This window comes from Pteronotus mesoamericanus, unplaced genomic scaffold, assembly GCF_021234165.1.
Source record: "Pteronotus mesoamericanus isolate MK-2021 breed Mesoamerican mustached bat unplaced genomic scaffold, CSHL_Meso_final contig_40, whole genome shotgun sequence".
Lineage (NCBI taxonomy): Eukaryota > Metazoa > Chordata > Mammalia > Chiroptera > Mormoopidae > Pteronotus > Pteronotus mesoamericanus.
Genome location: NW_026555150.1, coordinates 3,236,056 through 3,524,413, shown reverse-complemented (window position 1 = coordinate 3,524,413; position 288,358 = coordinate 3,236,056). Strand labels below are relative to the sequence as shown.

At 39.2% G+C, this 288,358-nt stretch overlaps 3 protein-coding genes across 5 annotated transcripts; 1 reads left to right on the top strand and 2 right to left on the bottom strand.

Moving 5' to 3' along the window:
- Positions 1-3,229: 3,229 nt before the first annotated feature.
- Positions 3,230-3,481, bottom strand: LOC129073285 (ubiquitin-conjugating enzyme E2 variant 1-like). The gene has a single exon (XM_054576943.1). The coding sequence runs from the start codon at positions 3,479-3,481 to the stop codon at positions 3,230-3,232; it is 252 nt and encodes an 83-aa protein (XP_054432918.1).
- Positions 3,482-141,989: 138,508 nt separating this feature from the next.
- On the top strand, positions 141,990-255,670 carry THOC2 (THO complex subunit 2). Of its 3 annotated transcripts, XM_054576988.1 has the most exons (39): positions 141,990-142,081; positions 158,844-158,902; positions 162,642-162,733; positions 164,830-164,881; positions 171,377-171,447; positions 172,294-172,415; positions 172,985-173,118; positions 190,154-190,320; positions 201,277-201,369; positions 204,079-204,234; positions 204,829-205,001; positions 206,241-206,436; positions 216,925-216,966; positions 217,409-217,539; positions 217,634-217,735; positions 221,032-221,116; positions 221,703-221,796; positions 222,363-222,443; positions 224,024-224,120; positions 226,799-226,916; positions 227,485-227,664; positions 228,659-228,823; positions 233,075-233,350; positions 234,618-234,759; positions 235,208-235,365; positions 236,504-236,632; positions 237,357-237,488; positions 237,575-237,759; positions 238,176-238,354; positions 238,603-238,705; positions 239,344-239,774; positions 239,978-240,036; positions 241,532-241,567; positions 246,054-246,191; positions 246,533-246,602; positions 246,685-246,842; positions 248,866-248,942; positions 249,407-249,452; positions 255,545-255,670. In XM_054576988.1, the coding sequence occupies exons 1-38, from the start codon at positions 142,011-142,013 to the stop codon at positions 249,432-249,434; spliced, it is 4,782 nt and encodes a 1,593-aa protein (XP_054432963.1). In that variant the 5' UTR covers positions 141,990-142,010; the 3' UTR covers positions 249,435-249,452; positions 255,545-255,670. The 3 variants fall into 3 exon arrangements, with proteins under 3 accessions (XP_054432963.1, XP_054432961.1, XP_054432960.1); XM_054576986.1 differs by lacking the exon at positions 255,545-255,670 and having other exon boundaries at positions 239,347-239,774; positions 248,866-249,667; XM_054576985.1 differs by lacking the exon at positions 255,545-255,670 and having other exon boundaries at positions 248,866-249,667.
- LOC129073326 (tyrosine-protein kinase Fer-like) lies at positions 251,628-284,618 on the bottom strand. Its single transcript, XM_054576976.1, is given in 5 exon segments — positions 251,628-251,744; positions 255,375-255,939; positions 255,941-256,155; positions 281,229-281,340; positions 284,503-284,618. Coding segments are annotated over 5 exon segments (1,125 nt in total).
- Between the last annotated feature and the right edge of the window lie 3,740 nt (positions 284,619-288,358).

Here is a 288,358-nt window from a genome sequence, read left to right as displayed (position 1 = left end):
TGTGTATGTCCTCCTTGTAGAGGTGTCTATTCAGGTCCTTTGCCCAATTTTTAAATTGGATTGTTTGTCTTTCTGATGTTGAGGGATATAAGTTCTTTGTACATTTTGGAGTTTAAACCCTTGTCTGATGTATCGTTGGCAAATATGTTCTCCCATACAGTCAATTCCCTTTTCATTTTTGATGGTTTCTTTAGCTGTGAAGAAGCTTTTTAATTTGATATAGTCCCATTTGCTTATTTTTCCCTTTATTTCCCTTGCCCTAGGAGATATATTGGCAAAAATATTGCTATGCCAGATATCTGAAATTTTACTGCCTACATTTTCCTTTAAGATTTTTATGGTATCACAGCTTATATTTAAGTCTTTTATCCATTTTGAGTTTATTCTGGTGTATGGTGTTAGATGGTGATCTAGTTTCAATTTTTTGCATGTAGCAGTCCAGTTCTCTCAACAGTATTGAAGAGACTGTCTTTACTCCATTGTATGCTGCACTGTTGGCGGGAATGCAGACTGGTGCAGCCACTGTGGAAAACAGTATGGAATTTCCTCACAATTAAAAATGGAACTGCCTTTTGACCCAGTGATTCCACTTCTGGGAATACATGCTCTCACGTGCCCCCCAGTGGGGACTTGGCCAGCAACCCAGGCATGTGCCGTGACTGGGAATTGAACCGGTGACCTTGTGGTTCACAGGCTGGTGCACAGTCCCTGGAGCCACACCAGCCAGGGCTGTCTTTGTTCTTCTTGTATGCTTAGTTTGTTTTTTAAATTCAATTGTTGATAGATATGTATTTTTTGCCATTTTATTGTTCATAGATTTGATCTTCTCTTTCCTAAATAAGTCCCTTAATATTTCATATAATAATGGTTTGGTGATGATGATCTTCTTTAGTTTTTTCTTGTCTGGGAAGCCCTTTATTTGCCCTCCAATTCTAAATGATATTTTTGCTAGGTAGAGCAAACTTGGCTGTAGGTTTCTGCTTTCCATGACTTTGAATATTTCTTGTCAATCCCTTCTAGCCTGTAAAGTTTCTTTTGAGAACTCAGCTAGCAGTGTAATGGGAACTCCCTTGTAGGTAACTACCTGCTTTTCTCTTGCTGCTTTTAAGATCCTCGCTTTATCTTTAATCTTTGGCATTTTAATTATGATATGTCTTGGAGTGGGCCTCTCTGCATCCATCTTCTTTGGGACTCTCTGTGCTTCCTGGATTTGCATGTCTATTTCCTTCACCAAATTGGGGAAGTTTTGTTTCATTATTTTTTAAAAATAAATTTCCAATTCCTTGTTCTTTCTCTTCTCCTGGTACCTCTATGATGCGAATGTTGGAATGCCTGAAGTTGTTCCACAGGCTGCTTACACTATCTTCATTTTTTTGGATTCTTTATTCTTGTTGTTCTGATTGCTTGTATTTTGCTTCCTTATGTTCCAAATCATCGATTTGATCCTTGGCTTCACCCACTCTACTGTGGTTTCTTTATAAATATTTCTTTATTTCAATTAGTGTATACTTCATTCTTGATTGAATCTTTTTTATGCTGTTGAGGTCCTCACTAAGTTCCTTGAGCATCCTTCTAACCAGTGTTTTGAACTTAGTGTCTGATAGATTGCTTATCTCTGTTTTGTTTAGCTCTTTTTCTGGAGTTCTCATCTTTCATTTGGACTGTGTTTCTTTGTCTCCTCACTTTGGCAGACTCCCTGTGTTTGCTTCTATGTATGAGGTAGATCTGCTGTGACCCCATGTCTTGGTACCATGGCATAATGTAGTAGGTGTCCTGTAGGGTCCAGTGGCACAGCCTCCCCTATGACCCAAGCTGGGAACTCAAGGTATGCCCTTCATGTGGGCTGAAGACACCCTCCTCTTGTAGTTGAACCTTGCTTGCAGTTGGCAGGTCAATAGGAGGGACTTACCTAGGCCAGTCAGCTGTAAGGCCAGGCTGTGACCACTGACCACAAAACTCCACCCTCTGTGGAGGATCAGTTATGCAGGAGCAGGGTGGTGATGCTCTGATGTGGGCAGTAACTGTTCAAAGGGTGTGCAGGCTCTGCAGTTTCCCTGGAGGTGCAGGCCAAGATCTGCCTCCGCCTGTGTTTTGCCCAGGGCCACCCTGCCTGAGCTATAAAGCAATCTGAGATGGCTGCTACTTGTGCTGGGCTTGGGGATTCCAAGGTGAAGCCAAGTTGTGAACCTAGGCTGGCTGCTGCTTGTGGCAGGCCTGGGGCCCCTTAACAAGAAGTATGGGGACTGAGGGCTCACTGAGATTAGTTGTTGCTTGTTTGAGAGGATTTAGAAAGTTGTAAAGCATGAGCCAAGATCAGTCATTCATGTGAAAGAGTCTTTGTTAACCACTTGGGTTGGCCTGTATGTTGAGTAGCATGGAGTCTCAGAGGACATCCAGGGTAGGACAAACAGTTATCGAGGGTGATGGAGTCTCAGATATGGCATCCACCGGCTGGCTCTGTGGTTCTGTGCAGGGATTGTTCAGAAAAAGACAATGGCTTTTCTGTCTTAGAGAAAGGCGTCCCCAGCTCTAGCCTTGATGCCAAACCATTTACTTTCTCCCTGTATGCCACTGATGCCTTTAAAGCTCCCACCCCAGTGCTGGAGCTCAGAGGGAATAAGTCTGAGTAAGTCCATGTGTGGGTTCTTTAAGAGAAGCTGCTTGGAGCTCCAGAAGTTTCTTCCACTGACTGAGTTCCTGCTGATTTTTTGCAGCCAGAAGTTATGTGGACTTATCTTCCTGACACTGGAACCCTAGGCTGGGGGGCCTGGTATGGGGCTGAGACTCCTCACTCTTGAGATATCCCCCCAGAATTTTTACCTACCACATGTAGGTCTGGGACCAGCCCATTCTATGTCTCTGCCCCTCCTACCAGTCTGGATGTACGTGGTTTCTTTAATTCTGTAGTTGTCAGATTTCCATTCAACTCAATTTCTGACCATTCTGAGTGGTGGTTGTGTTATAGTTTAGTTGTAATTTTAATGTGGTTATGCTTGGAGGTGAGCCGTGTTTACCTATGCTGCCATCTTGACTGGAAGTCTAAGTTGATTTTGAATGGGAGCTTTCTTTCCAGTACTTTGAGGTCTATAAGACATATCATGGAAATGTACTACCGTGGAAAATGAAGAGTGTTTAAATCACATGGGGAAAGGAGAAGAGCCTGTGGTTTTCCTTTTGATTAATTGCTGTAACATTCTCTTCAGGTGGCTGAGGAGGTTTCATATTTTCTTTAGATCATTAGGCACTGAAGCTCCTTCAGGACAACTTTAATGCCATGTGAATTCTGCCATTTTGCTAACACCGATTTGGCTCTTGGGTCCACCACTCCATTATAACTATTAACCTTATTCATATTAATTTTTGTTAGAAATCTTACAAAGAGGGGTGCTTCTGGGTATTTAGGGCCACATTCTATTTTAAGACTATATATTAGGTTTTCATAAATTATTCTTGGAGGCCCTGTCCATCTTGTAAGTGTCATGTCTTCATCATCTTCTAGACCCCAGCTAACTGTGCCATCTACTACTCCTTTTTGGCCTTTCTTCCCACAGTTGGAAATTACAAGGGACTTTACCCCAAGCCTGTGGTGGCTGCCACCTTGGGTCACTGTCGCTGGAAGGCTGGCCACCTGAAGAGCTTTGCAAAACTACTAATTCTTGGACACTCCTTGCTCTACAGATTGAGTCAGTAAATCTTGGCTATGTTTTGGGAAAATATGAAGCTTCCTCATACCCCCTAGATGATTCTGGTGCAGTTAGATTTGAAAACCACTTCTGAAGGTAGAAAAACCATCAGAAGAGTTTTAAGTAGGGTAGTGAAATGATCAGAATTAGATTTTAGAAAAATCACCCTGGTGTAGTAATATTGAGAATGGGGTCAGTGCAGCGTGGGAGGGTGGGTTGGGGGTGGGGGTGGCGAAATGTCTTAGGAGGGGATTACAGGAAATGAGTTTCCAGAAGAACCAGTGGCAACGTGAACGGAGTGTAAAGACGTGATTTCAAGAATTGTGAAGAGAGGATATTTGTGAGTGAATGGAGGAAGCTATGGATGAATGATGGCTTCATATCTAAGACAAGTCCATTTAAAAAATCTTTCCAGAAGTTTTATCGAATTTGTATTCACACCCTATTGGTTACTTCTACATGCAAGGGAGAGTGGAAAGTGTATTCTTTCATCTGGACACATTACCACCCAAAATAAATCAGGGTTCTATAAGGAAGGAAAAGAGGATGGGTATTGGGTAGACAACTAACTGTCCTTGCCACCACAATACTCATGAATTAGAAAATTCAATATCATAAAGATATTTTTTCCAAACAAATCTAAATATAGATCCTGTGCAATTCCAACAAATATTGCAACAGAGGTTTGTTTCTTTTCTAATTTATTTTTTTTCAAATACATTTGTCTCTGTCTTCCCCCCACCACTTTCCCTTGCCCCCTCCCTCCTTCCCTCCCTCAGCTCTTCCCCTTTGGTTTTGTCCATAAGTTCTTGCTATATGTTCCTTGATTTTCCCCTTCCCTTCCTTGTCCCCGCCCCCCTCCCTCCCTCCCTCTTGTCTGTTGATTTCTTTTCTTTCCAGTGTTGCTGGTCTTATTTTCCTTGCATCTTTGTATTGTTGGCTCGTTCCACTTATAGGTGAGATCATATGGTATTTGTCTTTCACCCCCTGGCTTATTTCACTTAACATAATTCTCTCCAGTTCCATCCATGCTGTCGCGAAGTTTAGTAGTTCTTTTTTTCTTTCTGCTGCGTAATATTCCATTGTGTAAATGTACCATCGTTTTTTGATCCACTCATCTACTGATGGGCATTTAGTTTGCTTCCAACACTTGGCTATTGTCAACTGTGCTGCTATGAACATTGGGGTGCATAGGTTCTTTTGATTTGGCGTTTTGGTATTCTTAGGGTATAGTCCAAGCAGGGGAATCACTGGATCAAAAGGCAGTTTCATTTTCAGCTTTGTGAGGAAATTCCACACTGCTTTCCACAGTGGCTGCACCAGTCTGCATTCCCACCAGCAGTGTACCAGGGTTCCCTTTTCTCCACAGCCTCGCCAGCACCTGTTGTTTGTGGATCTGTTTATGATGGTCATTCTGACCGGTGTCAGGTGGTACCTCATGGTGGTTTTGATCTGCATTTCTCTAATGATTAGTGATGCTGAGCGTACTTTCAAATGTCTCTGGGCCCTCTGTATTTCTTCCTTGGAAAGCATCTGCCCAGGTCCTTTGCCCATTTTTTGATTGGGTCGTTTGTCTTCTTGGAGTGGAGTTGAGTGAGTTCTTTATATATCTTGGAGACCAAACCTCTATCTGATGTGTCATTAACAAATATATTTTCCCATACGGCTGGCTCCCTTTTCATTTTGCTGATGTTTTCTTTCACCGTGCAGAAGCTTCTTATTTTGATGAGGTCCCACTTGTTTATTCTTTCCTTTTTGTTCCTTGCTTAAGGAGACATATCGGTGAAAAAATTGCTGTGTGGGATATCTGAGAGTTTCCTGCCAATGTTCTCCTCTAGGACTTTTATGGTGTTGCGACTTATATTTAAGTCTTTTATCCACCTTGAGTTTATTTTTGTGTATGGTGTCAGGTGATGATCCAATTTCAATTTTTTGCATGTAGCTGTCCAGCTCTCCCAACACCATTTGTTGAAGAGGCTATTATTGCTCCATTTTATGCTTCTGCCCCCTTTGTCAAATATTAGATGCCCATAGAGACCTGGGCTTATTTCTGGGCTTTCTATTCTCTTCCACTGGTCTATGGATCTGTTCTTGTGCCAGTACCAGATTGTTTTGAGTATAGTGGCTTTGTAGTACAGTTTGATGTCCGGTATTTTGATCCCTCCTACTTTGTTTTTCTTTCTCCAAATTGCTACGGCTATTCGGGGTCGTTTATGGTTCCATATAAATTTTTGAAATGTCTGTTCTATTTCTGTGAAATACGTCATTGGTATCTTAATAGGGATTGCGTTGAATCTATAAATTGCTTTGGGTAGTATGGACATTTTGATGATCTTAATTCTTCCAATCCATGAGCATGGTATATGCTTCCATTTATTTGGGTCTTCCTTAATTTCTTTCTTCAGTGTTGTATAGTTTTCTGCACACAGGTCTTTTACCTCCTTGGTTAAATTTATTCCTAGGTACTTTATTTTTCTTCTTGCTATATCGAATGGTATTTTTTTCCTGATTTCTTCTTCTTCTATTGCATTGCTGGTGTACAAAAATGCCTTTGATTTCTGAATGTTGACTTTGTATCCTGCTGTTTTGCCAAATTCACTTAATAGGTTGACAAGTTTTTTGGTAGAGTCTACAGGCTTCTCTATGTACACTATCATGTCATCTGCAAACAATGATAGCTTTACTTCCTCCTTTCCTATTTGGATGCCTTTTATCTCTTTCTCTTGTCTGACTGCTGTGGCTAGGACTTCCAACATGATGTTGAAAAGAAGCGGTGAGAGCGGACATCCTTGGCGTGTTCCCGATCTTAGTGGGAAAGCTTTCAGTTTTTGCCCATTGAGTATGATATTGGCTGTCGGTTTTTCATATATGGCCTTTATTACGTGGAGGAATGCCCCTTTTATTCCCATTTTGCTGAGTGTTTTGATCATAAATGGGTGCTGTATCTTATCGAATGCTTTTTCTGCATCTATCGAGATGATCATGTGGTTTTTGTCTTTTCTTTTAGTTATGTGATGTATCACGTTTACTGATTTGCGTATATTGAACCATCCTTGCATCCCTGGGATGAATTCCACTTGATCGTGGTGGATAATCTTTTTAATGTATTGCTGGATGTGGTTTGCCAATATTTTGTTGAGGATTTTAGCATCTATGTTCATCAGCGAAATTGGCCTGTAGTTTTTTTTCTTGGTAGGGTCTTTATCTGGTTCTGGGATCAGGGTGATGCTGGCCTCATAGAAAGAGTGTGGGAGTCTTCCCTCCTCTTGGATTTTTTGGAATAGTCTGAGAAGGCTAGGGGTTAGCTCTTCCTTAAATGTTTTGTAAAATTCTCCTGGGAAACCGTCCGGCCCTGGGCTTTTGTGTGCTGGGAGATTCTTGATGACTGCTTCAATTTCCCCAGCTGTTATTGGTCTGTTCAAGCATTCTTCCTCCTTCAGTGTTGGAAGATTATACTTTTCTAAAAATTTGTCCATTTCATCAAGATTTTCAAATTTCTTGGCATATAGTAGTTTCTGACAATCCTTTGTATTTCTGTGTTATCAGTTGTTATTTCTCCTCTTTCATTTCTGATATTATTAATTTGGGTCCTCTCCCTTTTTTTCTTGATGAGTCTGTTTAAAGGCTTGTCAATTTTATTTGTCTTTTCAAAGAACCAGCTTCTGGATTGGTTGATCCTCTGAATTGTTCTTTTCTTCTCTATGTCATTCAGTTCTGCTCTAATCTTGACTATTTTCTTCCTTCTACTGGCTCTGGGATTTATTTGTTGTTGTTTCTCCAATTCTTGAAGTTGTAGTGTTAGGTCTTTTATTTGAAATGTTTCTATCTTTTTTAGGTAAGCCTGCATTGCTGTGAACTTCCCTCTTAGGACTGCCTTTGCTGTGTCCCATGGGTTTTGGACTGTTGTCTGTTCATTTTCATGTGTTTCCAGAAATTTTTTGATTTCTTCTCTTATCTCATTATTAACCCATTCATTTTTTAATAGTCTACAGTTCAGTCTCCATGAGTTTGCAAGTTTTTGAAGTTTCTCTTTGATGTTGATTTCCAGTTTCAAGCCCTGGTGGTCCGAGAAAAAGTTTGGTATTATTTCGATTTTCCTGAATTTGCTGAGGCTTGCTTTGTGTCCTATCATGTGGTCTATCTTTGAAAAACTGCCATGAGCATTTGAAAAGAATGTGTATTTTTCTTCTTTGGGATGTAAGGTTCTATATATGTCAGTTAAGCCTCTTTGATTCAGTGTGTCATTTAGTGCCACAATATGTTTATTAATGTTTTGTTTGGAAGATCTGTCCATTTTTGACAGTGGGGTGTTGAAATTCCCTACTATCAGTGTGTTGCTGTCTATATCTTTTTTGAAGTCATCCAACAATTTCCTTATAAACTTGGGGGCTCCTATATTGGGAGCATATAAGTTTACAATGTTGATGTCTTCTTGATAGATTCTTCCTTTAAGTATTATAAAATGCCCCTCTGGGTCTCTTTTTATGGCCTTTGTTTTGAAATCTACTTTGTCTGATACAAGTATGGCAACCCCGGCCTTTTTCTCTTGCCCATTTGCTTGGAATATTTTTTTCCATCCCTTTACTTTCAATCTGTGTAGGTCTCCTGTTCTGAGGTGGGTCTCTTGTAGGCAGCATATGTGTGGGTCATGTTTTCTTATCCATTCAGCTACCCTGTGTGTTTTGATTGGGGCATTTAATCCATTCACATTGAGAGATATTACTGATAGAAACTTACTCATCTTTTCTCTTTGTACCTGTGTTCCTCTCTGTCTCATTCTTTTCCTTCATCTGCTTAAACCAGTCCCCTTAGCATATCTTGGAGTGCTGGTTTGGTAGAGATGTATTCTTTTAGCCTACTATTCTCTGGGAAACTCCTTATTTCCCCTTCTATTTTGATTGAGAGCCTTGCTGGGTAGAGCAGCGTTGGCTGTAGGCCCTTGCTTTTCATAACTTGGAATATTTGTTGCCATTCCCTTCTGGCTGGTAGTGTTTCTGTTGAGAAGTCAGCTCCTAGCCGTAACGGGGCCCCCTTGTATGCTACTTTCTCCTTCTCCCTTGCTGCCTTGAGGATTCTCTCTTTGTCTTTGATAGTTGCCATTTTAATGATGATGTGCCTTGGAGTGGACCTCTTTGAGTACCTCTTGAGTGGGGTCCTCTGTGCCTCCTGGATCCATGAGAGCCTTTCTCTCCTCAAATTAGGGAAATTTTCCATCATTACTTTTTCGATGAGGTTCTCTATCCCTTGCTCCTCTTCTTCTCCTTCTGGTATCCCTATTATACGGATATTATTGCGTTTCAGGTTGTCCTGCATTTCCCTAAATGCCTCTTCATTCTTTTTTAGTCTTTTTTCCATTTCTTGTTCTTTCTGGGAGCTTTTTTCTACCTTGTCCTCCATCTCACTGATTCGATCCTCAGCTTCATCCAGCCTGCTTTGGATTCCTTCTACTGTGTTCTTCAATTCAGAAATGGTATTCTTCATATCCTCTTGTGTCTTCTTGATAGTTTCTATGTCCTTTTCCAGGGTGATATAGTTTGCTGTAAGATCCTGATAGTTTCTCTGCAGTTTCTCATAGTTCTCTTTGAGCTGGCTGAGCTCATTGAGCTTCCTTAGAACCATTGTTTTGAATTCCATATCTGATAGTTCCCTTGCCTCTATTTCATTTAGCTCTCCCTGTGGGGCGTCCCCTTTTTCACTCATTTAGGGGCAACTTCTTTTTCTTCCCATTTTTGTGAGAGTCTGTTAAGTAATTTATTTATTTATTTATTTATTTATTTTTGCTTCTGCTTCAATTGGGCTGTCTGGATTTCCTGACTTTGTGGATTAAACTTCTATGGTAGTAGGTGGGTCTTTTTATTTATTTTTTATTTATTTTTCCCTTTACTTTTCTTTCTGGGCCTGCCTCTGATGATGTCAGTTGTTGACCCTATATGACCTTGGGTCATTTGTTTGAGCTTTCCAGGAGTCTACTGTCTGTGTCTGACTCCTGCTTGGGGCAGCTCTGTGACCCCTTTGGTCAGGGATGGACTATTTCTTTGGATCGCTCTGCAGTCTCACGCTGGCTCCTTGAGCGCGCTCCCCAGTGTGGCAGGATCTCCCACCCACCTGGGCTTGCGCGTGCTTGCCCCAGACGAGGGGGCTTATTCGCGACCTCGCCTACTTGTCTGGCCCCCCTTGCAGGCGGCACTGGTCAGTTTAGGGTCTTCTATTGTGTGCTTTCCCTGCTTTTTGCTCTTTGGGTGTGTTGCTTGCCCTCGCCAAGTGGGGACTACGGAAATGGGAGGAAGTCAGCTCCAGGACTCTCCGGTTAATCCTGTCACTGGTCTCTCCTCCAGGGACTCGCAACAGAGGTTTTTTAATGGAATTTGACAAATAATTCTAAAATTCCTACGGAAGAACAAATAGTCAGGTATAGCAGACTATTTCGAGGAAGAGGCACAGGGCAGGGAGACTTATCCTTCTAGATATCAAGATGTATTATGAAAGCTATTGTGATTTAGACAACGTGATGTGGTTCACACATAGGCAAAGAGGCCAATGAAACAGAAAGTAATGACTGAAATAGACCCACATGTTTCTATATGGAAAATTGATATATGACCAAGGTAGCAATACAAATTAGTGAGGAAAGAATGAATGGGTTAGTCAAGAAATGCCGCTGTGTCTATCTGCACTATGTTTGATCGTTGGGGGGAGATATTTCTCCACTTGATATCCTTTAAAATTCAATTCCAGGTTGATTCGAGGTATAAATGTAAAAGGCAAAACTTAACAATTTTTAAAGACAGTTTAGTGGAATATAATTTCATTATGGAATAGAAAAAGATTTGTAATGGTTTTCATACTTTTTGCTCTGATATCCCTAAATTTTTTTTTGAAAAATTATAAATCTTCTTTTACATGTTTAATGTGACATAAGAATGTTTACATTATAAGTTAAAATGATTAGAAAGGCTGTAATTTTCAATCTATTGTAAATATTAGTAGAAAACTCAAACACATCTTTTTTGTTATTTTCCATAATTATTTTAAATGAAATAGAAATACATAGTAATTTGATACCCACCGTCCTTTTGAAAATTAAAAGAATAAGCTTTTCTTTAACAACCAGAAAATGTATATATATTTGCCTTTAATTAATTTTTTCCATTTCACTTCCCCATAAAATCATATCTTAATGTGATGTAATTTTATGCCTAAATGTCTTATTGATCACCCTGTAAAAATAAGTTTTTAGCTATTAGAAAGAATAAACAAGTGGGACCTCATCAAAATAAGAAGCTTCTGCACGGCAAAAGAAAACATCAGCAAAATGAAAAGGGAGCCAACCCTATGGGAAAATATATTTTCTAATGACACATCAGATAGAGGTTTGATCTCCAAGATATATAAAGAACTCACTCGACTCCACTCCAAGCAGACAAACGACCCAATCAAAAAATGGGCAAAGGACCTGGGCAGATGCTTTTCCAAGGAAGAAATACAGAGGGCCCAGAGACATTTGAAAGGATGCTTGGCATCACTAATCATCAGAGAAATGCAGATCAAAACCACCATGAGGTACCACCTGACACCGGTCAGAATGACCATCATAAACAGATCCACAAACAACAGGTGCTGGCGAGGCTGTGGAGAAAAGGGAACCCTAGTACACTGCTGGTGGGAATGCAGACTGGTGCAGCCACTGTGGAAAGCAGGGTGCAATTTCCTCACAAAGCTGAAAATGAAACTGCCTTTTGATCCAGTGATTCCCCTGCTTGGACTATACCCTAAGAATACCAAAACGCCAAATCAAAAGAACCTATGCACCCCAATGTTCATAGCAGCACAGTTGACAATAGCCAAGTGTTGGAAGCAACCTAAATGCCCATCAGTAGATGAGTGGATCAAAAAACGATGGTACATTTACACAATGGAATATTACGCAGCAGAAAGAAAAAAAGAACTACTGCACTTTGCAATAGTATGGATGGAGCTGGAGAACATTATGCTAAGTCAAATAAGGCAGTCAGAGAAAGACAAATACCATATGATTTCACTCATATGTGGAATCTAATAAAAAAAACCCTGAACTAACAAGCAAAATAGAGACAGACTCATCGATAGAATGCAGGATGACAGCTATTGGGGAAGGAAAAATAAGGGGTGGAGTGATGGAGCAAAAAAGGAAAAAGAACTCATGGACATGGACAACAGTGTGGTGATTGTGGGAGGAGGGAGGAGGTATAAGGGGACTAAATGGTAATGGAAAAAATGCAATAAAATTAATTAAAAAAACATAAGTTTTTAGCTATTAAATTTTTTTCTGGATTGAGTTATTGTAATCATCATTATTGGTATAAAATTGCACAAAACATAAATATCTTATACCTTTTGATAAATGAATGGAAAACATAAAAAGTCAAATTTAATTAGAAATGCAATCTTGAATGAGTTGCATTATTGTTCCCTCTCATATATGTATGGATTGATACTACTTGTTACTAGAATAAGAGTTCAGTATCAATTTTATTTCTGTTTTTATTTTTATACATCTACACATGGGGAAACTTCTTCAAACATATAAGAATATTAGAATATGCCCTAGCAAGTGTGGCTCAGTTGGTTGGAACATCATCCCATACACCAAAAGGTTGGGGGTTCGATTCCCAATCAGAGACCATGCCTAAGTTGCAGGTTTTATCCCAGGCTAGGGTGTATATGGGAGGTAACCTTTCACTTCAATGTCTCTCTTTGTTCCTTCCTCTCTCTCTAAAATCAATAAACACAGTTTAAAAATTGAAAAAAGAATATGAAAATATAAATAGCATTCTAATAGAATGTAATTTAATTATTTAACTCTGAGCTGTTTGCCAAAAACCACACAGTGATCTATCAGAAATGTCTTTTTATGATCTATTGTCACATTACCTGATTCGATTTTCCTTCAAATTTGTTGAAAGGAAAAAAATAGAAACCACCTGACTTGCCAAAGGATTTTTTATGCACTAGAGTCATTCGCTTTTTCAATTTCTAGGAACTATACCAAAAAGTCAATTTAGATAACTAGTAACTATACGAGCTTACGTTTTCACCTAGGGGTATCTTATTGAATTTGATATACTCAGAAAGGGTTGGGAAAATAAAAATATTGTTAATTTGAATGAATTTTTGCCAACACGGTAAGTATTTTAAATCAAATGCTTCTATTTTATCTTGTTCTCTAAATATATTTTCATCAAAACATTTTGGAGCTGTTGATTTAGGTTCATTCAAGTTATGGAAAATGGCCACCATATAATGTAATTGGTAGAGTCAATCCTACTTTTTTAAAAAGTCTGACTTTGTTTTTTAATTTAAAGAAAATGTGTTAATGCATTCCTTGTAACAAGTATCTCATTTCTGAATTCTAATTCTAAGGTAGGTGAGTCAGAGAGTCTTGCCATGAATTTATTGCCTACATGAAATCAGGCACTGCCCCTTCAGTATTTCTTACCAAAGCTCTCATTGCTTTGTTCTTATGGACCCATCTCTCAGGAGCAGAACAAGAGACATTAGTAGATTAGTGGAGGCTTCCTCAACATTAGTATTTTTTTGTCTTCCTCCTCAACATGTTATTTTTTAAAAAATTAAACAAATGGAGAAGTTGAAAGAATTGTACACAAATGTCCATATCCTTGGTACCTGGATTCTGCCATTAACATTTTGCTATGCTTTATTACTTGTCTTTCCATCTACCCATTTCCTTATCCATCCATTAATCCATTTTATATTTTTATGCATTTCAAAGGAAGTTTCAGACACTTTACTCCTAAGTATTTCAACATGCATATTATTTGCTTTTATTTTCTTGAGGTAGTCAATCTTCATTCCCACCCGAGAAGCAACTACTGTTAGGATTTTTTTCCACTGTAAATTCAGATTCTCCATTCTATCATTTCATACAGATACAGTATGTACGCTTTTAACACTGATATTTTGATTTGCCTCTTTGTTTTGGTCACCAGAGGTTTTATACTTGGGCCCCCAAAAAAAGAAAAAAGAAAAAAGACATTACTAAGATTGAGGTTGGGGCGAAAGCATGCAGGTAAGTGTGAGAGGAAAGGTGGAAAAAGAGATCCAGAATGAAGCCACCACACAAGCATTTTGAAAAATTTCAGTTTTAGGGAAGAATAGATATGAAATTGAGAATCTGGAAATCGATTCCTTCAAAGACATCCATAGTCTTAACACCTTCAAAAGTCTTCATATACCCTTAGGAAATGTGTGTGCCCTAGACTGAAGATCACTGTCCTAGACAAGAGGTATAAAGTACAAACCACAAAGGAAAAATTAGTAAATTTAACTATATTAAATGTAAACTTCTGAATAAGAATAGATACCGTAAATATTTACAACATGTAAGAGATACATGATTAGCATCTGTATAGAGTTTCTTGTTCAAAAAAGGATTAAAGACAAACAGCTCAACAGAAAATGAACAAAAGATACAAGTATACAATATATAAAATGAAATGTGGTTAATATGAAAATATGTTCAATTTCACTAGTAATCAGAGACATGCAGATTAAAACAATAAGAACCCAAGAGAGCCCTGGCTGGTGTGGCTCAGTGGATTGAGCGCCAGACTGCGAAAAAAAGGGTTGTTTGTTCAATTTCCAGTCAGGGCATGTGCCTGGGTTGCTGGCCAGGTCCCCAGTTGGGGGCATGCAAGAAGAAACCATACTTTGATGTTTCTTCCCCTCTCTTTCTCCCTTCCCCTCTCTCTAAAAATAAATAAAATCTTAAAAAAAAAAAAGAACCTAAGAGAGATGAAAGCATATGTCCACAAAAAGACTTATAAGACTGTTCATGGTGTTATAGAACCAGCCAATGCTGTTCCAGAACAGCTGTGGGATTTGATTGCCCACTGCTAAGAAGCATGACTCCCAAGGCAAGAGTCTGGTGAAAAAGGAAAGGGGTTGTTTATTTAAAGGTTATACAGATTTAGAATAATGGCAGGTTTTTGCTGTTGAGTCTTGCTCCTTTTAAAAACGCCCTAAAACAAATAGCCCTGTGTCTTTCTGCCTTGCCAGACCAGTTTCAAAACATGCCACTCAGAGGTACCATCTTTCAGAAAAGCAGAAGTCTGAAGCTCAGCATTCCCAGTCACAGTTCAGCTCCAGGCATCTCTGATGTGTCTGCGTGCTTGGCCAGGCAGGTCCCCACAGCTCCACCAGCTCTGTGGCTGTCTTCTCCAGGCAGACCCACAGACAGACCTCCAGGCAGACCTCCAGGCAAACCTCCAGACCTTGTGACAGACCACTGTTACTTAGCCCACCCTAATTTTAAATGCTTCGCTCAGAACTTCCTTTGTGACCTAACACCTGGCTCTTCCTACGGTGCATTAGTGTCTGCCATTCTTGTCAGCTTTACCAGTGTCTTTGACCCTCTTTTGGCTGCCATCTTTAGTTAGGGCAAGAGTTCCCAGCCATGCACAGGCATCCGGGGTGGGCATCTGCCCTGCAGCACTCTCAGGCATTGCATCAACTTCCTTTTGGCTATGTCATGAGTTTTTCTGCTGAGCCATCCTGCCAGTGCACATTCTCACAGTCACGTACAGAATTTTTCAGCTTCTGCAGATCTCCCTTCAGGAAGGGATGTGCTGTTAATCTGACTTTGTAATGCAACGTGCCATAAATGCCATGCTTTCCACTGTTCTCTGCCTCTTTCCTGCCTTAAGGCAGGATTGTGGGGGTGTTCTCCTATTATCAGGGGACCCACGCTCTATACCTCATTACAACAGCAGTCTTTTTCTTTTATTGAGTATTTAATCCATTTTCATTTAAAGTAATTGTTGATAGATATGTATTTATTACCTTCTTATTATTCATGTTTTTAAGGTATATTTTATTGATCATGCTATTACAGTTGTCCCATTTTTTTGTCCCCTTTATCCTCCTCTCCTGGTACTCCCATTCCCTTCAGCATTCCCCCCCCGCCCACCGTAGTTCATGTCCATGGGCTGTTCATTTAAGTTCTTTGGCTTCTCCATTTCCTATTCTCATTCTCTGTGCTTTCCCCCCCATTCTCTCCCTTCCCCCTCCCCGCTGATAACCTTCCATGTGATCTCCATTTCTTTGCTCCTGTTCCTGTTCTAGCTGTTTGCTTAGTTTGTTTTTGTTTTTTAGGTTCAATTGTTGATAGTTGTGTGTTTGTTGTCATTTTACTGTTCATAGTTTTGATATTCTCTTTTTCTTAGATAAGTTCCTTTAACATTTCATATAATAAGGGCTTGATGATGAACTCCTTTAACTTTACCTTTTCTGGGAAGCGCTTTCTCTGCCCTTCCATTCTAAATGATAGCTTTGCTGGATAGAGTAATCTTGGATGTAGGTCCTCGCCTTTCATGACTTTGAATACTTCTTCCTAGCCACTTCTTGTCTGCAAGGTTTTTTTTTTGAGAAATCAGCTGATAGTCTTATGGGAGCTCCTTTGTAGGTAACTCTCTTCTTTTCTCTTGCTGCTTTTAGGATTCTGTCCTTATCTTTAATCTTTGGCAATTTAACTATGATATGTCTTGGTGTGTTCCTTTTTGGGTTCAATTTGTTTGGGATTTTCTGAACTTCCTGGACTTGTATGTCTATTTCCTTTGCCAGATTGTGGAAGTTTTCTTTCATTAGATTTTCAAATAAGTTTTCAATTTCTTGCTTTTTCTTTTCTCCTTCTGGCACTCCTATGATTTTCATGTTAGAATGTTTAAAGTTGTCCCAGATGTTCCTAAGTCTCTCCCCATGTTTTTGAATTCTTGTCTCTTCATTCTGTTCCAGTTGAATGTTTATTTCTTCTTTTGTTCAAAATCATTGATTTGAGTCTCAGTTTCCTTAGTTACACTGTTGGTTCCCTTTATATTTTTCTTTATTTCACTATGTATAACCTTCACTTCTTCCTTTATTTTGTGGTGATACTCAATCATTCCTCTGAGCATCCTGATTACCAGTGTTTTGAACTCTGCATCTGATAGTTGGCTATCTCTTCGTCACTTAGTTCTTCTACTAGAATTTTGATTTTTTCCTTCATTTGGGCCATATTTCTTTGTCTTGGCACAACTGTTACATTGTAAGGGGCAGAGCCTTTGGTATTCACCAGGGCTGCACAACCCATTTTGGTGCATTGTAGTGCTGTATGTCTGGGAGGAGTCCGAGAGGGAACAATACCACCTGCTTGGCTCTCTCCCCACTTTCAGTCACTTCTCCCTCTTTGCACATGTGTATTGCACTCTTCCTGGTGCTGATTCCTGAGTGGGTGGGCTTGTGTACATTGTAGGACCCTCTGGGCCCCTCCAACAAGCTCTCCTGTGAGACCAGTAGTTTCTTCTGCTACCCCAATCCCCACAGGGTTTTACAGCCAGGGGTTTTGAGGCTTTATTTTCCAGGCACTGGAACCCTGGGTTGTGCAGTCTGTCTCACTCTCCAGTTTTTCCTCCTGGTTTATCACCAAGTGAATGTGGAGCTGCCTGGTTGGTCAGCTGGTGCCTCACCAGCCCAGTCCTCCAGCTACCACCTTGCCATGCATCCTCGTCTCCCTGTCTCTGCCCCAGGTTCCCATCTCCACCCCTACTTCCTGTGTCCGCCCCTCCTACCAGTCTGGATGACTGTTTCTTCTTTAACTTCTTTGCTGTTGGATTTCCATACAGTTCAATTTTCTGGCAGTTCTTGTTGTTTTTTTTGTTTTTAAATGGTTGTTGTCTTTCTTTTGGTTGTGAGAGGAAGCAAAGAATATCTGCCTATACCTCCATCTTGGCCAGAAGTTATTATTCGTATTCTACAATGGCAGCCTTATTCAAAATAACCAAAAACTGAAAAGAGATCAAGTGTCCATCACTAGAATAATGGATAAACAAAATTTTTAAATATCCATATAATATCATTCTACTCAGCAATAAAGAGAAACAGGCTAGTGATAAATGCAACAATCTGGATAAAACTTAAACGATTATGCTGATTGAAAGAAATTTTCCACAAAAGGTATATTATATCTAAAACAGAGAAAACTAATCTATCATAGAAAAACAAATACAGAATAGTGGTTACCTGGTGGGAGTGAGACAAGGGATTGATTTGAAGGGGAATTAGGAAACTATCTATTGGGACTGTAATATTCTATGTTTTCACTGAAGTTTGGGTTACACAAGTGTATGAGGTCTGTCTGGGAAATGCCAGCCATTGTTAATATAACAATTTGCATGACATTGATGTAATCTGGCAGCCAAGGAGAGTAGACTGGAATGTACATGCATGAATAATGACAACTTCGCAGTAGTAGTCAATGGGGGTGGTAGACGCTGTTGAGTGAGCATGTGTACTGTGTGGCTGTTGCATTCAAAGTGACTGAGCGAGTAGAGCAATGAATCTGCATCAAATTTTGCATTAAGCTTGAACATTCTTCCACAGAAACTATTCAGATGATTCAGAAGGCTGCAGCTATGAGCAACTGCTGATTGGCAGCTTCATCATGACAATGAACCCATTTATGCATCACATCTCGTGCTGAGTTTTTTTGCGAAACGTCAAATTACCCAGGTGACTCAGCCCCCCTACAGCCCATATTTGTCATCCTGAAACTTCTGGCTCTTCCCAAAATTAAAATTACCTTTGAAAGGGAAGAGATTTCAGACCATTTAGGAGATTCAGAAAAATACAACGGGGTAGCCAATGGCAATTGGGAGAAATGTGTGAGGTCCCAAGGTGCCTACTTTGAAGGGGACTGAGGTGTCATTGCCCTATGTACAATGTTTCTTGTATCTTCTTCAATAAATGTCTCCCTTTTTCATATTACATGGAAAGATACTTTCTGGACAGACCTCGTATATCTATTTCTTAGAACTCATTGAATATATTACTTATGGTTTGGGTATAACACAGTGTATAAATTTTACCTTAAAAGTCTGCGAGCAAAAGTTGAACTCTAGTTAATGATATACATGCTGAAGTGTTTAGGAGTAAAGTATACAGTACTGATGTTTTCAACTTACCTTGTAATATATTACAAAATATGATTAATTTTGAGTTATAGATAGAGGGAAGGATAGATAGGTGGTAAAGCAAATAGGACAAAATGCTCATGTAACCACCACCTGAATTCACTGCATAATTTTAAAATATTTATTATATGTTTAATTTTCATAATAAAATGAGAAAAATCATCATGAGGTACTATCTTACACCCATCAGATTGGTATAAATGATAATTGAGTGTTGTGTGAAGATGTGGTGAAATGTAGTAGAAGTATAAGCTGGTACAACCACTTTGGAGAGTAATTTAGCAATATCTAGTAAAGCTGGAGATGCTCATAGTTTATGGCTCAGAAATTCTTTTTCTATGTATATAACCTAGAATGTCATGAGCCCAAAAAGATATGTGCAAGAATGTTCTCCCAGGTAATCTTTTATATTGAAACACTTAGTATGTTAAGTTACAAGAATAATACAAATATACTCATACCATTTATCAATTGTTAGCATATTTCCACATTTGCTTTATCTATGTATAAATATGCATTTTTTCTTAATAATTTGAGAACAAATTACATGTAATCTCTAAATATTTCAGCATGTATTTTCTAAAGCAAAGACATTCTTCTGCATAACAACAATACAATGACAACACTCAAGATATTTTAACATTTATTAAAATGTTATTATCTAATTTACAATCGGTATTCAAATTTCTCCAATTATTATAATAATGCCCTTTAGTGGTATTTAAAACTCCATCTAGAATGTATGTATACTTACCCTGAATATGCACATTTTAATAAATATTTCTATATGTAACTATCAATATCTACATTAAGCTAAAAATGAGTTCATAGTGATGTCATCAGCTCTAATCTATCGTCATATGGATCATTCTATCCTCTTCCTCTTGTTTATCTGTAACCTCCTAGTCCAACCATGAGAAACATGTCTTCTAGCATCCCCTATCCATTTATTTATTGTTCAATCCCAATATAGATGTTCAGCAGTTTCAGAATTGTTAACCCACGTCCACATGGGAAACAACTTTGACAAGCTGAGTTCAGTATTTATGTACAGCTTATTTTGCCTTTAGTTTTATAGACTTTACTAATTTCCGAAGGTACTTAATTTAGCACTTTTCCCCCTACCTTATTTAGTGAGATTATATCATACATTTGTAATACAGTTAGGTTCTTTTGAAACAGTCTTTATTCCATCCTGGGATTCCCTTGATATTCTAAATGATTTTTCCCTAATTTGTATATATTAAGGTTTACTCTTTGTACTGTAAGATTCTATGAGTTTTGACAAATGATAGCCAAAAAGTAGAAACAGCCAAGATATCCTTCAATATGTGAATAGATAAACACATTGTGTGGTACATTCCTACAACAGAGTATCATTTTTACTAAAAAGGAATATACTGTCAATCTATGCAACAGTATGGATGAATCTTAAAAGCATATAGTTAAGCAAAAGAAGCCAACCTGAAAATGCAACATACTGTGTTTCTGACTGTATGACATTCTGGAAAAGGCAAAACTCTGGAGACAATAAAAAGTTCAGGGGTTGCCATGGCTTGGTGAGGAGAGAAAGATAAATAGGCAGATGTTGGTTCTCAAACTGGCCCCTGTGCATGAAGGGAAAAGAGAGACCAAAGAAAAAGGCAAACCACTCCAGATTGGTAGGTGGCAGGCTTAATAAGCAAAGGAACTTAATGAGGTTTGCCTTGGGTGCCTTCAAGATGAGTAGATCTTTGCACCCACCTGCCAGAATCTTAAAAGTTTATATAGGGGGTTTAACTGGGCTCAGTCAGGTATAGTGTCCAGATGGTCTCAACAACACATTGCTCTCTGGCAAGGCTGCGTCTTTGAAAACAGCTCTCACTGTGGGAATGGTGGGCAGGATACACATTCCAAGGATAAGGGAAAGGGTGAAGAGCCTTTCTTTCCTCAGGTCCAGTTCTCTGATTAACTGACAGTATTGTCTTCTTAATGGCCTCCTACAACAGCAGAGAAAAAAAGATTTTTAGGGCAGCAAAACTATTCTCTATACTTTAATGGTGGATGCATGTCATTAAACATTTGACCAATCCTATAGAATGCATGATACCAAGAGTGAATGCTAATAGAGATTATGGACTTTGGGTGACAACAACGTGTCAGTGTACGTTCATCAATTATAACAATGTACCACACTGGTGGAGGATGTTGATAGTTGGGGGAGGCTGTGCATCAATGGGGGTCAAGGGAGCATATAGAAACTCTGTACTTTCTGTTCAATTTTGCTGTGAATCTAAAACTTCTCTAAAAAATAAAGTCTGTCTAAAGGGAAAAATGAATGGAGAATTACACAGGCATTCTTTTTATTGTTATCTATATTTGTATGTTTGAAATGTTTGATAATAAAAAGAAAAAAGATGCTTGCAAACAGTCATTTCTTCAGGACTCAAAACAATGTTGAATTGTATGTACACATTCATAGAAATTTTATTAATAGCACAAAATTGGAAACAACAGTTCACCATCAAGTAAATTGATAAACAAACTGTGGTACATCCACCCAATGGAATACTTCTTGGTAATAAAAAAGAAGAAACCACTGATATGCAACAACTTGCGAGAATCTCAGAAACATAAAGTTGAGCGAAAGGAGCTATACACAAGAATTCATACATTATGTGAACTATTTATAAATGAAAATCAGAACGCTAGTTGCCCCTTGGGAGAAAGTGGTGGTCATTGACTGGAAAGGGGCAAGTGGAACATTTTTTCAAATTGAGAAATAGTTGTCATACAACATTGCGTGAGTTTAAGATGTACCATGTGTTGATGGGATACATTTATATATTGTAATATGATAACCACTGTAGCATCAGCTAACACCTCTATCACATCACATAATTCTTTTTTGTTGCAAGAACAATTAAGATCTAGTTTCATAGCAATTTTAAAGCTTATAATGCAATATTGTTGATTGTAATCACTATGCTGTGGATTAGATCTTCAGGACTTATTTATCTACTAGTTGCAAGTTTAAGTGGCAACTTTTTTCTTATTTTTTTATCCTCACTGGAGGACATTTTTTCATTGCTTTTAGAGAGAGAGGAAGGAAGAAGGAGTAACATCAATGCAAAAGAGAATAACTGAGTGGCTGTCTCCCATACTTGCCTGGACTGAGAATGGTACATGCCTGGACCAGTGTCCGAATCCACAACCCAGGCACATGCCCTGACCTGGAGTCGAACCTGCAAACTTTTGGCCACAGGATCACGCTCCAACCACCTGAGCCATACTGGCTAGGACTTAAGTGGGAACTCTTTGAGCAGATCAAAATGTTTTATAGCTACATCGGGGTGGTGGTTATGTGATTATATTCAAGGTGCAGCACAAATAACGCCCCTGTTTTATTACAAAATCATAGGCATGTAATTCTGTAACACAACAATATCACACTCAAGCACACCATATGACACTTTAGGTGAAATATTCAAATTAAAACTATAAATTATTACACCCATATGATTACCCTACCAACCACACCAAAGCAGGCATTACTTCTGCCAGACCTAGAATATTAGTTGAAAACTCTTCAAGTAGTACACCTAAAAGCTACATGTAATTTTATGTAAATTATAACTCAATTTAAAAATTGAAAAAAATGCTGAATATGTTATTGTGTCTCAGAGGCAGTTTTAGGTGAAGTATACAGAAGGGGAACAAATTAGTTTATAGACCTCTCACTGTTAGAAACAGCAACAACCTTTAGTGGGTAAAAGGACTCAGACCTTGTCAATGGCATCAGCTGTAGCCTCAGCCCATCATGCTTTGGATGCAATCACACCTTGATTGTGTGGAGTGGCTCAAGGCTTGTCAAACTCAATGCCAAAGTCTAGGGCAGACTGATCTTGTCAGTAAAGATATAGTGAGTCACTTCCAGATTTAGACATTTTCTTACTTAAGTAGAACGCAAAAAGTAAAATAAGTCTAAGGTGCTAGCTCCCGGTGACCCTTGTCTCACACAGTAAAAAAGGACAACACAGAAACAGCAGTGTTTCAGTGTTGCCAAGGAGCTCATTCTAGGCTACTACTACAGTGTTTTATGTTCTGGAGCTCTATTCTGAAGGAGCGGAACAGAAAGCTCCATACCTCATCAGAACTGGGGAGGTGATGAGAAGCTGTTTCATGACAGCTTCCCAGGGGAGGCAGGGAGGCAAGTGGGAGTTGGCATCATTGTAGCTTCCACAATATTGTAGCTTCCTACTTCATGTTCCAGGAAGACTGTAAGGTATTCCCACAAAACTCAGATAGTTCAGCCCTGGCTGGGGTGGCTCAGTGGACTGAGTGTTTGCCTGCCAACTGAAAGGTTGCCGGTTTGATTCCCAGTCCAGGAACATGACTGGGTTGTGGGTTAGGTCTCCAGTTGAGTCACGTATGGGACCGATCTCTCCCTCTCTTTATCTCCCACTTCTCCTCTCTCTAAAGATAAATGAATAAAACATTTACCTTTGCCTATGTGGTTACACGCAATGTCTGTCATCATAGCAGGACTGTTTCCCTAATAAAGCTATTTCTGTATTGACAATGGATAGAAACAGTAGCAGCAGCAGCCTTAGGTAAGTGGAAGGACTCAGGCCTCTCTTGAGTGATCTGATAATGCCCTGGATTGATCATGATTTGGAGGAAATCCAAGCTCAGAGTTTTCAGGTAACTGGATGTGTTAGTTCGTAGAATCCTTGTGTTGTCCTAGAAATTGATTCACTTTCCTTGTCCCACTTTGCTAAGGGAGAGAAGGAATTAGTTGTGGTGCATGAGTTTGGCCTATATATTAATTGCAATATGCCTTAATTTTTATTGTTCTTTCTGCAGTGTAGGTTCCATTTTCTCAATTAATTCTTTGGATTTTCTTTAGAAATTCCAGAGCAAAGATATCTTTCTGTGTTAAGGAAAGAGCTCTTAACTGGTGGTTGGGCCTGAGTAAGAGCTGTAGCCAGGTTTCTGTCCAGAGAGAACAGACTAAGTCAATAGTTATACTTCAGGATGGTATGTGAACAAGGGCTATTCCTGTTTGGGTATGCCACATGTTAGAAAACATTAGGAAAAATTAGACTAACATTCAAAAAGTCAATAACCCACAGGAAGCCTGTGGACCATTTTAAAAATACCGTATTGGAAGCCTGAGAAAATGTATGCCAACAATAAAAAATACTAGACACTTGGGAAATAAAATATGCAGCTTGGTTAACTGGCAAATTCAAAGAGGCTATTGTAAGAGGGAAAAGGATGTCTTTCAAAAAATGGAAATATAGTTTCTAATAAGGAGAACAGGGAAGTCTAGAAAATACAGCAGCTCAAATACAAAGTAGAAATTACATGGGCTAAGAAAGAATGTGTTCTTTGCTAGGGACTCTAAAGCTCTTCTCTGAAATATATCCAGGAGAAAGCCAGCTAGAGAATCAGGGATTACAAGGATTAAAAAGGGATTTGACGTGTGGCAGGAGCCTGGGAGGTGGAGGTTTCAGGTTGCTGGTGGTTTAAATGCGAGGGCTTTGGCAAAGCTTTGGGTGAGGCCCTGGAGAGGTGACTAAGAAACATTTTACGTAACTTTTCCTCTCTCTCAGTCTCTTCTTTCCTACTTCTACTTCATTCTCTCTCTGCCCTGTTCCTGATTTGGTGTTGCTTTGTTCTTTGCCTAGAATGTCCTTTTCCTGTTTCTTCTTCACCTGATCTTGGTCATTTCCAAATTGTGTTGCCTAAGGACACTGTGGAACACTTCAAACTGGGCTTACTCAGCAGGGACACAAGTTTACTTAAAATCGCTACCAGGAAATTTCTGCACCCAAAGAGCTCTGATCAGCCGTGCGTCAGGGGCAAATGGTTGCATGGAAGTCCTTTGCTCCTTCCACTGATGTTAAATAGGATGGACATCCTGCTCACCCTTGGCCTAGTAGAGTTTAGCTAGCGGAGGCTGACACCTGGTGGTCACCCTTAAGAGGTGCAGAAGAGTTCATAATAGCCCCATGCCTTTACCATTTACTTACTATTTATTGAGCTATTCGCTTTATATGAATTATCTCATTTAAAATTCACAACAATAAATAAATAAAATCCACAACAAGTCTGTGAAGTATAATTATTCCAACTTGATTATAAATGATTTATGTTAAACAGCTATAAACTGATTTAAGCAATGGGGTAAGGGATTTTTTTTTCTTTTCTAAATTCCTGGGATAGTACTTAGCACTTAGCAGGTTCTCAGGAAATATTTGTTGAAATGATAATTTTTACTTATAAACATTGTGAAACTTTAATTCAGAGGGCAGTCTCTTTGTAATAGAATTAATGTGAATGCAGTACAACCAGCCAGATAAACCTAGACTCAATCTGTTGAAACTCTTGTTTACATATCCTTTCCCAGAAATCTCTCTGTCTTTGGTACTTGGAGACCAAGTCTGCTGCTGAAAACAATTCAAGTCTATTGAAACTCTACTTAACTATAATCATTCTGGATTCTCCACTCTGGATACCACAAGGCTGAGTTTCTGTTCAAGTGCAGCCATTTCAGCCCTGGCTGGTATGACTCACTGGACCGAGTGCCGGCCTACTGACCAAAAGGTATCTGGTTCAATTCCTGGTAGGCGCACATTCCTGGGTCGCGCAGGCCAGGTTCCCAGTTGGGGGTGTGTGAGAGGTAGCCAATCAGTGTTTCTCTCGCACATTAATATTTCTCCCCCTTCCCCTATTTCTAGAAATAAATAGATAAAATCTTTTTAAAAACCTAAACAAATGCAGCCATTTCATGTCGAGAAACCACTAGGAAACCACAAGGTTCAGTCAACTGAAGCTGTTCAGATGTTGCCTTCTTTGACTCCCCTACCTGGACAATAGATGTCCAAGATCAATCCTTGTTAATAGGAACACTGAAGTTGCTTGGGATAATGGCCAGTTTGTTAGAGAGGGAGACTGTGAATCAACTGGCAACATGAGAAAGAAAGAACAGTAGGTTGTTAGACGATCACAATGAAGAAGAGATGAATAGTATGAACCTCAAAGAAGAAATGTTGAAGGCGTTGTGGCTTGGAAGTAGTGACAAGGTGGTAGGAGAATGCCAACCTTATTTTTTCTGGATCTTGTGATATGTGAAGAATGAATGAATAAGCAGTCTTCACTGGAGAGAGATGCAGGGGAAGTGGTGCCTTGAGGGGATAACTGTTTTTTACTTAAAGCCAGAAAATCAGAGAGTTTCCATGGAAGAGAGTTTGTGTATCTTTGAATGAGACTTCCCTAGGGCCAGTTGGAAAAGTGTGAGAGAGAGAGATGAAGTGGGAATTTGGTGGGTGAGGAAACACAAAGCAGTGTGGAGATGAAAGTAGAGGAAGAATTAGTGATTGGATGTGATATGATGTAAAGAAGGGAAATATTAGCTTTCCTCAAATCTAAGGCAGGCTGAGGCCCTTGGCTATGGTGGGGCACTGGAACATTTGGTCCCTATTTTGAAACTTGTTAGGGAGGGGTCTGGAGCTATGAGTATAGAAGTGGTGGTTGCAGGGATAAAATCAAAGCCATCAGAATGATTAACTTTGGCAGATAGAAAAGGCAGGGAGCAGAAGGTGAATAGTGCCTTGACAAGACTGAAGAGTACAAGCCTGTACATATTGGCTGACCACACGTGAAAAAGAAGGGTGTTCTCAGAAATCAGTAAGCCACCCCACAAGAAATGCTATGTTCTTAACCACCAAACCTTATTGTGCTCTTTCTTCGTCTTTGATTTCAGCATCTTCTTGGATGACAGCTTTCTGAACTTGGTTAGCAGGCCTTTGGTGCTTCCTTTCAGACATCTCTTGTTGATACTCATGGATTCCATTAAGTTTTGTGCTCTTTGAGACCATGAATCAACCATGTCTATCTCTCAGATGCCCCTCTATCACTGTCTCTGCCCATTTGATGTTTTCATAATTGAAGTAAAAGAAGTGACACAGTTGAAAATCCAGACAGATTTTGAGGTGGAAAAGAGGGAAATAGGGTAACCTTATGTTGATATTCTCATTCTTTCCTGTACAATGGAAGGTACGGTCATTGGCTAGAGGTGAGAGGGGTGATTCATATAAGGTTATTGTGAGTATTAAATGTCATAGTAGATGTGAAGAATTTAAAACAGCCTGTGGCTCAATAAAATGGAGTTTTCTTCAAGATCTCTGTGGAGAAGTCAAAGTCCTGACTGGGCTTGGCAGTAGTCAAGGCAACTGACAAGGGTTGGGCAGGGTTCAATAACTGAGAAAATGGTATAGGGTGGGGTAGGTTGTGTGCAGCTGGGTGGCACTAGGTAATAGATGAGTGAATAGGCAGGAACTGGGACCTAAGCAAGGAGAGATCAGTAAGCTACTAAAGCTTAAGGAACAAATTGATGTTCAATCATATCATATAACCTTAAACAGTGGGTTTTAAGTGAGGCATGGATGCTGGCAAACAATTTGCTAGCCAGGGAGCCACATTAGACTCAAAGACTATACCTTTCCTGCACTGGACTTCAAGAGCCATCTGTTATGTCCCATTATGGAGGCCTAAGAGCCTGACTTAGTACTGAATCTAGGCAGTCTGATTTAGAGTTTCTTTAATAAGACTGAGTAGAAAGAAGAAGTGGAGAAATTGGATCAGGGCAGGAGACTAGCAAAAGAAGGGTGAATGGAGGAATTTAGGATAGTAGAAGGCATATTATTGGAGTATTTGATAATGGGATGAGGCAAAAAGAGAGAGAATGTTTTGTAGGATAGCAGATGACTACAGGGTAAAGAAGAAAGGAGGAGATGGAATAAAATACTATATATCTGGCTTCCATCTGCCAAATATAGTACCCAGAATGCAAATATGTAATTGCTAGAAATGTAACTGTAAAATATAAAGTGAATTTATTTATTAAAAATGGATTAAAACTATACTATCAAAATTAATAAGATGAAGAAACAGAGCAAGCAGTATTGATGTGAGCCATTTCCCCAGGAGTTTTAAAAATTCTTTCTCTCAAGGGATAAGAGGTGTTTCTGTGTTTTAAAACAGTGAAAAATTTTAAAATGCACTTTTTGTGCTATAAAAAATAGTCCTATGCTTTTTGCAATGCAGTTTATTTTTTATTTTTTAAATTATATTTTTATTGATTATGTTGTTACCATTGTCTTGATTTTTCCCCTTTTGCCTCTCTCCACCCAGCACTCCTCCCCACTCCCTCAGGCAATTGCCCCACAATTGTTCTTGTCCATGAGTCATACGTATAAGTTCTTTGGCTACTCTTACAGTACAGTTTCCTATACTGTACTTTAAACCCCTGAGGCTATTCTGTAATTACCTGTTTGTACTTCTTAATCCCCTCAGCTCTTCATGCATTGCCCTACACGCCCCTCCGATCTGGCATCCATCAAAACATCCTCTGTATCCATGATTCTGTCTCTGTTCTTCTTGTTTGCTTAGTTTGTTTTTTGGATTCAGTTGTTGATAGGCATGTATTTTTTGCCATTTTATTGTTAGAGTTTTGACCTTCTTTTTCTTGAATAAATCCCTTTAACATTTCATATAATAATGGTTTGGTGACGATGAACTTCTTTAGTTTTTTCTTGTCTCGGAAGCTCTTTATAGGCCCTTTGATACTAAATGATAGCTTTGCTGGGTAGAGCAATCTTGGCTGTAGGTCCCTGCTTTTCATGACATTGAATATGTCTTGCCAATCCGTTGTAGCCTGCAAAGTTTCTTTTGATAAATCAGCTGACAGTCTTTTGGGAACTCTCCTGTAGGTAACTACATGCTTTTCTCTTGACGCTTTTAAAATCCTCTCTTTATATTTAACGTTTGGCATTTTAATTATGATGTTTCTTGGAGTGGGCCTTTTTGCATCCATCTTGTTAGGGACTCTCTGTGCTTCTTGGACTTGCATGTCTATTTCCTTCACCAAGTTAAAGAAGTTTTATTTCTTTATTTTTTCAAATAGTTTCCAATTTCTTGCTCTTTCTCTTCTCTTTCTGGCACCCCTATGATGTGAATGTTGGACCTCTTGAATAGTTTTGATTCTTTTTTCTTCTCCTTGTTCTGATTGGTTGTTTTTTGCTCTCTTATGTTCCAAATCATCGATTTGATTCTTGGCTTCATCCACTCTACTGTTGTTTCCCTGTAAATTGTTCTTCATTTCAATTAGTGTATCCTTCATTTCTGACTGGATCTGTTTTATGCTGTTGAGGTCCTTACTAATTTCCTTGAGCATCCTCATAACCAGTGTTTTGAACTCTGCATCTGATAGATTGCTTATCTCCATTTTGTTTAGCTCTTTTTCTGGAGTTTTGGTCTGTTCTTTCATTTGGACCATGTTTCATTTTGGCACCCTCCCTGTATTTCTTTCTATGAATGAGGTAGAGCTGCTATGACACTGTCTCTTGGTAGCATGGCCTAATGTAGTAAGTGTTCCATAGGGTCCAGTGGTACAGCCTCCCCTATCACCCAAGCTGGGCACTCAAGGTGTGCCCTTCATGTGGGCTGAGGACACCCTCCTCTTGTAGTTGAACCTTGCTTGCTGTTGGCAGATCAATGGGAGGGATTTACCCAGGCTAGTCAGCTGCAAGGGTTGGCTGTGACCAGTTACCACCAACCTCCACCCTCTGTGAAGGGACAGGGTGGTGGTGCTCTGACATGGTCTGTAGCTGCTCACTGGGTATATTGGCTCTGGGGTTTCCTTGGTTGTGTACACCAAGGTCAGCCCCCACCTGTGTTTTGCCCAGGGCCACCCTGCCTGAGCTATAAAGCAATCTGAGATGGCTGCTACTTGTGCTGGGCTTGGAGATTCCCAGGTGAAGCCAAGCCATGAATCTAGGCTGGCTGCTGCTACTGCTGCATGTGGGGCTCACTGAGGCCAGCTGTTGCTTGTTTCATATGATTTAGGAAGTTGTGAAGGATGAGCCAAGATAAGCCATTTGTGTGGAACAGCAGCTTGGGTGGGGTAGAGTCTCTGGGGATCTCCAAGACAGGTCCAACAGTGTTAGCCACTTTGATGGAGTGTCAGATATGGCACCAGCTTACTGGCTTTGTTGGGGGAAGGTTTAGAAAAGGGACAATCATCTCTGCTCACTTGATGCCAGACGCTTCAGTTTCTCCCAGTGTACCACTGGTGCTTTCAAGTTGCTCCCCTGAGCTCCCGGTGCTGGAGCTCAGAGGCAGTGAGTCTGAGTAAGCCTGTGTGTGGGTTCTTTAAGAGGAACTGCTTGGGACTCCTGAAGTTTCTTCCACCAACTCAATCCCACTGGTTTTGCAGCCAGAAGTCATGGGGACTTATCCTCCTGTCACTGGGACCCTGGGCTGGGGTGCCTGGAGTAGGGCTGGGACTCCTCGTTCCTGAGATATCCCTCTCAAATTTTTATCCACCACACGTGGATGTGGGAATAGCCTGTTCCATGTCTGTACCCTTTCTGCCAGTCTGGATGGACATAGTTTCTTTAATTCTGTAGTTGTCAGACTCCCATACAACTCGATTTCTGACGGTTTTGAGTGATGGTTATTCTAAATCTTAGTGTAGTTTTGATGTGGTTGTGCGAAGAGGCAAACCATGTCTGCCTACATTGCAATCTTGACTGGAAGTAGTCCTATTTTAAATAGGCACCACTTGGCTAGCATGCACTGGTAATATTTTAGCGGTCACAGTTGCTTGACAGATAAAGATGTTTGAGGAAATCCAGTTGCCTAAATTATATTCACTTGTTCAAAGAGAAATAAAAAGAAATCCTTGGCATTTAAGCAAAGTCTATACAAAAGGAAAGGAAATAGAAACAAGTTGTATTAGTTTCATATGGCTGCTGTTACAAATTACCTCAAACTAGGTGGCTTAAAACAACAGATGTTTATTCTCTGACAGTTTGGAGGCTGGAAGTCTGAAACCAAGGTGTCAGCAGGGCCATGCTCCCTTGAAGGTTTTAGGGAAGAATTCTTCCTTGTCTCTTCCTACTTTCTGGTGGTTGTCAGCAATCCTTGGTGTTCCTTGGCTTGTAGGCCCATCACTTCAATCGCTCTTTGTCTTCACATGGCATTCTCCTCTCCCTATGTCTCCATGTGTCTGTGTCCAAATTTCCCTCTTCTTATAAAGATACCAGGCACATTGAATTTAAGGCCCACCCTAATCCAGCATGACCTTATCTAAATTGATTACATCTATAAAGACTTTATTTCCAAATAAGGTCATATTAACAGGTTTCAGATGGACATGAATTTGCGGGACACTATGCAACCCAGTATACAAGGGAAATGTACTCTCTCGAGAACTGGTATGACTAGGACAATAAGTGTACTCTGAGTTTCTGAAACTACCAGTGGGGATAGCAGAAGAGTGACTAGTAAAGAGGCTAAAGAGGAAGGCAAAAAGTTAATGATAGTGGTAAAGGATAAGGTCCTCACTACTTTGCCTGTTAACCAGATTCCTTAGTATCTGAGCAGAATGAATGTTTGGGAAGATCCCCTGGTCTCAGACTGAATCTCTTGATGAGACTGATGTAAAGTACTATGTGTGGAAACAATAGTTGCTTCAAAGTGGGCCAGCTGTATGGGGGAATTTGTTAATACTGTTCCAGCGGAAATCTATGGTGCAGAAATGGGCAGTTTAGCTGTACTGCTGATGGGATGTGTCGCACCCACCTAGACATGGACCTATAACTACACCTCTGCTTATAAAACCACAAGGTGCACCCTCATTTAAACTCAGACTAAGGCTAACAAAATAACACCAATTAACTCTTACAATGAACCTTGTCCTATATCTCACTGCTAGTCAATATATCGCCAAGGCAGGCCATGTATTGAGTTGGCCAAAAAGTCCATATGTTTTTTTCTGTAAGGTAAAAGACATATTGTTCATCTTCATCAATAACTTCATTGATTTGGATATTTGAGTATCTCAGTGCTCTCCCACATGGTATAATGTTGATTATTCTAAATTAATATCTTGATTTGATTACTATCAACGTCAACTGTTCTACCCAACTGTGGAGCATCATCCAGTGAGAGACCTCCAGCATGAAATTTCACAAACCACTTTTGACACATTTGATCAGTCACAGCACCTTCTCCATATACTGCACAAATCTTTTTTTTTTGAGTTTCAGTTGCGTTTTTACCTTTCTTGAAATAATAAAGCATAATATACCAAAAACACTTCTTATTTTCTCTCATCTTCAATATTAAAATGGCTACATAAAAACTGACCAATTTTGATGTTCTTTAAAAAATGCATGCTGATATGACAGCTGTCACGATACAATCTAATAAAATTGTTTCAAGTGAAGTTAAAGACAACTAGATGCTACTAGAGCCATCTTATAGGAAAAATAAAACCTAGTGAATTTTTTTGGCCAACCTAATAGTATTGCACTATTTAGCAAGCCTCAGTGAAAGCTTGTGCATTGGCCACAGTACATACATATCTCACCTCATGTGGGGACAGCCATGTCTCGGGAGAACATACATCCATTCCAACCTTCAACACACCTTGACAGAGTCCTGCTTAGATCACTGCTCACTGCTCAGACCCACACATTCCTCAGCAAATCAGGAGACAACTCTTAACTGAGAATTGGGCTTCTATTCCAATATCTTTAAGTTTCCCCAGAAATGGCCCTCCAGAAGACTAGACCCACACTCATTCCAGTATGCAACACACTAGTGGACAGATTCAAACCCAAACAAAAACAAGAGTCTTTCCATACAAATACTTTGTTTCAGCACATCATGGGAAGGTTAGCACAAAGGCAAAGATCTATGTGAACTTCTTCCAGATCTCAGTATCCTATAGAACTTATAAAGAGGAGACCAAGGAACACATATCCCATCATTCAGTATATCATCAGGGACTCCACACCCAGAAGAAGGAATGCATCCCTGTGAAGAGCTGGGCTGTTACACATAGCTATGCCCCCATCACACCAGCAGAGAACCCATCTTAGATGGGTGCATACAACCATACCAAACCATATGGCCCACTATCAGCACCAATCCAGAATAGAGCCTTTACCCATACCACTCATCTGTACACCAGGATCAGAAGGCAGTCCCTTCCCAGACCACACTTTGTGGTTATACCAGAACTGGGTACACCAGGACAAACACTTAAACCTATAGCATAACTCAGCCTGTATGGAGAACCCCACTCCTTAGCTAACGTTGTGTCTAGGATGCATCCCCTCATCCCATCAGCACCATTGGTGCTGAATCCTTCCCAGTCAGAGGTCAAAATCCACTCTACGACCATGCACCTTAAGAGTCAGTATCTGCCTAGAGAAAGGCCATTTTTTACTTTTGAGATCAGAATTTCACACAAGAGGAGATAGGCCAGACCAAACTGGGGCCTATACCACCTTTTGATGAACCAATAGACAGCCCCAGCCAAAAAGAGAGCCTGTGAACACATCTCTGCTCAGCAAGTCACTGGAGAGTTGGGGTGATCAAAACATTGCTCTGCATACTGAGCACCGTTTCCTGCCTAGAGCAGGACCTATACAGGAGCCCACTTGGTACAGACAATGCAACCTCAGAAGGTACAGTGCTAAGTATACACATTTCCATTTGGTATACCAGGAACCGTCAGAATATGAGTCCTACCTGAGCCATTGCTCAAGATACTACAAGAAAGATTTCTCCAATCAGACCTGGGCACAGATCCCTGCCCAAGTGCTGAGCAAATCATGAGCTAGCCCCAAGTTATATCCCATGCCACCATTTGATCAGCAGAACAAACTGTGATGCTGGTTCCAGCACCAGGTGAAACAACTGCCTGCCGGACTGTATCCTCCCTGTTTTTTGTATCTAATAAGGCACAGGACAATCCTTGCTTAGATTATGGTCTATACGAGTACATATACCACCCCCCAGAACAGGAACTCAGTGTTCTTAACTGCCCAGGATAACAAATGAGAGACTTAGTTCAACACTCAGCACTTTGCAGGATGCCTGGACTAACCCCCAAACAGAACCTTCTCTTCTATCTCTTCATTCCTCATTCACTCTTTTTCTACTGAGTCCTTCCCCAACTTTCCACTTATAACCTGTTGCTACTCTTCCATCTTAAACACTATAGCCAGTGCTCTCTACTTCTATTTGTATTCATGTCAAAGCCTAGCTTTTAGAAGAGTAGTGTGTAGCACTGCCTCAACCTCCTTACTTCCCATTGACTCGTCTGCCTCTATACGCTAGCCTCTATCATCATGCCTGTGCAAACTCTCATGAGATCACCAGTAACCACATCCAAAGGTTGCTTTTCCAGCTCTCACCTCCAGACCTGGTTGGTAGGTCAGACACTGGGTCCCAACTTCCTCCGTGAAACTCTCTGCTCCCTCAGGCCCGTGCATTCTGCCTCTGCCTATCCCAACTTCCCCCTCACCACTTCTGCCATCCCATGCTCCCGTAGATGCTGTTCTCTGGGCCGTACCAGACATCTTCCAAGATCCCCTTCTTCGTACAACTGACCTGGGAGTCTCCTCTCAAGTGTCCCCTCCCTAGGAAGCCCTGGCTGATCCCACTCTCGGTACCTGGACTTGCCTGTAGCACAGTGTGACCCTGTGTTCCAGGCACACACATCAACCCCTCCAGACCTTAGGTCCTCACAGGCAAGAACCCCCCTGTCACTCACCTCTGGGGCCCCAGGACAGGGCCCAACAAAACCGAGCACCACTTGAGCTGAAGGGCCGTGTGTTTGGAAGCCCGGAGGCCCTGGGGCCTGCATGTGGGATTCCTGAGCTCCCAGAAACAGGCAGGAGAAGAGAGGCCAGCCTGTTCTGTGTGTTGCTGCGGGAAAGGCTGTGCAGAAGGAAGAGGGGCTGTCCAATCAGGCCCGCTCCCAGCAAGTGGCCACCTCTAATGACCCTGTAAGGGTTCAGTAAATGTGTGTAGAATCAGCTGAGAGGTGTCGGCGCAGACTTAGCCATCGTGAGAGGCACGAAGGGCCCTTGAATTCCCGCTGTTAGTGAAGATAATTTGGCAGGCAGAAGAGAGGGAGGTGGCTTCGGTGGCTTGTAGAGAAAGTGCCCAGCTGCATCAGAGTGAGCAGTGGTGGTGGCCCTACAGTCTCAGGGCAAGTACAGGGCTCCGATGACTTCTGGGCACTGAGGGGAGCCAGGTCCTTCCCTGCATGCACAGCTGGAGCACTCTCCACGGTAGTGGGTGATACACATTCCATCACAGGAGTAAGCGGAGGATGGTCTTCAGGGTGACCAACCGTCCCAGCTTTCCTGGGACTAGGGGATTTCTCAAGAAGTGATATCTTCAGTTCCCAGCCCAGGAGAGAGTCCCGGACAGGTGGTCACCATTGGTGGCATTGGAGGGAATGTTGGCATCAAGCAGGGCACTCTTCCCTTCTGTTGTTTAGTGGAAATTAAGGGGGCCTTGAGCTGAGTTGCAGCCTCATCAGGATGTATCCAGTGGGACACAGGGTCTGCATCCAGTCTGTGAGGGAGGGCTGCTCGGAGCTGGCATGGGTTGGGCCCTCTTCGGGAGAGCTTACCCTAAAAGAGCTGGGCCTCTGCTCTGCTGTGGGGTGGCTGTCCTTGACACCTATACACATAAATTGCTTGGAGTAAGCTGAGATGATTCTGCATGGTCTTGAACTGAGGGGATCTGTGAATCTGGGTATGGCCTTTGTCTGTCTCGGATAATTCCTAATCTTGCATTGTGGACTAGAATAGCTAGGGGTGTGTGCTCAGGCCCATGTTGAGCCAGTGTCCCATTGTGCCAAGTGGGAAGGTCTTGGCAAGGTCCTTCAGCGGGAGCATGAGCAGGTTTCTGAGGGACAGATGTCTTCACAATGTGTTTATCTGAGTGTTGGCCATAAAATCTGCTCTAGGCACAAACTGGTTTGGAAAATGCTGTCTGCAAGTGTGTACGTGGGTCCTGTCCTTGGCAGTGATGCTGTGCCATGATGTAATTTTGTCTGGTGATATCTCCTGAAGTTTATGCTAGAAATAACAGTATGGACTATGACTGTCCCCAGGTACACTGGGAAGTGATAGTTTTCAAACTGCTCCCTTGTAAGACAGTGGCCTTCTCAGTGTATGTCTGGCCCCTATTTAACTAATGGTTGACTCATGCTATTATCTCTGATAGAATTTGTGCAGACTGTGCACCCTGAGTTTTTTTTCAATTTTCTATTGCGGTAAAATACACATCACATAAAAAGTACCATTTTAACTATTTTTAAGTGTACAGTTCAGTAGTATTACATATATATGTGTGTGTGTATATATATATATATATTTAATGTTGAGTAATCATTCCAACATCCATTTCATAGTTTTCTTTTTTTACATTTTTACTTTTAAATCATGTTTATTCTATTAGAGTTGTCTCAATTTTCCCCCTTTGCCCTCCTCCACCCATCCCACCCCACCCCCAGCTCCTACAGTCAATTCCCACTTTGTTGTCTATGTCCATGAGTCATTCATACATGTTCTTTGTTTAGTTCCTTCTCCTTCTTTCCACCATTGTCTTCCTTCCCCATCCCCTCTGGTCACTTTCAGTCTGCTCTGTGTTTCCATGCCTGTGGTTTATTTTGTTCATTAGTTTATTTTGTTGAATAGATTCTACTTATAGGTAAGATCATATGGTATTTGTCTTTCACCGACTGGCTTATTTCACTTAGCCTAATATTCTCCAGTTCCATCCATGTTGTTGCAAAAGGTAAGAGTTCTTTCTTTCTTTTTTTTTTAAATGCAGATTGATTTTATTTTTTTATTTTTTTAAATGTCAAAATCCATTACAAAATATTTAAAAATTCAAATCCCTTATTAAGTCTAAGCAATTTAAACAACATGACACCAGCACAGAAATAATCAAGTAGATCAATGAAATAAAATGAGCATTCTAGAAACAAACATATATATCTGTCTGACAATGTAATATATGATTAAATTGATATTTCAAATCAATGGGGAAAATAAGGCTTAATCAACACATAAGGTGCATGGACTTCTATTCCTTGAAACAAAACAAATATCAAGCCTTATTTCACACATTATACAATAAATATTCAGGTGAGTTAAAAATCAATATGTAAAATCTAAGGAGTTTTTGGAGAAAATACAAACTAATATTTTTCTGATCCTGAAATAAAATATTCAAACCCAGAAGCTATAAAGTAAAATATTGACAATATGATTATTAAACATGTAAGACCATACAGTAATATTCATGTAAAAAAGTTAAAGGACAAGGAACAGAATAGGAAAGTATTTGCAACACATCTAAAAAAGGGTTAATAGTTTTGTTTCTTTTTTAGGGAAAAAATTCTACAAACATTTAGTCAAAAAATGGATAAAGAATACTGAAAAGTCATTTAAAGCTTTTTAAAAATAATAAAAAATGGGCAAGAAATATACAAAAACAAGTTTAGTTTCAACAAATAATAAAGGAACAATTAAAATAACACATCATTGTCACAATCAGATAAATAAGTATTAAAAATACTGGTAATATCAAGTATTGAGGACTGTGAAAGGAACTGGGTATTCATAGACTCTTTTCCTTGATCTTCTTAAAGCAGTCCCTTTAGCATATCTTGCAATGCTGGTTTGGTGGAGGTGTATTCTTTTAGTGTTCTCTTGTCTGGGAAACTCCTTACTTTGCCTTCCATTTTAATTGAGAGCCTTGCTGGGTAGAGTAGTCTTGGTTGCAGGCCTTTGCTTTTCATGACTTGGAGTATTTCTTGCCATTCCCTTCTGGCTTGTAGAGCTTCTGTTGAGAAGTCAGCTGCTAGCCATACCGGGACTCCCTTGTATGTTACTACCTCTTCCTCCCTTGCTTCCTTTAGGATTCTCTGTTTGCCTTTGATACTTGCCATTTTAATGATGATGTGTCTTGGAGTGGGCCTCATTGGGTTCTTCTTGAATGGGACCCTCTGTGCTCCCTGGACTTGTGTGACTTTTTCTCTCCTCCAATTAGGGAAGTTTTCCATCATTACTTTCTCAAACTGGTTCTCTATCCCTTGTTCCTTTTCTCTTCCTTCTGGTATCCCTATTATATGGATATTATTACCTTTCAGGTTGTCCTGCATTTCCCTCAACACCTCTTCGTTCTTTTTGAGTCTTTTTTCATTTTCTTGCTCTTTCTGGGAGCTTTTTTCTACCTTATCCTCCAGCTTGCTGATTCGTTCCTCTGCTTCATCCAGCCTGCTTTTGATTGCTTCTCCTGTGTTCTTCAATTCAGAAGTTGTATTCTTCATTTCCTCTTGTCTCTAACTGATAGTTTCTATGTCCTTTTTCATTCATGCTGATATAGTTTGCAGTAAGTCTCTCGTAGTTTCCCCGTAGTTTTTAGTAATTCTTTCTGAGCTCACTGAGCTCATTGAGCTTGCTTAGAACCATTGTTTGGAACTCAATATCTGATAGTTTACTTGCCTCTATTATATGTAGTTCTCTTTCTGGGGATTCCTCCTTTCCCTTTGAGTGGGGGCGTTTCTTTGTCTCCCATTATTTGTGAGTCTCTTCTTTTTTGCTTCTGCTTCTTAAATTGATCTGTCTTGATTTCCTGACTTTGTCGTGTGAACTTCTATAGTAGGAGACTGCTGTTTTTTCTTTCTGGCTCTGCCTCTGATGATGTCAGATGTTGACCCTGTGTGACCTTAGGCAGTCTGTTTGAGACTTCCAGGGATCTACTGTCTGTGGCTGTCTCCTTCAGCTGTTAATCTAGTTCCTCTGCACTCGGCAGACCAGCTGAGGCACCACAGGGTGGGGCAGAGTCCCTCCTGGGGGCGGGGCTATTGGGTCCTCTCATGCTGCTGCTGCTCAGGGGAGTGGCCTGCCTGAGGCAGATGGCTGCTACGGTATGGGGGAGAAGTCAGCACCGGGATCCCGCCAGCCTCTCTCTCTGTTCTCTCCCCAAAGCCTTCGTCTCCAGTCTCTCCTCAAGTGTGTCCAGACCACTCTGTGCCCCCTTTAGGCAGGGATCTACTATCTGTGGGTGCCAGTCTGTACCCAGCAATCAGGCTTTAGCACTACTGGGCCAGGGCCGAGTCCCTCCTGGGGGCGGGGCCATTGTGTCCTCTCATGCTGTTGTCGCTCAGGGGCGTGGTCTACCTGAGCTAGATGGCTGTTTCCTTCTGGGGGAGGAGTCAGTACTGGGATCCCGCCAGCTACTCTCTCTGTCCTCTCCCCAAAGCCTCCTTCCCCAGTCTCTCTTCCGACGTCTCCAGCCCTCTCTGCCCCCACCTTTGCTGGAGTGCAGGGTAGGTGGCTCCCAATGAAAATTTATGCATTGGCCCTTTAAAAGGCTCTTTGTGTCTCCAGACGCCTGTCTCTGGCAGAGAGCACGTTGCTGCTTTTCACAGCTGGCTGTTATCTGTGTACTTTTTCGGTCTGGCGTACACCCTGATTTGTGGGCAGGTTTTAAGTACCCCAGTGAAAGGCTTCCTGTATTTACTCAAAAAGGATGGAGAATTTTCTCAAGTAGTAATGGTGTGGCTAAAGGGAGACTGTTTTCATCCTCTCAGTAGAGATAAAGTCCTCAGTCTTGGGGTAATTCAAGTGGAGCATCACAAGCAGAATCTACTTGGGAGTGTTGAGATGTAGTCTCAGCTTATGGTGAAGAATTACAATTTCTTCTCTTTTTTGTAAGGTCCATCCAAGATCTAGGAATCTGTGCTATTCATCCCAAACAGCTTAGGCCATCCGCCATTCTGAGCAATAAGTGGAGCATCCAAATATTTAAAATGCTAGGGAAATAGTTGGCACACTACAGCTCATGGGCCCACTGCCTGTTTCTATGAATAAAGTTTTATTGAAACACAGTTACACATATTTATTTATGTATTGCCTATCACTATTTTGTCTCTGCAGCACTAGAGTTGAGTAGCTGGGACAAAGACCTCAAGGCCCTCAAAGTCTCAAATGTTTACTATCTGGCCCTTAACAGAAAAAGTTTGCCGATCCTTGTGCTAGAGGACTGTTCCCATTAGTTTAGCCTGTCTGGGGGAACAACAGCCTAAAATTCAGCCTGTGACGATAATTTTCTCAACAACCCTTTGACGTAGGTTGACATTCTCATCACATTTTACAGATTAAGAAACTGAGATGGAGAGAAGTAAAGTGATGCAGCCGATGAGTGTCAAATCAAGATCTGACTCCATGTAATCTGGTTCTACAGACTGGCTCCTAAGTGCTATAGGGAACTATCTCTATTGTAGGACAGAGCTAAGAATGCAACCTTTGTCAGGTCTCCAAACTGTTAGTGTTATCATAATTCCAGAGTCCTATGAGGCCTCAACCTGTGACCGGACTGAAGCAACATGCTTCTAGAACACCACTAGGACCCTGGCAGACAGATAATTCCACGATTCTTGGAATCCTGTCTGCTTTTCTTAGGTACATCTCCTCTCCTCACCTGTACTCTCCACACAGAGAAAAGTACAAAGACTTTCATAAGGAGCACCCCACCATTCACTATTTAATTCTAGCATTTTGGTGTATGCTTCAGAATTTCAGTTACCAAGAAATAAAATATAGCCGTGCTGGGTAGCTCAGTTGTTTGGAGAGTCATCCCAATATGCCAGGGCTATGGGGTTCAATTCCCAGTAAAGGCACATAAAAGAAGCAAATTTTTAAAATTATTAAAAAAAGAAATAAAATACAGCCCCAGTTGGAGCTCATTCTGTACTTCTTCTGGATTTCTTGTCCCTCCTGTCCAGAGGTAGCCACTATACTGAAAATGGAGTTTATCTTCCCCATGCATGCCTGAATTCTTTACTAGCCTGCCTTTTAAAAAATTTCATCACCCAACATGGACAAGAAATACTAGTTCTTCTGGTTCATGTAGTTTCCATCCCTCCTCTGATGAGGTGTCCTTTGAACCTGGTTGTTTGGAGTCCACTGTCTTTGTTCTCGATGATCCTAATTTATTCATGGGTGAGGTTGTCAAGAGAGAGTGGGTGGAGATAAACAGAACTGGAGTGATGACTGAGTTATTAGTCTGACACAAATAAATGCTATCATCTCATTCTGTCACATCCAGTTGCCACTTACAGAGCCAAAGCAAGCATAGCAGGGTCACTTGCTATGAGGGCCCTTGTTCAAATAGTGTTCCAAAGTGTATGTTGAACTGGGCAAGGCTACTCAGAGCAGATGAAAACGTTTTAATCAAAAGGATGAGGAATGAAGGAAGACAGAAATCGCAAATAAGATGCAATGACAGCATTAGCTTCCAAAAAAGAGCTTCAGTTTTATATAAGAAAAAGTGTTTATGAGATGGTAAGGTCAAAAAATGAAATGTAAGATAGTTTGGGGCCAACAGTTCAAGACCTAGGCTGAGGTGAGAAGAGAGTAATAGGGAACGGTGCTGAGTATGTTTTTTTGGTTTGCTCCTCTAGATCCATTCTCCATTCTGCTCTGTACTGACCTGTATACACATACATCAGTGAGCTCCACTGACTCCGGCTTCCAGTTGGGTTTGGCTAATGAGGAGGACAGGCAAGAAATTGCAGGGATGGCAGAAAACAAAATTGAGATACTTATTTCTATGATGTTTTCCCTGAGAGATTTCTGTAGGCTGGCTGGCTGCTTTCCTGACCTCAAAATTGTAGCTCCTCCTCTCCGGTAACTCTTGTCAAGTAGTACTTGTTCTCTCCCTACCCTAGTTCAAGAAACCACTCCTTCCCTTTGCTGTTTCAGGAATTAGGGTGTTAACAACCTTAACTAGCCCAGGGTTTGGAATATCACTTGTGAATTCCCTACCTACTTAAATACTACCTAAATTTTGTAAATAGTGTTTTTTTCTATTAAATGCTTCTTTTAAAAATTTGAGTGTGCCACCTGTTCCCCCTGGATGTTAGATGATACAGGACTCATTTTTATGTTACTGAAGAAACTCCTTGACAAGTTAATTCTGTTACTTCTATTAATGACAAGCCAATGGCATTAATTTTTAAATATTTTATTCATTTATTTTTACAGAGAGGAGAAGGAGGGAGAAAAAGAGGGGGAGAAACTTCAATGTGTGAGAGAAACATCAATCAGTTTCCTCTCACACATGCCTGAACCAGGAACCAGGCCTGCAACTGAAGACTGCCCTGACCCAAAATCCAACTAGCAGCCTTTCACTTTGCAGGACGACACTCAACCAACTGAGCCACACTGGTCAGGGCAACATCATTAACTTTTCATTCAAGGAGGAGATAAAAAAAGAAACTCTCTAACTGATCATTTTTTTAAACCACAAAATATATTCACCTAAACTCACTAAAGAAGTAATTTCTAAGAACATTGAGTCATAAGCCAAAAAAACATATCTTTTTTGAAATGTTGCGTTTTGCAATGGTAATCCCTGGTGTACTTACTTGTCTAATGCTGTCTTCTCTACTAGACTGTAAACAGCAGGGACATATCTGTTTTGTTCACTGCATTAAATAGTAGATGGTCAACAAGTGTTTTTTTGTTAATTTAATGAATGAGTGAATTATGGTTCCTTGAAAATAGTCAAAAGCAGTACTAAAAATAATTAACCATTATGGAATATTAATGAATCATTCTCTTAATTAGAGGTAAAAATAATGAGGCAGGTACTTGTTTGGGTAGTTTCCCCAGTGAATTGTGACCTCTTTGTGGCTGGCAATCATATTTTTCTGTGAAGGTGGTATGGGAGTGTTCATAAATTTTTCAGGGTGTCTGCTCAATTATAGAGATAGCAGGAATTGTTTGAGCTTTACTTTAGGAAAGTCTGAACATATTCAGAACTGAGGAATCCATAACACGTGCTTTGCAGGCATAATGCCTATAATATCAAATGAAGCCCTGAAGGGAAGAGGCAGTAACACCGAGAAACCTATAAATGCTTTTACTAGGAGCACAAGCAGAGATTTCTTAACCTGCTTGAACTCTTGTCTAACACATCACCTGTGAAATAACCCTCATCAGTACAACCATTTGCAAATACTTATGGTCAATCAACAAACATTCATAACATACCTACAATTTGTCCTGTCCTGTGAAGGCACCCTCCCATCCCAGGCCCTAGCAATGATGAATAAAACATAGCCATGCCTGCGGTTGCTCATGGGCTAATGGAGTCACATTCACAATATAATATGATAAGTACTCTAATGAAGGTATTATGGTTATGTTTTTTAAACTTTTTATTTGGATATATTTTCAAACTTACATCACAAGTGCTAAAATAAGAATAGTATAAGGGGCATGTATATACCCTTTTGTTGGTTCCAAACCTCGGGAGCTCCCCAGTGAAATCTGTAACTGGCCCCCTTACGTGGAGGTCAAGGAGAGACTAAAGAAAGAGGCAGACCACTCCAGAAGTTTCCCTCTTCTGATTTCCTTTTTCCCTCATAATCGAGATGCAACCAGAAACTTTGGGTAAAATATTTTCTTACTAAGTGATATCTGGGAGTCCCCAGGAGGTGTTTCTAATGTCATCATGAACTTATCTGTCAGCTATAGGTAATATATAGCACCCACCATTCTCCTCACTTGCTGCAGCCCTCTCATTAATATCCATTACTCAGTAAAATACCTAAAGAATGTCTCACCATTGCCACAGCTACATGTCCAGTGTCCAAGTATCATTTTTAGAAAGTTAAAAGTATAACTCATACAAAATGTAAAGTGAGCCCCCAAAATTTTTATTTAACTCATTAATGAGGAAACAGCAGTATGGTAAGTAGGTTCAAAGGATAATTTGAAAGAAAGTACTTATAGGCACTGAATGAAAGAATTCTAGAATAAGATTAACTAAATTAGATACAATACCAGTTAATGTCCTATAGGGAAACACAACTGTTACCTTTGAGGCCATCTTGTCTATTGGACAGAACCATTTGCATATCTATCAACAAACATCTCAAAGTTAACAGAAACTTGACTTTAATTAATAGTAAATAGTAAGTCAAACAAAATGTATTTTACTCAAGAATTAAATAATCTTTGGGTAGGCCTATTAGGCAATGCTCCAATATGACATAGAAAGGACATCTTTTTGCTTTATGTCTAAGTTTTGCATATTTTTCTTACCACCACATAAGAACATCTGTGTCAAGGGTGTAGCCTCCCTATATCATTGAAATTGCAAATCATTGAGGTGTCAGGGGAGTGCTCCCTCCCACACTATCGCACTTCAGCTGGGAACTAGATATATCAGCTGGTACCATTAGCCTCTCTCTCTGCAGAGCTCAAATATGTGTGTCTGAGGCTGGGCAGGAAAATCAACACCCAAGAAAAATAAGGTACCATCTTCTTTATTTTCATGTCTCCCCAGCTGCCCATGCAAACCTCCTTTACACAGGTGCTCTGTGCAATTTGATATCAATGCAAATAAATATCTTTGTGTTGTTTCTTCCCCCAGATTATGAAACATACCCAGACATGGTTGAATTCCAGCCATGGGAGCAATTAACACAAACCAGGAGACCTACAATAGTCATCTTCTGAGTTGATTGCTATCATTTCAGGAGGTCATGAAGGATGTCATATAGCTGCTGGCTTGGGAACAGTGAAGGCAAAGGAAACACCCAATACTCACACTGCCCTGCTAAAGGCAAAAATGGCATCTTGATTATCACTCTCTCTGATCCAGATATAATTTTTCATTCCCATGAAGTCTGTGTTTGAGAGTCCCCGAGCCCCTCACCCTCACCCCCACTACCACCCCATCCGGAGACGAATCAGTGAGTCAGATGCAATCAGGATTGGATAATGCATACTATCCTCTTTGTTTAGGGTCTGGTAGTCCTAGAAAAGCTTGGATTTCTTACTTCACTTTTTCACAAAAATCCCAAAAGCTTTTTAGAAAAGAATAACTGTCTTTTGTACCCATACTTGTGATTCATATTTGACTGTGTTTTTGTGGGGGGGGACCCAAGTCCATGGCTCTGACAACAAACACCCTCCTTTGATGGGCTCAGTGAAAATGGCACTGTCCTGGCCCCAGTTTTAGGTCAGTTTTTTGCCCTGGCAGGAGACAGATGGCACTCAAAGGATTTATCTGAGATTAATTGAATTGAGGATGTGGGCAGGAAAAAGAGATGGTAAAGTGTTCAGGTACTAGCCACAAAGGGAAGTCATTGACCAGAAGAAGCAAGGAGAGGAAAATAGTACTAGAGTCTGCTGAGAAATGGGGCTATGGAAGAGGGTTGTGGCCATTGAGGAATGTTGCTCTTTCCAGGACCATAGCTGGGCAGGAAGGAGACAGACAGAACATATATCCTGACTTCTCATTCTTCTTACCATCCGATGTAATGTCAGTACCTGCCACTGGTCAAACCCAACCAGAAGCCACAGGGCAAGGGAGCCCATGTGATACAGCCTCCTGGGCACAGAGCAAGGCAGAAAAAGGTGGAGAATGGACTGTGGTGTGCAAGGAGGGCCAAAGAAAAATACCCATCACTTTCTTTTCATGGGCAGAGCTCTTGGTTTGCCTGCCAGGTACTTGTGAGGTAAGCTAGGGAGTGTCCTCCATGCCCTGCCAGCAATGTTGCTGGCAGGGTGCTAAGATGAATCCTAAGGTCCAGTTTTTTTCAAGATATTGTAAAGTAGTTGATTAAGCATGGAATTAACCTAGGGCTGCAAGATGTCAGCACAGACAATGGGAAAAACCCAATTGTAGATGAGGAGGGAAGGAAGTGAAAGAAGGATGGTGGGAGGGAGGGAGGAAGAGAGGGAAGGAGAGGGGAAGTAAATTTTTAGATGGAAGGAAAGAAAGAAGCAAGGAACAGACAGAAGGAAGAAAGGAAGGGGGGAACTAAGCGTAGGTAGGGAGCAGGAGGAGAGGATGAAGGAAAAAACTTTCTAGGCATCAGTTCCAAGAAGAGAGACAAAGCTATAAAATGGGAGGACTTCCTTTGTGACAGGAACTGTTGGGAAACGCCCCACTTGGTTTCAGGGACTGTAGCCCTGCCGACAGGCAAGAGGGCCCCAAAGCTGGAGCTAATCAAGGAGGCCTTGGGAAAACAGGCCACTAAGGAGATGAAACCTATCTCCCTGGCAGGGGCGCAGCCCCTGCCTCCCTCACATCCCCCTGCTTGACCCTGTGATGGTCGGTGATCCATGACGGCTAAATTTCCTCATGAGGAGAAAAAACCTAAGACAGACATTGGCCAGTATGGGCAGCGGGACAAGGACTTGGGGGACACGGAGAAAGGGCAAAAAGGCCGGCACCCATTGGCTTGGCTTGGACGTGGCCAGAGTTCCCTATTCTATCTGAAAGAAGTCTCCTTATCTCTTGGTGGCTCTGCCCCACCCGCCCGGCTCAGACTTGAAACAATACTGAAGGCAGGTACAGCCCTAAACCAGATCAGGTGGTTCGCTGAGACAATCAGGCCTAGAAGTAAATTCCTCTAAGCCTGCTTGTTCTTCCCTCAAAAGTGATGATAACCAGCTCATACTGGGAAGGAGATTTACATTATTCATAGATTCTAACCTGAAGCATATCTCTTGTATTCCTTCAATTGTTATCTATGCTCTCTCTCTGTTTTCTGTAAATATAGCCTGTTGACATTGATTGATGAGCTTTGCTGTATACCCCTGTCCATATGGTTGTCAATAAAAGCCTTTGGAAACGGGGGTTGGGGGCCTCTCTTCTCCTCTAGAGGGAAGTTGCCATGTCCCCTCTCCTGGCAAAGAGAGACGTATTTGTGACAACTTGTGTTTATTCCCCCCATCTGTGACAACCCCTGGACAGGATCTGTGGGATTCAGAGCCCCACGCCCTCCTCAGCTGGTTCCTGACAGTAACCCTCAGATCCAGGAGCGCCTGCGTCCTGCGCTCCCAGCAAATGCATTGCCCCCGCAACATGGAACTCCTAATGAAGAAAAAAGAACACAGTACAGACAAGTGATCAAAAGCATGGGCTTTGGAATCGAACAGACCCTGGACCTCTCCCATGTCTAGATGTCTGGATGTCTCATGTTTAGGTGGCACATTACAGTTTTTTCATACCATGCTGGTGTGGCTTAGTTCTACAATCCTCCTGCTTCCAAAACCTTCCAGACAAGAAGTAGGCACAACTCCCCTACTTTTAGGTCCCAGCAGTAAAACAGGTTTGGATTGCGAAAGAAGACCTGGAGACCCAACATGACTATGCTTACAAATGTACAGTTTATTACAAGAGAAGGGTACAATACAGCAAGAAAATAAGGATATAAATCATAGGCAAAGCCTATCTCACAGAAAAGAGTCTGTAGAAGCCAGATGCAAACTCCAATTGTCCTCTGTAAGGGACATTGCAGGATGCACTCCCTCAGATCAGGGACCACAGAAGTTCAACCCCAGAGCCACAGTGTGTGGCATTAAGGTTGAGTGCAAATTATTAATCTCAATATTAATGAAATAAATGCTCTAGCATTCAGAATATATAAAGAACTCTTACAGCATGACAATAAAAAAAAATAACCCAATTAAAAATGGCCAAAGCATCTGAAAAAACATTTCTCTAAAGAAGATATACACATTTTTGTAAAGCCATGAATAGAAGCTTAGCATCATTAGTCATTAAGGAAATGCCAACCCAAATCATAAGGTATCACTTCACAATAACTAAGATGGCTACAGTTTTTTTTAATATAAAATAAGTACGGTGAGGATTTGGAGAAATTAGAAACCTCAGACACAGTGGTGGTGATGTAAAATGGTGGGGTCACGTTGGAAACAGTTTGGCAATGTCTTTTTTAAAAAAACTTATTCCTAAATATTATATGATTTTTTAAATATATACTATTGATTATGCTATTACAGTTGTCTTTTTTCCTCCCTTTTACTCCCCTCCACCCTGCACGCCCCCTCCCACCATCATTCCCCACCTTACTTCATGTCCATGGGTCATACATAAAAGTTCTTTGGCTTCTCCATTTCCTACACTATTCTAAACCTCCTCCTGTCTATTTTATAACTATTTATGCTCCTTATTCCCTGTACCTTTCCCCCTATTCTCCCTGCTCCCCCTACCCTTTGATCTCCATTTCTGTAATTCCATTCCTGTTCTAGTTGTTTGCTTAGTTTGTTAATCTTTGTTTTGTTTTTTTTTAAGATTCAGTTGTTGATAGTTGTGAGTTTGTTGTCATTTTACTATTCATAGTTTTTGATCATCTTCTTTTTCTTAGATAAATCCTTTTAACATTCCATATAATAAGAGCTTGGTGATGATGAACTCTTTTAACTTCACTTTATCTGGGAAGCACTTTCTCTGCCCTTTGATTCTAAATGATAGCTTTGCTGGATAGAGTATCTTGGATGTAGGTTCTTGCCTATCATGACTTTGAATACTTCTTGCCAGCCCCTTCTTGCCTGCAAGATTTCTTTAGAAATATCAGCTGATAGTCTTATGGGAACTCCTTTGTCGGTAACCCTTTTCTTTTCTCTTCTTGCTTTTAAGATTCTCTCCTTATCTTTAACCTTGGGTAATGTAATTATGATGTGCCTTGGTGTGTGCTTCCTTGGATCCAACTTCTTTGGACTCTCTGAGCTTCCTGGATTTCCTGGAAGTCTATTTCCTTCGCCAGATTGGGGAAGTTGTCCTTCACTTTTTCAAATAAGATTTCAATTACTTGCTCTTCCTCTTCTCCTTCTGGCACCCCTATGATTTGGGTGTTGGAACGTTTAAAGTTGTCCCAGAGGTTCCTAAGCCTCTCCTCATTTTTTTTTAAAATTCTTGTTTCTTCATTCTGTTCTGGTTGAGTGTTTATCTCTTCCTTCTGCTTCAAATCGTTGATGTGAGTCCTGGTCTCCTTCCCTTCACTGTTGGTTCCCTGCATATTTTTCTTTATTTCACTTTGCATTGCCTTCATTTTTTCCTCCATTTTGCAACCATACTCAACCATTTCTGTGAGCATCCTGATTACCAGTGATTTGAACTCTGCATCTGTTTGGTTGGCTATCTCTTCATCACTTAGTTCTCTTTTTGGAGTTTTGATCTCTTCTTTCATTTGGGCCATATTTCTTTGTCTCGCTGTTCCTGTTACATTGGAAGGGGTGGAGCCTTTAGTATTCACCAGGGAGGGACAACCCAGGTCACTGTGTTGTGACACTGTATGTGGGGAAGGGGTCCCAGAGGGAACAATGCCGTTTACTCGGCTCTCTGTCAGCTTTCAGTCATTTCCCCCGCTACCCACAAGCAAATTGGGCCCTTCTGGTGCTGCTTCCCAGGTGAGTGGGTCTGTGTACATTCTGGGACCCTGTGGAATTCCCAAGGAACTCTCCTGTGAGGTTGGGAGTTTCTCCTGCTGCTGCACCCCCCACAAGCTTCTACAGCCAGAGGTTTTGAGACTTTCTTTCCCTGTGCTGGAACCCTGGATTGCATGGTCTGTCTTGTTCCCCAGTTGTTCCTCATAGTTTATCAGCTCCCAAATGTGGGACCACCCCGTCCATCAGCCGCCGCCTCACCCACCTGGTCCTCCAGCTGCCACCTTGCCATGTGTCCTCTCCGCCCTGGCTCCTTCTTCTTTTAACTCCTTGCTTGTTGGACTTCCATACAGTTTTATTTTCAGGCAGTTCCGGATATTTTTTGTTTTTAAATTTGTTGTTGTCCTTCTTTTGGTTGTGCGAGGAGGCAAAGTATATCTACTTATGCCTCCATCTAGGCTGGAAGTCCAGCAGTTTCTTTTTAAAAAATTAAACATACAGTTGCCCTATGACCTGGAAATTCTACTTCTAGGTATATATCCAATAAAATTGAAAGCATGTGTTTATATGAAAACTTGTACGTGACTGTTCATAGCAACATTATTCATAATAGCCAAAAGAGGGGAACAATAAAAATATCCATAACTGATGAATGGATAAACAAAATGTGGTAAATCTAAAAATGGAATATTATTCTGCCATAAAAAGAAAATGAAGTACTGATACATGCCACACCATAGATGAATCTTGAAAGTATTTTGCTAAGTGAAATAAGCCTGTCAGGAAGGCCACATATTATATGGTTCTACTTATACAAAATGTCCAAAATAGGAAAATCCATAGAGACAGAGAATAGATCAGTGGTTGCCAGGGGATGGAGGGAGGGGAAAATTGGAAACCATAAAGTTTCTTTTTAGGGTGATGAAAATATTCTGTAATTAGATAATGGCAATTTTACAACTTGTGAATATATAATACAACCCCTTCTCCTACGGAATTATACACTTTAAAATGGAAAATTTTATGTTATGTGAATTTATTCTCAATTAAGAATAAATAAACAAAGCAATGTCAACATTGTAGCACAAACAGCCCTGAAATTCTTGGGACCCATGGTCATACAGCCACACTAGTAATCAATATGTTTCATGCTTCGACCAGGGACCAGCACCAGCTAAGAACTTTGGCAAAACAGATCAGGGTAATTTCAGCCTTATTTCATATTCCATTATATGCAGCCAGCACCTGAGGCTTGGCACTTACAGAAAAATAATACGTGCACTAACCCTCACAGCATACATCTACCAAGCACAGCCACCCCACAGCAGAGCAGAGGCCCAGCTCTTTTAGGGTAAGCTCTCCCGAAGAGGGCCCAACCCATGCCAGCTCCGAGCAGCCCTCCCTCACAGACTGGATGCAGACCCTGTGTCCCACTGGATACATCCTGATGAGGCTGCAACTCAGCTCAAGGCCCCCTTAATTTCCACTAAACAACAGAAGGGAAGAGTGCCCTGCTTGATGCCGACATTCCCTCCAATGCCACCAATGGTGACCACCTGTCCGGGACTCTCTCCTGGGTTGGGAACTGAAGATATCACTTCTTGAGAAATCCCCCAGTCCCAGGAAAGCTGGGACGGTTGGTCACCCTGAAGACCATCCTCCGCTTACTCCTGTGATGGAATGTGTATCACCCACTACCGTGGAGAGTGCTCCAGCTGTGCATGCAGGGAAGGGCCTGGCTCCCCTCAGTGCCCAGAAGTCATCGGAGCCCTGTACTTGCCCTGAGACTGTAGGGCCACCACCACTGCTCACTCTGATGCAGCTGGGCACTTTCTCTACAAGCCACCGAAGCCACCTCCCTCTCTTCTGCCTGCCAAATTATCTTCACTAACAGCGGGAATTGAAGGGCCCTTCGTGCCTCTCACGATGGCTAAGTCTGCGCCGACACCTCTCAGCTGATTCTACACACATTTACTGAACCCTTACAGGGTCATTAGAGGTGGCCACTTGCTGGGAGCGGGCCTGATTGGACAGCCCCTCTTCCTTCTGCACAGCCTTTCCCGCAGCAACACACAGAACAAGCTGGCCTCTCTTCTCCTGCCTGTTTCTGGGAGCTCAGGAATCCCACATGCAGGCCCCAGGGCCTCCGGGCTTCCAAACACACGGCCCTTCAGCTCAAGTGGTGCTCGGTTTTGTTGGGCCCTGTCCTGGGGCCCCAGAGGTGAGTGACAGGGGGTTCTTGCCTGTGAGGACCTAAGGTCTGGAGGGGTTGATGTGTGTGCCTGGAACACAGGGTCACACTGTGCTACAGGCAAGTCCAGGTACCGAGAGTGGGATCAGCCAGGGCTTCCTAGGGAGGGGACACTTGAGAGGAGACTCCCAGGTCAGTTGTACGAAGAAGGGGATCTTGGAAGATGTCTGGTACGGCCCAGAGAACAGCATCTACGGGAGCATGGGATGGCAGAAGTGGTGAGGGGGAAGTTGGGATAGGCAGAGGCAGAATGCACGGGCCTGAGGGAGCAGAGAGTTTCACGGAGGAAGTTGGGACCCAGTGTCTGACCTACCAACCAGGTCTGGAGGTGAGAGCTGGGAAAGCAACCTTTAGTGCTGAATGCTGGGCATTTCAGAAACCCGGATCTGAGTGTGGATTTCTTGTTGTATGATCAATGATAGCATGATGGCTCCATCTGCCTGAGAGCTTATCACACTCTGTTCTGATTCTTAGCCTGTGAATGGTTCCTCTGTGGAACATGGGCTGCAATTGTATGTGCTGGGCAGCAGATATACACCAGTTCTTTTCTGAGCAGTGACCATCATGTAGTTTGTTATGTTACAGCAAGGGTACGTGTTTGGGCCTTAGACTTGGCTTTCTCATGGTATAATTGGTATGTGTAGAAGGCATAGGCCCAGCCTTAGTGGGAGACTGTCTCCTGGTGGTGCCCTGTATTGTCCCTGATATTGATCATGTCCATGGCTTGCCTCTGTTTTTTGAGTCACTGAGTGGGTATAGGGGTTAGTCTGGTCATGTGGTTTCTCCTTGTGTTCTGAGCCATTCTGTAAGCATGGGCTCAGGCCTGAGTGAGGTCTGTCTTTTGGCTTGTTGTGTGATGTGTGTATGTATGTTGATTCTATTATAGGTGGTAGCTGCATAGAAGTTTGCTGCTATAGATATATCTGCTTATAGATATAAACCCTCATCTGAGAGATCCCCTCTTAGTGTGCTGAAGCTTGCTCTGCTCCAGGACTCTCTGTGAAGCAGCGGAGAGGTGTCTTTGATTTTAGGTACTTTCAGGGGAAATAAATCAGCTTTAAAACAGGTAGAAGCATGAAGTGTTTTTTTCCTTTTCTCATCAATGAGACAAAATGCATCCCTCTCATTCTGCATTGCCCAAAACAACCAGGCATGAGAGATGCTCATTGATAAACAGTGGCAGCCAGAATGGCTGATTATGAAGGGCTCAAAAAGGGATTGGGAGACTGGGGACTTTGTTTTTCTGTAAGGCGAGGGAATATATCCCAAGGACAAGGTGTGACGGTGGGTGAAGGGAATGACTCCTTAAAAGGAGGAGAACTCTGCACTGGGGAGAGGGAGGAAGAGAAGAGCTAGGCAGGAGGTTCCTAAATTATGTGCCACTGCACATAGGTGTGCCCCTTCTGGGCTCTAGGAATCTTGAGGCATTGTCAACCTCTGTCCTTAGGATGGCCACACAAGGACTAGTATGGCAGAGTCCCTAGACTGATCATATTTGGGAATGAACAGCCTATGCATTTGCTACTCTGTACCTTGGGAAATCAGTTTCTATGAGTACCATGACAAGAAAAAGACAGGGAAGCAGTGAATTAGGAAATAAGGTGTGCCCAAGGCACCACTCCTGATCTTTCCACCAGCCTGACTTTGTACAGTTTTGAAACATATGCCTGAAACCTTAGGTCAAGAACTGCTTAAGGTCTTCCACATAGGTAAAGGAAAACCAAGTAATTCAGACCAACCCATCTAAAGACAAGTAATAAAGGTGGACAATATACATGAAAAGATATGTTCAAAACCATCAAAGAGCTACTAATGTTGTATATACTTTATTGGTTCAAGACCAATACATTTATTTATTTATTTATTTATTTATTTATTGGCAAATTTTATTTTATGTATATTGTCATAACAAAATTTTTAAAAAACCCTTTGGTGACTTCCCATTGTCCATGCAGGGACATAATGATGGTTGCTGGGTTTTGGCTGCCCAGTATCTCAGCCTCTCCAAGTGAGTTCTCTGTGTGAGACAGGCCCACACATACAAAAATTTCATTGTTCATTTGGCATTTAAATTTAACCAGCTCACCCTGTTTACAGTAGGAGTGTCCCACACCTTCAGTGTTGTCTTGCCCAAACTGTTCTTTCTTCTGGATTGTTCTTCTCTGGCCAAGATACCCTACTTATTAAAGATTAAGCAGAACCTCCCCAATGGAGTCTGCCTGGAGCTTCTAAGCCTACTGTGTGGACCTCTCCTCTTGTGACCAGGGCTTTTTGTTCAGGCCTCTTTATGGCACATCTCCTTCCATTATGGTCACCTGTCAACCTGGACCAACTTGCATCCCCTGAAACTCCTCAGGACAGAACCAGATCATGATAATCTATCTGTGTGTCCTCAGGACTCAGGCTGAGGCCTGTCCCGCAGATTGGTTTGTCATCCAGTGTTTACTGCTGACATTAACTGCAGAAGGAATTGCATTCTATCATGTTCCTAAGTCATTTATTTACCTATTCTTATATTTGGGCTCTTTAGGCCAGTTTCGGTTTTTCTTCTTGGTGTAAATAAGCTACTAGGGGCATCTGTGTGAATCATTTTTATTTCCTTTGGAGTCATTTCTTGAGACCTCATTTTCAAAGTGAAGTTACCAGGGCAAGGTTCCGGCTAGTTCTGTGGTTCTTGTAATATACTGCTAGCATCCCTCTGGGACAGATCAAATCTCATTACAGAGCTCCCTGCTTCCTATAATTGGTATCACCCTGGAGGTTTGTGAGTCCCCAGGGTTATGGGCCCCTCTGTGGGCACTGCAGACCATGGAGGTTCTGTTCACAACATGTGGACAGGAATGGTGATATTTAGGCCACCTGGAAAGGTTTGATGTAATGTAGAGAACACGTTCATAAAATCCCACCACAACCCACAACCTGTCAGAGCCTGGGCGGAGCTCAGTGTCAAGGACACATCTGAGATCACTATTTGTCCTCTAATTGGATTGTCCCCCATCATTTTGCCAGAAGATGCACAAGATTCTGAAAAATCTGAGAGTGGAAAATGGTGTCAACTTCATCTATTGACTTTTGACTTTCTGTGATTTGGGGGAGAAGCTGCTATTTCAAGCCTGCTTGGTGGGACATCTCATACCACCTCACAAGCATCCTCAAGCTCAGCTCAGCTCCTGCCACACTGTAGACCTAGCCATGGGAGTCACAGGGGAGGCAAATTTGCTGAGCTAAGAAAAGCGTGGGCTGAGTTCAGGTTGCAGAATGGGGTGGGAATGGGAGAGGCGTGAACATCATAAGCAAGAGCATGACGCCGGGGAAGGTTTGGGATGATGTTGGAAAGTGAGGCTCCTGGCTGGTCTGAGCAGAGGCTTGTTCAAAGATGGTGAAATATTATGTGGGTTAGAACCAATGGTGTCCATAATGGAGGGTCTTGCATGCCACACTATTTGTTTCTCAATGTCCAACTAAATGATGATTTCTATACCAAAAATGGGAGAGATTCTCCACTTTTTATTAGCTTCTCTAGGGTTTCTTAGTGCCATCCCATCTTGCAACCCCTACCTCCACTCCTTGCATTTGCAGGGATCTGGTTGGCTGGACAGAACTGGTGGTGGAGATTCTCCAGGCTAGAGGCTGCCCCTAGAAAACCAGATGAGGATGGAAAGGGGAGGCTGGTGGGATGATGGACGTGGCTCACCAACTGGGCTTTTGTCTTCCTCCATCTCCCCAGGGCAGATGAAGAGCCCATTCTAAGCCCATTGAGAAGCCAATGGTGCAGCCTGTTGAGAAGCAGAAGTTGGAAGACCCTAAGGTCTCTAGGGACCTGGGCATGGAGGTGACAGGCATAGGTAGCAGGAGGGCTGGAGAAATTCTTCTATCCCTGCCTGGGAGGAGGTCTCAACTCACAGCTATCACTCCAGGGTGTGGGAGGACCTAGGCTCTTGGGCTGCAGGCCTCATGACGCTTTGGTCACCATGACCCGTTTTCTGCCAAAGCCACCTTCTTCAGAGACAAAGCTGGACCACAAGGTTAAGTCCAAAGCCTGTCTGTCTCCCCTGCTGGACTTGAGTTCCTGAGCACCTTTGCTTCCTCAGGGACTGGCATGGATCCGGCATAGAGCTGAACAACTCAATGATGCCACCTAGGAGATATTTAGATAATAGGATATTATGACCAGCCTTATGTTAGGTATTTTATTTTTTAAATCCTCACCCAAAGATATATTTATTGATTTTCTAGAGAGAGAGGAGGAGGGGGGAGAGAGAGAGTCAGAAACATTGATCAGTTGTCTCCTGCACGTGCTCTGACTTTTTGGTGTATGGGATGATGCTCCAACCACCTGAGCCACTCACCCAGGGCATGTTAGACATTTTAACATTTAAATAAAATGGATAAATTTTCTGAAGACATAACATCAATATTGATACAGAAAATATGGAAACTCAAATAAGACTAAATTCCAGGCCCAGAGGGCTTCACAATTGAATTCTACTAAATATTTGAAGAAAAATAACTCCAGTTCCTTCCAGAGCCTAGAAATAAAATATTGCCCAACTCACTTTATGAGCCTCATATAACTTTGATACCACAGCCTAATAAGGACAACTTGAGAAAAGCAAATGACTGGCCAAACTCATTCATGGACATATATGCAAAAATCTTAAACCAAATTTTAGCAAACCAAGTCCAGTAACTTATGGTGGAAAGGAAGATATATCTTGAGTAAATTGGGTTTATTCCCCAAAATGTAAAGATGTTTTGATGTTAGAGAATCAATTATTTTTTAAAATTTTTTATTTTTAAATGTTTATTCTATTACAGTTGTCTCAATTTTTCCCCTTTGCCCTCCTCCACCCATCCCACCCCGCCCCCCTACCCCCCTGCTCCCACAGTCAATTCACACCCTGTTGTCTATGTCCATGGGTCATTCATACATGTTCTTTGTTTAGTTCCTTCTCCTTCTTTCCACCATTGTCTTCCTTCCCCATCCCCTCTGGTCACTTTCAGTCTGCTCTATGTTTCCATGCCAGTGGTTTATTTTGTTCATTAGTCTATTTTGTTGAATAGATTCCACTTATAGGTGAGATCATATGGTATTTGTCTTTCACCGACTGGCTTATTTCACTTAGCCTAATATTCTCCAGTTCCATCCATGTTGTTGCAAAAGGTAGGAGTTCCATTCATCCATTTTCTTCCTTCCTTCCTTCCTTCCTTCCTTCCTTCCTTCCTTCCTTCCTTCCTTCCTTCCTTCCTTCCTTTCTTTCTTTCTTTCTTTCTTTCTTTCTTTCTTTCTTTCTTTCTTTCTTTCTTTCTCTCTGTCTTTCTTTCTTTCTCTTCTTTCTTTCTAAATTCAAATTGATTTCACTTATTTTTTAAATGTCAAAATCAATTATAAAATATTTAAAAATTGAAATTTCTTATGAAGTCTCAGCAATTAAAACAACATGACGCCAGCACAGAAATAATCAAGTAGATCAATGAAATAAAATGAGCATTCTAGAAACAAACATATATATCTGTCTGACAATGTAATATATGATTAAATTGATATTTCAAATCAATGGGGAAAATAAGGCTTAATCAACACATAAGGAGCATGGACTTCTATTCCTTGAAATAAAACAAATATCACGCCTTATTTCACACATTATACAATAAATATTCAGGTGAGTTAAAAATCAATATGTAAAATCTAAGGAGTTTTTGGAGAAAATACAAACTAATATTTTTCTGATCCTGAAATAAAATATTCAAACCCAGAAGCTATAAAGTAAAATATTGACAATATGATTATTAAACATGTAAGACCATACAGTAATATTCATGTAAAAAAGTTAAAGGACAAGGAACAGAATAGGAAAGTATTTGCAACACATCTAAAAAAGGGTTAATAGTTTTGTTTCTTTTTTAGGGAAAAAATTCTACAAACATTTAGTCAAAAAATGGATAAAGAATACTGAAAAGTCATTTAAAGCTTTTTAAAAATAATAAAAAATGGGCAAGAAATATACAAAAACAAGTTTAGTTTCAACAAATAATAAAGGAACAATTAAAATAACACATCATTGTCACAATCAGATAAATAAGTATTAAAAATACTGGTAATATCAAGTATTGAGGACTGTGAAAGGAACTGGGTATTCATAGACTCTTTTCCTTGATCTTCTTAAAGCAGTCCCTTTAGCATATCTTGCAATGCTGGTTTGGTGGAGGTGTATTCTTTTAGTGTTCTCTTGTCTGGGAAACTCCTTACTTTGCCTTCCATTTTAATTGAGAGCCTTGCTGGGTAGAGTAGTCTTGGTTGCAGGCCTTTGCTTTTCATGACTTGGAGTATTTCTTGCCATTCCCTTCTGGCTTGTAGAGCTTCTGTTGAGAAGTCAGCTGCTAGCCATACCGGGACTCCCTTGTATGTTACTACCTCTTCCTCCCTTGCTTCCTTTAGGATTCTCTGTTTGCCTTTGATACTTGCCATTTTAATGATGATGTGTCTTGGAGTGGGCCTCATTGGGTTCTTCTTGAATGGGACCCTCTGTGCTCCCTGGACTTGTGTGACTTTTTCTCTCCTCCAATTAGGGAAGTTTTCCATCATTACTTTCTCAAACTGGTTCTCTATCCCTTGTTCCTTTTCTCTTCCTTCTGGTATCCCTATTATATGGATATTATTACCTTTCAGGTTGTCCTGCATTTCCCTCAACACCTCTTCGTTCTTTTTGAGTCTTTTTTCATTTTCTTGCTCTTTCTGGGAGCTTTTTTCTACCTTATCCTCCAGCTTGCTGATTCGTTCCTCTGCTTCATCCAGCCTGCTTTTGATTGCTTCTCCTGTGTTCTTCAATTCAGAAGTTGTATTCTTCATTTCCTCTTGTCTCTAACTGATAGTTTCTATGTCCTTTTTCATTCATGCTGATATAGTTTGCAGTAAGTCTCTCGTAGTTTCCCCGTAGTTTTTAGTAATTCTTTCTGAGCTCACTGAGCTCATTGAGCTTGCTTAGAACCATTGTTTGGAACTCAATATCTGATAGTTTACTTGCCTCTATTATATGTAGTTCTCTTTCTGGGGATTCCTCCTTTCCCTTTGAGTGGGGGCGTTTCTTTGTCTCCCATTATTTGTGAGTCTCTTCTTTTTTGCTTCTGCTTCTTAAATTGATCTGTCTTGATTTCCTGACTTTGTCGTGTGAACTTCTATAGTAGGAGACTGCTGTTTTTTCTTTCTGGCTCTGCCTCTGATGATGTCAGATGTTGACCCTGTGTGACCTTAGGCAGTCTGTTTGAGACTTCCAGGGATCTACTGTCTGTGGCTGTCTCCTTCAGCTGTTAATCTAGTTCCTCTGCACTCGGCAGACCAGCTGAGGCACCACAGGGTGGGGCAGAGTCCCTCCTGGGGGCGGGGCTATTGGGTCCTCTCATGCTGCTGCTGCTCAGGGGGAGTGGCCTGCCTGAGGCAGATGGCTGCTACGGTATGGGGGAGAAGTCAGCACCGGGATCCCGCCAGCCTCTCTCTCTGTTCTCTCCCCAAAGCCTTCGTCTCCAGTCTCTCCTCAAGTGTGTCCAGACCACTCTGTGCCCCCTTTAGGCAGGGATCTACTATCTGTGGGTGCCAGTCTGTACCCAGCAATCAGGCTTTAGCACTACTGGGCCAGGGCCGAGTCCCTCCTGGGGGCGGGGCCATTGTGTCCTCTCATGCTGTTGTCGCTCAGGGGCGTGGTCTACCTGAGCTAGATGGCTGTTTCCTTCTGGGGGAGGAGTCAGTACTGGGATCCCGCCAGCTACTCTCTCTGTCCTCTCCCCAAAGCCTCCTTCCCCAGTCTCTCTTCCGACGTCTCCAGCCCTCTCTGCCCCCACCTTTGCTGGAGTGCAGGGTAGGTGGCTCCCAATGAAAATTTATGCATTGGCCCTTTAAAAGGCTCTTTGTGTCTCCAGACGCCTGTCTCTGGCAGAGAGCACGTTGCTGCTTTTCACAGCTGGCTGTTATCTGTGTATTTTTTGGGCTCTGGTACTGTAGGCTGGAGATCCCCACTTATGGTTTAGATCCCGATCTTCTCAGGGGGATCCAACTGGTTGTTTCAATATCCTTCTGGTGCTGTCACCCGTGTTGCCCCTCTGCCTTCTCCAGTCTCTACTGCACTCCTTACCTGTTAGGTTGTGGTAAAGCTGATTTTTCTGTCTGTCCGAGGTTAAAGGCTCCTCTTTTGCTATTGTTCAGTTTTTTGTTCCAGGTGATTTCTCCACAATTTAGGTGTAATTCCATCGTGGTCCTGGGACGAGGTCAGTGTGACTTCAATTCACTCCTCTGCCATCTTGATTCTCCTCAGAATCAATTATTTTTATTGGCCATATTAACATATTAGTAAGGGAAAACCATGTGGTAATCTCAGGATACAGTAAAACATGTAAAACTCAATATCCATTCATGATAAAAACTAATAGAAAAATAGGAATAGAAAGAAATGTTCTTAATTTAGAAAGATTTTGCAAAAATTGTCATTGTCATATTTAATGGTGAGTAATTGAGAACTTCTACTTTGAGATCATATACTTGACAAAGACGTCCACTATCATCACCATTTTTCTTTAACATTGTAGTGGAGATACTATGTGATGTACTAAGGAGAAAAATTGTGTAAGGTTTTGAGAGGATAAACCAGAATTTTTATTATTTGTGCATGACATGATTGTGTATATAAGCATTCCAAAAGTACATGTGGATCAATTAGAATTATTAAGATTATCCAGCAAGGATGTTGGATAGAAGATCTATAAACAGAATTCAAATTTTTCCACATAATAATGACAGAAAGAAAAGAGATAGAAAAGATATATGCCAGTAGCATCATAAAAAGAACTTGGAATATTATGTTGAAGAATGTAGGGGTAAGTGTAGTGACTTCTGCAATTCACTTTGAAATACACTAGAAATGATATGGATTAATGAATGGATAGAAGAATGGAGACATGAATGAATACATGATAGAACAAGTGTAGTAAAATATTAATGGTAAAATCGTGGTGGGAATATGGATGTTCATTGTAAAATCCTTTCATTTTTCCTGTATTTTTGAAAAAATCATAATAAAATGGAAAACCTTGAAACAAACATGACAGAAGTTTATATACTCTATGGATAAAAACATAAAACTTTTAAAAGAAATATTAAAGAAGGTCTAAACAAATAAAGAAATATACTGTGTTCATGGATCAGAAGACTGAATATTATTGTTGGAAGAGGTCATCTGGAAGACATGACCACCAGCTGACCCTTGAGCTGGACCCAGGCAGTTGGAGGTTCCTCACTCCCTGCCCTGTCCTTGGAATATACATCCCGCCCACCATTTCCACACGGGTACCTGTTTCAAGAACACAGCCTTGAGAGAGGAAGTTTTTGAGCCCATCTGGACTGAATACATTACTGAACCTAGTTAAAGGCTCTATATAAACTTTTAAGATTCTGGTGGGCAGGTGTGGAGATCTATTAGTCTTGAGGTTGCCCAGGACAAATATCATATGTAAGTTTTCTTGGTTATTAAAGCTTCCCCCACCAATCTGGAGTAGTCTGCCTTTTTGGTCTCTCTCTGCCCTCTATATACAGGGGCCAGTTTTCAATTTCACCAGGGGAATGAACCAGTAATTGTTAAAACACAAATGATGTGTAGATTCAATGCAATTACAATTAAAACTTCAGTGGGTTTTCTCTGTGGAACTCGATAAGCTGATTCAAAAACATACATGGAGCCCTGACTGATGTGTCTTGGTTGGAGTATCGTCCCTGTACATCAAAAGGTGGTGTGTTTGATTCCAGGTCAGGAACCCACATACCCAGTGTGTGGGTTCTATCTTTGGTCAGGGTGGGTATGGGAAGCAACCAATCGATGTTTCTCTCTCACATTAGTGTCTCTCTCTCTCTCTCCAAAATCAATAAACATATTTTTAAAAAATTTTAAAAAATATGGAAATCCACAAGGCCAAGGATATCTAAGACACTCTTGAAGAATAGGGTGGGAAGAATTGCTCTACCAGGTATCAAGACTTATTGTAATGCTATATTGATTAATACAGTGTGATATTAATGCAAGGAAAAATAAGCCAGTGGAGCAGAATAGAGAACCCAGAAACAGACTGCTTTATATATATACACACTATATAATAAAGATGACACCACATAGTAGTGAGAAAAGGATGATCTTTTCAATAGATGGTGCTGGTACTATTGTATAACTGTAGCCCTCGTTGGTGTAGCTCAGCAGATTGAGCTCTGGCCTGCAAACTGAAAAGTTGCTGGTTCAATCCTCAGTCAGGACACATGCCTGGGTTGCAAGCTGGTCTCTGGGTTGAAAGCTGGTCCCTGGTTGGGGTATGTGCGAGAAGCAACAGATCAGTGCTTCTCTTCTTCTCTTTTTCCCCTCCCTTCTCCTAAATAAATAAAATGTTTTTTTAAAATATTGACTAATTATATTTAAAAAAATGAAATTGGACTCCCTACATCATATCACACACAAAATCAATGCCAGGCAGATTAAAGATCTAAATGTAAAAGACTAAACAGTAAAGATTCTACAAAGTAACAAAGGGAAAATTTGGAAGTAAGAAAAGATTTTTAAAAAAAGACATGTAGCCCTGGCCAGGTTTTCAGTTGGCTGGAGCATCATCCCATACACATTGATGCCCCGTTGAGGCGTGTATGGGAAGCAACTGATCAATGTTTCTCTCTCACATCAATGTTTCTCTCTCTCTCTCCCCCTCCCTTTGTCTCTCTCCAAAATCAATAAACATATCCTCAAATGAGAATTAAAAAATAATAACAAATACAAAGACACAAAGCATTAACCATAAAAGAAAGTATTGATGGAGATACATACACATACACACATACATAGTTATATACATATACATAGAAGCTGTCCCTCAGGAGTAAAATAGTTACATAAAGTCAACAAAAGTGAATAAGCTATAGATAGAAGCAAAACCTTACAGTATGGAGAGTTAAGTTACTGGTTCTTGCTTGAGCCTTTATTGAGTGAGATTTGTATCATGGCTTACAGAGGCAGAGATAAATTTAGGCCGTGATCTGAGGAGTCTTTCCCTGTGCTTAATGGTAGTAAGTGGCTAAGTTGTGTCATGTATTGACATATGTATAAGCCAAATGCTTAGGAAAGGGTATCCCATAATTTGCTAAATAGTAGCATAGATTTAGGCTCTGTTTTGGCCTATGGCTGGTGCCTAGTGTGCTAAGCCCTGCTATGCTTATGGATATGTACACTGACCCATCCTTGGTGAAATCTGTCTTCTCTTGTATGGTCATAGCATCGGTTTAGGCTCTTGACTGAGAAGGTACTTATAGGCACTTAGAGTACGTTGAGAGGTTGTATGGCTAAGTGCCTGATCTAAGCTGGAGCTGGCTCTTGGCTTACCAGATTTAGTTGTCAATACGGTTAGGGGACTCTATCTCAGAGTGCTATAGGGGTTACTGTAGCATAGTGACTTGTACATGGTAGGTCCTTAATAAACATTGATTTAATGAATGAAAGGATCACTGAATGGTTGAGTGAAGTGGGGTATAATTATATGAACTCTGCTTTTGGCATACACTGTCTCCTGGTTTGACAAATGGTGGTGTAGCCATGATTTGGTTTACACTTGAATTCTAGTGTGTGTAATTATGGTTTTAGAATGGCTGTAGTCTAGTGGGAATCATGGTATGGATTTAGACTTTCTTGTCCAATGCTGGCTCATGAGTGAAACTCGCGGTTTGGATCCTGTTATGAGTAGGGATTATCCTTTGCTGAATAGTGATATGAATATAGACTTTAATCCAGATAGGATAAATCCTACTAATCTGGTATGTATTAGAAGGTTGTCTGCTCCGTGATTTGGGAAGCAGATCTGCATAAGTTTCCTGAATTAGGCAGAGGGTCATGTGCCAGCTCACTGGCTACTAGGGTTAAGGACTGAGGACTGTCTGATGGCTCTTTTGTGTTTGGCTAAGTCATGGTGTGTGAAGGAATTCCAGAATGAGCAGGGACCATGCATAGTTGCTGGGTTGTGGTATATATATGAGTTCTGCTCTTCATAAGAAAAGATAATTTAGTAGAAAAAAATCATTCAAGACAAAGGGATTGTTCAGCCCTGGCTGGTGTGGCTCAGTGGATTGAGCGCTGGCCTGCGAACCAGAGTCACAGTTCAATTCCCAGTCAGGGAACATGCCTGGGTAGCAGGCCAGGTCCCCAGGAGGCGGTGTGTGAGAGGCAACCACACATTGATGTTTCTCTCCCTCTCTTTCTCCTTCCCCTCTCTCTAAAAATAAACAAACAAACAAACAAATAAATAAGGGATTGTTCAAAATAAATTTGTTGAAATGTTTCTTAAAACTAATGTGGCAAAAATTCTAATAAAATACTAACAAAGAGAATACCACCATTCATTAACCATTTCCAAGTGGAATTCATTCTAGAAATGTGATGACGCTTCAGGATAATAAAATATATAAATATTATATTTATTATATTAATAGGCAAAAGGTAGAAAACATATGATCCTTTTGATATATGCCCCCAAAAGCATTTTAGATAATTCAATGTTTCTTTATGATGATATTTTGTAAAACTTTAGTGAAACAGGAATAGATAAATAGTGCCTTAACATGATAAAAAAAAAGTGACTTCAAACAGCATCATCTTTCATATTTTTTAACTACCTCTTGTTTGCTCTTTTATGGCTTGAGTAGCAAGCAACTGATTATACCTTTAAGCATACTGTTATAGGTTAGAATTTTTAAAAAATCTTTAATTTTCAACGATCTCCTGAACTAGAGAATAGTAACCTTTTAATATCTGGCTCTGACTGAAGGCAGGGATGCTGACCCTAAAGACAAATGTGTTGTGTATATCTGTGTTAATAAAGTTGCCCTGGAAGCCCTTTGGCAGGCCGAATTGGAGCTGGATTCCCCTGTAGAAGTGAGGCAGCTGGCTGAGCAGGAAGGTAAAGTATTTTTGTGGGCTGAGAATGTGAGAGGGGGGGGGAGGGAGGGAGGGAGGGAGAGGGAGTCACTCTAAGATTACAAAACAGAATTGATCAGTCTTATGTGATAAATGGTCTGGGCCGCTGGTAGTGTGTATGTGTGTGCATGCGTGCGTGCGTGTGTGTGTGTGTGTGTGTGTGTGTGTGTGAGAGAGAGAGAAAGAGGTGGGGGTAGGGATTGTGCCTTGTGCCATAGAACAGAAAGAATCCATTCACCTGGTGTTAGCAGAGCCAACTAAATACCAAGAACTACGGTTGAGAAATACTGGCTGTTTGATTATGAGTGGCAACATCCAGGAGAATGGGAAGCTAATGTTCAAAACCTTAAACTCCCCAATAGATGCCGTGTAGGTTACAGATGATAAAGGGCAAAATCACAAGACACCGTGGTTTAGGGGTTCAAGATCATGCTGAGAACTGCTTGGTCACAGGTGAGGTAAGAATAATAAGTCATTTTTCAGGTCTTGAAGACAGTTTTGATGTCTGTTCCAGATCCTCTGTCTCATGGGAAAGTAGCCAGGGGGTTATTCCACTTTAGGGTTTAGGAGCTAAAACGTAATTTAGGTCAAGATGTTATCTTTATTCTGCCAGAGGTCCAGACCTTGAGACAATTTGTCAATTCTGGGCTGTTATCTTCTGTTGCCTCCGGCAATTGTTGATTATCCCAGGGAAAGGCTAGATGTCTGGGGCAGGGGCAGGGTGAGGAGGCAACCCTCCGAGTCTTATCTGATACCTGAAATATTTAAAAGATACCACAAAGGTCAGAACAAGAAGAAGCTTAGGTCAAGTCCTCACTAGAATAGATGAAATAGATGAGGTGGTCTATACTGAAATATCTCAAGATCTCAGCTCTTTGCTCTGCATTTTCCTTACAACTTAGGTTTCAACTATTTATTTTGCTAGTTTAATGATATCCTTTGTTTTCAGTTTCCTGTTATATGCACATGTTAACTTTAAAAAAATAAACCTAAGTTTAAGTTTAAAATTAAACTTTTAAATATTTTTTAAAAGATTTTATTTATTTATTTTTAGGGAGGAGAAGGGAGGGAGAAAGAGGGAGAAAAACATTAATGCGTGGTTGCCTCTCATGTGCCCCCTGCTGGGGACCTGGCCTGCAACCCAGGATGTGCCCTGACTGGGAATCAAACTGGCCACCCTTTGGTTCACGGGCCAGCACTCAATTCACTGAGCCACACCAGCCAGGGCTAAACGTTATTTTAAAAACCTAAAAAATGATATCCTTTGACTCCCACTGTTACGGAAAGCCAGACTCAAGACACGATTCAGGGAACGGAGTAAGCCTTTATTCACACGCGCGGGCTCAGAGGAGGCAGTCTCCAAATTCTGAGCCCCGAATCGGGGTTAGATAGGGGTTTATAAGCCCTAGCATTCCGGCAGGAAACGGATGGGCTTCCCAGGTGGGGGAAGGGATTAGCATTCCGGTGGGAGATTGATGTGCTACCCAGGCGGGGGAAGGGATGTGAAAACGGGCTACAGAAGCAGATAAGCAATGATTAACAGTTAACCTGGGAGGGGGTCTCTGGCTAGGCTGCTCCTCTTAAATCATCTTGCCCTTATCATTCCCCCCTTTGATGCTAGACGAGATTGGCCTGAGTCTTAGCATCATCATACAAGCCACGGTGGTCACTCTGTTGGGGTTGGGTCGGGAGTCTTTGGTATCGGTGATGCTGGAGGAGCAGCACTGGAGCAGCGGTTCGTCTGGTGACCGCGGTCTCTAGGTTATTAATGAGGGTGCGCAGCAGCCAGGGTCCTAGACTTATTCCTAAGAGGAGTAATATCAGGGGGGCCTAGGAATGGAGCCAGCCAGCGGAGCCAGATTTGGGTATCTAAGCTCCATGTCCCTTGCCCTGACTCTCGGTAGCGCTTCGCACCATCTTTCAGCTCCTTACCCTTCTGGGTTAAGATTCCAGATTGGTTAACAAAATAGCAACACTCCTCTCCTAGGAATAAGCAAGTCCCCCCTTTTTCTGCTGTGAGGAGATCTAGGGCTCGCCTATTCTGCAGGGATACTTCAGCCAAGGAGTTTATCTGCTGCTGGAGGGTGGCAAGTGAGTCTGCTATTTGATCCATATCCTGGCTAAGGTGGGTTGATAGCTTGTGGTATGTGGTGGCCGACAGACCCAGGGCTCCTGCGCTGGTTCCTATGCCTATAGCTAGGCCCGCTCCTATTGCAATAGCTGCTCCTGCTGCTCTTTTCACCCGGTAAGGCTCCTGGTGTTGGAGCGCCTGCTGGACTTCTCCCGTGGTTCGGGTTGTGACACTTGGGACTAGGAACACTTTAGTGCATCGCCCATCCCAGTCCTTTGGCACACACCGATAAGCTGAGTGCCCGCAAAACAGGAACAGGCCAGGTTCAGTGCATAAAGGTGCACTGTTGGATACTAGGGTGGTCTCCTGGCAGAAATTGGCTTTCAGGATTCCAACCTGGAGTTCACCTGTCGTATTCGGCTGCAGGCATGTAAGGTTAGTATATTCAGAACTCAGAAACACCCTCTCTGTTAGAGGGCCAATGGTTATAGTCAGGTTCTCGGGGGCTGGATTATCAGTCTCATTCCAATTTGGGGGAACTGGCACTCCTACATATCCTTGCTCTTCTAGGGGTAGGCAAATCCAGCAGTTCTGGGTTGAGTTTCTAATAGTTTGGTAAGCTGAGAATATGGCAGATACTAAATGCTTTACCTGGGTTTCTGGGTTCACCATGGCCCTGGCCCTCGAAAAGGAGGTAAGGTTAATTCTCTGGTAGGTTGGCTCCTCCTGGTTAAATCGGTGGGCCACCTCTTTAACAGCCTTCAGCCTTACCTTTTCAAACTCTGATTGGGACAGGCTACTTAGCTGTATGTGAGAATTCCAGCAGACCTGTCGGCCGGGGGTGCCGTGCGGTTTGCACTTCTGACTCTGGTACCCTAAGGTGCCTCCCAATACTCCAGTGTTGTACTGGCGCCCCCTCCAGAGGCAAGATTTTATGGAGCTGGCCTTTATGCATCCTGAAGGCATATCAGTGCTAGAGACGAAGGCCCGGGCGGGAAAAGGATAGTGGATTACCGCCCCCCCATTGGGATTCGCTCAGCAGGGGCTCCACACTAACATGTTGGGAGGGTAACTGAGGCAGAGTAGGTTAAGCAAAGCAAACCAGATACCCAAACAGGCAACACAAACATAGATACATGACCCCGAGGGCTACGCGCTCCACCTGGCTCCATTTAGAGGGTGTCGTGGCTACCAGTCCGATACCGAAGATGATTCCAGAGAGGCTGGCGATGATCAGATAACCACTGGGACAACGGTCCATGCCTTGGTTGCCGACTGAGATGGTTGGTCACTACTCTGGGGTGGGATCAGGTCTCTGGTTCCTCGGGTAGATGGCCCACTGTCCTTCAGTTCTCTTCAGCCGGACTGTGGGGGCTCCCTTCGAGGTGGAGGTTCGGTGGCTCCGAAGTCCTGGCTCGTCTGGATCTGCTGCTGCCTTGGCTCGAGTGTAGTGGATCCAGGGGGTTATTCCTGTAACTTTAAGGGCAGTAGGGGTGGTTAATAGTACTAGATGTGGGCCCGTCCAAATGGGTTGGAGTGGTTCCTTTTTCCAATCCTTTACCCATACATACTGGCCTGGACGGAAGGGGTGTGCTGGCCTCCCTCGGGGTTTGGGTTCCTGGCCCAATTGGGCCCTGTAGATCCTGTCTAGGGTCTTACCCAACTGTTGTAAGTACTGGGTCTGCTGTAACTCCCCCTTCTGTCGAAGGTCATTGGGACTTCCTATTCTAGTTATAGGTGGGGGTCTTCCAAAAACCAACTCATAGGGAGTATACCCCGAGGGGTTCGGGGCATTCCTAACCCGTAGCAGGGCTAGTGGTAACAGGTCTGTCCATGGCAGGCCGGTTTCTTGATGGAACTTAGCTAGGGTTTCCTTGAGAGTTCGGTTCATTCGTTCCACTTTACCGGAGCTTTGGGGACGATAGGCCGTGTGTAGCTTCCAGTCGATGCGCAGGAGCCGGGCGACCTCCTGAACCACCTGGGCGATGAACGCCGGGCCATTGTCACTACCAATGGTGAGTGGGAGCCCATATCTGGGTATAATCTCCCTGAGTAGGATTCGGGTTACTTCCCGAGCTTTCTCAGTTTTGGTGGGGAAGGCTTCTACCCAACCCGAAAAGGTGCAGATCAGGACCAGGAGATACTTAAATCCTCGGCTGGTCTTGACTTCTGTAAAGTCAATCTGGAGGTCCTCGAAGGGCTGGGACCCCTTGTGTTGGACTCCCGGTGGGGTCCCTTGATGCGGGGCTGCATTGTTCCTTGCGCAGGTAATGCATTGAGCCAAGGCTGTTGAGCACAGGGTTGACAGGTTGGGGAAGTAGAAATATCTTTTGAGCAAGTTTTCCAGGGAGGTCTTACCCAGGTGGGTCAGATGGTGGCAGTTTCTGACTAAATTGCTGGCCTGGCTCTGGGGCACATATATGCGCCCATCAGGTAACCTCCAAGTTCCCTCGGGGGTTTCTTGTCCTCTGGCCTGTTGGGCCCATTCCATTTCTGCTGGCTCATAGTCCTGACGGTTAATGGGGTTCCCCAGCAGGGGTCCGAGAAGGGAGGGCTGTACTTCTGCCATCTCACCACATACTGCGGCAGCCTTTGCTGTCGAGTCCGCCTTCTGGTTCCCGCGGGCCGGTATGGTGTCTTGTTTGGAATGGCCTTTGCAGTGGATGACGGACACCGCAGTTGGGGCCCAAACTGCTTCGAGGAGACGCAGGATTTCTGTCTTGTTTTTAATTTCCTTTCCTTCTGCTGTCAGCAGCCCGCGTTCTCGGTAGATGGTCCCGTGGATGTGCAGGGTGGCGTAGGCGTACTTGGAGTCAGTGTAGATATTGACTTTCCGGTCCCGGGCCAACTCCAGTGCTCTTATTAAGGCCCAGAGTTCTGCTCTCTGGGCCGACCATGCAGAGGGCAAGGCTTTGGCTTCTACCACCTGGTCAAGCGTGGTTACTGCGTACCCTGCCACTCGGACCCCTTCTCTCATATAACTGCTGCCGTCTGTGAAATAGGTCACGTCAGCATTGGGCAGAGGCTGGTCCCGCAGGTCCGGTCGGCTGGCATAGACCTCCTCAGTAACCTCTAGGCAGCAGTGGTCTGGGTCCCCTAGTTCGGTCGGCAGGAAGGTTGCAGGGTTTAATCTTTTTACAGTCTTTACCTGGACCCGAGGATTCTCTTGGAGTATGCCCTGATATTGTGTCAGTCTGGGGTTGGACAGCCATCGGTGTCCCTGTCCTGCCAGGAGGCTATGGATGCTATGGGGAACGAATAGAGTGGTCTCCTGCCCAAAAGTTAATTTTTCCGCTTCTTGTAGCAGGGATACCGCGGCTGCAACTGCCCTCAAGCAAGGGGGCCACCCGGCCGCAACGTTATCCAGTTGCTTAGACAGGTAAGGCACTGGGCGCTCCCAAGGTCCGGCTGATTGGGTTAAGACCCCCAGAGCAACCTTGTCCTTCTCATGCACGTGTAGATAGAAGGGCCGGCTGGGGTCTGGTAGGCCCAGAGCTGGGGCTTTACTAAGGAGGTCCTTTATTTGAGCAAAGGCCTGTTCCCGTTCTTTTCCCCATGCCAGGGGTAAGGTGTCTGGCCCACGCAGGGCCTGGTAGAGTGGCCTTGCTCTGGCTGCGAACCCCGGGATCCAAATTCTGCAAAAGCCGGCTGCTCCCAGGAACTCACGTAATTGTCTTCGTCCGCTCGGGGCCGGGAAGCGGGTAATGACCATTTTCCGGTCTGTATTTAGGGATCTTTTGCCTTGGGAAATTAGGAACCCTAAATATTTGACTTCTTGTTGGCAGATTTGTGCCTTTTTCCGTGAGACTTGGTACCCTTGTTGGGTTAGCAGTTTTAGGAGCGCTCTTGTCCCCTCTAGGCATCGGCTCTGGTCGGGGGCAGCTAAGAGGAGGTCATCAACATATTGGAGTAGAGTTAAATCCTTTCCCTCGTCTGAGAAAGATTGCAGGTCCCGGGCTAGGGCTTCGCCGAATAACGTGGGGGAGTTCTTAAATCCCTGTGGCAACCGGGTCCATGTCAACTGTGTCTTTACCGCCGTATGCGGGTCTTCCCATTCAAAGGCAAAGATAGGTTGGCTGGCTGGAGCTACCGGGATGCAGAAGAAGGCGTCCTTTAAGTCTAGGCATGTGTACCAGGCGGCTGTTGGCGGGAGTCGGCTCAGTAGGGTGTATGGGTTCGGGACTACCGGGTGCAGTGTGACGACGGCTTCGTTTACCACCCGGAGGTCCTGTACTGGACGGTACCCTGTTCCGTCAGGTTTCTTGATTGGCAGGAGCGGGGTATTCCACGTTGATTGACAGGGGACCAATATACCCTCTTGGAGGTGCTTTCGGATGACCTCCGATATTCCTAGGCGGGCCTCCCTTGAGATAGGGTACTGTCGCTGGCGGCACGGTTTAGCCCCCGGTTTGAGTTCAGTTATTACTGGGACCTGGTTTCTGGCTAGTCCAGGGGGATTGTTCTCGGCCCAGACCATGGGGAATTCCTGCAGCAGGTTGTCTCTAGTCTCAGGTCTGGGGCCATGGTCACCAGATTCCCCAGAATACAACTGGTATTCTTCCTCTCGTGGCAAAATGAGGGCCATGAGCCTAGGGCCGTCCACTTGCAGCGAGGCCTCCCCTGACTGCTGGAAGGTGATTCGAGCTCCCAGCTTCGATAAGAGGTCTCGCCCTAACAGTGGGACAGGGCATTCAGGTAGGTATAAGAACTCATGTCTAATCCGGTGGCCTCCCAGATCAACAATTCGGGCCTGGCAGAAGCGTTTTGGGCTACTTGGCTGACCAGTGGCCCCTACGATGGTGACTTCTCGTCCGGATGGGGGAGCTAGAGGGGTGGTGACGACCGAGTGCTCTGCCCCGGTATCTACCAAGAAAGAGAGAGTCTGGCCCCCAACAATCGCTTCGACCATGGGCTCATGGGGGCCTAGATTCAGGGAGCCCGGTCTTCCTCATTCTGAGTCTAGGCCCGCCAGGCTAAGGATGGTGGGCGCCGGCTCAGAGGGCGCCGGACCAGCCTTCTTTTTCCAGTGCGGGCATTCTCTTTTCCAATGTCCTCTTTCCTTACAATAGGCACATTGGTCTCTCTCTACCTTGGCGTGCCCTTTCTGGTCTTTCGGTCCCCCTTTGCCTTTTGCTGCCGGCTGAGTGAGGGCGGCTGCTAGCAGTGCGGCCTTTTTCTCTAATCTTTTCTGGGCTGCCTTCTCAGCGGCCTCCTCCCGGTTATTGTAGACTTTATTTGCTACCTCAACCAGCTGACTGATGTTCATGCCTGCAAAGCCCTCTAGCTTCTGGAGCTTTTTGCGGATGTCAGGGGCCGATTGGGAGACAAAAGCAGTGTTTACCATTAGCCGTGTATCTGGGCTTTCTGGGTTCAAGGGGGTGTATATCCGGTAGGCCTCTAGGAGCCTTTCTAAGAAGTCCCCGGGACATTCATCTGGCCGTTGGACAACACTGGCCACCTTTGACATATTGGTCGGTTTTCTGGCCCCAGCTCTGACCCCCTGGAGGATGGCTTCCCTGTACCGGTCCAGGGCTGCTCTTCCCTGTTCGGTGTTGTGATCCCAGTCGGGTTGGGTCTCTGGGGCTGCCACCCGAGCGTACTGGGCTGGGTCTATTGTGCCCACTGGAGCGTTGGCTTCTAGATATCTCTGGGCCTCCTGGAAGACTCTGCGCCTCTCTTCCGTATTAAAAAGGGTTAGGAGCAATTGGCGGCAATCGTACCACGTTGGCCAGTGAGTTTGCATAATGGACTCCATTAGGTCTATGAGTGCCTGGGGCTTCTCCGAATATGAGGGTGTGTGGTGTTTCCAGTTCAAGAGGTCAGTCGTGGTAAAGGGCTGATAGTAAAACACGACCGGTCCCGGGTATAAGGTCCCATCAGGCCCCGTTCGTGGCGGGCCCTGGGTCTCCCGCAGTGGCATCTGGAGGGATTGGTGGTGTCTTAAGCGGGAGGCGATAGGAGATTCTGGGGGCGCTGTTGCCTCGGGCTGTGGGGGCGAGACTGAAGAGGGCGGTGTTTCAGGCGCCTCTGCCTGACCTCCCAAGTTCCTAGCTGGGTAAGGGGGAGGCTGCACGGGGGGGGGGGGGGGGGGCGGTCTTCCTCTGGCGGGCCTTGATAGATAGGGGGTCTCGCCACTGGTTTGGCAACTAGGATGCGGGTTACATCCCTTTCCTTTGATCGGGAGCAACAGTTCCGGGCTCCCCTGGCTCGCCCTCCCGTAGCGCCTAGGTGACGAGGTTTGACCCCCGCACACTTCCGGAGCCAGTCGGGCATCTCTTGCGCTAGCTCCTGCCACTTTTCTATGTAGGGGAATTGGTTTGGGTGTCCTGGACTTCCTGTGAGTATGAGATGGACAGCCCTAATTATGTCTAGGTCAAGGGTTCCTTCAGGAGGCCAGCCTATCCCGAACGTGGGCCACTCAGTGGAACAGAAAATTTCTAATTGCCCCGGATCCATATCGGGCTGCTGGCCCCGGAACCGGTCGAAATTCCTTAACATGCAATCTAAGACGGTAGACTGTCTGCTCCCCATGATCCCTCCCGAAACGGCGCAGACAAACGGGGGCAGCAGGGATACTTTCACTTTCGCCCGCCTGGCCTCTCCTCTCGCGAGGGACTTGGGTCTGTCTTAGCTAAGGCTGCCCGAGTAGAGTCCGGGTTAGCTTCCCAGCCGTTATGCCGTATGACAGACCGAGGACCCGCAGGTTAGGGCTCACTCAGACTCCGTAGGCTCGGGGGAACACCGCTGGCCTGTGGAGCCACACAGTCAGTCACTCACTCAATCACACAGAGGTTAACACTTTCCCTCCCGACAGGGAAACCGTGCCAGAGGCCGGTCGGCCTGAGAGGTGATCAGCCTCTCCTTCCACCACTTATAGGTGGGTCTGATTCGGGTCTGGTCCCCGGGGCACTTACCAATCTGGTGCCTTCAGGTAGGCTTGGGTCCGCTCCCCGAGTGCCCGGGTTATGGAACGGCCCGAGGTTGGGGTCAAGGGGAGCCCAGCCCCTCGGGACCCGAAATCACCGGGTCACGTGCTTCCCTCTGGAGTCCGGGCTCGCCCGGCCGACCCCAGTTGTCTTCACCAGAGGCAAACGGCCTGCTCGTGTGAGTCGTTTCCCGGTCAGGGAACCAAATGTTACGGAAAGCCAGACTCAAGACACGATTCAGGGAACGGAGTAAGCCTTTATTCACACGCGCGGGCTCAGAGGAGGCAGTCTCCAAATTCTGAGCCCCGAATCAGGGTTAGATAGGGGTTTATAAGCCCTAGCATTCCGGCGGGAAACGGATGGGCTTCCCAGGTGGGGGAAGGGATTAGCATTCCGGTGGGAGATTGATGTGCTACCCAGGCGGGGGAAGGGATGTGAAAACGGGCTACAGAAGCAGATAAGCAATGATTAACAGTTAACCTGGGAGGGGGTCTCTGGCTAGGCTGCTCCTCTTAAATCATCTTGCCCTTATCACCACCTATGGCCTATGAACCAATCATTGAGCTTATTCTACATATCTCCTTTGTTCTCAATTTAAGATGTATTTCTACTTTGTCAGAGGATATTCTTCAACACTTATCTTCATATTTGTTTTAGCCTTAGATTTATAATTAAACCTATTCAATTCTCATCGTCTGCTCTTTTGCTAAAATTTTCCAATCTTCTCTTAATTGGATGAAATTTGACCCTTGGTAGAATCCTCAGCAACAGTTCCTGAATACAAAATTTCTTGAGTTCTGAAAATTTGAAATGAAAATACGTGGCTCACACTTTTTGAGTTTTTTTAAAATGTCTTTTTCACTCATATTCTTTATAATCCTTTAATGTAGTTTAATGCCACCTGGTTTTCACTTTTGTAGGACACTTGTTTCATTCGTTCATTCATTCATTCATTCATTCATTTATTTATTTTTGTCTGTAGATACAAAGGATTTTTTTCTTTATCATTAATATCTGCTCTACTGTGTCAGAGATGGTAGTGAATTTTCCCAGATGCACAATGGTCTCTTTAAATATGTAGAATTGGGTGTTTTTTTAATTTCCAAAAAGTTAAAAAATTAATATCAAATATTAGTTGTTTCATTATTTGCTTTTCTTTTTTAAGAGATTTCTGAGAGAGAGAGAGAGATATATATATATATATATTCTATCAATTTCCTCTTTACCTCTTTATTTTCTTTTGGTTCTCTTGAATCTTTTTCATTTTCATTCTTTCTTTCCCTTACTGTACATTTTAATCATATCCATTCTCCCTTAGGTACTTTGTCATTTAGTCTTCTGATATGATTTTGACTTTTTCTTCAATTTCTTGTTTAAAATTTTTTTTATTGTTTATGCTATTACAGTTTCTCAATTTTCTCCTTTTGTCTTTCTCCTCCCAGCACCTCCTTCCCACAGACAATCCCCACATCATTGTTCTTGTCCTTGGATGATGCATATATGTTCTTTGACTAATTCCTTCACCTTCTTCCAACCAGTCCCAACCTTCCCCACCCCTTTTACAGCTATCAGTCTGTTCTTTGTTTCTGTGCTTCAGATTCTATTTTGCTTTTTCATTTATTTCTTTCCTTAGATGCCAGTTATAGGTGAGATCATGTGGTATTTGTCTTTCACCTACTGGCTTATTTCTCTTAGCATAATGGTCTCCAGGTCCTTCTGCTGTCACAAGAGTTAAGAATTCCTTCTTTTTTTTACTGCTGCATTGTATTTTACTATATAAGTGTACCACAGCTTTTTGATCCAGTCATCTACTAATGGGCACTTAGGCTGTTTTCAAATCTTAGCTATTATAAATAGTGCTGCTATGAATGTAGAGGTGCACATACTCTTCTGAATTGGTGTTACAGGATTCTTTGGATATATTCCTAGAAATGGAATCACTGGGTCAAAAGGCAGTTCTATTTTCTTTCTTTTTTTTTTGTCTTTTTTTCTTTCTTTCTTTCTTTATTTGTAAATACATTTGTCTCTGCCTCACCCCCACCACTTTCCCTTGCCCCTTCCCTCCTTCCCTCCCTCAGCTCTTCCCCTTTGGTTTTGTCCATGAGTTCTTGCTATATGTTCCTTGACTTTCCCCTTCCCTTCCCTTTCCCTGCCCGCCCCTCCCTCCTTCCCTCTTGTCTCTGTTGATTTCTTTTACTTTCAGTGTTGCTGGTCATATTTTCCTTGCATCTTTGTATTCTTGGTTAGGCTCCGCTTATAGATGAGATCAAATGGTATTTGTATTTAGCCCCCTGGCTTATTTCGCTTAGCATAATGCTCTCCAGTTGCATCCATGCTGTAGCGAAGTTTAGTAGTTCTTTTTTTCCTTTCTGCTGCGTAGTATTCCATTGTGTATATGTACCATCGTTTTTTGATCCAATCATCTACTGGTGGACACTTAGGTTGCTTCCAACACTTGGCTATTGTAAATTGTGCTGCTATGAACATTGGGGTGCATAGGTTCTTTTGTATTGGCGTTTTGGTGTTCTCAGGGTATAGTCCCAGCAGGGGAATCGCTGGATCAAAAGGCAGTTCCATTTTCAGCTTTTTGAGGAAACTCCACAGCGCCTTCCACAGTGGCTGTACCAGTCTGCATTCCCACCAACAGTGTACTAGTGTTCCCTTTTGTCCACAGCCTCGCCAGAACCTGTTGTTTGTGGATCTGTTTATGATGGCCATTCTGACCGGTGTGAGGTGGTACCTCATGGTGGTTTTGATCTGCATTTCTCTGATGATTAGTGATGCTGAGCATCCTTTCAAATGTCTCTGGGCCCTCTGTATCTCTTCCTTGGAAAAGCATCTGCCCAGATCCTTTGCCCATTTTTTGATTGCATCATTTGTCTTCTTGGAGTGGAGTTGAGTGAGTTCTTTATGTATCTTGGAGATCAAACCTCTATCTGATGTATCATTAGCGAATATATTTTCCCATATGGTTGGCTCCCTTTTCATTTTGCTGATATTTTCTTTTGCCGTGCAGAAGCTTCTTATTTTGATGAGGTCCCACTTGTTTATTCTTTCCTTTATGTCCCTTGCTTTAGGAGACATATCAGTGAAAAAATTGCTGCGTGGGATATCTGAGAGTTTCCTGCCAATGTTCTCCTCTAGGACTTTGATGGTGTTGCAACTTATATTTAAGTCTTTTATCCATCTTGAGTTTATTTTTGTGTATGGTGTCAGCTGATGATCCAATTTCAATTTTTTGCATGTAGCCATCCAGCTCTCCCAACACCATTTGTTGAAGAGGCTATTATTGCTCCATTTTATGCTTCTGCCCCCTTTGTCAAATATTAGATGCCCATAGAGACCTTGGCTTATTTCTGGGCTTTCTATTCTGTTCCACTGGTCTATGGGTCTGTTCTTGTGCCAGTACCAGATTGTTTTGAGTTTAGTGGCTTTGGAGTAGAGTTTGATGTCCGGTATTGTGATCCCTCCTACTTTGTGTTTCTTTCTCAAAATTGCTGAGGCTATTCGGGGTCGTTTATGGTTCCATATAAATTTTTGAAATGTCTTTTCTATTTCTGTGAAATACGTCATTGGTATCTTAATAGGGATTGTGTTGAATCTATAAATTGCTTTGGGTAGTATGGACATTTTGATGATATTAATTCTTCCAATCCATGAGCACGGTATATGCTTCCATTTATTTCTGTCTTCCTTAATTTCTTTTTTCAATGTTGTATAGTTTTCTGCCTACAGGTCTTTTACGTCTTTGGTTAAATTTATGCCTAGGTACTTTGTTTTCCTTCTTGCTATATCGAATGGTATTTTTTCTCTGATTTCTTCTTCTTCTATTGCATTGCTGGTGTATAAAAACGCCTTTGATTTCTGAATGTTGACTTCGTATCCTGCTGTTTTGCCAAATTCACTTATTAGGTTGAGGAGTTTTTTGGTAGAGTCTACAGGGTTCTCTATGTACACTATCATGTCATCTGCAAACAATGATAGCTTTACTTCCTACTTTCCTGTTTGGATGCCTTTTATCTCTTTCTCTTGTCTGACTACTGTGGCTAGGACTTCCAATACGATGTTGAAAAGAAGCGGTGAGAGCAGACATCCTTGGTGTGTTCCCGATCTTAGTGGGAAAGCTTTCAGTTTTTGCCCGTTGAGTATGATATTGGCTGTAGGTTTTTCATATATGGCCTTTATTATGTTGAGGAATGCCCCATTTATTCCCATTTTGCTGAGTGTTTTGATCATAAATGGGTGCTGTACCTTGTCAAATGCTTTTTCTGCATCTATCGAGATGATCATGTGGTTTTTGTCTTTTCTTTTATTTATGTGGTGTATCACGTTTACTGATTTGCGTATATTGAACCATCCCTGCATCCCTGGGATGAATCCCACTTGATCGTGGTGGATAATCTTTTGAATGTATTGCTGGATGCGGTTTGCCAATATTTTGTTGAGGATTTTAGCATCTATGTTCATCAGCGAAATTGGCCTGTAGTTTTTTTTCTTGGTAGGGTCTTTATCTGGTTTTGGGATCAGGGTGATGCTGGCCTCATAGAAGGAGTCTGGGAGTCTTCCCTCCTCTTGGATTTTTTGGAATAGTCTGAGAAGGACAGGGGTTAGCTCTTCCTTAAATGTTTTGTAAAATTCTCCTGTGAAACCATCTGGCCCTGGGCTTCTGTGTGCTGGAAGTTTCTTGATTACTGCTTCAATTTCCTCAGCTGTTATTGGTCTGTTCAAGCTTTCTGTTTCTTCTTCCTTCAGTGTTGGAAGATTATACTTTTCTAAAAATTTGTCCATTTCATCAAGATTTTCAAATTTCTTGGCATATAATTGTTCATAATAGTTTCTGATGATCATTTGTATTTCTGTGGTATCAGTTGTTATTTCTCCTCTTTCATTTCTCATATTATTAATTTGGGTCCTCTCCCTTTTTTTCTTGATGAGTCTGCGTAAAGGCTTGTCAATTTTATTTATCTTTTCAAAGAACCAGCTTCTGGATTGGTTGATCCTCTGAATTGTTCTTTTCATCTCTATGTCATTCAGTTCTGCTCTAATCTTGACTATTTCCTTCCTTCTACTTGCTCTGGGATTTATTTGTTGTTGTTTCTCCAGTTCTTCAAGTTGTAGTGTTAGGTCTTTTATTTGAAATGTTTCTATCTTTTTTAGGTAAGCCTGTATTGCTATGAACTTCCCTCTGAGGACTGCCTTTGCTGTGTCCCATAGGTTTTGGACTGTTGTCTGCTCATTTTCATTTGTTTCCAGAAATTTTTTTATTTCTTCTCTTATCTCATTATTGACCCATTCATTGTTTAGTAGTGTACTGTTCAGTCTCCATGAGTTTGCATGTTTTTGAAGTTTCTCTTTGAGGTTGATTTGGAGTTTCAAGGCCTTGTGGTCCGAGAAAAAGTTTGGTATTATTTCGATTTTCCTGAATTTGCTGAGGCTTGCTTTGTGTCCTATCATCTGGTCTATCTTTGAAAAACTGCCATGAGCATTTGAAAAGAATGTGTATTTTTCTTCTTTGGGATGTAAGGTTCTATATATGTCAGTTAAGTCTCTTTGATTCAGTGTGTCATTCAGCGCCACAATATCCTTATTGATGTTTTGTTTGGAAGATCTGTCCATTTTTGATGGTGGGATGTTGAAATCCCCTACTATCAGTGTGTTGCTGTCTATATCGCTTTTGAAGTCATCCAGCAATTTCCTTATAAACTTGGGGGCTCCTATATTGGGAGCATATAAGTTTACAATGTTGATGTCTTCTTGATAGATTCTTCTTTTAAGTATTATAAAATGCCCCTCTGGGTCTCTTTTTATGGCCTTTGTTTTGAAATCTACTTTGTCTGATACAAGTATGGCAACCCCGGCCTTTTTCTCATGCCCATTTGTTTGGAATATTTTTTCCATCCCTTTACTTTCAATCTGTGTAGGTCTCTTGCTCTGAGGTGGGTCTCTTGTAGGCAGCATATGTGTGGGTCATGTTTTCTTATCCATTGAGCTACCCTGTGTGTTTTGATTAGGGCATTTAATCCATTCACATTGAGAGATATTAATGATAGAAACTTACTCATCATTTCTCTTTGTACCTGTGTTCCTCTCTGTCTCATTCTTTTCCTTCATCTGCTTAAACCAGTCCCCTTAGCATATCTTGGAGTGCTGGTTTGGTAGAGATGTATTCTTTTCATCTTCTCTTGTCTGGAAAACTCTGTATTTCTCCTTCTATTTTAATGGAGAGCCTAGCTGGGTAGAGCAGCCTTGGCTGTAGGCCCTTGCTTTTCATTTTTTGGAATATTTGTTGCCATTCCCTTCTGGCTGGTAGTGTTTCTGTTGAGAAGTCAGCTCCTAGGCATATCGGGACCCCCTTGTATGTTACTTTCTCCTTCTCCCTGCTGCCCTGAGGATTCTCTCTTTGTCTTTGACATTTGCCATTTTAATGATGATGTGTCTTGGAGTGGACCTCCTTGAGTCCCTCTTGAGTGGGGTCCTCTGTGCCTCCTGGATCCATGAGAGCCTTTCTCTCCTCAAATTAGGGAAATTTTCCATCATTACTTTTTCAAGGAGGTTCTCTATCCCTTGCTCCTCTTCTTCTCCTTCTGGGATCTCTATTATATGGATATTATTGCGTTTCAGGTTGTCCTGCATTTCCCTAAATGCCTCTTCATTCTTTTTGAGTCGTTTTTCCATTTCTTGTTCTTTCCGGGAGCTTCTTTCTACTTTGACCTCCATCTCACTGATTCGATCCTCAGCTTCATCCAGCCTGCTTTGGATTCCTTCTACTGTGTTCTTCAATTCAGAAATGGTCTTCTTCATATCCTCTTGTGTCTTCTTGATAGTTTCTATGTCCTTTTCCAGGCTGATATAGTTTGCTGTAAGATCCTGATAGTTTCTCTGCAGTTTCTCATAGTTCTCTTTGAGCTGGCTGAGCTCATTGAGCTTCGTTAGAACCATTGTTTTGAATTCAGTATCTGATAGTTCCTTTGCCTCTATTTCATTTAGCTCTCTCTGTGGGGAGTCCCTTTTCCACTCATTTGGGGGGAACTTCTTTTTCTTCCCATTTTTGTGAGAGTCTGTTAAGTATTTTTGTCCTTTACTTTTCTTTCTGGGCCTGCCTCTGATGATGTCAGTTGTTGACCCTATAGGATCTTGGGTTGTTTGTTTGAGCCTTCCAGGAGTCTAATGCCTGTGTCTGACTCCTGCTTGGAGCAGCTCTGTGACCCCTTCGGTCAGGGCTGGGCTATTTTTTGGGATCTCTCTGCACTCTCATGCAGGCTTCTTTAGCGCGCTCCCAGCGTGGCAGGATCCCCTACCTGCCTGGGCTCGCATGTGCTTGCCCCAGACCAGGGGGCTTATGCGCGACCTCGCGTACCCATCTGGCCCCCTGGCTGGCGAGCTCCGTGGCACTGGTCAGTTTAGGGTCTTCTATTGTGTATTTTCCCCGCTTTTGGCTCTTTGGGTGCGTTGCTTGCCCTCGCCAAATGGGGACTATGGAAATGGGAGGGAGTCAGCTCCAGGACTCTCCGGTTAATCCTGTCTCTGGTCTCTCCTCCAGGGACTCTGGGCAGCTCTACTAATTTTGTGGGCTGCTCCGCAATCGCGGGCCGGCGGGTCAGTTTACACCTGCCCTTGCCACTCTGCGCACTCCCTCACAGGCCGTATGGGTGCCAATCTGTGGGAGGCCTTGCCGGCTGGTGCAAGCATTCGCCAGCCCGCACGGGTTACACACACGCTCGCCAACCCTCACTGGTCCCTTGGTGCAAGTGTGCGCGCCTGCACTGGGTGTTTTGGGGGTGTCTATGTGTGCTTTTCGGCTTTTGGCTCTTTGGGGGTGTGGCCTCTTCTTGCGCAATGGAGACTACGGCAAGGAGAAGGATTCGGGACTCCCCGGTTCCTCCTCCAGTTCTTTCCCCAACGCCTAGTTTCTAGTCTCTCCTCAGGGGTCTCTGGGCAGTTCTGTGACCCATTCGCCCAAGGATCCACCCCCTGTGCGGACTGCGTTTCAATCGCAGGCAGTCTGGTTCATGCGCGCCCTTCTTCTGCCTCTTTGGGTCGCGCCTTTCCAGCCCACAATGGAGACTACCGAACGGGGAGGGAGTCGAGACTCCCCGGTTCCTCCTCCCGTTCTTTCCCCAACGCCTCCGTCTCCAGTCTCTCCTCGAGGCTCTCCCAGCCAGTCTGCACTCAGCCCGGCAGCTCACACGCGTACAAGCTGTGTGCGGAGGGCACAAAAGGCAGGTTAATTGATTCCCTTATGCCTGAGTGAGATGGGAGCTGCAGAGTGGGAGGCGTGCCATCACCGGGGCTCCACCGGCCACTGTGTCAGTTCTCTTCACAAAGTTTTCCTCACCAGTCTTTTCCCAGGCACCAGCCCACCCTGCTGCCGCCTCCACCCAGAGATCAAGGAGGGTGGCTGCCACTGCAACTTTTGCATTTGCCCTTTAAATGTCTCTTTGCATCCCCAGCCACCTGTCTCTGGCAGAGAGCGCCCCTAAGCTTTTTGGGGTTGCATTTTGTCTGTATTTTCTTGGCTTTAGCTGCTGTAGTTTAGGGGTTCCTATTTATGATTCAGACCCCGTTCTTCTCGGGGGAAGCTAACTGGCCGTTTCAATCTCCCTCTGGTTCCAGTGCCCGTGGGCACCCAGCCCACCCTCTCGAGCCTCCACCGCACTTCTCACCCATTGGGATGTGTGAGAGTAGAATCCACTGTCTGCGGCACCAAGGCTCCTCTCCCACTATCGCTCCACTGCTTGCCAGGTGATTACTCCCTTATTTAGTTGCAATTCCAGTTTGGTTTTGGGAGGAGGTCAGCGTGACTCCCATTCACTCCTCCGCCATCTTCTCCAAGGCAGTTCTATTTTCAATTTTGTGAGGAAACTACATACTATTTTCCAGAGTAGTTTCACCAGTCTGTATTCCCACCAACAGTACAGTAGGGCTTCCTTTTCTCCACATCCTGTCCAGCACTTCTTATCTGTTGATTTATTAATGATAGCCAGTTTGGCAGATGTGGGGTGATATCTCATTGTGGTTTTAATTGGCATCTCTCTGATGGCTGGTGATGTTGAACATTTTTTCATATGTCTATGGGCCACGTGTATTTCCTCCTTGGAGAAGTGTCTATTCAGGTCCTTTGTCCATTTTTAAATTGGATTGCTTATCTTCCTGGTGTTGAGTCATGTGAGCTCTTCATAAATATTTGAGATTAAACTCTTGTCCAATATATCATTGGCAAATATGTTCTCCCATATAGTCAGTCCACTTTCATTTCGATGATGGCTTCTTTAGCCGTGCAAAGGCTTTTTAATTTGATGTAGCTCCATTTGTTTATTTTTTCCTTTATTTCCCTTGCCCTAAGCAAAATGTTGGAAAAATATTGCTATGTGGGATATCCAAAATTTTACTGCCTGTATTTTCCTCTAGGATTTTTATGGTATCATGGCTTATATTTAAGTATTTTATCCATTTTGAGTTTTTTTCTGGTGTTTGGTGTATGGTGGTGGTCTACTTTCATTTTTTTGCATGTATTCAGTCCAACACCATTTATTGAGAGACTGTCTTACTCCATTGTGTGTTTCTGCATCCTTTGTCAAATATTAATTGACCCTAAAGACATGGGTTTATTTCTGGGCTCTCTATTCTGCTCCATTTATATATGTATCTGTTCTTATGCCAGTACCAGACTCTTTTGACTACAGTGGCCTTGTAGTATAGTTTGATATCAGGTATTGTGATCCTTCCAACTTTGCTCTTTCTCAAGATTGCTGAGGCTATTCAGGGCCGTTTTGGGTTCCATATAAATTTTTGCAATATTTGTTCTAAATCTGTGAAATATGCCATTGGCATCTTAATAGGAATTGCATTCAATCTATAGATTACTTTGGGTAGTATGGACATTTTAATGATGTTAATTCTTTCAGTCCATGAACATGGTATATGTTTCCATTTATTTGTATCTTGCTCAATTTCTTTCTTCAGTGTCCTATAGCTTTTCAAGTACAAGTCTTTTACATCCTTGGTTAAATTTATTCCTAGGTATTTTATTTTATTTTATTTTTTTTGTTTTCTTAGTTTCTCTTTCTGATAGTTCATTATTGGCATATAAAAATGCCATCAAAAATTTCTGAATATTGACTTTGTATCCTGCTATTTTGCAGAAATCATTTATTAGTTTGAGTAGTTTTTTGGTAGAGCCTATAGGGTTTTCTATGTATAATATCATGTCATCTGCAAATAATAACAGCTTTACTTCCTATTTTCCAATTTGGATGGTTTTTATTTCTTCTCTTTGTCTGACCTCTGTGGCTAGGACTTCCAGTTCTATGTTGAATTAGAGTGGTGATAGCAGACACCCATGTTTTGTTCCTGATCTTAAGGGAAATGGTTTTAATTTATGCCCATTGAGTATGATGTTGGCAGTAGGTTTTTTGTATATAGCCTTTATTATGTTAAGGTATAATCCCTCTATTCCCACTTTGCTGAGTGTGTGTGTTTTTTTAATCATAAATGGGTACACACAATTTTTCTCTTTTTGCTCCCCTCCATCCAATACTTCCCCATTCCCTCTGGCAATCTCCCCACTTAGTTCATGTCCATGGGTCATGTGTATAAGTTCTGTGGCTACTCCATTTCTTTACTGTTCTTAAAATCCCCCTGTCTGTTATGTACCTACCAATTTGTACTTCTTAATCCCTGAACCTTCTCTACCATTCTCCCCCTTCCCTCTCCCAACTGATAACCCTCCAAATGATCTTCATATTTATGATTCTGTTTCTGTTCTGCTTGTTTGCTGGGTTTGTTTTTTAGATTTGTGGTGTTGATAGTTGTGAATTTATTGTCATTTAAATGTTCATAATTTTGATATTCTTTTTTTTCTTAAATAAGTGCCTTTAACATTTGATGTAGTAATGGCTTGGTGATGATGAATTCCTTTAGCTTTGCCTTATCTAGGAAGCACTTTATTTGCCCTTCAATTCTGAATGATAGTTTAGCTAGATAGAGTAATCTTGATTGTAGATCCTTGCTTTTCATCACTTTGAATACTTCTTGCCAGTTCCTTCTAGCCTGCAAAGTTCCTTTTGAGAAATCAGCTGACAGTTTTATGGGAACTCCTTTGTAGGTAACTACTTGCTTTTCTCCTGCTGCTTTTAAGATTCTCTCTTTATCTTTAACCTTTGGCATTTTAATTATGATGTTGGTGTGGTCCTCTTTGTGTTCATATGTTTGAGATTCTCTGTGCTACCTGGACTTCTAAGTATATTTCCTTCATCGAATTAGGAAAGTTTTTTTTTCATTATTTTTTCAAATAATTTTTCAATTTCCAGTTCTTTATCTTCTACTTCTGGCACCCTTATGACTTGAATCTTGGTATATTTGAAGTTTTCCCAAAGGCTCCTTAGCCTATCGTTGTATTGGGAGATTCTTTTTTCTTCTTGCTGTTCTAATTGAATTTTTTTTCTTCCTTATGTTCCAAATCATTGATTAGATTCTCAGCTTCATGTACTCCACTTTGGTTCCCTGTAAATTTTTCCTTATTTTACTTAGCATAACCTTCATTTCTGTCTGGGTCTTTTTTATGCTGTTGAAGTATTCAATGAATTCCTTGAGCATCCTAATAACCAGTGTTTTGAACTCTGTATCTGATAGATTGTTTATCTCCATTTTTTTCTAGTTCTTTTTCTGGAGTTTTGTTCTGTTCTTTTGTTCGGGCCATATTTCTGTGTCTCCTCATTTTGTCAGCGTCCCTGTGTTTGTTTCTATGTATTAGGTAGAGGTGCTTTGACTACCTGTATTAATAGCATGGCCTATTGTAAAAATTACATCAGTAAGTTGGATGTGGCAGAGCTTTAGGTAATCACCAGGACAGGGCAACCTATGAAAACTAGATTGACGGAGCCTCCAATATGGTGTCACTGCTCTGTGGCTTTATGTGGGGGATAGCTCATAAAAGAGACAATGTTACTGCCTGGCCTCTGGAGTTTTGTCCAGGAGGAAACTACTCCCAGCACTCACTCTGATGCCAGACCCTTCAGTTTCTCCCTGTGTGCCATTGGTGCCTTTCCAGCTGCTGCCCTGGTGCTGGAGCCCAAAGGGAGTGAGTCTACATAAGTCCTAAGTCTGTTGTGGGCCCTTTAAGAGAAGATGTCTGAGAATCCCATAATTTCTTCTGCTTCCCCAAATCCCACTGGTCTTTACAGGTAGACGTTGTGGGGTCTTATCTTCCTCGCACTGGAACCCTGAGATATATGGTCTGGTCTGGGGCTTGGATCCCTCAATCCTGAGGTATCCCTCCTGTTCTTCATCTACTACATGTTGGTCTGGGTCTGCCCATTCAGTACCTTTGTGTCTATACCTGGCTCTGCATGTCTCCATGTCTTGGTCCCTCCTACCTGTCTGAATGAATGCAACTTCCTTAATTCCTTGGTTGTCTGACTTCCATGCAGCCTGATTTTTTGATGATTCTGGATGATAGCCGTTTTGTAGTTTAGTTGTAATTTTTGCTCTCATCATGTGATTTTTGTTTTTCATTTTTGTTTATGTGATGTATCATATTTACTGATTTGTAGATATTGTACCATCCTTGCGTCCTTGGAATAAAACCTGCTTGATAAGGGTGTATGATCTTTTTGATGTATTGCTGGATCTGGTTTGCTAATATTTTGTTGAGGATTTTAGCATCTGTTTATCAGAGATATTGACTTGTAATTTTCTTCATTGTGTCTTTTTAAAAAGATTTTATTTATTTTTAGGCCGAGGGGAAAGGAGGGAGAAAGGGGAAGAGAAACATCAATATGTGATTGCCTTTTGTGCGCCCCCTACTGGGGACCTGGCCTGCAACCCGGGGCATGTGCCCTGATTGGAAATCAAACTGGTGAGTTGTTGGTTCTCAGGCTGGCACTCAGTCCACTGAGCCACACCAGCCAGGGCTCTTTCTTGTGTCTTTATGTGCTTTTGGAATTAGGATAGTACTGGCCTCATAAAAAGAGTTTGGAAGTCTCCCCTCTTCTTGAATTTTTTGGGAAGAGTTTGAGAAGGCTAGGCATTAGTTCTTTGAATGATTGGTAAAATGCTCCTCTGAAGACATCTGTCCAGGGCTTTTGTGTGCCAGGATTTTTTTGATTACTGCTTCGATTTCACTAGTTGTTATTGGTGTGTTCAGGCTTTCTGATTCTTTCTGATACACTTTTGGAAGATTGTATGTTTCTAAGAATTCATCTATATCACCCAGTCCAATTTCTTGGCATATAGTTGTGCATAGTAATTTCTTACAATCATTTGTTTTTCTGTGGTATCAGTTGTTACTTCTTCTCTCTCATTTATCATTTTATTGATTTGGGCCCTCTCTTTTTTCTTGAGGAGTCTGGTTAAAGGTTTGTCAATTTTTGTTATCTTTTCAAAGAACTAGCTTGGATTCATTGATCTTTTGAATTTTTTTTTAGTTTCCATGTCATTTATTTCTGCTCTGTTCTTGATCATATACTCCCTTCTATTTGTTCTGGGCTTTGTTTGCTGTTATTTTTCTAGTTCTTTTAGGTTTAGGGTTAGGTTGTTTATTTGAGATTTTTCTATCTTCTTTAGATAGGCCTGCAATACTATGAACTTCCCTCTGTGAACCGCTTTTGCTGTGTTCCATAGGTTTTGGGTTGTTTTGTGTTCATTTTCATTTGTTTCCAGAAATTTTTTGATTTCTTCCTTGATCTCATTGTTAACCCATTGATTATTTAATAATATGTTATTTAGCCTACGTGTATTTGAATGTTTTGGGTTCTTTTTCTTGAGGTTGACTTTTAGTTTCAAGCCATTGTGATCTGAGAAAATGCTTGATATGGTTTCAATTTTTAAAAATTTGTTAAGGCTTATTTTTGTCCTACCATGTGGTCTAGCTTTGAGAATGATCCATGTGCATTTGAGAATGTGTATTTTGCTGCTTTGGGGTGAAATATTCTGCAGATATCAATTAAATCCATTTGACCTAGAGTGTCATTTAATGCCACTATATCCTTGTGGATTTTTTTATCTGGAAGACTTGTCCATTGTTGATAATGGGGTGATGAAGTCCCCTACTATGATTGCATTGCAGTCCATCTCTTTCTCAAAGTCCTCCAACATTCTCTTTACATATTTGTGTGCTCCTGTGTTGGGTGCATATATATTTACATATTTACAAGGGTTGTATCCTCTTGTTGGATTGATCCCTTTAGCATTTCTGTAGTGTCCTTCTTTGTTGTTACGGCCTTTGTTTTGAAGTCTATTTTGTCAGATATAAGTATTGCCACCTAGCTTTTATTTTTTTTTGTCTCCATTTGCATTGAATATTTTTCCATCCCTTTACTTTCAGCCTGTGTAAATCTTTTGTCCTGAGATGGGTCTCTTGTAGACAATATATATGTGGGTCATATTTTCTTATCCATTCAGCTACACTGTGTTCTGATTAGAGCACTTAATCCATTTACATTTAAGATTATTCTTGATAGGTACTTGTTCATTACCATTTTACTCCTTTATACCTATGTTCCTCTCTTTCTATTACCTCTTCTTCTTAAAGCAGTCCTTTTAACATCTCTTGTAATGCTGGCTTGGTGTTAATGAATTCCTTTAGCACCCCCTCCCCCTTTTTTTTGGTTGGGAAGCTCTTTATTTTGCTTTCAATTTTAAATGATATCTTTGCTACATAGAGTAGTCTTGGTTGCAGACCTTTGCTTTTCATTACTTTAAATAGTTCATACCAAGCCCTTCTGGCATGAAGTGTTTTTGTTGAGAAATCAGCTGTTAGTCTTATTGGAGTTCCCTTGCAGGTAACTAACTGTTTGTCTTCTGCTGCCTTTAAAATTCTCTCATCTTTAAACTTTGTCATTTTAATTATAATGTGTCTTGGTGTGGGTCTCTTTGGGTTCCTCTTGACTCGGACTCTATTCTTCCTGAACTTGTATGTCATCTATTTTCTTCATGAGGTTAGGGAAGTTTTATGTCATTATTTCTTCAAACAGGCTTTCTATCCCTTGTTCACTTTCTTTTCCTTCTGGTACTCCTATCATGCAGATGTTGTTACATTTCATGTTGTCCCAGAGTTCCCTGAAACTATCCTCATTTTTTTTTATTCAATTTCTTTCTTAAGTTTAGTCAGCACTCACTTCACATTTTCATGTTTGTATCTATTCTGGGTTTTTGAATTTTTGATTATAGTATTCTTTCTATCTGTAATTGATTATTTAATATATTATAATCAATGCTTTGTGGTTGTTTTTGTTGGGGGTTGATTATTGTTATCAGCTGAAAAGTTTTGATTCTCACTTTTTTCCCCCTTATATTATCTTTGTGCAGACGTTGGGTTCCTTTTTCCAATCATGATGAATGTTGTTGGAACTTTCTGGTTCAGCAATGAGTTGATGTTATGTTAAAAAAAGAGAAGTGGATGCTTTCTTTGGTTTATTGGTTCAAGAGCACCATCTTCTGTTGATATAATAAAGTATAATTTCTTTAATAAGTAGTGGTTTTGGAGGGAGGGGTCACTTGAACTTCTGATTCTGCAATACTGTTCTCTAATGGATATTTCTTCCAAGTTACTGCCTTTTTCTTTCTCAAGTTCTGTGCAATTTTCAGGTCCCGTCCTTTTGACTCTTAGTGCTCTGATCCAACAGGTCTCAAACTTAGTATTTACTTAGTCAGGGTGGGACTTTCGCATGAGAGTGAACTCTGAGTGATGTTACCATATTTTACCTCTGCTGGTACCCTGAAGAAGCCCCCTCTCTTAAAATTCCTTCCTGACATTTCATATAAATGGAATCAGTGAATTGAGTGCTGGCCTGTGAACCAAAGAGTCACCGATTTGATTCCCAGTCAGGGCATATGCCTGGGCCATGGGCCAGGTCCCCAGTAGGGGGCACAGGAGAGAGAACCACACATTGATTTTTCTCTCCTTTTCTTCCCCTCTCTCTAAAAAAATAAATAAAATCTTTTAAAAAAATAAATGGAATCATATAATATGTGGCCTTTTGTGTCTGGCTTCTTTCACTTAGCATAATGTCTTCAAGATTCACCCACATTGTAGCAGGATCAGTACTTCGTTCCTTTTTACAGGTGAATAATATCCCATTATATGGATATACCACAACTTGTTTATCCATTATTCAGTTGATAGGCATGTGGGTTGTTTCTACTCTTTGGCTATTATGAATAATACTACTATGAACATTCGTGAACACAGTTTTATGTGAACATGTGTTTTCATTCCTCTTGTGTACATACCTAGAAGTGAAAGTCCTGGGGCATGTGAGAACTCTATATTTAACATTTTGAAAAATGGCCAAACTAGCTGTATAATTTTATATTCCTATCAGGAATGTATAAGGGTTCCCATTTTTCCACATCCTTGCCAAAACTTTTTATTGTCTGTCTTTTTTTTATTATTATAGCCATCCTAGTGGATGTGAAATGGTATCTCAACATGGTTTTGATTAGTTATGCTGAGTATCTTTTCATTTCCATATTATTCATTTACATATCTTTTTTTGAGAAATGTCTATTCAAACCTTTTGCCAATTTTTAAACTGGGCAATTTGTCTTTTTGTTGTTGAGTTTTAAGACTCTTTATGTATTCTGGATACAAGTCCCTTGTTAGATATATTGTTTACAAATTCTTTTACCCATTCTGCGGGTTGTCTTTTCACTCTCTTGATGATTTATGTCAGTCAAAATTTAAAAATTTTTATGACACCCAACATATGTATTTTTCTTTCATCACTTGTGCTTTTGATGCAGTATCTAAGAAACCATTGCTTAACTCAAGTCACAAAGATTTACTTCATAATATGTAAATAACTTGTTTTTGAACATTAATTTGTATAAAGCAACCTTGCTAAAATCTCTAATTCTAATAATTAACTGTATTTTTCTTTTGATCTTTTATGTATGTTGACACATAATCTACAAATAATGACAGTTTTAATGTTTTTATTCCAGTTTTAAAATCATTTGTTTCTTATTGTTGCTTTCTGACCAGTATAATGTTGAATAGAAATAGTGATAGTGGACATCATTGTCTGATTATTGAATTATAAAGAGAAAGCTTTCAATATTTCTCCTTTAAGTTTGGTGTTTGTTGTTGAAGGTTTTTTTTTTTTTAAGATTAAAGAAGTTCCATTTTAAGATTTTATTTATTTATTTTTAGAGAGAGGGGAAGGGAGGGAGAAAGAGAGGGAGAGAAACATCAATGTGTGGTTGCCTCTCACACGCCCCCTCCTGGGGACCTGGCCCACACCCAGGCATGTTCCCTGACACGGAATCGAACCAGTGACCCTTTGGTTCACAAGCTGTCACTCAATCTACTGAGCCACACAAGCCAGGGCAAAGAAGCTCCATTTTATTACTTTATAAGATTAAAGAAGTTTCATTCTATTACTATTTGCTGACAGTTTTTTATTTTTTGTTTATTTTTTCACAGTTTTATTGAGAAATAATTGACATGTATTGCTGCATAAGTTTCTTCATGCACACAACATAATTGTTTGATTTCTATATGCTTTGAAATGATTACCACAATCGGTTCAGTTAACACTCATCTTCTTATATAGATACAATAAAAAAAGGAGAAAATTAAAAAAGGAAAAAAAAGTTTTTTTATGATGAGAACTCTTACGATTTACTCTCATAACTTTCCTGTCTATCACACATCAGTATATAGTCATCATGTTGTACATTACATCAATAATGCTTATTTATCTTAAACTGGAAGTTTGTATCTTTTGACCACCTTCTTCCAATTCTCCCTCCCCCAACTCCAGTTTTTCTTTATTATGAATTTTGGTCAAATGCTTTTTCTGCATTTACTGATATGATGATATAATTATTCTTCTTTCATTGGTTAATGTAACAAGTAATGTAACAAGTTACATTGATAGATTTTTAAAAAGATTTTATTTATCTACTTTTAGAGAGAGAGGAAGGGAGGGATAAAGAGAGGGAGAGAAGTATCAATGTGTAAGAGACACATCAATCAGTCACCTCTCACAGGCCCCTAGTGAGGAACCCAACCCACAATCCAGGCTTGTGCCCTGACTGGGAATCCAATGGATGACTTCTCAGTTTGCAGGGCAGTGCTCAATCCACTGAGCCACATCAGCCAGGGCACATTGATTGGTTTTTAAAATTAAGTAAAGCTTACTTTCTTGAAATAACCCAGTTTACTTATTACCCTGTTTTTTTTTTTTAAAGACTATTTATTTTTAGAGAGAGTGAAATGGAAGGAGAAAGAGGAGGAGAGAAACATCAATGGGTTACCTCTCACAACCTGGCCTGCAACTCAGGCCTGTGCCCTGACCAGGAATTGAACCAGAGACCTCCTGGTTCACAGTCCAGCGATCAAGCCACTGAGCCATACCAGCCAAGGCAAAAATTCTTTAATAACAAGGTAGGATCTGGGATTAGTTTTTGTAGCCGTGGCATGAAACTCTTGTCCTTCATTATTCCATTTTTATATTGCAAGATTCAATTTGTTACTATTTGTCCAGGATTTTGCAACAGTGTTCATGATATAGATTAACCTGTAGCTTTTATTTCTTTAACTATCTTCTTTGGGGATTTGGTAACAGGCTATGCTAGATTCATAAAATGAATTATGGAAAGCATTCCCCCTAATTATTCTCTGGAAGACTTTGCATACATTGCAATATATTCTTCATTAAAAATGTGGTGGAAATCACTTGTAATGCCATTGGGGCATGAAGCTTATGGGAAGCTTTCTTTTTTAAAAAATACTGATTTGTTTATTTTAATACTTAGAGGTCCATTTACATATCTATTTTTTCTTATATTAGTGTTGGGAAGTTATTTTTTTCTCCTAGAAATTATCATCCATTTCACCCCAAACTTCAAATTCATTGGCACAAAGTTCTTTATCTTATTATCTTTTTAATATCAGCAACACCCATAGTGCTGTCTTCTTTTACGTTCCTTATATTGGTCAGTTGGGTCATTTCTCCTTTTTGCTCAATAAATCTCATGAGGAATGAGATTTTTATATCAATTTATTAGTCCTTAAAAAACACAACTTTTGGCTTTGTTGATCTTCTTTCTCTAGGTATGTTTGTTTTCTAGTTCATTAATTTCTACTTTTAACTTTATGAATCCCTTTACTCTCATTGGGTATATTTTTCTGTTCTTTTATTAATTCATGAACTGGATACTTAGCTCATAAATTTCAGTCTTTGTTTCCTTCTAATACATATATTTTTAACAAATTTTTCTTTAATTACTGAATCCTACATTTAGTACTTTTGGTGTCAATCAGCTTGAAATATTTTCCAGCTTCCATTATGATTTCTTCTTTGACACATAGCTATTTAGAAGTATGTCTCTAATTTCAAGATTAATGGGCATTTCCTACTGATAATTTTGTTGTTGATTTCTAGCACAGTTTCACTGAGAACTGAGAACATGATTTGTAGAGCACAACCTGTATAAATTCAATCCTTTGAAATTTGTTGAGATTTGTTCATGATATTTGTAAATGCTCCATAAATGTTAGGAAAAATATATTCTTATTTGTTTTGTGCAGTGTTGTATATATGGATAATAAGCCAAGTTTCTTAATTACGTTGTCCAAATATTTTATATCCTTAATAAATTTTTTTATTTGTTTAATCAATTATTGAGAAAGGTAAAACACAGTCCCAAAAATTCTGCAGCTTAGCAGCCACCATAGTTTTTTAAAAAATTTTATTGATTGATTTTTGAGAGAGACATCTATTTGTTGCCCTCACCAGGGACTGAACCCACAACATTGGCATATCTTAATGATGCTCTAACCAACTTCTAGCCAGGGATCACCCCAGTTTTTGAAGGGTTCTCTTGGAACCCCACATTTGAAAGGGAAAACCACAGCACTTATCACCTTAGGCTGTCAATTCTTTTTTTTCTTTTTAAAATAATTTTTATTTTCAATTACAATTGACATGCATTATTATATTAGTTTCAGGTGTACAGCACAGTGATTAGACATTATGTGACTTAATAAGTGACCATCCTGATAAATCTTCACTCATCTGATACCACACATAATTATTAGACTATTATTGACTATATTGCCTATGCTGTACTTATATTCTGTAATAACCAATTTGAACTTCCTAACCATTTCAACTTTTTCATCCATTAGGCTGTCAGTTCTTGAATTGGGCATGTGGTTTGTATTTCAAAGAATTTGCCTCAGATTTCTGGTCTTTTCTTCATATTGACTTGGTGAAGGGGCAGGGATGATGGTTGAAGAACCAATCCTATATTTCAGTGCCTGCTGGAGGGTGTGTCTGGCAGATCCTTGATTCACTCTTTAGAAAGTGGAAATATATATATTGATTATTATCCTTAGCTTTAAGCTTTAGCCAAAATTTCAAAAGAGGAAAATTCTCATTCAAATTTTATACACATACTATATTATATGTACATATATATAAACCATTGTTTACAAATAAAATCATGCTATTTGTTTTTCCATACTTGCTTTTTAAAAACCTTACTACATAGAATGTTCAACACCAAGGGTGAACCCTAATGTAAACTATAGACCTCAGATGATAATGATGTGTCAATGTAGTTTCATCAATTATAACAAATGTACCACTGTGGTATAGGTTGTTGATAATGGGGAATGTTGTGTGCGGGTGGAGACAGAGGATACATGGGGATCTGTGTACTTTCTGCTGAATTTTGCTGTGAACCTAGAATTGCTTTATTAAAAATATATTAATTTTTTAAGTTTATAAAACTTCACAACAGTGATTTATCTAATTCTTAAGAGTTACATAGATGTCTACTGCATGGATTACTATGATTTATTTAACTAGTTTCTTATATTGAGATATTTTTCATCTTTACAAATAATTCCACAAAAATCAATACTGTATGGTCATCTTTAAGTATTTCTATATGATAGATTCACCAAAATATAATTGCTAGGTCGTCGAGTCTGCACCTTTAAAATATTTATTGACATACAGTGTTTATAGATATACAAAATGCCCAGCAATAATGTTGGCCTAATGTATCATTCCTCCACAGTGTTAAAAGAATGGCTATTTGTCCATACCCTTTTCAGCCCTGGAAATTGTGAACATTCTAAATTTTTACCAATTGATAGGTCAGATAAAATATTTTGATTTGCATTTTTTGGTTATTAATGAGGCTGAGTAACTTTCATACATTTATTAATCATTTATATATTCTCATATCTTTTGCCCACACATCTAGTGTATTGTTGGTCTAGTACCCATATATCTAGTGTATTGTTGGTCTTATTGATTTGAAAGAGTTCTCTTTTGTATTAAGTAAATAAAATCTTGTTTATATGTGTTGCAGATATTTATTCCCAATTTTTTATCTTTATGTTTTTTTATGTTTTGCAGGTTTAAAATTTTTTTATTTAGTTAAAGTTGTGTCTTTTTGCTTCTTGGTTATGTTCAAACAATGCTTACAAAAGCCTCACCCATTGTTGTTGTGTTGTTTTTTTTTTTAATCCTCACCCAAGGATATGCTCATTGATTTTACAGTGAAAGGGAGTAAGAGACAGAGAGAAAGAAACATAGATGTGAGGGAGAAACATCAATTGGTTGCCTCACATATGCGCCTGACCGGGGATCAAATACACAACCTTTTTGATGTACACAAGGATGATGCTCCAACTAACTGAGCCACCAGCCAGCATCACCATTTTTGTAACACTACTTTTTCAGTTCTATTATATCTTTGATACATTTGAATGTATTTTGGAATGAGAATTGATGTTGTACATCATCTTTATTTTTCCAACTGTCTAGCCAATTTTACAGACACCTTTACTGGACAATGTTATCTTTTTTGTACTAATTTCAAAATGCTAACTTTACCTAAGTGTCATATGCACTTAGTTTATTTTCAAACCCTTTCTTCCTTTCTTTGTCTCCCTCTCTCTCTCTTTTTTATTTTTTTGCCAGGGGAGAGCACCAATGCAATAGGTGTGATAGAGGATGACAAGGTGGGGACCGACCTGCTGGAAGAGAAGATCACCAAGTTTGAGGAGCACATGCAGAGCATTGACATTGCTGTTTTAAACAAGATCTAAGCCCTAGCACTGGGCCTGAGAGCGGAGGCCTTGTTGCTGTTAAAGACTGAGAGTCTGGCCAGAAAAAAGTCACTTTACACTTGTTTTAATATCTACTAGAACTAGGCTTTCTCTGTTAGGTTATTTTTTAAATAAATTTCCTAGATATTCTTGCATATTTTTACTTAGGTGAACCTTTAAGATTTTTTTCAATTATACAGAAAATACTGTAGGATTTTCAAAATCAAATTGTTATAAATTTATAAATCAACTTAGGGGTAATTAATACCTTTCCAGAATTCAATCCTTTGGTGTCTCTCTACAGAAAATTTAGTTTTCTTTATGTACGTTTAACAGAATTTCTTAACATAGTATTTATCGGGCACCTGTAATGTGCAAGGCATTGTTAAATATGCTGGACATTAGAAATAAATTAAGCCCCTGTTTTCATGGAGTTTACAATCTAATGGGAGAGGAAAACAATATTTCAGAAAACATAAATATATAACATGACAATTGGTGACAAGTGCTATAAAGAAAATAAAGTTGGGGAGTAAGAACATGGCGGAGGAGTGAATGGGAGTTACGCTGACCTCCTCCCAAGACCAAACTGGAATTGCAACTAAATAGTAGAGAAATCACCTGGAAAACAATGGAACGATAGAGGGAGAGGAGCCTTGGAGCTGCGGACAGACAGTGGATTCAACTCTCACACATCCCAACAGGTGAGAAGTGCGGTGGAGGCTCGAGAGGGTGGGCTGGGTGCCCACAGGCACGAGCACCAGAGGGACATTGAAAGGTCCAATTGGATCCCCCTGAGAAGAACAGGGTCTGAACCATAAACAGGGACCCCTAGACTACAGCAGCTGAAACCAGGAAAACACACAGACAAAATGCAACCCCGAAAAGCTTAGGGGCACTCTCTGCCAGAGACAGGGAGCTGGGGATGCAAAGAGACATTTAAAGGGCCAATGCAAAAATTTGCAGTGGCAGCCGCCCTCCTTGATCGCTGGGTAGAGGCGGCAGCAGGGTGGGCTGGTGCCTGGGAAAAGACTGGTGAGGAAAACTTTGTGAAGAGAACTGAGATGGCGGCTGGTGGAGCCCGGGTGATAACGCACCTCCCACTCTGCAGCTACCATCTCGCTCAGGCATAAGGGAATCAATTAACCTGCCTTTTGTGCGTTCTGCACACAGATTGTGCGCGTGTGAGCTGGGGTGCTAAGTTCAGACAAGCTGGAAGAAATAGAGGATCCCTGGCCAAAGAGGTCACGCAGCTGCATAGAGAGCCTTGAGGAGAGACTAGAGATGGAGGTGTTGGGGAAAGAACAGGAGGAGAAACCGGGGAGTCCCGATCCCTCCCCATTCAGCAGTCTCCATTTTGAGCTGGGAGGAAGCGCCCCCAAAGAGGCAGAAGCAGGGCGCAGATGAGCCAGATGGCCTGCAATTACAACGCGGTCCGCAGAAATAGTGGATCCCTGGCTGAAGGGGTCACAGAACTGCCCAGAGACCCCTGAGGAGAGACTGGAGACAGAGGTGTTGGGGAAAGAATGGAAGGAGAAACTGGGAGTCCCCACTCCTTCTCCTTTCCATAGTCTCCATTGTGCGGGAACAGGCCACACACCCAAAGAGCCAAAAGCTGAAAAGCACACAATAGACAGCTCAAAACCACCCAGTGCACAGGCGCACACACTTATGCCGAGTGGCCGGGGGTTGGCAAGCGTGTGTATGGACCCGCGCGGGCTTGTGAGGGCTCCCGCAGGTTGGCACTGATGGGGCCTGCGAGGGAGTGCGCAGATCAGTGAGAGCAGGCGCAAACAGACGTGCGCGGGCCCGCGAGTGCAGAGTGGTCCGCAGAAATAGTGGATCCCGGACTGAAGGGGTGACAGAGCTGCCCAGAGTCCCTGGAGGAAAGGCCGGCGACAGGATTAACTGGAGAGTCCTGGAGTTGATTTCCTCCCATTTCTGTAGTCTCCATTTTCTGCGGACAGGCGATGCATCCAAAGAGTCAAAAGCAGGGAAAGCACACAATAGAAGACCCTAAACTGACCAGTGCCAGGGTGCCCACCGGGCAAGGGGGCCAAATGAGTACATGAGGTCAGGAATAAGCCCCCTGGGCTGGGGCAATCACGCGTGAGCCCAGGCTGGCGGGGGATCCTGCCAGGCAGGGAAGTGTGCTCAAGGATCCGGGTGAGAGTGCAGAGCGATCCACAGAAATAGTGGATCCCTGGCTGAAGGGGTCACAGAGCTGCCCAAAGTGGGAGTAAGACACAGACAGTAGACTCCTGGAAGGCTCAAACAAACGACCCAAGGTCCTATAGGGTCAACAACTGACATCATCAGAGGCAGGCCCAGAAAGAAAAGTAAAGAAAAAATAAATAAATAAATAAAATACCCGCCTACAACCATAGAAGTTTAATCCACAAAGTCAGGAAATCTAGATGGGTCAATTGAAGCAGAAGCAAAAATAAATAAATAAATTAATTACTTAATAGACTCTCACAAAAATGGGAAGAAAAAGAAGTTCCCCCCAAATGAGTGGAAAAGAGGAATCCTCACAGAGAGAGCTAAATGAAATAGAGGCAAAGGAACTATCAGATATTGAATTCAAAACAATGGTTCTAAGGAAGCTCAATGAGCTCAGCCAGCTCAAAGAGAACTATGAGAAATTGCAGAGAAACTATCAGGATCTTACAGCAAACTATATCAGCCTGGAAAAGGACATAGAAACTATCAAGAAGACACAAGAGGATATGAGGAAGACCATTTCTCAATTGAAGAACACAGTAGAAGGAATCTAAAGCAGGCTGGATGAAGCTGAGGATCGAATCAGTGAGATGGAGGTCAAAGTAGAAAGAAGCTCCCAGAAAGAACAAGAAATGGAAAAAAGACTCTAAAAGAATGAAGAGGCATTTAGGGAAATGCAAGACAACCTGAAATGCAATAATATCCACATAATAGGGACACCAGAAGGAGAAGAAGATGAGCAAGGAATAGAGAACCTCCTCGAAAAAGTAATGATGGAAAATTTCCCTAATTTGAGGAGAGAAAGGCTCTCAAGGATCCAGGAGGCAGAGAGGGCCCCACTCAAGAGGGACTCAAAGAGGTCCACTGCAAGACACATCATCATTAAAATGGCAACTATCAAAGACAAAGAGAGAATCCTCAAGGCAGCAAGGCAGAAGGAGAAAGTAACATACAAGGGGGTCCCGATATGGCTAGGAGCTGACTTTTCAACAGAAACACTACCAGCCAGAAGGGAATGGCAACAAATATTCCAAGTAATGAAAAGGAAAGGCCTACAACCAAGGCTGCTCTACCTAACAAGGCTCTCAAAATAAAAGGAGAAATAAGAAGTTTCCCATACGAAAGAAGGCTAAAAGAATACATCTCTACCAAACCAGCACTTCAAGATATGCTAAAGGGACTGGTTTAAGAGGATGAAGGAAAAGAGTGAGAAAGAGAAAAACACAGGTACAAAGAGAAAAAATGAATAAGTTTCTATCAGTAATAACTCTCAATGTAAATGTACTAAATGCCCCAATCAAGAGACATAGGATGGCTGAATGGGTAAGAAAACATGACCCACACATATGCTGCCTACAAGAGACCCACCTCAGAGCAAAAGACCTACGCAGATTCAAAGTAAAGGGATGGAAAAAAATATTCCAAGCAAATGGGCAAGAGAAGAAAGCCGGAGTTGCAATACTTATATCAGAAAAAATAAAATTCAAAACAAAGGATATAAAAAGAGACCCAGAGGGGCACTTTATCATACTTAAAGGAAGAATCTATCAAGAAGACATCAACATTGTAAACTTATATGCACCCAACAGAGGGGCACCCAGGTATATAAGGAAAATCTTGGATGACTTCAAAAAAGATACAGTCAGTAACACACTGATAGTAGGGGATTTCAACACCCCACCATCAAAAATGGACAGATCTTCCAAACAAAACATGAATAAGGATATTGTGGAGCTCAATGACGCACTGAATCAAAGAGACTTAACTGACATATATAGAACCTTACATCCCAAAGAAGAAAAATACACATTCTTTTCACATGCTCATGGCAGTTTTTCAAAGATAGACCACATGATAGGACACAAAGCAAGCCTCAGCAAATTCAGGAAAATCAAAATAATACCGAACTTTTTTTCGGACCACAAGGGTTTGAAACTGGAAATCAACCTCAAAGAGAAACTTCAAAAACTTGCAAACTCATGGAGACTGAACAGTAGACTATTAAACAATGAATGGGTCAATAATGAGATAAGAGAAGAAGTCAAAAAAATTCTGGAAACAAATGAAAATGAACATACAACAGTCCAAAACCTATGGGACACAGTAAAGGCAGCCCTGAGAGGGAAGTTCATAGCAATACAGGCATACCTAAAAAAGATAGAAACATTTCAAATAAAAGACCTAACACTACAACGTCAAGAACTGGAGAAACAACAACAAATAAATCCCAGAGCAGGTAGAAGGAAGGAAATAGTCAAGATTAGAGCAGAACTGAATGACATAGAGACGAAAAGAACAATTCAGAGGATCAACCAATCCAGAAGCTGGTTCTTTGAAAATATAAAGAAAATCAACAAGCCTTTAAGCAGACTCATCAAGAAAAAAAGGGAGAGGACCCTAATAAATATTATCAGAAATGAAAGAGGAGAAATAACAACTGGTACCACAGAAATACAAATGATCATCAGAAACTATTATGAACAATTATATGCCAAGAAATTTGAAAATCTTGATGAAATGGACAAATTTTTAGAAAAGTATAATCTTCCAACGCTGAAGGAGGAAGAAACAGAAAGCTTGAACAGACCGATAACAGTTGGGGAAATTGAAGCAGTAATCAAGAAACTCCCAGCACACAAAAGCCCAGGGCCAGACGGTTTCCCAGGAGAATTTTACAAAACATTTAAGGAAGAGCTAACCCCTGTCCTTCTCAGACTATTCCAAAAAATCCAAGAGGAGGGAAGACTCCCAGACTCCTTCTATGAGGCCAGCATCACCCTGATCCCAAAACCAGATAAAGACCCTAAAAGAAAGAAAACTACAGGCCAATTTCGCTGATGAACATAGATGCTAAAATCCTCAACAAAATATTGGCAAACCGCATCCAGCAATACATTCAAAAGATTATCCACCACGATTAAGTGGGATTCATCCCAGGGATGCAGGGATGGTTCAATATACGCAAATCAGTAAACGTGATACACCACATAAATCAAAGAAAAGACAAAAACCACATGATCATCTCGATAGATGCAGAAAAAGCATTTGACAAGGTACAGCACCCATTTATGATCAAAACACTCAGCAAAATGGGAATAAATGGGGCATTCCTCAACGTAATAAAGGCCATATATGAAAAACCTACAGCCAATATCATACTCAATGGGCAAAAACTGAAAGCTTTCCCACTAAGATCGGGAACACGCCAAGGATGTCCGCTCTCACCGCTTCTTTTCAACATCGTATTGGAAGTCCTAGCCACAGCAGTCAGACAAGAGAAAGAGATAAAAGGCATCCAAATAGGAAAGGAGGAAGTAAAACTATCATTGTTTGCAGATGACATGATAGTGTACATAGAGAACCCTGTAGACTCTACCAAAAAACTCCTCAACCTAATAAGTGAATTTGGCAAAACAGCAGGATATGAAGTCAACATTCAGAAATCAAAGGCGTTTTTGTACACCAGCAATGCAATAGAAGAAGAAGAAATCAGGAAAAATATACCATTCGTTATAGCACGAAAAAAGATAAAGTACCTAGGGATAAATTTAACCAAAGACACAAAAGACCTGTATGCAGAAAACTATACAACATTGAAAAAAGAAATTAAGGAAGACACAAATAAATGGAAGCATATACCGTGCACATGGATTGGAAGAATTAATATCCTTAAAATGTCCATACTACCAAAAGCAATTTATAGATTCAACGCAATCCCTATTAAGATACCAATGACGTATTTCTCAGAAATAGAACAGACATTTCAAAAATTTATATGGAACCATAAACGACCTCGAATAGCTGCAGCAATTTTGAGAAAGAAACACAAAGTAGGAGGGATCACAATACCGGACATCAAACTCTACTACAAAGCCACTATACTCAAAACAATCTGGTACTGGCACAAGAACAGACCCATAGACCAGTGGAACAGAATAGAAAGCCCAGAAATAGGCCCAGGTCTCTATGGACATCTAATATTCGACAAAGGGGGCAGAAGCATAAAATGGAGCAATAACAGCCTTTTCAACAAATGGTGTTGGGAGAGCTGGATGGCTACATGCAAAAAATTGAAATTGGATCATCAGCTGACACCATACACAAAAATAAACTCAAGATGGATAAAAGACTTAAATATAAGTTGCAACACCATCAAAGTCCTAGAGGAGAACATTGGCAGGAAACTCTCAGATATCCCACGCAGCAATTTTTTCACTGATATGTCTCCTAAAGCAAGGGACATAAAGGAAAGAATAAACAAGTGGGACCTCATCAAAATAAGAAGCTTCTGCACGGCTAAAGAAAACATCAGCAAAATGAAAAGGGAGCCAACCATTTGGGAAAATATATTTGCTAATGATACATCAGATAGAGGTTTGATCTCCAAGATATACAAAGAACTCACTCGACTTGACTCCAAGAAGACAAACGATCCAATCAAAAAATGGGCAAAGGACCTGGGCAGATGCTTTTCTAAGGAGGAGATACAGAGGGCCCAGAGGCATTTGAAAGGATGCTCTGCATCACTAGCCATCAGAGAAATGCAGATCAAAACCACCATGAGGTACCACCTCACACCAGTCAGAATGGCCATCATAAATAGATCCACAAACAACAGGTGCTGGCGAGGCTGTGGACAAAAGGGAACACTAGTACACTGTTGGTGGGAATGCAGACTGGTGCAGCCACTATGGAAAGCAGTGTGGAGTTTCCTCAGAAAGCTGAAAATGGAACTGCCTTTTGATCCAGCGATTCTCCTGGTGGGACTATACCCTGAGAACACCAAAACGCCAATACAAAAGAACCTATGCACCCCAATGTTCATAGCAGCACAGTTTACAATAGCCAAGTGTTGGAAGCAACCTAAATGCCCATCAGTAGATGACTGGATGAAAAAATTATGGTACATATACACAATGGAATACTACGCAGCAGAAAGAAAAAAAGAAGTACTAAACTTTGTGACAGCATGGATGGAACTGGAGAGCATCATGCTAAGCGAAATAAGCCAGGGGGCGAAAGACAAATACCATATGATCTCACCTATAAGCGGAACCTAACCAACAATGCAAAGAAGCAAGGAAAATATGACCAGCAACACTGAAAGGAAAAGAAATCAACAGAGACAAGAGGGAAGGGGGGGGCAGGGAAAGGGAAGGGAAGGGGAAAGTCAAGGAACATATAGCAAGGACTCATGGACAAAACCAAAGGGGAAGAGCTGAGGGAGGGAAGGTGGGAGGGGGCAAGGGAAAGAGGTGGGGGGAAGGCAGAGACAAATGTATTTAAAAAGTAAATAAATTAATTTAAAAAAAATAAAATAAAAAAAATTAAAAAAAGAATCCTAAATCACCAATTCAAAAGAACCTATGCACCCCAATGTTCATAGCAGCACTATTTATAGTAGCCAAGTGCTGGAAACAGCCTAAGTGCTCATCAGTAGATGAATGAATTAAAAAACTGTGGCTCATCTACACAATGGAATACTATGCAGCAGAGAGAAAGAAGGAATACCTACCGTTTGTGAAAGTATGGATGGAACTAGAGAGTATTATGTTAAGTGAAATAAGCCAGGCAGTGAAAGACAAATACCATATGATCTCACCTATAAGAGAACTCTAAGGAACAAAATAAACTAATGAGCAAAACAGAACTGGAGACATGGAAACAGACTGACAGCTGCCAGAGGAAAGTGGGCAGGGAGAATGGTGGAAAGAAGGGGAAGGGAGTAGTCAAAGAACATGTATGAATGACCCATGGACATGGAAAATGGGGTGAGGATAGACAGTGGGAGTGGGGAATGGGTTGGGATGGAGGAGGGCAAAGGGAGAAAAATTGGGACAACTGTATAATCAAATAAACAAGAATAAAATAAATAAAACAATAAAAGGATCATTATCATTTCTATCAGGAGAATAAGGAGGCAGTGGTGTAAGCAGGGAAACCAGCTGAGTCCATGAGATAGATGATAGTAGATTAAGCTAGGATAGTAGTTGTAAGTGTATTGTATGGTCAAAACACAAAGAAGTGACTAAGGCCTCTTCTATTCGTAGGCTTTTCCCAATCTAGAAATGTTCCTTAAGTGAGGGGGACAGATGAGAAACAGTGAGTTAGTGACCTGAAGCCACCAGGAATGTGGACCCTATACCCTAGATAATCTCTCTGTCTCTTCTCTCTCTCTCTCTCTCTCTCTCTCTCTCTCTCTCTCTCTCTCTCTCTCACACACACACACACACTCACATACACACAAACATAAACCACACACCATTGGGATCCTGCTCTAGTCTTTCAGGGGTCATTCGCCCATCCCAGGAAACAGCTGATGGCAAACAGTGCTTATGGGTGGACGTTAGAAACTGAAGAGTTGGAGCTGAGTACCAGAAAGAGGACCTCCTAGTGCAACATAGACCCTATTCTGGAATGGGAACTTAGAGGACTGCACTCTGAAAATGGGAAACAAACAAACAAAAAAGAAACAATGAAAATGGGAGGCAAAAAATCCTCAGGTTTTAGTTCTCGACTGCTAATGCCTTCAGGTGAGCCATGACTGAGGTGAGATTTGAGAGAGGCAAGAAGCCAAGGAAGGTTAGGAAAGCACACATAGAGGCTTTTCTCCTAAGGGTATGTGCCTATCCCAAAGAGGCATCTGAGGAGCTGAGTAGCTCTTTTCATGGCTTCATTGGGCTGGGGGGACAAAAGTTGGAATCTGAAGTATACAATTGCTGGGAAACACCCTGCCTGGTTTCAGGAACTGTAACCCTGCCAGCAGGCTGGAGGGCACCAAGGCTGGAAATAATCAGGATGCCTTGGAGTAACAGGCTCTTGAGGAGACATAACCTATCCCCTTTGGCAGGGGTGTAGCTCCTGCCTCTCTGCTTTGCCTGTGAGGGTCTTTGTTGATGACGGGTAAGACCCCTCAAGGGAGGGGCAACCTAAGCCAGACATTGACCAGTATAGGCAGCAGACAAGAAATTGGGGGACACGGAGAAAGGGCAAAAAGGCCTGCACCTCTTGCCTTGGCTTGGACATGGCCAGAGTCTTCATTCTGGCCAAAAGCAGTCTCCTTATCTCTTGGTGGTTCCCTCCCCACTCCTGGTTCAGGCTTGAAACAGTGCAGGAATCAGCCCTAAATCAGATCTGGTGGTTCCCGGGGAAATCAGGCCTAAAAGTAAATTCTTTAAAGTGTGCTTTGTTCTTCCCTCAAAGCTCTGGCCAGCTCATGCTGAGAAGAACATTTACATTATTTACACCCTTAGCCCTATATCCTTAAGCACCCTTATGTCTACTTTGCTCTCAAGTTTAGTCTCTCTCTTGTTTATATTAGTCTCCTCTTGGACCCACGTAAATCAGTGTGTTCCTGCCATTTGTCTTCTTAAGAGCATCATCTATTCTCTGTGAACATTAACATACTGATGTAATGAGATAACCTATGCATTCCTGTTACCTAGCCCCACTGATAACCTTTTCAATAAAAGCTTTGGAACAAAGGGTGACAGGGCCTTCCCCACTAGAGGGATGTGCCATGGGCTTCTCCACTAAGAGGGAAGTGCCCACATCTGCTCTCCCAGCAGAGAAGTGTTTGCAATGATTAGTGTTTACTCCCCCTATGCATGACCACCCTGAGTCGGGCTCTGCAGGATTCAGAGCCCTGCTCCCATCTCAGCTGGCCTTGGTTGGTTTCCCTCAAATTCAGAGAGTGCCTTGCTCCCTGCGGCACACTGCCTCCCCCCATGTGGCGGTTGCTGCCCTGGCAGGAGGGGCAGTGACCCCAGCGGCACTACCCCGTGGCAGCACGCTCCATCTAGCCCCTGCACAGAACAACATACAATTCTCTGCTTTGGGGCTGGAAACTACAGTGTTATATTCTAGGAATAAAGATAAACCAGAAGGAAATCAGTTTTCAAAAAGTCTACATTTTAGCTTTGCCATTTTAATGGCTCAGAAAACATAAAGGTTTAGACTTGGATTAAGGTAATCCCATACACTTAGTGCCCCTAGGCACTTATAAAGGAGCAAACAAATCATTTCTAGGAAAAAAAAGTTATTCCAGACTTCAAATTATTTCTATAAATAATTCTTCCAACATGATATCCAATCATTATTAAAGATAACCAGATAACAGTGAGAGACAATACTGAATGAGCGAGGACCATTAGAAACAACAGAAATAGAAACAGGCCTATTAGGATACCTGATACTGATAAAACCCTTATTTAAAGATTTCATTTATTTATTTTTAGAGAGAGAGGAAGGGAGGGAGAAGGAGAGGGAGAGAAAAATTGATGTGTGAGAGATACATGGATCAGTTGCCTCTCACACGTCACAAACCAGGAACCAGTCCACAACCTATACATAAGCTCTATCTGGGAATGGAACCAGTGACCTTTTGCTTCGCTGAATGATGCCCAACCAACTGAGCCATGCCGGTCAGGCTAAAAGGTTTATTTAAACATTTTACAGGAAATTAGAAATTATAAAAATGATAGTAAAGATATGAAACAAACCAACTAGAAATTATAGAGCTGAAAAATATAACCAAAATTAAGATCTTGGCAGATGGGTTTCAAAGTAGAATTAAATACAGCTAAAGAATCAATTAACCAGAAGCATAATCAAAAGGAAATTGTTCAAATGAATCTGTTTTTCTCCACTGCAGACTAAGCAGCCAAAGATAAGGGCGAGAGATCTTTAAGGTACTAAAATAAAGTAACTGCCAGTTTAGTTATGCTCATTTTACACAAGCAAATATATCTTTCAAAACTTAAGCAAAATACGGGAAATACAGAGAGAGAAAAAGGCAACTTTATTCATAATGGCCAAAGTTAAGAAGCAAATAAGATGCTCTTCAATAAATAAAAGAATAAATAAACTGGTACATCCACATGATGGAATATTATTTAGTGCTAAAAATGATCTCTGAAGCCATGAAAAGTCATGGATAAAACTTAAATGCATGTCACTAAGTCAAAGTAACCTATTTGAAAAAGCTGTATACTGTATGAATCGCACTTTATGACATTCTGGAAAACTATGAAGACAGTAAAAAGATCAGTGGTGTGCAGAGGTTTAGGGGAGGGTGAAAGCAATAGGTGGAGTACAGAGGGTGTTTAGGGCAGTGAAATAACTACTCTTATGAATGCCGGTCCAGCTGCCTGCCACAGTGAAAGCCAAACTTGTGAGACAGGTGCTGGTGAAAAGGAAAATGGTTTATTCTGATACCGGTCACCTGAGAAGATGGGCGACTCTCGTCTCAAAGCCCAGTGGAGCTTTGACATCTCAGTGGAGGCAAAGATTTTTATAAGGAAGGAGAGAGGAACAGAACAAAGAGATCAAAGGGGAGGGAGTTGAAAAGCTCTCTATGTGCAGACTAGCACAGTCCATTCTGATAGGGACAGTGATGGATCGGTATGCATCATCCTAGTTTCACAGTTGATGCTCAGCAAATCTCTGACAGTGGGGATGACTGAAGGTCTGAGTCTGCACCTTTTGAAGTTAGTTCCTAGGATTCTTATACAAACATGCTGTTTATTGACAAGGTACATATTAGTCAGAATCAGCATTTATAGAAACATTGTCAAAAGAATGGTGGGGTAGGTTATAATTTCCCATTGTTACACTCCATGAGACCAGAATGGTAGATACATGTCATACATTTGTCAAAACCATAGAATGCACAACACAGAGTGAACTCTAACATAAACTATGGACTTTGGAGCATAATGGCATGTCAATATTAGTTCATTGATTGTAACAAATACGCACCACTCTGTTGTGTGTGTTTTGGGGGAGGAGGTATATGAGAATTCAGTATTTTCTGCACAGTTTTGCTGTGAACTTAAAAGTTCTCTAAAAATAGTCTATTTTTAAAAAAGATTTCGTTTATTTATTCTTAGAGAGAGGGGAAGGGAGGGAGAAAGAGACACAGAAACATGGATATGTGAGAGAAACATCCATTAGTCGCCTCTTGCATGCCCCCAACTGGGGACCTGGCCCACAACCCAGGCATGTGACCTGACTGGGAATCGAACTGGTGACCTTTTGGTTCGCAGGAAGATGCCCAATCCACTGAGTCATACCTGTCAGGGCAATAACAGTCTACTTTTTTTTTTTTTTTTAAGAGTGGGAGTCATAAAGGATTTTTTGAGAGAAGCTAATATACATTTAATGAAGGTTCAGAAGGAAGAGAAAAAAAGGCTGAGAAGGAATAGTTGAAGAGATAAAGACTGAGAATTTAACAGAATTAATTAAAGAAATCAATCCACTAATTTGAGAAGCCAAATGAGGCTCATGCAGGAAAAAAGAAATTTATGCCCAACACATTTGAGTGAAACTTCAGAAAGTCAAATCAAAGAGAAAAATCTTAAACATAGCCAGGAAAGCAAGACCTTTTACCCTTGTTATAAAAAAGAAACAGGCCAAAATGAAGTTACTTTTGCTAAGCTGCGTTACCAAACCAAAACTTAATAACTAACCTAATTGCAGTTTCAGACCCTCCCAGGACTGGAATTTTTAAATCAATAAGTCTGGACTTCCCTGGTCAGCACTAGTGAGGTAATCTGCCTGATTAAGACTTCTGCCTTCTTGCCTGAAATAATCCACTTGCCTGAAATAATCCACTCTTTTAACTTCATTGGAATGAAGTAGATTCCTCTTTCTGTCTATAACAACCTTCCATTTTGTAAAACTCTTCACAGTGTCCATCTTGTTGCTACATGAGATGCTGCCTGATGTGTGAATTGCTTAATAAAGCTCAATAGATCTTCAAATTTGCTCATTTGAATTTTGTTCTTTAACATCCTAAAATAAGTAATAATTAGAATGATAGCTGAATTCTCACATGCAACTTCAGGAGCTAGAAGACAGTGAAAGATCCTCAAGATGCTAAAATGAAGTAACTGTAAACTTAAGATTCTATATGGATGAAAATGTATTTTAATAAAGAAAGTAAAATGAAGATATTTTAGACCAAATTAAAAAATCTGGAAGAATTTATTACCAGCAGATACTCTTTAAAGGAAATTTTAGCCCTGGCTGCTGTGGCTCAGTGGATTGAGTGCCAGCCTGAGAACCAAAGGGTCGCTGGTTCAATTCCCAGCATTGGGCTCATGCCTGGGTTGCGGGCCAGGTCCCCAGCAGGGAGCACACTAGAGGCCACCACACATAGATGTTTCTCTCCCTCTCTTCCCCTCTCTAAAAGTAAATAAATAAAATCTTTAAAAAAATAAAGGAAATTTTAAACACTATTCTTCAGGCAGAAGGAAAATTATCCCAGACAGAAACTCAGAAATATAGCAAGGAATATTGAACAAAGAAAGTGGTAAATATATGGGTACTAAGTAAACACTGGATAAAATAGTCAATAATCAAGTCTTGCGAAATATAGAAATATATATTTAAAATAAATGACAACATACAGTTTCAATTTTGCAAGATAAAATGTTCTAGAAATCTGTTATATAAGATAATTACCACTACTGAGCTCTACACTTAAAAATGGTTAAGATGGTAAGTTTAATGTTATGTGCTTTTTACTACCAAAAGAATTAATGACAACAATAACAGATAAGTTGGGAGGAGGTAAATGGATTTAACTGTTCTAAGGTATTTGCATTGCATGTGCCCTGACTAGGAATCAAAGCGACGACCCTTTGGTTTGCAGGCTGGTGTTCAATCCACTGAGTCACACCAGCCAGGGCTAATCTTATGTGAGATTCTGAAGCAGATGATTCATTTAGGCCATGCATGTATTCCTGACCCACAGAATCTGTGATATTATAAATGTGTGTTGCTTAAGCCACTAATTTTTTTTTAAAAGTGGAATTCAAGATTAAAAGTAATGAAAAAGACAAAAGGGGGCACAAATTATTCCATCTTTGATGAAGAGATGAACCATAAACATGTATGTACTAAATTATTATAGCAGCTTAAATTTTAAAGCTAAAACTCTTAGACTGCATAAAAATTTTGATAAAAAAGTCATAATGGAAGATTATAATATACCTCCTTCAAAATTTAATTGATCAAGTAGATAAAAAATAAGCTAGAGAGTAGGTGATTTGATTAATATAACCAACAAGCTCAATGTATAACCATATATACGTTTATACACATCTAAAAATGTAAATTATTTTCTAATGTCCATTAATTTTGTACTTCATCACAAAAGCAAAACTTCACTGATTTAAAAGAAGAGATTTTAGAGGCTATATTTTCTCATAATCTAGTAATGTTAGAAATAACTAATAAAAGATGGTCAAGGACAACTGTAACATAACAACAAAAATTTCTAAAAAGATGGTCAAAATATCTTTATTACTTGGAAATTGAGGAACATTACTTTAATCTTAGATTAAAGAAAAAGTAAAACAAATTATAAATAATTAGGAAGCAACAAAAAGGTGAATACTTTATACCGAAACCTACGGGATCATCTAAAGCTCTATTGAGAAGAAAATATATAGCTTTAAATCAGGAATCACAAATGTACTCAGGGCCTAGGTAGGTGATGTAGATGTACGAAGTGGCTAGATGTAAAAGTAGAGGTGGGGCTTGTGAAGGATTAGAAGGTATATGACTTCCCTAAAGTTATTGAAGTTCACCAGTTTGAGACACCCCGTTTTAATCTTCACCTGAGGATATTGTTACTGATTTGAGAGAGAGAGAGAGAGAGAAAGAGAGAGAGAGAGAGATCAATTGCCTCCCATACGTGCCCTGGCTAGGGCTTGAATTTACAGCCTAGGTATGTACCCTGACAGGGGATGTAATCTGCGATCTTTTGGTGCATGGGACGATGCTCTGACCAACTAAGCTACATGGTCAGGGCAACAAGGAAGGCATATTTTAAAAAGATTTTATTTATTTATTTTTAGAGAGGAAGGGAGGGAGAAAGAGAGGGAGAGTAACATTGATGTGTGAGAGAAATATTGATTGACTGCCTCTTGCTCGCCTCCAAAGGGGGACCTGGCCTGCAATCCAGGCATGTGCCCTGACCAGGAATCAAAACTGGAACATTTTGATTTGTAGATTGGCGCTCCATCCAATGAGCCACTCTGGCCAGGGCAGGAAGGAATTTTTAAAGAATTGAAATTAAGAAAGTCCTACTCCTAATAGAAAACAGGAAAGGAATATTTGATTAGTTGGAGGTTTCCTTGTCCCTCCAAATTAAGAACAGTATCTTTGAAAGGGCCAGGTTAGGACCTTGGACACAGTGTGTGGATGTGCTGTGGCGCTTCTGAGGGTCCAGAACTTTAGTGGACTCAGAGTGCTCCCAATGCTCAACTCACTGCGATTTCCTGCCAGTTTCCACACTGGCTTGACTGTGTGTAAATCAAACAGGAAAAGCTCCTTGTCGGTACAATATTCTGGAGCTCTGTGATAACATTTAATAACAGCTGATGGGATATGTTCCACATGCTGTGTTATGGAATTTTTTCAAGTGATTGCTGAAATATATGGGGTCCAACTGTTCTGTAGTACTCCTACACGTTTTATTTAGATTAGATTTTAGATAGTCTATAGATCATGAATTGCCTCCAGGGATTCAGCAGAGTAACTGTTCAATGGCAAAAATAAAAGAAACTGCACTGTAAAAAGAAGAGGAGGAAGAAGAGGAAGAAGAAAGAGGAGGAGGAAGAGGAGGGGGAGGAGAAGAAGAAACTGTACTGTCCAGTATGCTGACCACTAGCCACACATGAGTATTGAGCACCTGCAATGTGGCTAATTCAATTGGAAATGTGCTGGAAGTGTAAATACACACAAGACATCAAAGACTTGGTATGAAAATGAAAAAAGAATATGAAATACTTCATAATTAATACACTGATTAATATTGATATATTTTGGATATATTGGAGCAAATATATTAAGATTTATTTGACCTGTCTAATTTTTAAAAATATGGCTACTAGAGCACTTAAAATGACACATGTAGCTTACATTCGTGGCTTGCATTTAATATCTATTGGACGATGCTGCACTACGTATTTACTATAGAGCTTCCTGAATTCCTATTCTTTTGACTCATTCTGAGTTCCAACCAGTGCAGGAGTAATGGTAAACCTATCATTTTAGTCTGCCATGGATTTCACAGTATAAGGCCAAGGTATGTCAATAATGTATTCATCTTCATTTCTCCATAATCTTTTGATTAACAGGGAGGTCATACAAAGGTGTCCTGTGTCTATCTACACTGGAAAATTTTGCATTTTTTTAACCTTTTTTTAATTGTTGTTCAGTTACAGTTGTCCCCATTTTTCCCTCATTACTCTCCCCTGCCCTACCCATCCCCCACCTCCCACATTCAATCCACCCCCCTCCCCCATTGTCTTTGTCCATGGGTACACTGGAAAGTTTACATGCAGGAAGGGGCTCATGACGGGAAGACCACAAGCACAGGCAACAACAAAATCCCCAGTAGGAAACCCCCAGGTAGCTCAGTTGGTTAGAGCGAGGTCCCAATACACCATGGTTGCACATTCCATCCCATCCTGGATCAGAGCACAATCCTGGATAGAAAAAGCATCCAATGAATGCATGGATGCGTGGAACAACAAAATCAATGCTTTTCCTTTTCTCTCCTTTCCTCTCTCTCTCTCTCAAATCAATAGATAAAAAAACTGAAACTACATTTTACTTTATTTATTTTTTTAAAGATTTTATTTATTTTATTTTTAGAGAGAGGGGGAGGAAAGGAGAAAGGAAGAGAAACATCCATGTGTGGTTGCCTCTCACCTGCCCTCTACTGGGGACCTGGTCTGCAACCCAGGCATGTGCCCTGACTGGGAATCCAACTGGCGACATTTTGGTTCGCAGGCCAGTGTTCAGTCCACTGAGCCATACTAGCCGGGGCTCGAAAATACATTTTAAAAAAAGAAAAAACAACTCCCGCAGTAAGTTATCCTGCATCGGGTAGGATAATGGCTCCGAGGGGTCTTTTTGTTGTTTGCCCTCGGAAAGCCAGCCTTCTGGCTGTGCATTCAGCTGTGGTCCTGCGTCTCTATACCATTGTGTACCTACCACCTGATCACTTGATTAGTCGGCTGGACGTCTGGTGCAAGAGGATGTACCCAGTAGCGGTGGCGGTAGGAGTGGCTTCAGAAGGGACTAAGCATCTGGAGCCACGGGGCGGGTGGCGGAGTAGGGGGAGGTGGGGAGGAAAGGAGGAGGGAGCAACAAAGGAGGTGGAGATAGCATATGGGGCGGCAACGCCATAATATGGGGCCCGTGGCGGCTTCTTCCCCAGCCAGAAAAATCCTAGTTAGGGTCCCGGGAGTTGCCACTTGTCTTGATGGAACTGATGCCACTGAGCATCGCTGCTGCCCTCACTGTCCTCTCCCCTCCTCTCCGAGTGACCTGGTCCCCCGGACTCCGCACCAAGTCAGGGTCCGGCCGAACCCAAGCTAGGCTTGCCTGCTCGGCCCCCAAACCCGGTTTTTTGTTTTTGAAAGGAGCAGTAAAACAGATGAACTCTTGGCTAGCCAGACTGAGATAGAAAAGAAGAAAAGGAGGAAGAGAAGGAGGGAGGAAGAGGGATAAAATATTAGCAGTGACAAAACAGATAAAAACACAGAGATAGAAGATATTAAAAAACTTAAGAGAATATTGTGGGCATCAAAGGTGAACATACAGAAGCAATCATTGATTTCCTGGTAAACTAAACTACCAAAATTGACCCAAGAAAACTTGAAGAGAGCAATAATTATAGAAGAGAATGGAAAGTCAGCAGGTCCACTAGGTGTGACAGCTAAGTTCTAGCTAACCTTTATCAAACATAATTTTAATGTGATTTGATCACTTCCAGGCTAGTGTTTTAGAAAATATCTGCAATGCTTTGGCTGGTATGGCTTAGTGGATTGCGAACCAAAAGGTTGCCGGCTTGATTCCCAGTCAGGGCATATGCCTGCGTTGCAGGCCAGGTCCCCAGTTGGGGGCTAGCAAGAGGCAATGCCTCTCTGTTTCTGTCCCTCTGTTTCTCCCTCCTTTCCCCTCTATCTAAAAATGGATAAAATCTTAAAAAAAAAATCTGCACTGAAGGACCAGTTTTTAAAGACTTATGGTTATTGTGGAGATATGCATTTGTAAAATCAATAAAAATAATTAGAAAAGCAAAATACGCAAAGTGCAAGCTCAATTTTTAAATTTTAAGATTCAGCAGAAATTAATTATATTTCATTAAATACAATCAAAACAAAGGTCACATAGGGACAAAAAGTAATTACAAAAACTGCCTTATTCATCGGTGAGTCCACTGATCATTGCTAAGATGTCATAATGATGTCAAATTTTTTAAATGGTTTCTGAACACCCTCAATTCTGTACCCATCAAATCCTCAGATAACAGAAAAAGAAGGAAGGATCCCAAATTCATTTTGCAAAGATAGCATAGCTTCCCATATGGTAATGCGATTTTAATATATGATAATATTTGGACAAAGTATACACATAGAAATCCCAAATAAAATATTGATAAACTGTATCTAGCAGTGTGGCAACACACACACACACACACACACACACACACACACACACCCCCACCCATGACCAAGTATGGTTTATTTCAGAAATGCAAAACTGATTCAACATTAGGAAGTCTATCAACATAATTAATGGCATGAAGCAAGGAGAAAGCCCATAGTACTATGTCAACAGAAACTGAAAAGGTATTTAAAAATTCAGCAGCAATTTCTAATATAGAAAAATACAATGGAAATAAAAAAGAAATTATTGCCCTGGCTGGTGTGGCTCAGTGGATTGAGTGCCAGTTTGTGAACCAGTCTTCCCCAGTTGGATTCCCAGTCAGGGCACATGCCTGGGCTGCTGGCCAGGCCTCCAGTAGGTGGCGTGAGAGAGGCAACCACACATTGATGTTTCCCCCCTCTTTCTCCCTCCCTTCCTCTCTCTCTAAAATAAATAAATAAAATCTTTTTTAAAAAAGAAATTATTTAACTATAACATTGTTTTCCAAAACTCAACAACAATTATTATCCTACTCATAGATGATGAAATACTACAGTTATTTTCATCAAATTCATAAATAAGAGGATGCCATCACCACTATTATTCAATATAGTTTTGGTTGACCTAAATAATCTAATAAGACAAGAAGAGAAGTAATATGTAGCAGACTGTTATTTGTCTTCTAAAATCTGTTCTCCCCTTCTTTCTTCAAAACACAGTTTTAGATAAGGACATGACTGAGAGACGACATTACCCAGCTTCTTTCTCTTTTTAAAAAAAAACCTCAACATTATACTGTGTATCATAACATGCTTTAAACATTAAATGAAAATCCACTACATAAATGAATTAGAAAACTTGTACTCTCAAAACTATTTTGTTTACCTTAATTAATGTTACTGGGTGCAGCTAAATTTTGTCCAAAGACATTTGACCTTTTTATTTTAGGTTTTTGCTCTTGCAGTTTTTATAATTGCTGCTTTAATCATTTTTGCTTTGCTCATCCTCCTACACATCTTTTTTAATTATAATTTTCAGATGTACAACATTATAATTGACATCTGCATACATTACAAAGTGATTACCCCCAGAAGTCTAGTTACTATCCATCACCATACAGTTGACCCCCTTCACCTGTTTTGTCCACCTTCCTAAATCATAAAATAAAAATACTAACTGAAATTAATTAAAATTAAAAATTTTTGCTTTTCAAAAGACCATTAATAAAATAAAAAGGTAAATCAGACTGAGAAATAATAATAAATAACTTACTTAAAAATGGGCAAGAGATTTGGACAGACATTTCAATAAATGGTTACAAATGGAAAATTAAGACATGAAAATATGTTCAACATTACTGATCATCAGAGAAACATAAAAGTACAACAAATACACACCCATTGGAGTGACTAAAATTTTAAAAGCTGACAATACCAAATGTCAATGAGGATGTGAAGTAGCTGGAAGTCATACACATTGCTTCCACGAATGCAAAATGGTCACACGCTGAACAGTTTGGCAAAATATAAATATATACTTACCCATATGATCCAGCAATCTCATTCCTGTGAAAACAAACACATGTGCCCCACCCAGCCTGTGTGGTTTCAAATTATGTCTCTACTGGGGTTTTGCTGTTTTTCTTTATCTCTGCAATATCTGTTTTTATCTCACTCTATGTATTTCATTTCCAAGCTTTTCTTGTTTTATTGAGTTCATTCTTAATAGTTTTTTCTATAACTACATATAGAAACTTGTGGAGAATCTGCCTCTATCCTTTGTTTTCTACCTTTTTCCAGACTAAAATAATTTCTTTTATGTGCTTTTCTTTTTCCTTTTTTTTATGGCTATTTATGTTCCTGTAGTAGCCACAACATTCTTTACGGATAGCTCCATTCAGACCTTCTTTCTGAAGTAGTATCAGTGAATCCTCATACCCTCTCCACCTTATTTGTGACCAGCGTTCCTCCTCCCAAGTGACAGGTTGAGTGTGGGGTTCTCTTTTCAATCTTTTCTGTAGTGTAGGATATAGGGGAGTGAATGAGCTCAGTGGGGCTCAGGGTAGCCCTCTTCAGGGAACCTGTGCTTTCTCATCTGAGATCCTAGTCGATGGCCTGGCAAACAACTTAGGGACCGCCAGGCATGCCCAGCCAAGTGGGTATCCAACTCCTTTGGGCTTTGGCTCCTTCACCCATCCAAGCACAATTCCTTTGAAAGATACTTATCTGTTGGGCTTCTACTATGAAGGGTTTTTCCTCAGGGTACTTACTGGTTTCATAAAGTCTTAAGAGTTTCTCATTAAGCCCTGGCTGGTGTGGTTCAGTGGATTAAGTGCCAGCCTATGAACGAACGGGACACTGAAAGGCTCACCAGATGAATTCCCAGTCTAGGGCACATGCCTTGGTTGCGGAGACAGGGTCCCCACTAGGGGGCGCGCGAGAGGCAACAACGCATTGTTTCATTCTACTCCTGCCTTCTCCTTTCAATCAGTCAATTAATCAATAGTTTCTCATTGAAAAACAAGATTTTGAACCAAATCATGGAAAGGTGAGGTGAGTTTTCCCTTCTCCAGGCTTGGTAAGCTCATGTTCCTATAACTTAATCTGTAGGTTATATTTTCTGTTTGTTACTTTGATGGCTCTCATTGGGATCCTTTCTAGCAAAAAGGTTTTCCTCATAGGGTAGTTGTAAGACATACACGTGAAGTTCTTAGCCTAGTACGTGGCCCATAGTGAATACTCCGTACATGGTAGTTAATAAGAACGAGAAGAATAAGGAAAATGAAAATAATGCCATAATTTACTCAGATGCAGCTTAAGGTTCCAATCTAGTCACAGATCTTAGTATTTTTTTCTGAGATAAAGTATAGTCTAAAGTAGGTTTTGAAATGGTCATGGGTTTAGAGGTACTCAATAACAACATTAGTAATCAAGAGTAAGTTATCTAGTTATACGTACAACTTTATTTCCCAGCCTTTATTTCTTGACTCTTCAAATGCCTCCTTTTAATGGACCTACACTCTTTCTGTGCCCAGTACAGTTATGCTGCCCTGTCAGCTGCTCCATCTTTACCCGGCAAGATTGCAACCTGCTTGAAGCCACTTATAGCTGATGGTCCGTCGAGGTGTAATTGTAAGGGCTTAAGTTTATTTAAACCTAGAAACTCACCTCTCACAGTACATGGCAAGTGTAGTTTTGATCTTCAAGAAATCCTCAAAGATAGGAACTCCATCCTGTTCATCTTAATTCTCAGTGCTCAGCACATAGTGAAGGAAGGAAGGAAGGAAGGAAGGAAGGAAAGAAGGAAGGAAGAAAGGAAGGCAGGCAGGCAGGCAGGCCGGCAGGCGTGCCTTTTGTTTTTTCTTCCACCTTTCTTCCTCCCATTTCCTACTTGCCTGGGCGGTCAGTAAAACTTTTAGTATTGTATTGTGGGAATGGAGAATTTTATATTTACTCTGAGTTAAGAAGCAAATTAAACTAAAAGAAAAAGAAAGCATCAAGGGGGTCGAATGTGTCTTTATCTTCTTGCCAAATAAAAGAAAGTTACTTTTACTGGTATGTACCTTTTGATTTATTTTTTTGTTCATCTTTGTTATGATTGGCCTTTTATGGAAAGGTTTCTTTCTGCTTTTTTATATCAGTGATTTTCAACTGGTGCATTGCAAGGATTTTTAAAACATTCAGTATCTGATTATTTACTCAGGGGCACTGACCTCTTTTCCCTTAGAGTGTCAAATTAAAAAAATGACAACAGCCAACACAACAGTAGCTATCTGGTGTGAATGAATAAAAGTTATACCTATTTCTCTGTCAGACTAGAAAAAAATAATATATTTTTTGGTGTTCCTCAGAATTTTAGTGATTAGTTTACATGTGCCATAAGATGAAAAAAGTTGAAAACAGCTGGTATAGATGGTATATTTGTCATACTTTTTTCACAATTAATAAAGTAATATTGATATGTTTTTATTAACTAAAGTCCATACTTTATTCAGATTTCCTTACTTTTTTCCCCATGTTCCTTTTCTGTTTCAGGATCCCATCCAGAATACCTAATTACATTTTGTAGTTATACCTTATTGGGATCCTATTGATTGAACAGTTTCTCAGACTTTCTTTGTTTTTGATTACCCTGACAGTTTTGAGAAGTACTAGTCAGGTATTTTGTAGAATGTTCCTCAATTGGGGTCTGTTTTCTCATCGTTAGACTGGTGTAATGGGTTTTTGGGAAGAAGACCACAGAGGTAACATGCCATTTCATCACATATCAAGAGGACATATTATCATCATAACTTATCACTATTTTTTAAAAATTTTCATTCTACTTTATTTATTAAAATGCATTAAAATTAGTTTATAATGGTCCAGGGAATAATAAAATGAACACAAGTGTTTTGGTAGAAATATATTCATTGCTTTAGGCAAATGAAAAATGTGTAATTGATAACATTTATGAAGTGGTAGTGGTTGAAAAGCAACATTAGCAGGTAATTTTTTTCATTCCTATAAATTATTTTAAAAACATTAGGCTAAATGTAAAATTTGGTGAGAAAAATCTGCACTTGCTCCATCCATATTAGACATGTTGAGTTCCTTTGGATAAGGTCTTAGTATTTTTTTTTCATTGCAACGTTAAATAATTATTTCATAATTTCAAAATAGCCAGAACATAGCTGCATAACAGAAAAACAAATATGTGCATTCTTCACAGTAGGGAAATGGGTTAGCAAGTCATTCTTTCAAATTAGAGATCTCTTTTCTTTTTTTTATTGTTGTTCATTTACATTTGTCACCATTTTTCACCCATTTCTCTCCCCTGCCTTACTCAACCCCCACCTTCCACATTGAATCCTCCCACCACCGTTGTCTTTGTCCGTGAGTCCCTTATAGAAGTTCCTTGATTTCATCCTTCCCCTTCTTTCCCCTGTTACTCCCTTTCCCCTCCCCTCTGGTCACTGCCAGTTTGCTCTTTATTTCCATGTCTTTGGTTCTATTTTGCTCACTTGTTTGTTTTGCTGTTTAGGTTCCACTTATAGGTGAGACTATATGGTATTTGTCTTTCACCGCCTGGCTTATTTCACTTAGCACAGTACTCCCCAGTTCCATCCATGCTGTAGGAGTTCCTTCTTTTTTCTGCTGCATAGTATTCCATTGTATAAGTATACCACAGGTGTTAAAAAAAAATTTATTGCCACACCAGCCAGGGCAAATGTACCACAGTTTTTTTGATCCATTCGTTTACTGATGGGCACTTAGGCTGTTCTCAGCACTTGGCTAATGTAAATTATGCTGCTATGAACATTGAGGTGCATAGGTTCTTTAGAATTGGTGTTTCAGGATTCTTAGGGTATAATCCCAACTGTGGAATTGCTGGGTCAAAAGGCAGTCCCATTTTTAACTTTTTGAGGAAATTCCACACAGTTTTCCACAGCGGTTGCACCAGTCTGCATTCCCGCCAGCAGCGTACTAGTGTTCCCTTTTCTCCACAACCACGTCAGCACTTGTTGTTTGTTGATTTATTTATGATGGCTATTCTGACCACTGTGAGGTGGTATCTCATTGTGGTTTTAATTTGCATCTCTCTAATAGCTAATGATGCTGAGCATCCTTTCATGTGTCTCTGGGCCCTCTGTATGTCCTCCTTGGGGAAGTGTCTGTTCTGGTCCTTGCCCATTTTTTAAATGGGATTGTTTGTCTTCCTGGTGTGGAGTCATGTGAGTTCTTTATATATTTTGGAGATCAAACCCTGGTCCAAGGTATCATTGGCAAATATATTTTCCTATACGGTTGGTTCCCTTTTCATTTTGCTGATGTTTTAGCTGTGCAGAAGCTTTTCAATTTGATGTAGTCCTATTTGTTTACTCTTTCATTTATATCCCTTGCTCTAGTGGACATATTGGTGAACATATAGCTGCATGGAATATCTGAGATTTTCCTGCCTATGTTTTTTCTAGGACTTTTATGGTGTCATGACTTGCATTTAAGTCTTTTATCCATCCTGAGTTTATTTATATGTGTGGTGTAAGTTTGTGGTTGAGTTTCATTTTTTTTTGCATGCAGCTGTCCAGATGTCCCAACACCATTTGTTGAAGAGGCTATTTTTACTCCATTTTATGCTCCTGCCCCTTTTCTCAAAGACTAATTGACCATACAGACGTGGGTTTATCTCTGGGCTCTCTATTCCGTTCCATTGATATACGTGTCTGTTCTTATGCTAGTACCAGACTGTTTTGATTACAGCAGCCTTGTAATATAGTTTGATGTCAGGTATTGTGATTCCTCCTACTTTGTTATTCTTTCTCAAAATGGCTGCAACTATTAGGGGTCATTTATGGTTCCATATAAATATGTGAAATGTTTGTTTTATATCTGTGAAATATGTCACTGGTATTTTAATGGGGATTGTGTTGAATCTATAAATTGCTTTGGGTAGTATGGACATTTTGATGATGTTAATTCTTCCAATCCATGAACATGATAGTTGCTTCCATTTATTTGTGTTTTCTTTAATTTCTTTCTTCAGTGTTGTGTTTCCTCTGAGTACAGGTCTTTTACTTCCTTGGGTAGGTTTATTCCTAGGTACTTTATTTTTCTTGTTGCTATAGCAAATGGGATTTTCCCCCCTAATTTCTGTTTCTGATATTTCATTGTTGGTGTATAAAAATGCCTTTTATTTCTGAATATTGGCTTTGTATCTCACTATTTTGCCAAATTCACTTGTAAGGTCGAGTAGTTTTTTGGTGGAGTCTATGGGATTTTCTATGCACACTATCACGTCATCTGCAAACAGTGACCGTTTTTTTCCCTCCTTTCCAATTTGGATGCCTTTTATTTCTTTTCCTTGTCTGATCACTGTGGCTAGAACTTCCAATACTATGTTGAATAGAAATGGTGAAAGCAGACACCCTTGTCTTGTTCCTGATCTTAGTAGGAAAGCTTTAAGTTTTCAATGTGGGTTGTATGACATTGGCTGTAGATTTCTCATACATGGCCTTTATTATGTTAAGGTATGCTCTCTTTACTCTCACTTTGCTGAGTGTTTTTTTTTTTTTATCATAAGTGGGTACTGTACCTTATCAAATTTTTTTCTGCATCTATTAGTATGATCATGTGATTTTTGTCTTTCTTTTTGTTTATGTGATATATTATGTTTATTGATTTGTGAATATTGTACTGTCCTTGCATTCATGGGACGAATCCCACTTGATCATGGTGTATGATCTTTTTAATGTATTGCTGGATGTGGTTTGCCAATATTTTGTTGAGGATTTTAGCATCTATATTCATCAGCAATATTGGTCTGCAGTTTTCTTTCTTTCTTGTGTCTTTATCTGGTTTTGGGATTAGGATGGTGCTGGCCTCATAAAAAGAATTTGGGAGTCTTCCCTCTTCTTAGATTTTTGAGCAAAAATCTAAGTTTGAATAGTTTGAGAAGTATAGGGTTAGCTCCTCCTTGAATGTTTTGTAAAATTCTCCTGTGAAACCATCCAGTACAGGGCTTTTGTGTGCTGGGAGTTTTTTTTATTATTACTTCAATTTCGCTAGCTGTTATAGTTCTGTTCAGGCTTTCTGCTTCTTCTTGATTCAGTTTTGGAAGGTTGTATGTTTCTGAAATTTGTCCATTTCACCCAGGTTTTCAAATTTCTTGGCATATAATTGTTCATAGTAATTTCTTACAATCCTTTGTATTTCTGTGGTATCAGTTGTAATTTCTCCTCTCTCATTTCTGATTTTATTTATTTGGGCCCCCTCTCTGTTTTTCTTGATGAGTCTGGTTAAAGTCTTGTTGATTTTGTTTTTCTTTTCAAAGAACCAGCTCCTGGATTTATTGATCCTCCAAACTGTTCTTTTAGTCTCTATGCCATTTAATTCTGCTCTCATCTTGGTTATTTCCTCCCTTCTACTTGCTCTGGCCTTTGTTTGTTGTTTTCCCTCCAGTTCTTTTAGATGTAAGGCTAGGTTGTTTCTTTGAAATGTTTCTATCTTTTTTAGGTAAGCCTGTATTGCTATGAACTTTCCTCTCAGGACTGCCTTCGCTGTGTTCCATAGGCTTTGGACTGTTGTGTATTCATTTTCATTTGTTTCCAGAAACTTTTTGATTTCTTCTTTGATCTCATTATTAATCCATTTATTGTTTAATAGCATGGTATTCGGTCTCCATGAATTTGAATGTTTTTGAGTTGGTTTCTAGTTTCAAGCTCTTGTGGTCTGAGAAAATGTTTGTTATGATTTCAATTTGTTGAGTCTTGTTTTGTGTCCTATCATGTGTCCTATCTATCTTTGAAAATGTTCCACGTGCATTTGAAAAGAATGTGTATTTTGCTTCTTTGCAATGAAAGGTTCTATTTATACCAGTTAAATACATTTGATCTAGTGCGTCATTCAGTGCCAGCGTATCCTTGTTGATATTTTGCTTGGAAGATCTATCCATTGTTGAAAATTCCCTACTATCAGTGTGTTGCTGTCTATATCTTTCTTCAAGTCCTCCAGAATTTTCCTTATATATTTGGGTGCTCCTATGTTGGGTGCATATATGTTTACAATGTTTATATCTTCTTGATGGATTCTGCCCTTGAGTATTATGAAGAGTCCTTCTATGTCTCTTTTTATGGCCTTTGTTTTGAAATCTATTTTTGTCTGATGTAAGTATTGCTACTCTGGCTTTTTTTCTCTGTCCATTTGCTTGGAATATTTTTTTTCTAACCTTCCATTTTCAGTTTGTGTAGATCTTTTGTTTTGAGGTGGGTGTCTTGTAGGCAGCATATATGTGGGTTATGTTTTCTTATCCATTCAACTACCCTATGTCTTTTGGTTCGAGTGTTTAATTAATTTACCTTTAATGTTATTACTTAAATAAACTTATTCATTCCCATTTTTTCTTTTGTACTTATGTTCCTCTCTCACTCTATGCCTTCATCTTCTTTTTTTTAAAACATTGACTCTGTTTTAAAATTTTTTAGAAGATTTTTGTTTATTTATTTTTAGACAGAGGGGAAGGGAGGGAGAAATAGAGGGAGAGAAACATCAATGTGTGGTTGCCTCTCGCACGACCCCCACCAGGGACCTGGCCCACAGCCCAGGCATGTGCCCTGACTGGGAATTGAACTGGCAACCTTTTGGCTCACAGTCTGGCACTCAAGCCACTGAGCCATGCCACACCAGCAAGGGCTATACCTTGTCTTCTTAAAGCAGTCCCTGTAGCATGTCTTACAATGCTGGTTTGTTGGAGGTGTATTCCTTTTTTTTTTTTTAAGATTTTATTTATTTTTAGAGAGGGGGAAGGGTGGGAGAAAGGAAGAGAAACATTAATGTGTGGTTGCCTCTCGTGCACCCCCTACTGGGGACCTGTCCTGCAACCCAGGCATGTGTCTTGACTGGGAACTGAACCAGCAACCCTTTGGTTCACAAGCCGGCATTCAATCCACTGAGCCACACCAGCCGGGGCTGGAGGTGTATTTTTTAAACCTTTTTTGTCTGGGGAACTCCTGATTTTGCTTTTAATTTTAAATGACAGCCTTGTTGTGTAGAGTAGTGTTGGTTGCAGGCCTTTGCTTTTCATGACTTGGAATATTTCTTGCCATTCCCTTATGGCTTGTACTGTTTCTGTTGAGAAATTAGCTGTTACTTTTATTGGAGCTCCCTTGGATGTTACTATCTGTTTCTTCCTTGCTGCTTTTAAGATTCTCTCTTTGTCTTTAAAATTTGGCATTTTAATTATGACGTGTCGTGGGGTGGACCTCTTTGGTTTCATCATGATTGGGACCCTCTGTGCTTCCTGAACTTGCATGGTTCTTCCCCTCTCCAAGTCAGGGAGGTTTTCCATCATTATTTTTTCAAACAGGTTTTCTATCCCTTGCTCCTTTTCTTCTCCTTCTGCTATTCCTATAATTCGAATATTGTTGCGCTTCCTGTTGTCCTGAAAGTCCCTTAAGCTATCCTTATACTTTTTGAGTTGTTTTTCATGCTGCTGCTCTTCCTGGATATTTCTTTCTACCTTGTCTTACAGCTCACTAATTCGGTCCTCTGCTTCATCCATCCAGTTTGTAATTCCTTCTACTGTATTTTTTAAAAAATTTCAAATATTGTATTCTTCATTTCTTCCTGGTTCTTGTTTATAGTTTCTATTTCCTTTTTCATACAGTTTTAGTTCCTGCTCAGTTCCTTGTAGTTGCCACTGAGTTCCTTAACCATCCTTATAACCATTTTTTTTAAAAATTCTATGCCTGATCAATTGTGTATCTCAATTTCATTTAGCTTTTTACTGAGGATTCTTCCATTCTTTTCAACTGGAGGTTCTTTCTTTGTCTCTTCATTTTAGGTGACTGTTTGTTTCTGTGTATCAGGTGCTCTGCTTTGCTTGCCTGTCTTTGTGGGGTGGACTTCTGTGGGACTCAGTGGTGCAGTCTCTTTGATCTCCTTGTCTGGATGCTCTAGAGTTGCCCTTTATTCCGTTTGTGTGGGCTCTCTGTTGTACTGGTTTTACTTGTCAGTGGCCTCTTTTTTGGTGGGTTTTCCCCTCCAGGGGACTTACTGGTAGTCTCAACTCCTTTTGGGAACTGTCCCATCTGGTTTCAGGTACTGTAGCTTCACCAACAGGCAAGAGGACCCCAAGGCTGGAGCTGAGCAAGGAGGCCTTGGAAAAATAGGCCACTGAGGAGACAAAACTTGTCCCCCTGGCAACACTCTTCTTGGCCCCAAAGGATGGCTGGTTAGTCAATGACGGGTAACACCCCTTGATGGCAGGGGCAACCTAAGACAGGCACAGTTGCATAGGGGTCATCAGGGAAGGACTTGGGGTACAGGTTTTGCCTACTCAGTGGCCCATTTTCCCAAGGCCTCCTTGCTCAGCTACAGCCTTGGGCCCCTCTCATCTGTTGGTGAAGCTACAGTCCCTGAAACCAGGTGAGACAGTTCCCAACTAACTCCCACCTTGTCTTGTATGCTGTTATACAGGTGTTGGTTAACAAAGCAGTATTAACAGACAATCAAACATACACCAGCAAAAAGAAGCTCCCTACCACATCAGCAAACTCAATTGCAATTGAGCAAAGATTAATAAAGATGAAAAGAGATTACAGATACCATAAGCTATGACAAAGGGAATATGAGATGACTAAAGAGGTGAAAATGTTATTGAGTGGTAAGAGGGAGGAGAATTGATAAGAGTAGGTATAGAACTGGGGTGAAGAAAGGGAGAGAATGAAATTTAAAATGGAAGTAATACATTAAAGGGTGATGAGAACAATGGGGTAAGAAAAGGGAAGAGTATACGATGATGTTTGAAGTAAAATTGAAAAGGTATTAGACCAATAGAATCAAAATTGCAGAAAAACCACAGCAGGGTTAAAAGCAATGATAGCTGACTGATGTTTACTAAAGGTGGAATGGGAACGAGAATATTGTATACAAGTGAAAAGTGAATATGAGATGTTTACCACTGAGAAAAATTATTTTGAGAGGATGGGGAAACAAACTAAGAAGTGTAAGGAGTAAAACCCAGGTGAGGAGGAAAACAAAGAAGTAGGAATGAAATAAAATTCCCCACTCAACTGATCGGGGCAGGGAAGGCGACATGGAGTAAGACACACGGAGAATATTCTATGGGGGTTTAAAGTACAAATGGCCCTGGCTGGTGTGGCTCAGGGGATTGAGCGCTGGCCTGCAAACCAAAGGGTCACCAGTTCAATTGCCAGTCAGGGCACATGCCTGGGTGGCAGGCCAGTTCCCCAATGGGGGGCATGTGAGAGGCAACCACACATTGATGTTTCTCTCCCTACCTTTCTCCCTCCCTTCCCCTCTGTCTAAAAATAAATAAAATTTTTAAAAAATGAAGTACAAATGAATAGTGAACAAATAGGAGTTTATTCAGAGAAGAACAGCAATAAACATGTTATTTCACCCAACTAGCCACTGTTTATAAAGGTAGAAAAGAAAGAAGACTCTTATGAGAGGGGAAGACGAATGTAAGCTGACTTAAGGAAGAAGAGCGCTTATGCGAGGTTAGATGGAGGAGAGATAGTGAGTGTAAGGGATAGGAATGTGGCATAGTGTGAGAGAAAATAAAGTTTACAACAGCAGAAATAAAGCTCAGGAAGCTGGCAAAATGGATTAAGACCAGAGGAGGGTGCTGTGTGGGATTTGGAATAACAATAATATGATACAAAATATATACTCTGAATAAAAAGAATAAAAAGTAGAAGACCAAGAGTAGGGAGTTATTTAGAATATGAGTGAAGCGAAAGAAGAAAAGCTAAAATGCAATATGAAAGGGAAAAACAAACAAAAAAACTAAAAAAAATGAAAAGAGAAATAAAAAAATTCAAGTTCTGATGAAGAGCAAGGTGAAATTTATCTCAGCTATTGGCATTTGCCTTCTAACTTCTTTCTGGATCTGTCTCTGGTTTCTCTCAACTCCAGGTCTTACTGTCCTACTCTTGAAAGAAAAAGTTAAAAAAAAAAAAGCCCCCTCCCCCACATGTTTGTTGTTAAGCCTGCCCAGCCGGTTTTGCAAGTATTCGAGGCTTCTGCATGTGGTAGGGGGTTGGGCTCTGTCCGTTTTCCCTCTCCCTTGGTTCCGCAACTCAGTCTGGGCTTTAATAATAGGATTTTCAGCCCACACCCTCAGAACACTGTGCAGCTCGCACTCTCTACTCAGTGCAGTTGGGTGGGTTGGCGCTGATAAAACTCCTCGCTTTGCATCCCTTTGATCAATCCTTGAGGTGCACTGAGTGGGAGAAAATTGTGCCCCCACCCTCCATCCTTGTTGGCCTGGCCGCTGCATGCCTACGAGGACCCTGCACGGGGTCTCAGTTCCCCTATTGGAAAAAGTCTCTGGATGCCGCTTCCCGCCCTGCGCCACTGCCTGGCTTTCCACACACTCCAACTCCCTGGCGAGTCCTGAGTCTATCTGGGTCATGGCCAGTCGCAGCCCACCTCTTCTCTCAGCACCAGGTGCCGCCAGGATCCCCCAAACTCTCTGACACTATCCTGCCTGGCAACCACCGCCCCAGCTCGAGTACACCTCTGGCTGTATGTGTGCTAGCTGCCTTTTTTTCCTCCCCAGTGACTATATGTTCAGGTCTCTTCTGGCAGGGTCTGGGATTCCCCTGCCCTGGGAGGGGAGGGGGCCACCAGGCTGCTATCACTGAGCCCGCTCTCCTCCAGTGTTCCTCCGGCAGCTGCGGTTTCTGGCTCCAGGACCAGGAACTTTCCCGTTGGCCTATAAAAATCTCCTTACAGCCGGCTTTGAAGCGTCCTCTGCACACTCTGGCTTCCAAACTTCGTATCAGCTAAGATTCTGTTGGCTGTTCACTTTGTTTTTTGGAAGATTGCCTAAGTTTCCCAGTTGAGCGCACGAGCAGGTGGGCTCAGCTCCCACCTACTTTGCTGCCATCTTCTCGATCCATAACTTATTACTCTTGATATTAACGTTGATCACCTGTTTGAGGTGGTGTTTGTCAGGTTTCTCCACTGAAGAAGTACCACCCCCGCTTTCCATACTGTACTTTTTTGAAGGACATCACAATGCACAGTCCGCACAAAAGTAGTAGGGAGTTATTAGGTACCTCCTCAAGGGCAGAGTATATACATAAATTATTTGGAATGATTCTGAATAGGAGATTTGTAACTTCTACCCATTTACTTATTTATAAGAGTATTAATGCATGGATACTTATTTTATACTTTGAGTTATAATTTAACACTATTTTTTTTGTTATTTAAGTTGTTTCTTTTTTGGCTATCAGGAGCTCTCTCAGTTTGGCCCCTGTGTCTCTTTAATATACCTTCAACATTATGGATTATTTCTTTTACACATTCTTAGGGGCATTACAACATTCTCTAGGTTCATCTTGCATATTTTCAGCTCTAGATTTAGAATCGGCTATTTCTCCACAGATTCCCTGGTTTCTTTTATTGGGGAATGATATCAGAAATCAAGATCTGAGTGTTAGGTGTGCTCATTGCTATTGGGGTGTCATTACTTCTAGGCCCTCTCAGCTGGTAGACCAAGGAGATATATATGTGGGTATACTAACCAGAGTATATACACATGTTTATAAATATTTCATATGTAATTACCCATATCTATCTTAAGCTAAACATGAGTTTATAGTGATATCTCCAGATCTATTCCATTACCACATGAATCATTCTAGCTTCCTCCCATCTTATTTATCTGCAATGCTGGATGAACAATTTTACCATAAGAAATTTTTAAAAAAATACTTGAGCCCCGGCTGGTGTGGCTCCATGGATTGAGCATCGGCCTGCGAACTGAAAGGTCACTGGTTTGATTCCCAGTCAGGTCACGTGCTTGTGTTGCGGGCCAGGTCCCCAGTTGGGGGCATGTGAGAGGCAACCAATTGATGTATCTCTCCTTTTCTTTCTTCCTCCCTTCTCATCTCTCTAAAAATAAATAAATAAAATCTTTAAAAAATAAAAAATACTTGAAGAACAGTTGGAGGACATTTGAAGAACATTTATTGGGATTTAGGAGATCATTTTTGAGATCAGGGAAACGTTTCTAAATGAGACAAAAAATCCAAAAGCCAATAAAAGATAGATATAATTGACGATGTAGATTTTAAAAATATTTTTATGTTCCCAAACAACATAAAGTAAAATTACACTTACTATACTTATAAAAGTATTTGCAACACATGCAATACATTTAGGAACAATATTCCTAACGTACAGTTTCTTAAGATAAAAACCTAATTGAAAAAATAGGAAAAATATAAATAAACAATTCATGAAGAGAAAATCTAAATGGCTAATGAATTAAAAGATGTACAACCTTCCTAGCAGTGATGAAAATAATTATAGTAACAATGAGATGCTGTTTCCAGCCTTAAGATTTAAAATTTAAAGGCATTGTAGGCCATCAAGGACTAAGCTCACTCTCAACTTTGCTGGTAGAAATTGAGTTACTGGAATCCTTTTGGAGAAAAATCTAAAGGTATATTTTTAGAAACAGAAATACACATACCTTTTGACCCAGCAACCCTTAATTTTGGAATGTATCCTATATAAATAAAACTATTGGTTCATTAGGTTATAGGTCCAAGAATTCTCATGGAAGCATTGTTTGTGGAGACAAATCTGGAAACTATCTGAATGTTTAGCAATATCGAAGTGGTATAGCCATACTATGGAGCATGACACAGCTGTTAAAATATGAATTATATGTACAATTTATTAGCTTGGAGTAATTTTCGTGAAGCATCATAAAATGAAAAAAAAGTTTATTGCAGACTAGTGTGTATGGCATGATCTTTTTTTGGGGGGCTAACAACCAACACCAATGATAATAAAACCCTCTATATCTGTATTTTTTTTATTAATTTTTTTTAGAGATAAACATCCATTTGTTGTTCCACTTATTGATGCATTCATTGGTTGATTCTTATATGGGTCCTGGCTGGGGACTGAACCTGTTACCTTAGCATATGGGGATGATGCTCTGACCAACTGAGCTACCCTGCTAAGGCTATATCTGTATTTTTTTTTAGCAAGAACAGAGGCAGAAAGTAGGTTAAGTTCTCCCAGAATTAGACATTGAAGTGAGGATCTGAGTGCAAACATTCTATTTGGGAGGTGATCCTAGGAAGCATTGGAAGGGAAATAATGTGAGGTAGGAAGGAAGGAGGCCAACGTAAGGTGAATTAATGAGCAGGTAAGACTGTGAGCAACTGGGGTTCAGTGTTTCTGGGCATTTCTAGGTTACTTTGAACACACGTCAAGGCTGTCTTACCAGGGTAGAAGGTGAGAGAACTGGCACTACTCCCTCCCAGTCAAATCAGTATGTGACACTGCTCTTACGTTTGAGCTGAATTGTGTCCCCTCCCAATTTATATGTTTAAGTCTTAATATCTAGTACCTCAGAATGTGACTATATTTGGGGAGAGTTCCTTTAAAGAGGTAATTAAGGTAAATTGAGGTCATTTGGGCAGGCTCTAATCCAATATGACCGGTGTCCTTATAAGAAAATGAAATTAGGACATAGACACACACAGACTGGGGAACAACTTGTTCGAACACAGTGAGAAGGCAACCATCTGTAAGCCAAGGAGATCGCTCCGAGAAGAAATGGACTGTGGTGACAACTTGATCTTGGGCTTCTAGCCTCTAGATCTGTAAGAAAATAAATTTCTGTTGTTTAAGCTACTAAGTCTGTGGTATTTTGGTATGGCAGCTCTACCAACTAATCCAGCTTCTCACCTGTATCGTTCTTAGGAATGCCATTGTTCATTAGCTATCTTTACAGACCCCTACAGATCAAAGCCCATCTTTGCCATTCCAGACTTACTGTCCATTAGGGTTAGTACACTTACCTTGACTCTGAGAGTTAACTGCTATCACCTGGCCTCTGCTATCCTAGAATCCTATCATTGCCATTGATACCAAGGAGCCTAATCACATAGCAGTCTCTCCTGTCTTGAAACCTGACTCATAGAAGATAGCCACCATGAAGCTTTTCGACAACGCTAGCAACACACTTCTTGTTGCCTTAATAAAAGAGGTGTCCTTTGCGCCCCCCCCCCCAGGGGACATTGTCAACCGGTGTGTTTTCTGGTCTTATGTAAGAAAGCCATTCTAATTTGCCCACCCCTGAAATGTTGACCCTTCTCTCAGTCCTCTGTCAAGGCAGTTCCAACAATTCCACTTCATTTACTAAATGGGCTTTGTTGTGTCCAAATTTCAAGGAGCCATCCCAGCAGCATACTAGGACTGGCTCCAGGTGTCCTTGCCAGGATGTTAAATCCTGAGTCATAAGAGAGTGTTTCAATATAATGGTTCTTGCTCTCATGGGATATAGGGTCTACTAAGGGAGAAAATCATACTATATATATATATATAATTACAAACTGTGAGGAATGTTAGCAAGGTATGGCAGACACCATTGTTCAGCGAACCCAACTCCCACTCCTAGTCCCATTTTTCTCTAGTTTCTTTACAGTTAGAATTTTGGCCAGTGAGACAAAAGTGGGTTGTGATAGACAAATCATACACCTCCCCCCAACATCCTAATCCCTAGAACTTGTAAATACATTGCATGGCAAAGGGGAATTAAGATTGCAGATGGAATTAGGTTTGCTAATCAGCTAACCTTAAAATAGGGAGCGTAGCTTGGATTATCCAGGTGGGCCCAGTATAGACAAAAGGATTCTTGAATGTGGCAGGTGGAGGGCCAACGATGAGAGAAGGAGGTGTGATGACAAAAGCGGAAGTCAGAGTGATTGTGATTGCTGGCTGTGAGGATGGAAGAGGGCCAGCAGCCAAGGAGTATGGACAGCCTCTAGAAGCTGGAAAAGGCAAGGACGCCAATGCTGCTCCAGGACCTCCAGAAGGAATGCAGCTGTGCCAACACTGATTTTAGTATAGTGAGACCCATTTCGGACTTATGACTTCCAAAACTACAAGATAATAAACTTGTGTTGTTTTAAGGCACTAAATGTGTGGAGATTTGTTCTAGAGGTCATAGGAAACAACTGCATGGGTTCTCGGGGGAAAACGTATGCTTTCCTGACACGGGTGTCCTTTTTCCCTCTTATTCTTTCTTATCCTTCCCTTGAATGTGGACCTGTAAAAGTCATGTATTGACATTGAGGGAAAGGTCAAGAGAACTGCAAAGCCATCAACTCTGACATCATTGAGCTACTGAACAAATGCCAGCCTTCTTCTGTGAGAAAAATAAACCCATAGGCACATATTTTAAAACCCTTGTAGTTAGATATTCTGTTAAATGCAGAAAAAAATGCCTCTGAGTGATAAGAAGGTGAAAATATAAGGGGCCATGAGAGAATACCACAGAGACCTTACCCGATCACGAAAGGTATGTATAGTGGATTTTCTTTTTTTGTTGTTCAACATCCAATTCCCCTTTCTATTTGCAGCAAAATCCCCAGTGCGTACATCATTGGTGGACTTCATTACCAAACCTCCCACTTCAAAGTTTAAAGGAGGTCATCTTCCATCTCCCTGCCATTTGGCAGCCGCTACACAGGTAACATGTTCACCATTGTATTTTCAGCACATAACACATACATAACGTAGTAGCAGCTCAGTAAATGTTTAGTGCATAAAGGAATGCATGAACAAGGACACAGACACATAGACATGCATAGACACACACACACAGAAGCAAAAGCATACTCACTACAGCATTTTTTTGGGCCATAACTAAGAACTGGAAACTGAGTGTTCACCTATAGGGAAGTGGTTATACAAGTACTGGGTTTTTAACAAGTAAAATTTTGGTACATTTACACAATGGAATATTCAGCCTTTATAAACAATGAGGCCGGTGTTCAATGGAGTGACATGAAAGAATGTTCATAATTTATCATTAAAGGAAAATGCAAGTTGCAGAACAGTATGACCCTATTCGTGTGATAGAGAATAAATTGAAGCTAATTGCCCTGGAAAGGAAGAACACAGAGAACCAGAAAGAACAAAGAGTCAAATTCTTGGCTTTGAATTGTTCCAGGAACACACACCCAGCACATTCTTGCCTTGTGGTCTGAGCACGGACTGTCTGTCCTGCCTGGAATACTTGTCCCTCACATATTAACATATTGATATAAACTATTGATATTAATGTATTAACAGCTTGCTCTCTCCTTTCATTAAGGTCTCTGTTCAGTGTTACCTTCTTCGACAGGCCTGTCTTGACTGCCCTATCTTAAAAAGCATGCCCTGTCATTCTCTATCCCCTTGCTTCTTGTAAGGCCCACAAGGCCAGGGATCTAGAGGATTCTGATGCAGGGGCTGAAGTACCTCAGTTTAGGAACCACTCTAATCCTTATGACAGCAGTTCTGAAGGTGTAGCCTCCAGACAGCAGCACCAGCATCAGCCAGGAACTTGTTAGAAATGCAAATTCGCAAGCCTTATCTATGGAATCAGGAACCCTAGGAGTAGGCCTAGCAGTCTGTTTTCAACAAGCCCTCCAGGTGATTCTGATGGACCCTAAAATGTGAGAACCACTAACTTCAGTTTTCTTTTTTAGCCAGCATTCTTCGGCACTCTTTCTAGGTATATTTTCCAGTTAGAAAGATATCAACTCTTCTCCTTATTCTTTCCCCTATGCTGCTCCTAAGAATATTCTAAGATAGGAATGCTGAAATTCTGTGTTTAAGTTACCTTAAATTTAACTTAAAATTCCCTTGAACTTTATTGTCTAGAAAAGTTGATGAAAATAAGTATTTTTGGCTTTGCAGGCCATATAGTCTGATGCAAACTATACAACCCTAACATTGTAGTGTGAAAGCAGCCATAGACAGTTTGTAAATTAATGAAAGTGGTTGTGTTCCAATAAAACTTGACATATGGACTCTGAAATTTCAATTGTTGGCAATCTGGTGGCTAATATGTATATAATATGATGTTATTTTGCATTTATCTGATTGCACTCATTTTGCCTCTTCTGTGAAATGCTTGTCCTTTTCTTTTGCCCTTTTTTTTTGTCTGCTGGAGGGAAATCATTCTACTGGTCAGTACCCTTGGTCATTCACTTTGTATGGAAGGATTCGAAGCCTGATATATAGACATGCAAAGAATCCTGGAAAGTAACAAGTATCATTGGGGGCATAGAAGGAATGATGTTGGAATACCAGTAGCAAGAAAGTCTAGAGAAGAGACATGTAGATAGATTCTTGGGAATGGGCTCGAAGCGCACAGATCTTTGTGTTTTACATTAACATCTGCCAAAGAACATTCATTAAATAGGACATTCAAAAACAGCCAAATGGATACGCCAACCTTTGTCTTTGGCCACCCAGTACTTTTGGGTGATAGGCCCATCCATCGGTGGTTATTCAGGCAGGGAGGAAGGCTGTCTGTGGGCCCAGAAGCATGGACTTTGCCTCTCCAAGGCTGATTCAGCTACTACCACTGCTAGTTGCCCAAGAAGCCAATGACAGAGGACGGCGGTGAACCCGTTATGCAGTACCAGTGACTGAGGGGACACTAAACCAGCCACCTATTGTAAGTTAAATATATCGGACCCCTTCCACCTTGTAGGGAACAGTCAGCTGTCCTTAGTGCAATCCACACATACTTTGAACTTGGGTTTTCCTTGCTTGCCTGTATTGCCTCTGGCTAATTCTACTGCCTTCTCATTTCCTTCACAGGTTTCATTCTTCGGTATACCCTTTGCACTCCTAAGCAGGTTCAGCTTCTGCTTCCGAAAGAATGCAATCTGTGACAGCCTCTTTTTAGGGGGGAACGGGGCAGTTGTGATGGGCGGCATGCACTGAACGGTGATTACTCAAGTTATCACGCATGATAACTTGAAGTGGAATACAAGTGGAGGGCAAAGCTTTGGGAAATCAAATGGCTAGAGCACTTAGTTCTTATAGTGATGATGACTGCAAAGAACATGGCTGGGGTTAACTGCCTCTGACGACCCTAGAGAACTTACACATCAAAGAAGACTCATGGAAAGCCTTGACTGCACAACTCATGTCGTGGTGGAAAATCAAAGAGCCCCAGTGCCACCATGAGGTACTTATTTTCCTGGAGTGGCAGGACACACGCCTGAAGATCATGCGCAGGGACTGATTATAAATGTTGCAGAGGCACGGCATCAATTAAAGGTACAGCCTAGGAATCTTAGGCCAGGCCTAAGGGCACTCCTGAAGAAAAAACCGGATCCTAACATATTGGATGGAAATATGAGGGCATAAACAGATGAAGCTGAGAATTTAGCCTCCAATTCCCTGAACCTTCTTTGTCAGTAGAAGTAGTCCTACATTTAGTAGTCCTTCAGATTTCAATATAGCGTATACGCCCAAATGTGCAAGGGGAAGGGAATGTTGAAGTGGACCTATTATGTGTAACCTGCTCGGCACCTACTTCCAACTATATTCACAGAAGGACTGTGCAGTAGAGTTTCCTGGGTTGTGGAATTTTCAGTTTTAAAACCATGCCAGTCACAGGAAAATTGAACAAGTTTGTCACCCTACTGGGAGGACACTCTTCACTAAGGCATCAAGAAATATATTCATGATAGGAGCACCAGCATTACTGAAAAGCTCTGTGAATATCCTCTGTAGGCCAGAGATGATGGTGGGAGATGCTTCAGTAGAACTGGGCTCCCTGATTTCAGTAGGAAAAATAGGGCCCTAAAGTGTAGGGTCCAGGTGTTGATACTTAGCTGTCAGAACTGCCGCTGGTGAAATTTACATAATAAAGCTCAAGGAAAGCCTGGTAATCAGAGGGTTTTGACCTCCATCTGTTGCAGTGGATACTCATTTAGCAGGGCTGTCCAACCCACAGCCGTTGGGCCCCATGCGGCCGAGGATGGCTATGAATGCGGCCCAACCCAAAATCATGAATTTACTTAAAACACTATGAGATTTTTTTTTTGTGATTATGTGTTGTAATGTTTTTAATGTGTGGCCCAAGACAACTCTTCTTCTTCCAGTGTGGCCCAGAGATGCCAAAAGGTTGGACATCCCTGGTTTATGGAATTCCCTAGGAATGAAATAGATGTAACACATAGAAGCAGAAAAATTCTAGGTCTTGTGGGCAGTAACCTTGTAGACTCCTGAACTTTTCCTCTGTTTCCAGGTCTACTAAGCCAGTTCACAGATCTGGAACCCCTTGGTTGAGAAGGAGGATGAATCTCTTTGAGAAAAGACCCTGCTACAATGATATTACAGATCATATGTACAGGGTGGGGCAAACGTAGGCTTACAGTTGTATGAAAAACAGAGTTTATTCTTATATTGCTATTTATACATACAATATGAAAAACAACTGTGAACCTACCTTTGCCCCATCCTGTATACTGCAAGGGTTCCAAGTCCTTCTCAGACTGGCACCTGTGGTCATTTACTAGCGGACCATGACCATGGAAAAGGAAATATCCAGAATCTTCTGAGAGTTATCAGATTCTGGTTCAGAACTGATGCTACTTCTTGAAGATTCAACATGCTGCTGCGCTCCATCTTCAGAGTGGGGACTTATGCTCCATCTTCAGAGGTGATAAATTAAGTTTTGGTCTGAGTTCATTTCAGTGGGAGCTTGGACCCAACTTGCCAGAATCACCACATATTTTTCTGACCCACTGATCCATGGAGGGGATCAAGCAGGAAGGGTCAAGTAGCATCCACTGGAACTATACCTCCCTGAATTCTGACCACAGAACATTAAGACTATGTGACTTGAACTGCCTGTCATGAACTGAGTGTTATCTAATCCACTTAATCATCAAATGGCCACGTGCAGTAGCATTCCATTGTTAAATGGAAATTTGTATGAAATCAGATCCCAGCAAATTGGGAAGGTAAAAATAAAGTGAATGAGGAAGGGGCTCAGACTCTCATGGTACTTGCTCCTACTGCATCACTGCCTCTCCATCAGCCCCCATGTAGGGCCTCAAGGGAAGTTCTCTGTGATCAGTTAACAGAGTAAGAAAAATGTCGGCCTAAAGGTTTTATAGGTGGACCTGCATGATAGTCTGGCACCTGGTGGAAGTGGGTCACAGCTGTGCAAGAGCCCCACTCAGGGATGGTCCCTAAAGACACAGGTAAAGGAGAAATCTCCCAAGTGCTCCACCTGATTATCTATTTTGGCGGAAGGAGAAATGGCCCAGTATACTAATATAGACTTATTCAAGGGCAGAGGCTAAGGATTTGGCTGGATGAAGAATTTGGAAAGAATAAGACAAGAATTTGGTAATAAGGAGACCTAGGAAAGATGTATATGCATAGGCTTCTTATAATGGGCCACAGTATAAAGATATTTGTGTTCCACGTAACTGCCCCCAGAGGGCATCCACTGTGAAGGAGGCTGTCAGTAAGAAGGTGGAAAAGATCACCTATTCCGTTGACGTTAGCCTCTTCCTTCAGCTACCCTAGTGCTTGCTCAGTAGGACGAAGTACAAAATGGCTGTGGCAGCTGGGGTAGGGTATACATACGGTGTCTTCCCTCACCAAAGCTGATTGACCACCACTTCGAGTTGGCAACCTGCTTATCGGCAGAGACAAAACGCTGAGGCAATAACATTGCACCGTTTCCCAGGGGGACCAGATAGTCATGTGGTGGCAGACTGGTTACACTGAAACCCCTCCATCACAGGGGCAGGGGCGCTGACTGTCTTTACAGGAATAGAGGCATATTCTGAATAAGGATTTGCTTTTTATCCTTGCAATGCCTCTTTCAGCACCATTGTGTGGACACGCATAATACCTGGTTTATCGCCATGGTATCCCACTCAATATTGGTTCCAACAAAGGAACTCAATTTAGCTTGAAGGAAGTGTGGTGATTGGCTCATCTCCATAGAACTTATTGGTCTTATTACATGTCCCATCACTGTGAAACAGTTGGCTTGATACGATGTTGAACTTTCCTGCAGAAGGATCAGTTATGGCACCGCGGCCTGAAAATTTGGGGTAGTGTCCTACACAATGTAGTAGTATATGCTTTCAACAGTGGCTGATGATATATCACATTATCTCCCCTGTAGCAAAAATGTACGGGTCCAGGATTCAAGAGATGGAAGTGGGAATGACCCCTCTTACTGAAGAAATATTTGCGTCCCATCCTTACATCTTGAAATCAGTGGGTTAAGAGGTTCTAACAGCCAAAGGAGAAATGCTCCCCCACTCCCAGGGAACATGTCGGGATTCTGAAGTTTTAGAGACTGACACTGCCTTTTGTCCATTTTGTGCTCCTCATGCTGTTGAATGAACAGGCAGACAAAGGGTCACTGTACCAACCAGAGTGGTCTACCCTGATTACCAAAGGAGAATTGGTTGCTACTATACAATGGAGGTAAGGAGGACTATGTCTAGAACACAGAGGCTTCATTGGGGTGCCTTTTATCACTCCCATACTCAATGGTACAGGTGAGCCCTGACCAGTGGCTCAGTTGGTTGGGTGTCATCCCACACACTGAAAGTTCGCCTGTTCGATTCCTGGTCAAGGCACATGCCTAGGTTGCAGGTTTGGTCCCTGGTCAAGTCGCATATGAGAAGCAAATGATGGACATTTCTCCCTCACATCAATGTTTCTCTTCCTCCCTTTCTCCCTCCTTTCCTCCATCTCTAAAAATAAATAAATAAAATATTTAAAACATAGTACTGGTCAATAAAAACTGGTAACCTAACAAGGTAAGATTTTTTAAGGGTTCAAGTCCTATAGAGATGAAGATTTAGGTCACTCCACCAGGTAATGTATCTTGTTTTACTGTGATGCTGACAGAAGGCGAGGGACACATGGAGTGCGCAGCAGAAAAAGGAAGCTATGATTATCAACTTAGAGCATGCTTCTAGCGACAGAAACAGTAACTATAGCAACTCGGTTCTATGTTTATAGCCCCCCCCCTTTCCTCTTCTACTTCGTATGAAAAGTACTGGTGGTGGCTAATATTTTAGATTTCAGGTGGGAGTATGATGAATTGACATCATCCTGTAATGATACAATAGTTGATGGGACTTCGTACATTCCGTTTGAGGGTATGGGTTTTTCATCTGGACAAAGGGTAAGAGTAGTGTACAGTGGCAACAGGAATGGTAAGTGCTGGAAATTCTGTTTTTCCTTTCAAGATCTACTTTCCACCCTGCTCTGTTTTCTGACCCATATCAACTTCATTTCTCTCTTGCATTACGGCTTCCAGTAGCCACCAACCAATGGAAGGTATCAGCAGGTCGGATGATGGAGGGAGGGAAACTTCAGGGTATTTATCCCCCAGACCCCCTCCCTGCTGGGATGTGAGTTAGCAATAATTCCACTACAGAAGGCCACAGAGCCTATTGAATGTTCCTTCCCTTATTGTTTTATTTTGTTTTACTTTCCCTTATTTCCTTGGGTTTTGCTAACCAACCCACTTCCCTTGCCCCTTCAGGCTTAGGTGTGCTACCTTTAGTACCTAAGTTGGTGCTTTACCATCCATTTGTTGGTTTTTTTAAATCCTGCACACATCCTTATGCATCGTTCCTTAATTAAAATCTCTTTAATTATCTCCTTTGAGTATGTCATCTGTTTCCTGTCATGAACCCAATCTATACAATTCTCAATACTTGTTTGTATGTACCTTCTCTCTTCTTTTTTTATAATTAGTCTTGCCAGAGGTTTCTCAGTTTTACTAGACTTTTCAACCAACCAATTTTTGGTTTTGTTGATCTTTTCTATTGGATATAATTATTTTTTGTAGTATTTGTTATTTAAAAATATCCTTATTTCTACTTTCTTTCATTTACTGTGTTACTGTTTTTGCAACTTCTAAAATTGATGCTTAGCTTTTTTATTTCCAGCCTTGCTTCTTTAATAATACAAAGGTTTAATGATATAAATTTCTGTTACTTTAGCAGCAACCCATCATGTTTTTCATTAGTATAGATATGTAATATTTTCATTACTGTTCTGTTCTAAGTATTCTAATTTTTAGCATGACCTTTTCCTTTTGTCATGGGAGAAAGTCCCAGAAACTTGGTTCTTCTTACCAATGCAGTAAAGAATTACAGATCAGTAAGCCTATTAACATGCAAACAAAGCTCATTAGTGCTAAGTTCTAATTGGAAAGCAAAAGTAAGGGTGGCAAAGGCTGGGTGGCCAAAAGAGGTGACCAGAGGCCAGGTAGCCTGGGGCTCCCTGTGCGGCAAAAAGAGCCAAGAGAGCAAGTCCTGTGTTCTGAGGACTTATATAGTTGGTGGGATGGGGGTGAGGGAGTTACATTTTGATTGATGGGCAAAAGTGGTGACACCTTTCCTCCCACCCCCGGAAGATGTGAGTACCCAAATGTAGGTATGTATGGGGATGTGTTAGCCTGAATCCTTATGTTGCTCCAGACTCTATTTGTTCATTTTGCATATGTGACAGGAAGCAGGCATTAACCAAAATTGTTTTATGGGTTTTTCTGTGGGCACCGTAATCCCCCCTCCCTTCTCCCTTCCAGGCATTGGGATGCATACACAGTCTCAAGGTTTTCCGTTTCCCAGCTAGTGGAGATCACACACACAGACTTTCAAGGGCTTCCCGCCCCCGCCCCCCACATTATCATAGTTTACTTGTGTTGTTCAGAATTCCTGGCGCCCTTATTGGGCCAGGCTCAGGACTACTTGGGTCAGCGGGTGAGCCTTTGCTTTTAGCCTCCTGTATTAAGTTTATTATTAGATTGCAATGATGAGGGCCCTGCCGTTTTTTCCCCTCTGGTCACCCATTCTACCATAATACTTTGACTTGTCATTTATTTCAATGTATGTTTTTAAATTTCTAAATATAAGTGTTTATTTCCCAGTTACTAGGTACAGAGTTCTATGTATATATGAGATTAAACTTGTTCACTTAATGTTCATATTTTCTACATCTTTACTGATTTTTTTAGTCTGCTTTATTTCCGGAAAGATGAATTAAAGACTCTCATCGAGGTGGTGGATTTGTCTATTTCTCCTTGCAGTTCTGTTAATTTTTGCTTCACATATTTCAAAGAGGTTGAGTACATTTCGGATTAGGATTATTACATTTTCCTGCTGAATTGAAATTTTTACCAATATACAGTAACCCTCTTTAAATCTAGTGATTATTTTCTCCTTAAAGTCTATTTTTGTCTAATATTAATTAATCTAGCTGTAACAGCCTAATTTTTATTGATCTTAGTGTTTGCCTCGTATATTTTCCCCATCATTTTTACTTTCAAACTTTGTGTCTCTGTGTTTTAAGGATGTCTCTTAAAACTAGCTAGACTTCTTTAAATTCAGTCTGATAGTCTTTACTTTTAACTGGAGCATTTATTTCATTTATATTTTATACAATTACTGATATATTTAAATTTAAATCTACCATTGTTCTCTTTTTGTCCCACCTTTAAAAAACTTTCCCCTCATCTCTTGCTTTTTTTGGATTTGATATTTTTTTTCCTTTTTCTCTTCCAATGTTTTTCCTCTCTGGCAGTTTGGAAGATACATAGTATCTTTTTGTTTGGTGGCTATTTTAGAAATTTTAATTTGTATATTTAACACAACTAAGTCTTTAGTTCATAAAAATCCATTTCCAATATGCAGCATTTCAGGGGACAGACTCACAAAGGGTACAGCTTTTGCATTCATTCCTTGATTATTTTACTTATTTTATATTTTTGTTTTTATATGCCTCCTTCTTGATCCAATTATTTATTTTCACTAAAATGATGATTGTTTGACCTTACAATTACCTAAAATCACCTCATCACTCCATACATCAGACTGCATCCGATTGTCAGCATTGGAGGGAAGGAGAGAGGGAGGGAGGGAGGGAGGGAGAGAGGAAGAGGAGAGGGAGAGAGAGAAACATCGATTGGTTGCCTTCTCTACATGCCCCTAACAGGCGTGGAATCTGAGACCCCTCAGTCTAATGGAGGATGCTCCAACCAGATAAGCCACACCAGCCATGGCAAAGTTGTATTTATAAAGTCTTTTTAGTTTGAAAAATTGCACAAATACAAGGGAGAACCTCTGTATGTCCTCCACCCAGATTTCTAAAATGTTAATATGTTACATTGGCTTAATCATTCTATCTTTTTACTGAAAACATTTTAGAGTAAGTTGCAACATAATGCCCCATTACCTGTAAATACTTCACTGTTACAATCAATAAGTTAACATTGACACAATGTTACTGTGTAATCTACAGATTTTAAAATATAGTCAATTGTTCCAATAATGTCCCTTTTTTAGCATAAGAAATTTTTTTTTTCTGGTGGGGATCAGTTGTCACATCTGTAGTTTCCATTAACCTAGAAGAACTGTCTCTAGTGACCTTGGCAATTTTGAATCGTGGAAGTCAGTAATTTTGTCGACTGTCCCTCGATATGGGTTAGTTTGGTGTTCCTCATGATTAAATTTAGGTTATGCAAATTTTTGGTATGATGGACTCTATAAAATTAGCACCTTATCAGGAGGCACTTGTAGGTATCATGGTTTATTGTTTTTCTAGTTCCAACGTCTGGCACATTTTAGGTACTTTAAAAATACATGTTTGAATTAGTAGCCTGCAGTAGATACTACGGAAGAACATAAGGGCTACGAGTCAGCCTCGGGGATGCCACGTTTCCTGTTGTAATGGGAAGCGAGGGCATCTACGAAGGGACCCACGGGTCTCGGCGACTTCGTTGGCCACAGGGCCTCGGGCTTCCGCGGGGTGGAGAGGAGTGTGGGGCGGGAAATCGAAGCGCGACCTCGCAGTTCCCGGCATGCCTGGGGGGCGGTGCTTCACTTTGACCTCTCGCTCGCGTGCTACACATCCGGGCTTTTGCTACTAGTGAGGGGAAGATGGCGGCCGCAACGGTGTTGGTTCCCGTAGAGTGGATAAAGAACTGGGAGAAATCAGGGAGAGGCGAATTGTGAGTGTCGGGACTGGAGGCGGGCGCACGGCCAGGCCGGGCCTTGATGTCAGCCGCGCTCTCACACATTGGGGGAGGTTGGGGGTGGGGGGAGAGATGTGCCCCCTCCCCCATCCGGGCGGCGGGTGTGGATGTTTGGCTAGGAGTTTCTAACTGAGGTGAGGTGCTGTGGTAACCACCGCCGACCGCCTTCCTTCCCTGGCCTCCCCGAAATCTCCTCAGCCCGCCGTACCCTCCCTGTTAGCAGAACTCCCGTTTCGCCCCTGCGGGTCCCCGCGCTCCCGCTCGGTCTCTTTTTGTCCCCTTCTTCGCTTCAGCTCACTTGGTTCCTTTCTCTTCACGGGGCCGCGCCGGGGGGTTTCGGACTTTCCATCTCTCTCTTGTCCCATTTCTTCACTCTGCACCCGTTCGACTCCGCAGTTTGGAGCCTGGCGCCTCCTCTGCCCGAAGTCTGAGGAGGGCGAACCATCCCGGACTCCCTCCCCTCCTCTCCGCCCGCCGCCGCGAAGCCCGGGGCGTCGCGAAGAGCCCCGCTTGGCAACTCACGTCTTCCCGGGGAGCGTTCTCTCGGACTGTCCCGGCCTTGCGCGGCGCCGCAGGCCGTGAGAGAAGTGTAGTAAGCATGGCCGCTTTCCCCGAAGACCTGCCAGCATTTCTTTGCTCCGTCTTTTCACCTTAGGAGCCATTTCGTGTTGGACTCAACTTTCGTCATTAAATGTTTCCTAAACCCCATTTTGTCCTGGGACTGCAACTCATTTTGGCAACTCTCCAAGGTTCTCGAGTACCCAGAATAACGCGTTTCCTTTAGTCATAAAACTTTTTTTTTTCCAGTAATACCTAACAGTAATTTGCCATACCCGCGATTTCCTCGGCCAAAATTTCAGCTCTCTCTCGGAAAAAAAAAAAAAAAATTGCTTAAGTAGCAAAACAAACCCCAGGTACTAAGAAACAAATAATTTATTTCTAATACCCTTTTTTGAATCGCTTTATTAGCTAAAGCTTAATCCTGTATGAGTTAACTCGTTAGCCAATTTAACCGTCGTTGCCCCCTCCACCTTCCCACAGCGGTCAGTTTACGGTTGCTGGTGCAGTTTACCGTTGGAACTTTGTTACTTAGAAGGAAACGCGGGGAAGGCGTGCGCATGTAATATTGCCTGCCTATATGGCCTCCCTACTGCACTCGCACTGCTTTACTTAGTCTTAACTGTGTGAGCTCTAGATTGGACTGCCTGAGTAAGCGGCCGTCTTATAGCCACTTAACTAGCTGAGTGACCTTGGATAAGTTCCTTAACCACTTTGACAGATTCCCCTTGAGTAAATTGGGAATAAGTACTTCAAGGATTGTTGTGAAGACTAAATATTGCCTGTAAAGCACTTGGCTTATTAGAAGTGCTCAAGTGATAACTATTAAAAGTAATATTATTATTACAATCTTTAGACGTTTAAACTTACTGGACAGCTCTTGCACTTAAAGACTGTACCACTTAGGTTAGCAATTAATTGGTCCCTGACTCTTTTATCTGTACTCTTGTACTCTAACGAATTGAGAGACCCTTGAAGAGTGGGGAGTGTCTCAAATTTATTTTGGTTCAACTGTCCTGCCTCCCCCCCCCCCCAGCATATGTTTAGAGTGCTTGTTGGCTTATTAACTGACAAGTCAATTTGATGAATATTCACTTTTAACTGTTTGGAATATTTTCCAAGTCCTTGTACTACTAGTTATCAAATAGCCATTAGGTCCCTTGTGTTCAGGGAAGGCAGGATGGGAAATTACCAAAACATCATTTTCATTTATATTAGATTAGGATAAATCAGTTCACTGTTTACCTTTAAAGGCCGCTTTAGTTATTTAGGGGCTGTCATCTTTGTAAATTGCTCAACTTCCTCCTTCCAGCTGACTGTTTTTGACAGTTTTACTGTTGTGACTCCCACCATGGAATGACTGGTTTTAGGGCTGGGAGGTGAAATTCTGCTTGGCTTCTGACTGGCAGGCAGTCTTTGGAGAAAAACAAAGTGATGTAGTCAAAATGGAATTTTGGATTCACTTTTTGTATATTTACATGATGTATGCTACCTGTCATAGTTCCTGTGTTTGAAGAGCTGCTTCAAAACTGTTACTTACATGTAATATACTTATTTCATGGCTTGTGGAATGTAGTTTGAATTAGAGTAGATCCAAATTGGTATAGTCAGTTTTATAATTGTATTCTGTTACATAGAGTTTAAACTTGTTAGTTGTGTGACACAATGAAATATTTTAGTCAAATGCACTACCATCCAGTACTTATCTTTTATTTGATACTTTGTTGCATATAGTCTAATCTTGGATTTTTTCTATCTTGATAAAGATAGATATGTTAGCATTTTCATTTGATTAGAACAAATGGTATTGTAATTCAATGACAAAACATCACCTCCTTTGTCTGAAAACAGCCTCTTAAAAATAAACCAGCAACTGGAAATGTTAAAAACCAAGGTAAGCTTTTCCCTGCTGATAGCACTCTAGCAAACGTGATGACCATTCCTAAAACCACCTGGTTTCTGTAAGAAGCATGGCAAGCATCAACCCAACAATGTAACAAAGTACCAGAAGGGCAAGGATCCTCTGTGTGCTCAGGAAAAGTGGCTATGACAGGAAGTAGAGTGGCTATGGTGGGTAGACTAAGCAGATTTTCTGCAAAAAGGCTAAAACTACAAAGAAGATTGTGCCAAGGCTTGAATGCATTGAGCCCAACTGCAGATCTAAGTGAATGCTGGCTGTTGAGAGATGCAAGCATTTGAACTGGGGAGGGGGGGGAAGATAAGAAGAGTAAGAGCCAAGAGATCCAGTTCTAAGCTTCGTATTTTGTTTTATTATGCGACAATAAAATCTTGAGAATATGTTCTCTTCAGGAAAAAACAACAACAAAGGTAACGTGCCACCAAATTATTAGTGAATCATTTATAGATTTGGCTTTCAGAATATGACCACTACTTAAAATTATATCTTGGGTGGATTTCTCCTTTTTGACAAGCTACATTAGCATATTAGCTTTAACTTAATGTTATCTTTTAAAAAATGCATGATGCATTTCATGAAGTTCATTTCTTGTCTGTCACTTCTTACAGTGTAAGTGTATTCCGGGAGTTGTAGTCAACTTCAGCATCGTAGTGTTAAAGCAACATATGAGATACATGGGGCGTGTTATAACTTTAAGAGAAGGCAATTCTTAATTGTGCCTCATGAAAAGTAAGTGTCTAGTAAGATGGAAAGTCTTGGCTTTGAAGAATAAGTTTTGTTAGGTAATTAGGAGGGGAAAAATAACCCCTGTATTTTGCCATTACAAACCTAGCTAACCTATTCTTTCCAGAGATACTGATTATGTTTTAAATGGTAAATTACAGAACTCTTAAAATGATTTTTTCTGAGAGATATCAAAAGGTCAAAGGACTACCAAAATGTAATAATTGTGTTCTTTCCAGTAACACTTAGATCTGTTCTTACAAGTTTCACATCTTAATGCAAACTCTTTCAAATACTATGACATATGCAAGGTATGAATTCAATAGTTTTATTTTTGGAATTAGAGTTTTAGTTTCTTTTATTTAAATTTTTAAGAAAGATTTTATTTATTTTTAGAGAGAGGGAAATGGACAAAGAGAGGTAGAGAAACATCGATGTGTGAGAGAAACATAGGTTGGTTGCCTCTTCCACACCACCCACTGGGGACCTGGCCTGCAACCCAGGCATGTGCCCTGACTGGGAATCGAACCAGCGACCCTTTGGTTCGCAGGCTGACACTCAGTCCACTGAGCCACACCAGCTTGGGCTAGTTTCTTTTTGTAACTTAACTTTTTATTGTTGACACTGTTACAGATGTCCTCATTTTCTCCTCCTTTGCCCACCTCCACCTAGCCCTCACCCCCCATTTCCCTCTGGCCATCATCACACTGTTGTCTGTGTCTGTGGGCTATACATATATGTTTGGCTAATCCCTTCACCTTCTTTCCTCCAGTCCCCCCTCCCCTCCCCTCTGACATCTGTCAGTTTCTATTTTCTATTTGTTTCTGTTTTATTCATTAGTTTATTTTGTTCATTAGATTCCACATATGAGTGAGATCATATGGTCTTTATCTTTGTCTGACTGGCTTATTTCACTTAGCATAATAATTTCCAGGTCCCTCCATGCTGTCCCAAAAGGTAAGAGTTCCTTTTTTATGGCAGTAGTAGTCCATTGTATAAATGTACCACAGCTTTTTTATCTGTCACCTACTGATGGGCGCTTGGGTTATTTTCAGATCTTGGCTATTGTTAATAACACAGCTGTGAACATAAGGGTGAATAAATTCTTTTGAATTGGAGTTTCAGGATTCTTAGGATATATTCCCAAAGTCGGGTTGCCGGGTCAAAAGGCAGTTCCATTTTTAATTTTTCTGAGGAAATTCCATATTGCTTTCCACAGTGGCTGCACTGGTCTGCATTCCCACCAACAGTGCACTTAGGGTTCCCTTTTCTCCAGCCACATCCTCTCCAGCATTTGTCGTTTGTTTATTTATTGATGGTAACTATTTTGGTAGGTGTGAAGTGATACCTCATTGTGGTTTTAATTTGCATCTCTCTGATTAGTGATGCTGACCATTTTTTCATATGTCTATTGGCCCTCTGTATGTCCTCTTTGGAGAAGTATGTATTCAGGTCCTTTGCCCATTTTTTTAATTGGATTGTTTGTCCTCCTGGTTTTGAGTTGTATAATTTCATTATATATTTTGGATATTAACCCCTTATCAGATGTATAATTTGCAAATATGTTCTCCCAGACAGTGGGTTCCCTTTTCATTTTTGTTGGTGGTTTCTTTTGCTGTGCAGAAGCGTTTTTTTTTTTTAGAGTTTTAGCTTCTTGATGATTTTATATTAGCATAGGACTTGCCATGATTAAGCTAATAAACTTGAGTGTACTGGTAGATCCAGTGGAGAATTGTTTTTAATAGAAATCATTAATAGAGCGAGCTGAGCATTTCATTGTGTCACAAGTAACCTTAATGTGGGATTTATGTTCCAAGCTCTTAATCCGAAGGTATTAGCCTCATGTCAGTGCTTAGGGATTTTGAAACACTTATATTTGTTGAATATCATCTATTTATCTGTTTGAAGGACTTAATTCTTTTTTAAAAATTTACATATCAATTAGAATTTTTAGATTTTATTATTGGTAGTTACAATAAAGTTTTAAAATTTAATCGCAAAATGTTTTGGTTGCCATTCTTTTTATTCTGCTAAATGATTTTACGCTTTCAGAACTTAAGTACATTTGGATGTTCACTAGATGTCTGATCTGATCTCTTTGGAGGGAAATAGGAGGGGGTGGTCATGGATAATCATTATAAGAAATTTTAGTCTTTGGTAATTGAATCTTTATTTCTGTATTTTTTCTTGAAAGGTGCCCTAAATTCAGCTGAAGCTTTATCTGAAATATTTCCTTCATGTCTTAGTTTTCATTTGGCATTTATTTTCTCATTTCAACTTGTATTCACAAGGTATAAATCTTGGTAAGAGAAATACATTCTTCAGGAATTGCAGCAATATCAAATTTTTTTTAGGCTACTGCTTTCTTTGTTAGAAAAATTAAGTTATTCTACAGTGCTTAAATATGAAGGCAGGGTGAGTGCTATTAATGTACTTGTGTGCAGGAACTTACGTTGTCTTTTTTTTTTTAACATTTCCTGTTCCCTTTCCTCCTCAAATGCATGTTTTCATTTTCATAAATATATATTTCAAGTTAAAACTACATGTCCCAATATTCATTTTTCATGGGTTATGTCTCTCCTAACAATGATAATAGAGGTAGCACTGTACTTAACCAAATTTACTTTTTTTGTTGTTTTGTTTTTAAGAATTAAAGTACAGATTGACATTAATTTTCTATGGGAAATCAACATTCAGATGTTGATTATAATCAAGTAGTTCAGGCTTGTGCTGTTTGCTTTTTTACCACAAAATGGGAACAACTAAGGTGGTAAGCTAAATACTCATGTTAAGAAGTAGTCACAAAATACTCAGTCCTTGATAGAATTTCAGACATTTTATTCAGTTTGTTTCACGGATCTTTGACAGAAAGTAGATTCTGTCTTTGTTCTCAGGGACCTGAGACAGCATCGTTGCAATAGTGCTTCAAACTGTTCTAAAAGTGGAAAAAATGATAAACTCAATTATTTGGAGTTCATTAAGGAACTGAAATAATTATTTGAATGTGGACCAAGGCAGAATATTAGTTTACTTTTAAAGTCACATTAAAATGGGCAGCTGTTGGAGGAAGTTTGTTTTTCCCTTAATCATTTAGAATAGAGTACTAAAATTGTTTTAACAGGTTTAGTAAGATATGCAGCATGCAGAAATGATTGTTTCTCTAAAGATACTTCATGATCTGTTAGTGGGTTACTTAGGGAGCAGGGCACAAAATTACTGCTTGGGGGAAATTTCTTAGTGATGGTTTTTAGCTTCCTTTTACAACGAAGGAAGAACTGTTTTGTACTAGGGAAATAAAAATTTCTGTTATACAAGTGAATTGTCCCTCAGTGATTCCTTATACAATTTGAGCAATTTTTTTTTTAGATTTTATTTATTTATGTTGAGGGAGAGAAATATTGAAGTGCAAGCGAAACATCAACCAGTTGCCTCTCACATGCCTCCAACTGGGGGCCTGGCTGCAACCAAGGCATGTGCCCTGACTGGGAATCGAACCAGCCACCTTTTGGTTTCCAGGCCAGCACCCAGTCCACTGAGCCACACCAGCCAGGGGTTGAGCAAATATTTGAGATGCTAATTAATAGTTCATGTTGACATTACCATCTTTATCCTAATGAATATGTTTGGGCCTTGTGACTGATAAGATGGCATTATATTTCAATTATTTCTTAAAATTATGTAACAGTGACTATACCATTAGATTAGGTGGAATTTGGATATTTCCTCCTCCTCACCGGAAGGATTATCACAAAAGACATATGCATTAAGCTTATTAAAGCAAACAAAATGAAGCTACTGAAAATGTGAATGAGCACAAACATTCACCATAAGGACTAGTTGGCCATGCTTTTTAGTAGTCTCTGGGCACAAGATGAGTTACTTGATTCCATTACATTCTTCTGTCAAAGATTTCCTGCTACTGTAGTCTAAAGGGAATTAAAGCTATGGGGACAGTGAGAACTACAAGGGGGAATTTTTTTAATACTCTATAGCAAATATTGAAGCAGTCTTGATACACTTTATTATATGTTTACCCTCGACAAAAGAGAGAGGTTGCAGACATTTTTATGTTATATTCTCTGATACTAGTTTGAAGCAGATGTGTTGCCTGTTGGAAGGAAGATTGATTTTATTTCCCATTCCAGATAAGCTTGTGGTAGGTTTAACATATTGAGAAATGAGAAGCTTAACCACTGCTCTCGACACATTGAAAAGCCCCATCTAGTTCTCCAGGGAAGTAGTTGAAAGTACTTGGAGTCAAACTTAAATCAGTTTACTTTGCCATTTCTAAGGTGTTCTCTGAATTTTTTTTTTTAAATAAGAGTTGGTTAAAAATGAAACTAAATTAGATTTTCAGACTATGCAGGTTTAATTTAGCAATTATTCTCCATTGGGAAGGCCTTTTTATTCTTTGGCTTTGAAAATAATTTTGTGAGACCTACAAGTGAATTGTTGACCAGGAAAAGTTGTCTTTGACTTTCAACAACCTTGTACTGCTCATCCTAATGATGGAGTATTGAAATAATCAAAAGACACAGAGAGCTGAGCTTTAAGGGCATGGATAATCTGCAAAATAGATAATCTCTATGTGGATGATTGTAATGTGGCATCATATTTCAACTAGGTGTAATATATAAGCATATTCTATAAATTTTAAAATAATTGATTATGGAAAAAGGATTGTTAGACACAAAAGAGTACGAAATATCTGTGTTCATTGTTTCTCTTTTTTTGTTAGAGCCTTGTGCAACTCATAATATTTCTTTTCCTAAATTGTGAAGTTAAAAAAATACAGAAAGGTGCATAAATCCTAAATGTAAAGCTTAAAGAATCTTTAAGATGCACACCTGAATGTAACTCACACCCAGGTCAAGACAATACAACCTTCCTTGCTGATTGTACTCCCCTTGTCTTTCCTGAGGTAGCCATTTTCATGGTATTTATGGTTTTCTCTTCCTTGTTTTTATTTACAGTTTTACTACCCAATAAGTTTAAGTTTTTCTTGGACTTTACATAATAGAATCATAGAGGGTGTATTCTATTGTATCTGGCTGCTTTTGCTCAACATTATGTCTGTAGGATCCATTCATATTTTTGCACGTATTTGTGGTTCATTGATTTTCCTAGTTACAAGATGACCCATTATATAAACATTCCATGATTTGTTGATCTCTTATGCTGTTAATGAACAAATTTGTTTGGAGTTTTTAGCTGTTACCAACAATGCCAATAGAAACAGTCTTATATAAGTATCTTAGTGTATACAAGCATATATTTTTGTGGGATATATATTAATACTTCAGTGTAGAATCTCTGGATTCTCGATTGTGATTATACTTAACTCTCCTGGGTACTGCCAAACTATCAAAATATACTCCTACCAGCAGTATATGAGTGTTACCTTGCTTTACATCCTGGCTAATGTTTAATATTGTCAGACTTTTAGCTTCCGAGATCAGGCGAGATCACGCTGGTTCCAGGTGGTATGGCCATAGGCTAATATTGTCAGACTTTTAAAAATTTTGTCAATATGATATGTACTAATGGTATTTTCTCGGGGCTTATATTTTCATGGGCATCTTTTTACATCATTGGTCATTTAGATTTCTTATTTCTCATGAAAGGCCTCTATATCTTTTCCCTATTTTTCTATGGATTGTTTGCATTTCTTTCATTGATTTGTAGGAGTTCTTATTTTTTTAAAAAAAATATTTATTTATTTTTAGAGAGAGGGGAAGGGGGAAGAAAGAGAGGAAGATAAACATTGATGTGAGAGAGAAAACATCGATTGCTTGTGCCTGACCAGGGACTGAACCTGCAACCTAGGCACGTACCCTGACAGGAAATTGAACCAGTGAACTTTTGCTTTGCAAGACAATGCTCAACCAACTGAGCCATTCTGATCATGGCTGTAAGAGTTCTTTATATAGTTTGTATTTGTACCTTTTGTGGGTTATACTGTATGTCTGGCAAGTGTCTTTTTATTCTTTGGCTTGCATTTCCACTCATATAATGATGACTTTTGATGAATAGAAGCCATGAACTTTAATGCAGTCAAATTTATCAGTCTTTTCTTTTATGAATAGTACTTTTGTGTTTAAGCAATCTTCCCCCATTTCCAGGTTAATGAACTTACCCCATTTGATTTTTCTGGAGATGTATTATTTTGCTTTTCATTTTTTAAAAAATCTTCACTTGAGGGTATGTTTATTGATTTTACAGAGAAAGGAAGGGAGGAAAGGAGGGAGTATGGGGGAAGAGAGAGAGACACATCGACGTTAGAAAGAAATATCATTCGGTTGCCTCCTGTACACTCCCTGACTGGGGATTGAATCTGTAACCTAGGTATGTGCCCTGACTGGGAATTGAATCCACAGCCTTTTGGTGCATGGGACAATGCTCCAACCAGCTGAGCAACCTGGCCAGGGCTAGCTTTTCATTTTTAAGTCTTACCTAACCATAGTTGATTTTTATGTATGCTATGAAGTAGGGGTTGCATTATATTTTTTTGTGATGGATAATGGAGAAAATCTAGCCTCATATAAGTAAATAGTTGGCAAAAGGAGGATTTTAATAGCCTTTTCAGATAATTGTAGGTATTCTTTGATGTCATATCAAAATTCATCAAGTGGTAGTTTCTGAATGATTTGTTTCAATGCTAAATCCAAAACCACATCAGTGATCTTTTGTAATTTGTTAATCCATTTGTTTCTTTTATACTTGGAATCATTTACCCATGCATTATTTTGCAACATCGTGCATTGGTCAGTTGGAAAACATTGGTTCACTAAAGGATACAGCTCTTCCAAATATTGACACAGTACATTGTATAATATCAGAAAACACATTCTTTAGTATCACTGCACTAATCAGGAAACTTTGAATCGGGAACTAGTTCAGTACAATGTTTTCCAAAATTCTAATTTTTTAAAATTATATTTTATTTTTATGCTATTACAGTTTCAGTTTTTCACTTTGTTCCCCCCCCCCCACCCAGTCCCCCATTCCTGCAGGCAGTCCCCACACCCTTGTCTGTGTCCATGGGTCATGTGTATAAGTTCTTCAGCTACTCCATTTCCTATACTGTACTTTACATCCCCATGGCTATTCTGTAACTACCTCTTTGTACTTGTTAATTCTCTCATCTCTACCCGTTCCCCCACACTCCCCTTGCATCTGAACAACCATCAAAACATTCTCTGTATCCATGATTCTGTCTCTGTTCTTCTTCTTCACTTAGTTTGCTTTTTAGGTTCAATTGTTGATAGATACGTAGTTTTGCTATTTTATTCATAGTTTTTTAAAAATATGTAATTTTATTTTTATTTTTAAAAAGATTTTATTTATTTTTAGACAGAAGGGAAGGGAGGGAGAAATAGAGGGAGAGAAACATCAATGTGTGGTTGCCTCTCACGTGCCCCTTAGGACCTGTCCTGCAACCCAGGCATGTGCTCTGACTGGGAATTAAACCAGCAACCCTTTGGTTTGCAGGCCGGCACTCAATCCAATGAGCCACACCAGCCAGGGCTATTGTTCATAGTTTTGATCTTCTTGTTTTTACTAAATAAGTCCCTTTAACATTTCATATAATAATGGTTTGGTAATGATGAACTCCTTTAGCTTTTTCTTGTGTGGGAAGCTCTTTATCTGTCCTTTGATTCTAAGTGTGCTTTGTTGGGAAAAGTAATCTTGGCTGTAGGTCTCTTCTTTTCATGACTTTGAATATGTCTTGCCAATCCCTTTTAGCCTGCTAAGATTCTTTTGAGAAATCAGCTGACAGTCTTATGGGAACTCTCCTATTGGCAATTAACTTCTTTTCTCTTGCTGATCATAAAATTCTCTCTTTATCTTTAACCTTTAGTAATTTAATTATCACATGTCTTGGCATGGGCCTCTTTGCATCCATCTTGTTTGGGAATCTCTGTGTTTCCTGGACTTGCGTGTCTATTTCCTTCATCAAATTAGGGAAGTTTTCTTTCCTTATTTTTTCAAATAGATTTCCAATTTCTCGCACTTTTCTCCTTCTGGCACCCCTATGAGGCAAATGTTGGACCTCTTGAAGTTGTCCCAGAGGCTGCGTATACTGTCCTGGTTTTTTTTTGTATTCTTTTTTCTTGTGGTTCTGATTGGTGGTTTTTTGCTTCCTTATGTTCCAAATCATCGATTTGATTCTCGGCTTCATCTGCTCTACTGTTGATTCCGTGTAAATTGTTCTTTATTTCAATTAGTGTATCCTTTGTTTCTGACTGGATCTTTTTTATGCTGCTGAAGTCCTCGCTAAGTTCCTTGAGCATCCTTATAACCAGTGTTTTGAACTCTGAATCCGATAGATTGCTTACCTCCATTTTGTTTATTTTTTTCTGGAGTTTCGATCTGTTCTTTCATTTGGACCATGTTTCTTTGTCTCCTCATTTTGGCAGCCTCCCTGTGTTTGTTTCTATGTATGAGGTAGAGCTGCTATGACTCCCTGTCTTGGTATCATGGCCTAATGTAGTAGGTGTCCTGTAGAGTCCAGTGGCACAGCCTCCCCTTTCACCCAAGCTGGGTATTCAAGGTATGCCTTTTGTGTGGGCTGAGTACACCCTCCTCTCGTTGAGTCTTGGTTGCTGTTGGCAGGTCCATGGGAGGGATTTACCCAGGCCAGTCAGCAGCAAGGATTGGCTGTGACCATTTACCACCAACCTCTGCCCTCTGTGGAGGACCAGCTGTGCAGGGACAGGGTGGTGGTGCTCCAATGTGGTTTGTAGCTGTTCACTGAGTTTGCTGGCCCTTGGGTTTTCCAGGTTGTGGAGGCCAAGGTCAGTCTCCACCTATGGTTTGTCCGGGGGACCCTGCCTGAGCAATAAAGCAATCTGCGGTGACTGTTACTCGTGCTCGGCTTGGAAATTCCCAGGTGGAGCCAAGCTGTGAACCTGGGCTGGCTGCTGCTAGTGCCAGGAGGGTGTGGGGCTCACTGAGGCCAGCTGTTGTTTGTTTGAGAGCATTTTGGAAGTTGTGCTGTATGAGCCAAGAGCAACCATTGACATGGAAAAGCAGCTTGGGTGGACCTATAAGTTGGGTGGGACAGAGTCTCCGGGGATCTCCAAGGTGGGTCAAACAGTGTTAGCCAGGTTGATGGAGTCTCAGATATGGCGCCAGCTTGTGGGCTCTGTAGCTCTGTGGGGAGAGGGTTTAGAAAAGGGACAATGGCCTCTGCTCACCTCAATGCCAGGCACTTAAGTTTTCAGTTCAGTATTGCACTGGTACCGTTCAAGCTGCTACCCTAGTTCTGGAGCACAGAGGGAGTAAGTCTGAGTAGGTGAGTCCGTGTGTGGGGTCTTTAGTAGGAACTGCTTGGGGCTCCAGCACTTTTCTTCCACTGACTTAATCCCTGCTGGTGTTCACAGCCAGAAGTTGCGGGGACTTAGCATCCTGGCACTGGAACCGTGGGCTGGTGGGCCTGGTGTGGGGCTGAGACTCCTTGCTCCTGAGATATCCCTCCCAAATTTTTATCCACCACTCGTGGGTGTGGGAGCAGTCTGGATGGATGTGGTTTCTTTAATTCTATAGTTGTCAAACTCCCATGCAACTCAATTTCTGACGGTTCTGAGTGATGGTTGCTCTATAATTTTGTCATAATTTTGATGTGGTGTGAAGAGGCAAGCCGTATCTGCCTGTGCTGCCAACTTGACCAGAAGTGGTTCTTCTTCTTAATATTTTATATCCTTTTGTTGAAAATCTCATGTATTCATGCATCAGTTTCCTGAGCTCATTGAACAATTTCATGATGGTTAAATTCTTTGTCAGATAATCCATGCATCTCTTATTCTTCAGGGTCAGTTTTCGGAGACTTATTTTGTTCCTTTTATTGGGTCATTTTCCCTGTTTCTTTATGTTCCTTGTAATTTTGTGTTGGTATCATTGCATTTGGAAAACACTCTTTTTCTCCCTGTCTTTTAAAAAATTATTTATTTATTGAGTGATTGATAGAGAAGAAGAAGAAGCAGAAGAAGAAGAAGAAGAGAAGAGAAACATTGATTAGATGTTGCACTTACTTATGCATTCCTTGGTTGATTCTTGTATATGCCCTGACCGGGGACTGAACCTTGCAACCTTGGTGTATCAGGTCAATGCTCTAACAAACTGAGCTACTTGGCCAGGCCCTCTCCCAGCTTTAATGGACTGGCTTAATACAGGGAAAGGCCTTTACCAATCAGCCTGGTTGTAGATTCTGGGGGCTTCTCAAATCTTTTTTCTACATATGTCCTTTGGACTTAAGGGTAGTGCTTCCAAATGGGAGGGATTTTCCAGCTTCTTTTAGAAGTGTGTACTTTATTATATCCTCTTGTGTCCACCTGTTGTACCATGGGTCTTCTGAAGCAGCAGCACACCACCGAGCCCTTTACTGTTACTAGTGGCCCCCAAGGGAGCTATAGTGTGCCAGGTACCATCTGCACTCTAAGTCAGGGTAGATTAAAACCAGTCCCTCAGACAGTACCCCCAAGAGCTGGACTGTTGGACATGCTCCAGTCCTCTCTTCTTCCCCTGAAGGAGAGTTGCTGAGCTGTATTGGTCTCTGTTTGCTGGGTCCTCTGGACCTGCAGCTAGCCACTCAGTTCTCCTTTGTTTTCAGCAAGTAATCTAGGCACCTAGAGTATGTCAGGACCTACATGTGTACCAAGGTGTTCCAGAAATAGACTAGTCCCTCAGGTAGCCTACACCCACCAATCAGAACGTTAGGTGTTGTGTTCAGTCTTCTTTTCCTCCCCGTGGAGAATTTGGGAGCTGGGAGTTTTCCTTTCAGTTGTGTGGTGCTTTGCCAGGAGGAGGGATTATGGTGAATAGGTGAATTTTCCTACCTGCTTTTATGAAGTTGGTAGTGCTTGCCTGGGATATAGAAATCTCTTAGCTTGTTTCTGACTTTCTCATGAAGGGAATTGTTATGTGCTTTGTTGATTCAGTATTTCCATGGGAGGAAGGAAGGCCTCGGGCTTCCTATTCTCCCATCTTGCTAATGTCATTCTCATCGAGCACATTCTTAAGTGAAACTGGCTTTTGTTTGTGAAGGGTCATGAAAAATATAATGAAACAGTTTGGTGACATTTACATGAGACTGGCTGTATTCTTTTCTTTGATTTCTTGATCTTGAAGAATCAGTGAGGCAGTTTGGTGTTTCTGCCTTGATACATGCTAAGGTGCTAGTAGTCTTATCTTCCTTTGCTTTTGAACATTGCAAATATTAGTACAGCAAAAAAGGGAAAAGGGAAAAAGGAATCTTAGTATTATTACAAGTATAGTTCTGACCTTGCAGAACTCCAGAAAGTGTCTTGGGGATCAAGGATTTATGAACCCTTAAACTGCTACTTTATCAAATTATAGCAGTTCCTTTCTATTCCTATTTTTTGATGAGTTTTTTAAAAAAAGATTTTATTTATTTTTACAGAGAGGAGAAGGGAGGGAGAAAGAGAAGCAGAGAAACATTGATCGGTTGGTTGCCTCTCACCCACCCCCCAACTGGGAACTTGGCCTACAATCCAGGCATGTGCCCTGACAGGGAATTGAACCAGCAACCTTTTGGTTCACAAGCCGACACTCAGTCCACTGAGTTCTATCAGCCAGGGCTAAGGGTCTTTTAAAGGATAGTAATGGATGTTGAATATTGTCAAATGTCTTTTATGCATCTATTGAACAATAGTGTGATTTTAAAAAATCACCTTGATGTAGTGAATTAATTTGAACCACTTTGTGTATTTGGGATAAACCCACATTAGTTTTGAAGTATTTTAATATTTTCCATTTATATATATATATATTTAATACCACATATTTAAATACTACAAGGCACTATTATTATTATTCAGTTAATATTCATTTAGAATTACCCATATACTTAATCACCTTTTTTCCTCCTCATTTCTTCTTTTGCTTTTGTATTTTGTTTTTTAAATACAAGTGAAAGTTTATTTTTTAAATCACAGAGGTAGAAAAAGTGAGCCAGCTGGGCTGTGTGGGCTCAGAAAACAAGTTACAGAGACAAAAGAAGGGCCCTTGGAACTTAAGCGGGGGCAGGGGGCATGTAGAAAGAGAAGTGAGCAAGTGTGCTCTCCTTGTCATTTCTTGAGGCAGCTCTAAGGTTAAATCTAGGATCATTTTTATCTTAACTAAAGAATGTCCTTAAGCTTTTCTTTTAGTGTATGAAATCAGTTATTGTTTGAGGTTCAGTCCTTATTTTGCCTTTTCTTGGAAAGTTTTTTGGATATAGAATTTTAGGTTAGTAGATACTTTGTTTTAGCACCTTGAATGCATCTTTCACCTTTCTCCGGCACTCATTGTTCTTTTTGAGAAGTCATGGTTCTTGTTGAGAAGTCATGAAGATAATAATGTCTTTTTTTTCTTAGTTGCTTGAATAGTTTTATCTTTGGTTTTCTTTAGCTTTATTATAATGTGCCCAGGTGTGGATTTTACTTCAGTTTTGGAAAACTAAATTATTGGCTATTATTTCTTCAAATATAGTTTTTGGCTGTTCTCTCTCTCCTTTCTGGAATTCAATTGAGCACACCTCTTTTCACTGTAGCCTATATACCCATTCTTCTTTGCTGAAGAAGTATTCAAAGTATAAGTATTTATTTATTTTTGTTTTCAAACTTTATTATTGGAAACAATCTCAACAGATGAGAAAGCAGAATAATAATGATAACCCCTCAATGATATGTCATGAACCAGCTTCAGTAGTTGAATAGTTGTCAACTGCTGGCCAATCTTGTTTGTTCTGTAACCCCACCGATTTCCCCATTCTGTTGAAGTAAATATCATTTCTTACGTAAATATTTCAGCATCTATCTCTTAAAGATAGTCTTTATAAAATATTCCAGTAGACCGATAAATGTTAATTTTTAAAATACTTGTTTGAAACAGGATTCAAATAAGGATCCATATATTGTGATTGATACACCTCTTAAGCCCTTTCTACTCTGAGGATCCCTCACCATCTTTTATTTTTCCTAGTAATGTATTTGTTGAAGAGACTGGGTTATTGTCCTATAGAGTTTCCCACAGTCTGAATTTAGGTCAGGGCTTTTTGTTTTTTAAGACTACTTCATAGGTGGGTGGTATATTCTTTTTATCAGGATCAGGAAGTGCATAAGGTCTGATTGTCTCTGGTGTTGTCTCTTGTGATGTGAACAGCCATTGAAGATGCCTAGGTCTTTTAATTTATCAGGAATCTTAAAATGATAATGTAATTCTATCATTCCTTCATTATTTATTAATTGAAATACTTAAGTACAGAGACGTTTCTTATCAACTGTTGGTTCATATATGAAGGCAGAATAAGTGCTTGATTTTTTATTTTGTTTTACTAGTTTTCAAAATAATGAATTGATTCACTAGCATCCTACAGTTCTGACCAATTGGGGTTTTTAGATTTGTTTTATTCTCATTATAAACTGGTGGATTTAAACATCTGATACATTTTCAAATATTTTTAGTTGATATAATTTACTCTATAAGGATCATCTTTAAGATTTGAAATTAATGCAGACTGTTTCTGTTTTATTCTAGTTTGCATTTATGTCGGATCCTCAGTGAAAATAAAAGCCATGATAGTTCGACTTACAGAGGTAAGAGTTTTAAAAATATCATAACTATTATTTTTGGCTTGGTCAATATTAACAAAAAACCCATTTTTCATCAAATTGTTATGAATGAAAACAAAAGGTATATGATAGCTCACATTATATAAAACTTTTATATGACTATATTACAACTAAGATTAAAACTATAGTTATATTTAGACTATACATCTTTGTATAAGGGTGTTTTTGACCTGCATAATAGCCATGTTTTTGCTTGGCTTTTGTAGTTATGACACGGTATATTTAGTCAAATTTCAGCAGTTGCTAGCTATATGAAAAATTATATAGGCTAGTTATCAGTCAGTCATAAACAAAAGAGAAAAGTTAGAATGGAAAGAAAAATGATTGTGATCTTATTTACACGAGGAAATTTCCAGTAACTGAGGTTCAGTGTTTTTACTAAAGCTGATTATGTTTAGATGGTATCTGGGGATCTTGTTAATGGCAGTTGTATCATTGAAAACCTTAAAAGCAAAGGAGTTGTTTACTGCATATCACAAATATGGTTTATTAAGAAAAATGTTATGGAATTAAACATTAAAAATTTCCAGTTATTTTAATTTTGAAGGATGTTACTATATAACATTCATTAACTTAAATTTAGGCATATGGGTTTAGAAAGGAAGGGTAAAAACAAAAGCAATTATGTCTAGTAAGTGTCAAGTATTTTCTTAACATAGCTTTCATTGGGATAAAACCCAGAGTGTTTTCTTTTTTTTCCAATCTGGGAAAAATTATTTACAACCAGTATTTTATTTTAACCCCAATATTATTAGGTAAAATTCATTGCATTTACTTAAACTTATGCCTTCATGAATAAAGGATTAAGAACAGTGATTTTCTATAGATAAGGTTGTTTTGTTTTATCAAAAAGTATATATTTCTTAATATGAGATTACATGCTTTTTAAAGAAAATTTGGCTTTTTGAGTGGAAAGCATTTTTTAACAAATGAATGAGCCATTTTTTTCTTTCATTTGGGTAAGATCTGTTTTAAGACAACATTTCTAGCCTGAGTCCCCAAAGCTATTTTCCAGTTCATTCTGCTTATAAAATTGCATTACTCTTCATAAAGATTTAAAAAAAATTTTTTCATAAAGATTTCTGAGGTTGATACAATGCCTTTTCTTTTGAGTAAGTTAGTTAACTGCCAGAAGTGTAGGAAGGTTAAAAAAAAAAAAAAAAGACTCCTTTCTAAAAGCACTTGAATGCTCAATTTTTTTTCTTCCCATGTTTAAAACAAGTGTTTAACTTCTTGGTTAACTTTGACCTTGTTTGCTATTGAAATGTAAGTAGGTAAGAGAGAATTCTCAGAAATACTATAAATAGCCTAAGAGGCTTATTCCTCTTTTAGTTTTAAATTGGGGCTGTGTGGATCTTTAATAACTATCAGATATTGTTAATTTGTATGGCTGTTCTGATTCATGTATGGAACCAAAGATAATTGTGGACATGTCCTCATCGTCTGAACTTGCTGGTGGTCTCTTTTACTTGCTATTGCTTGCTTCCTCAACACATGCATTCTTTGCCTGCTATCTCCCAACAATCAAGCTTTGGTTTGAATGTCCCAGTTGGTAGTCTCTGCAGGAAACTAAATGTCATTTCTTTAGAATTTCCTTCGTTCTATCTAAGGGGATCGAGTTTTGGGTAGTGTTCCCTCTGCCTTTTCCCTTTCTGCCCCTCACTTGAATTGCTTTCACTTCAGACAGGCAGTTTCCCTTGCACACACCACTTCACCTTGTTCTTTTTATAAGTCCCTCCCCCCAATAAAGTAATGTTGTAATGATGGCTGAAAAACATGAGTACTGTAGTCCTGGTGATAATTGACATAAGCAAGAACTGGTGGCTTCAGCGTTCAAATCCCACAATGAACATCTAAGAATCCTTAGAAGTCCCATTTGCTTGTGAAATGTTAGCATTGATAAAATCTTTTATTTATTTTTTGTGTATAATTATAAGGGTTGTAAGTTTCCCTCCCCATTGTAAAATACAAAGTTTTTCAACTTGAGTATAGATTTTACAGGATTTTGTGGGGTTGGCCTGGCAGGCTTAAGGCACCACTTACTGCTTGTATAGGTAAAATACAATAGGAGTTGCTAACCACTAAATGGACATTTAAATGACTTGTGTATTGGGGACTATTTTTTGCTAGTTTTGGATTACATTGTCATTGTTTTTATGTCACCTAGTATCAGCAAAATGACCTGGGCTATTTGTTCTCTGTTTTAATCTTCTGTGATTAAGATTAGAATTCCCTCAGCACTGTGAGCCCACATTCTTAAGGGAATTTAGTTTATGCTCAGCTGTTTTGTCCTGAGAATGATTGCTTTAAAAAAAATAGTTATCTAGAAAACTTTAAATGAATATTGTTTGTTGTAAAAGCATTTTATTAATAGAAAATGAAAGCATGAAATTGACCCCATATTCCTACCATACTAACAAATAGAATTTTTCCTTCTCATTTTAGTTTTTATATAGTTTATTACAAGCATAATGAAGCCATATTTGTGAAGATGGTATAATATATAATAAAAAGTAAATATGTTTAGTAAAAAGTAAATATATTAAATTAGTCTTCAAAAGGAATTGGGATACTCTGGCTATATTTCTTTAGCAAGTAACTTAATGGACAGATTTATTTCATTGCAAAATACTGTTTCATTGTTCAGAGTGGCATTGATAAAAGTTTTGATTTTTATTATATTCCTTTTTTGTGACCAGGAGTAGTCAAACCAAGGGAGAAGATTTTTAAATATTTGATTTTTTACTTGCAATTTTGCCTTGAAAGATTTTCAATTCCTGTCAAAGGGAGATTACAAATTGACTTTATTTTGCATTAATTCTTTTTAGATTCACTTGTTTCCCTACTTTAAATGAGAGGAAGGAGATAAAGTTTTTAGTGTATGGGACTAAAGAAAAAGATGGCTGGAAGGAAGAGGTATTCACCTAACCATTAATTCCTACCCTTCACCAAATATTCCTTCTCTAGGAAAGGTGGTTATGCTAATTAGTAATGAATGAGACTACTTGTGGTCAACAGTTATCACAGAACTGCTGTTTTATGTATGTATTTACATATGCAGTTTTTTTTAGTTTGAATTCTGATGGAAATAGAGGAGAAAAAAAGATTTAGGTTTAGGGTGAAATTTCTCTGACAGTAGGATATGGATAAAACTTGATTTTGTATTTACTGCTGTTCTTTACCTGTTGTCAGTGTAGCTGTGAGATTGACTTGACTATAATGGCTATATTTAAGAAATCTATGAAATCTGCTGGTGAGAGGAATGATTAATTTAATCTATATCCACTTGCCTGAGTTCTGTGCAGTCACTGAAAATAATTTTGGAGGCTTTGGTAGCATGAGAAAATGGTTTTAAAAGTATAGGGATATCAGAATACCAAATGGTGAGTACTGTGAATGCAAATATGTAAAATATATAGACATCCAAGAAAAAAAAAAGATTGGAAGGAAATGCGCAAGCAGTAATTATGGTTTAGTAGTAGAGCCAAGGTTAACTTTTTCCTACTCTTTTAGTATTGTGTTTTTGTGAAAATGAAAGGGGAAAAAGTCTGCTAAAGTAAAGCATTAGAAGTATACTTATTCTTATCATCATTGATGTTTATGATCAACTGAGAAGTAGGGAATATATAGATTTTCCTCAGAGAGTCTGCCTTTTGTATTCGAGAGACTGTGTCCTTACACTCTTTTCTTTTATGTTCAACAGATTTCCAGCAAGCTCTCTATGAATTATCATACCATGTGATTAAAGGAAATCTAAAGCATGAACAAGCATCTAATGTTTTTAATGACATTAGTGTAAGTGTTTATATGTATATGTTTTTTAATTTAATAATTACCTATTTTTTTCCCTTTGATACAAACATCCCTAAAGCGTTTAAATTAAGGTAATATTGGTAAGTCATTTGTTGCTAGAGAAATAAAAATATTTTACTTTTTTGTCTGGTTGTAAGTAAAGCAGAAAATGTTATATAAGCTGGGAGAGCCAAAAAAAATGCATGCATTGTAATGAAATCAAGATATAGTTAATTTAAAATGTTACTATAAAAATAATGTGGCTAGTATATGTCTCCTAATATAGCATATCAAGGCCTTTTTTTTTTTTTTTTTTTTTGCTGGCAGTTTTAGAAAATGTTAACTAGATTTTTTTCCCTAACCTCTAAGTGGTTATTATGTTTCAGCCTTTTATTTATTAGACAATTTACGTTAGATTGAGACTAGACACTTTTCATGGTGGTTTGGTATTTGATATGAAAGATGAGCTCTGAAATTGTAAGGGTGTTAAGAGTGTTTATTGTAAACCAGTAGTTAAGTTTGAATTTTTACAAATGGTGTGTTATTCTATTAGGCTGGATCTTAAACTTGTATAAATAAAATTATCTGCCCAATTGAGAACACTTTCCATAATAAGCATGATTGAGGTGGGACCTGGAGCTTTTTAATATTAGTACAAATTTCCCCTGTGCTGCTTTAAGCTTCTGTAGCCTCTTTCTGTGAGGGTAGGTAATCCCCTTTGTATGATTTTTATGCTTTCCTGGGGATAGTCTTAAAGAACTTTATGTCTAGCTGTTGTGATCCGCCCCCCCCCCCCCCGCGCTACACTGAGATGTATTTGAACAGTAAGGCTTTAATATGAGTTTCTCTTTTATCCCTAAACTGTATCTGATAACAGCAGCATTAGCTATGTTGGAGTAGTCTATTTCTTAAACAATTAATATTCCGTCTTTGAAAACCCCTCTCGTTCTATTATTTCTGGTTTTCAAGTAGCTTGAGTACTTTCATTCAAGTTAGACATAGCCAAAGTTCTTAGCCTTTAAGAAACTTGAGACTAAAGTCTGCTCTGTAATTAAGGTTATTTCATTCTGTAAGTTGGGCATCAATGTAGAGTTTAGTGTGGTTATGGAATCTGATCCTGATATTTTATTGAAAATGAATAGTCCAAAATAACTTAATGTGTGTTTGGTTCTCACCTGCTCCTTCCCTTAGATTGTTTAGTGGTATTATATATACTTTTGCAGCTGGATTGTCTTTGTCATGGCTTTTTCATAATCCCATATATTCTCACTGTCCCATATCTCAGCCACAGAAGCATATCTTGCATATCTCTTATAGATGCCCATTTGTTCTTTAGAATTTAATTTCTTTTCTTTCGTCTCTGAAAATAGGTTAATTTTAGGGTTGCTACAGTGCCAGCAAACTAATTGCAATAATTGAACTGTGATCCTTACTAATGGAAAATGGCTCTAAAATTGGACATGGGAGTGGGAAGTGCTGAAGTTTTCATGCAGAAACGAGGGGAGCATTTTGGGTCAGTTTCTCCAAATGCTACAGACATTATCAGTGCATAAGGAAAATATAGATTTTTGGTAATTATTTTCATCTTCAGAGAATCTTGCGTTATGGAACAACAGCTTGTAATTGTTTTTATAGTTTTTAGATTTCTGTTCTGCTGCCACTATGATTTTTGCATATATTAGTGTTGGCTCAGGCACAAGCACAGCATTTAAAGTTTTTGATGAAAAATATACTGTTTTCACAGTCTTTAGGTAGGTGTGAGGTACTCCAAATTCCAGTGGTTTCTAACATGAAACTTCATTGGAAAAATATTACTCATTTGTGAGATTTAGTATTTCCTGAGGTGCTTGTTTAGGTTTCTTTTCTTTTTTTTATATCAAGTTATTTCATGGTAGACATTTAAACATTTTTCCATCAGTTGCCTCCCAGTTTTTATTTTCTCTGTATTATGAAACTTGAAGAATACTTTGTCAACATAGTGGTGGTGTTGGGGTTTTGTTAGTTTTTAAATTTTACTGAAGAGTGTTATTCTAAAGTCATAATACTTGCTGGTGTGTTATTGTAGTATTTACTGTGAATAATTATATTTTTAAAATTAGGAATTTCGTGAGGATCTACCCTCCATTCTTGCTGATGTGTTCTGCATATTAGGTAGGTATTAAGTCTTTATTTCACCTGTAACAGGTGCTGTTTGGTAAGTTAATGTACTGTGTTAAATTGTTTCCTTTCAACCTAAGAATTTTACAAATGTACAAATGTTTTTTCAAATCTATACTATATTGTTTTTTTACTTTATAGAGAATATAATAATGTAAGTCAAGTGTGAGTATAATCACTATAAACTAATTTTTGGTAGTTTTAGTTTATAATTCAAATAGTTTGAGTTTTTCAGAATGTATCTTTGTATAAAATTGAGCTAAGTGATTTCAAGTAAATAAGCCAAATTTTCTGAAGTTAGTCTGAATTATTCCGATTTTAGTATAAATTAATCTTATTCAGTGAATGTCAGAATTTCAAACTTAGGACACTCACGAGATATTTACTTTGCTATTGTGCTCTTGATTCTTAATTTTAGAAAGAGCAAGAAGAGTCAAAACAATCAAAATTACTTTTGTTTTGAAGATGAGGAAAGTTTTGGAAATAGCAACTTCTCTGTTTGCCCAGAGTAAATAAGAATTCATGCAAGATAAAAAGGATTATTTCTTCTCTTTTCAAATTATAAGAGAAAGTTATAGAGGTAGTAGAAGTGAACTAGCTGGGCAGTGTAAGCTCAGGAAACAAGCTACAGAAGCAAAAGAAGGGCCCTTGGAACTTAGGAAAGGGAAAGGCCAAAGTAATGCATCCGAGGGAAAGAAGAGGGTGAAGGGAAAGGCGTGGGAATATTTCTTGCCCTGGCCCTGGTTAGGTGGGTCAGCTGGTTGGAGTGTCGTCTCTTGCACCGAAAAAGGTTGTGGGTTTGATCCCCAGTCAGGACACATACCTAGGTTGTGGGTTCGATCCCTGGTCAGGGCGCATATGGGGGCAACCAATCGATGTTTTTCTGTTACATCCATGTTTCTCCCTCTTTTCCTTCCTCTTTCTTTAAAATCAATAAGCATAGCCTTGAGTGAGGATTTTTTAAAAAAACATTTCTTTTACAAAAAGCATCTTTCCATGGGAAGCATGGATTGAAAAAATAATGTATATTGCAAATTTATTTTTGTAACTGTAGATCTGAATTAAAATAACTGAGCACAGTTTTCCCCCTCAGTTTTAGGCGTTCTATAACTTTGATCTAATAGCAAACATTACCAGACATTATAGTAATCACTTTAGAATAAGACTTAACCTCTCTAGGCTGTGGCCAGGTAGTTCAGTTTGTTAGAGCATAGTCCTGATATGCGAAGGTTGCGGGTTCAATCCCGGTCTTAGCACATCCTAGAATCAACTAATGAATGCATTAATAAGTGGAACAACAAACTGATGTTTCTCTCTCTCTCTCTCTCCCCCCCCCCTCTAAAATCAAGAAAAAATAAAATAAGACTTAACCTCTCTGAAATTTGAAATTCAGTGGGTAACAAGAGTTTATCCTGAGGGGCCGTGACCTGTATGAGACAACAGTGAACACGAATGCCCTTCAGCTACATGCATGCACATGAATAAATCAAAAAGAATAATATTGAGCAAAATAAGTAATTTACAGAAGATTACAAAAAAAGTATAATTCCATTCATATAAAAGACACAAAAGGGCAAATCCAGAGAAGACTGTTTATAGTTTAGACACATAAGCATGTCAGTTGGCAAACTGGCCATATACACAGAGGGCAAGGAGAAATCAAAGTGGCCGACAGCTCCAGATTAATAGGTGGCAGGTTTGATAAGCAAGGGAACTTACCTGCAAGGCTTGTCTCCTGTGGCTGCAAGACTAGTAGGTCTCCACACCTACTTGCCAGAATCTTTAAGTTTATGTAGAGGTCCTAATGGGGTTTAGTCACACATACCATATACTGTCCAGATGGTCTCAACAACATGTTGCAGTCTTAAGGTCATGTCCTGAAAATGTCCTCCACTATGGGAACAGTGCGGAGAACATTAAAAAAAGGCTTTAGAGTTTAGTCAAATTGGAATGAATTAATTTATCATCTTAATCCTAATTTCTGGAATTAGATGGGTTACTTAAATGTTTTACTGAGAGTCTGGAATTTGATCTCAATAAATCTAAATGCCTGGTACTTAATTCTTCAGGTGTATAAGATTTCATTAACTGTAGTAATGTTGGAAACAGGTCAAAATGTTTGGGCTGAGTGAGAAGTGAAAAGTGCAGACCATTAGACCATTCATTGATGGGGTGCCTGTATGTCCCAGTCTTGTTTTGTTTTCCCTGGCATAATTATGAGTAGTGCCTTTAAAAAAAATATTTTATTGATTTATTTTTATAGAGAGGGGAAGGTAAGGAGAAAGAGAGGGAAAGAAACATCGATGTGGAGAAAGAGAGGGAAAGAAACATCCATGTGCAAGAGAAACATCAATCACTTGGTGCTTGCACGCTCCAGTCCAGGGACCTGGCCCTCAACCCAACCCTGTGCCCTAACCAGGAATCAAACCTGAGACCCTTGGATTTGTGGGACGGCACCCAACCCACTGAGCCACACCAGTCAGGGCGAATAATGCCTTCTTTCAGTCTTAAAACTGTTCTGATTTATACCAACAACAGCAGAACAAAACAAAAAAACCTCTTTTAAGCTTATTTTTAAAAATATTTTATTTATTTGTGTTTAGAGAGGGGAAGGGAGGGAGAAAGAGAGGGAGAGAAACATCGGTATGTGATTGCCTCTTCAGTGTCCCCTATGGGCCTGCAACCCAGGCAAGTGCCCTGACTGAGAATCGAACCGGCTGCCTTCTGGTTCGTAGGCTGGCACTCAATCCACTGAGCCACACCAGCCAGGTCTAAGCTTATTTTTTAAAGTATGAACTATAGCTACTAAATTATGATACAAATATATATAGCAAGAAACAAGTTTCAATTTTAAAATTGTTTTTACTATAAATTTGTAAGACTGAAAATGATTTGTAGGTAGCATTTCATGGAAGTTGTTATTTCTTGATAGTGTTGGGAGTATATTTTATGTCTTTGAGTATTCATCAATCATCAGCTTATTAGTAAGTTCCAATAATTTCTTTATTGACTTATTAGGATATATTTGCCTTCATAGGCATTTAGTAGTATGAATTATTGTTACAAGTCATTGTTTTTTACTAGTCACATGAATTCATGAAGATGGTGTTTGGTGGTTCTGGGAAATTTCTTTTTGCTTATCCAGCCTATTTTTACAAGCAAGATTTAGTAGTATGGCAAACTTGGAAAGAGGATTTCCCTCACCTGCACCCTTACTCACATACCCCTACCCTTGGCAGAAAAAATGATCCAAGGGTGACTCCAGATCAAGGTAGGGGGGGAAGAGGGGTAAGAATGTGAGCTGTCTCTAATGATGAGGAAAAGAAAATAGTAACAGTAATGTTGGTGCCATTTTGGAGTACCTTCTGTGTTCTAGGCATTGTGTTAAACATTTATTAGCATTTTAATCCTTATAGCAACTTGCATAAGGTAGTTGTAGAGACCAGAAAATTGAAGCTCAGAGAAGTGATTTTTTTTAAGGCCATGCAGCCAGTTAGGCAGAGTTTGAACCTTGATCTTTTTGGTTCTAGAGCCTATGACCTTTTTACTACATTATATTGTCTTTCTAATATTCTAACAGTTATATGACAAATGAGGGCTGTATTTTCCTGGTTAATATATCAATTTTCTTTAAAAGACCAGTCATGTAAGGGTGAGGGGGCCTGATATCCCTATTAACCTGAAAGGGGAGGAGTTTGATGTAACTTGCTGTGCTGAGGTCAGGTAGGTGATTGGTGATTCTGGGACCTAAAGTTAGAAATGGTCGAGGGCTTTTTAGTAAAACCATGGGGGATATTAAAGAGATGGCTCAGCTAAGAAATTTACTGAGGTCCTATTAAGCATATCCTAACATGGTCAGAACCCAAAGAATGGTATCTTAATCAGGTCAGGTGGCTAAGAGGAGAGCAGACTTGACTTGAAGAGGATGAATCTGCTACCCAGGTGCTTTGATATTAGGAACCTTAGGAGTAGATCTTAGGGACTTAAAGGTCTTTGGTAGTAGATACATGTTGGTTAAAAGAATGGGCCCAGTTTAGTCATGGTCATGGTCATACTCATGGTCATGGTCAGTATGCTCGAAGTTCTAGGCTGAGGAGGGACCACAAGACTAGATAATGGGGAGACAACTAGGAGTTACTGGAAGGGGGGCTAGATGAGATACCCATGGATTAAAAGTCTTATTGAGAGATTGAGATTGTACTGCAATTTACATTGCATAAATTACCCCTGAAATTTCTTTGATATACTTGAGTTGACTGTGTGCTTAGCTACAGTGGCCAAGATATTGGGAAATGGCTCTGTCTAAGAAGGGAAAGTGGAGCAGGGCCAGGAGAATGTAGACTCATTTGATGATAAAATTCCTTTTTCTTTTGATTCTCAGTGATGGCAATAGAAAGTAAACTGAAACAAAGAGGTAGGATGTTGGTTTGGGGAGACCCTAGAAACCTTAAAGGACAATTTTTATTATATTACTAAAATTGGTGCCTCTTTCTAGAGCATAGTCTAAATTATGAGTTAGTTGACTTTTAAAATAGGATAATAGCGTGTAATCAGATAAAGCAGTGAGCCTGAAATCAACCTTGTAATCTTGCCAGTCCTGGCTGACATTTTTTTTATGCTTGGCATTTAGAGCTAATTGTTTTATTTCCTTTGTACTACATATCAGAAAATTGAGAGATTTTTTTGAATAATTCACTGAAACTCACCTGGACTGGTGTGGCTCAGTGATTTGTGTGTCCTTCTGCACACTGACAGGTCGCTAGTTCCATTCCTGGTCAGGGCACAGGCCTGGGTTGCAGGCCAGGTCCGCAGTTGGGGGTGTACAAGAGGCAACTGATTGATGTTTCTCTCACACATTGATTTTTCTCCCCCTTTCTTCCTCCCTTCTCCTCTTTCTAAAAATAAACAAATAAAATCTTAAAAAATAATTTACTGAAACTCAAGGAGTTCTCAGTTTTAAAAAATATTTAGTAGAAGAAAACAAAAATCATGAATAAATTTTTGTTTGTTAAGTAGACTTGTAATTCAAAATAAGATGTTAAAAATACCTTTCATACGCATTTTAAATGGTAAGAAACTAGGTGTATATTTAGAAAAAGTAAAAAGCACTGGAAGCAACGAAAACATGATCAGAAATAGCCAACATAGCCTGGCTTCAGGTTTTAAATGTGCATTAAATTCTGCCTCTGGATTATATTATGAAGCTTTTATGTGAAACATTTTTTTTTTCTTTTTGGTGAGGTAATGAAAACCACATTGAAGATATTTAATAATCATATTCTGTTAGTAGTACCAAGACTACTAGTGAGAAGGCTTTGTACTTTGGGGAAATCTTGGCATTTTATTATACAGAGAAGAAACATGAGATGCAGCACCTCTTTTGGATGTGCTTGCTAACTCTGGATAACTGCTCACAGGCTGCACAATGCAATAAATGCTAGAAAAATGCATGCTCCTATTCCTGGTACTTGCCCATATTCCCTCCTTCCCCCTGATCTCCTGCAATTGGCACCCATTTGGAGAAACATTGTTTTGCTGTTCCACTTATTTATGCATTCATTGGTTGATTCTTATATATACTCTGATTGGAGATTGAACCCACAACCATGACGTATCAGGGTGATGCTCTAACCAGCTGAACTACCTGGCCAGGACTGGCACCCATTTGCTTTAAAATCCACCTTACCTTGAATCATGTGAGACAAATGTATTCTATTCTAAGTTTTTGTGTAATTATATGACTTGCATAATGGTCAGAAAGCTTACGTGTTTGTGAAATAGGAGATAAACTATTTTCAAAGCTAAACAATTATCTCTTAATACTTTCTTTTCATAGACTTGGTGGCAAGGTAACTTGGTACATGGGACCAAGGTCGCCAAGTCAAAGATTTGATCTTCACGAGTAATAGGATTTTTAGTATTAGAAGAGATCTTGTCACGCAGTTCATCTTTCCATCCAAGGAAAGAATCTTTTCTTTAGCATCTCTAACATGTGGTCATTTAAACTTTGCTTAAATATCTTGGATCTTTTATGTTAAATAAAATATATTATTTAAAACATTTGCTTAAATATTCTCATTTCTGAAAACAGTATTCTTTTTCTTTTTTTCCATCACCATTTATGCCCCCATACCCTCTTTCCACCTCTACCCACTCTCCTCCCCATCCTGAAAGCAGTTTTTTTTTTGTTTGAACTTTGTTGCTTCTAGTGCCATAGCACATAGCTCCTGGGTAACTGATGTACCATTTTATGGATATGCCATTGGTCACAGGGTCAGTCTCCAGTATCAGGAGAAATTAATGCTAAGCATTCATATGCATATGAAGGACAGCTCATACTTACCATAGTTTTTATTTTTTTCCAAATTCAGAATGAGACATTTTAAAATAGGCTAATTTTAAAGAAAATGCATTACCTTATTATAGTGCTGGAGAGAGTCTAGAAAATCAATCACACTGTCATCTTTTTTTTCTCTTTAATCATTGTAGATATTGAGACAAATTGTTTAGAAGAAAAAGGCAAGAGAGACTATTTTACACAATTGGTATTAGCGTGTTTGGTAAGTTTTAAAAAATATATTTACTGTCTAAATTTTACATTGAACAAATAGAATCACAGTTAATCATGTTAATGGAGAAGGATATTGACATTCAGTTGACTATTCATTTTAAGGTGTGATTTGAGTTTTCTTAAAGTGGAGTGCTTTGTAAAATTAGACACGTTAATTATGTCTATGAAATAGGCATGTTACTATATATCACTTAAACTACTTATGCATATAAAACATTTGGTGATATTCCTGACCTAGTAAGTTCCTAACCAAGATGCTTACGCATCTATCAAGTGAGTAAAAATGATGGGGATAGCTTTTAAACTGAACAGTTTTTATAAACTCTATTTGGCAAAGACAAAAATAATGGAGTTTAAAAACAATGAATTTTAGAACTTGTTGTGATCATTGTCTAGTAAACCATTTTATGTTCATAAATTTAGAACCAAGGGAAAGTGCTGTTACTCAGACCTGGAGGAATGTTTTTGTCTTTGCTGTACTAGAATTATTTGACTTAAACAGGAGAAGCCAAAGAAGGCTTAAGTGCTATATTATCTTAAAGAAAATTGGTTTGATTCAACTTCAGTCAGAATTTCATCTGTAGCTCATGTCATTTGTAGGCTGTGGACAGCATGCATATACTTTCTTAACAAGTTTTTAAAGAAAGAGCTATATGTTGTATTTACATTATTTGGAGAGTCATCATTTTTGTTGTAGTTATAAGTTTTGTTATAAATTGTAAGTTTATATCTATACTATGATTTTAATATTTTAATTATTTTCAGTATATTTAAGATTGTGGGTGCGTAGTTGAAATGCCGAGTAATAAATGACCTTTAATATTTTTAAATACAGTATTTAGTTTCAGACACAGTTCTAAAGGAACGCCTGGATCCAGAAACATTGGAATCATTAGGGCTTATAAAACAATCACAGCAATTCAATCAAAAATCAGTTAAAATCAAGACAAAACTCTTGTAAGTACCTGCATTTTTATATTGTAGTCAAGTATCTGACTATGTGTTTTAGTTCTCATTTTGAATACTAGAAGTTTCTAAAGACAGTTTAAAGATTGTTTTTTGTTGCTGTTAGCATGTGTCTTGTGTTTTTTTCCTTTTAAAAGTGACCCATGATTGCATCAGCAGTGAACATTATCTGTGTGAAACCAGTGTTAATTTTTTTCATATTAGAAGTTAAAATAATATTCAGTGCTTTTATTATTACCAATAAAATACTTTACATTATCGCTGTACTCTAGGGTATATTCTTAGTCAGTGATGGAAATAGTGGTATGTTATTGTTCCTTGGGATTAGCAATATCCTTCCCTTGCGTTACTGGTTTTCCCTGTAACTAACATTGGGTGTCTCTTATGAACAACTGTAATTTTCTCTCCTTAATGATGAACAAAGAGGTAAACTTTCAACACCTATTCTTATGATTGCTATATATGAGAGATAAGAAAATTCAATAACAACACATTACTCTTATGCAAGCTTGTTAATTGAAATTAATTTTATCCCCTTTATGATGTTTATCTAATTTCAGTTATAAGCAACAAAAATTCAATTTGTTAAGAGAAGAGAATGAAGGCTATGCCAAGCTGATTGCTGAACTGGGGCAAGATTTATCAGGAAATATTACCAGTGATTTAATCTTAGAAAATATCAAGTCTTTAATAGGTAAGACATATATCTATATATAGTATGTGTTCCTAAGGTAAGGATTTTTTAACTGTGAAGAATATCCATAAAGAAGAAATGAGTGTATTCTCTATAGGTTTTTTTTTTAATTAAGAAATGAGAGAAGTACTTAGCTTATACTTTAAAAATTTTATCAATGATAATAAAATTTGGGATGATATTTATGAGAAATCTTTTTTTGTCACTGTAACTTGTATTAGCTTTGCTCTTACACTTTTATCTTTAAATTTTAAGTATTTCTCAATAATCTTAATGTGGGCAGAAGATAAGTTAATGTGAAACTACAATCAAATCTTTGGTGTGAACTCTTAAAACTCGAAGATGTTTTAAGAATCACACTAGATTTAAAAAATACCTTTACAAGGGACTTTGAGACACACCTTATTTCACATTTACAAGTCTGTTAAAATAAGTGCAGGAGATGCTGTAAAAGTGTAACAGATAGGAAAGTGTTATTCTCCCTGCCTTTTAAGTATGTTACTTTTTATTTGCATTGAGCATTTGGAGAAAATAGTTGCCTTCTATACAAAGAGGAATGCATGGTAGAAAAATAGTGTAATCCTGAGTTTTCAAGAATGGGAGTAATTTTTTGCTATTGTTTGTTAGATGTTACGCTGTTTTAGGGAAGATTTTGCAACACCTAGATGTCTTAGGTTTTGAGACCTGTCAGAGAAGTTATATTCCCTGCTTCACTGGTTATGTTTTAGGGGATGCTTATGCTCAACTTCTCAGTTCTTTTCTGTTTTTGAGATTTATGTATGACTAGGAAGAGGTACCCCAATCCTTACCCCTTCCTCTAATGTTATGTATAGGGACCCAGCTTTGGCTTTTGGTGATCAACAGGTATAGAAAGTAAGCAGCTATTAGTTTAAATTTACCCTTTTCTTTGAAGTAAGTCTAGTTCTGGCAGCTGATTTACTCTCTTTGCTACTCCTTCCTGGTGTCAATTTAACAGCAAGACTGGCAGCCCTGTAGGTTAAGGCTTGCTTACCTGTGTGGCAATTACCCATTTTTAAAAATCCTCTAGAGCTGCCTTTCTGTTCTTTTCAGTATAGGCTCTACATTTTTTCCTGCAGCATTTGCATCTAGCTCGAGATGCTTGTCAGTACTACTTTGCTATAGCTTTGTCTTTTCTTGTATCCTGCCATGTATTTTCTTTAGGTGGTATTCCCACATAAAAACTCTGTCCTGTGTGAGCTCCTCAGTTGTTTTTGGTTTTATTTTATCTGCCTATTCATTGACATGTCTTGTCTGTCCTTGTTTCTTCTATATTTTTTCCTTGTGAATTTATACCTTTCTAGTCCTTTGTTGTTTTGAGAACATTTCACAGAGTGATTTTCTTGAATGTGTGCATTTATCTAACTGGGAAAATGTACAGTACTTTCTTATCTTGAAGTTTGCCCTTATAGAGGTTATGTTACTGCCTCTGAAAACAATGTGACAGTCACAACTGCAAGCCCATGACACACATGGATATTCTCTGAGTATAAATAATTTGATGTTTTTGGGTAACATTTGTTCTAGTCCATCAATTGTACTATGAAGCATGTTAATTCAGAAACACTCAAATGTTGCCTCGTCAGTGTAGCCTTCCCTGGACACCCCTCTCAGGGCTCTCTATCGTTCACTGTTTCTCTTCTGAGCTTACAACCATATAATATACAATATATCTATTCCTAACCCCCACTGGAGTATAAGCTCCATGAGGACAAGGGTTTTGTGTTTTGTTTAGTAACTCTAAGCTCAGTGCCTGGTACATAGGTGCTGAATAAATACTTGTTGAGAAATGGTTGAATTTTTTCCCCTTTCTGGTAGTTTTATATTGATTCTTAGCCTCTTTTCTCTGACACAGGATTTTAGAAAGTTCATCTTCCTGGCTCAGTGTTTGTTTCTTTCTGGCTGTCTGACTCCCTCATCTCGCCCTTGTCTAAGAAAGGAATTTTTCATTAACATGAAAATTGAGGTTAAGAATTCTAATTACAATTAGAGTTACAATTTATTGAATTCCTCCTCAATGCAGATTCCATGCAGGCCTCGTCTCATTTGGCCAGAGCAGTTCACTGACACAGCATCCTAATTTTCATGGCATTTTTTAATGTTTCCCCTTGTTTATTCCCATTGTTTTCTCTTTAGGAACAATTTAGACAGATAATGCCTCATACATATGTATTTCAGGTGTGATCTCTTCTACCATCCATTGGCAGAATGGATATCTAGTTTGGGAGGTATGCATTGTAGATACTTTTACATTTCAGGGTATTTGGTCGAATCAGGAGAAATCCTTATTTACCATCCTGTAATTAAAAGATACTAATTTGCTCCCCAAATGATTCTGGTACATCAAAAGGTTTATATCCTACATATAAAAAACAGTGTTTATACCCCATCCAATGGCCTGGGGCTATTTACTACATGAGTAAGCAAGGTAGTAGAATCTTCATGGTGGTTGTGATCTCAAGTCTGATACTGCATTTGAAAAACTTACTAAGTAGGAATTGGTGGTAGTGATTAGTTTAGGCTCCTGAGCTATCAAGACATAGATCCCATACAAAGGCTTCCTGCATCAAGATGGCAAAAAACATCTTTCAGAAATTAGGGGAAGGGATATTAGAGATGGACTCCTTTGATTGTTGAACTCAACTATAAGCGCTCTATTTTTCTGAATGTCTTTCAAACAAAAAGCAGTAGTTAGGTATTCTTTCCTTTTCCTTTTTCTAAATTAGTGGTCAGCAACATTTTTTTCCTAAAGGTTGAACTAGTAAATACTTTGTTTTGTTTTGTAGGCCATGTGGTTTTTGTTGAAATTACATAACTCTGCCCCTGTACTGTGAAAGCAGCTATAGGCAATATTTAAATAAATGAGTGCGTCTGTGTTCTAGGAAAACTTTATTTACAAAAACCTAATGGATTTGACACACAGGTCATAGTGTGCCGATTCCTGCTCTAAATCAGGAGTACTAAATCAGGCCCATTAGTCATGGACCTAGCTTACTGGAGTTTGTTCATTTATTTGCTTATACCCTCTCCCCCCAGAAATCACAACACTATTGTCCGTATTCATGAGTCCTTTTTCGTTTTTCCTCAATTCCTCCACCCCCTAACCTCCACCCCCACCAGCTGTCCTCTGATGTCCATATACGAGTCTGTCTCTGTTTTGCTTGTTAGTTCAGTTTGTTCATTAGATTCTACATATGAGTGAAATCATATGGTATTTGTCTTTCTCTGACTGGCTTATTTCACTTAGCACAGGGTTCTTCAGGTCCATCCATACTATTGCAAAGGGTAATATTTTCTTTTTTACGGCCGTGTAGTATTCCATTGTGTAAATGTCCCATAGTTTTATCCATGCATCTACTGATGGACACTTGGGCTGCTTCCACATCTTGCTGATTGTAAATAATGCTGCAGTGAACATCGTGGTGCATAGTAGTTCTTTCAAATTAGTGTTTTGGGTTCCTTTGGATATATTTTGAGAAGTGGGATCGCTGGGTCTAAAGATAGATCCATTTTTAATTTTTTGATGTATCTCCATACTGCTTTCCACAGTGGCTGCACCAGTCTGCATTCCCACCAACAGTGCAAAAGGGTTCTCCTTTCTCCACATCCTCACCAGCGCTTGTTTGTTGATTTTTTAGTGATAGCCATTCTGACAGGTGTGAGATGGTGTTTCATTGTGGTTTTAATTTGCATCTCTCTGGTGATTAGTGATGTTGAACATCTTTTCATATGTCTCTTGGCCATCTGTATGACCTCTTTGGAGAAGTGTCTGTTCAGGTCCTTTGCCCATTTTTTAATTGAGTTGTTTGTTTTTTGATGTTGATTTTTGTAAGTACTTTATAAATTTTGGATATTAACCCCTCATCAGGCGTATTGGTGAATATGTCCTCCAATTCTGTGGATTGTCTTTTTGTGCTGATGATTTCCTTTGCTGTGCAAAAACTTTTTAGTTTGATGTAGTCTCATTTGTTTATTATTTCTTTTGCTTCCCTTGCCTGGGGAGATATATCTGATAAAGTATTTATACGAGCAATGTCTGAAATTTTCCTCCCTATTTTTTCTTCTAGGATTTTTATTGTTTTGGATCTAACATTTAAGTCTTCGGTCCATTTTGGATTTATTCTTGTGTGTGGTTTAAGAAAATGGTTTAGTTTCATTTTTCTGTACGTATTGGTCCAGTTTTCCCAGCACCATTCATTGAATAAACTATCTTTAGCCCATTGTATGTGCTTGCTTACTCTGTCGAATATTAATTGATTATAAAGGTGTAGGTTTATTTCTGGCCTCTCTGTTCTGTTCCATTGATCTATGTGTCTGTTTTTATGCCAGTACCAAGCTGTTTTGATTGCTATGACCTTGTAGTATAGTTTGATGTTAGGTAGCGTGATTTCTCCAACTTTGTTAATCTTTCTCAGGAACACTGTTGCTATGTGGGGCCTTTATGGTTCCATAAAATTTTTTGAAAAATTTGTTCTAGTTTTGTGAAATACGTCACTGGAATCTTGATAGGAATTGCGTTGAATCTATAGATTGCTTTGGGTAGTATGGACATTTAATGATATTATATCCTCCTATCCATGAACATGGTATCTGCTCCCACTTATGTGTAACTTCTTCAATTTCTTTCTTCAGTGTCTTATAATTTTCCTAACACAGGTCTGTTAGATCCTTGGTTAGGTTTATTCCTAGATATTTTATTCTTTTTGAAGTAATTGTGAATGGAATTGTTTTCTTAATTTCCCTCTCTTAGTTTGCTCTCTCTCTTAGCATATAAAAATGCAACTGATTTTTGGATATTAATTTTGTATCCTGTTACTTTGCTGAATTCATTTTTCAGTTCTAGTAGTGTCTTGATGTAATCTTTGAGATTCTCTATGTACAGTATCATGTCATCTGCAATAAAGACAGTTTTACTTCTTCTTTTCCAATTTGGATGCCTTTTATTTCTTCTTCTTGTCTGATTGCTGCAGCTAGGATTTCCAATACTCTGTTGAATAAGAAAGGTGAACGCGGACTCTTGCCTTTTTCCCGATCTTAACACATTGCGTACCGCTCATGGGGTTTCTCGTGTTTCGCGCGCCATCTGTTAAGGACTGCTCACGAGTTTTCTCGTTTTTCACGAGCTATCTGTTATGGACTTTAGATGTCAACACACTGTCTTGTCCACATCGAATGAAGCGATCTCATTGGTGGAAACCGTGCAGGTCAGTCTACAAAAAACTATATAATTGCACGAACCCATAAAGCATTGCAGCTACATTGTATTTTGGTCATTCGACCCTGGAGTATGTCTTAGAGATTTCTATGCGGTACGCAATGTATTAAGGGGAACACTTATAGTTTTTGCCTGTTGAGTATGATGCTGGCAGTGGGTTTGTCATACATGGCCTATATTATGTTTAGGTATGTTCCTTCTATTTGCACTTTGCTGAGAGTTTTTATCATAAATGGGTGCTGGATTTTATTAAAAGCTTTTCTGCATCTATTGATACGATCCTGTGGTTTTTATCCTTCATTTTGTTTATGTGGCAAATCACATTTATTGATTTGTGAATGTTATACCAGCCTTGCATTCCTGGAAAAGCCACTTGCGCATGGTGTATGATCTTTTTGATGCATTGCTGTATTCAGTTTGCTAATATTTTGTTGAGAATTTTAGCATGTATGTTCATCAGGGATATTGGGCTATAATTTTCTCTCTTTGTAGTGTCTTTATCTGGTTTTGTAATTAGGCTAATGCTGGCCTCGTAAAATGAGTTTGGGAGCCTTCCCTCCTCTTAAATTTTATGAAATAGTTTGTGAAGGAGAAGTGTTAGTTCTTCTTGGAGTGTTTGGTAAAAGTCACCTGTGAAAGCATCTGGTCCAGAGTTTTTGTTTGTTGGGAGTTTTTTGATTACTGTTTCAATTTCACTAGGTGTAATCTATCTATTCACATTCTCTGATTCTTCCTGATTTTTTTTTTTTTGGAAGATTGTATGTTTCTAGGAATTTATCCATTTCATCCAGGTTGTCCAGTTTGTTGGCATATACTTGTTCATAATATTTTCTTACAGTCTTGCTGCGACCCGTGCAGAGTGGGAGTCCCTGAATGGGGATGACAGGAGATTGAGAAAAGGACAACACAAAGACACAACACAAGACAGTTTAGAGAAAAGCAGGGGCAAGGTGGAACATTGTCCTCTGATGGAGAGACAGTGACTCTGAGCTAGGTCTCCACGTTTATTTTATGGGGGTTGGTTAGATGAAGCTCAAGGATGTTTCTGCAGCTGCAGGCAAAGATTATTTGTTTCCCAGGCTACCTAAATGATAAAACTTTTCTTCTGCCAAGGCTGCAGTCACATTCAGCTGAAGCTTGCGGTTAACGATTTCTTTTCCAACCCCTGCGGGCTCCGGCTTCCAGTTGCCAGCTTGCTCTGTCTTGCAGATACAAGTGGTCAAGTGCGGCCTTGCCAAGTGATTAACTTGGCTTTTCACACCAGCCTTCACTGTCTCCCGCACAATCTTTTATATTTCTGAGGTGTCAGTTGTTATTTCTCCTCTTTCATTTTTGAATTTTTTTTTATTTGAGTCCATTCTCATTTTGTTGATGAGTCTGGTAAAGGATCGTCAATCTTGTTTATCTTTTTAAAGAGCCAGCTCTTGGACTCATTGACCTTTTGTACCATTTTTTTAGATTGTATATCATTTATGTCTGCTCTGATCTTTATTATTTCCTTTTTAGTCACTTTGGGCTTTGTTCTTTTTCAAGTTCCTTTAAGTGTAAGGTCAGATTGTTTATTTGAGCCTATTTCTTGAGATAGGTCTTTAATGCTATGAATTTCCCTCTTGGGGTTGCTTTCCCAGTGTCCCACAGATTTTGGATTGTTGTGTCCTCAATTTCATTTGTTTCAAAGTTACTTTTGATTTCTTCCTTGATCTTGTTGTTGACCCATTTATTCCATGTTTTTGCCTGTTTTTCAGTGTTCTTCTTGTGATTGATTTCTAGTGTCATAGCATTGTGGTCAGAGAAGATGTTTGATATGATTCCAGTCTTCTGAAATTTATTGTGACTTCTTTTGTGTCCTTACATGTGGTCTATCCTAGAAGACAGTCCATGTGCACATGAAAAATGTGTATATTCTGCTTTGGGGTGAAATGCTCTGAAGGTATCAATTAAATCCATTTGATCTAGCGTGTCATTTAATGTTGCTGTCTTCTTGTTGATCTTCTGCCTGGAAGATATATCCATTGAAATCAGTGGGGTGTTAAAATCCAACTATGGCTGTATTATTGTTGACCTCTCCCATTATGTCCATCAAGATTTACTTTACATATTTAGGTGCTCCTATGTTGGGTGTGTGTTTACTAGTGTTATATCCTCTTGTTGGGTTGTTCCCTTTATCACTATGTAGTGTCCTTCTTTGTCTCATACTATAGCGTTGGTCTTAAAGTCTATTTTGTCAGATATAAGTACTGGAGCCCCAGCTTTTTTTTCTTTTCCATTTGCATGACATATTTTTTTTCCATCCCTTTACTTTTAGTCTGTGCATATCTTTTGATCTGAGATGGGTCTCTTGGAGACAGCATATATCTGGGTCTTGTTTTCTTATCCATTCAGATACCCTATGTATTATGGTGGAGCATTTAAGCCATTTACATTTAAGGTGATTATTGATAGGTACATGGTAGTTCAATTTTATTGTTAGACTGTTTTCCTCTGGTTTTTTCCTTTCTCTTTTTCTTCTCTTTCTTAAAGCAAGCCCTTTAACATTTGTTGCAGTGATGGTTTGGTAATAACAAACTCCTTTAGCTTTTTAATGTCTGGGAAGCTCCTTATTTCTCCTTCGATTTTAAATGATTGCCTTACTGGGTAAAGTAGCCTTGGTTGTAGGTCCTTGGTTTTCATCACCTTGAATATTTTATGCCACTCCCTTCTGGGCTGACATGTTTTTTTGAGTAGTCACATGCCAGTCTAATTGGTGCTCCCTTGTAGGTAACTACCTGCTTTTCTCTTGCGGCTTTTAGGATTCTCTCCTTGTCTTTTAAGCCTTGTCATTTTAATTATGATGTGTGTCGGTGTAGGCCTCTTTGGGTCCCACTTGTTTGGGACGCTGATCTTTCTGGACTTGTGTGTCTGTTTCTTTCACCAGATTAGGGAAGTTTTTGGTCATTATTTTTCAGATATGTTCTCAATCCCTTCCTTGCTCTCTTCTCCATCTTGTGTTCCCCTGATGTGGATATTGCTATGCTTCATGTTGTCCAAAAAGTTTCTTAAGCTCTCCTCATTTTTTTAAATTCATTTTTCTTTTTGCTGCTCTGCATGGTGGTTTTTTCTACCTTGTCTTCCAAAACAATGATTTGATCTTCTGCTTCACATAACATACTGTTTAATACTTCTAGCATATTATTTATTTCAGATATTGCATTCTTTATTTCTGACTGGTCCTTTTTTTTTATAGTTTCTATGTCTTTCTTCATGCTGTCGAATATCATTATAATCATCTCTCTAAAGTCTATCTGATAAATTGCTTGCCTTCATTTCATCTGTTTTTCTGGAGAATCTTCTTGTTCTTTAAGTTGGGGTCTGTTTTCTTTGTCTTCCCATTTTGGCTGCTTCTCTGTATTTTCCACTTTAGCTGTTAAACTAATCACCCGCCAAACGACTCAGCTGTTAATTTAATCAGTCTGTGATTAGCAGCCTGGCTTGGCTTAAGCACCACAGCATGGGGCAGATTAATTCCTGCCAGAGGGGCTATTGCTTCCCCTCAGGCTGATGCCACTTGAGCAGAGTTCTCTGTCTGAGAAAGATGGCTTCTGCAGCATGGGGAATGACTCAGCACCGGCATCCTGGTGGTGGTTCCTTCAGTTCTCTCCCCAGAGCCACCAACGTCAGTCTCTCCTCAGGTGTCCCTAGTCCACTCTGTCCTCCCTCTGCTGGAGCCAAGGGTAATTGGCTGCAAATGAAATTATGTCTTTGGCCCTGTAAGAGGCTCTCTGCATCTCCAGGTGTCTCTCCCTGAGCAACAGAAACCCTGCTGCTTCTCACTGGATATTATCTGTGTTCCTTTCCAGCTCTTGTGCTGTAGGCTGGGGAGACCAGCTTGGGGTATAGACCCTACACTTCTCAGGGGGAACCCCATGGCTAATGAAATATCCCTCTGGATTTTCAGCTGTCACCCCTGGGATCTCAGCCAGCCCTCCTGTGCCTCCTCCCCACTCCCTACCAGTGTTGTTGTGGTGAAGTGGTTTCTTCTGTCTGTCCTTGGTTATAAGACTTCTCTCCAGCTAGTGTTCAGTTGGTTATTCTGGATGATTTCTCTACAATTTAGTTGTAATTTAAATTGTAGAGTTGTTAAATACTAAGTTGTAATTTAAATTCCTTGGAGGAAGTTAGTGTAGCTTCCACTTAGTCCTCCACCATCTTGGATCCTTACTTAGTTGAGCTTAGTTTTGGAGTGAAAATAGTTCTTCCTTGTTTTGCGTTTAGTGGCCCAGGATGTTTTTGGAATAGACTCTTAACACTTCTTACCTAGAATCAGAGACCACTTCATCAAACCCCCCAGGACCTTCATTTGTTACCTGTTGTCTAAGGTTGTAGATTTGACTGGGTATGGGGAAGTATAGGGCGAGAGTCTGCCCCTTCAGTCTCACATGTACTCTTGGTTGCTTGTTAAGCGACCAGAGAAAAATTACAATAAAATAAAACCCCAAGCCAAATGATTTTGTTCTTGTACAGGTTATGGGACATGTAACCTCTTTGTCTCAATTACCTTGAGTGCACTTAGTATTTTTTCTTTGGACCAGTTTGGTTGTAAGGTTCATTCAGCCTAGAAGCATCTTATTGTGTTGGTTCTCTCCTGTCCCTTTGACTGCCACTTGCATGTCTCCTTTACTTAAGTTTTTGATTTATTGAAAACTTACTTACTACATACTAGATATGAAGAAGTCATTATTGTCTACTATGGAAAACAATGACAGCACTTGGTGTTCTTAAGCATAGTTGTTTTTTACAGTTGTATTTTTATTTTGTTAGGTGCCTTTCTTTGCATCTTTTTTCTTTGGTAGTTCTTGCCTTGAGATGTGCAGTTTTTTTTGCAAGTACTATTTCTTAGAAATAGACTAGCATAAGTTTTTGCTAGCCTGTTTTAGTTCATTTGACTGCTCTAACAAAATACCAGAGACCGGGTGGTTTATAAACAACAGAAATGTATTTTTTATAGTTCTGGAGGCTGGAAGTCCAAGATCACGGTGATAGCATGGTTAAAATCTGGTGAAGAGCCTTAGTTGTAGGCTGGTGGTTTCTTCCCATATCCTCACATGATGGAAGGGTGAAGGAAATTGTTTTCTAAGGGCATTAATCTCATTCATGAGAGCTCTGTTTTCATGACCTAATCACCTCACAAGGCCCCCCCTTTGTAGTATCACATTGGGTATTAGAATTTCAAAATATGAATTCTTGGGGCAGGGCACAAACATTCAGACCATAGCATATCCTATTTCTAAAGTAATTCTAGATGCCAGATCATATCAAAACATGATTATTTAAAACATGATTTGTCTTATAAGGTCCATTCTGTCAGGAACATGTTGATTAAAGATTTTGTTTTGTTTTTTTGTCTGAAATGTACAGGACAGACATCTTGTCCAGTCATGTTTACAATATTACCTTGGTCGTCTTTTTCTGTTAAGAATCTCAGTTTGGCCTGTTCCTCAAACAGCCATTGTTAGTTTAATCATACCTTTTTCCTGTAGTTGCAATCACTCTAATATACTGGCCATCTTGGCATCTTTGGGGAAACTTCATTTACTTTTCAATGCATTTTTCTTCAAAGATGTATCATCCAAAAGGTGTGAATTCTCCTCAAGGGTAGAGAAGGCATTTTCTTAATCTACATGCCACAAGCACCTGGCACACATGGATAGTTATTTAATGTTTAAGTGAAAGAGTGAATCCATGGCATTACAGGCCTGCCATTTCCTTATTTTTACATTTGTTCCCTTCTAATATGGTTCCCTATTTGTTCCTCAAAGACGTAAAGGCTTTGTGTGTGTATTCCTTAATGTAGCTGGCTGGTGATAGAGCTATGGAGCTAGGCTTATGATTTCTCTCAAGATCACATGACTGTTGGTGCTTGAACTGGACAAAAGCCTTTTTAAGATGCTTAAGCACAAAAGTGCCTATGTTCTACCACCGCTGCTGTTAGAAAAAAATATTTTGGACACTTCAAGCTTACTGTTTGTTTCTAGAGTATCATTGTATTTGAAATAGTTTAACTGTTGCTTAGCAAATTTTTAGGTTTAGATTATTTCCTAAATCTTAGTTTGGCAACTTTTTCCATCTTATGTAGCAAAGGTGATTTTAATTGATTGGAGTAACTTACGGCACATTGGACATTTAATAGAAAATTCTTAAGCCAGTGGAAGATGCAAAGGTCAATATCTATCATAATTAGAAACATATACTTCTTCTAGATTCCTGCCTTAAATTGCACCTGGAAAGAAATTGGTAGTTAAGTTGATAGTACAGATCACTGATAGAATAGCCTTGATAGAGTGCTACTGTTAAATAAAACAGAATGTCAGTGGTTCACATGTAGCGCATTGAAAGTAGAAACTTTAAAGTAATGTGAATGAAACACTTAAATTACCATGTACCATGTTACTGTTCTTAGACCTTATTCACAAGTTTTGTATATGTAACTTAATGGGTAATTATAAGTTGGCCATTTTTTCAAAATTATATTCAATGTATCTTTGTCCTCTCTGCTACAATAGAGTATTATTCATTTTATTCAGTGATTGAATTTTTATATTTAATAAATGTGGGTGCAGTTATAAGGTTGGAGAATTTGAAAGATCATACTTTCACAATCTATTGTCAATTTTACAGCAGTTTGGAGACATTTTTCAGCTTTATTCAGGCATAACTGACATAAAATAAACTGTGCATATTTAAAGTGTACAGTTAAAGTCCTAACATATGTATATACATATGTGAAAACATCACTGCAGTCTAAATAATGTGCCTTTCTATCACCCCTCTCCCCAGTCTCTTCTTGCCTCTTTATGTTTCATTTCTCCTCAATCCCCCTGTCCAGGAACCCACTGATCTGCTTTCTGTCACTATAGATTAGTTTCTATTTTCTAGAGTTCTTTTATAAATGGAATCATATAGTGAGTTCTTTTGTTGTGTTGCTTATTTCAGCATAAATATTTTGGTGATCATGTTGTTGCTGGTATTATTTTTTGAATTAAGTTTTTTAAATTAAAAATTTTTTATTGTTTAAATTACTTTATCGTTTATGCTATGACAGTGGTCCCAATTTTTGCCCCTTTGTCTCTCTCCACCCAGTACCCCCCACTCCCTCAGGCAAACCCCACACCATCATTCACGTCCATGGGTCATGTGTATAAGTTCTTTGGCTACTCCATTTCCTGTACTGTACTTTACATCGCCATGGCTCTTCTCTAACTACCTATTTATACTTCTTAATCCCCTCACCTTTTCATTCTTCCCCCCACACCCCTTTCCATCTGGCAACCATCAAAACACTCTCCATATCCATGATTCTGTCTCTGTTCTTGTTTGCTTAGTTTGTTTTTTAGATTCAATTGTTGATAGATATGCATTTATTGCCATTTCATTGTTCATAGTTTTGATCTTTTTTTTTCTTAAATAAGTCCCTTTAACATTTCATATAATAATGGTTTGGTGATGATGAACTCCTTCAGTTTTTTCTTGTCTGGGAAGCTCTTTATCTGCTCTTCCATTCTAAATGATATCTTTGCTGGGTAGAGCAATCTTGGCTGTAGGTCCCTTCTTTTCATGACTTTGAATATTCTTGCCAATCCCTTCTAGTCTGCAAAGTTTCTTTTGAGAAATCAGCTGACAGTCTTATGGGAACTCCCCTGTAAGCAATTAACTTCTTTTCTCTTGCTGCTCATAAAATTCTCTCTTTATCTTTAACCTTTCGTATCTTATGTGTCTTGGAGTGGGCCTCTTTGCCTTCATCTTGTTTGGGACTCTTTGCTTCCTAGACTTGCATGGTCTATTTCCTTCACCAAATTAGGGGAGTCGTCTTTCCTTATTTTTTCAAATAGATTTCCAATTTCTTGCTCGCTCTTTTCTCCTTCTGGCACCCCTATGATGCAAATATTGGACCTCTTGAAGTTGTCCCCGAGGCTGCTTAAATTCTCCTGGTTTTTTTGTATTCTTTTTAAGTTGTTCTGATTGGTTGTTTTCTGCTTCCTTATGTTCCAAATCATTGATTTTATTCTCGGCTTCACCCACGCTACTGTTGATTCCGTGTAAATTATTCTTTATTTCAGTTAGTGTATCCTTTGTTTCTGACTGGATCTCTTTTATGCTGCTGAGGTCCTCGCTAAGTACCTTGAGTATCCTCATAACCAGTGTTTTGAACTCTGCCTCTGATAGGTTGCTTATCTCCATTTTGTTTAGCTCTTTTTCTGGAGTTTTGATTTGTTCTTTCATTTGGGCCATGTTTCTTTGTCTCCTCATTTTGACAGCCTCCCTGTGTTTGTTTCTATGTATGAGTGACTCTGTGCCTTGGTATTGTGGCCTAATGTAGTAGGTGTCCTGTAGAGTCTATTGGCACAGCCTTCCTTATCACCCAAGCTGGGTACACAAGGTGCACCCTCTGTGTGGGCTGAGTACACCCTCCTCTTGTAGTTGGGTCTTGGTTGCTGTTGGCAGGTCAGTGGGAGGGATTTACCCAGGCCAGTCAGCTGCAAGGACTGGCTGTGATCACTGACCACCAACCTCTGCCCCCATGGAGGATTAACTGTGCCAGGGCAGATGGTGGTGCTCTGACATGGTCTGTAGCCGTCCAGTGGATGCATTGGCCCTGGGGTTTCCTGGGTGGTGCAGACCTAGGTCAGTCCCCACCTGCGTTTTGTCCAGGGGACTGTGCCTGAGCTTTAAAGCAATCTGAGATGTCTGTTACTTTTGCTGGGCTTGGAGATTCCCAGACAAAAGCAAGCTGTGAATCTAGGCTGGCTGCTGCTAGTGCCTGGCCTGGGGCTACTTAGGAAGAGGTATGGGGGCTGGGGGCTCCCTAAGGCTGGCTGTTACTATTTGAGAGGATTTAGGAAGTTGTGAAGCATGTGTCAACAGCAGCCATTGTATGGAAAAGTCTATTTGAACAGCTTGGGTGGGCCCACAATTTTGGATGGGACAACAGTTTGTCTCTGGGGATCTCCAAGGACAAACTGTTAGGTTGATGGAGTCTCAGATGTGGCAACTGCCTTGAGCTCTGTGGCTGTGTGGGGGGAGGGCTGAGTAAAGGGACAGTGGCTTCTGTCTACCTTTCTGTCTCTCGAGAAAGCTGTTCCCCAGCTCTGGCCTCGATGCCAAACACTTTAGTTCCTCTCCGTGCCACTGGTACCTTTCAAGCTGCTACCCCAGTGCTGGAGATCAGAGGGAGTGAATCTGAGTAAGTAGTCTGTGTATAGGTTCTTTTAAGAGAAACTGCTTGGGACTCTAGAAGTTTCTTCTAGACTCAATCCCTGTTGTTTTTTTTGTAGCCAGAAGTTGTGGGGACTTACCTTCCTGTCACTGGAACCATGGGCTGGGGAGTCTGGTGTGAGGCTGGGACTCCTCACTCCCAAGATATCCGTCCCAAATATTTATCCACCACATGTGGATGTGAGACCAGCCTGTTCTGCTTCTCTGCCCCTCCTACCAGTGTGGATGGATGTGGTTTCTTTAATTCTACTGATGTAGTTGTCAGACTTCCGTTCAACTTGATTTCTGACGGTTTTGAGTGATGGTGGTTCTATAATTTAGTTGTAATTTTGATGTGGCTGTGCAAGGAGGCAAGCCATGTTTACCTCTGCCACCATGTTGACCAGATATTCTTTGCTTTTATTAATAGTTCTTAACCTTGTTACTGCTGAATAGCAGTTCCTTGCCTACACTACAATTATATTGTAATGTAGTTTGTTAGTTCATTTATATGTTGATGGGTATTTGAGAGTATCCTATTAAAAATCTATGAATATTTGTGAAGAAGTCTTTGTGTTGACATAGACATTTATTTCTCTTGGGGAAATACTTAGGAATGAAATGACTGGGCCATATGGTAGGTATAGGTTTAACTTTAAGGAAACCGCCAGTTTTACAGAGTAGTTGTTCCATTTTACATTTTATATTTACACCAGCGATGTTTAAAATTTCCAATTGCTAAATTTTGGAGACACTTACATTAATAGGGAGAGGCAAAATGTTTAGAAGTTTTCTTTGCAAAGCTTTAGGTGAACAACTCTGGTGAATTTATGAAAATGTGGAGCTCTTTTCAGTAAGAAATGATCCCTCACTAGCCCTTCTTTTTCTTATTATGAGAAATGGAAGAAATGTGTTCTTAACTTTGAATTTTATTAAAAGAAGAAAGAAATGCTTTTATTTGTTGAGTTCAATTTTCTAGGTGAGTGCTATGATACAGCAGGTCCTCGAATAAATAACAAGGTTTCCTTCAACATAGTTTCATTATTATAATGTTGATGAGATGCTTTAGGAACTTAATGCTTGTTTATATCAATTAACCTGTGGTAAAATTGATTTTGTTATATGTCATTTTGCTTAAAGCTGTAAAATATTGATGACATTAAATGAGGACTTACTGTATGATTAATTGGACGTTAGTTTTATAGCATTTAATATAATTAAGTGTAAAGTGTAGAGTTAATAGAAGTCTTGAAATTTCTTCATGTAAAATAGAGTATGTAAGAATTTTCTTTAAAAAATCCCCTAAGTTATCCATAAGATACAGTGTTTAGACCTAAATCTCTCCCTAATTTCAATACACTTGTTCTTTTTTCCTCCAGCATTAGAAGAAATTATTGTTTATTTGCTTGCCCCAATGAAGTGGTTAGCTTGCATTGAGGGGCTTTGTCTAATGAAAAATATGTAATTTAAAGTACTAGAATGTCATTTAACTTGATGCTTATGGCATGTAGGAACTGATATAAATTGAGGGAGCAGCAGAGTGATAGCTCATGCTCACTTTGGATCATAAGAATACATTTTATTGAGAGGAATGGTGTGGGTGGAATGGCCTACATCACCTAAGATTATTTTTCTTATTGGCTGTGTGTAAATAGTTCCATTCTCATAAATTAAATGCATAAATGATGTGCTTGCATTACAGTTTAATTATGGTAACAGCTGAGGCTAAATGCAAACAGAGGTTATATACATATTAAGAGGAGGGTGACTGACAGGGTCGTTTGTTAAGTCCCTGTCTGCGGGGGCCCTTTTTAGCTTACCATTGGAGATTAGTAAGGATAAGTGGCCATTAGCACCTATTCAGTGCTTCTTCCCTTTCTTCTCCTCTATGTATATCATCTATTCTTTTATTTCTTTGCTTGTTTTATCTACGCTCCTTTTTTATGTCTCCAACTCCTTGATGCTCTCTCAACTCTTGTTATCAGCAGTATACCTGTTTTTCCTTTAGAATGCTACCAAAACCCATAAACATAATCAGTGATACAGTGAGCTTTGTTGTGTATATAAGATAAACTACAAAGTTATTCTCAAAATCATGGTCTACTTTCATGAATTTTTTATCAACATTGCAAATAACTTCTGCATACAACATTAAAACAAACCTTTAGTTGCCTAATTTGTAAAAAATGCGTTGTTTGATTTTCATACTTTGCTAAGAGTTAAAAAATGTGGCTCTCTTTCGCTGGCCTGAGTAGTGAAGAACTGATGAGACAGTGTACCACAGAAGAAAGTCTACTTAATTTAGTGTCACAGGTTTTGGGAACCAGCCCAGCCCTGTTATTAACCCATTTTGGAATACTAGGCAAGTCACATTTCTCATCTGTAACATATGGGACATGGACTTGATGAACTTAAAAATTATAAAGATTTCCCTCTGGGGCGGGGGAAGCAAACTTGTAAAAGAAGTTGTTTTTAAAAATACTTTTATTATATAAATTGTCCCTGAATGTTAATGACTTTACTAGAAATGATGTATAAAATCATTTTGCATTTTTTATATCTCATCTGTTGCAGGATGCTTTAATCTGGATCCCAATAGAGTTTTGGATGTCATTTTAGAAGTGTTTGAATGCAGGCCGGAACATGATGACTTCTTTATATCTTTATTAGAATCTTACATGAGTATGTGTGAACCGCAAACACTGTGTCATATTCTTGGGTTCAAATTCAAGTTTTACCAGGTAAAATAAAAATGTGTATGTGTGTATGTGTATTTATCTATAGGTTAATTTCATGATCTAATATGTATAATTTAATTTGAATTTTATTTGTAAATGATTGATTTCAGCCAAGCCATTCTAGCAGAGGAAATAGGTAAGTGGATAGCTAAGGATGAGCTGTAATAAGTACTGTATTAGTAATATGAATGATGTGATGTGAAAGCCTAGAGGAAAGCATAATAAATTTTTTGCCTTGGGAGAGTTGGAATCAGGGAATATTTTAAGATATAAACTTTAAAAAACCTGGACCTTTAAGGATGAGTACTTGTTAGTTGAGAGTTGTCTGTGCAGAAGTAACAAATAGTGTCTAAATGAAGATGTGACGGTATGAATGTACATAAGAGATTGAAGAAATGGTATATATAGTCAGATGTGGCTGAATTGTAAAGATGTGGGATAAAGGGACAGGAAATGAAGTTGGAAATGTAGGTGCACTTTTTATTGTCAACTGCCTTGAACACTGTGTTGAATTAGAATTTTATTGTATAGACAATGACCATTGAATAATTTTCACTTAAACCACTACAATAGTTATGTAGTAAATCTTTGTCTCTGTTTATTTCTCTTTGAATCCATTTTTCATGTTATTACTGCTCTTGCATTCTAAAAGAGATCTAATTGACACACTGCTTTGCCTATAGGATTAAATTGAAACTTCTAAACATGTCAGAAATGGCTGTTCACAAAGTAGCCCCATTCTTCCAGCCTCAACTTTAGTGTTTTCCCCCTTCAAACCTGATATTCTAGCCATATTAAATTACTAGCTATTTCCTGAACTTAGGTACAGACATTGCTATCTATATGAGGTCTCTCCAGAAAATGCCCAGCCATTGTTAATATAAAGAGAACGATTTGCGTGACATTGATGTAACCTGGCAGCCAAGGAGAGAGGACTGGAATGTGTATGTGTGAACAGTGATGACTTCACTATATTAGTCAGTGGGGATGGTAGCTGTTCCACAGAGTGAGCATGTGTACTGTGTGGCCTTCACATTCAAAATGACTGACTGAGTAGAGCAACGAATCTGCACCAAATTTTGCATTAAGCTTGAACATTTCTCTGCGGAAACTATTTGGATGTTTCAGACGGCCACAGCTCAGGGCAACTGGTGATTGGCAGCTTCATTACAGTAATTCACCCGTGCATGCATCGCATCTTGTGCAGAGTTTTTTGGTGAAACATCAAATCACCCAGGTGGCTTCAGCCTCCCTGCAGCCCAGATCTGGTGCCCTGCAACTTTTGGCTTTTCCCAAAAGTAAAATCACCTTTGAAAGGGAAGAGATTTCAGAGCATAAATGAAAATCAGGAAAATACGACAGGGCAGCTGATTGGGAGAACTTGTGAGGTCCCAAGGTGCCTATTTTGAAGGGGACTGAGGCTGCATTGTTGTATGTGCAATGTTTCTTGTATATTGAATCTTCAATAAATGTCTCTGTTTTTCATCTTACATGGCTGGATACCTTCTGGACAGACCTTGTAGACTTTTGTTTACATGCAGTTCCTTATAACTAGAAAGCTGTTCTTATATAACCCTCTCACCTGTCTTTTTTTAATCTTATGAACCTCTATTTATTCTTTAAGATCAAGTGCTACTTGCTCTATAAAGTCTTGACTGATATTTCCCCCATGCAGAATTAGTCACCAAATAAGAAAATAAGATCTCTTATTTTCGTAAAACTTGACACAGACTTCTAAACACTTATCAGGTTATATTAGAATAAACTATGTCTATCTCTTTTGCCAGATTATGGGTCATTTAGGCAGGGTCTATGTTTTACTAATTTCTCTGGATTAATTTACTATTTAGTCTATAGTAAATGCTCTCTAATTGTAAATGAGTGGTCTTATCTCTTGATAGCATGGAAGATTTTAAGGTAATAAGGCCTCCGTTATCCTTTTGGTAAAGCCTTTCTTCATTTGTTAGTTTGCTTGGGTTATTCAACTAATCAAGAAATACTCATTATTGAATGTTTATGATATACTGTTGCTTTGCTAGGAGTTTAGGCAATGTAGATTCTCTGGTAAAGCGTGTCTATTCCTGTCCTCTGGAGCTCAAGTTCAGAATAGATAGTAAGACAATTTCTTTTAGGATTCTCAAATGATATACCACCTACTACCTCTGCTTATCTTTTATTTTTCACAATCTGGGATGCTCCAGAATAGAAATCAGATCAGAAGTTGAAAGCATATAGTTTTTTGATATCAAACAAGACACATGCTAGAGTTTTTGGGCAAGAGTATTTCACCTTTGTTCAAAAATTAGTGATGGCAGCTGTTCCAGTTCCTACCGGAAGCCAGGGAGTCCACTCTCAGTACAGGGAAGAAGGTGAAGTATTTCATAATATTTTAAGAGTCACCATGATAGCTTTGGCTTTGAGAACATGAAGCTAACTGCTAAAGTGATAGGGTAATTGAATTTAACTTGGGCATGATTAATTAGAATATAGGTTAGGGCTTTGGAGACTGTAGGTTTCAGCGCATAGCATGGTAGAGTAATGATGACCTACTGCATAACATCAAGTATTGTTAGTTGAATATGAGTTTTAGAATTAAAATTTTTATATGAAAATAATCCTTATAATAATAACACTTTTTGAGCTGAATTAAAATTTCCCTGGGGGTTGACAGTGTTGGAATAATCCTTTTTTAATAGATAATGAGCCTTTTTATAATACAGGGTCTGGCAGAAGTAAGGCCTGCTTGAGTGTGGTTGGTAGGGTAATAATGTGAGTGTAACAATTTATCATTTTCATTTGAACATTTCACCTAAAATGTCATATGGCGTGCTTGAGTGTGTTATTATGTTACAGAATTACATGCTTACGATTTTCTAATAAAAGATTTTGTAATTTAAAAAAAGGGGTGCTATTTGTGCCGGACCCTGTATAAGAGATACTCAACCAAGAAACATTTGATTTCGAATTAATCTATTATTGGAAAGAGTAACCCTCATATTGCTTTATGTAACACCATTGCCTTTTTTCTGTTACCTGAGCTATCCAGTTGTTGTGAGAATCTGCAGTCTTAAGGACCACTAAGGCCAGTGGAAGAAATGTCAGAGATTTTTAGGTAATTTGTGGTCTGGGAGGTAAAGTAAAGAAAGCCACCAAAATCAGGAACCGCTTAGAGTACATAACCTTGGGAATTGGCTCCCAGGCATGTTTGGTCACCGTGTATGTTAGTTCCTTGCCTTATTCCACCCTCCCCTTTTTTCATCACTGTTTGATAATGTTCACTCCAGCCTGCCACCCACATTTTCACCAATTAGAACTTACTTCGGTTACCAGGCTGTGTTTCCCCCTCCCTGCCCATAATGCTAGGACTTCTAGGCAAAGCTAATTATTTCTTCTATGAAGTCAGTGAGAGTGATTTTATTCTAGTTTCAACCTGTGATCAGCTATCCTGGATGCTTTTACTTGGAATGGTGGTAAGGGATGTAAGCAGTTTCAGAGCATACGATCATTTTTGAAAACTGGGCGGACATATCTGGTTGAACCCCCTAACAGGGATTGCTGTGATACAGGGTTTTGGGGCCGTATGAGGGGCAGCACAAAGGTCAGGCAGAATGGAGTACTAGGGCATGAGGGTATCAGAAGACACACTTGGTTGGAGTTGTCTTGCCATAGGAAAGAGGAAGGAGATGATGACTCTCATCCATATGGTAGCTCCTTGATTTGTGGAGTCAAAATACAATAGTAGTAATAATAACAGTGGTAGCATGAGTAGGTGCTCTTATAAACCAAATTCATTCACTTAAGAAATATTGATTGGGCACCTTTGACATGCTAGGTAATGTTCTGGGTGCTGGGGCTACATCTGGAAACAAGTAGAAATTCTTGCCTTTATGATGCTAAACTAACATTCAAAGTAAATTATACGGTATGTTACAAGTTTATCAGTGAGATGGGGCAAAAAATAAAATAGAGAGCAGGAGAAGGAAGATTGGGAGCACTGGAGTTGCAGGTTTCAATTTTAAACAGAATAGTGAGAATAGACCTCATAGAAAAGATGAGATTTCAGCAAAGAAATGGAGGATGTGAGGATGTAAACTGTACAGATATCTGGAGAAGAATCTTAAGGCAAAGAGACTAGCTAAAGCAAAGCAAGGCCATAAGGTATAAGCATGCTGATGTGTACACGGACAGCAAGGAGACCAGTGTGGCTGGATCAGAGTGATTGAATGGGAGAGCAGTAGGAAACGAGGTCAAAGATGAGAGACGAGATCACACACAGCTAGTGCAAAGTTCTTGACTTTGATGCTGGGTGAAACCTGTGGAGGATTCTGAGTAGGAGAGTGATGTGATCTGACTTAGTTTGTTCACTGTGTTTCTTTTTACTTTTTCACTTCATTATGAACATTTTCAAACATATAGGAGAGAGTATATAATATAATATATACCCATAACCACATCACCTAGAAGTAAGTTTATTAACATGGTGGTATGCTTTCTTAGAAATACTAATTTATATTAGTTATCATGAATGTTTATGCCTAAATATGTTAGTTTGTACTTTTTAAAAGGACATTTTTCTATTTAACCATGAGACCAATTTCATACCTACCTAGATTGCTATCATATAATAAACACAGTATCCATATTTCCCAAATTGCCCCCCTTCCAGTGCATTTTACAACTGTTTGGTCAAATGATCTGATCAAACACCATACATTCTATTTGATTGTTAGGATTATGTAATTTAGAATAGTATCTCCCCTTTCTTTAATGGCATCAACTTGTTTAGGAAACCATTCCCATAGAACACTCCACCGTTTGAATTTCTCTAATTTTTCATGGTGGGTTTAATTTGTTTTTTGTTCCCTGTTTTTCTTATATACTTGGAGTTAGGTCTAAAGGCTTGATCTGACTTATGTTTGGGTAAAATATTTAATGGCAAAAATACTCCATGTGTTGTGCGTTATGTTTTATGTTGTATAACACCCAATATCTGTCTGATTTTTAATGTTCCAGTAAGTTGATGACAGTCTCATTACTCCATTATACAGTGATATTTCCTCCCTTGTCAATAGCAGGTTACCTGCACGTTGATACTTTGGCACCATGTGAACACTCTTTTTTTCCATCAACCTTACATTACGAGGTGTAGAATACAGGGATGATCATTTCCTGAGTCAGTTATTTCTTTAAGGTTTCAAATTCTTGATTTACTAATTTTATCATGCCTTCTACATTTATTAGGTGTCATTCTTCTATGAAGAACAGTTGTCCCTTATCAGCCTGGTGGTTTGGTTACCCTGAAATACAGTTTCTACTGGAAAGGCAGGACAAATGCTTTAATTTTTTTTCCTATTAATTACTAGCTGTTAAAGTGAGGAGTTTCTTCAGTAGCCATCTCTTGGGGTGACACGAGTGGTGTGGGTGTGAGAGAGACAAGAGACAAAAAGAAATAGTGTGTATTTGTATTTTGACTTAGGTTTTTAAAGAATTGATATGGTTATGATAACAGTGGAAATTGATGAGATTCTAAATATATTTTTAAGGTAGAGCCAATAGTGTTTAGATGGATTAGGTACAGAATATGAGAGAATAGAGTTAAGGACTTTTTTTTTTTGGATTCAGCAGCTACAAAGATGGTGTTATCATCAACTGAGATAGGACAACTTTCAGGCGAAATGGATCTGGAGTGTTGTCGGTAGGATTAAGTTTTGGCCGTGTTGAGTTTGAGATGTCTGTTAGATCTCCCAGTGGAGGTGCTGAGTAAATTAGTGGATGTATGGACCTGGTGTTGCAGAGAAAGGGCTGGGCTAGAATAGAAACGTGGGTGTCAAAAATGTGGAGATGATATTTAAAGTTGTGATACTGGATGAAATCATCAGGGTTGGCTATACAGAGATTAGAGAGGTGGTCCAAGGGCTGATTCTTGTGGTAATTAAATGTTAAAGGGCCTGGGAGGATGGGAGGAATATAGGAGGTAAGAGGAAAGCAAAGAGAACATGGAGTTTTGGAGGCTAAATGGAAGAAGGAATGATCAACTCTGTTAAATGCCTCTGATAGGTTAAGATGAGGACTAAAAGTTAATCATTGGGTTTATCAGCAGGGAGGTCAAAACTAGTCATTATGGTAGCGTTGGGGTGGTGTTAAGAGAGAATGGGGAGTGGGAAATTGGAGATAGTGAGAATAGACAACTCTATAAAGGAGTTGCTTGAGAGACACAGACAAATGGGGTGATAGTTCATAGGGCAAATGAACTCAAGTGGGATTTTTTTAAAAGATGGAGGAGAGAAATACATTTGTATGCTAATTGGAATGACTGAGTAGAAAGGGAAACTGGTGATGTAGGAGAGAGGAAAGAATGATTGGAGTAGTGTTCTTGAGTAGGAAGGAGAATGGAGTTTATGGCATAAGCAGATGGATTGATTTAAATAGAAACAGGGAATTCATTTATGATAGCAAGTGGAAAGGCAGCATATGTAGGTATAGTTGTTGGTAGGTGGGTAGATATGATGGTGAGAGTTTATAGAAGTCCTATTGATTGCTCCAGTTTTCTCATTGAAATAGAAAGCAAGGCCATCAGCTGAGAGAGAGAATAAGAGAGGAGGTATTGGAGGTTAGAAGAGAAGGTAGGAAATAGTTGTGTAGGAGAGTGAGAGAGTATAGAGAGTATGGACAATGGAAATAGAGTATGAATGGTCGTCAGCATTAAGGATCCACTTGAGGGTAGATACTTGAAGTTGGCATTTTGCAGGAGTTGTAGCTATTGGTAATATTAAAGTTTAGGATATGGAGGGAATGGCCGAGATGGGTAGAGGAGAAGATTTTGGGAAGCGAAATTCAAGGAACCAAGAGACCAGCAAGATGGAACTATCATTTACATGTATATGAAAATCTCCAAAAATTAGGAGAGGAATAGAGTCGGAGAGAGCGACAGTGAATCAGAGGGGCAGTGCTGAAGGAAGGGCAGTGATGCAAGGGTCCATAGATGGCAATAATGTGGTACTGCTGAAAATGGCAGAGTGGAGAACTCCAGAGGTTGGTCCCTCCATAAAAGTAACCAAGGAGCTGGCAAAACTGTCAATCAACTTTTGTAGGACTCTGGAATTTAATAAAAAACTTAGAACAACTAAGGAAAGCCTTGGTGAAGAAAGAGCTACTGCTTTGGGATAAGAGAGTGCTGTCACATTTTAAATTGCCTGACTACTATGTTTCACACTCAGATAGATGATTGGCTGTGAAGATAGAAGCCAACACTCCTAATGAAGATCGATAATGCCAGAGGATGCAAAGAATTGCTTTCAGAGGACTGTGGGCTTTGACCTTTCTGGCTGTTTCATGAATGACTGGGGCAAGGGCCTGTCTTTGTTTTGCCTGACTAGAAGCATCGCCAGGGTGGCTTTTGCTCAAAGCATTTTGGCTTTAGCAGCCTGGAGCAAGAAACAACAGTTGGACAAGCAATAGGGAGACTGAAAGCTTGGAAAGGAAGAAGTTTAATAAGAAGCTATGTGGGGGAACAGGGTAGGGGGGGGATAATGGCTTTTAAGAAGCAGGTGAATATACTAGGTAATAGGGAAAAAAGGCCATGTACATGCCTAGAACTATATGCATGCTCAGAAAAGGGCTGAGAAGACCCTAAGCTTTTTTTCCTCTGGCCTTCAGGCTCTGTAACAAGCAGGACGTGAAGACTAAGGCAGAGTTATAAATGGCCTGGCCAGGTGTAGAAGAGTGCCCTAACAGCCAATGTGCAAAGAGTGGGAGGGTATTTTTTTCTTTTTCCTTTTCTCTCTTTTTTTCTTTATTGGGGGGAGTGTGGGGGCCAGGGCTCTGGCCTTTAGGAAAACTGAAGACACTAGCTGATTACTAAGCTAATAGAACGCAGATTCAGTGGCCATATGTGACAATAATACAGACTTTAGAAAGTGAGTTTAGAAAAGTCACTAAACAAGCAAACAATAACCCACAGTAAGCAACATCAGTAAGCCCCAGAGCAGGTAGAGAATCTGATTTTCCAGGTTGCTGCATAATATTCAAATGTCCAGTTTTTAACAAGAAATAATGAGGTGTGTAAACAAACAAATTATGGCTCATTCACAAGAAAAAAATAATAGAAACTGTCCCTGAGGAAGCCCAAGTAGTGGACTTACAAGATCAATAATTTAAATCAGCAGTCCTAAACATGCTTATGATCTGTAGGAAACCATGAGAAGACCTAAAGGAAACCAGAAAAGTATGGTCTCATCAGACAGAATATCAATAAAGAAACAATTTTAAAAAAGGAACCCTGTTTAAAAAAAAAGCCCTGGCTGGTGTGGCTCAGTCAATTGAGCACTGGCCTGTGAACCAAAGGATTGCCAGTTTGATTCCCTGTCAGGGCACTGGCTGGGTTGCGGGCCAGGTCCCCAGTTGGGGGCATGTGAAAGGCAGCCAATTGTTGTTTCTCCCACATGGATGTTTGGTTCTCTCCTTCTCTTCCTCCCTCCCTTCCCCTCCCTCTGAAAATAAATAAATAAAATCTTTAAAAAAAAAGGAACCAAACAAATTCTGGAATAAAGTACAATAACTGAAATGAAAAATTCACTAGAGGGGTGCAAGAGCAGATTTGAAAAGGCTGAAGAAACAGTCAGCCAACTTGATAAGTCAATGAGGTTATCCATTCTGAGGAGCAGAAAGGGCAAAAAAGAAAAAAAACGAACAGAGCCTATGAGACCTATAGGACACCATCGAGTGTACCGGTATGTATATTATGGAGTCCCAGAGGCAGGGGAGAAAGATGAAGGGACAGAAAGCAGCCGTTTAACTCTGCTTATGTATTTCCCACATCTGTTTAAATGAGTCCCTTAGTGTTGAAAGCAGCGAAACAGATGTGACCTCCTACATACAAGAGATTCTCAAAAAGATTTACAGCTGATTTGTCTTCGAAAGGCAGTGTGATGTCATATATAAAGTACTGAAAGAATAGAACTGTTAACCAAGAACTCTGTTAAACTATTTTTCAAAAATGAGAGATTATAACATTCCAAGTTAAACAGAAGCTGGGGGAATTCATCACTAGTAGAGCTGCCCTACAAGAAATGCTAAGCATACTTACATAAACTGTTTAAATGAGAAATTTATAAACACATGTGCACCAAACAGAGACTCAAAATATGTTAAGCAAACGTTAACAGAGTTGAAGGGAGAAATAAACAGTTTTACTAAATAATTGTTGGACATTTCCATACCCCACTCATTAACAGAACAGCAAGACAGAAGATCAATAAGCAAATAAAGCACATACACAACATTATAAACCAACTGGACTTAAACAAACATAGAATAGTCTGACCAACGATAATAAGATTACATATTCTTCTCAAGTGCACATGGAACATTCTCTAGGTTAGGCCCTATTAGAGACCACGAAATAAATCTCAATGAATTTAAAACATTGAAATAATACAAAATAAATTCTTTGACCACCATGGAATGAAAACAGCAACAATTGTGAGGGATAGAGTGATAGGAAATTAAAAGTTGGTTGGGCTTTAGAGAGGGTGGATGGAGAATAATCTGAAAACAAGTATAAAAAGTAAAGATGACTTGTACCCCACCTCTGGGCATAGTAGTAGTAGGGGTCTGGGGAAAACAGGCAACACTTGACTGGGTTACAGTGGGTGTGGTGTTTCTAGGGAGTGCTAGGCTGTTTGAGCATGAAGGTGGAGGGAACAGTTAGAGGAGAGGTAGAGGTTTTGCTGAGAATGGATCATAAATTCCAGAGGATTCTGTGGAAAATTTTCAAGAATGCAGAAAGGTGGGGTATTACAGAACAGGGATTGTGCAGAGCAATATGAGGATCAGAGTGTGGGAGGTTACGTTTGGCCCGGTGGTTCAGGCTTCTGGTGGTGACTCATTTAAACAGAGATGTGGGAATGTTGAAAGTATTCATGGGGGATTCAAATCAGGTAGTTAGCTTTTGTGGGTTTGCTTTGAGACCCTGGTTATCTTTTGTCTTTATGGGAAATGTTTTGCTACTAAATAACCCTTTTTAAACATTTAAAATTAAATGTTAAGTTGAAAACTTACCTGTCTTAAAAATGACAGTGAAACAGTGCCTTTTTTATATGATATGTATTAGTTTGATTAGCGTCGCATGATATGTTCAGAATACCTATCAACAATTGTAGGGGGAACCTTACTTAGATGTCATTTTCAGTGTTTAGTAGAAGCAAAACATAATGTATTTTCACTGTTTCCTTTTTATTTGCATTCGGTCATTTAGTAATTGCCAGTTCTCACTTCATTCTTCTATTCATCTGACCCCAAGTAGTTTAAGAATTAGGGAAAAAGTCTTTTTGATAGCATTCAAAGATCCTTCTGTTTCCTTGGAGAGTCCAACAGATTGGCCTGGAATTGGCCATTATCTATCTATCTATCCTCTATCTATCTATCGGTTTATACATGTGTAATATGTGTAGACACCTGTTTCAAAGGGAAATCAGCTGACACACACATTCTTAGCACAAAACCCAAGAAATAAAAGAATAGGGAGTATGGATAAAGCAGACACTGATGGTTCTGCACTTGCAAGTTTGTCAGTCTTGTCTATCTGTGTTTCTACTTAGGACTACTTGAAAAAGGCAAGGTAAGAAAACACATTTAAACAAATTCAAACTAAATATTATACAGTATAAAAATCTCTCTATTCTGTTTAAATTTTAGATTTATTCAAATATTAGCATGCATTGTAAAATGTGTCCATTTTCAAAACTCCTTTGTGTTCATCAGATGTTTCAGTGTGAAAAGGGGCATTGACATAATTATCTTTGTCCTGAATTCAGATACTATGTATGCTCAGGAAGAGCAATGAAGATTATTGTTGAGCAAGAGTTATTTGATCTAATTTTTTTTAAGTATTGGTGATAAAGGATATGATTTTAATTGTACTTTATGCACTAAATAGAAATTTTTCTTTTGTTTTTCAAGGAACCAAATGGAGAGACTCCTTCATCTTTATACAGAGTTGCAGCAGTGCTTCTACAAGTTAATCTGATTGATTTAGATGATCTCTATGTACATGTAAGTCAAGTGGGCTGCTAAGAATCTTTGGTTGTCTGTCCCAGGGGTGGAGAAGAGGAGTAGGGTGCCATCTAGCGCTCCAAGGTTGGTCGTAGGCTCTCACGTCTTAATTTTTGAAGCCCTAATGCAGTATTACTTTGTGTTTATAAAGTGAATGACTTTAATTCTTCTGCAAACTATGGAAATCAAATACCTTTTGTCACCATTACAGAGTTCAAGGTTGGATATGAAGTTAAAGTCTTAATTGTTATGAAGGCACATGTTGTGGGAGAGGGGCCAAGTTATAACCAATGTGGTTTAGACTTCTCTATTTTACACAAATTGTAGGAAATACGGGATTACCTAGATACTTTTTTTCTTCTCTCCAGAATGTTAATTTTTGGCATTCAGTATGCATGGGGAAGTCTTCGCATATTTTTAAAAAAATGGCTTTCCTTGTGTGTTTACTGGGTAATAAATGACTAGTATTGTGCTTTTATTGCTGGATCCAGGATGTAGAAGAGTATGTATGTTATTATAATTGATGACCTCTAAGGTAGCAACAGGTTAGCCTGCCAGTTTGAAAAAACTAGGTTTGTAGTATAGAACTTCCTATTTTATGAGGTTGTGCATTAGGGTATCTGTGAACTCAAAACAAACCTGTCCAAAGCTGACATCTTCACTGCCTTTGAGATCACTCTCTAACTTCCTCGCCTATCATTATATACTGTGGTTACAGAGTTGAATAAAACTTGATCTCTACCTTGGAAGCAGTCATAGTCTACCAAGAGAGAAAACATTTTGCATTACGTAACAGGAACTGTATGGGAGATAGTCACATAGTGCTGTGTATGTGTGGGGGGTGTTCAGACTAGATAGTGATCCTTTCTGTCTGGGGGCATTTTGGGAGGCTTTTTCAAACTAGTTATGTTAAACTGGGATTTTCATGATCAGTAGGTGCTGGCCATGCTTTTAAAAGGTGGGAAGCTTCGTAGGTAGAGTTAACTGAGCATAAAGGCAGGAGATTTGAAAGGACCTCGTTATCGCCTCAGGGGGACACCAGGAAGCTCAGAGTGGTTGGAGCCTGGGGTAGTATGTAGGAGCGATGAGGATGGAGAAGTAGGTTGGAACTAAACTGTGAAGGACCTTAAGTGCCATAGTAAGGAGTTTGGGTTTTTTCCTTGTTGGGAGTAGGGAGCCATTCAAGATTTAAAGTAGGGGAATGAAGTACAAACTGAGAACATGGAATATTGGTCAGAAAAAAAAGGAGAATTTGAATACATAGGTATGAGATTATAGTGCAGACTGGCAGGACAAGTAGAAAATACAAAAATGATGATTGATTTATTACTGATATGCTTGAATTTAACAATAAATGAAGGCAGACTAAGTGTTCCTGTTGAGGTGATGATGATTTTTCAGACAGGATTAAAAGTCATTTTATTGATTGCATGAGACTTCTAGAGAACAAAGGAAGTTTGAAGTAAAAGGGTGGGAGAAATATACCAGGGAAATTACTATTGTTAGACAAAATAGACTTTTTGGTCTATTTTGGCCATAATAATAAAGTTGTGTTCACTAGGAAGATGTGATGGTTGTTACTTTATATACACCTAAAAATACTCTCAAATACACAAAACTAGAAATTGAGAGAATGCTAAAGAAATTTACAGTTCACCCATTGTAATGGGAGATGTTAGAGGCAATCACAATAGTCTAGGTAAAAGATGAGGACCTATGGCTGATAAGTAAAGCAATAAAAAAGGGTTTGATTGCCAGTGGGGAGCATAAAGAATGGGAGAAGGCCTTGCTTACCTCCTTGCACCGGTCTGTAGTGACTTTTCTTCCACCCCCCATTTTTTGACTAATGGGATGAAGTCTACAATATGTAGTTTAATATTTCACTATATTTCCGTTTATGTTTACTGATTGATTACTTTGCTTTGGACTTAGTTACTGAAATCGAGCCTGCATTTCTAGAGGCAGGAACATTTCTTCTATAACTCACTATAGTGCCTAGCCGAAATTACCATGTAATGGTTCATTGGCTATATTTTTCTTTGTGTGGGTTATTTTATGAAATGTCTACATTAACCATCTTCCACTCATACAAGATAGCTGTACTTGAGCTACTTGATCCTTTTTCATAATGGAGGGTCGACAGTACACATATTACTTTCTCTTTTGTAATAAACTAGAAACTAGTTTGTTAGTTAAGTCAAATAGCTATTTAGAAAATGAAAAGTGAGATGTCAAGTTCATAGTTTTTCTACTTGAGATTTTTCATTTAGGGAAATCAAATTTATCTCTTTATGTAATTCAGTAGCTCACCTATCCCAAATTGGGTCCATATTCAGTACTTTATTTAATTGGGAGTTTGGCCTTTAAAAGGGAAATCTATAATATTTTTAATGGAACAGGTACATATTTTCTTGGGTAAACTAATACATTAAATGGTAAACATCATTGTTGTAGTATTATATTTACTTAGGACCTCTGACAGGAGACACGAAACTGTAATACCTAAGTTTTAAGGGTGTACAAAATATTGATACTTAACTGTGTCAGATTTTAAGAACATAATAGAGAGAAACTTACTTAGAAGGGAAATCATGGTCATGAATAGACTAGACTTCTTATGTACAGCTTTATCAATTGAAAATAGTGTTTGCTTTTTATATGTGCAAATAGTATTAGCTGTTTTATGAAATTTTAATGAACCATTTTTAGCTTCTTCCAGCTGATAATTGCATTATGGATGAACATAAACGAGAAATTGTGGAAGCTAAGCAAATTGTTAGAAAACTTACGATGGTTGTATTGTCTTCTGAAAAAATTGATGAGCGAGAGAAAGAAAAGGAAAAAGAAGAGGAGAAAGTAGAAAAGGTATATAGTTCATTCTAGTAAAATTAACATTGTTTTCTTGATTTATAATTATGAAATTTAACTTGTAATAACTTATAGAAGAATAACTTCTTAATTTTGATTTTGGCGAAATATGGTTTTTGGAATACTAACTTGCAAAGGTGGTTTTGCTTTTTCTTGATTGGTGCCTTCCCAAAAGAGGCTGCCATTTTTTTTTAATATAAATTTCAAAATGTATTCTAAATAAAATCACAAATGTATTGACTATATTTTTACTATGTATATTAATGTCTCTCAAGTCCTAAAGGGATTCTCAAAGATGAATGAATTCTGGTTCCCTGTGGCCCAATAAAACATTAAGTACAACTCAATATAATCCCAAATCTGTAAACTGGCATGCTGCATCTGCTAAATGTAAAAGCAAATCCTGTTGGTTTTTTTCAATAGCTAAAAACTTGATTATACTTTGAGGAATATACCATTGTATTTCCTATGAATGGCAGCTGTTGTTGATATACATTATTCTGTGTGTTTAGCTCTCTTTTAAATGAAAAAATTTTAAGATTTATTGGTGTTTGTATTCTGAGTATTTTTGCTGTTATTGTTCATTTTTAGCCACCTGACAACCAAAAACTTGGTTTGTTGGAAGCCTTATTAAAGATTGGTGATTGGCAGCATGCACAGAACATTATGGATCAGATGCCTCCATACTATGCTGCTTCACATAAGCTAATAGCTCTTGCTATTTGCAAGCTCATTCATATAACTATTGAGCCTCTCTACAGAAGGTATGTTAATATATGCTTTACTAATCATTGAGGTAGAAATAGTTTAGGACTACAACAATATCTGCATATTTATCTTCTCTCTTCAAACCATGCATACATTTTAGCATGTTTTATCAGAAGATAAGAACTATTCAGAGTATATCAGTCTGATATGTGTTAATCTGTGATTTGTCTCCTAATGTCTAGACCGGTATTGGAGAATGTGTGCTGCAGTGTAGTCTACAAACTATAGGTTAGACATCTAGGTTGGGTTTGCTCCTTTGAGAGTGAAGACTCCATTCTTCTGTTTTTGACTTTCCCCTCCTCTTTTGGGGGCAGAAAATTCCTAAGACTTTTACTTAGCGTAATTTTCTCCTGTCCCCAGTTGAGTGGCTCTGAGTGAGGACCTTGCTTCTCTTCTTGCCTTACCTCTCTCAGAAAATAGGCTGCTGTTCTGGAAATTGCTACTGCACCCGCTTTCATCATCCCTAGTTACTGTGTTGATCAGTCCTCTAGCTCAGCCGGCTTTCAGGAGACCTAAGAGCAGTCTTGGCAGCAGCTCTGGCTTCAGCACCACAGATCAGAGCCTGCCTCAAATGCCCCAGCCTTGTGATTCATGCATAGCTGCTGGCTGCTGTCTTCCAGTGCCACCTGGACTGTGGACCATGAAGGCTTCTCAGAGAGTGACCCCTGTGACTCCACAGTGGGACACCTGCTCAGCAGGTGAAAACTCTGGGTATGCTGTCCTTTTTAGTGTGAAACCCTCTTTCATTATGCTGCTCACCTTCCCTTCCACCGAACTACCTCATATTCAGTCTAGGTAGTGGAACCCAGCGTGAGAACTGTTTATTGACTTGAATCAGTGTTGTTATATTGCTATCTTTCTGTTTCATCCCCAGCATCTCTGAGGTCCATTCCTTGTTTCCCATTCCTATATCCAATTTCCTGATGCTGGCTGAGCTTATCTAAAAACAAATTCATATGATGTATGTTAAATGTTACTTGGAATCTGCATTTCTCTGATTTCTTTTTCTTATGCAGTTAATTTGAAACATTCTCCTCTGAGCTCTGATGTTTTTCAAATGAATATTCTTTTCATCTTTTTTTTTTACTGGTTAAATTAGCTGCTATAATAAAGTTAGGCACAATTGAAATACAGAAAGCAAATATGAGCAAGAAAAGTTTTATTTTTAATATGATTGTGTTAAGTTAAAATGGGGTATTATATGGTATACATGTGAATTTTGCTTCTTTTTATAGGGTTGGTGTTCCAAAAGGTGCTAAAGGCTCACCTGTTAATGCTTTGCAAAATAAGAGAGCACCAAAACAAGCAGAGAGCTTTGAAGATTTGAGGAGAGATGTCTTCAATATGTTCTGTTACCTTGGTCCTCACCTTTCTCACGATCCCATTTTATTTGCGAAAGTGGTGCGCATAGGCAAATCATTTATGAAGGAGGTTAGTAACATTTTTCTTCCAAGTAGAAAATTTAATTTTGGGATGAGTGTATTAGTGTTATGTGTATCTCTAGAAATAAAACAAAACTGAACTCTAATTTAAGAAAAGGTTATGTTGAGTAAAGTTTGGGGACTGTCCATTGTGTCCTAACCATTTATATTTGTGTGTGTGTGTGTGTGTGTGAGTGAGAGAGAGAGAGAGAGAGAGAGAGAGAGAGTGTGCTGACCAGGAAAAGTCCAGCAGCCATTGTTACTATAACGAGAACAATTTGTGTGACATCGATGTAACCTGGCGGCCAAGGAGAGTGGACTGGAATGTGTATGTGTGGACAATGATGACTTCACTACTAGTCAGTGGGGGCAGTAGACACCATTGAGTGAGCATGTATACTGTGTGGCTGTCGCATTCAAAATGACTGAGCAAGTAGAGCAACAAATCTGCATTAGAGTTTGTGTGAAGCTTGAATATTCCTCCCTGGAAGCTAATCAGATGATTCAGAAGGCTTTCAGGAACAATGCAATGACAGTAGCGCAAATAAAAGTGTGGCACAAATGCTTCAAAGATGGTCATGAATCTGTTGAAATTGATCTACTTCACTGCAACAGAAAGCCTGCAACAAGCAGAAAACCGTTGAACATGTACGGGCTGCAATCAACAAAGATCGGTGACTTACAGTGCGAGAAGTAGAAGCTGATCTGAGGATTCCAAAAACTACTGTGTTCGAGATTTTGATGCAGGATCTTGGCATGAAATGTGTCGTGGCAAAATTCATTCGCGGCTTCTGCGGAAGGAACATCATGCTACAGTTGCTAATGACTTGATTCAAACCACTGCCAATGAACTAGATTTCCTCAAGAAGGTTATAACTGGAGGTGAATCGTGGGTGTATGGCTATGACCTGGAAACAGAGGCCCAATCTTCCCAATGGAAATGGCCTGGTTCTCCATGCCTGAAGAAGACATGGCAAAGTCGCAGCAAAATCAAGACCATGTTGACTGGTTTTTTTTTTTGATTAGGAAGGTGTTGTCCATCACAAGTATACCCCTGCAGGCCAAACAATTGATATGGATGTGGAGTATTACCTCAATGTTCTTCATCGGGTGAGAGATGCAATATGATGAAAATGGCTGCAGCTATGGGCAACTGGTGATTGGGGGCTTCATCATCACAACACATCTGCTCATGCATCATGTCTTGTGCAGAGTTTTTGGTGAAACATCAAATCACCCAGGTGACTCTGCCTTCCTACAGCCCAGATATGGTGCCCTGTGACTTTGGGCTTTTCCCAAAACTGGAATCACCTTTGAAAGGGAAGAGATTTCAGACTTTTGATGAGATTCAGGAAACTACAATGAGGCAGCTGATGGCGATTCCAACAAAGAATTTTGCAAAGTGTTTTGAACAGTTGAAGAGACACTGGGAGAACCATGTGAGGTCCGAAGATGCCTATTTTGAAGGGGACTGAGGTGTCATTGTCCTATGTATGATGTTTCTTCTATCTGTATCTTCTTCAATAAATGTCTCTATTTTTCATATTACATTGCTGGGTACTTTATGGACAGACCATATACATACACACATTTACATGCACACATATATAGATATGATTATATCTAATAGATATATATAATTATTAGATATATATTATACATATATAATTATATCCAATATCTATGTGTACATGTATATATGTATAATTAAATCTATATATGTGTACATGTATATGTATACTCTATATAATTGTATCTATAATTCTATATCTTTATATCTATATATGTGTCTATCTTAAACCTAGCTGGATTATTAGTCAAGTGCCCATGAGGGAAAATATGCTTTGGACAGGTGAATGCTTTCTGAATCCCCTTATACTTAGTGGTTAACTCAGCATCCTTTCCCCTTCCTTTTTTTCTTCTCAGTTATTTTCTTGGCTGCTGTTTTGAGTCATTGCCATTATTTGTATGAAGTCCCTTGAACCTTAGACTGTTAAGAATTTGTTTTTAATTTTTTAGTAAACTTTTTATTGAAATAAAACATAAATACAGAAAGTACACAAATCATAATTGTGTAGCTTAGTGACATTTTCCAAACTAAACACCCATGTGTCCACCACCCAGATCAAGAAGTAAAGCAGCAGCAGCACCCCAGAAGAGTTTTCCTTTATCACTACCTCAGGGGTAACCATTTATGCTATTTTTTTTGTTCTTAAAATCAGCTTTGAGTTAAATTTATGTACAATAAAATTCACCGATTTTAGGTGTGCAATTTGGTAAGGTTTGACAAAGGTATACAATTGTGAATCCACCATCACAATTATGATATAGTATATTTTCATCACCCTAGAAAGTTCGTCTTTCCTCTTTGCTGCCAATTCCCTCCCTTTATTGTTGGTTCCTGGCAACCACTGATGCGCTTTCTCTCACTATCATTTAGCTTTTTTCTAGAACTTCATATAAATGAAACTGTACAGAACGTACTATTTTCTTTTTGGTTTCTTCCACATAATGCTTTTGAGATTCATCCAAGTTGTATGTGTCAGAAGTTCTTTAATTGCTGAGAACTATTTCATTATATGGACACAACCAGAGTTTATTGACCAGTTGATGGGCATTTGGGTTGTTTCTAGTTATTGAGGGCTATTATAAATAAAGCTGCTACGAATATTCTTGTACAAGTCTTTGGGGAGGGGGTGGTCACATGTGTTTGTTTTCCCAGGAATGGGATTGCTGGGTCATATGGGTAAGTGTTCAACTGTTCAACATGTGTGACCATTTTGCATTCCCGAAAGTAGTGTGTATGACTTCCAGTTGCTTCATCAACACTTGGTATTGTCAATTTTTAAAATTTTAATCATTCTAATGGGTGTGTATTTGTTGTGCTTTTATGTTTCTCTGATAAACAGTGATGTTGAGCATTTTCTCATGTCTTAATTTTCCATTTGTAATTATCAAAACATCTATTAAAATCTCTTGCCCATTTTTAATTAGGTTATTTGTCTTTTATTACTATTTCTCAGTCTGATTTGCCTTTTTATTCTGTTAATGATCTTTTGAAAAGCAAAATTTTTAAATTTTAATTCCAGTTTGTCAGTACTTTTTTTTTATGGTTTGCTTTTTGTGTTCTTTTTTTATTCTTTCCTTTTTGTGTTCTAAGACATCTTTGCTTAACCCAAGGTCTTGAAACTGGAAAAAAAAAAAATACATAATTTCTTTTCAGTTGTAAAACCAGTCAACCAAAAGAATCTAGACATTGTTACGAGCCAGATGCGGTTCTCTTCAGTGTTTGATTGTCTCTAATTTTAATTTTTGACAATAGTGACTGTAGAAAATTTTAGAGCTGTTGGGTATTAATCCCTTGACATCTGAAATATTTGTCTTGGCTTCTAATGTTAGCTGGTGGGTTAATTTTTTTATACTCACAAGTTTACTTTGTGTAAGATACTCTGAAGAAATCTGCTAAGTAGTTTATTATTATAGATATCATTTATTATATAACATTTATATAACAGGGAAGTATAACAGTGTTTCAGTATCTTGATACTTATAATCTGAAAAGGTTGAGCTGTGTCAGCTCGTGCCTGTTGAAACAAAAAAGGTTGTCTCTTTCCCAGTGCACCATATTGGAAAGCACGTGAAGTCAATTTGTTTCATTACTGGTGATGTTTACATTGATCACTTGGTTAAAGCCATGACTGCCATGCTTCTTCACTGTACAGTTACTCTTTTCCCCTTTGTTGTTCATATGTATTTACGTATCTTGTGGGGAGATGCTTTGAGACAATGTAAACTGCCTCTTTCTCATCTTAGTTTAAACCACTAATACTGTTCTTTTTAGTTGAAAACCTTAATGGTCAGATTTCTTGTTCTGAAATTCTTTGGCTACAACTATCATAAGTTTATAAGCAGGAGACTGGCTTTCTATATAAAATAGCTGCATATGAGTTGAAACATTTTGTTATCTTTAAATTTTTTAAATGGCAGAACACTAACATTGTTACTTGGCATACTTAAGTGTTTTTCATAGCACCTACACACTTGAAGATGAATTCCTCATCTGCTTTTTTTCATCCACCTGATGTTAATGGATTAAGTCATATACCATATAGTGATAGCAAATACTGAGCTCTTATTCTGTGCCTGGCCCTATTCTGCATACTTTTGAATCAGTTCATTTAATCTTTACCAAATCCTTTGTGCTCTAGATGAAGTAGTTTGCCCCAAGTCACACAGTTAGTGTGGGACAGAGCTGTGATTTCAATTCCAGAAATCTGGCTTCAGAAGCCAAGCTTAAAATTACTATACTCTACTACCAATACAAATGTAGTATGTCTGAAATTGAAGAAATAAGTTATCTAAATTTTGTAATTCTTGAAATTCCTTGCTGTTTCAAGTTATATTTTAGTGCAGTTTTGCTATTTTGTTTACCTATGCAATCTGTTTTCATTTCATTCTATGTATCTCATTTCCAAGCTTTTCTTGTTTTATTGAGTTCATTCTTAATAATCTTTTTCTTTTTTGATATTTATTTTTTAAGTATATTTTATTGATTATGCTATTACAGTTGTCCCAATTTTTCCCTCCTGGCCCCTCTCTGCTCAGTAACCCTCTTCCTTCCAGCAATTCCCCCTTTAGTTCATGTGCATGAGTTGTGTGTGTATGTTCTTTGGCTTCTCCGTTTCCTATGCTATTCTTAATATCCCCCTATTTTGTTCCTACTGATTATATTTCTTAATCCTTACACCGTTTCCCCTATTCTCCTTTTCCCCCCTCACAGCTGATAAACCTCCATCTGATCTCCATACCTGTGATTCTGTTCCTGTTCTGATTGTTTGCTTAGGGGTTTTTTTGGGTTTTTTTAGATTCAGTTTTTGATAGTTGTGAATTTGTTGCCTTTTTAATGTTCATGGTTTTGGTCTTCTTTTTCTTAAACAAACCCCTTTCACATTTCAGGTAAAAATAGCTTGGAGATGATGAACTCCTTTTGCTTTACCTTGTCTGGGAAGTACTTCATCTGCCCTTCCATTCTAAATGATAGCTTTGCTGAGTAGAGTCATGTAGGTTGCAGGTCCTTGCTTTTCATCACTTTGAACTTCTTACCAGTCCCTTACAGCCTGCAAAGTTTCTTTTGAGAAATCAGCTGACAGTCTTATGGGAACTCCTTTGTAGGTAACTCTCTGCTTTTCTCTTGCTGCTTTTAAGACTCTCTCTTTATTTTTAACCTTTGGCATTTTAATTGCGATGTGTCTTGGAGTGAGCCTCTCAGCATCTGTCTTGTTTGGGACTCTGTGCTTCCTGGATGTGCATGGTCTATTTCCTTCACCAAATTAGGGATGTTTTCTTTCCTTATTTTTTTCAAATAGATTTCCAATTTATTGCTCTTTCTCTTCTCCCTCTGGCACCCCTATGATGCAAATGTTAAAGCTCTTGAAGTTGTCACAGAGGCTGTTTATACGGTCCTGGTTTTTTTGTATTCTCTTTTCTTCTTCTTGTTCTGATTGGTTGTTTTATGCCTCCTTATGTTCCAAATCATCGATTTGATTCTTGGCTTCATCCACTCTACTGTTGATTCCCTGTAAATGACACTTTATTTCAATTAGTATATCCTTCGTTTCTGACTGGATCTCTTTTATGTTGTAGAGGTCCTCACTGAGTTCATTGAGCATCCTTATAGCCAGTGTTTTGAACTCTGCCTCTGATAGGTTGCTTATCTCCATTTTGTTTAGGTCTTTTTCTGGTGTTTTGATCTGTTCTTTCATTTGGATCATGTTTCTTTGTTGTCTCATTTTGGCAGCCTCCCTGTGTTTCTTTCTGTGTATTAGGTGGAGCTGCTTTGACTCTATGTCTTGGTAGCATGACCTAATGTAATAGGTGTCCTGTAGGGTCCAGTGGCACAGTCTCCTCTATCACCCAGACTGGGCACTCTAGGTGTACCCTCTGTGTGGGCTAAGGATACCCTATTGTAGTTGAGCCTTGGTTGCTGTTGGAAGATCAAAGGGAGGGATTTACCCAGGCCAGTCAGCTGCAAGTATTGGCTGTGACCACTGACCGCCAACCTCCACCCTCTGTGAAGAATCAGCTGTGCAGGGGCAGATAAATGGTGGTGCTCTGACGTTGTCCCGGGTGTGTTTGCCCTGGGGTTTCCCCGGTAGTGCAGGCCAAGGTCAGTCTCCACCTGCGTTTTTGTCCAGGGAACCCTGCATGAGCTATAAAGCAAGCTGAGATGGCTGCTACTTGTACTGGGCTTGGAGATTCCCAGGTGAAGCCAAGCTATGATCCAGGCTGGCTGCTGCTAGTGCTGGGCGTGGGGCTCACTGAGGACAGCTGTTGCTTATTTGAGAGGATTTAGGAAGTTGTGCAGCACAAGCTAGGACGAGACAGTCTTAAGGAAAAGCAGCTTGGGTGGGGTGGAGTCTCTGGGGATTGCCAGGGTGGAACAGTGTCAGCCAGGTCGATGGAGTCTCAGATATGGCACCAGCTTGCAGGCTCTATGAGGGGAGAGTTTAGAAAAGGGACAGTGGCCTCTCTGCTTGCCTTGAAGCAAGGCACTTCAGTTTCTCCCTTTATGCCATTGGTGCCTTTCAACCTGCTACCCTGGTGTTGGAGCTCAGAGGCAGTAAGTCTGAGTAGGTGAGTCCGTGTGTGGGGTCTTTAAGAGGAACTGCTTGAGGCTCCAGCAGTTTCTTGCACTGACTCAATCCCTGCTGATTTTTGCAGTCAGAAGTTGTGGGGACTTACCTTCCTGGCACTGGAACCCTGGATGGGTAGTCTGGTGTGGGGCTGGGACTCCTCACTCCCATGATATCCCTCCTGAATTTTCATCCACCACACATGGGTGTGGGACCAGCCCGTTCTGCATCTGCGCCCCTCCTACCAGTCTGAATGACGTGGTTTCTTTAATTCCATAGCTGTGAGACTTACGTTCAACTTGATTTGAGTGACGGTTGTTTTCTATTTTAGTTGTAATTTTAATGTGGTTGTGTGAAGAGGCGAACCATTTCTGCCTACACTGCCATCTTGACCGGAAGTCCCATAGTTTTTTCTGTAACTATATATGAATCTATAGATACTTGTGGAGAATCCGCCTTGATCCTTTGTTTTCTGCTTTCTTCACAACTAAAATCATTTGTCTTTAATGTGCTTTTCTTTTCCCTTTTTTTTTGTGTGTATGTGGCTATTTATGTTCCTGTAGTAGCCACAACATTCTTTATGGACAGCTCCGTTCAGACCTTCTTTCTGAAGTAGTATCAGTGAATCCTCATACCCTCTCCACCTTATTTGTGACCAGCGTTCCTCCTCCCACGTGACAGGTTGAGTGTGGGGTTCTCTTTTCAATCTTTTCTGTAGTGTAGGATATAGGGGAGTGAATGAGCTCAGTGGGGCTCAGGGTAGCCCTCTTCAGGGAACCTGTGCTTTCTCATCTGAGATCCTAGTCGGTGGCCTGGCAAACAACTTAGGGACCGCCAGGCATGCCCAGCCAAGTGGGTATCCAACTCCTTTGGGCTTTGGCTCCTTCACCCATCCAAGCACAATTCCTTTGAAAGATACTTACCTGTTGGGCTTCTACTCTGAAAGGTTTTTCCTCAGGGTACTTACTGGTTATTTCTAAGTGTTTTATGAAGTGTTAAGAGTTTCTCAATGAAAAATAAAAAACAAGATTTTGAACCAAATCATGGAAAGGTGAGGTGAGTTTTCCCTTCTCCAGGCTTGGTAAGCTCATGTTCCTATAACTTAATCTGTAGGTTATATTTTCTGTTTGTTACTTTGATGGCTCTCATTGGGATCCTTTCTAGCAAAAAGGTTTTCCTCATAGGGTAGTTGTAAGACATACACGTGAAGTTCTTAGCCTAGTACGTGGCCCATAGTGAATACTCCGTACATGGTAGTTAATAAGAACGAGAAGAATAAGGAAAATGAAAATAATGCCATAATTTACTCAGATGCAGCTTAAGGTTCCAATCTAGTCACAGATCTTAGTATTTTTTTCTGAGATAAAGTATAGTCTAAAGTAGGTTTTGAAATGGTCATGGGTTTAGAGGTACTCAATAACAACATTAGTAATCAAGAGTAAGTTATCTAGTTATACGTACAACTTTATTTCCCAGCCTTTATTTCTTGACTCTTCAAATGCCTCCTTTTAATGGACCTACACTCTTTCTGTGCCCAGTACAGTTATGCTGCCCTGTCAGCTGCTCCATCTTTACCCGGCAAGATTGCAACCTGCTTGAAGCCACTTATAGCTGATGGTCCGTCGAGGTGTAATTGTAAGGGCTTAAGTTTATTTAAACCTAGAAACTCACCTCTCACAGTACATGGCAAGTGTAGTTTTGATCTTCAAGAAATCCTCAAAGATAGGAACTCCATCCTGTTCATCTTAATTCTCAGTGCTCAGCACATAGTGAAGGAAGGAAGGAAGGAAGGAAAGAAGGAAGGAAGAAAGGAAGGCAGGCAGGCAGGCAGGCCGGCTGGCAGGCGTGCCTTTTGTTTTTTCTTCCACCTTTCTTCCTCCCATTTCCTACTTGCCTGGGCGGTCAGTAAAACTTTTAGTATTGTATTGTGGGAATGGAGAATTTTATATTTACTCTGAGTTAAGAAGCAAATTAAACTAAAAGAAAAAGAAAGCATCAAGGGGGTAGAATGTGTCTTTATCTTCTTGCCAAATAAAAGAAAGTTACTTTTACTGGTATGTACCTTTTGATTTATTTTTTTGTTCATCTTTGTTATGATTGGCCTTTTATGGAAAGGTTTCTGTTTTTCTAGATATTTCTGTTTTTAAGTGCTTTTCAACCAGTGTGCTGCAAGGATTTTTAAAATATGCAGTATCTGACTAAAAACATGGCACTGACCTCTTTCTCTTAGATTGTGAAATCAAAAAATGACAGCAGCCAACACAACAATAGCTGTCCAGTGTGAATGAATCAGAATTATGCATATTTCTTTGTCAGATCGGCAAAAAAAAATTTTTGGTATTGTGTAAAATTTTAGTAATTAGTTTATGTGTGCCATGAGATGAAAACGGTTGAAAATTAGTGTTCTAGCTGGCTTCATTTTATCTCTATATTTCTTTCTCTCTTTAGTTTTTTTGCTTATGAACTCTAGAGAACTGACGTATAGACATCAGAAACTCATGTAATTATCTTGTAAGGGAATTGGGACAGGTTAATAACTAAGAAATGTCTTATTTCTACAGTGAAAACTGTGTGTAGTTGTATTAGTTTTGTTTGAATCATAGTATATTAGGAAAGGAGTAGCTTAGTTGCCTTTATCCCCCATATAATGTACTATAAACCTAGTTCTTCGAATTATTACAATTATTACATACCTTATTTCTGCCTCCCAGTGTACAGCCAGTATTCCACCAGAATTACTCCACCCCTCCCCCAACAACCCAGCTAAACAAAAGCAACCATCTAATTTGTTTTCTGCCAGGCCACTGCTTCATAATCTGACTCCTTATTTGCTCACCAGAGTATATGTTGACTGAATAATTGTTTCATGAAAGGGAACTGTAGCTTTTTATCCTGCCTATTAAAACAAATGTGACTGTGTGTTTTTCCCATCAAGGTGACATGGCAGTCTCTGAATTAGGTGAAAATGTTGCACAGAAGTTACACTTTCCTTTAGTTATACCCATTAAATCGTGTAAGCATGAAAACATACATGTAACAGAATACCCTCATCTGCCAAGAATATAGGATGCTCTTTAGCTGCATATTAGTTTTTCCCCTTTCCTCATTTGCTATTGTACTAAATCCTATCCAGAACTCTTAAGATTGTCCTTGAGTATCAGTCAGTACTTCATTTGTCCTGTGCCCACTCTCCCAAACCTCCTGCCTATACACATACACTTATTACTCACTATTTCATTTTGAATGAATAGATAGCATTGTCAGACATGGCACTTCAGCTGCCCACCTGCAAATCATTGACAGAATACTGATGAATGTTTTTTTCAGTATGTCCAATTTAGGCAGTGGTTTTGTCTTTGTCAGCAATGTTATTAATATTTTAGGCTTATTTCTCAGCGAGGGCTTAAGTAATAGTGTATTAAAATATAGCTTTAAGTTTCTTTGGGTTTAATTTTTTTGTGGTTGCTTTAGTGTTAGATTTTATCTGTTCTAAGGGGGGAAAACCTAGAATTGATATAAAATGCAAATGAATTATAACTAACTTGTGGCTACAATTTTATAATAAATACTTTGATTAATTTTAGGATGCTTTGGTTTGTAATAAGATTGAGAAAAGAATTGGCTGATAAATTTATTTGAAATTTGTGAATGTTGTAAATGATTTAGAGGTTAGAAATATAAATGAAGTTTAACAATGTTAATTGGTAATACTGGTTATATTTAAAACCTACATGTGTGTGAATAAGTACTAAGGAAATCAATCATTCACAACCATGTGGAAGTTAATTTTTTTCAAATTAGAAAATAAATTGATAGCATAATCGTAACCTTTTTGCATATATTTATAGTTTATTTTTAAATTTTAGTTTCAGTCTGATGGAAGCAAACAGGAAGATAAAGAGAAAACGGTAAGAGACTAGAAAATTCCATGTGTCTGTTTGTTCTAGATACAGCATACTGCAAAATTTTACTGTTGACAAGCTTTCATCACCTGTGGGAAAAATTTTTCTATTCTTTACATGCTGAATATAGCTTTTGGTATATTATACAAGTTATCTTTTAAGATCGACAGCCTCCTGTTTTTGAGGACTACCATGTTGAAGCAGGAAGAGGGATAATAAAAGTACCCCATTCTCTACCTACCTCTTTCCTTCCCTCATCTCATTTACTTACTTAGATGGAGAAATCCAATTAGCCATTGTGGAAACGACTGTGATAATGTGGGGAATTAGATACAGTGTGTTATGAGATCAAGGAATGGCAGTTTTTCCAAGGCTGACAAATTTATTTGCGGGGGCGGGGGGGACTAATATGGACTTCTTACTGAAACGATTTTTCTTCTCTTCTTAGGAAGTTATCCTTAGCTGTTTGCTTAGCATTACTGACCAGGTACTACTTCCATCTCTTTCTTTGATGGACTGCAATGCTTGTATGTCTGAGGAATTATGGGGAATGTTTAAAACGTTTCCATATCAGCACAGGTAAATATGTAATTTTTTTTATTTTGAACTACTATTCTAGTGCATTAACCTCTAAGTGTTTAACTTTTCCTAATTCTTCATCTCATTTTTTAAGATACCGTCTGTATGGCCAGTGGAAGAATGAAACTTATAACAGTCACCCACTTTTAGTAAAAGTTAAAGCTCAAACAATAGACAGAGCCAAATATATCATGAAGTAAGTTTTAATTTATTTTCTTCATATTGATCTAAAGTATATCTGGATCTAATTTACTTCCTTTCAGCCAGCTTATATCTAAGCCTTAATTTTGAGGATGCCCAAGAGTATTTCCTAATGGTATAGCTGATTATATATTGCAGATAGAATGACTATTTGGTTTTTGTGGTTTTTAGCTCATTTTGCCTACCAAGTTAGTTTTTGTAGTTGTCATTGTTTGCATAGGTATGAAATCTAATAAAAATCCTTTTTATGTATCACATTATAGGATTCTTTTGCATTATAGGATTTAAAAAAAAATGACAGCCTACTGTGTCCTTTGCTTAATTTGCACAATACTTTTAATGGCTTGTGCAGGGTAGTCAAATTCTAGTAATTTCTTCTAAAAGTTTTTTAATAAAGATTTTTTTCCTTTTGGAATATCCAATGGAATTATGCAGAACTGTCTCCATAGGGAGTCAGCTTTAGAAAAATTTTAGGATGTTTTTAATTTGTGTGCTTTATTTTCATGTCATTAAAATAAAAGCACAAGAACCCTGCCCGGTGTGGCTGAGTTGGTTGGGCATTGGTCACTGCTTTGATTCCCGGTCAGGGCAGGCATATGCCTGGGTTGTGGGTTCGTTCAGTTCCCGGTCAGGATGAATACTGGAGGCTACTGATCAATGTATCTCTCTCACATCAGTGTTTCTCATCCTCTCTTCCTCCTTTCCTTCCCCTTTCTCTAAAAATAAATTAATTAAATCTTTAAAAATAAGATTACATGAAGTATAGGTTTAAAAAAAACCCAAGAGTGATGTTTTTTACTTCCTGGTAAACTGCGTGAAGTTTAATTATGAAAATTTTATACTTCAGATTAATATTGGTTTAGATACTAAATGTACTGCTGTATTGCAAGTGCTTTCAGCAAGGCTTTTTATTATCATTTATGCAATAGTATGGTTATTCTAATTAAAACCAATGCATTCTCCAGTTTAAGTAGATTTCACAGTTTGCAACAGTTTACTGTCTTTGCCCAATGATATTGTTCCTGGTCATAGTCTACTGGGGAAAGAGGTGTGTGCGCAGTCACAGTCTGGTTTAACAGGTGCTGTTGTACAGTATGTATAAAGTTCTATGGGAGGATAGAGAAGTGAGTGAATTAGTTCATCCTCTGGAACTTAGGGAAGGCATGGAAAGCAATAATGTTAAAACTGGTTCTTCTGAAAGAGTTTTGGTCTAAAGAATTCCCCAGGTTAAAAACAAAGAATTTCCCAGGTAGAGTTTCTAGTTTAACAACAACAACTAATATTTTATGGAGCCATTACTATGTGTGCCAGGCACTGAACTAAGTGCTTTATATGGATTATTTTATATATATATATATATATATATATATATATATATATATATATAAAATATTATTACATCTCTTGAATCTGTCTCTTCTACTTTCTACTGCCATTAATTTAGTTCTTTTATATGGAGTATTAGAGCGTCTTGTATTATCCTTTCTTCAAAAATCCTTTGGTGACTGCCCTGGCAAACAGATAGTTGCAGGTTCGATCCCTATCTGCAGTATGCAGGAGGCAGCCAATCGGTGTTTCTCTCTTGCATCGATGTTTCTCTCTCTCTCTCTCTCTCTCTTCTCTGTCTCTCAAAGCAGTAAATATATCTTCGGGTGAGGATTGGAAGAATAAAATTCCTTTGGTTACTAACCATTGCTGACATACTATATGTTAAATTTTATGGTATGGTAAAGTAAGAGACCCTCATGACCTGTTCCTCCCTATTTTCCCCATCATTCCCTGCCAGCTGTACTGAGCCCACTTATGTTTCCCAGCTGGAGTAAGTGAGAGCAGGAACTGTTATGTTACACATCCTTTTTCCCTAGTGCTTAGCACTTTGTCTGTTATAGATGACATTAATACGAATGAATGTATAAATTACTAAAAATATCGCAGAATTTTCAATGTACTTGTATTTTTATTATATTTGTAAGGTGTAACTATTTCACCAGGCTTGAACAATATGATTTTGATACTGATTGAACTTTTTATGTTGAGAATGGAATGTATTAATTTATTACTTGCAGAATGTCACAAGTTTTGATTACTGTTTAAAACATGAATTTGCTATAGGGCATCTAGTGATTTATTCTACAAATACTCATTGATTGTGATCCATATGCCAGTCACCATGGTAGCTTGAGGGGAAAATATAACCAAGAAGTATCCTTTTATTTCTGTTTTTCCTTTAGGGTATTGGAGGCAGAAGGGAACGGGGAAAAAAGTATAGAGATAAAAGTTACTTTATCAAGTAGGAGGGCCACCTGAAATAGTAGGGTTAGAAGTAAGGACACATGGTGGTAAGTTTTAAGGTGAAACAGTATAACCAGTCTGAAATGGATGAGTGTCTCTTCCATGCAGGGGGAACCCAAGAAACTAGGCCAAGAAGAATGGGAAAGGGAAGAAGTTGGTGGTGAAGTAATTTTAATTGAAGGGTCAGTTTTGTCATCAGGAGCTTCTTAAGATAATTATATCAAGTTTGTCACTTCTAGAATGGTCACATTCCTTGAGCTATTAACTGAATTCATTATTTGCTTCATTATAGTTTCATTTTAGAAAACCTCTTGTCACTTGTAAACTTTTCAGGTTTCAAGTTTCTAGATTTATTATGTAATAATCTTGGAAGAGTTTAAGATGATCTATAATTATTGTTTTGAACTGTAGACATTTTATAGATATAGATTTCCAGAATGTTAGTAAAAGAAGACTGAGCTGAGGAAGAATTCAAGAGGAAGGAAAGGAGAATTGATTTTTCAGAAATTTGTATACTTTGAATATGAAAACCAGACAACTTCCTGTATCAAGGAATATAGTTATTAGTTATTACTCTGTTAGGATCACTGAGACAGATGGCATGAGGCATTTCATAGCATTACACCAAATTGGATATCTTAATCTCTAAACTGATAAAAAATAGCCCTTCTTAATCTAAAATAATTATGATTCTCTATAAGTTTTATGTACTTATAGAATACCTTAGAGTTTTAATGTTCATTAGACTATTATTAAAAACGGAAATGGTGTGTATTATAAATTGTTAAGCATTAATACAAAATCTTAACACCTTATAGGAGAATGTCTAATCAAAATAGCCCAAATCCTGAAGTAAAATCTGTGATAAATGTGATTGTTTACTTTGATCCATTTTAGATATTTGGCAAGGAATTGTTTTTTTCATGATGTAACAAAGCTATCAATATTATGAGGGAACTTACTTAAGATGATCTGTGTCACCTTTTTCTCCCCTTGTAGGCGTCTAACCAAGGAAAATGTAAAGCCTTCTGGAAGACAAATTGGGAAGTTGAGCCACAGTAATCCAACCATTTTGTTTGATTATGTATGTTTTGAGGTTAATATTATTTTAAGGGATTTTTGTTGTTGTTAGCACTAGTGGAAATGGAATGATGTAGTTTTAAAAATGTGTCATAGTTTCAGGGGGAAAAACCTTTAGCAAATGAAACATTATATGGTTATTCTAAAAATAAAACTTAGTATACAATATATTTAACAAATTGATCTACTTTAATAATATGTAACAGTGCTGCTTTTCTAAATGGTCTAACATCTTACCACATTTTGATTTATAGAAGGCTTAATACATATAATTTGAGTTAGAAACATTTGAATAACATTTCATTGTGATTCACATAAAATACTTTCATATTTAGATGGATTTCTAAAACCGATTTGACTAGTCTCTATGTTTCCAAAATTCAAGGTTTAGATACCCTGGAGTCACTTCCTAATTGGAAAATGTACCCCTAGAAAATATATTCTAAGGAAACAATAGGGTAGTAGGTTTTATATAAATATAAAGTGGAAGGAAACTACTTTTGAAAAATGAAAGATTCTGCCATTATTTATTTGGCACAGGAGTTCTCTTGAATAGTTAACACCATCTATTCTGTGTTGTTATCTTACAGATCTTGTCACAGATACAGAAGTATGATAATTTAATAACACCTGTAGTAGATTCACTGAAATACCTCACTTCATTGAATTATGATGTCTTGGCCTGTATCCTTTCAAGAGAAGTAATACATAGATTTCACATTTCATAGATCTTAATTGTGAATGTTTCTTTTTCATTCTGAGTTCCTTTACTAACCATGTGAGGTTGATTCAGTTGGTTGATATGAAGATTGGCCAGTCAGGAGTTTGTGTGTCTTTGTCTGTGTTGTATATAGGGAGAGACAATGTTACATTTAAGAAATGTCATTTTTTTTTTTTTGTATCATCCCACTGATTACTCAGTGTTTGGAAAGAACAAACATCTTTTTAGTATAATTTAAATTTTGTTATTTTTAAAATTAAATTTATTGCAGTGACATTGGTTATTAAGATCACATAGGTTTTAAGTTTAGAGACGTCTTGATATAGGTGGAATCTGTGTTGCTTGCTGAAAGGTGGAAAAAAGCTCAAGAAGAAAAGTTGATACTCTAGCGAGTGTATTTTTCAATAATTTGCAATAACTTGAAGCTGTCAATTATATTTTCCCCCAACATGTGGCTTTTTTCATTGTTGTTTTTAAGAGTCTTTGTTAGAGATGTAGTGATTTAAAATTTTTTCTTAATGTGTGAAAGATTGTATCATTGAAGCTTTAGCTAATCCAGAGAAGGAGAGAATGAAACATGATGACACAACCATCTCAAGCTGGCTTCAGAGTAAGTATTTTTGTATTTCCAAGGATACCATTTCCATCTGTTATGACTGCCATGCTGTGTGTTCTCTTACCTATGCTAAGAGCCTGTTGGCAAGAGCTCTTGAGAATACCCATTCAGCTTTTTTACTACAGTGTTCAAGGTCTTGGCTGTGTAAGGAGGTTCATATATTACTTACTCATTTTTCAACTCAAGAGGCCAGTATTGGCCGTGATAGAATTTGGGCAGGCATTACTGGGGAGATGAAAATTCCCTTCTGTTCTATATTTTAGAGGAATTAATCTTAAGGGAACTATTCTCTCTTCTTTCATTTCCATCCCAATGTTTCAGTCATCTTTAAGGAACAAAAACTTGGTTGTTTAATAAAAACCAAAACAAAACTCTGACTTCTTAAAAAAATATCTTGTATCTTTGATCTCTAGTAGCCAGTTTCCTTTTTCTTTAACCTGTCTTGTCTCAAAGCTGAATCTTGCAGTAGCTCCCCATTGCCCTTTAGTCTGCAATCTATAATAAGTCATACAGGTAAGTTCTTTGGGAAGCAGATTCTTACTAACTGTATTAACCTCATCTTTTGCCCCTCCTCAGTAGTCTAGGTTCCGTTAACACTGAACTTCTTGCACTTTCCATGTCCCATCTGCGTATTATTCCCCTACTTGGAACACCCTTCCATGCCCACTTCTCTCCTCCACTACTACATCTTAGATTTCAGCTTAGAGGTCACTTTCTTTGGAAAGCTTTCCCTATTAATGCTCCCACCCAAAAGTCAGAATTAGGTTCCCCTCTTCTGTCCATGGAACCTTTTATTCATCATAGTCATTTTAGTTTAGTTTTCTTTATCCCTCACTTGACGGTAAGCTCCTTGAGGGCAGGACCTGTTTTTTTGTCCATTATCCTTTAGGTGCTCAGCAAATACTTGTTCAAAAGGCTATAGATAACATGACCTTACAAGGATCTCCTCCTCTGAACCTGACTAGGATTTTTCTCTCTACTTGTAATGTAGACTCAGTAAGGACTGTTGGTTAAAATTGGTCTTTTTTTCTGCTTCTTGGTCTGGCAATGCTTTACCTGTTTTCTTGTCCCTCCACAACTAGTAGCATGTTCCTAGATAAAAAGAGATTTTTTTCATGATTCAAACATTTGAGGGGCAGGGGTTTTGTTCACTGTTCAAGTTTACTGAGTGATCTGAAGATTTTGTTGTGACCTAATGTAACAGGCTCTGGAAACAGGCCATATACATTTGAATCATTGTTCTTCCTCATACCAACTATGTGACCATGAACAAGTTACATGATATGTATGTTCAAAATTTTCATCATTGATAAGTTTATACCAACTGAGATGATTGTAAAGATTAAATAAGATAGCTAACATAAGTGCTTATTTAGTGCAGTGTTTGGCATGTGTATGCTCAATAGATATTGGCTATAATCAATTATAAAGCTCTATTAAGTGGCATCAGCAATATAATTATTCCTACCTCATTTTGTTTTAGAAATTGAGTTAGTTGAAGAAATGACATTCAATATTGTACTTTTTATTTTATGAATTGTTTTTTTAAAAGCCCTTTTTTTAATTTCATATAGGTCTGGCTAGTTTCTGTGGTGCAGTTTTTCGTAAATATCCCATTGATCTTGCTGGTCTTCTTCAATATGTGGCTAATCAGCTAAAGGCGGGCAAAAGGTATTCTTAGCAAATTATATGTAAATGAAATTCAATAATTAGAGTACTTCTGGTGATATTGGGATGTTGAGATTTCTATTATCCTGAAAACCGATTTTGTTGGTTGTAGGCTTAAATAGAAAGTTGCTCACTTTGGTGTGTGGAATTCTTTAATTAAAATAAGTTATAATTTAATACATAAACACTGTTTTGCAGAAAGAAATGAATATTTTGGGGAGATATATATCTCCAAAAAGGCTAATTCATTTTGACTACCTGTTAGGCTTTTGAGTAAATGGGTAATATGGTATATTGTACATCCTCTTATGACAAAACTATTGATTTGCTGCTGGACAGTAATTGGCCTTTACGCTGAGCATTTGGTAGGAACATGTTTATTCTGAGGGTGTACATAGTATCTTTAACACAACTATTTTTGGAATTTGAACTTTTAGAGACATAAAGCTTATATACCTTTTGAACAGTACCCTCTTTTCTTTAAATATACTGATTTTATTATTTTATTCTGGACCTATAGCAGTGCTTAGAGTTTGAATTACTATGTATATTAACCCTTATCAGCAGTAGACTGACTAAAATCAAAGAACTCAAAATTGTTTGCAGAAACTTTCTGGTAGAAAGCAAACAAAAATCTGTAAAGCTACCTGGTGTTTCAAACAAGTACGGCGGGGCGGGGGACGACCCAAAAAAATCCTGGAATTTATTTATAAAAAATTGCATATAAAAATTGTGTATGACTCACCTTCAATGTACTCTCCATTTGATGCAATACACCTATCGAGACCTTTTTTTCCACTGCTCAAAACAGTTTTTGAACTCGTCAATTTTGATGCCTTTTAGTGCTTCTGCCATTTTTTGTTTCCCCTCTTCCATTTCACCTTTCCATCAGCAAAATGTTTCCCTTTGAGGACTTTTTTTTTCATCTGGGGAAACAAACAAAAGTCACTCCGGGTAAGATTGGTGACTAGGGAGGGGGGAGGGAGTCATGCCATTTTTGGTCAAAAACTGCTGAACACTCAGCAGGGTGTGGGCAGGAGTCTTGTAAATTACCTATCATGAAATGGGCAAATGCAGTGAAAGAGTCTTCAAAAAAATTCACTGAAGCCGGAATGCAGCTTCTTACAACAATGGCAGCTGGTGCACTGATTACAGATGGGTTCCTAGAACACTCACCTAGTCGGGGAAGCTTGCAGTACAAGGGGCCCACCTGCCAGAAGGTAATTCCAGTTTTTTGGGGATCCCCCCTCCTATTACCTAAGGAATTCTTGACATTATTTTGGTTTAGGGAAAACTTTAAAAAATAATATTTAGAAGGATTTTATCAACATAACCCTTATGCTATACTCACCTTATTGGCCATTCCTATACATTTTACTCTTCTATGTCTATAGGCCAGGAGAACATAGTATTATTTTTAAATCTATAATTCAGTTCTCTGTACTGTAAATATAGCTTTTGTGACCATCTAATTAAATGATCATTTAAAGAAAAATTAAAATAATTGATTGCTACTTCTTACATACTAATTTGCATGAGGGCCTTCTTGTTTTCAAAAACTATGTTTAGGGGAAGATAAGGCCAGTTGAGAGAGAGTAAGCATTTACTAAGAATCTTAGAAAACTGTTCCTTTGTCTGTTAACTTGTGTCTTGCATATGTCTAGCTTTACCTTTGGGAAAACATCTGCGTTTGTTTTGTGGGAAAGAATGTTTTCACTTTATCTTCATTACTTACCTAATTAAAGATCTTGGAAATCATAGATGTTATTTCCATTGCCAGTCCTAAACTTTAAGAATTAAAATGTATAAATGTTGGCACAGTAATAAATGTGCTGAAGACTGGTCATTAAATTGTCATCTTAGACTCAAATACCACAACTTGGAACTTCTGTCCCCTTCCTTATTTCCTTCCCTTCCTCCCTCTCTCTCTCCATTCCTTCCAAGTGTGTGTGTGATTGTTTAGAGAGATGGCTCTATACCATCAGAAATCTATATATTGGCCATCCTGTACTAGAGGATTAAAAAGTGTTATAGAGGACATTATTGGGTCAACTGATAAAGATGAAATGTAAACTGTAGATTCACCTGATAAAAATAAAATATGAACTGTCGATTAAAGTATCAATGTTAGCTTTACTAAAGTTGATAACTACTGTGGCTATATAAGAGAATAGCAGTATTTTTAGGAAATGCGCTCTTAGGAAATATAGTCTTAGGAATTTTAGGGGTAAAATGTACCCCTAATGATGAGACATAGTACATAAACTCTCAAATGATTCAGAGAATTTGTGTGCATGTGTTTGTGTTTGTGGAGGTGGGAGAGGGAAATGGAGGGAGAGGGGAGAGAGACAGAAGACATAAATGATAAAGCAAGCAGGAGTAAAATGTTAATAGATGAAGTTGAGGTAAAGCATTGTACTGTTTTTATCTTTGCATGCTATGTGTACATTTGAAATTATTCCCAGGTAAAAAGTTCAAATAAATGTAAACATATTACGTGACCCAAATATTTTTCAGTATAATTCTAGGAATGCAGTTTTCCCCTAAAAGCTGCTTCAGCTCCTTTCTCCTCATATTTATATACAAATAATTTAGGGGTTCTCAGTATGTTAGTTACAATATATTGTCACTGTTAAGTTTGAAATTTAAACTACAGGCTGTTTCTTATTTTTTCTAAATAGTTTTGACCTGCTTATATTGAAAGAAGTGGTACAAAAAATGGCAGGAATAGAAATTACAGAGGAAATGACAATGGAGCAACTAGAGGCCATGACTGGTGGAGAGCAACTAAAAGCTGAGGTGAGAGTTGCTATTTTTAAAAAAATTCAGAACGTGTGCGTGCTTATAGTAAAAAATCCAAACAATACATAAGTCCATAAAGCCGAACATCAAAGCCATACATATTCTATAACAACTGTCCACAACTTCCTTTTACAAATTGAGATATACTAGTTATTTTATCCTTTCTAAAAAGCTGAAACAAAATATAAAAGAGTTTAAGTAATACACCTGTAAGGGAAATAAACATCACACTGTCTTTGGTCCTTGATATCCTAACTGGCATAAATCTGAACATAGTTACTCTGTAGTTAAATCTGCTCCATGCCGAATAAAGAATAATCCATTATTAGGGACTGTATGGTGGAAAATGGAAAATATTCAGAAGTTTCAAGGCAATCAACAGTTACATTTAAGTCAGTGATTATAACCAGTAATGGTGTCACTAAAATAAATTTGCAACGGGAAGAAATGTAGACAGTATGAGTTTTTTTATCTTCAGGATGGTAACTGAATGTTTTCTCTCTTTTTCAAATCAGATGGTATGTGTTCTGTACTGTACGCTGGTAAATTTATGTCTTTTTTGCAGGGTGGTTATTTTGGCCAGATCAGAAACACTAAAAAATCTTCCCAGAGACTAAAGGATGCTCTATTGGATCATGATCTTGCTCTTCCTCTCTGTTTGCTTATGGCTCAACAGAGGAATGGGGTGATCTTTCAGGAAGGTGGAGAGAAACATTTGAAACTTGTGGGAAAGCTGTATGATCAGGCAAGTTAAAGTGGCTTTGGGGTTTATCTGGATTTTTTTGTCCTGATAATGGTAAATATGGAATGTTAGATAATTCGAAAAATGTCATTTTGCACATCTGAGTGTGAAATAGCTCTAATGTAAAATAGACATTCTGGAAATAGAGGCTACTTCTGTGCAAATTATGGTATTTAAGTGATGGCTCTAGGAGATGTAATAATAATGTATAAAGTTCTCAATTAAGTAGATAACATTAAGTTGTTTGCTCTCATATCTTTCTCAGTCTCTGGAATTTCAATCACAAGAAAGTAGATGTGATCTTATTTATAAAATATAAATAAATAAGTAGTAAGCACCAGAACCTATGGTTAGCTTACAAAATATGTTTAACTATCACTATTTCTTTTGCAAGGGAAGAAGATGCCACTTATTTTATAAATGAAGTTTTCATCTTTTCTTTAAAAGATGATTTTATTTATTTTTAGAGAAAAAGGAAGGGAGGGAGAAAAAGAGGGTGAGAAACATCAATGTGTGGTTGCCTCTCACGCGCCCCCCACGCGGGACCTGGCCCACAACCCAGGCAGGTGTCCTGACTGGGAGTAGAACCAGCGACCCTTGGTTCACAGGCCAGCGCTCAATCCACTGAGCCACACCAGCCAGGGCTGAAGTTTTCATCTTTTAAGGGCAAGAGAATTGACTTCTATATACATGAAATTGTTGTTGGTGATTTGGGTAAATATATTCTGCTACTAAAAGTGATGAACAATAGCTTGAAATTTGAGATCTAGTTGATATTAAAGCCTTAGATCAGTATACTTTTCAGTACCCTTGGCATCTTTTCTGCAATATGATTATGTTTGTAGATTGCCTCTAAATTTCTTTCAATTTGTAAATTTTGAATTCTTGTTAATCAAAAGATTGATTAAATTACACCGTAATCATTTTGGAAAATGTTTATATTGTTTTTGTATAACGGTAGCACATTTTTTTTTTTTGTCTTATTTTTTACATTTAGTGTCACGATACCCTGGTACAGTTTGGTGGGTTTTTAGCATCTAATCTAAGCACAGAAGATTATATAAAGCGAGTGCCTTCAATTGATGTGCTTTGTAATGAATTTCATACACCCCATGATGCAGCATTTTTCCTGTCTAGGCCAATGTATGCCCACCATATTTCAGTAAGTATCTATATTTCTGCTGCCATTGAAGAATGATTCCAAATTATTTTTAATTTTTTATTTGTAATTGCATTTTACTTTGACATAGATGTAGATTGTTTCTGGGAGTTACACTTTTGTTAATACTCAGCTCTGCGCACTGTACAATGATAATTCCCCTTTTAAAAGTAAGTCTTACGAGTTCTGTGATTTTACTGTCACTTTGCCACTGGTTGTCCAGGTTGATGTCTTATGGGCCTTTTAGAACTCCAGTTCTCAAACATTAGTGTAGATGAAAATCAACCAGCGAAGCATCTTAAAAACTCAATCTCATGCCCCCACATTCTAATTTAATAATTTGGATGGTACCTTGAAATTCCTATTTTTTTTATTTTTAAAAACATTTTATTTATTTTCAGAGAGAGGGGAAGGTAGGGAAAGAGGAAGAGAAGTATCGATGTGCAAGGGACACATTGATCAGTTGCCTCTTGCACACCCCCTGCTGGGGACCTGGCCTGAACCAGGTATGTGCCCTGACTGGAAGTTGAATCCACGACATTTCTGTTTGTAGGCCAGCGCACAATCCACTGAGCCATACCAGCCAGGGCTGTATTTATTTTTTTTAAACAAGTACTAGATGATTCTGCATTAAGTGAATGTGGTATGCCATGTTGAGAAACACTTTGTTTGAATACAGGGTCCTGTTTCCTCAATGACAATATCCCTGTCAGATGGTTAACTTGCCACCACAGATAGAGAGCAGGATGACAGTTGGGGGCGGGGAGTGTTGCAGGGTAGAAGGATCCAGCAGAAAAGAAAAAGGACTCATGGACAAGGACAACAGTGTGGTGGGGGTGTGGTGGAGGTGGAACAGGATATAAAGGGGATAAATGGTAATGGAAAAAATACAATTAAAAAAAAATATAGACAGAAAGATTTAACCAACTCCAAGCATTCTAAAAAATCTTACAGTCTTTGTTGTGTAACTCCTAGGAAAGGTGTATTGATGGTTCTTGTTTTATTTCTCTCTATGTAAATGAAACAACTAAAAACAAAAAACAACAACATAAAAAGCAAACTAGAGCCTTTCCAGGCATGGTATCCCAGTAGTGACTATTGAAATTCAAGTAAGGGTGTTGGGAAAGAGGTGACAGCTTTCTCTACTCTTATCTGCCAGCTACTCTTACCTGCAAAGCAGTGACCTCTAATTGGAATTCACCTTTTCCTTTCCCTCAGGGCATGGTCAGTCCTCTGTTCGGAAACTATGGTACTTCTCTGCTCTGACTGGGGTCATCACATATTCTTAATTTCTGTGTAGAATTGGATTCTGGACCCTCTTTATTTAGTGCTTTTAAGTCTGTAGTATACAGGGCTTTCTCTACAGATTTTGGGGAGGATCTTAGTCCTTTCTCTTAAGCTAGTATACCTTCTTTGTTCCCAGTTAGGATACAAGGCTGTTTGCAGTAGAGGCATGGAAAAAAGGGCACTGAGAAGTTTGGGGTATAATTGATCATTTAATCAACCATTAGCTCTTAGTGTTTACATATCAACTGCTGCAGTCTCACACCATCCTCTAACTACTAATGTTAATTGACTTAATTATCACTTTATTAGCACGCAGCTATTCTTTGCTATACTCTCAAGAGGGGAAAGATCTTCATCTCAGGAATTCTGACCTGCCTTGTGCTATACTGAAAAGAGAACACACTAGTCAATGATATTAAACCATAGCAAACAGGAACACTTGGTTGCCTGAGTTGGCTGAACTATTCCTGGTCAGAAAATGGAACAGTGCATTCCTACCAGTAGCTACCTTTTCTGTAGCCTGTGTAAAATGCTATGCCTTTGTCAGTTAAGGGATACAAAAATCTAAACAAAGAGATGTAATTTCCTCCTCAGGGTTGAGGAGGGAAAAAAAGAACTATACAGCCAAGTCAGGGATAAATCTGTTACCCACAGACCCAGAGGCTACATGTCACACTCTGGAAAGGGAGTTCCTCAGCAACCTTGCACTAGATGATACCCAATCTTTCCTCAGGATCCTTGCTTTTGTTTTTTAGATAAAAGCCTGTCTTGAAGAGCCTCCTGTGAGACAATATGAGTATTGGAGGACTGCTAGGTACTGTCTATAAGTTGACTGTCAGCAGGCTCTCATGGGAATAATTGAGCCAATCAAACCCTGCTTAGATTATTGAGCCAACAAGAACTGTTTGAACAGTAATTAGAAGTACAGCAGTAACTGCTGATACCAGTTCTATTCCATAAATCTAATTCCCCAGGTGCCTTGAGATATATAGCTATTATGCCAGTCCGTTTGACTAAAGATGTGAACTTGATGAGGGAATTAAACTGACTTTCGACAAGGAAATGTTCATCCTAAGTAAATATGCAATGTAGGTGTTTTTGGTTTTGTTTTTTTAATCAACCCTTTTTAAAAAAAATGAGATAGGGAACAGGGGACGCCTAGCAATAGTGGTAATTTTTCAGTTTTAATTGCTGAGACCCACTTCGCAACATGGATCTGAAAGAAAACTCCCCCTCCCCAGTTAATACTCTAGATCTCACCCAAATCGGGCAACTGCCACATTTCACCGTGTATAATGTACACTTTTTTTTGCCCAAATTTTTCAGGGAAAAATAAGGATGTGTATCATATATGGGTATAATGATTACATACCATCGGTATAATAATGGGTATGTAATCACAGAAACATGGGTGCCCATTGTACATGGCAGAACACGGTAAGTCACCTTATGCAGGTAGTTTCAGCACTGTTTTATCTTGTGTTTTGTTAGAACTTTAGCAGATGTCATTCTGCTCACAGAGATCCATATTAGTTACCATCAATAGGACCTGCTCTCAAAATTTTAAAACGCTTTTTTATCCCAGCTGCTATTCTCTGAGATCTCTGGTGTAATTGGGACTTCACTCTCATAAGTAGTGTTCTTTGTAACTGTGTCACCTCTGTGGTCTCAGTAGTGGTCAGCATGCTGCCTAAAATGCGAATAACACGAGGTAAATCTTTCTACTTCTGCAATAGTTGTACCATTCTCAGAGCCTGCTTGAGATACTCTCTGGAACAAAGGGTACTTGGTATGCCTTGAAGTCCAGCGGGCCTGGGCTAAAGCAGCACTTAGGAGGGAAGACAGCTAGACTGTAAGGAGCCAAGACTGCCTATCATGATGCAAAATTTGTGGCTTTTGACCTTTCAGTTTTGGGTTCCATGTTTAGCACAAACTGTGAATGATTTAAGTGCTTTTCTAACATGAAGAAGCTAATTTTAGATCTACTCTTAGGTTCATCTTCAGGGATGATGCCCTAGCTCAAAGAAAATTATCTGGGTGAGAGCTCTGTCATCCTAAAGAAACTGAAGGACATGATACAGTAGCCATAGCTCCACTTGGTGGTATTTTCTTTTTGACATTTGTTATACACTCTGAACTAATAATGTAGTTCCTCCCATTGCACTAACATTCTTTTTCTCAGGCAGGTAAGAGATGGTCTTCCTCTGACTCTCTTCCTAATTAGGATGAGCCAACCAGGCCAAAAAAGCTGCATTGTCAGTTCTCACACACTTTAAACTCCAGTGTGCCATAGTTATTCACATAAAATCTTATTTAGCTTAGCATTAGAGTGACTAGTGGGTCTTGGTTTGCCTGGGACTTTCCCAGTTTTAGCACTAAAGTCTTGCATGCTGGGAAAACCGTCAATTACTGGCAAACCTGACAATTGGTCACCCTACTTAGTAGTCTGATGGTGATTTTCTCAGTTAAGCTAGCTATGGTGACTATCCAGCTTCTTAACTGACAAATCACAACAGCTGATAGGGGCTACATGTAGTGATAAAACAGTCTGTCTTGGTGGGCTGTTACTAATTTCATTCTGTCTCTTTATGAGTATTAAGACCTTCTACTTGGTTCCCTCGAATATCTCGAAAGCAGGAGTGGAAACCCTACCTGCCCAATACATAATGCAGCATTGAGAGAGAATAGGATGGGCGGAATGGACCCCCGGCAGGCATATACCCCATTCACTTACTTAGGTCAAATTCAGTAAGAATCTTCTGAAAAGCTGCTAGTGAGCACACGGGGCTGAAGATTGGAACAGCTTCCATGGATAATTTATCTTAAAGTAATTAAGAAACCGGAATTCCTACAACAGTTTTAATTGGTCATCTTTTGATTTTTGAAAAGGGAACATAGGTTTTTATACTGTGAAAGTCAATGGTATAAATTGTGTTGTGTATGTGTGTGTTTGCTTTTTATTTCCAGTCCAAGTATGACGAACTTAAAAAATCAGAAAAGGGAAGTAAACAGCAACATAAAGTTCACAAGTATATTACATCATGTGAAATGGTGATGGCCCCTGTCCATGAAGCAGTGGTCTCTTTACATGTTTCCAAAGTCTGGGATGACATCAGCCCTCAATTCTATGCCACATTCTGGTCATTGACAATGTATGACCTTGCAGTTCCACACACCAGCTATGAACGGGAAGTCAGTAAACTTAAAGTCCAGATGAAAGCAATTGATGACAATCAAGAAATGGTAGGTTTTTGTTCTCATAGCTCAGGTACAGTAACTTCATGGTATTAATTCGGCTTTACCCATACTTTGAAGTAGTGTTAGCTCGGGTTCCTTAAAGCTACAATCCTGTTGCTATATAATACTGTCTAAATGGGTTAAATGGTGACCTCTCAGTGGCTTGGGTAGGGGCTTGGTGAGTATAGTGAGTATGTGGAGATTTTGATCATTCAAATGGTATTTGACAATGTTTTTCTACTTAAAGCCATATTAACAACTTAAGTAATCTGTGGGACTCCAGTTGCAAAGGCAGTGGGATTTCCAAAAAGGAGAATGCTTTAGGAGAAGGTTTTATTGAACAGGTGGGTCTTGAGCTGGATAGGCCTTGAAGATAAATTAGATGGAGCCTAGAGCTCCAGCAAAGGTGGGAGGGAAGTAGTCCAAAGTTTGAGACCATTTTTACTGTGGCGAATGGGCTTAGTGATAAATTTGAGTGGTTAGGATGGGGCCAGTATATGTAGAACAGTGAATGTTAGAAAGAGGACTTGATAAAACTGAGGGCAATTTTATCTTTTATTTTTTTTAATCCTCACTGTGGGACATGCTTATTGATTTTAGAGAGAGGGGGAGGGGGAGAGAGAGGGAGAGAGACATCCATGTGAGAAACTTCGATTGGTTGCCTCTCGAATATGCCTGATTAGGGATTGAGCCCACAACCTAGGCACGTACCCTTTCGGTTTATGGGACAACGCTCCAACCAACTGAGCCACAATGGCCAGGGCAAGAGTTATTTTAGATTTCAGAAGATGGACTTGATAATGGTAAAAATACTACTTTAGAAAAATTACTCACGATAGCAGTATGAGAGATGCATTTGAGAGGGGAAGGGACTAACAGTAGGCTAGAGATTAGGCAGGTGGCTTTTTGGGTAATTTGTTGTGACGTGCTGAGAGCATAGACTATGGCGGAGGTTGTGGGAATACACTAGACTTGTAAGCAATTGGTATATTGTAATGAAGGAGAAGGCAAGAGTCAAAGATGACCCTCAGAATCAAAGTACCAAAGAATCAAAGTGTTGGGAAGATAACCTGTTTTGGTGTTGTACAAAGACTGGATGATTTTGTCTTGAATTTGTTAAATGAAGGTGTAAGTACATCTAAGTGGAGTCCTAAGCACCCCTGTTGAAGTAATGAATATAAAATACCAGCATTTATCTCTTTTTGAAATTTTTAATTAAAAGAAAGGGAGGAAGTATGCCTGTAGTTAGTAAAGTATCTAACATATTTTGTAGCCTCCGAATAAAAAGAAAAAAGAGAAGGAGCGCTGTACTGCCCTTCAGGACAAGCTTCTAGAAGAAGAAAAGAAACAGATGGAGCATGTGCAGCGAGTTCTACAGAGACTGAAACTGGAAAAAGACAACTGGCTTTTAGCAAGTATGTTGTTGGAATTGTTACGTTCCTGCTACTGCTAACTTACAAAAGCAAACCTTTATAACTGGAGGCGTTGAAGTGTATTATGTTTGTATTTCAACTCTGTTCACTATACCGTTCTTTGGTTATTAGTTAATGCAGAGTCAACTTCACATATTCACCGGTGGAACTGATACAGTTTGCTAGTGAAATTAATTAGCTTATAACTACAATTGTCAGCTATCATTCAACTTTTCTGTATAAAATCACATTTCTGGAGAAATTATAAATAGGAAAATGTCCACAGAATGAAAATGAAAGTCTTATTCCAGGCATGACCTTTTGGTTACATACTATAGTTTATGATTTTATAGCATTTTGTACATTAAAGTTAATATGTTGTCCTATTTGGTGGCCTTGAGGCACTCGAGGAAGAAGTTTACCACTTACTGTATTCTTGTCTTATTTTTAGAATCTACCAAAAATGAGACCATCACAAAATTTCTACAGCTGTGTATATTTCCTCGATGTATTTTTTCAGCAATTGATGCTGTTTACTGTGCTCGTTTTGTTGAATTGGTACACCAACAGAAAACTCCAAATTTTTCCACACTTCTTTGTTATGATCGAGTAAGTCCATTTTATTGCAGTCTTTAAAAAAGTCACTTTTTTTTTCTCGATCCTTCCACTCCCGCCCAGAACTGTTCCCCTGCCCTCTATCTATGAGTCTGTATCTATTTTGCGGTAACTGTGGGGTGGAAGGGGGTGGATAAGTGGAGGTGGAAGAGGATATGGGGGGAGGTAAATGGTAATGGAAAAAAAATAAAAATGAACTGTTTTTTTTAAAGTCTCATAATAAAACTGAACTGTTAAAAAAGAAGTCTCATGCTAAGATAGCTAAGCATTACAATCTACAAAGTTATTATTGTGTGTGTGGATAAAAACATGAACTCAAGAGCCAAATGCCTGAAGAGTCCTAGCTCTGCTACTTTTTAGCTACAGGATTTTTGGCAAGTTTTTAAACCTCTCTGTGTCTCAGTTTTCTTATCGGTAAAACAGGATAATAGTACCTGCTTCGGAAGATTACTGTGAGGATTAAATGAGTCACTACATACAGAAGTACTTTGAGTAGTGCCTGATATGTAATAAGTACCCCAAGTTAGTCTATTGATCAACATTTGGGTTTAAATGTTTGCCATAATAGGTGGAACTCTTCTCTGTTTTTAACCTTCACTCCCTCAAAAATGACAAAAAAAGCTTACACCTTTCCACATACATAAAAGCAGGGATGCTTTTCAGTATGGTCTCATTCACACATTTTTGCATCTGGCTTTTTTTCTTACTAAATTACTGCATTTTGTGGTTTAAAAATGTAATCTATGTTATAGCATGTCAGCTGCCTATTTCTAAAAATCTTTATCAGCCTTGGCTCTGCTTACTGTCCCCCTAACCCCAGTTATATCTGTGGCTAAGTCTTCATTAAAGAAGTTATCAAGTAATAATAATGATAGTTTTTTTCTTCTGTCATTGTAAATCAGATTTCTTTATAAAGTTTTGTTGTTGTCATTGTTGCTTTATGAATATGCTGTTTCCTCACAAAAGCCAAAGTCTTTAAAGGTCCCTGGGATTGTGAATATAAAAGAGGAAAATAGATCTTGACTGAACTTACCTGTTTAGTTTATTGTGATTTTCTATAACATGATCTTTTGATATTTTGAACTGATTTTGATCTTGATTTGTTCTTATTTTTCAAACATTTTTTCTGTAGGTATTTTCTGACATAATTTACACAGTTGCAAGCTGCACTGAAAATGAAGCTAGTCGATATGGGAGATTTCTTTGCTGTATGTTAGAGACTGTAACCAGGTGGCACAGTGATAGAGCTACATATGAAAAGGTATGACTAATAAATATGCTTATATTTTACCCATGCATATAATGACCACTTCCAGTAATCTCTAGGTGGTTCAGTTTTAAAAAGGAAGCTGAGCCTTGGCTGGTGTGGCTCAGTGGACTGAGTGCCGGCCTGTAAACCAGAGGGTCCCCGGTTCGATTCCCAGCTGGGGCACGTGCCTGGGTGCGGGGTGCATGAGAGGCAACCACACACTGATGTTTCTTTCCCTCTTTCTCCTTCTCTTCCCCGCTGTCTAAAAATAAAATAAGTAACATTTTCCCTTATAAAAGGGAAGCTGAGCTCTGGCCAGGTGGCTCAGTTGGTTGGAGTGTCATCCTGTGCATCAGAAGGCTGTGGGTTTGAGCCTTGGTCTGGCCACATGCAGGAGGCAGCCAATCAATGTGTCTGTCTCTCCTCCCCCCTTCCTTTCTCTCTAAAATAAAAAATAAAAGGCAGCTGAGTTTAAGGTTCCTTTGTAAAAGAGTGTTTAAAATTTAAGAATAATTCATCCATTATGAAAAGTGCTATATATTTTTATCATATTTCAAACTGATAACATTCCAAGTTAATATTGAATAAACTGAACCTTTCTGTGAAAACTACCTATCATTCAAATACATATGTTTTCACATAGAATCATTAATCTAGTTTACTTAAATTTAAGCCTCTGCTATTTTGGGAGACAGAATTTTTCTTTAAAAATAATAACCCTTTTTTTCCCTCTTAGGAATGTGGAAATTATCCAGGATTTCTTACTATATTACGGGCAACTGGATTCGATGGTGGAAATAAAGCTGATCAATTAGACTATGAAAATTTTCGACATGTTGTACACAAATGGCATTACAAACTAACCAAGGTAAAAAATTTGTATTGCTCAAAGTTATTTTTTTCCTCTTCATACTTACACTTTTATAATAACACATCTTAAAATGTTTGTTGTAGGCATCGGTGCATTGCCTTGAAACAGGCGAATATACTCATATCAGGAATATCTTGATTGTGCTAACAAAAATACTTCCTTGGTACCCAAAAGTTTTGAATCTGGGTCAGGCTCTGGAAAGAAGAGTACATAAAATCTGCCAAGAAGAAAAAGAGAAGAGGCCTGATCTATATGCATTGGCTATGGGGTAACACAATTATACTTTAATGTGATTTATGAGACTAGATAACAGAAGGATTCTGAAGACTTTAAAATGTTTTACAGTGTTAAAGTTTATCTTCTGCTTTACTTCAGGAGATTATGGGAGATTATGCGATCATGTTGCCACAGGCTGGTGAGAGTTGTCACTTCTGATTATCAGCTTCCGGTGTATACTGGATGATAGTTTCACAAGTCATATATAATATGTACTGGTTTGGAGGAAATGTAATCTTATCATCAGTTGGGTTATCAGATCTTCAATAGTGAAAAAAAGGCATCTTTAGTTGAAAGATTAGTTTACATTGAAATGTTAATTTAACTTGATAATTTTACTCTTTTAAACCCCATGTTTGTGCTTTTTGACTTGTATTTGTATATTTAAACACTTTGTGCGACTTTCAGCTACTCTGGGCAGTTGAAAAGTAAAAAGTCATACATGATACCTGAAAATGAGTTTCATCACAAAGACCCCCCTCCGAGGAATGCAGTTGCCAGTGTACAAAATGGGCCTGGTGGTGGGTCTTCATCATCATCAATAGGAAGTGCATCTAAGTCCGATGAGAGCAGTGCTGAGGAGAATGGTATGCCTCTTTGTAGAAATGTATAAGTAATATGTTTTGTTTCTACAAACTGAAGTGTTTTGTGTCACATGACAAGTATAACACTGCCTTAAAATTACGTTTTTATTCCCTCGGTAGGCATATGTATGTAACTGTCAAGAATTAATCAGTCCTTTGTTTCTTTCTAATTAATCTCTAATCATTTTGCTGTGAAATTGTAGTTTACGTACATTTGGGGCTTGTCAAATAAAATCTTACCTTTATTTCAGATAAATCAAGGGAGAGAGCTCAGTGTGGTGTGAAAGCTGTTAATAAAGCTTCTAGTGCCACACCGAAAGGGAATTCAAGCAATGGAAATAGTGGCTCTAACAGGTAGGAACACTGTGCTATTTGTCAAAATTCTAAATTCTTATATGATTAACCTCATTAGACATGAGTGGAAAGAGGGTAGTAGTTGAATACTATGGAAATCATTTATGCTGGGTTTTTACATTTTGATGATGTGCTTACTGTCCTCATTATGTTTTGTATAATGCTGATACTGACTTTCTTTCCCCAGTTGGGGTGTGCAGGGGAAGGTAGGTGGTGAAGTTAAGAAAACATTTTAAGATTGTTTGCTATGGACAGTCTGGATAAGGATAATTAACATAAGAGAAGTCTACACTGATTTAGATCAGTGATCCTTACAGACAGATAATCCAGTTCCTGATAGAAGTTGGCTCGTGGGACAATTTTTGGTTGTTACCTTGTAATCCTCAGAGGTTATTAATACATAAATAAAAAGGCCAGGCATCAATTCTATCATTCTTTTTAATTTGCTATTCATGAATTTGGTTATTTATTATTTTCTGGATAAATCAGTACTTCATTCGTATCTAAAAGTTGGCCTTTAGTTTTCAAAAGGCAATTCCTAGTTCTGTAGTTTTTCAAGTCAGTAGGGAACCCTTAATGATTTATAACATGAAATATATTTTATGATTGTCTTAAAATCTTATATTTTTATCCTTAAGCAGCAAAGCCATTAAAGAAAATGACAAAGAAAAAGGGAAAGAGAAAGAAAAGGAAAAAAGAGAAAAGACTCCAGCTACTACTCCAGAGGCCAGGGTACTTGGTAAAGATGGTAAAGAAAAACCGAAGGAAGAACGGCCAAATAAAGATGAAAAAGCGAGAGAGACGAAGGAAAGAACACCTAAGTCCGACAAAGAGAAAGAAAAATTCAAGAAGGAAGAAAAAACTAAAGATGAGAAATTCAAGACCACTGTCCCCAATGTAGAATCAAAATCGACCCAAGAGAAGGAAAGAGAGAAGGAGCCATCCAGAGAGAGAGATATAGCAAAGGAAATGAAATCAAAGGAAAGTGTTAAAGGCGGAGAAAAAACACCAGTTTCTGGGTCCTTGAAGTCACCTGTTCCCCGATCAGATGCTACTGAGCCTGAAAGGGGCAAGTTTGCCTTTCTTTGTATTTGTTTACCTTTGTTTGTTGTAATGTATAGTTGCTTTTTGTCTCCTTGTTTTGGTGTGTTTTCTCAGAACTTTACTGGGGGCAATAATGCTTGATGACCTTAGAAGTTGGTGATTTTTTTGAAGTGTTTGGAAAAAGTGGAAATATGCCTTATTGTGACTGCTGCTTTTTTCCCCCAACAGAACAAAAACGCCGCAAAATTGATACCCACCCTTCTCCATCACATTCCTCAACAGTAAAGGTTAGTATAGCCTGAGGAAGGCAGCGTCCATGTTAGGCTCACCTGTTTGGAATACGATACGTATCCTGACTTCCTTCAAGTCTTGCGCCAAGTATTCACTGGAGCCACTGGAGGTTTTATGTTGCATTAGAAAATGAATTTTTTACATATTGGTGGACTGATATTTTTTTCCTATTGAGTATTTTTGTAATAAAAATGTTCAAACTTCAAGGACCTAGCACTAATTTTGTAGTGTTTCAAAGTGCAAGAAATTTTACCCAGAAGTGCCTCACTGCTTTAAGCAGTCTTTTTGGAGTGCAATGGTAGCTACAAGCAAATGAATCTTTTCAGCAAAATGAAGCCTATTTTTCGGCATAAATATTGAAGAATATATAGCACTGAAGACTTCCTGGATGATACAGGATAAACAAGATACCTCTGAATTCATCAAGCTTCTTGATGAGCATCATACCGATGTGTGCCTTCTAAGAAGGAATCTTGAAAGGAGTTCCATTTTAAAGTCTCCTTGGTGATCAGTTCTCCTGTAGTGTATATTCAGTGAGCATGCAGCTTCTGTTGTATCTTCCCTTGGAGGTTTGTTTATACCCATTGGGTTCCCAACAAGTTGAACCTTGCATTACGATAAAAGCAGATGTGGCATCCAATCCTACCACCCAGCAAAGAGAAACCCCAGGCATTCAACTGCAGCACAAAATCGTGGGTGTAGCCTTCTTGAAGACTCAGGGTAGCCATTCCTTGCTCCATATTTAATTTTAATTCTAAAGTCATCTAATTTCATGGAATCTTTGAATTTGCAATACGTTGAACTTTTAAAACTGTAAGTTAACTAATTCTTCATCAAGAGCACTGTGGTGGAATACTGTAATTGATTTCTTTTTCTTTCTTTTAAGTTCTTCCCCCCCACCCCCCCGGGGAGGTATGAGATTCACCATCAGAGGCACTTTGCACCAAAAAAAAAAAATCTTTTATAAAATACATTATGTTTTCTTGTTAATGTAATGCCACTGAGTTTTTTTGGCTAGGATAAAGAATGTGCTTTTTTTTTTTTTTGTTTGAGTCACAGTAAAGTAAAAATTTAAACCTCTCAATTAAAGAAAAACTATGAAAATATAAGATAGTTCTTCCACAGTGACTTCCACTATTTTAAACTTTTTGTGTAGAAAAAATATCTTTTGATTTCTTAAGCTTCTTAACATTACCTATAGCTTAAGTACAGTGTAATAAGAATGTGGCATGAAATTTATTTTTAAATTCTGAGCAGAGAATTTTATTTGTTACATTGAGTACATATACTTTAGTTTTTTAACATTACAATTCCATTACATGGTTTTGCTTTTCTTTTTTATTGTTGATATTCATGTAATAGTGACATCACCAGATTTATCCTCACAAGAAGTAGCTGGTTTATTTCCAGGTTACAGCCTTACTTCCCAAAGTTCTTCTGGGTTCTGAGAACAATGCCAGCTCACCTGTCATCTCCATTCATTTTCTACAGGACAGTCTCATCGAACTCAAGGAGTCTTCAGCAAAGGTTTGAGTCTTTTAAAATCATCATGCCTAAGTAAAACAAAAAAAATCTTTACTTCGTGTATTTAATAGATAGTCTTGCCCTAGTAAATTCAGTAAGCTAGTAGAATAACCTTTAAAAATACCTATCACAAACTGGAACAATGGATGACAATGGTCCCTTTTAATGAGATTGTTATAAAATGTGTGTAATGTGGCAACATTTCTATTATCTCTCCTTGCTTGCTGTGTTATGCATTATCCTTTTATGCTTCAAAATCTGGAAATTAAGGTTTGGGGAAGACGTTGCTGGTTTGTTTTGGGGAGAAGGCTTATTTAATTTCTTAAAACAAATCTGTCAGGCTGTTTTCTGACTTTTTTAGACAACCTGAAAGACCAAAAATTAATTTGACAGATTGACATAACCATTCTAAAAACGAGCCCATCTCAATCCATAAAATTCTTTATATTGCCTCTGCTGAGCAGTCTTTTTGGTAGTTGTAGCATAATTTCAAAAAATATGGTTAATGTAAAGTACTCATTTTCCTGGAGGGGAATACTCAACTTGATGGTTGTGTTTACATGTCAGTATTAATTCTTGCCTATTACTCTAATTTCTTGAGTAGTACTGCTACTAAAAATAATGTGCAGTTTGTGTATCTTATTACAGAGTTCATTTCATTATTGTAGTTGAATTGTCCATTGTTCATGTTATTTTACCTTTATTATTATAAAACTTGTACTGTCCTTTACTTTGATATTCTACTTTGCCTTCTCTTACATATCTGCTAAGTATGATTCCATACTGGTGGACCAATACAAAATGAAATTTTGAGACCAAGTCAGTTGACAGTACTAAGTGCTTTTAGATCTATAGTTTTACAATGAAATGTCTGTGGATATTGGGCAAATGAGCATTAATTTTTAACAGTTTAGATTAGCCAATATGCTTGTATCCTAAAATTGTTTTTAGAATATACTGTATTAATCCAAAGAGTATCAGCTGTACTGTGAATGTTTTCTTTTAAAGTAAAACTTTTTATTGGCTAAATTAAATATGTATTGCAATATAGTAGGTTGTCCTAACCAGTTTGGGGTTGTATATGTCAGTCTTAACCTTGAGTGGCTTGTGTGGGCTATTTTAAATTCAATGTTACCTTGTGAATATTTATTTCCTGAAACATACTTTGAAGCAGTTTGAAACCTGCTGTTATAGTTAACTGGATTTTCTAATCAATGATGAAGATTATGGTTCCTTACATTTGTGAAAGCCTTTTGAAAATAAAACATATGTGAGAGAAACATATGTTATCTCATTTCGTGCTCATTACAGTGCTGTGAGGTAGATAGGGCAGGTGGTAGTGTTGTTTTTTTTGTTTTTGATTTTTTTTTTTTTTTGACAAATAAGAGACTGAAGAAGTTCTTGATCCTTTCCCAATGGCATATAACTTGTCAGTACCAAAACTTGGATGACAATTAAGGTTTTCCAGGTGTTCTTACCACAATGAAAAAAAGTTTCAAGAAAAATTACTTGATTCTTAGCCCCCATTTCAGCAGTAGTTGACAGGGTTCCTGATTCTTTTAAGTGTGTTTGTCTTGTTTTTTTAAATTATAGTGATTCAGGTCAATCTTCCTACCTCTTCCTTTTTTAACAAAAGGTGCTGACATTTTGGGCATTTAAAAATTCAGTAGATTTATTCCACAGTCATCCAGAAAATTTTGAAAATGGCATATGAATACACTTCTAAAAATTATGTGACTCATACCACTCCTCAGATCCTTAGTGCTTTAATATGGTGCCTGGCAATATTATTTGGTGTTCAATAAATATTCGAAATGAACTCTTAGGCCTTCAGACTTCGGTAAAGCATCCAAAGTTTACTGGTTGGCATAGTAGTTTATGTTGCATTTTTATGTGCTTAGGAGATTTTAATAGCATATGAGTGTCTTAGAAAAAAATTTTACTGGACTTTGATCTCTAAAATTGATCATCTGTATGCGCTCACTGTTCCTGGGGTAGCTTTTTCTTTTTAGAGGACTTGAAAGACGTGTGTCTATTTTTTCTTGCTGTCTTGTCACTTGTACATATAAAATTGTTCTCCTGCTTTAGTTTAACCTTTTAGTTATGCTCCGGGTCACTCTTTTAAATTAAATTACTTACTATTTTCACTTTCTAATCCAGGGTAAAACATAATACATGGACTTGGCTTTTTAAATGGGATTAGTTAAATGGAAAAAAATCTAGCTTAGTGTCCAAATATTTTGTCAGTTCATCTTCCGCTCCCAGTTTCCAATTGGAATATTTCCAGTTTTGGTCAGTTGTGTTTTTACCTAGCAGTCCTACCAGCTGCATTTGATAAAGATAGAGAATGCTGCTTTTAATTCTGTTCACCATCTTAAAACAAAGATTTACAACCAAACCCAAGCCTTCAAGTGAGGCCGTCTTTATATATTGTAACCTCAGTAAAGTCAACGTAGCATTCTCTTAAACAGATTTCAAAAGTCAACTATATTATGGACAAAAAAATTGGCATGAAATTAACAGGGAATACCTGTCAGAAAAAGATTAATATAAATAATATGAGTTTACTGGAAGGTGAGTTGCAGAGTTGAGAGACAGTCAAACTGAGATGGTTTCTGAGCCATCCTCAAAGGCTAAGTAGGATTTTAAGAGATTAAGGTAAAAGTTAACTATTTGGTGAAGAGAACTGGAAAGGACAGGGTATTAGGGAGCTGTGGTAGCCATGGCATGAAGTGCATTGGGTGCTCCATAGTAGGGTATAATTGTGCAAAGATTGGGAAGAGCTTGGAATACCTAAGCTAAAGAGTATACATTTTATTCTATAGGTAACAAGAGACTTTGTTTTTGTGGAAAAGAGTATTGTGATCAGAACTATTCTTAGAAGGGTAAAAAGAAGGAATAGAATTGAGTACATTTCTAAACTATGAATATCTAGGTTTCCCAATTCCTCGCAATATAGAATTCAAGTTAGGCACAGTTAAGAACTTCATTCTTTGTGTGTATATGTGTTTCTGTGTGCGCTTATTTCAGTGTGCACGCAGGCACATGCGTGCTTATTTGTAACCAAAAACTTTTTGTTGGCTTTTATTGGGAGAATTAAGCAATACTTCCTTTAGAGAAATCTTCTTCGAGTATTGCAGTAATATATTACTTCCACTGTCTTATCAGTTTCATGAGTAATATTAAGATAGGAACACACCTCCTAAATAGAAAATCTTGAAGTGTCATTTAGCACAATATACCCAGGAAGAGTAGATTTTGCATAAGCACTTGTATAACTGTTTCTCATTCTCTTGCTCTTTGTTATTAATGTACACTTTGTCTATTTCAGTTGATCATCAACCTTTAAACATTGACATTTTAAAGAATCTACTTCTGCATTGCTATGGCAGTATTTCTGAGCCAGCTGAGTTGAAAATATTTGGTGGTGTTAAAAAATGTGTTTCTTTAATTCTCAAACTGATGTTTGTCTTTTTTTCATGTATTCCTTTGAATACCAAAGGATTTCCTCGTGTAAAAATACTTGACTTTTGACTTACTGTTCTTTTCATTCCTAAGGTATATCTAGAATTATGTAGTTATGTAATGAGTTATATTCAGTATTCTGCTGCCACATACTTTGAATGTTTTAAACATAAGCTTGTAGCACCGTTATAAATGCTGTAAGGTTAGGTGTTTGATAGCTTGCTTAATTTCTTATGTAATGGATTTCTGTATTTACAACTTGCATAAGTAGGGTTAGCAAATCCTTGATCTTTGGCTGTTTTATTGCCTATGGGCCTTTTGGCAGAGAAGGAATAGGCAGAGAACATTGGTTCATCATTTTTCAGTCTTTGAGGTGTTTCATCATCCTCAGATTACTGTATGGTTTTCTGAGTTATTTAGAACCAGGAAGACAAATTTCACAGTTAGTTGTGATTATTTGATAGAAATTGGAGTGCTTTTTCAGAAGTGGAGACTATGTCGCCTTTACATTTGTAAAAATAATTGAGGGTAATCTATGCATGGTATACTCTGAGGCAGAAAAGACTTAGTGATGGTTAGGCTTTATTTTATACTTTTACTCACTGTCATTGATTGCCTATTGCTAGATGGTAAAGCTATTTAAAATTTCTATGATTAGTTTTAGGTTTGTATTTTTTTTTTTTTTACAGTAGAGAAAGCCTCGTCACTATTTTTCACAGAAGGGCTCTTGTAATGGTGGTTATGGGTGTTCACAATAGAGCTCTAAAAGGAACTGTACCTTGTGAATTTACTAATGAGTCTCAGTTGAGGCAGGAATGAACTGATAGTTTTTGTAAGACTAAGAATTGAAGTCTTTGCATAATTTGTGCTATGCTTTTTTATTTTACCTCTTATAATCCAGACAGCTGACCATTTTTGACTTTGGGTGTAACTACCAATTGTCTTTCATTAAATAAACAATCAAGCAAATGATACCAGTACTGGAAAACTAATAATCTTTAGTAATGTTGCCTTAATTTAACAGCTCTACCTTAATCATACTCCTTCACCACTGTCCAAGAGTAAGGAGAGAGAAATGGACAAGAAAGATTTGGACAAGTCAAGGGAAAGATCCAGAGAAAGAGAGAAAAAAGATGAAAAGGACAGGAAAGAACGGAAAAGGGTTTGTAATTTTTTAAAACTAGTTTGGAAAGCTCATTATCACGTACAGTAGTATGTTTGTTGTCTATTTTTAAAGTACTAGTTTGTTGCATGGCAATCTGTTATTTAGTGTTCTAATTGGTATTTTCACCCTAAAGTGTGTTTGAATCTTACAGTAATAAAGATCTTCAGCCTAATAATCTTCTCTAGTTCTGCTTGTCTTTCATGTCATTTTACCAAGTATGTGAAACTACTGCAAATATTCTTCAATGCTAGTTAGCCGTGCCCTTCTTGTATAAAAGTAATACTTTAAAACAAAAATATAAACTCTCGATCAATGTAGTTCACAATTCTTGGTTCTAGGATCACTCAAACAATGACCGTGAAGTGCTACCGGACTTAACCAAGAGGCGAAAAGAGGAAAATGGAACAAGTAGGTAGACTTACAAATACTTTTGAAGCAATCATCAACCTGAATTGGAAATGGCTTTCATGATTCTCTTTTATAATTTTAGTGGCAGTTTCAAAACACAAAAGTGAAAGTCCATGTGAATCTCCTTATCCAAATGAGAAAGACAAGGAAAAAAATAAGTCAAAATCTTCAAGCAAAGAAAAAGGCGGTGATTCATTTAAGTCTGAAAAAATGGATAAAATCTCCTCCAGTGGCAAAAAGGTAAATTAGGAAAACAAAGGAACAGTATACTTTTCTTAGAAAATTAACCCTTTGAAAATCTAGCAAATAATGAGGGGTTTTTTTTGTAGTCAAATAGTCTTTTGTTAATTACTTGGGATGGGAAGATAAGACATTGGTGGGGGCAGGTGTTCTGAGGAATTCGAGCCAGTTTAGTCCCAAATTACCACGAGGGTAGAATTAGTTTACCTCTGAAATTCCTTTCCTCTCCCTTCCACTCCCACCTATTTCTGTTCGTTGAGTTTCAGCTTTTCTTTTTCTACAACAACAATGCTTTTACATTCTCTTTGTTCATGAGATTAAACTACGGTTACATGAATTCTCCCTGGTCATTACAATGTCAAGAAGTCAAAAATGTTTAATTGTGATTCTAAACATTTTATAACATTTTCTCCTAATAACCTTATGTGTTTACAACTTATATTTAATTCTCAAACTAAGTGTAGTTTGCATTCTCTTGGTCATGAAGTCAAAAATCTTTAATTGTGATTCTAAACATTTTTATAACATTTTCTCCTAATAACCTTACGTGTTTGCAACTTATGTTTGATTCTCAAATTAAGTGTAGTTTACGTTCTTAGGTACTAATGGATGCTATTCAAGATACATCTCGTGCATCTGACATAAACTGAGCAAGTCATTACTAAAGTGTAAAGTCATTACAAAGCATTATTATGGTGGATATTAAAATACATATTTTTATATATTTATAGTTAAATTTGTAGTTGTTTAAAGCAGTTTTGGAAAATTATAAAGTGATAGTTTTATAATTTTTATGTTTTAAAGAGAAAGTTGCTCCTTTTAAATATTTTTTAAGTTCAGGTAAAATTTACATAACATAAATAGCCATTTTAAAGTGTACAGTTAGTCACATTTAATATATTTACAGCATTGTGCAATCACCATCTCTATCTAGTTCCAAAACATTTTCATCACCCCAAAGGGAAACTCCATACCCATTTAAGCAGTCATTCCCCATTTTCTCTTCCCTTTATCCCCTGGAAAAAACTAACCTGCTTTTTGTCTCTGTGGATTTACCAGTATTGGATTTTGTCACATAAATGGAATCATGTAATAAAGTGGTCTTTGTGTCTGACTTCTTTCACTTCGCATAATGTTTTTGAGAGTTTCCATGATGCAGCATGAATCAATTATTTCATTTCTTTACATGGCTACATAATATTTCATTGTATGACTATACCCCACTTGTTGACCATTTGTTATTTGATGGACTTTTGTGTTGTTTTCTACCTTTTGGCTGTTGTGAATAGTGCTATTACTATGAACATTTGTGTGCTGCTGTGAAGTATTTGTTTGAATACCTGTTTTAAAATCTCTTGTGTGAATACCCAGGCATGGAATTTCTGGGTTATATGGTAATGTTATGTTTAACTTTTTGAGGAACCACGGAACTGTTTTCCACAGTGGCAGCACAGTTTATATTTCCTCCAGCAACACATGAGGGTGCCAATTTCTCTACATTCTTGCCGACCCTTTTTTTTATTTTAATTTTAATATTTATTTTATTATGTAGCCATCCTAGTGGGTGTGAAGAGGCATCTCATTGTGGTTTTGAATTTGCATTTCCTTAATGACTAATGATGTTGAGCATCTATTCATGCGCTTTTTGGCCATTTGTATATTTCCTTTGGAGAAATCTTGATGCTTTGGCCATTTTTTAATTGTATTATTTGTTTTTTGTTGCTCAGTTGTAAGAATTCTTTATATAGTCTGATACTAGACTCTTACGAGATGTATGATTTGCAAATAATTTTCTCCCGAATTCAGTAGGTTGTCTTTTCACTTTCTTGATAGTGTTATTTGATGCATGACAGCTTTTACTTTTGATGAAGTCCAATTCTTTGTTGTTGCTTGTGCTTTTTGTATCATATTAAATAAGTTTTTGAAGAGAAATTTATCACTGGTGAGTGATTGAAACAGGATTTTGAGCTGATTTTTTTTATTTGGTTTTTCCTTCCCCAACTAATTGCACCGTTCCTTATAGGAGTCCAGGCATGATAAAGAAAAGATAGAAAAGAAAGAGAAACGGGACAGTTCAGGAGGAAAGGAAGAGAAGAAACAATATCCTTTTCATCTTATTGATGCTTTTAATCAGTGAAATGGAAAGCTTTGATACTGTTCATGTTTAGAGTTGTACCTTTGTAGTATGTGCTCTAAATGCTTAAGAGCCTCTTAGCTTTTAAATGGTCTCTCCAGTTAATCCTCTCAACTGTATGAAAAGTGGAAAGTGGGAGAGCTGATATATTTTTTTAAACTTCTTTGTTGACTGAGGTGGTTTTATGCTACCAAGGGATTTGGAGTCCTTCTGGCTGTGTTGTCACAGAGAGGAAGAAAAAGAACAGAGTCCCTCGGGCTAGAAGCATGGGGAATTGAAGGGCAAGCTGCTGCAGCAGAGAAGCAGAGCTGGTAGAGTTTGAGGCTACCAGGCTGGTCAGAGCCAAGTAGGCCTACGAGCTAAGGGATTGTACTAAAAGATGAGACACCATTCTTTTTTTCCCTAGTTTTCCCCTTAATTTGTCATCTACTCATAAGTCCTCGGACAAACACAGATAATGAAGACTTTCAATCAAGGTGAGTGTTCTCTCACCTCCTTTTCATTTGAAGAGAAATTTTATAAAACGGGGTCTGACGATGTTGACGAAACTAGATTCATTTTGCAAAGTACAGATAGAATTTTTCACCTAAACATAATGACTAGGTCTTTGGGTATAGATGCAAAACAAGATTCACAGTTATTTTTCAGCTATTTTCATTTTTAAGCTTGCTGATGAGCTATGCATTTTGGGGGGCACCAAGGTGTATTTAGGAACATCTGGCTTTCTCTTCACCACTCATTTCCATCTTCTTTGGCTACTTAATTACCTTTTTAAAGTGCCTATAGCCTTGTAGGTGGTCGTGGCATCTGCATTTTACACGTGAAGAAACTGCGACTCTGAAAGGTTAAGTTGAAGAGGGTGACAGACTCCAGCTGACAGAGCCAGTGCTTAAACCTAGGTTCTGCCCTTTAGTGTTGTGTGTTCTTTTTGCCTTTTCATGCAGACATGCTGTTCAGAGATTTTTGTTTTAAGCTTTTGTTCCTCTTTCTCTACCACTGCTCAAGTTCTGCAGAGCCAAAAAATCTGGCCTGTGCTTTTAGTTCTGGAATTTGAAATATGCAAGTTTGTTTTCAAGGTAGCTTTGCCTTATGTGAGATTCAAAAAGTGTTTTAACCGTCTTAAATACATTGTATGTGGACAGTGGTCCACTCTCTTCGTGGACAGAGTGTTCAGAACCTAATATAGACTTTTTTGAGCACTCAGGTCATCATCGGAAGAGTTGCTGTGTTGTGATGCCTTAGGATTACTGAGGTGTGTAGGATGATTTGCCCTCTACATGTGGTTCAATATGGCTGTATTTGAAGTTGTTGAGGTTTTTTTAGTCCTTTTTTTTGCCTACATACTAGCTTTCACTGCTTAATGATATCAAGTATGCAAGAGTGAGACGTGTCTGAGAGTCCATTCTGTATAAGGGTAATGAGTTTTAGGGTATAGATGTTGTCATAGTTATTTTGGCTGCAAAGCAGGGATTTGAGGTTGCCAGATAGGTAACCTCCTGACTAGGGTGTGCTTTTTCTGCTTTGTTATTCTGTGCTTGTTATCTAAGTAGTAGAGTAGGGTAAAATGAGAGTTACGAGAGAACATAGAATTTAGTAATTTTTTTAAATTAGAAAAATTGTAAAAGAAGTATTACTGCACATTCTTCAATTCTAGTCATCCCCTGCTCCAACAACTAACTGTCCTGTAGTGAAGTATGAATTAATCTTTTCCTTTTTATTCTTCATCTTAACCTTTCTTTTAGTTTGGCATTTTGTTTTTCACTTCTTGCTTTTACAAATTTTTTTTATTAAGGAAAACCAAAAAATCTTCCTCGTATCTTCATTAGGAAGCGGGCCAACCATAGTCACTGACAACTTTCACTGTGCTTTTATCCATCTGTCTTCACTTAGTACCTAAATATTATTCTTTGGTATGTGAAAATTACACTACAGATTCCTTTGAGTTCTTCACATAAGCTACGAATTTGTACTTTACCTCTCCGTATTCTTTCTCAGGACCAAAGGCAAGAAAAGACTGGCCTGGGTGTTAGGTGTTAGTTAAGCTGATGGTCTTGTAGCAGAGCTTCTCATTTCAGGTGCCCTTTTAAGATTCATTTAGCATGATGATCACCCTGTTCAATTTCTTGCTGACAATTATGTACTATACTTTTTTTCTTAGATAGACTCTTATTTTGTGAGACTCTGGTTGATACTTCTTTTTTCTGGCTGCCTCCTATTGGATACATTCTAGAGTTGGTAAGGTGTTGCCCCTTGTTCTTCCTTTACCTTTAGAGGTCTCTTCATTTCAAATTGGCACCATTTACCCTTAGGCTACTTCAGATAACGCTGCTTCCTGCTGTTTTTTATTTATTTTACTTTCTACAGAAAGGAGAGCTGCTGCATATGTCACATTTCTGTGATTCAAAGGTGTCGTTAATTCTAAGAATCATCACTGGTTTCTAGAACTGTTTTTTGAGAAGGGTGAATAGAGAAATAACTGTGACTGTAAATATCACCCTGATTTCAGAAACATTAAAATGATTGCATTCGAGCTAAGAAAATAACAATGTTTAAATGTGATCCGGATTAAATTCCTTGCAAGGTCTTTTGTCTTTTCCTGTCTCCAGATTTTTAGTTGCACAGTTCTTTCTGCTAGTTCTCTGTATCCTCTGTTACTTGTTATTGCTAAAGTCTTTGTCCAAATTCTTTATTGCTCCATGATTTAGTTCCTTGAACACTACTACCTGCTTTGCCTTTAACCTTTCCTCTAGTTTAATCTCTAAAAATTCCTGCCAATGAAATTTTTTTTTCTTAGAACCATCCTTTAGCTTCTCAATTTTAATTTGATACATGTGGCCCTCAGTTCATGAATGTTGAGCTCAGTTAAATCACTGAGAATCTTCTTAGAACCAGATGCTATGCTAAACAAACTTCTTCCTAGACTTTGAGAAGCTAAATCTTGAACTTTATTCTTGATTTCAAAGAACATAGCACTTAGCTCTATCTTCTCCCTCTGTATTTGTAATATACCATTGTACATTCCTATTCCAATCCTCCACTCCAATAAGGCCTAATCTCTCTCACCTCCAGTTTCATATGTGCAACTTAATTAATTCTTTTATCCTGTAATTCCAAGGTTGTAAATTCTCAGCCCTTGGGCAGAACATGGCCTGTTAGATGTACCTTCTGGACCTCACACGATATTTAGGTTTTAAAAAAAATGGTCGCCTTTAAAAATCAGAACAGTTGACACGTCTGAATTTTAGTTTCTCTTGAGGAGTTGGGACATCTGGCAACATTGTATCCTGATTTCTCTATGGCCACTATCACAGCTAGACCTTCCTAGGTGCTGCCCCCTTTATATAGAGAGTGGCTCTTTTTTTTTTTATAGTGCACCTCAGTCAGCCCCCACACAGCTCACTTCATTTGTTTCCATTATATGAGGTCTGTCCAGAAAGTATCCATCCATGCGATGTGAAAAGTAGAGACTATTATTGAAAAAGATAAAAGATACAAGAAACATTGTACATAGGACAGTGACGCCTCAGTCCCCTTCAAAATAGGTACCTTGGGACCTCACACAGTTCTCCCAGTCTCCATCAGTTGCCCCATCATGTTTTTCTGAGTCTCATTGATGGTCTGAAATCTCTCCCTTTTCAAAGGTGATTTTAGTTTTGGGAAAAGTCGGAAGTTGTAGGGTGCCACATCTGGGCTGTAGCAGAGCTGAGTCACCTGGGTGATTTAACGTTTCACAAAAAACCTCTTGTATAAGACATGATGCATGAGCGGGCACATTGTTGAGATGAAGCTGCCAGTCACCAGTTGCCCATAGCTGCGGCCTTCTGAATCATCCAGAGAGTTTCCGTGGGAGAATGTTCAAGCTTAACACAAAATTTGAAGCAGATTCATTGCTCTACTCACTCAGTCATTTTGAATGTGATGGCCACATAGTACACATGCTCACTCAATGGGGCCTCTACTGCCCCCACTGACTAGTACAGGAAAGTCATCATTGTTCACGCATGCGCATTGCAAACCACTCTCCTTGGCAGCCAGGTTACATTGATGTCATGCAAACTGTTCTCATTTTATTAGCAATGGTTGGACTTTTTCTGGACAGACCTCGTATACTAACCTCCGTAAACAGTTGATTTTGTAATCCCTGTTATGATTCTTGTTTCTAAAGTCCATACTTAGAAACTGACCTTTTAAGTGCTCAAAGATTAATTATTTTAGGACCGTGTTGCTATGTCCAGGCATAGTCCTAGATGCTGGTAATGCGTTGGAGTAGAGAGTGTTCAGGTTTCTTTCTCAGTAGTTTCCCATTGCTTACATATGTGTAGGCTTGCCCACAGAGTCCTAGTCACTGAATCTTATATATGAGTATATTATATGTCTCTATCCTTAGATTGTGATCTTGTTAAAGGCAGTAACTTCATTCCTTCCTTTTAATCAAGCAACCAAGTATTTTTCTTTATTACCTGCTAGGTTTCAGCTACTCTGTTAACTTTAGGAGAACTGTGTACAGAAGTATTAAGTATATCTCTTTGGGATTGATGAGAAATAGCATTGACTTTTTTTTTTTTTGCCCTCAGGAAGGTTTAGTTTACTTCAAGAATTTGATAGTATACTGTTTAAAAAGAAGTTGCTTTGTGTGTTGCGACATATTTTTTGAGGGCAGGTTTATTATGCTTTCATTTGGGTCTCTATGTAGTAATCATTGAATGTGTCCAAAAGTTTTGTGCACTGATAGTCATAGGCACCAAAAAGTTGGAAAGAACAGGAGGAATTTTCTATTTTTTTTCTTCCACTTAAGGTAGACTAAATATTTAGTAAGGTGCTGTGCATTTTTTTTTTAATCTGGACATTGTCACAAGCACTTATAAAAGGCTCCAATGCCACCATTTACCCCTGAGCATGACTATCCCCTATACATGCATTTACCCCAAGAGTCACCTCTGGGTACGCTAAGGTTCAGGTCAATAAAATCCCAGTTTTTAACTGTTACATTTTACCCACATGAAACATGCTAGGAATCCCAGAAAGTATATTTGCTATGTTAAGAATTGCTAGGAAGCAATATAGGGTTAAACAAAAGAAGTGAAGTGGATGGCTCTCCCTGTAACTTCTTTCGTCCTCATAAATAAATGTTCATTTCACTTTTTAGCTGTCAACTTCATCTATATATGCCTTTTTACTTGCAGGGAGAGAGGGAAAGGGAGAACAAACTAGTATCATGAAATCTTGAAGGGAACTAAATTCTGGAATACCTTCTTTGAGGCGAAGACAATCAAATCTGTTAATTCATTGTGGGCTTGTATTTTCTCTAAAGCAAATTTTGCCACCAAGAGGGAGGGCTCTTTTATGAGGAATCTATGAACTACTGAAACATTTTTTAGGACCTTCTTGGTGCATTTGATCATAAAATTAGATAGTGTCTGTTTATAAAAGCATACCTCTGATAAGAAAGGCCGATTTTGTAATTTGTCTTGCTTCTCTACTTTGATCATCAGTCTAGCTGCTCTTTTCTCTAGACCATCCTACTTTTCAAACTTGCTTCTTGCTGTCATTGGTCTCTATGAAATAACATCAGTTAAAATCAGCTGTCTCAACCATGAGAGGGTGCTCTTTGAGGTCATTGCATGCAGTTTTTTGATGCCCTGACAAAGGAGGAGAGAGTGGTGGAACATAGGTAATGACAATGTTACTGATTTGTTAGGGCCTATTTCTGGCAAGGAAAAAGGAAAAAACCCAGGATGTCCAGATAATTCTCAATAGAAAGTGATATTTACAAAGGTAATCTTGTCTTAGCAGTGTGGAGGGCCACTGTTTTTAGAATGTGTCCTGCAAACATGGTATTACCAGTGCTGTTTGTAGCACCAATAAAGTAGAGGTGTCTAGGATGAAGGGCAGCCAACTCTGAACTGAGCCTGAAGTAGAAACCTTTTGAGAAACGTCAATAGTCCTAGGTGAGAAAAAGATAGATCTGTGTGATCCATTGCATTTAGAACCTGTGCTTTCTTGTTTAGAGTGGTGAAAGGGCCCGTATTTGAATAAAAAGTTAATTTAAAAAACTTTAGAGAATGTTCCAGGTAAACTCATTGTTAGTGAGAAGAAAATATTAATTCTGCTGGAAGGTAACGAGTCCTGAAGGCTGAGTTTGGCACTGTTTCATCGCTATGTGACTTTCTTCTTGATGGTAGTTTATGAAGTTCACTGAACTTGGGTTGGTTTTCAAGTTTGTAATCCCAACACACACACACACACACACACACACACGCACGCACGCACGCACACGCACACTCACTCTCTCTCTCTGTCTCTCTCTCTCTCTCTCTCGATTTGAGAGAGAGAGAAAGATCGCTTTTTTTGTTCCACTTATTTACACATTCATTGGTTGATTCTTGTTTGTACCCTACCGGGGATCGAACCCGCAGCCTTGGTATATTGGGTGATGCTCCAACCAACTGAGCTACCCAGCTAGGGCTCTTCAGCATTATTTTATAAATACACTCTGGACACTGCTGAGAGACTGACATCCAGTATCTTCTTTCCACTTGCTTTTGTGCCTGCTGATTTGTCATTCCAGGGTATGGACAGATCCCTAAGCTGAAGGTCTCCCAGAGGAGGATGCCAAAGCTCCATGCGTCACTCTCAGAACGGTATCTCCCATAATTAAGAGCTTCTGGTGCTGTCCATTTAATGGGAATCTGCTTTAAGTCAGAAGATGAATACACACCACCATCCTCTTGACGAGACATTCCAAAGTCACTGATTTTCAGAACATTATTTTCACCTCCAGACAGTTCCTTTGCAGCAAGGTCCCTGTGTATACAATTTTTACTTGAAATTCGCCATCCAGAAGCATCTAATGAAAATTTCACTAACTGTTTCAGTTTATCCTTCTTTCTCAGAAAGGAGAGGAAATCGCCTCCTGGAACCAGTTCCTTAATAATGTAGATAGACTGCATTTGTGTGTGAACTCATAAGTTTGATAATATTGGGATGATTGTATTGCTTGAGGATTTTGGCTTCTTGTAAAAATTTTAATTTCCATTCCTGAGACAGAGCATCTTTACATGTTTTAACAGCAATAGCAGTTTTATCCTTCAATATGCCCTCAAATGTGTCATCGAAATTTCCCTTGCTCAGTAATTCTCCTGTTGTGACATCTTCATGATTGAGAACCTATTTCTTACTCTAGTTATGGCTATAATGATACCATGATACTCTTGATTGGAACATTGACTTTTTTGCCATTTAAAAAATGAGATAAAATTCACAGAACATAAAACTTGCCATTTAAAAATGGGTTTTAGTATATTTATTGATACTATGTTGTGTAACCATCACCATGAATTCCAGAACATTTCCATCACCGCAAAGAGACCCCACACCTGTTAGCAATCACTTCCAATTTTGCCCTTTTCCGTCCCTGGGAAACGATTAATATACTTTCTGTCTCTATAGATTTGCCTGTGTTGGACATTTTATAAAAATGGAATCATGCAATATTGTGATCTTTTGCGTCTGGCTTCTTTCACAAAGCATCATATTTTCAAGGTTCATCCATGATATAGCATGTATCAAAACTTCATTTCTTTTTATAACTGAATAATCCATTGTATGAATGTGTATCATATTTTGTTTATCCATTCATCAATTATGGACAGGAACAATGATTTTTAAGTATTAAATTTATAAGTTCACCATTAGCATATCCACAATTATAATTATGAAGATATCAAGATTATACATGGTATGAACAGAATGCTGTATAGAAATGATATGTAAATTATTTGTCAGCATTTCATGCAAGTGTGATTATTTTCTAAGGCTCTTCTAGCTCTGGTTTTATGAAATATGTGAATGTAGTATTTTCATCAATAAAGTAATGCGTTAAGCATTAGTTTAAAATGAATGAGAAAATGTTAGGCAGATAAGTTATTTGCCACATGTTGTAATGATCATGTTTTGAATTTATTTCAGTATGCAGTATTTGAAAAATGTCAATACATAAAGGAAAGGAAATGAGTATAATTAAGTCAATATATTTTTAAAGCAATTTTTATAATTTAGCAGACATTGCATCTTAATATAAGTCACTATTAAAGTCATGCCCTTGTGAAAAATGTGATGTCATTTTTCTCTTTTTTTTTTTGTTAATCATGTAAAATTGGTTCTTTTTCATTGCTATGTGTTATATTTACTTTTGACAAGCTATTGCCTGCCCCTGAGGATCATTTTACTTGTTTCTATTTCATTTTTCCCTTCCTTCCCTCCCCTATTCATCCCTTTTTCACAGATAAAATGTTCAGTGTTTTTTATTTTGAAGTCATCATAGTGTGCCTATCTTTAATGGTTTTTGAGAGTGGGCAATAAGAAATACACAGATATTTCATCCTTATCTAGGGACTTAATTCAAGCCTTTGTTGTTGATAGAACTCAACTGATTTTTTTCTTCTAAACCAAACTCCCTCCCTTCCCCCTCCCCTTCCTCCTCCCCTCACCTCCCCTTCCCTCACCCCTCCCCTTCCCTTGCTCTCCCACCTCTTTTTCCTTTCACCTTCCCCTACCCTCCCCCATCTCTTTCCAGTCTCCTTCCCTCCCCCTCCCTTACCCATCTCCTTCCAAATTCTTTCTTCTCTCCTTTCATCCTTTCCTCCTTCCTTCCTTTCTTTCCTTCATCGATCAATATAATCACTTTGTTTCTTTCAGATGAGATTGAAATGCAATGGTTCAGCTGTGACCAGAAATGTATATTCCTGAGTAGATTGCCAAGAATCACGAATGAAGAGGGCCCAGTTGCATCTTCTTAAATTATTCATTTATCTGCTTTATTGCTCCATGCCGAAAACTTAAAATTGTTGAGTTGTACATTACTGTATTTAACTTGTTGCTTAGTTTCTACATATTTATTTTCAGTAAATGGCTGAAAGTGTTAACTATTCCATATTTTTAGCACAATGTGCTGCATAGAGTCCCCAAGAAGCAATTAAGGTTTCATGTGTACAGAATTTCACTTCAGGTTTAGTTTTTTTTTTAATCCGAAATGTTTTCTTTTTATTGTTTGAAGCTGAAAATAAACAATTATCGAACTATTTTGAATTTACCTCATTTAAAACTCATTTTTAATTTATTATTTGGCTTGTTTTTAATATTAGTCACTAAAATCAAAGTGGGAGCAGTGTCTAATGCAATGCTTAGAGATCACTTTATATATAGTACATGTACAACATTAAAACCTGTTTAAAAAAGCAAAAGGTATACCAGCACTCACTTGTCCATGCCATTTTTTTCTTGTTATTATGTTAGACAAATCTGTGGGGCGGGGGGGGGGGCGGTGTCAAAACTTAGTTGTGTTTTAATTCTACAGCTAGAGGAGCTTTGTATTGCTGAACTTTCATCTGGAAAAGTTTGAGTGACATTTTTAAAAGAAAATTTTTTAATCTACTGAATTCTACTGGTGTAACCTTTTTTCTAAATAAACAGTTTTCTCAAATGATTGTGTATCATTGTGTGTATTGTCACTTATTCAAAATTACTTAGCAAAGATAACTCAGTAAGGTTCTTAGCCTTTTTCTCTTCTCATTTCCATCCTAGTCCATGGTCTATAATGCTTTCAAATGATATCTCACTTAATAATATGAAAAAATTGTTTGCTCACCTCTGGACCTGGGTAAACATTGGGCTGAAATGATGCCAGGAATTACCATTTACTCTTCAGTTACTTGGAACCAATGATATGTATGCAAATTTAAATTTTTTTAAATTTTTTAAAAATATTTTAGCCCTAGCTGGTGTGGCTCAGTGGATTGAGCACTGGCTTTGAACCAAAGGGTTGCCGGTTCGATTCTCAGTGAGGGCATGTGCCTGGGTTGCAGGCTAGGCCCCTACTAGGGGGCACGTGAGAGGCAACCACACATTGATGTTTCTCGCTCTTGTCTTTCTCCCTCCCTTCCCCTCTGTCTAAAAATAAAGCCTTTTAAAACATGTTTAGAAGATTTAAGAAAAGATTTCATTCATTAATTTTAGAGAGAGGGGAAGGAGAGGAGAAAGGGAGAGAAACATCAGTGTTTGCGAGAGATACATCAATTGGTTCCTTTGTGTACGGTTCCTTTGTGTGCGTGCCCCAGCTGGGAATGTGGCCTGCAACCCAGGCATGTGCCCTGACTGGGAATCGAACTGGCAATTCGTGGGTTCACAGGCTGGCAGTCAGTCCATTGAGCCACACCAGCCAGGGCTGCAAATTAAGTTTTTTCTTGAGAGTGACAAAGGCTATAGTTTTTTAAAGGGTTGCACAATGCTGAGCATATTACAGAATTGGTAAAGGATGTAAATCTTGATGCTCCTGCTCAGATAACTGTAATTTTCAAAATATGACCACAATCAATACGTAGGGGAGAGTGACCCATTCAATGACTGTCAAGCGCCTATAATGTGTCTGGCAGAAAAAGCAATGATACATCTTTGAATTATTTTGACATTGAGAATATAACTATGGTTTACTGCAAAGTCATCTGTCTGAAATATATCAATAAAGAGCTTGTCAGTTGTTACGTTGCTTTCACATTTTAAAGCACGATTGTGAGTTTGAACGAGAAAGTTTACTACTACTAAGCATAGTATCCCTTCTCTCTATTCCCCAAATTATTGAACAGAGATAATCTTTGGTTGTGGCCTTGGTAGAAATGCATTGAGAAGGGAAAATAATAACTTTTGATTTAAATGTGCAAACATCGTGTTAGAAGTAGCAAATCTGTATATGTGTAGTGATAGCTGTTTTTAAGCATCTACTCTGTTCTAAGTACAAAAGAGTTGGCTTGAGAAATGTGGGCCAAATGAGTGCTACTGGTGGTCAGCAAACTTTCTGTGAAGGACCAGATAGCAAGTGTTTGAGGCTTTACAGACTATGTGGACCCTGTTGCAACTCCTCAGCTCTGCCATTATAGCATGACAGCAGTCATTCAGTAAATGAATGAGCATGACCAAGTTCCAGTAAAATGATTTACAAAAACCTGTTAATAGAGAAGCCTATGAAAGATTTATATAACAAATATTTGAGTGCCTCCTATGCACCACAGGTATAGAGCAAAACAAAGACCCTGCCCTTGTGGAACTTCATTCTAGTCAATGGAGGCAAACAAGTTAGGTGGAGGGAGGTTCTCTGAGGAAAAATAAACCTGGGTGAGGAGGTTGGGTGAGGCAGGGCTTTACTGCTTTCTCTATGTACAGAGTGATAATGTGGAGTGATGATATGCAAAGCAGGATATTTTGAGGCAGTAATAGTATGAATATTTTATTACTAAATAACTTGAGCAGTAGCTATCTTTAATCTCCTACTCATCTTTAAACTTTTACATGAAAATCATGTAATACACAGGATTTCTCTAGGATGTAGACTGTGAGTTCTAGTGGCTGGCGTCTAAGCTCTCCATTTACTAGAAGGGAGTTTTTAACTTGAGGCTCATAAACGGACTTGGAAGATATCTACGATCCCCCAGAAATTGAATGCAAGTTGTGGTATGTGCATTTTTCTGGGTCTATAGCTTTCACTGGATTCTCAAAAAGACATAAAAGGGTGAATTTGTTTTTCTCAGTCTTGTTCCAAAGAACACCAAAACCTTTATAACTAACCCTGAACCTGTCTTCTCTGGAGCTGCCAAGAATCTGGAAGACAGTCATGCATTCCCTACCTTGTCTTAAAGGGTAGAGGCAAAAATTAGAACATCTTGCTTTGTCTTGTCAAATGATCTACAAGTGATTTGCAATTTATTGGAAAGTCGTCATTTCCTAATATAGTACCATTTTTTGCCATTTAATTTTTTAAATGTTTTCAATTACAGTTTACATACAATATTATATTAGTTTCACGTATACACCCTAGTGATCAGACATTACGTTACTAAGTGATCGTGATCAATCTCATGCCCACCTGACCCCATATTGTTGACTACGTTCTCTATGCTGTACTTTATATCCCCATGACTTTTCTGCAGCAAGAAATCTGAACTACTTTTTATTTTACATTTTATTGTTGACACTATTAACAGATTCCTCAATGATCCCCCTTTGCCCACCTCTACCCAGCCTCTGTCCCTTGCCCTGGGCCTCCGTCACTTTGTTGTCTGTGTTCCGGGGCTATGAAAATATTCATCTGTTTTTTGGCCAATTTGTACCTCTTAATCCCATCACCTTTTTCACCAATCCTCCCAACCCCTCTCCCATCTGGCAATGATCAAAATGTTCTCTATTAGTCTGTTTCTTTTCTGCTTGTTAGATTATTTTGGTTTTTACATTCAGTTGCTGATAGATATGTATGTATTGTCATTTTATTCGTATTTTTTATCTTTTTTTCTGCTTAAAGAACACACTTTAACATTTCATATAATACCAGTTTGGTGGTGGTGAACTCCTTTAGCTTTTTCTTGTCTGGGAAGCGCTTTATCTGTCCCATAATTCTAAAAGATAGCTTTACTTGGCAGAATAATTTTCTTTTTATTTTTCTAATTACACTTTAGCCCTGGCTGGTGTGGCTTAGTGGATTGAGCGCCGGCCTGCAAACCAAAGGGTTGCCGGTTCGATTCCCTGTCCAGGGCACATGCCTGGGTTGCAGGCCAAGTCCCCAGTGTGGGGCACATGAGAGGCAACCACACATTGATGTTTCTCCTCTTCCCTCCCGCTCTCTCTAAAAATAAATCTTTAAAAAAATAAATTATTGATTATGCAATTTCAGTTGTCCCAATTTGTTCCCCTTTGCCCCCCTCCACCCAACACCCTCCACTCCCTCAGGCAATACCCACACCATTGTTCGTGTCCATGGGTCGTGTGTATACGTTCTTTGATACTCCATTTCCTTTACCTTATATTCCTCTGACTATTCTGTAACTATCCATTTGTTATTCTTAATTCGCTCACCTCTTTACTCTTTACCCCCTGCCCCTCCTCCCATCTGGCAACCATCAAAATGCTCTCTGGATCCATGATTCTGTCTCTGTTCTTGTTTGCTTAGTTTGTTTTTTAGATTTAATTGTTGATAAGTATTGCCATTTTATTGTTCATAGTTGTGGTCATTTTTTTGTTCAATAACAGTTGTCCCAGTTTTCCCCCCATTGCTCTCCCCTGCTTCCCCGCTCCCTCAGTCAGTCCCCAGCCTGCTGTCCATTACCATGGATCCTTTACACATATTCCTTGACCAGACCCTTCCCTTTCCCCCCATTATCCCTTTCCCCTCCCTCTGGTCACTGTCAGTTTGTTATGTATTTCCATGTCTCTGGTTCCATTTTGCCCATTTGTTTATTTTGTTCATTAGGTTCCACTTATAGGTGAAATCATATGGTATTTCTCTTTTGCCATCTGGCTTATTACACTTAGTGTAATGCTTTCCAGTTCCATCCGTGTTGTTGCGAAAGGTAGGAGTTCCTTCTTTCTGCTGCATAGTGTTCCATTGTGTCAATGGACCCCAGTTTTTTGATCTGCTCATTTACTGATGGGAACTTATGCTGCATGTTTCCCGCACTTGGCTATTGTAAATAACGCTACTATGAACATAGGGGTGCATATATTCTGTTGAACTGGTCACGTGGGATTCTCACGGTATATTGCCAGCAGTGGAGTCACTGGATCAAAAGACAGTTCCATCTTCAGTTTTTTTGAGGAAATTCCATGCTGTTTTGCACTGTGGCTGCACCAGTCTGCATTCCCACCAACAGTGCACTAGGGTTCCACTTTCCCCACATCCTCACCAGCACTTGTTTGCTGATTTGTTAATGATGGCTGTTCTGACCAGTGTGAAGTGGTATCTCACTGTGGTTTTAATTTGCATTTCTCTGATGGCTAGTGGTGGTGAACAGTCTTTCATATGTCTATGTGCCCCTCTATTTCCTCCTTGGAGCAGTGTCTGTTCAGGTCCTTTGCCCATTTTTTAATTGGTTGGTTTGTCTTCCTGGAGTGGAGTCGTGTGAGTTCTTTATATGTTTTGGACATCAAACCCCTGTCGGAGGTATCATTGGCAAATATGTTTTCCTATACAGTTGGGTCCCTTTTCATTTTGCTGATGATTTCTTTACGTATGCAGAAGCTTTTTAATTTGACTTAGTCCCACTTGTTTATTCTTTCCTTTATATCCCTTGCCCCAGGAGATATATTGGCAAAGATATTGCTGCATGGGCTATCTGACATTTTCCTGCCTATGTTTTCCGCTAGGACTTTTATGGTGTCATCACTTATACTTAAGTCTTTTATCCATCTTGAGATTATTTTGGTGTATGGTGTAAGTTGGTGGTCTAGTTTCATTTTTTTTGCATGAACCTGTCCAGATCTCCCAGCACCATTTATTGAAGAGGCAATTTTTACTCCATTTTATGCTCCTGCCCCCTTTGTCAAATATTAATTGACTGTAGAGACATGGGTTTATTTCTGGGCGCTCTGTTATGTTCCATTGATCCATGCTCCTGTTCTTATGCCAGTGCCAGACTATTCTTATTACAGTGGCTTTGCAATATAGTTTGATATCAGGTATTGTGATCCATCCTACTTCAATCTTCTTTCTCAAAATTGCTGCAGCTATTCGGGGTCATTTATGGTTCCATATAAATTTTTGAAATATTTGTTCCATAGCTGTGAAATGCATCATTAGTATTTTAATAGGGATTGCATTGAATCTATAAATTGGTTTGGGTACTATGGACATTGTGATGATGTAAATTCTTCTAGTTCATGAACGCGGTATGTACTTCCATTTATTTGTGTCTTCCTTAATTTTTTTCTTCAGTGTTTAGTTTTCTGAGTACAGGTTTTTTACCTCCTTGGTTATTCCCACATACTTTATTTTTATTGTTGCTATAGCAAATGGGATTTCCCCCCCTGATTTCTGCTTCTGATACTTCATTGTTGGTGTACAAAAATGCTTTTGATTTCTGAATATTGACTTTGTATCCTGCTGTTTTGCCAAATTCACTTATTAGGTCAAGTGGTCTTTCGGTGGAGCCTGTAGGGCTTCCTATGTACACTATTCTGTCATGTGCAAACAATGACACTATTATTTCCTCCTTTCCAACGTGGATGCTTTTTATTTCTTGTCTGATCACTGTGGCTAGTACTTCCGATACTAGGTTGAATAGAAGTGGTGAAATCAGACAACCTTGTCTTATTCCTGATTTTAGTGGGAAAGCTCTTAGTTTTTGCCCATTGACTATGATGTTGGCTGTAGGTTTTTCATATATGGCCTTTATTATGTTGAGCTATGCCCTCTTTACTCCCACTTTGCTGAGTGTTTTTATCATAAATGGATGCTGTACCTTATCAAATTCTTTTTCTGCATCTATTGATATGATCATGTGATTGTCTTTCCTTTTGTTCATGTGATGTATTATGTTTATTGATTTGTGAATATTGAACCATCCTTGCGTCCCTGGGATGAATGCCACTTTATCATGGTGGATGATCTTTTTAATGGATTCCTGGATGCAGTTTACCAATATTTTGTTGAGGATTTTATCATCTAAGCTCATCAGCGATACTGGCTTGTAGTTTTCTTTCTTTGTTGTGTCTTTATCTGGTTTTGGGATTAGGGTGATGCTGGCCTCATAAGAAGAGTTTGGGAGCCTTCCCTCTTCTAGGATTTTTTGAAATAGTCTGAGGACAGGGGTTAGCTATTCCTTAAATGTTTTGTAAAATTCTCTTGTGAAACCATCCAGTCCAAGGCTTTTGTCTGCTGGGAGGTTTTTGTTTTTTTTTTTTAACTTTTAAATCATGTTTATTCTATTACAGTTGTCTCAATTTTTCCTCTTTGCCCTCCTACACCCATCCCTCCCTACCCCCCTCTCCCACAGTCAATTCCCACTCTGTTGTCCGTGTCCATGGATCATTCATACATGTTCTTTATTTAGTCCCTCCTTCTTTCCACCATTGTCCTCCTTCCCCATCCTCTCTGGTGACTTTCAGTCTGCTCCATGTTTCTATGCCTGTGGTTTATTTTGTTCGTTAGTTTATTTTGTGGAATAGATTCCACTTATAGGTGAGATCATATGGTATTTGTCCTTCACCGACTGGCTTGTTTCGCTTAACATAATACTCTCCAGTTCCATCTATGCTGCAAAAGGTAGGAGTTCCTTCTTTCTTTTTTCTTTTTAAATGCAGATTGATTTTATTTATTTATTGTTTCAAATGTCAAAATCCATGATAAAATATTAAAATATTTAAATCCATTATAAAGTCTCTGCAATTAAAACAACATTACACCAGCACAGAAATAATCAAGTAGATCAATGAAATAAAATGAGCATTCTAGAAACACGTGTGTATATCTATCTATCTATCTAACAATGTAATATATGATTAAATTTATATTTCAGATCAATGGGGAAAATAAGGCTTATTCAACAAATAAGGTGCATGGACCCCTATTCCTTGAAATAAAACAAATATCGAGCCCTATCTCACACATTATACCAAAAAATATTGAGGTGAGTTAAAAATCAATATGTAAAATCTAAGGAGTTTTAGGAGAAAATACAAACTAATATTTTTCTTACCCTGAAGTAAAATATTCAAATTCAGAGGCTATAAAGTAAATACTGACAATATGACTGTATTAAACATGTAAGACTATGCAGTAATATACATATAAAAAAAATTAAAGGACAAGTAGTAGAATAGGAAAGTATTTGCAACACATCTAAAGGGTTAATAGTTTTTTTTAATGGAAAAAATTCTACAAACATTTAGTCGAAAAATGGATAAAGAATACCAAAAAGTCATTTAAAGCTTTTCAAAAATAATAGAAATAGGCAAGAATTATACAAAATCAGCTTTATTTTCAACAAATAATAAAGTAACACATCATTGCCTCAATCAGATTAATATTAAAAATATTGGTAATATCAAGTATTGGTGACTGAAAATAACTGGGTATCCATAGACTCTATTCATCTTCTTAAAGTAGTCCTTTTAGCATATGTTGCAACGCTGGTTTTAGCCTTCTTTTGTCTGGGGAACTCTACTTCACCTTCCATTTTAATTGAGAGCCTTTCTGGGCATAGCAGTCTTGTTTGCAGGCCTTTGCTTTTCATGACTTGGATTATTTCTTCCTATTCCCTTCTGGCTTGTAGCGTTTCTGTTGAGAAGTCAGCTGCTAGCCGTATTGGAGCTCCGTTATATGTTACTACCTCTTTCCCCCTTGCTTCCTTTAGGATACTCTGTTTGCCTTTGATATTTGCCATTTTAATAATGATGTGTCTCGGAGTGGGCCTCATTGGGTTCGTCTTGAATAGGACCCTCTGTGCTTCCTGGATTTGTGTGACTTTTTCTCTTCTCAAATTAGGGAAGTTTTCCATCATTACTTTTTCAAACAGGTTCTCTATCCTTTGCTCCTCTTCTTAGCCTTCTGGTATCCCTATTATACAGATATTATTACATTTCTTGTTGTCCTGTATTTCCCTAAATACCTCTTCATTCTTTTTGAGTCCTTTTTCATTTTCTTGCTCTTCCTGGGAGCTTTTTTCTACCTTGCCCTCCAGCTTTTTGATTCGTCCCTTGGCTTCATCTAGCCTGCTTTTGAATCCTTCTATTGTGTTCTTCAATTCAGAAATTGTAGTCTTTATTTCCTCTTGCCTCTTGTTGATAGTTTCTATGTCCTTTTTCATGCCGATATACTTTGCAGTAAGTTCCTTGTAGTTTCCCTGTAGTGTTTTGTAATTCTCACTGAGCTCACAGAGCTCATTGAATTTCCTTAGAACCGTTGTTTGGAGCTCAATATCTGATAGTTTACTTGCCACTATTACATTTAGTTCTCTTTCGGGGGGTTCCTCCTTTCCCTTTGGGGGGTGTGTCTTTGTCTCCCATTATTTGCGAGACTCTTCTTTTTTGCTTCTGCTCCTTAAATGGATCTGTCTTGACTTCCTGACTTTGTGGTGTGAACTTCTATGATAGGAGACTTCTGTTTTTTCTTTCTGGTTCTGTCTCTGATGATGTCAGCTGTTGACCCTGTCTGACCTTAGGCAGTCTGTTCGAGACTTCCAGGAATCTACTGCCTGTGTCTGTCTCCTTCAGCTGTAAATCTATTTACTCTGCACTCAGCAGACCAGCTTAGACACCACAGGGCATGCAGAGTACCTCCTGGGGCGGGGTTATTGGGTCCTCTCTTACTGCTGCCGCTCAAGGAAGTGGTCTGCCTGAGCAAGGTGGCTGCTGCCTTATAGGGGATGAGTCAGCACCAGGATCCCATGGGGGTATTCCCTCAGTTCTCGCCAAAATCTCCTTCCCCAGTCTCTCCTCAGGCATCTCTAGCCCACTCTGCCCCTGCCTTTGCCACAGCCCATGTAAGTGGCTGCCAATAAAAATTTGTATTGGCTCTTTAGATGGCTCTTTGCATCTCCAGGTGCCTTTCTCTGGCAGAGAGCAACCCTCCCGCTTTTTGCAGCTCCTGTTATCTGTGTACTTTTTGGGCTCTGATGCTGTAGGCTGGAGATCCCTGCTTATGGTTTAGACCCCACTCTTCTGAGGGGGATCCAGCTGGCTGTTTAAATACCCTTCTGGGGCTGCTGCCCGTGGGCACCCAGCCTGCCTTCTCGAGTCTCTACCACACTCTTTACCAGTCAGGTTGTGCTCAATATGATTCTTCTGTCTGTCTGAGGTTATAAGGCTCCTCTTTTGCTATTGTTCAGTTGTTTGTTCCAGGTGATTTCTCCCCAATTTAGTTGTAATTCCAGCTTGGTCCTGGGAGGAGTTCAGTGTGACTTCTATTAACTCCTTCACCATCTTGCCCTAGCCTCTGATCTTTTTAATGTATTTAGATCAGATTGCCGGTATATTGTTGAGGATTTTAGCATCTATGTTAATCAGAGATATTGGCATGTAGTTTTCTTTCTTTGTGGTGTCTTTACCTGGTTTTGGAATTAGGATGATAGTCGCTTCATAAAAAGAGTTTGTGAGTCTTCCCTCTTCTTGAATTTTTTGGAATAGTTTGAGCAGGACAGGATTTAGCTCTTCCCTAAATGTTTGGTAAAATTTGCCTGTGAAGCTGTCCGGTCCATGGCTTTTGTCTGCTGGGAGTTTTTTTGTTTTTTGTTTTTGTTTTTTCATTACTGCTGCAATGTCACTGGCTGTTATTGTTCTATTTAGGCTTTCTGCTGCTTCATGATGCAGTTTTGGAAGATTATATGTTCTTGAAATTTTTCCATTTTGCCCAGTTTTTCATATTCCTTTTTTATTTTAAAGATTTTTATTTTATTCATTTATTTTTAGAGAGAGGGGAATGGTAGGAGAAAGAGAGGGAGACAAAATCAATGCGTGGTTTCCTCTCATGTGGCCTCCACTGGGGGCCCTGCCCACAACCCAGGCATGTGCCCTGATCAGGAACTGAACCGGTGACCCTTTGCTTTGCAGTCCAGTGTTCAATCCACTGAGCCACACCAGCCAAATTTCTTCACATATAGTTGTTTGTAGTAATTCCTGACAATCCTTTGTATTACTTTGTATTGCTTGTAATTTCTCCTTTTTCATTTCTGATATCACTTATGTGGATCCTCTCTCATTTATGATATTATTTATGTGGGTCCTCCCTTTTTTTTTCTTGATGAGTCTGGTTAAAGGCTTTTCAATTTTGTGTATCTTTTCAAAGAACCAGCTCCTGGATTTATTGATCATTTGAATTGTTCTTTTAGTCTCTATCATTTAATTCTGCTCTGATCTTGATAATTACCTTCCTTCTACTCACTCTGATCTTTGTTTTCTGTTGCTCCTCTAGTTCTTGTAGATGTAGGGTTAGATTGTTTATTCGAGATTTTTCTATCTTTTTTAGGTAGGCCTGTATTGTTATGAACTTCCCTCTCAGGACTGACTTCGCTGTGCCCCATATGTTTTCAACTGTTGTGTGTTCATTTTCATTTGTTTCCAGAAACTTTCTTATTCCTTGATCACATTATTTACCCACTCAGTATTTAGTAGGATGCTATTCAGTGTCCATGAATTTGAATGTTTTTGAATTTTTTCTTGAGGTTGGTTTCTAGTTTCAAGCCAGTGTGATAAGAGAAAATGCTTGATATGATTTCAATTTTCTTGAATTTTTTGAGGCTTGTTTTTTGTCCTATCATGTGGTCTGTCTTTGAAAATGTCCCATGTGCATTTGAAAAGAATGCATATTTTGCTTCTTTGGGGTAAAGGTTCTGTATATATCAATTAAGTTCATTTGATCTAGAGTGTCATTCAGTGCCACCATATCCTTGTTGATTTTTTGTTTGGAAGATCTCTCCATTGTTAACAGTGGAGTGTTAAAATCCCCTATTATCAGTGTGTTGCTGTCTATATCTTTCTTGTAGCCCTCCAAGATTTTCCTCTATTTGGGTGCTGCCATGTTGGGTGCATATATGTTTACAATGGTTATATCTTCCTGATGAATGCTTCCCTTAATTATTATGAAGTGTCCTTCTCTGTCTCTTTTTATGGCCCATGAAAATCTACTTTGAAATCTATTTTGTCCAATATAAGTATTGCTACACCAGCTTTTTTGTATCCATTTATTGGAATATTTTTTCCATCACTTCACTTTCAGTCTGTGTAGATGTTTTTTTCTGAGGTGAGTCTTTTGTGGGCAGCATATATGCTGGTCATGTTTTCTTTTCCATTCAGCTATGCTACATCCTTTGATTGGAGCATTTAAACAATTCAAATTTAAGATTATTATTGATAGCTGCTTAGTTATTGTCATTTTTTCCATACCTGTGTTTTTCTCTCTCTCTCTCTCTCTCTTTCTCTCTCTCTCCCTCTCTCTATCTCTCTTTCTCCCTCTCTTGCTTCTTTTTATACCATTTCCTTTAGCATCTCTTGTAGTAATGCCTTGTTGGAAGCATACTTTTTTAGCCTTCTTTTGTCTAGGAAGCTACTCTACCATCTATTTTAAATGAGAGCCTTGCTGGATAGTGTAGTCTTGGTTGTAGGTTCTTGATTTTTGTTATCTGGAATATTTCATGCCAACCTCTTCTGGCTTTTAGTGTTTCTGTTGAGAAATCTGCCTATAGCTTTATTGGAGCTCCCTTGTATGTTACGTGTTGTTTCTCCCTTGCTGCCTTTAAGATTCTCTCTTTGTCTTCAAAATTTGGCATTTTAATTATGATGTGTCTTGGAGTAGACCTCTTTGGGTTCATTTTGATTGAGTCCATCTGCTTCCTGGACTTGTGTGACTTTTCCCCTCACCAAGTTAGGGAAGTATTCTGTCATTTTTTCAAACATGTTTTCTATCCCTTGGTCCTTTTCTTCTTCTGATATTCCTATGATGTGAATGTTGTTACGTTTTATGTTGTCCTGAAGTTCCCTTAAACTGTCCTTGTTCTTTTTGAGTATTTTTTTCATTCTGTTGCTCTGCAAGTGGATTTCTTTCTACCTTATCTTCCTGCTCATTGATTTGGTCCTCTGCTTCATCTATCCTGCTTTTAATTCCTTCCAGTGTATTTTTCATTTCAGATACTGTATTCATTTCTTCCTTGTTCTTGTTAATAATTTCTATGTCCTTTTTCTTGCTACTGTAGTTCCCATTCAGTTCTTGTAGTTGTTCACTGATCTCGTTGAGCATACTTTTAACCGCTTTAAAAAAAAATTCTATCTGACAGAGTGCTTGCCTCGATTTCATTTAGCACTTTTTCTGGGGATTCCTCCATTCCTTTCAGTTCGGGGCTCTTTCTTTGTCTCCCCATTTTATATGACTCTTTCTAGGTCTCAGGATGGTCTGCTTTGCTTGCCTGTCTTTGTGGGGTGGACTTCTGTGGTAGTAGTTCTGTGGGACTCAGTGGTGCAGTCTCTTTGATCTCCTTGTCTGGATGCTCTAGGGTTGCCTATTTTTCAGTTTTTGTGGGCTTTCTTGTTGTGCTTGGGCTTTGATTATTGGTGACTCATTTGTTGGTAGGTTCTCCCCTCCAGCTGGCTGACTGGTAGTCGCGACTCCTGCTGCATCTTGTATGCACCTGTTTCAAAGTGTCTTCTGTACTCTGGCTTCCAAACTTCATGTCAGCTAAGATTCTGTTGACCATTTCCTTTATTTTTTGGAATATCAGCTAAGTGACCAAGTTGGGTGCAAGAGCCAGTGGACTTGGCTTCCACCTACTTGTCTGCCATCTTCCACTCTCCTCTTCTTAGATAAGTCCTGTTAACATTTCAAATAATAATGGTTTGGTGATGATGAACTCCTTTAGTTGTTTCTTGTCTGAGAAGCTCTTTATCTGCCCTTTGATTCTAAATGATAGCTTTGCTGGGTATATCAATCTTGGCTGTAGTTCCCCACTTTTCATGACTTTGAATATTTCTTGCCAATCCCTTCTAGCCTGCAAAGTTTCTTTTGAGAAATCAGTTAACAGTCTCATGGGAACTCTCATGTAGGTAATTAACTTTTCTCTTGTTGCTTTTAAAATTCTCTCTTTATCTTTAACCTTTGGTATTTAAATTATGATGTGTCTTGGAGTGGGCCTCTTTGCATCCATCTTGTTTGGGACTCTCTGTGCTTCCTGGACTTGCATGTCTATTTCCTTCACCAAATGAGGGAAGTTTTCTTTCCTTATTTTTTCAAATAGATTTCCAATTTCTTGCTCTCCGCCTTTTCCTTCTGGCACCCCTATGATGTGAATGTTGGAATGCCTGAAGCTGTCCCATAGGCTACTTGCACTATCCTCAATTTTTTTTTTTTGGAGTCTTTTTTTCTTCTTCTTGTTCTGATTGGTTGATTTTTGCTTCCTTTTGTTTCAAATCACTGATTTGATCCTCCGCTTCATCCACTCTACTGTTGTTTTCCTGTAATTTTTTTCTATTTCAATTAGTAAACTCCTTTGTTTCTGACTGGATATTTTTTATGCTGTTGAGGGCCCGACTAAGATCCTTGAGCATCCTTATAATCAGAGTTTTGAACTTTGCATCGATAGATTACTTACCTCCCTTTTGTTTAGCTCTTTCTCTCGAGTTTTGATCTGTTTTTTTTTTTTCATTTGGGTCATGCTTCTTTGTTTCCTCATTTCGACAGCCTTCCTGTGTTTGTTTCTATGTATTAGGCAGAGTTGCTAGACTCCCTGTCTTAATAGTATGCTCTAATGTAATAGGTGTCCTGTAGGGTCTTGTGGTGCAGCCTCCCCTATGATCCAAGCTGGGTACTCAAGGTGTTCCCTTTGTGTAGGCTAAGTACACCCTCCTCTTGTAGTTGAGCCTTGGCTGCTGTTGGAAGATCAATGGAGGGATTTACCCAGGCCAGTCAGCTGCAAGTACTTGCTGTGACCCCTAACCACCAATCTCTACCTCTGCAGAGGATCAGCTGTGCAGGGGGAAGGTAGTGTTTCTCCAGTGTGGTCTGTTGCTCTCCACTGGGTATGTAGGCTCGGCAGTTTCCCAGGTGGTGCAGGCCAAGGTCAGCCCCCACATGTGCTTTGCCTGGGGCCACCCTTCCTGATTATAAAGCAATCTGAATATTGCTACTTGTTCTGGGCTTGGAGATCCCCAGGTGAGGCCAAGCTGTGACTCTATGCTGGCTGCTGCTTGTGCAGTGCCTGGGTTCACTTAGCAAGAGTTACGGGTGGCTCACTGAGGGAGGCTGTTGTTTGAGAGAATTTAGGAAGTTGTAAAGCATTAGCCATGATCAGCCATTCATATGGGAAAGTCTCTGTTAACAGCTTGTGTTGGTTCATAAGTTGGGTGGATCGGAGACTCAGGGGATCTCCAGGATGGGACAAACAGTGTTAGAAGTGTTAGAGAGGTTGATGGAGTCTCAGATATGGCAACCTGCCTGTGGGCTCTGTGGCTCTGTGGGAGGAGGGTTCATAAAAGGGACAGTGGCTTTTTTTGTCTGGGAGAAAACTGTCCCCCCAGCTGTCAGCTTGATGCCCAACCCTTTACTTCCTCCCTATATGCCACTGGTGCCTTTCAAGTTGCTACCTCATTGCTGGAGCTCAGAGGGAGTGAGTCTGAGTAGGTGAGTCCATGTATGGGTTCTTTAAGTGGAACTGCTTGGGAGTCCAAAAGTTTCTTCCACTGACTCAATCCCTGCTGGTTTTTGCAGCCAGTAGTATTGGGGATTATCTTCCTGCCACCTGAACACTGGGATGGAGGGCTTGTTGTAGGGTCGGGACTCTGCCAAATTTTTATCTACAATATATGAGTGTGAGACCAGTCTGTCTCCTCATTCTGCCCCTCTTACCAGTCTGGAAGATGTGGTTTCTTTCATTCCATAGTTGTCAGACTTCCATTCCACTTGTTTTCTGGTGGTTCTGAGTGATAGTTGTTCTATAATTTTGTTGTAAATTTAATGTGGTTGTGTGAAGAGGTGAACCATGTTTATTTATGGCACCATCCTGACTGGAAGTATTCTGGATAGAGTAATTTTGGTTGTAGGTCCTGCTTTTCATCACTTTGAATATTTCTTACCACTCTGTTCTGGTCTGCAAAGTTTGTGTTGAGAAATCAGCTGACAGTCTTCTGGAGATCCCTTGTAGGTAACTGACTGCTTTTCTGTTGCTACTTTTAAGATTGTCTCTTTGTCTTTAACCTTTTGCATTTTAATTATGATTTGTCTTGGCGTGGGCCTCTTTGGGTTCTTTTTTTTTTTTTTTGGAACTCTCTGTGTTTCCTGGACTGGTATGTCTACTTCATTCACCATGTTAGGGAAATTTCCCATCATTTAAAAAAATATTTCATTCATTTATTTTCAGAGAAGGAGGAAGGGAAGAAGAGAGGGAGAAAAACATCAATGTGCAGTTGCCTCTTGCATGCGCTGCACTGGGGACCCAGCCCACAACTGAGGCATGTGCCATGACTGGGAATTGAACTGGCAACCCTTTGGTTTGCAGGCCAGTACTCAATCCACTGAGCCACACCAGCCAGGACTCCTGTCATTATTTTTTTAAAATAGGTTTTCAATCTTGATGAAATGGACAAATTTTTAGAAAAGTATAATCTTCCAACACTGAAGGAGGAAGAAACAGAAAGCTTGAACAGACCGATAACAGTTGGGGAAATTGAAGCAGTAATCAAGAAACTCCCAGCACACAAAAGCCCAGGGCCAGACGGTTTCCCAGGAGAATTTTACAAAACATTTAAGGAAGAGCTAACCCCTGTCCTTCTCAGACTATTCCAAAAAATCCAAGAGGAGGGAAGACTGCCAGACTCCTTCTATGAGGCCAGCATCACCCTGATCCCAAAACCAGATAAAGACCCTACAAAGAAAGAAAACTACAGGCCAATTTCGCTGATGAACATAGATGCTAAAATCCTCAACAAAATATTGGCAAACCGCATCCAGCAATACATTCAAAAGATTATCCATCACGATCAAGTGGGATTCATCCCAGGGATGCAGGGATGGTTCAATATACGCAAATCAGTAAACGTGATACACCACATAAATAAAAGAAAAGACAAAAACCACATGATCATCTCGATAGATGCAGAAAAAGCATTTGACAAGGTACAGCACCCATTTATGATCAAAACACTCAGCAAAATGGGAATCAATGGGGCATTCCTCAACGTAATAAAGGCCATATATGAAAAACCTACAGCCAATATCATACTCAACGGGCAAAAACTGAAAGCTTTCCCACTAAGATCGGGAACACGCCAAGGATGTCCGCTCTCACCGCTTCTTTTCAACATCGTATTGGAAGTCCTAGCCACAGCGGTCAGACAAGAGAAAGAGATAAAAGGCACCCAAATAGGAAAGGAGGAAGTAAAGCTATCATTGTTTGCAGATGACATGATAGTGTACATAGAGAACCCTGTAGACTCTACCAAAAAACTCCTCAACCTAATAAGTGAATTTGGCAAAACAGCAGGATACAAAGTCAACATTCAGAAATCAAAGGCGTTTTTATACACCAGCAATGCAATAGAATAAGAAGAAATCAGGAAAAATATACCATTCGATATAGCACGAAAAAAGATAAAGTACCTAGGGATAAATTTAACCAAAGACACAAAAGACCTGTATGCAGAAAACTATACAACATTGAAAAAAGAAATTAAGGAAGACACAAATAAATGGAAGCATATACCGTGCACATGGATTGGAAGAATTAATATCCTTAAAATGTCCATACTACCAAAAGCAATTTATAGATTCAACGCAATCCCTATTAAGATACCAATGACGTATTTCACAGAAATAGAACAGACATTTCAAAAATTTATATGGAACCATAAACGACCCCGAATAGCTGCAGCAATTTTGAGAAAGAAACACAAAGTAGGAGGGATCACAATACCGGACATCAAACTCTACTACAAAGCCACTATACTCAAAACAATCTGGTACTGGCACAAGAACAGACCCATAGACCAGTGGAACAGAATAGAAAGCCCAGAAATAAGCCCAGGTCTCTATGGACATCTAATATTCGACAAAGGGGGCAGAAGCATAAAATGGGGCAATAACAGCCTCTTCAACAAATGGTGTTGGGAGAGCTGGATGGCTACATGCAAAAAATCGAAATTGGATCATCAGCTGACACCATACACAAAAATAAACTCAAGATGGATAAAAGACTTAAATATAAGTCACAACACCATCAATGTCCTAGAGGAGAACATTGGCAGGAAATTCTCAGATATCCCACGCAGCAATTTTTTCACTGATATGTCTCCTAAAGCAAGGGACATAAAGGAAAGAATAAACAAGTGGGACCTCATCAAAATAAGAAGCTTCTGCATGGCTAAAGAAAACACCAGCAAAATGAAAAGGGAGCCAACCATTTGGGAAAATATATTTGCTAATGATACATCAGATAGAGGTTTGATCTCCAAGATATACAAAGAACTCACTCGACTTTACTCCAAGAAGACAAACGATCCAATCAAAAAATGGGCAAAGGACCTGGGCAGATGCTTTTCTAAGGAGGAGATACAGAGGGCCCAGAGGCATTTGAAAGGATGCTCTGTATCACTAGCCATCAGAGAAATGCAGATCAAAACCACCATGAGGTACCACCTCACACCGGTCAGAATGGCCATCATAAACAGATCCACAAACAACAGGTGCTGGCGAGGCTGTGGAGAAAAGGGAACCCTAGTTCACTGTTGGTGGGAATGCAGACTGGTGCAGCCACTATGGAAAGCAGTGTGGAATTTCCTCAGAAAGCTGAAAATGGAACTGCCTTTTGATCCAGTGATTCCCCTGCTGGGACTATACCCTGAGAACACCAAAACGCCAATACAAAAGAATCTATGCACCCCAATGTTCATAGCAGCACAATTTACAATAGCCAAGTGTTGGAAGCAACCTAAATGCGCGTCAGTAGATGATTGGATCAAAAAATTATGGTACATATACACAATGGAATACTACGCAGCAGAAAGAAAAAAAGAAGTACTAAACTTTGCGACAGCATGGATGGAACTGGAGAGCATCATGCTAAGCGAAATAAGCCAGGGGGCGAAAGACAAATACCATATGATCTCACCTATAAGTGGAACCTAACCAACAATGCAAAGAAGTGAGGAAAATATGACCAGCAACACTGAAAGGAAAAGAAATCAACAGAGACAAGAGGGAAGGTGGGGGGCAGGGAAAGGGAAGGGAAGGGGAAAGTCAAGGAACATATAGCAAGGACTCATGGACAAAACCAAAGGGGAAGGGCTGAGGGAGGGAAGGTGGGAGGAGGCAAGGGAAAGAGGTGGGGGGAAGGCAGAGACAAATGTATTTAAAAAGTAAATAAATTAATTAAAAAAAAAAAGAACAGTATAGGAAATGGAAAGACCAAAGGACTTATATGTACTAACTCTGGACATGAACTAAGGGGGGGATGCAGGTGGGAGGGAGGGTGCAGGGCGGAGGGGAATATAGGGGAGAAAAAAAATGGGACAACTGTAATAGCATAATCAATAAAATATACTAAAAAAAATAAAATAGGTTTTCAATTTCTTTCTCTCTTCTCCTTCTGGCACCCACATGATGCAAATGTTGGTACGTTTGAAATTGTCCCAGAGACTCCTTTTTTTTTTGAATTCCTTTTTCTTTTTGCTGTTCTGACTGGGCGTTTTTTCTTCTTTACATCCTAAAACACTGATTTGATTCTTGGCTTCATCTACTCTACTGTTGATTTCCTGTACATTATTCTTCATTTCAGTTACTGTTTCCTTCGTTTCTGACTGTTTCTTTGTTGTGGTTTCTTTGTCTTTTTCCATGCTGTTGAAGTTCTCACTAAGTTCCTTGAGCATCCTTATAGCCATTGTTTTGAACTCTGTGTCTGTTAGTTTGCTTACCTCCATTTCTCTTTCTGGAGATTTCTCTTGTTCTTTCATTTGGACCTGTTTCTTTGTCTCTGCATTTTGGCTGTTTTCCTAAGTTTTTTTTTTTTTTTTTCTATGCATTAGGTAGAATTGCTGTTCTTTGGGCTTGATATAGTGGCCTTATGTACCAGGTGTCCTGTAGGCTGTAGTGGCACAGACTTATCAGTCACCTGAGCTGGGCACTCAGGTGTACTTTTTGTGGGCTGTGTGCACTGTCCTGTTGTAGTTGAGCCTTGATTGTTGTTAGTGTCACTGGGAGGGGCTGACGCATAGGCTGATATGCTGTGAAGACTGCCTGTGACTACTGTAGAGAAGTTGCTGTGCAGGCATCAACCTCATGGAGAAAGACTTGCTACAGTGGGGCTTTGGTGCTCACTGAGTCCACCCCTTGAGTATGTTACTCATGGTGGTGGTAGGGTGTAATCCTGCCTGGTCTGAAGCTGTCCACTGGGTGCACTGGCCTTTCTCAAGGTGCATGGTCAGCCACTGCCTGTGCCTTATGCAGGGGCACTCAGAATGAACTACAGAGTGATCTGCAGATGGCTGCTACTTGTGCTGGGCTTGGAGGTGACAAGGAGAGGCCAAGCTTGAACCAAGTCCAGCTGCTGCTAATGCCAGGCCTGGGGCCACTTAACCAGAGGTATGGGGCATGCCATGGCTAGATGCTGCTTGTTTGGAAACTGTGAACCTTTGAGAGATTTTGGGAAAGTCCACAGTAAGAGCCAAAGACAGGCAGTTTGTGTAGTAAAGCCACTAGAAATGGCTTGGGTGGGCATGCAAGTTGGGTGGGGCAGTGACTTAGGGAATCACTAGGGCAGGACAAACAGTGTTAGCTAGGTTGATGGAGACTCAGATATGGCACCTGCCTGCCAGGTCTATGGGGTGAAGGGAGGCTGCCCCTCCAGCCCTTGCCTGATGCCAGACAACTCATTTCTTCCCTGTATGCCCCTCTTGCCTTTTGAGCTGCTGACCCAGTGCTGGAGCTCAGAGGGAATGAGTCTCAGTAAGTCCATGTACAGGCTCTTTAAGAGGAGCTGCCTGGGGCTCCAGAAGCCTTCATCTCACTCAGCCTCAATCTCCACTGGTTTTAACACCCAGAAGTTATGGGACTTCTCTTCCTGGCACTGGAACTCTGAGCTGGAGGGCCTGATACGTGTACCTGTGCAACTGAGATATCCCTCCCAATTTTTATCCACTACACGTGGGTGTGGGACTAACCCTTCCATGTCTCCACCCATGCTACCAGTCTCAAGTGACTTAATTCCCTTGATGTAGGACTTCCATTCAGCCAGATTTCAGGTGGTTATAAATGATGGTTCTGCAGCTTACTTGTAATTTTGATGTGGTTGTGGGAGGATTGGAGTGCTGCATTTACCTACATAGCCAACTTGACCAGAAGTCCTATAGTGCCATTTTCTATTTCAAGGAAGCACTTTAACCAAGTATGGGTTGAAGTCTGAGTAGCCCTTTTCTCCCCCATTGATTTGTTTTATTTCTACCCTACCATGTTCTGAAAAGGATTTATGTAAAAACATACAGTACAGTATTTAACAAGTAAAGGAGATTATTTGACTTCCGGGTGAAATAGTACCTAAAATGAGGTTAATACCCCCAATTCTATGTACACCTGAGCCACAAATCAGGTCTGAGAAACCTGGCAGGCCACACAGAGGAGGTAATGTGGTCAGTTACTGTAATTACAATGACCATCACATAAAAAGCCTGTCATAGTGGAAAACATTTTCTGGCAGTGAAGCCTGGAAGACTTACTTTCATTCTCATAACGAAGAAACCCTGTATTTTCAGTAAATAAAACAAAGGTATGTATCTTGTAATGGCCCCAGATGTTAGCTGATGGCTAACACAATTCATTCTAGTAAGGATCCAGGCACCCAGGTCTCTGATGGTTTGGTTTAATACAGGAAAACATTTTTGAATATTTGGGACAGGGTTTATCAACTGGGACTTATGAAGCCTAGTTTTTATAAGCATGTTTGTAAAGATCAGAAACTCATGCAACCATCATTTGATTCCCATGATACAAGCAACATACACAAGATCTCATTAGTTGAAATGTTGGGCCCGGCCTTTTGATTTTTTATGGATCCTGATCTCCAAGGCTGCCTCTTAGGCAGACTGAAGCTTTTAATATTATAGCTACTTAATATTTTCATTACTTATCAGAAGCATGGTTTAAGTATTTAATTGAAGTAACATTTTTAGAGACACTGTCATGGTCAAAGAGATTTTACTGTGTTTAGAGTTGAGAATAAAAAGAGGAGCTGCTTAAAAGATGCTAATTCATGCTAATTGAATACAGATTTTATTGTTTATAGACACAAATGGACATGATAATTAAGAATGATAAAGAAGAGATATTGGCAATAGTAACTAAAGGAAGTGTGGCAACCTGAGAAGATAAACTTTAATATAAGAATAATTGCTTTTTGTTTCTGATTCTTATGTACTGTTTTAAGCTCTAATGACCATTATTTATAAATGGGTCAGGCTAACAAAGCTTCATTCCTGTGATATGTTGTTAAATAGAGGTGTTTAATGGAGGAAAAAGGAAAGGAGAATATTTTGATTGAGGACAGGGCACATAAACTTGAGAAATGCATCATCGTAAGTTAGAAGTAGCCTTCATTTCAGGGACAGGAACTCGAAAATAACCTAGTGCTTGACCTCTAGCTTAGTCTGAGCACTAGTTTTTGCCAGATGATGGATAGCTAGATGTCCTTGAACTTGAGTATCAGGTTGATGAAGAGCTACTATTACCCCCGTTCCCACAAAATTCTGACCAGAACGATATTGTACTATATTCAAGGCCTTCATGATTCTAATTTTGTGCAGTATGTAATGGTACTCATCTCCTAGGGTTGCATACATCATTATTAAAGAATATGAGTTTTCATTAGATATGACACTGCTAGGTACTATAATGCAGGCAATTTTTGTGCTTTCCAGGATAATTGATCCAAGATGCCAATAATACAGAAAAAAGATCATGCTAACAAGATACAATCAGGAAATGATATGTAAAATGAGTAAAGTATTCGTACCACATGCAGCTGGGGTCCAGTTATATTTTAAGATGACAGTAAGTACTCAGGGTAAGAATGACCTTAGACTAAGTGTGATTTGGGAAGTCTTGTTCTCAGCAGGTTGACCTGAGAAGACTTCATGAAGAATTTAGATGTTCAAGAAGTTAATCTATGTATTTCTATTAGGTGGGATAGATAGCAAACCAAGGCAGGGAGGAGGAAGGAGACATGTCTCATCTCTTGGCCCAGCAGTTCTGAGCCCAAAGTCCCCAAAGATTTGGGTTCCTACTACTTGAGGGGGAAATGTTACATAGCGGCTAGAATGAGCAGCCAGAGGAGAAATAAAAGAAGGGCCCTCACCATTAAAATCTAACAAAGAACTTAATACAGGGAGTAAAGAAAGTCATGTCTCACCCATTGGCCCAGTTGTCCTGAGCCTGGCTTGATAAGGCTGCCAGGCATTCTGAACAACACCAGCAAAACTATGATAGTGCAGGAGACGGGGTGGGGAGCCCTTGAAAGTCTGTGTGTATCATCCATACTAGCTGGTAAAAGGAAAACCTTCAGACTGTGTGTTCATTCAAGGCCTGGAAGGGGAAGGGGATGAGGTCCACATTGAAGCCCATAAAACAACTTTGGTTAATTGCCTGCCTCCTGTCATGTATACAAAGTGAACAAATAGAGTCTGGAGCAAGATAAGAATTCAAGCTAATAGAACCCCACACATACCTCACACATACCTATGTTTGGGTAGTCATGTCCCCCCAGGAAGGCTGGCACCACCTTTACCTGTCAATCAATATGTAACTTCTTCACCCCCATCCTGCCAACTATATAAATCCTCAGAACAAAGGACTTGCTCTCTTGGCTCTTTTTCCATATGGGACAGGAGGACCCTGGCCAGCTGGACTCTGACCAGGGGACCTCTGGCCACCCCCTTTTGGCCACCCGGCCTCTGACCACCTGTGCACTGGTTACCTGGTCTCTGGCCACGCTGCTCTTGCCACCCTTACTTTTGCTTTCCCAATAGAACTTTGCACTAATAAACTTTGCCTGCACACTAATAGCCTTGTTGATCTGTAATTCGTTACTGCGTTGACAAGAAGAACCGAGTTTCTGGGAGTTTCCCCTATAACATTTCTACTCAGACTGAGAGGGTATAGGTCTTTTTTGGGTCTGATTTAACCATAAATTGGTACTGGAGGGGAGACAATGTTGAACTTGAAATTCAGACCCATTCTGGTATAGTGCAGAATCCTTGGAGCCAACCTGTTCTCATACTAGCCAAGAGGATTGGATCATATTTGAGAGGCAAATGTTCTCTACCTCTTTGGATACTGTTCCATGCTGCCTCAAGACTTTTTCCTTTTTTGTTCTTTTTTTCATGACTAAGCCTGACATCAACCTTATTTTCTTAATCGGTGTTAGTTACATTTTTCATATTTTTACAGGTAGTCAAAAAGTTAGTGCCTCTAGGTCAAGATTACTTTGCTTGTTTCCTCTGAGTGGTGATGAGCTCCACTTGTATTTCCTCATCTGGTCTTCACAATGGCCTTTTGTTAATGAATTCAGTCTAACAATATAGATACTCAACAACTGTTAGTAATTGTTATTAGTGGTAATACTTATATCAGTACTTTTCAAAGTGGGAATCATCAAAATCAGAATTTAATGGAAAACTTTAGGCACCCAACTCCAAATATACTGCACCAGATTCTCTTGGAGGTGGTAGCCTGGAGTGTTGTTAAAACAGTTCCTGAAGCCCTGGCCAGTGTGGCTCAGTTGGTTGGTTGCCATCCTGCAAAGCAAAAGGTCAGTGGCTCCATTCCCAGTCAGCGCACTTGCCTAGGTTGCGGGTTTGGTCCCCAGTCCAGGCACATGTGAGAGGCAACTAATTGATGTTCCTCTCTCATATCAATGTTTCTCTCCCTCTCTTTCTCCATCCCTTCCCCTCTTTCTCTAAAAAAAAAATTCCCCAAATGATTCTGATGTAGGGTTGATATTTGGGAGTTACAGAATTTAAGCAGTGTGTGATTCCAGCCTCTCTGTTCTTACCTCATTTAGGGAAAGGAGCCATCCAGAGGCTTTTTAAAAAAATTGAATATATTGGGGTGACCTTGGTTAATAAAGTTATATAGGTTTCAGATGTGCAAAACTGTAATATATCATCTGTATGTTGTATTATGTGTTCACTACCCCAAATCAAGTCTCCTCTCATCACTATTTATCCCCCTTATACCATTTTCTACTTCCCCAACCCCATCTTCTGTCTGGTAATCACATACTGTCATCTGTGTGGGGGTGATAAGTATATTAGGCCCCAGCCACAACCCATCCTTAGCAAGAGATATTTTAAAAGCAAGAGCAACAGTCTCTGTCCTGGAATCAGAATTCATGAACTCCTATGGCCCATGCTGCTCTTTTTTCTCTGACCCTCTGTCTTCTCCAGCCTACCTTCAGTGATCTTCCTGGATCTAACTTCTTGTTACCCTAGATATGTACTGTCAGCAAGCATCTACTACAAAGGTAAGCAGTTTGGAGTTTCAGAGTTACTTTTGATACCATTTATACCTTTTCCTATAACTTTTATCTGCAGTGGTTCACTTTTCCATGATTGGGGTTGGTTCAGGGCTGATTTTTTTTCTCCATTCCTTACTTTTCCTTGCATAATAACCTGATGTTGGTGTGTGTGTGTGTGTGTGTGTGTGTGTGTGTGTGTGTGTGTGTGTGGAGGGGATGTTGCATAAGCATTTTATAATTCAATGCTATAAATTTTTCTCTAACCACTGCTCTAGCTGCAGCCCACAAATTTGATGTGTGCTATTTTCATTTTCATTTGACTCAAAGTATTTTCCAACTTCCCTTGTCGTTTATTCTTTGACCAGTATATTATTTAGAAGTATTTGCTTAATTTCCAAATATTTGCAGATTTTCCAGTTATCCTGCTGTTACTGGTATCTAGTTCAGTTCTGTTGTTGTCAAAGAACATACTTTGAATTATTAAATCCTCTGATGTTTAATGATAGTTGTTTTGTGGCATAGCACTTGGTCTACCATGGCGAATATGAAAAGAATGTGTATTCTGTTCTTGTTGGATGTGGAGTTCTGTAAAAGCCAATTAGGTCCAGTTAGTTGGTGGTGGTACAAATTTGTATCCTTGGTGATTTTCTCTTAGTTTGATCTGTCAATTACTGAGAAAGGTGTATTGAAATTTACAAATATAATTCTGGATTTGTCTTATTTTTTCTTTCAGTTTTGTCAGTTTTTGCATCATATATTTTGAAAGGTGCATGCACATTTAGGATTTTATATTCTTGATAAATTGACCCCTTTATGAAAATGAAATATTCCCCTTCATCTCTGATAATATTCCTTATTATAATATCTACTTTAATATTAATATAGCTACTCGAGCTTTCTTTTGATTCTGTTTGCATGGTATATTTTTTCTTGCTTTTTAATTCAGTTAGACAATTGATTTTTTTTAACTCGAGTGTTTAGACCATAGATTTAATGGCATTACTGATATGGTTAGATATAAATATGACATCTTGCTATTTGTGTTATATTCGTCCTGTGTGTCTTATTTTTTTTTTTTCTGTTTTCTTGCTTTCTTTTAAATGATTTGTGCTTTCATTTTCTCATTGGTAAAATGAGGTTAGTAATAACCACCATTTCATAAGGTAGTCCTAAGGATTAAACAAGATAACTTATACAGTGGTGCTTGGCACATATATATACAGAGCTTGATATATATTTTTCTAAATCTGACAATGGTGAACTCCTTGGAATATCAACTCTTCAAAGTTTTTTGGTTCTTAACTTGCTCTGTACATATATAGGTAAGGTAGGTAATTGTCTACAGGTATAGTTTCAGTGGCCACTGAAAGGACCTTGTTCCAAAATATCTCCTCTTCTGGCTAGCTGTGGTGTGTGAAATTCTCACAATTATGCACTTTACAGGAACTTCTGGAGACGTATGTATTAATTAAGTCAAGCATAATGGGAGGAGCCAGTCAATTCTCTCACTAGTACTGAAGCACAAATGATTTCTGGTGGTATCCCATCATTCTCTCATGCTCCCATATTCCCTAGAAAAGTATTGAGAGGTTTTGCCTAGGCAAAAGTCAGAGAAAAGGACATGGTGTGATCCTGGGAAAGTGCCATAGTGGGCAGCTCCGATGGCTACTTGAAGGTCAAAGGAGAGGTGGGAAAGTTACCAAAAAGGACTTGGCCCACATGGTGGTTTTACCTTGGGCCATTTGTGAAGTTAAGCTTCTGGTTTTGTACTTGCTGGCTTCCTCCAGTTTCCTTGTAGGAGGAATTGATGTTTAGCTGTTTGACTGTTGTAATAGTTGACTTGTTCATACTTCCCATTTTACTCACCTCAAAAACATGAAATGGCTGATTTGGAAGTATACTTGGTAGTGGGTTGAGAGCAGCTGTACTTTTCTACTTTTGCCCCTTCTTTGAGGATTGGTTCGGTCCCAGTGAACTCTGCAACAATGATCTTGAATATAAGTTCCATAATTGCAGGAACTGTTTAAAGCCAGTAAGCTAACACAGTGGATGTCACTGTAGGTATTCAATAAATATTTGACCTATTTTTCATTTCCTCCAATTGAATACAAACATTTTAATTAGATTATTACCTCCTGTTTGACTCCCTGCCCTCACTCTTCTTTGGTTCATCTCACTTGGACCATTCATCTTCTCTAAACTGAGCCCCAGACTTAGGTTCCGGCCCCAATCCCATCATTTTCACCTATCATTTCTTCTCTCCTCCTCCTCCTCCTCCTATTTTTAGAGATTAGAGGCCTATTAACCTGTAAACTAAACTTCTTCACTATCCTGGGTACTTGTGGTTTACTTTACACAATGAATGTGTTCCTGGAAAGCACTCTAGAGTACACAAATGCATAAGTAAAAATAACTTTCTCATTGATTCACAGTTTCACTTCTGATCTTCATTTGTCAACAGATTCTAAAACCAACCCAGTGAGATAGTTAATAAGAGGTATTTAAACACAGAAAGAGATCCTAGTGAAATATTTCATGAAAAAAAATGAAGCTTTAGGAAAATGAATGTGTACTCTTGTGTCCTAAATTTGAATTTCATATATCGGCCTTCCTGAAAGTGAGGACCAGCTATATTTTCTCTCTTTAATTTTTTCCCCATGACTATTATATGGATTGTGATAGTTCCTTCTGAATTCTAGAGACCGAGTTTTCTTGCTTCATTTATTCATGTTAGTTATTTGTCATCAACTTGTAATAATTACAAAACAATCACTCATTCTACAAATGTTGATTGATCATGTAGGATGTGCAGGGCAAAATCTGTGCCAAGGTGCTCACAGTCTAGTATGCAAGGAAGATAAGCCAATAGGCAATTCCTATGCAGTGTGAATTGTGCTTTTATAGATAACAAAAGTAGGGAATGCTGTAGGAGCACAGAAGACGGGTGGGAGGTTGGAGGAAGAGGAGTTCAGGGAAAATTTCTTGGATTAGGTGATGTCTATAAAAGCACAAGTCTCAGACAAAGTTTGCTGGCACATGTCAAAGTTATATTCAACCAATTAATGAAAGAATCAGCAAATTGACAAGAATGCTTGTTCAAAGAGCATTTGAAAAACATGGATTCATCTAGTCAGTTGGGGAAATAGTGCCAAAATATGATGACTAAGGTAGATTCAAACCTGCCTAATGTTTTTTAGTGAAACAAACCGAAACTTTGAGGTTATTTTCTGAACCAAGCACCCTCCAAAATTTAAATCACATCCTGGTAGTTTTCTGCAAGGTGACCTCTAACTTTATAAGACTAACATTTGGACCCTAATGAATTGTGAATAGTTAGTCAAAGTTAAAAATCCTGAGTCAGGTAACTGACAGGCTTACTAGAAAGTTTGCTGCCACAATATTTAACAACTCACGTGATCATCATTTTCTCTTATTTTCAAGTTTTAGGTAAGTTTTTCTCTGTAGTCTTCTCTGTGACCTTGCACAATTTCTAAAGAGTACTCTTAGTCTCAAAAAAGTAGTTGATCTCATTATGTTTTGGGTCCAGATAATTGAATTTATTGCTGAGTTAATAATTTTCTGTAATTCTTAGAGGTAATAGACTCCGGTATCATTGTTCACAGTTATTCACTCCCCACCTTTCCTGTAAGAAGATTATGTATCCCTGCCCATTGCCAGGTGACTTGCCATGCCTCTTCTGGGAGGAGTACAGATTTGATTTTGAGTTCAACTGACATGGCTTTGGGAATAGAGTATGAGTGGATATGACATATGCCACCTTCAAGCAGAGGTTCAAGGTGATGATGTGGTTTGGCTTAGCTTGGCTTCTTGTGTCTGTCAAGAGAACCATAAGGCCCAGGTAAGGCCTCAGGCTGGGACCTAGAATGAAAAGACATCTATCTATGTCTGTGGAATAAAACTTCTCTCACAGTTGCAACTGACCTGCCATCAGCCCATGGCTTACATGTAATATGAACCAAAAAAAAAAAAAAAAAAAAGGCTGTAAGCCACTGAAATTTCCCCCTAAGATCAGGAACAAGACAAGAATATCCACTCTCACTTCTATTCAGCATTGTACTGGAGTTCTAGACAAGACAAGTAGACAAGACAATGAAATTAAAGGCATCTAAATTGTAAAGGAAGAGTAAAAATGAAGAGTAGATGATGATTTAGTATTCTTTTATATTTGCTTTTTTAAACATTTTTATTATTTTATTTTTAGAGAGCGGGAAAGGGAGGGAGAAAAAGAGGGAGCGAAACATCAATGTGTGGTTGTATCTCCCATGCCCCCTGCTGGGGACCTGGCCCACAACCCAGGCATGTGCCCTATACTGGGAATTGAACCGGCGACCCTTTGCTTCACAGGCCAGTGCTCAGTCCACTGAGCCACACCAGCTAGGGCTGATTTAGTATATTAAAAAATCCTAAGGAATTCACTAAAAACTATTAAACTAATAACCAAGTTCAGCAAAGTTGGAGGCTACAGAATTAACATACAGAAATCAACTATATTTCTATACAATAGCATTGACCAAATTGAAAATGAAATTAAAGATGAAGAATTAAATTGGGGTGTTGAACACACAATACAGTGTACAGATGATGTGTTGTAGAATTGTGCACCCAAAACCTGTGTAATTTTATTAAGCTGTGTCACCCCCATATTTTCAATTTAAAGGAAAAAAAATAAAATGAAATTTAAAAAATAATTTCATTTATAATGGCATAAAATATTAAAATATGTAGAAATAAATTTGACAAAACAAGTGTAAACCTTATTAAGGCTACACAATATTTTTCAAAGAAATTAAATAAGGTGTAAGTAACTAGAAAGACATCCTGTATTTATGGATTGGAAGACTTACTGTCATTAAGATGGCAATACTTTCCCAGTTGATCTATAGATTCAACCCAATCTTTATCAGCATTCCAGCTGGCTTCTTTGTAGAAATTGAAAAGCTAATTCTAAAATTCCTATGGAAATTCAAGGGACCCAGAAACACTAAAATAATGTTTAAAAAGAAGAACAAAGTTGGAGGCCTCACACTTTCTGATTTTAAAACTGTCTAAAATTAAAAAAATAATCAAGACACTGTGGCACTGGCTTAAGGATAGATAAGTAGAATAGAATTGAGAACCCAGAAATAAACCCTCAAGTTTATAGTCAATTGGTTTTCAATAAGAATACCAAAACAATTCAATGAGGAAAAAATAATCTTTTTAGCAAATGGTGCAGGAAGAACTGAATGTCAATGTGCAGAAGAATGAAGGTAGACCCCCCCCACTTCACAGGATATAAAAAAACTAATTTGAAATTAGTCAAAGACCTAAATGTAACAGCTAAAACTATAAAACTTTTAGAAAAAAATGTAGAAGTTTTCATGACCTTGGATTTGCCAGTGGTTTCCTAGATATGATATCACATGCATCAGCAAAAAGGGAAAAATAGATAAATTGGACTTAATCAAAAGTACATACTTCTGTGCTTTAAAGGATAATATCAAGAAAGTGAAAAGGCAATGGAATGGAAGAAAATATATCTGATAAGGGAGTTGTACCCAGACTATGTAAAGAATTACAGCTCGATA

Excerpts from the sequence above, each read along its gene's own strand:
- THOC2 (XM_054576985.1), top strand. The coding sequence starts at position 142,011 with ATGGCGGCCGCAACGGTGTTGGTTCCCGTAGAGTGGATAAAGAACTGG. Across the intron at positions 162,734-164,829 it reads ATGTTTTTAATGACATTAGT|GAATTTCGTGAGGATCTACC; the intron begins GTAAGTGTTTAT and ends TTTTAAAATTAG. Across the intron at positions 217,736-221,031 it reads AGAGCCAAATATATCATGAA|GCGTCTAACCAAGGAAAATG; the intron begins GTAAGTTTTAAT and ends CTCCCCTTGTAG.
- LOC129073285 (XM_054576943.1), bottom strand. The coding sequence starts at position 3,481 with ATGACACTTACAAGATGGACAGGGCCTCCAAGAATAATTTATGAAAAC.